The sequence below is a fragment of the Brienomyrus brachyistius genome, chromosome 9 (genome assembly GCF_023856365.1).
Source record: "Brienomyrus brachyistius isolate T26 chromosome 9, BBRACH_0.4, whole genome shotgun sequence".
In the NCBI taxonomy this organism is placed as follows: Eukaryota; Metazoa; Chordata; class Actinopteri; order Osteoglossiformes; family Mormyridae; genus Brienomyrus; species Brienomyrus brachyistius.
In genome coordinates, this window is record NC_064541.1 from 5,210,852 (window position 1) to 5,494,851 (window position 284,000).

General features: G+C 41.4%; 4 protein-coding genes and 2 long non-coding RNA genes across 12 annotated transcripts; 1 reads left to right on the top strand and 5 right to left on the bottom strand.

Moving 5' to 3' along the window:
* Window positions 1-264: 264 nt before the first annotated feature.
* Window positions 265-125,644, bottom strand: LOC125749692 (uncharacterized). 3 transcript variants are annotated; one of them, XR_007399987.1, is made up of 4 exons: window positions 125,290-125,644; window positions 87,435-87,628; window positions 61,788-61,843; window positions 265-605 (listed from the first exon to the last, which is right to left on the bottom strand). It is a non-coding gene; the product is annotated as an uncharacterized LOC125749692 (long non-coding RNA). The 3 variants fall into 3 exon arrangements; XR_007399988.1 differs by lacking the exon at window positions 265-605 and adding an exon at window positions 60,906-60,977; XR_007399989.1 differs by lacking the exon at window positions 87,435-87,628.
* Window positions 125,645-127,094: 1,450 nt separating this feature from the next.
* On the top strand, window positions 127,095-131,865 carry nrsn1 (neurensin 1). Its single transcript, XM_049026014.1, has 3 exons — window positions 127,095-127,198; window positions 130,180-130,389; window positions 130,925-131,865. Exons 2-3 carry the CDS (start codon window positions 130,180-130,182, stop codon window positions 131,303-131,305), a joined length of 591 nt encoding a protein of 196 aa, XP_048881971.1. The 5' UTR covers window positions 127,095-127,198; the 3' UTR covers window positions 131,306-131,865.
* A 6,783-nt stretch (window positions 131,866-138,648) lies between these two features.
* On the bottom strand, window positions 138,649-158,270 carry LOC125749552 (doublecortin domain-containing protein 2-like). Of its 3 annotated transcripts, none has more exons than XM_049026925.1 (10): window positions 157,421-158,270; window positions 156,576-156,630; window positions 152,888-152,964; window positions 152,632-152,766; window positions 152,254-152,403; window positions 151,886-151,940; window positions 150,875-151,025; window positions 141,622-141,710; window positions 140,162-140,371; window positions 138,649-140,080 (listed from the first exon to the last, which is right to left on the bottom strand). In XM_049026925.1, exons 1-10 carry the CDS (start codon window positions 157,705-157,707, stop codon window positions 139,685-139,687), a joined length of 1,605 nt encoding a protein of 534 aa, XP_048882882.1. In that variant the 5' UTR covers window positions 157,708-158,270; the 3' UTR covers window positions 138,649-139,684. The 3 variants fall into 3 exon arrangements, with proteins under 3 accessions (XP_048882882.1, XP_048882881.1, XP_048882879.1); XM_049026924.1 differs by having other exon boundaries at window positions 138,649-139,999; window positions 140,081-140,371; XM_049026922.1 differs by having other exon boundaries at window positions 138,649-140,371; window positions 157,421-158,269.
* A 12,500-nt stretch (window positions 158,271-170,770) lies between these two features.
* Window positions 170,771-189,141, bottom strand: slc6a3 (solute carrier family 6 member 3). Its single transcript, XM_049026839.1, has 15 exons — window positions 188,787-189,141; window positions 187,470-187,745; window positions 186,619-186,750; window positions 183,489-183,708; window positions 183,107-183,245; window positions 182,387-182,521; window positions 180,328-180,431; window positions 179,772-179,896; window positions 178,753-178,865; window positions 178,186-178,314; window positions 176,217-176,316; window positions 173,545-173,645; window positions 173,078-173,245; window positions 172,688-172,759; window positions 170,771-172,322 (listed from the first exon to the last, which is right to left on the bottom strand). Exons 2-15 carry the CDS (start codon window positions 187,723-187,725, stop codon window positions 172,299-172,301), a joined length of 1,818 nt encoding a protein of 605 aa, XP_048882796.1. The 5' UTR covers window positions 187,726-187,745; window positions 188,787-189,141; the 3' UTR covers window positions 170,771-172,298.
* Window positions 189,142-200,915: 11,774 nt separating this feature from the next.
* On the bottom strand, window positions 200,916-237,847 carry LOC125748692 (lysophosphatidylcholine acyltransferase 1-like). Its single transcript, XM_049025168.1, has 14 exons — window positions 237,470-237,847; window positions 218,253-218,392; window positions 216,719-216,933; window positions 214,793-214,905; window positions 214,574-214,634; window positions 212,386-212,444; window positions 211,728-211,762; window positions 210,667-210,721; window positions 209,294-209,376; window positions 207,959-208,084; window positions 207,278-207,431; window positions 205,851-205,949; window positions 205,573-205,714; window positions 200,916-205,113 (listed from the first exon to the last, which is right to left on the bottom strand). The coding sequence occupies exons 1-14, from the start codon at window positions 237,590-237,592 to the stop codon at window positions 204,932-204,934; spliced, it is 1,587 nt and encodes a 528-aa protein (XP_048881125.1). The 5' UTR covers window positions 237,593-237,847; the 3' UTR covers window positions 200,916-204,931.
* LOC125748693 (uncharacterized) lies at window positions 208,095-209,284 on the bottom strand. Of its 3 annotated transcripts, none has more exons than XR_007399653.1 (3): window positions 208,783-209,284; window positions 208,552-208,744; window positions 208,095-208,513 (listed from the first exon to the last, which is right to left on the bottom strand). It is a non-coding gene; the product is annotated as an uncharacterized LOC125748693 (long non-coding RNA). The 3 variants fall into 3 exon arrangements; XR_007399654.1 differs by having other exon boundaries at window positions 208,095-208,358; window positions 208,437-208,513; window positions 208,552-209,284; XR_007399655.1 differs by having other exon boundaries at window positions 208,095-208,280; window positions 208,320-208,513; window positions 208,552-209,284.
* Window positions 237,848-284,000: the final 46,153 nt, after the last annotated feature.

The following is a 284,000-nucleotide window of genomic DNA, read 5'->3' on the forward strand; positions in this document are numbered from 1 at the left end:
TCCATCACCGATACAGAGATCGTGACAGGCGGAGAGTTTGTCTGTCTCCCAGGATGTGAGGAGTAGAAGGAAGCCACGACCTGTACTGACGCGACTCGGTGCAGGTCGATGCATCTTAATGTTTTTGGCATTGGACTTAATAGAATCGCACCCCCCCACCCCCAGCCCTCCACCACCCAAGCATCCGTTCCCCACAATCCCTCAATTAAATCAAGAGATCCATCACTTAGCAGCTGAGCTTGACGCCGCTCTTAATCACTGGGTGGGAGATTGTTATAGGTTACGATCGATCCTTCTTGACCCGCAGACCCTGGGGGAGAGTGGGCTGGAATGGGTTAGGTGAGAGTAAGCGTGTGGTGCGTTAGTGAACTTCAAATGAAGCTCTGTCACACGGACTGCCTTCCAGTGCCGGACTGGTGGACTTGCCTCTGGGGTAACTTTCCAGGCGTACGCTGCTGTTCAGTAACCATCAACCGGCCTCCTCGGCTGACAGCTCAGTTCCTTACATTACGCTGACTGCACAGACGGATAATCTACCCATCCATCCATCTATCCATCTTCAATACCAGCTTGTCTGGTGCAGGGTCACAGGGTTAACCTGGAACCTATGTCAGGAAACAGAACACACTCATTTATTAAAAGTGTGTGTGCACACACATACACACACACACACACACACACACACACACACACACACACACACACACACATACATTACTGTGGGTATCTATATCTTTGTGGGGACTCTCTAATCATTTCTATAGGTTTAACCCTAATCCCAACTATGACACCCTGAACCCCTACACAGCCCTAACCTTATCTAGAAGTAGGTAAACAAAATACAAGACTTTTGGCATTTAAAAATTTTTGATTGCATTCACAGATTTTTATAATGTTCCCTAAATGACTGAAAAATGTCCCCACAAAGATGAAATATTGGGTGTTTATCACATTGCGGACACATTTGGTCCCCATAATGTAACATATACATGACCAGACACACATACACGTTAGCACACTGGAACCAATAATAAAGTTAAAATGTACAAAGTTAAAAAAAAATTAAGTCAGCACTGAGTATTTTTTAAGGCATTACGCAGAAAATCTCCTGTCTTCATTTATCAAATTAGCTGAAATAATATAGCTGTTCATGGGTAAGAAATATACTAAAGCCTGGCTGTTCATTTTCACTTTGTAAATTGGGGTTTATGGAACTCAGTTCCCATGTTATGTAGCGAATTTTTTAAAAAAGGAAAAATTAGATGTTAAAATGCTTATCTTATTTGGATTTTTTTTTTTAAACACAAGTTAATCCGTATTCAGGACTGCAAATCCCTGCCGTGCGTCTAACCCCAAACATGAGAGGGGTAATTGATGGGTTCTGTAAATGTAAATTAGGATTCATATAGGCCCAGTTAGTGCATTAAAATGTTTACTATTTGCCAACGGGTCTGACCTCACCTCCAGCACTCTCCTCATCTAAAAACACACATGACAGCTCTTAGGGAACCCCAAGGCTTAAATATACATGGAAATCAATATGTGGTGGGTAATAAGGGAAGGGATAAAGCATTGTGTATTCATCCTGATTTATAGCAGTTTTATTTTACCAAAGGATGCCTGTAATTGCTTGACCTCAAGCCAGGAAAAATGCAAAGTTCAGCAAATCAGACACTTTTTAACACCGGGGTTTGTAACTGGTGTGGGTTTGTAATTATCTGCATGAGCACCGTGAGGTGAAAGGGTTTGGAGGCTCAGGCTGATTCCCAAAGTCCAGGCTGACACCAGAGGTCCAGGCTGATGTTTGAAGATCCAGGCTGATGCTTGGAGGTCCAGACTGATGTTTGAAGGGCCAGGTTGATGTTTGGAGGTCCAAGATGATGGTTGAAGGTCCATGCAGATGTGGAAGTCCAGGCTGATGCTCAGGGGTCCATGATGATGTATGGAGGTCCAGGCTGATGTTTTAAGGTCCAGGCAGATGGTTGGAGGTCCAAGCTAATGCATGCGGCCCAGGCTGATGTATGGAAGTCCAGGCTGATGTTTGGAGGTCCAGGCTGATGTTTGGAGGTCCATGATGATGTTTGGCGGTCTATGCAGATATTTGGAGGTCCAAGATGATGTTTGGAGGTCCAGGTTGATTTTTGGAGGTCCAGGCTGATGCTTGGGGGTCCAAGATGATGTTTGGAGGTCCAATCCTTCTCCTGAATTTTGTCCAAATCATGGTCAATCCTGACACTATGACTCCTTGCCTGCAACCCTGTCATTTACCTCTAGAAAGACATTCCCGTAGTGTAGTGGCCTCTTTGTCCCATTAGATATAGGATTGCTGAGGTACATGCTGAGGATGAATGCTGGTTAGGCTGCTTGGACATTAGATCTGACCACTGCATCCTCTTCATCGAGGACTCTGTGCTATGTTCCATCTTCTCAATAGACCCGAACCAATGTTATTCCAGCACTGCTTCACAATGCTGACTTTTACATTAGGTCATACCTAGGGAATTTTTTTAACCTTAATGGATGGGCCTTTTTTCCTCTTTAATGTACCAGTTCAGTTACAAAAATGACACAGGGTTACCGTGCAGCACACATATTAAAATTTAATGCGAAGTCGCGTTGCCGATGATGAATTAACGCACGGGCTTAAAATCAATACTGCACCCGCAGACGCGTCACTCTGATAAGCATCCCACCCCAGTAATGTCCTGGAGAATAGTGTGAAGTCAGCAGCTTATCTGTGGGCATAAGGGAAGGCATTGTTAGGCTTTTCTCCCCAGACACGCTGCCTGCTTACCAAGCCTGCAGCTCTGCTTTTGTTTACTTGTCCTATTCATTCATTCATTCATTCATTGACACCCATTGGTCTTGCCCTGCTCACTCCCCGCATGTGTCTCACACCACTGTGCACCACCCTTTACAATGTGTTCCCCACATTTCTGCAGTTGAAGCATTAGCTCAGTGGCATCATATGAATAATTTATGACAGGAACATTTTGCTAACAGACAGCTGACTAAAGAAGAGTAAAGCATGCATTTCCCTCACTTCATCCAGAAAGCCTTTTTTCAGCCTATTATAATGGCTGCATGTGAATGACTGAGCTATAGAATCACAGTGGGGTTTCCAGTTCCTCTTTCCTGGAGATATTGAACTTAACGGCACTTTATGTATTTATTATTACAGGGCTGTACGAAGAGCACACTTACAAGAATATGTAATCCAGCCCTGTTCTCCTATAGTCATCTGTACCAGCATTCCATTATGTAATCCATCCATCCATCCATCCATCCATCCATCCATCCATCTACTTGTATCTCTGTTTTTGTCAGAATATTTTAAATGCCAGTATTAACATACAGACCTTATTCTCACTCTAATCAGTGTGAATCAACTTGAAAATCACTAATCAGCCTGAAAAATGCATCGCACATCACGCTACCTGGATTCTTGGTGCCGATGGTACATCACCGTGATTCACTGCAGCCGGAGTCCTCGTCAAAGATCATCGGATAGAGCAATTTTCATCTGAGTCAAGTTCTGTACCAGTTAAGCCCCAAGCTTTGTATTATAATTAATTTAGTGATAATTAGGTGGATAATTCTTAATCACAGATCCCCACATCTTAATGAAAACACTGTAAAGCTTTGTGGGTGTAGTGCCGCAGAAATAGATTAATATTGTGGATGTTAATTTGATTAATTGCAAAAATTGTATAAACTAAATAAATTGAAAAAGAACACAATCATCCGGTTTATGGTAAATTCACAGATAAATGGAAGATCGACTGATTGAAATATGATCTCAATATGATCATAGTGCCATATAAACAAAGAATGATGCAGTTACATATGTATACATATAACATGTCCGGCCCTTCACCTCTGCCAGCTCCTCTCCCCTGCGACTCCTGACTCATTCATTTTGCCCTTCGTTACATCAGACATTGAAAGGTGACCCTGGCCGGTAGTGGAGCAAAACCACTTTGAACATGTCTCCGTTTGCTGTCCTCGTCGCCATGCAGACCACAGGTCCCAGTTCTGAGAAAATCGCATGCCACTCACAGACCTCAATGAAGGCATCACCTCCGCCTCATGCTCCTCGATTCTACCTGCCTTTGGACCTTTGGGTGATTTCTCCAGGTTTCGAGAGTGTATCTCATAAAAAGGCATCATAAAAGGCCTGAGACTCACCTCTAAAGTTACTCTAAAATCTTGTGTCACATATTTACGTTTAATTTTATTCTAAATTAATTACTAATTAATCTAAATGAAACGGTGTATGTATAGTTGCTTCAAGGTATTTGTATAAATACTTCAAAATATAAAAGACTCACAGATTTCAGGTCAGGTGAGCACCATCGCCTTAAGAAATGCATTCCCAGAACATAAAATCCTCTGTGTATACGAGCTACAGGATTCAGGACAAGACTTATAGATCACCCAATAACAGCCATCAGTGATAGAAAATCACTAAACACAAACCTCTTCATTACCAGGCCTGCTTTCAATGGATTTATATGCAAACTTTCAAAAAACAAGCTCCCTAACATTATTATTATTATTATTATTATTAATAATATTATAACAACAACAACAATAATAACTAGTGCCCCTGGTTGTACTGTAGCGATTCTGCGAGTGACACGCAGGGCTGTTGGAGGGGCAGAGCCTCGCTGTTTTATCTGTCAGGGAGAGTGCCTCTCTTTTCCCCATTTTTGAGCTCGCCGCTTGCTGATATTAAAAGCTTCACAGTGCCCCCAGTAGAAGGTGAATCAGACCCCCACCCTTCTGTGTGGGCTTCGGCCAGCGGTGGCTGCACTTGCACTTTTAGTGAACAGACTGCCGCAGACGCAGACAGCTTGCACCTGCGCATTTTCACCAGGGACGTCACGGCACGCTATTTTCAATGCATTATAGGTATGCCGAAGGTATGACAGGATGCAAACATGGCAGTCGCTCACAGGATTACAAGCTGACGCATTCGGTGTTCCTGGCCCCCGGGGTGTCGGGGGGGGGGTGGGTCTGTAAAGCATGTGATCCTCACACCACCCACTGAGCAGGCAATGCGTCATATTTACTTATTGGTGTAGCGGAGAGGTGTGACAGTGTTAATCAAAGGGGGGGGGGGGGGACGTGTTTGGAAGACAGAAAAAAGCCCCACAGTCCTCAAGACAGCTGCCAGCCTTAGTGACGTTATGCAGATATATTACGGACGTGGATCTGATATGAAAAAAAGCTGCAATTAAGAGTCATTACTTTAAGAGTCTCGAAGTCTCAAATGCATGACTTACTACTATCGGAACTCCAGCATTGCAGATTACCTTCCTATAATATCTATTATTCCATCGTAACGTTAGCCTTATAATTAAGAACAGATTACCTTAGAGTAAACATGTTATCTAAATTAAGCACCGTTTAGATTAAAATCATTGTTCTTCATGGCGAACACTTAATTCTCTCATTGTGTTTAAATTGCCACTTGATTCCAGAATTTACTGCAAAAGACCAGCATTCCCCAGACAAACAAGTTTAGTCTTTACTAATGTTTAATGCCTATGGTGGCTTGTATTTTTAGTGTGTTATTTTCAAGTGAAAATGATTCCCTTTTAAATCAGCATGTCTATTGAGCAGTGACGGAAATGCCATCCTCATAACAGTTTATGCCTAGATAATTTTACCATTTATTTGAAATCTGAAGTAGGCATCTAGACCTTACATTAAATCTGTTTACATTTAGGGGAAAATGACAAAATTCAGTTTTAAGAAGCATGAGTGTCTTCGACCTTTGACTTACTTATTTTTAGTGATATATGTGATACCTGATGTACCACTGCCATGCGAATGAGTGATATTCATGTACAAAAAAAAAATAAGATAATTTAATAATGTAAATAAAGTGATACATAGAACTGGTGCCTCACTAAGTTTGATTTCCTTCATTTTGTACTGTTAGAACACTGAAATAGCAGTGTATCCTATAAATATTTAATGAACACAAGAAGAGCCCATTAAAACACTTTAATGCATAATTGTTTTTGTAATTGTTTAACCAGTCTGAACCGTGTGGCCCTTGTGTTCGTTCACTGGAAACATTTTTCTGAACATTTCATTTACTTAGCTCCTAAATACAAATTAAAACATATATAATTATCTGAATATAATTCTGTCCTCTGAGGTAGTTTGTAATATCAATAGCTTTAGGCTAGCAGATTGCATTCTCTATTCTGCGTTTTAAACTGTGCGTTTTAAAATAATTTAAAATACATTCACAGCGACTTTTGTTAAATTGCCAGGAAAGCAGTTGCCTTCATTAGCATTCGAGGGGAAATTGGAGAGCACAGCTCCGCTCATTGTGTAAAGGACTTCACTGCAAGTTAAAGCTAAGTACCTCCCTCACTTTGACTATTTAATACTCCATAGCATGATGCTACTTTTCAACCTGGTTGCTTCACTGCAGCCCTGCATATTTTTCACATATTTATTTTAGCCCTGATTCATAGTTCAACATGGATCTTGAAAAAGTGAACTGAGCCATTACATTTTCATTACGTTTTAATTGTCCTTATTTATTGGGTAATTTTTCTTCTGATGCCATATATTTTAAGCCATTGGCCTGGTTATAAAGTATTACATGGTTGCATTGCTGGTACTGAAATCTGTGGAAGCCCTTTGTGTAACAGAACCAATGTGCCTTGACTGAATCTCATCCCATTAGTCGACAGTTTCCATTGCATCCTTGGCAGGAATGTGCTGCAATATTGTGATATTTATACACAAGTATACTTACTTGGGCCATATTGTTGGCATCTGTCTGACCTCCTAAAATTCAGACAGCTGGTCAATTTACACACACACACACACACACACCCACCCCCCCCACCAAAGTCAGCTGGAAAATGGTCCATATTTCTTCAGATTCGTAGCACATGCTACCATTCGCACAGTCAAGTCAGTGATTAACATTAAACTATTTATTCTGAACGTCAACAAAAGCACAATAAAGACAGTACTGTGAAACTGGGGGCCTATTTAAAAATGCGAACGCATTGCGAATGCAACCATGCGTATCAGTGACCCTCAATATCAACAGCACTACTTGTCCTGAAATGCGACACCTACTGAAGATTATCTTACGCACAGCTTAAAATGTGGTGTTGCGTAAATGAAATTAGCGCAGGGATAGCTAAAAGCCATTCTCCCAGCGATCCTAGCAGGAGGTATGCATCACTGTCTCATTACGTCTCTGCTGAACCTGTGACCTTTAATGTGAAGGGATTGATGTTGCACTCGCCAAATAAATAAACATACTCCGAAGCAATGAGATACCTTCGGCTGATTAATAGACTACTTCATGGAGAGTTAACATTATTATTGCTTGCATTTCCTGTAAATTGGAAAAAAAAAAAAAAGTATGCAGACTGCTTTCCTAACACCGCACAAAACAGACCGGTCATTAATCTGCTTCTTTATTACATTTGTTAGCCTTGTATTGATGTACAGTCCCTCCCCGCAACGAGGAATCCCTCAACGAATAACGCAGAAAAAAACAACCAAATCCATTTCCTAGAAGATACTCATGCAGTTTTGTCACAAATATACACCGATAGCTTACATGGAGAGACTCTTCATCGCCCCAGACTAATCTAAACCGGTATCAGTGCTATTGGGAGGAAAAGAAATGGCACGTCGAGGAACAATGTAATCTCCTAATTATCCTTTGGCACCATGGGGTTGTTCTTGATGACACATTTCTCATAATAAATATATGAGATAGGTCTCGTAATTCACTGTATTAATTAAAACATGGAAGAAAAATGTTCACTGTAAATCCACGTCTACGATGCGTACAGAACGATAACTCTGTTTGTCTTGTCACTGACTGCTACATACTAAGTGCCCCCCCGCCCTGCCGCCCCCCACCCACCACATCTGGGCTAGCTCCCCACAGGTTTATCTGTGTGATGTTCATAAAATGAATGTCCTGCCACCTGTATTGTCCCAGCGCTGAATAATTCCCTCGAAATCTACTGTATGTCAGAAGCGGCACAGACAGACCTTGGACAGGACATCGTTAGAGCTGCCGCTGTCTCTGTGGGAAATGGTTATGCCTGGTCCCAGTTTCTCTCCCAGTATCCTGCATCTCCTTTTCTTCATGTTATTTCCACTAAACATATGATATAAACATACTGGGAATAAGGTGGATTGAAATGTCTTTTAAAATGGATTGTATTTTCTAATGCTAAAGATACACTATATTGAATACTGAGTATTAGCAACATTTATCATGTTCCAGTCGCAGTAAACTAAGCAGGGTAATTGTGCCCCGCCCTCGAGCGGTGATTGGTCACTGGGCTTGCTGAGGTAATTGACCACGGCCTATATGGACACTGAGATGAACCAGTGCACTTCTGGTGCAGTCACAGTCAATGGCAGCTTTTTAAAGGCTGATGTTATTTTTCACTCTTGCTATTGCTAAGTGTTGGGTTAAGAAAAAGTGAACCAGAGAAGGACTTTAACCAGCGATTTTGGGGGGGGCGGCGACATGTGGATCAGCAAGTTAGGATGTTCAGAAGATCAGAAGATCACTGGTTTGAATTCCAGGCAATTGACTGAACCCCCAATTGCTCCAAAGGTGCTGGCTGACCCTGTTCTCTGTGACCCCCAAACTTGCTCTCAACTGCAAGACGAGATAGACAAAAAGATGCAGATGCCCCCCCCTCGACACAATCCAAAGATCGCAAATTTCAGGCAGAATTTGTGCCCTGCGTCCCCGTCTGTGACTCCCCCGTCTGGAATTATACTAACACCACATCTCCCGGCCCACATCTCCCAGTCCACATCTCCCGGCCCACATCTCCCAGCCCAATAGCGATGCATCTTCCTTTCATAATTGCACTTTAAAATTCAGTATCCACCATCATTACTTACCCTTATCCTGTTTGCCCCTCGTAGGTTTTTTTTTAATCATAATTCATCTTTAATGAGGATTAAACAGAAGTTATGGGTAATTCTGCAAGTGAGGGGTTGAAGAAATGTACCCATAAAATGGGCCACTTCCATTTGCATAGAGTCGGTAAGGTGAATTACTGGACTACATCATTATCGCTGTTGTTGAAGATGATATGATTTAATGTAGCCATTCGAACGCCGTGCCAGGCCGCCCTACCCATTCCACAGTTACCGTTACGCTGAGAAGCAGGCGGCTATTTAACACATCTGCTTTAACAGGATTTTCCATTATGGCTAAAACGGAAATGCGCATTTCTTTAAGTGTCTTACTATCATCTTTTATTGAATGATTTCAAAACAAAATTCGTTAGCAAGACTCTATAATTCCCCAGCTGATGTGCTAAAACATGCATTTCATCAATGCCGGAGTATTTTACAAAAAATAAAAAAAATAAAATAAGCTGTTCTTTGGAGTTCACCTGTATAAAGGCATAATATATACTGATTTTATCCAATAAAGAAACATGATGTTGTCAACAATCTCACTCCCAGAGGAATTTTATAGCTAAGCATTCAGAACACTGAATAAATGTCAGGTTTTGGAGGAAGCATTAAATTGGTGGCACATGAAAAAGTCAGCTCCAGGCAGGTCTCTTTGTAATATCCTCACAGAGGCTGGGCTTTTGGCTGCATTGCACTGACTGGACCACTGTGGCAGCTCGTTAGATCTTTCGCCCACCGTTCTCCCCGCAAAAACCCGGCACGCAGAGATTTGTCTCGAGAAAACTCAGCCAGACCTTGAAGCCTGTTCGCTTAGTATATGCAAATTGTGCCGTACTTCCAAAACAGTCGACGACACACAATGCGGTACCTGTTACGGGGGAGCTAAGGCACCCATTGAATCTGACATTTCAAAAGTATATTTCCTTCCTTTTGCAATTAAATATAATTTGGCTCTACAATCAAAGATGACAGTAGGATGACAAACGTGACGAAAATGAAGTCTGGGAATATTAAAATAGCTACAGCATTTTCCCCAGCTATCTTGGCATCTTGCGGAGCTTGCACATCAATTTGCAAACAGATTATGTCTGCGACTGGAGAGAGTAAACTAAAGAATGCAGTACACATTCAGGTCAGTCTGTTGGGGGCGACATTCAGGTAACAAACGAGGAGAGAGAGGTCCATTTTTTCCTCCTTAATTTCCAAACAAAGACACCACAGAAGAAGGAGCATATTACACAAAAAAAAAAAACATTGAAGGGCCATAAATTAGAGATATTACAACTATCAAGGAAGTAGCTATCAAAATATTGCGGGAAAAATATTTAAACCAGACGTGCCATCAATAAAACAAGCCTAAAAGAGCGGATTGTTACCTTGACATCTGTTTGGCAGCGGTCAGCTGTTACTTTTCTCCAGACCTTGAAGAATAATGAATATTACTCCCACTGCATTGCTAAAAACGTTAACTCCATAATGCCTAAATCAGCATGGAGGGCATATGGTACTTTGCTTAAAGAGCTTGGGGGATCTGGGACTTGTGAATGGAGGAAACGCAGCTCGGCGAAGCAAAGTCAGGACCGATGGAGAAAGAGGGAAAAGTGCTTTGTATCCGTAACTCAACTTAACGGAGTATTAGATGTGTTATATTACACATTACACAAGGAAAGTGAGAGTTTTAGTCTTATTTAGTCAATTTTCCATCCATACATCCCTCCATCGATCCTCCAAACGTTCATCCACTTTACGGGCAGCCTATCCTAGGTAGTGTAAAAACGTTTTTATGCATTGATTGACTGGGATTCATATTGCTTAAAAATGACAAACTAGCCTTTCTTTAGAGAGATATTGATTTGAAAGAGAGCTGCTATTTCTGACAAGGAAATGCAAATGAATTGAGGCAGGGGTGCGTGAAACTGCTTACAGGGGGATTGTGGGATATCGCGATGGGGCCCACAGAGGAGGTTCACATGAACAAGGTCACAAGTGCCCACGGTGTTTATTGTCTGGCACTTCACCTTGGTTTAACGGGCGTATGCACATAACGCAGGGGAGCGCAGATGGCATTTAACTCTTGGTGTGCCACCGAGTGTGCCAACTGGACCAGCTGGTGCTGAATGGTGCTGGGGAGCCGAGGCCATTAATCTTCCAGCTCTTGTCTTACCGCGTCCGCATGCAGAAGTGCCCTGTAGGACTGATTTATCGATGGCAGGGTGTATAACCACTGTCTTAGACTGAGAATGAGGGAGGGCGAGGCCTTCTAAATGAAATAACTACTCTATTAAGAGAACAGACAACAAACAATAACAATGTGTAACATTATTAGCTATGTAAAAATCCACAGAAACATGAACAGATAAATAAACTTGTTCTGCTCAGTCTTCATTCCCCAGTTAGGGTCCTAAGTTTACAGAATTACAGGATTAGATTACAGGATTTACAGAAGTTCAGACCATACCTGGATCATAGCTACTTCCATTCCAGACCGGTTCACATTATTGATGTGATGTCTTTAGTTACAGTACCTCTGCTATAAAAACACACGGGTAGAATTAAAAGCACCACTCTGCCAGCACGGTGTGTGAAACCAGGCAGCGCACTTCGTCAAAGGGAGACCAACTGCAGAACTTCTCGGCAGTCCTACGTCTAACTTCACAGCGTCTTCCATGTCTCGGCCCTCTTTTAACGATTAAGGCATCTTAGTTGCGTCCATCTCCTTGTCATCACTCCATCCCAAAAGGCCGGGCCTGACTTGTCACATAAATGCCAACACGGCACGGCTATCCCCGTTTACGACTTGGTGCAGTACTGTTAACGATCACCACCAATTATCGCTAATGCCCATTAGCGTAGCGCAATGTTTATTTTAAATGCAGAATTAATTGCACTGTCAATCACATCGGGCTGTCTATGCACATAAGTTTGCGTTTGTGTTCACATGCAACAGTATACAATGGATTTAAACATAATTAATATTGATTTAGAGGGTTCTGGAACCATGCCCACGTATATCCCTCTCCTTCCTGACAGTCAATTACGTTTTTATGAATTTGGCAGCTAGCATATGTAGCTCTCCCTGAAGCTTACTTACGATTTAAATCAGGAAAAACTTCGTATGTTTTTTTTTCCATAGTGGTCCCTGGTTTAGATGCTTATTTATACATCATGACAGGTAGAAATAACTGGAAATGTTTATAATCTACTGCTTTGGTGGGTTATAAATATTTAACGAGTAAAATTTCCATAGCCCTTTTTTTTCCGGCATAACAAAGCAATCAGGATTTGTGGCCGCAGTCCCTGCCAGTCACCGTTCTTGTTTATAGCTCTTGGTGTAATTCCATCAGAATGTCAATTATCGCTTATTTGTGCGCATGCATGGATGCTAAGAGACGAAACGGCCGCAAAAGAGATTGTAGCTCAGCTGCGGCGCATTAATTTCCTCTGTCTCTAAAACTGTGGCGGTAATTTTGCTCCTTCGAGACCCGGTAGCACCCTGGCAGAGTGAAAAGCGCAAAAAAAATTGTTCTCCTTCAAATGACCTTGTAAAAAGGCAAACCTTCTAGAAACTTTTCCTTCCGTTCCATTATTTCTGGTAAACAGAAAGCCTTCACTGGGGTGAAAGTCACAGTGGATTGGGGATGGTGTGCATTTAAAGATATTCTGTGTGTCATTAACTCGATGGAAGAATTTATTTAAAAATGTAATCCAATTTCTTGCCGATGAATTTTTTTAATACATATTATGGGTGCATACATATAAAAGAAAATTATTAACCTGTACCTTGTGTGAAGCAAACATTTCGGAGGCATTTAGGTCAAACTTATTGCTAAATTGACTTCTTCATGACAACTGCGGTAGTACAGTGACTCAGTGTGTAGGGAGTAGGGTAGCTTTGCTTTCCTAAACCTCAAGGTTTTGGAGGTTTGAATCCTGCCCTCCATTTTTATGTGTGAAATTTGCATGGCCTCCCAGTCTTCATGTAATTTTCCCCAAAAGTATACAGTAACAGCAATCATAGAGTCTTCAAACTGCCCACTGTGTGTCCCTAACCCTACCACAAACTGGCACCCCACCCAGGGTGTCCCCTGTCCCATGATGGACTGGCACCCCACCCAGGGTGTCCCCTGTCCCGTGATGGATTGGCACCCCATCCAGGGTGTCCCCTGTCCCGTGATGGACTGGCACCCCATCCAGGGTGTCCCCTGTCCCGTGATGGACTGGCACCCCATTCAGAGTGTCCCCTGTCCCGTGATGAACTGGCACCCCATCCAGGGTGTCCCCTGTCCCGTGATGGACTGGCACCCCATCCAGGGTGTCCCCTGTCCCGTGATGGACTGGCACCCCATCCAGGGTGTCCCCTGTCCCGTGATGGACTGGCACCCCATCCAGGGTGCCCCCTGTCCCGTGATGGATTGGCACCCCATCCAGGGTGTCCCCTGTCCCATGATGGACTGGCACCCCATCCAGGGTGTCCCCTGTCCTGTGATGGACTGGCACCCCATCCAGGGTGTCCCCTGTCCCATGATGGACTGGCACCCCATTCAGAGTGTCCCCTGTCCTGTGATGGATTGGCACCCCATTCAGGGTGTCCCCTGTCCCATGATGGACTGGCACCCCATCCAGGGTGTCCCCTGTCCTGTGATGGATTGGCACCCCATCCAGGGTGTCCCCTGTCCCGTGAGTAACAGACTCTGCTGCGTGATGCTGGAGTGTGATTACGCTTTCCTCGTCTGTTTGTCTACTCGCTGTTACGTATCTGTCACTTAATTAATATCATGCAAATTTGCTTACATCTCAGAGCTCATTATAGCTTTTGATAAAAAACAAAACAAAACAATAGTGACTAAGTTTATAGACATTTCAGCAGAAAACGTCAACTGCAGGAAACACTTCAAATGGCATCATGGTAAAAAAAAATGCTGTTTTCTCAAAAGCTTCATCTGTTATCTACTGTAAGCCTCATCAACAGGGGTGTCATATGGGATTCTGGGCCCCATGAAAGCATGTCACAGTTGGGCCCAACCCAGATCAGATCCAATCATATTCGTTCCAGATTTTTTAGGGCCCCTGTCACTCAGGGAACCTTGGAATCAGCCACCCCCCAAAAATTGTTGCCTGAACACTTTCAATGACTGAATTTTATGAAGACATCGGCTCCTCCTAAGCAGGCTAATGCTAATTCGCACTGTGTCGTCAACGGCATTCCCACAACTACGCATTCACAGACGACTTCTACGGTATGGAAATCAGTTACTCTTTACGTGCAGAACTCCTTACATTAAGGTGGTAATTCAATTGCCAGGAATCAGCATCCTACATCTGCAATATGTTCATGCAGAAATAACAATTAAACGGTTGGTTATATTAAAATGAGCACTACTTCTACAAACAGAAGCTATTTCGTTTCGGTTTCCCCGTTAAACTAGTGCACCGAGGAGACGTCCTGCTGCCACCTGTACAAGCCGGGAACCGCATAATGACAAGGTAATTTTGTCATTATTATAAACGAGCTCTCGTTATTATCTCATTGTTGTGTTGTATTAACGAGGCACGGTCTTGTAATAACAGTGTAAAACACCCCTGTTTTTTTTTGTTTTTTTGCCCGATCAACAAGAATGCGTCACATTGTTGAATGGGAGAGACTAAGAGGCCAAGATAGTCGCTGTAACATATAAATTAAAAACGACACACAGCTCTTAGCTGAATGCTAATTAAGCACCAGTTTCCTTCCTCTCTAAAGCTCTTTGAAATTTCCATTGTCTGCCATCCTCTTTTTATAGATCTCTCTTAAAGGGCTCATGGTTCTGACTTAAAATTAAGGTGATTATATGTTTAAACTAACGTTTTATTGATTAACTAGAACATAAGAGTGACTGAAGATTCTGGATTATAATATGGATTATAATATCGATATTTTAATCCCTGTTGGGTATAAAGGAGAATGTTTCAATATGTTGGATTCAAGCTTATTTCCATTACAGTGACAGGGGTTGGGGAGTTGTCTGTATGTTCAAGACATCATGACACAATACAGGTAATCAAACAAAATCTATTCGCTAAAACACAGTATGCAACTGGGGGCTGTTTCTTCTATGTCTTTCAATGTGTTTCACATTCTGCTCATCGATTTTTACAATGAAATTTATTTCTTTTGTTTAAACCAGAGAATACAATGACTTTTCAGTTTGTTTTTAATATCGTTTTTTTATTTCCATCCCTGCAATGAAATTCAGGTCTTGAAATCAGTATCTGTCACCTCTCACCCTCAGGGTTTGGGGGCTTCAAATCCTGCCCCCCACCCTCTGTTTTTGGAACTTCCATACACTCCGTGATTTTCCACCCGCAGCCCAAATACATGCAGTTACTTGACCTGTCTAAATTGCCCATAGTGTTTGTGTGTGCGTGTGTGTGTGTGTGCGTGTGCGTGTGTGTGTGTACACTGTGATTGACTGACGGGCGTACCTCTGTCTTGCTCCTTAAAATGTCTGGGAATGGCTCCAGGGCATATGCTTATTCATACTGCATAAATCAAAATAAACATGAAAAGTACTTATGTTTGAATATACACATTCTGAAAACACGCTAACGGGCATCGTGAGCACTGAACCATTACGCTGCCCCTCCCCACCTTATGCCACGCCGGATCCCACAGGTCACACCGCGAGGGACCCTCCCAGCCTGCCGTCACGGACGTCAAGCCAGTGCGTGGCATTGCTCTTCTGAACCAGAAGGGCCAGAATCCTCATTCTCCATGTGTGAAAGATTCATCCAGGACACACTGGCACCTGCATAAGTAAGTAAGCGATCGTCTGTGAATGTATAGGCTGCATTTACTGTGCAGTTCTAGCGGGATACAGCCGCTGCACTGCTGCTCGTCTGGGGCCGTTACGCTACAGTGAAGACGCAGCAGGATCTACGATGGCGCGCAATTTATAATTCACTACCCGCAGTTCCTGACATTGACCAATGCGACGAGAAATACTTTCAGCTTAGTGTACATTATTCCTGGGTATATGTGTGCCCCCGTAGGGGACGTTCATTGCAATTATCGGAGCCGCCTTGATTAAGTGTGTTTGCGTGTGTGTGTTTGTTCATGTGTAGACTGGGTGGGGGCCGTAAAAGCTCATCCTGCTACAAGTTTCATATCAGCGCTATCAAGTAAGGAAGCAGAGGGGGCTGTTGTAAGGCACAAAAGTTGAAATTTAAAGGCAATAAATTTAACAACCCCTTCTAAATTATTCCGGTGTGTATGTAAACATGATTTCCGTTACAAGGCACAGGGGTAAGTCTCAATACCAAGGAGGCAAAGACCGTACTTGTGGTCTTGGCAAGACCGGTCTTGCCAACTTGTCTTCCAAGAACGAACGTGGGACGCAATGAATCATGGGATTGGTCTTGTTCAGCGACGATTCAACTGATGTATCCTTGATATTTGGAGTAAAGCAAGACCAACATCTGGGGATTTTTACCATCCTCTGTACTTGTTTTTAGTTTTGGAACTGCCAATGGAAGAAGACATAAGATAAGTACAGGAAATCACAGGTACGGACAAGAGATTCACCCACTGATTTTTGTTAGTAGAGGACGAGCTTCTGGCTTTGGTGTTATCAAGAAGGTCTCTGTCCACCTGTGTATATCACTACCATCTTTTTGTAATTCTCCTAATTTCTATCATTCCTTCACATCAGAGCATGAGGCATTCGCGCAGAACGAGGTCGAATGTTTGTTGTAACAATGACACTCTTCAGATTGATTAGTGTAAAATTTAGCTTTGATCTGGTTAAGTTTAATCTAACATGAAGTGATACATTGTGCCACAAAGCCTCAGTGATAATTCATAGTGCCTTCGCTCCTCATTTTCTTTGGATCATAATTAGTTTAGTGGAGATGAAAATAAACTGCAAAATCTGCTTAAACTAGAAACATCAAATGCGCTGCATTTGTTAAACACGAATTCCTGACGGGTGGATAAAGGGAGACAAATGAAAGTTCTATTAACACATTTGTTAGTTATATTTAGGCTCAATCTCTGATTAATTGGATGTTTTCCCCAAACTTTCCACACTTGCACTCCTCCTTCAAAACAGACTTTCATACAGGCGAACTTCAAAAGGTTGTTTGGCCTTACATGAGGAGATGATTATTTTCCAAGCAGCACCCTTTCATCCTTCAGTCAAGATTAAAAGAAGGCATAGTCATAGTCTGAATATCGTGCGTGGGCCCGCTATCAGAGCTGTGGCCAATATTCCAGCGTAATTTATCATCTCTGCATTTCGTTACTTTTTAAAATTCAGTTAATTTCAAATCCTCTCATTTAATTTCCTCATGTGTCTGATATCCTTTGGCAAAAATAAAGCATTGTTTTTAATGCACATGGTGACCCCCACACAGCCAGGGCTGCATGTTTGATTCTTCTTCTTACTCTGTTTGTGCAGGTTGCATGTTCTCTCGGTATCCCTGCAAGTCATCTCCCACAATCCAAAGACATGACGGTTGCTGGATCCGTGTTTCTAAATTACCCATAATGCAACGTATATGTGGCACCCTGTGATGGACTGGCACCTTGTCCGTGGTGTCTTGTGCCCTGGAGTAGATTCCAGGCCTGATGGCTAGATGGATGGGTGGCTCATTTATCATTACTTGATCCTGAAATGCAGTACGATTTTGTGCTTCCTGTGTATTAAACTTGCCCTGAAATTGTCCATTCTCAGCCCTCTCAGCTGTACTTTTTTTAATGAGCACAATAGCTACCCCCACAGCTTCTGACGACTGCTCGTGCCATTAGGTCGCACTGAAAACATCAGTCCTGTTAAAGCAGTCAGAACCGGTCCGTAAGTGTCAGTCGCTGCTCTGCTTCAGGACCTTGTTACTAGGAGGTATGTCTAACGAAAGCAAGAGAGATCAGTAACCTTCCACAGTGACTGTGCACAGAGATGACGAAGTTGGAATTGCTAAGGAATCTGTATCTAATGGTAGTTTTAATGAAAGTGTATTGTGGCATAAATTAACAAGTACATCAGTCTGAATCTTAGGTTTAATACAAAGAGGCAGATGCACTATTTTGTGCCTTTGTTTGTTCTCGGGCTGTTCCTCTTGACCTAATCTTGTTACTATATCACACCCACAGGTCAATTCTGATCATTAATCTAAGCAAGATTGTTAGGCCACGCCCCTCCACCTGCCCTGTTTACTGGTTCGACAGTCCAGCTGGGAGCAATGTAACATGGTCCGATGCAGCTGTCAGTTTGTGCATCTCTGATGAATAAACATAAACACCTGGACCATGCAGCACCTGGCCTGCGGGGTCCTAACTGTGCCGTGACGGCGTAGGCCGTGTGTTCTTGGCACAGTTTGGGTCTCCTGACAGGTAACGTACCGCGGTACATCACTGTCCCACTCCCACGACCTGAGACTCAACATCCAACGACGTGAAGTCTACCAATGCTTCACACAGATGTTCTTTTCTGTTCCGTTCCTTGCCAGTGCGAAGCCGCCGCCCCCCCTCCTGTCTCGTTATTCCGGCACTCTAGCCAAGCTCGACGCCTCATCACGCCCGATCGCTCGCTGTCACGTCCGTTTCCGCGAATACGCGTTGAGCCCCCGATTCGGCTTCTTCCTAGCTGGCAGGGACGTCCTACCGCACGGCACTGAACACGACCTGTCACCTTACGGTTCGAGGAAACCAAGGACAAAGCTAACTATCTACCACAGGCCCTCAAAATCAGCCAAATGAGCAAACAAATGAACAAATAAATATATAATCCCCAGGGCATGATCCCATGGGCCACGCGTCTGCAGGAGCTCCTGTGGCTTTGGCTTCTATCACGCCAGAAACCATGAGGAGCCCTACACCCCCGACTGCTTCTCCTCACACTTTTTCTGGGCTTTTTTGTCGGCACATATTGACATAAAGCTACAAAGAAAACTCCAGAATCACACTGCTGCTTCCTGCATTTCCAAACTGCAGAGAGAGGACAGGCAAATGTGCGACTTACTTTTAATTATGCAAATTCCACCTGCATTAATCACAACTCACAACTGATGATATTACATACAGCTTATATTTAACTAACCATGTTACAATTTATAATAATAAATAATAACAATAATAAATATTTGATCATTAATAATAATAAATGATACAATAAAACACAACAACAATGCTATTATTATTAGTAGCAGTAGGATTATTGTTATTGTATAGCAGAAATGATATTGTGGGTTTGTCAAATCCAAATAAATGCTTACAAAAATAAAAGGTAATAACAAATCTTGTATATAATTATTGTATAAAACTATTTAAGTAACATTATCTTATAATTTCTTAAAAGAACAACCATTGTCCCAAGGGAAAGTTGGTCTGGATATCCTAGACAGTGTTATAAATATATTTCCAGGTCTAAAGCGGTTTTTATTGAAAAACAGTGCCTTCTTTATACGGAACCATTGGAATGGAAGGCAGATGGGGGGCGGTGCATGCATCCTGGAGGGGGGAAACTGGAAAGCCATAATTACCTCACTTACGGGCTGTAAACTTGTCTGCTCGTCAGCCCACATGAGTACAGCGCAAGCTGTACATCCTCACCAACGTTCTGTGCTTTTATTAAATATGATCCTTCCCCTATTAATATGCTGTTTCCGTACATTACAACAGGGAAACACAAGGCTAGGATAAATATTTAATGTCCAGAGTAGATGATATTCAAAATACAAATGATCTTGATAAAGTTTCTAGTGATGTCGCTCTTGCCTAGTATGACGACAAGGACTAAAGTTCTGTTTGTGTGTGAATTTTATGTTAATTATTATCACGCATAGCTTTTAAAAGTTAGATATGTATACAAACACATTCATCTGCCAAATGGTTATCCTGGTCAAGTTCATGGGGGGGCGGAGCCTATCAGAGGCAGCACAAGGTTGGAGAGCATGATAGACAGGGTGGCAGTCCATGGTGCTCACATACACCCAATCATACCCTATGGGCAGTTAATAATTACATTTTATTTATTTAGCAGACAGCTTTATCCAAAGCAACATAGAACTGGGAAAGAAGAGTCAGCCAGTCCCTGGATAAACTGGGAATAAGGGCTCAGTGGTGACTTCACTTTGACCATGGTATTTGACCCAATGACCATCTGATCACAGACAGAGTGTCCTGATCCACTCAGCCACACGCCATCCCTATAGAAGCCATTTAGCCTGACTGTATGTTTCTGGACTGTGAGATGAAACCTCACACGACATTATGGCAGAGTCAAGGAACTTCAGTCAACTTAACGTCAACTAATACCGCCACTTATCGAAACAGATTCGGTGTTGGATAAGCCTTGTGCCCAACAGACCATGGGTTTAAAGAAGAGACTCTGCTTCCAAACATCTACATAGGTGCTTCACCAAAAGTACTGATACAAAAAATGCAAATGAGAAAAACGCAAGCTTTGAAAATCTCTTCAGATAAGTCACTGCTCCAAGCAACTCAGTATACATTGAAATATAATTAGATATACTTGCCTAAGACAACATATGTTTGAGTCTAGACTAAAACCCCCCGGATATTGAAATACTGAAAACTCAATGTTTGGTAGAGAAGCCTGCAATTCCACCCTGTAGCAACTTAACAATTCATTAAAACATTTCCCCCCCTATGTTGGAGTTAGAGATTTACCCAGAGGACATCTCAGGATCTTCCATATGAATCTCTGCAACAAGGTAGACAGCTTTACACTTGGTCACTCCACAGAGGCAGAGAGTGAGGAGAGTCGAGGACCAACCTCTGCGTGTATGTCAGCTACGGCGGGAACTTTGTCAGTGTGGGTCTGGTGACCTGCAACCTTAGAAAGGAAGCAGACTGGTGGGACATGTAGGAATGGTACGACTGAAAACTCAATGAGCGGAAGAAGAGTCTTCGGTTTATCTTCTGGATATTCATGGTCTTCAAAGGGCTTGTGCTTCTGAGAATGTACAGCTACTGAGTCACAGAGTGATAAGTCAAGTAACTGACTGGGATCCCCTGTTAATACATTACCTTGTGAAATTTTGGCTGTGAGGCATAATATCCATCCATCCATCTGTCCGTCCGTCCATCCAGTAACACACACAGGTTTATCACTATATCTTTGTGGGGACTCTCCATTCATTTCTAAGGGTGAAACCCTAATCCCAACATGATGACCGGAACCCCTACACAGCCCTAACCTTAACCATAAGTAACCAAACTAAATATGTGACTTTCAATGATTTTATTTTTTTGATTGTAGCCAAAGATTTTTTTGTAAAATTGAGTCTCCCCTTGTGGGGACTGGAAAAATGTCCCCACGAGGTTAAACTAATAGGTTTTTATCACATTGTTGCAACATTTGGTCCCCACAATGCCATACATACATACCCACACACTAGGAGCACTTCGGAGAAGCTAATCCAACTGCAATATTTGTGGAGGAAACTCATACAACACACGCAAAAACACACACACACACGCAAAGCACAGAGACAGGATGAGATACCCTAACCCTAGAGGTGCTTCCCTGTAAACCACCATGTCAGTTCGTCATTACACGCTGCGAGAGAAAAGTACAGAAATATATTAATATAGGAGGCTAATGTTTACTCTGTAATAGCTGGTGCATTCCATGAATCAGGTGGAGAGGCCTTTCCTGCTTGCAGGCTGCCTCGCCACACTGAATGATAAGAATGTCCTAATGAGGCCTTGAGTCGTCCTCATACATGCAGTAACTGCCTCATGGGGGCGATTATCTCCGCTGGTGCCACTCGGAAAGCGGCTGCCCGGGCCTGCGATCCCGTCAGGAATTTCAGGGGCGACGCAGGACGGTCGGGGAAGGTGTGGTAAGTGGTAGAATTAGGAGTAACAGGCAGACAAACAGAGTAATGAGCCGAGAGCGAGTCTTCAGCCAGTCTCTCGACCAAAAAAAAATAAAAACCGAAAATAATAAGGCTGCGGGATTGTCACTGGCCTCAGTCTGCCGTGGACGTGTGTCGAAGACTGGGACTCCCCGTGGCGATCCCCGCAGCCGCGGTATCAGTCGTACGACTACAGACGCGCTGGGGCGCTTGGCGGCGCCAGCCGACGCCAGCGACTCCTCGCATCATCCCGCCGTTTCCCTCCGGTCCTGACTGTCGTCAGGCACCTGGGATGTAAAAGAAATTTTGCCTTACTGTCTCGACATTTCAGCCCGGTGCTAAAAACGCTGCTTCTCAGAAATCAATTTTCAATCGATCAATATTATTTAAAAAGCTCTTTTAAACGACACCTGAGTGTGCAGTAAAGTACCGAACAAACATAAAAAAACAAAAGCAGGAGTAAAAAATAATAATCAAAAGGAAAAAGAAAACAGCAGCAGTTAAATATATAAAGAAAAAACTGTGTAAGACCATCCGTAAAGGAAATGACATACGGGAAAGTATTCTTAAATAACAGAACCCTTTTGTCAACAATGGCCCAGTACAAAACCATCAAATTTAATCAAATTTAGAGTAAATGTATTAACCTAGACTCCTCCTTCTCAACCCAATAAACATTCATACCCTACCGTTACATTTCAGGGGCACCACATTTGAAATGTTGCTCCTGTAGGCAGAGAAAATATCATTTCTGTTCTTCACAAAGGATGCAGGGTAAGGAGACCGTGATGTTCTCTATGAGGGTGAATATTTAGTGGTTGAGATGGAACCCAGTATCTGGTATTGAATTTGCAACTATAATTTGAAATCCTTCCTTCCATCCATCCATCCTTCCATCCATCCTTCCATCCATCCATCCATCCATCCATCCCGTAGAGGGTGGCAGTTTTAAACTTTTCCTGTTATGATATTATGAGCGGCACGGTGGCTTGGGGGGAGGCACTGTGGCCCCCGGGTTTCGGGTTTGAATCCTGCTCCCCTGTGAACGAAATTTGCATATTCTCCATTACTTTGTTACTATGGGTTCCTGCGGCAGTCCAAAAGCATGCAGTAAAGCGTGAAGTGCTGTCTCTGAATTGCCCAGAGTGTGTCCTGTGACAGACTGACATCCTGACCGGGGATGGGGGCGGGGGTGGCCCCATGTCCCATGTTGCCTGGGACGGGCTCCAGGATCACCGTGGACCTCTACTGGATAAGCGTTTATAGAAAATGGGTATAAGGATGGATTATTGCTTGTATTATTAAAAACTGCAGGTGGTCTTTTCCCAAATTCCAAACTCTTCAGGGCATTATTGTTCATTTCCTGAGAAGGAACCCCCCCCCCCCTGTCTTTTTGGCACCATACGATGTTCAGAAAGACGCTGTCCCTTCAGCTTGTGTTATGGACAATTCTGAGTTTTTGCACGTCAACGTTGCTGCGTTGCACTGCAGCGAGGATATACATCACTACAGCGCTCAGTGTCACATCAAGCTGGGGGTGGCAGCCGCAGGCCTGTGGGCTGGGCTGGGGGGGGGAATACAAATGGAGACGAAGGAAATGGCGTATATGACAAAGTGTGACTGATAAAACATCATTCATAATTTATTACCCTAACTGTGACACGCGACTGCAGTCAGTGTTCGTGACGCGGTCGGAATGCAGTATTTCATTATGTGAGATGTGTGTCGTTTATTTCTTAGCTGTTATCAATTAATATGACATTTCTTGGGGGGGTTCCTGCAAAATTAGACACACCGAGCCTGGCTACTGACCAGTTCAGTTTACCATTACATTATTCAGATTCCCAATACCATAATTGCAACAGTCCAGCTTTATAAGACCAGAAACACAAGAGCTGAACACGTGAACGGCGACTGCACTGAACTTAAATAAAAACACCCGGAAAAAACTGCAGCTACATTTATCAAGCTGACACATTTATACAAAGCATACAGCTGAGAAAGCTGGATCAACCAGACCCCACAACGGGGGATTAAAGGCTTGGCTCAAGGGTCCAAAAGTGACACCGCTTTGCTGACCACGGGATTTGAGCCAGCAACCGTTCACTCACAAGCACAGCATCCTAACTCACTAATTGATCTGTTTAAATGAACTCATTTGTGATTGTTTGAATGATGCATTCAATGCGTATAACAGCAACACAATAATTGGTGGGTTATCAATTAAAACAAATCGCGTTTCGTCATTATTGTAACTTAGATAAAGATCAGATGACATTTTACAACCAATTAATCCATAAAAGCAGGTTCAACCATAAGGTTCAATACATTTTCTTACTACTGTATATTAACGAGGATTACTGGTAAATAATTGATCATGTTAACCCATATACATTTAATGCGTCTACCAGTGTAAATTAATCATACATCCGTTTTCTGAATCTTCTACTTCAGCACTGGATCGTGGTGAGCCTGACAGGACACAGTGGAAGGGTTTCCAGAGAATTGCAGGCATAAATTAAATATACTTTTTTACTAATTTAAATCTTGAAGTATCACATTTAAAATATGCATGTGAACATAATAAGCACAGCAATGCAAAATTTAGAATAGCTATCCGCAAGAAAAACAGACAATGACGCCTAAAAATCTTCATTGACCAATGTGTTGCACGCAGAGGTGGAAATTTCAGGTGCAGAAAGTACAAATCCAGACCAAGGTTTTGTTTCAACCAACCAGTTGAGTACTCTGTGTCTGTGACTCTTTATATTCAAGTGGTTGGTTGAAACAAAACCTTGGTCTGGATTTGTACTTTCTGCACCTGAAATTTCCACGTTATTACAACGTCATTGGGAGGATTTTGAGAGGTGGTATAAAATTTCCCTTCTGTCCAGGGAGGCGGGACTGACAGAAGCTCCTTCCTGGAGTGGCTGCCATGACGGGGGCCCCGGCCTGTGTGCACTCCTGCGAGACCCCAATGCCGGACATCGGCACCAGCTCTTAAAGGGGCTGTTCATTCTGCTCCCCAGAGCCAAAGCCCTGCACCCCCCTCCCCCTACCATTCCTCCACACACCTCCACCTTTTTAAATGTAGCCATTGCAGGAGATAATAAAGACCTTCCTGGACCAATCATGTGAGTTGTGCTTTTTTCAGCTTTTCAACGTACATAAAATCTACAGAGGCTATGTAATCATGTTATAATGCTGGCTTACGGTGAGATAATGGCTACCAATGTATACTGTACCACTGACCTGAAAGCTTCATCACTAACTGCCAGGAATGTTGTCCCTCAGCTCCTCTGTCATTCTGACCAAGGTTCCTCTGCCTCTTTCATTACAGATGCATCAAGGGCTTACTGTTTGCCTTCCAGTGCCTGAATTGTTTCCAGAAGACCAACAGACATATGTTAACCTGGGAGGCATCCTGGATTTGGCCAGGGGTTATTGTGCAGTCCAGTGGGCAGGACGCTGTGGTGGTGTTTGGAGGGTCTCTGGTTCAAGTTCCAGCTTTGGCAGAATAATTTCACCACTGGCCTTTAACCACCAATTGCACCGGGGATGGGCTAAAGTGAATTAAGTGTACAAATGCATTACAGCTGCATGTGGACTGAGTCAGCAGCAAACATAGCAGCACGCCTAGAGAACCAGGTCCACCCCTCACCTGCCTGTGGGATCCATTCAGGAAACAGAATTGCCTCCACCTGGCTCTTTTCTGGGATTTTCAAGGATTAAAAAAATATCAAGAATGAGTCATCGATGTAGCTTCCTTGGGAGGGGGGGGGGATGCCCCCAAAATAGCTACAAAGTACATGTTACAGAAGGTCATCAACTACTCCTCTTAGCGAGGTAGGACAACAGGACAACAACAGCGCTCCTTTTGGAACTTCGGCTATTCGGTAATGAGCCCCTGCTGTACATTTGTCATGCTTTCTGTCATTAGGCAAATGTAAAGTCAATCAGGGTATGACGGTGTTAGAACGTGACGTCCCGCAAGTGAGGAAGCGCAGCCCCGGTTACAAAATCCGCCACCGTCAGTTGCATTAATTACCGGTTGCTTTGTTGATGTCTCTGCCCTGTTTTGAACCCAAGGTGGGTTCAGCAGTTTCTTCCTAGATGCTTTTACAGCAAACATGCATTCCTCTAATTACCTCAGCGGATGTGTTACAGGTTTCTCGAGCCATCAAAAACCAACAAACAAACAAACAAATAAATAAATAAAATCTATATTTTGCTTTTAAGTGGTTTTCAAATAATATTTTATCATAGTTCTTCCCTGACCAAAGTGCAGCTAATGAGGTGAGCAGGAAAGGTGTCCTGCTAGCAGTAAGTGTGAGTCGTGCTTTTGGATTGTACAATTAGCAGTACAAATACTTAGATAAAAAGGAAATTACTTTTGTACTGTATATATATACATTTTTGTTTGTTTTAGCTAATTCTTTAAAGAGAGCACTCTGTCCGTATTATGCAGCCAAAAGCATTTTACGTTTTGTCTCTTACCGTGGTTGGTGCTATACAGTAGGATGCAGTCAAATGGTCTGTTCCATTTTAGCCAGGCTATGAGAAAGCTAAAAGTTTAAAAGCGTAATAACTAAGCACATTAGGAAAGCAAGCCAAGCAATAAATAAATTGAGTGTTGCTTTAAAAACTGCATCAGTGACATCTCACCACAGCCCGCATCCCCAGAAGCCGTCGCTGTTCATTAAGACGGAAGCCTGCGATTGATACTTCGTGCTTAACCTGGCTCCATAGCTGCCTGCCTAGCGTACACCCACAAGCAGCTGCGGAGCAGATAACAGGGCCACTTTCCCCTGCTTCTGGTTGGCCATCAGCGCACTACCTTCCCGTTAGCAGAACACATTCAGCACTTCTTGAAGACACACTGGAATAATAAGGTGTTTAATTCATGCAGAATGCATTACGGCTTTGTGTGCATCTTGAAATCTGACTATGGAAGTCTAAACTTGAAAGTATTTACGGCCTGTGAAAATTCATCAAGTGTCAGAAGTTTTGTGGAAAACAGTGGCATTTTTTATTACGTGCTTAATACTTATGTTACTCAATATTATTAATGTTAATTTCTTTATGTGTGTCACGTTGTGTGCAGGACGGGCTGGACGGACGATCGCTCAGGAAGCGTGAGCGATCCAAAAATAGACAGGCAGGCAGGAATCGGGGCAAACGAGGGTTTAATAGCGATAACGTGGATCTCACGCGAACAAACATCAATGACAGACCAGGAAAACTGGGGAGACCAGGACACAAGACTGATTGAAAGCAAACGGACACAGCTGGGTACGATCCGGGAAACACACGTGGGTAAGCAGGGGGCGTGGCACACAGGAGGAGCGGACGAGCCGGGCATGACAATGTGCTTTATATAACTTAATTACAGATATTACCAATTATTGATTTGTTATAACTTAATGATAATGTATATTAATTCCATGAATAACATTTTTATTTATAAACTTTCAAAAAGAATCCTTGATTTTTTTCTTTAAGAATGAAAGTGATCTGAAAAATGTCCACAGCATGTTATAAACATAATCCTGATGTAATTTTTATTTTTTCATGCAAAGTTAATACGTTTTGAAACAAAAGGAAATATTAGAAATGCATATTTTGTGCTAAATACTAGACATCTGAAATGAAATAATGCTGTTTTCTGTAAACATCTCTGTAAATGTAGCAAGGAGACCATGTCCGAGGTCAATGCTAGTTTTACTTCTTACAATTAAGATCAAATTTCTAAGGGGATAAATAAAGGGCAGATAATCGGGGACTCCGTCAATTTGTTTGTGCTTCATTATCCTTCATTATTCTTCACTGCTCTTCGGGATTAAATTTTCATCCGGAGACGTGAACCATCCATCTTTCGGCACGTGTCATCGGCTAACGCCTCGCATCAGAAGACAGATCCTGTATTTTTAATTAAATTAAGAAGAAAAGGTGCACACTTAAAACTATCCTTTATAATTCACTTGATAATGATGCACACCAATTACAGTTTCCTATGGAAAATGTTGCCATCTTTTACCACCTAATCACTCTTTCGACTTCCACCTCACAGAGCCTATAAACCAGCAAACGGAGCTGTCAGCATAATGAAATTGAACTTGATTTAAGGCGATGCGAATATAATTTAATTCACAGCAACATTAATTTGCTATTCAGTAAGAGAACGAACCGACCAAAGGCCGACAACCATGTGTTTACTGTGGGCAACCGGAGCTCCACAAGGGCAAGGTCACATGGCCATTGCTGTTCCCGAGATCCTGAATATAAGTACTATACTTTATTAGTCATGTAGTATGATAACATGGTATTTAAAAAAAAAAAAAAAAGATTTTCCAAAGGACTTTGTAGATATTGTCCTGGAAACTGTCATGTTGCAATGTGGATTTTGTGAGAGAGTTAAATTTCAAAGCGTCCCGATATTCTAACGTTCCTAAGTAATTGACGATTGTTTGAAAAATGGCTTAATTGTTTAGGTGACACTTTTATTCAAAAGGACAATTTAGCCCGGGGCCTGTTCAGGTTAACCACCTTGCCCAAGGGTATTAAAGCAGTTTCTAGGATTCAAGCCACTGACTCTGAGGCGGTGTTTCTGTGTGAGTCGCCACATTCCGTACGATCAAACACAATCTGATTGAACCACTATCATACTTCGACAGGTATATCCTTCACTGCATTAAAGGTCACTGTCTGATGTACTTGACTGAATTCCAGTGTAGCCAGTGACCAAAGAAGGCAAGAGGCATTAATATAACAAATAGCATTAAAACTTGTGAACCACTCGGTCCTGGGCTATTATAACGTACCTTAAGGCCTCTTTTATTTTTCCATATATATATTGAACCACTATCATACTTCGACAGGTATATCCTTCACTGCATTAAAGGTCACTGTCTGATGTACTTGACTGAATTCCAGTGTAGCCAGTGACCAAAGAAGGCAAGAGGCATTAATATAACAAATAGCATTAAAACTTGTGAACCACTCGGTCCTGGGCTATTATAACGTACCTTAAGGCCTCTTTTATTTTTCCACAGCTAATATGTGCTCAGCAGTGGATGCTCAGTAAAGCATATTTCATACTACTGCAACTGCCTATTTATATCACTGTGCAATTGTTTTCTATGTTCATTGGATAAATTTGAAAATAAAAACAGTTCTTTGGCACATAGAGCCAGAGCTCTGATATGGAGAAAAATGTAGCTAACGACTATGTTTATATTTTTTCTTTTTTTAAGTAATTTGCTACTAATATCTACCTAGAACAGAGTTTCCTGTTTAAAATTCCAGCGCCGTATCAAATTTAGTTCCATTTTGAATCTTCATATTGCTTTTTGCACTATTAAAAGCAAGGGTTCATATAAAATAATTCTGACGTAATTTGAGCAGCTCAAAGATGTAAATTTTATGTGAACGCATTCGCACTATCCAGTCACAGCCAAATCTAAATGATTTAAGCAGTGATCAGTGACCAAACATGATCTGTGCCTAACTGGAGCACAGCTGTAGTACAGCTACTCACCGCATGACCTACCAGAAGTTACATGAGCTTATACAATTTACCACGTAAGTCAGGAACGCCGGCGCGTGTCATTATCATATATATTACATTTCCATTTGCCCTGTGCTTCTCCCTCGGAGGGGCCGACGAATCACTTTGCTCCGCTTCCCACCTGGATCATGCGAGGGGACCTCTGGAACCATCGCTAAGCGCTAACCGCTACCTTCTCCAACGTCTTTGCCAACGGCGGGACTGGCTTTCCTTGTAAAAATTAAAAATGGACGAAAGGCAAAAAAGTTCCCCATCCTGAGGCCAGATTCAGGCAAGAGGTCCTTTCCTTTGGACCGTGGACGTGAACATTTCGCATGTTTTTCACTCATGCCCATTTTCCTTTTGCCTTTACCGCAAAAGGTGCAGGAGTACGTGGTGGCCGGTGGCCCACCGTGCAGCGCAAACTGGCTCCCCTTCAAACGCATGTTCAAGGGCTTAAAATGGAACTGATAAACCAATACTCCCAGCAAACGGGGATTGGATGAAAGTAGAACTGCCTGTTATGTTGTGAGTTCAAGGACCGGGTATGAAAATACAGGCGCTTGCAAAGCAACTGAATTCCTCCTGTTGACTTATCTGCAAATTGCCAGTACTCACCCCCCCGACCTACCGGGAAAGCGGTCTGTTTGGGACTCGACTTTGGAAGTTCTCTTGATTGACTGAGCAGCAAAACAGAGTGAACAGACTTTCAATGTGCAATGACAGTCATGGTCATGAGATAAACATAATCAAGACGTGAGATTTAAGAGGTTTCTATATTTTTTTCCTATTTGTTTGCTGTCATCAGAGTCAATGTAAGCCCTCTTATGGAGTACAGCAATAAATATATTTGCTAATGTTAATTAAGTTCTCATCTATTAAATTATCTTGAATGATTACTTAGTAACATTGTAGAACAACATAAATAAAAATAAGTGCACATACACATACACACACACACACTGTGTCAAACTGAAGAGGTTAGGCACGCATCTGGGGGCACAATCTGGAAAAAACACGTAAAATTCTTAGGTCCCCTTGGTGAGTGAAAAGTAACGAGAAATGTGAGATACAAAGATCACTGCGAGATCACTGTGAGATCACTGCGAGATCACTGCGAGATACCATGTGAGGGGCTGCCGTAAACACGCTTGGCCTCCTTCAAACCAGCACTCTACGTATATTTTATGCATTTATAAGTTACTAAACGTTCTTTGTGTCTTCTGCAGCTTTTGCAAAGCAATTCCCCTTTCATCTCTTATGCTGACCCCGCAACATATCGACGGGGAAAGTAATCGCAGAAGGGCCGACTTTATTGGACAATGTTCAATAATATTAGAAAATGTAAATATAAAGAATTTAGAGTTACCCGTTGCCTATAATGCTGACATTTAACAGTGCTGTGCTATTTGGGAGCCTTACTAATCTACTAACCTATCAAATATCACTGGAACCCCACCAACAGATTCAGGTTCTGATGGGATGTACCTCAAAAATCATTCCTTTCTCCTCTTGCCGGGGTCTCCTGCCTCCATAGGTCCCTTTCCTGCAGATTGACAAATGATTCCCTCGACACAAACAAAAGATAAAATTGACGTGTTATAATTCTGCGGTGGTAGATTTCTGACAGAAGCAGGGCGTTGGCGATCAAAATTCTGGAAACCGGCGAGGGGGAACATAACTGAAAATGCTGGTTGCGGCGATATTAAATTTGACTCCTTGTCACTTATGGTTGTCCCCCGTCTGCGTTGCGCGGTAAACTTGCCGTAGATGCAAGCAAACTGAAGTAGCGCAATAGGGCTACCTGATAAATTCTCCCTTTTAATAACCGCCGTGATCTTAATATATATTTATGAAGGTTTCGGCATGCCGAAGCCTGCTTTTGAGGACAGCAGGTGGTCAGTGGATAAAGATATTGCCTGGATCCAAAGGTATTTTCAAAGGCTACTTAGCCACAGAGAATAGCAGAGCTCATAGTGATCCACAGGTGTCCCTCTAATCCCAGGGCGCGAGCATGTGCCAGGTGACGAAATGGAAATTAAGTTTCGGGATTCAGCTTCAGGGCTTTCAATCTGACCCACCAGGGAAATGTTATCTCTAACTGTTACGGCTGAAGGGGGACAAGAAACGGTAATTGACTGCAGACAGGTTTAATGTCTGGCTAGTCTCAACGCTACACTCTCCCGTTGAGGACAGATTTCTCAAAAAAAAAAAAAAAAAAAATAGGTGGACAAATTAGTCTTCCAGAACCTTCTGGAATCATCTTCCAATCATCTTGGAAAGTGCGTCAGGGAAATTTCAGAATTGCCATGCTCCACCAGATATGTAGCTACTGAGCAACGTTTCAGACAAAAGTTTAGATCGCCACATTAATTTCACTATACACCATATCTTTGAATGTGCTGGTACATGACACTGGAATTCGTGACCATGTGATAATTATTCTAGTCTATTGTTTGCTGGTTCTCTTAATCTGCAGTGAATAGGCCTAAGCAAAATTCTTTACTCTTAATTAATTATAATTGTAATTGCAATTGCAGTTATGAATTTGCAGTCAAATATTATTCACCCACATGATCTGTACAAATGAAAAATGATTACCTATTTTTGTCTAGTATGAATAACAGAAAAATTGTCTGCAGAACTACCTCTCCATCCAACCATGATATTCAGTATAGGGTCACATTGCATTCAGTCCATCGTAAGGCACAGGCTCGAAACTTAAGACACTGACTGATGTAACTGTGTATATTTGTGCTGTGGAAGAAAATCTGAGTACCTAGAAGACACCCCCTCAAAGATCAAAATCAAATCCAATCCCCCTGCTGCTGTGACACCTGACTTGTAGAATGGAGCTATATCAGAATATGCAGAAATTTTGGATTTTGGGCATCTTGCCGCATGGATTGCATGCTGCCTCTGCTCTATGTGTGTGTGTGGAGTTTGAATGCTCTCCCCATATCATTTTGTTTCCTCCCAAAGTACAAACACATCCAGTCAGGCCACCCGGCATCGGTAGTTGCTGTAGGTAGGTGTGTGTCCTGTGATGGACTGACCTCCTGCCCCCAGCCCTGTCCCCGGTGATCCTGATGGGTCGGTTAGGAGATGAACGATAGATTGACCACCTCCTGCATGTTGGCTGTGTTTTGGACTGGCTTGTTTAAAGCAGATGAAAATAAACTTGACCATAGTATCCATCCATCCATTTTCCAAACCGCTTATCCTACTGGGTCACGGGGGGTCCGGAGCCTATCCTGGAAGCAATGGGCACGAGGTAGGGAACAACCCAGGATGGGGGGCCAGCCCATCGCAGGGCACACTCACACACCATTCACTCACACATGCACACCTACGGGCAATTTAGCAACTCCAATTAGCCTCAGCATGTTTTTGGACTGTGGGGGGAAACCGGAGTACCTGGAAGAAACCCCACGATGACATGGGGAGAACATGCAAACTCTACACACATGTAACCCAGGCGGAGAACCTCGGTCCCAGAGGTGTGAGGCAACAGTGCTAACCACTGCACCAACATGCCGCCCCATCATAGTATCCACCATGTTTTTTATATAAATAAAAGATTTTAAAGATTAAAATTGTAACACTTTATTCAGTCCAATGTACTTTACTCACATTTCATTAAACATCAGCTCACAAGAACACCGTGCACGGTAGAGTCTGCATAACGCATCTGCAGAAGTCGATAAAATATTTGAGTCGGGGATTGAATCGGACAAGCTGTCTACAGTGAACATGTTAAAGAGTCCTACGAATTAACGCACCCAGCTGTGCCGGTAATCCAAAACATTATGGGGGGAGGGGCTGTGATTTATAATAATGCCATCAAGGTTATGATGCTTAAATTGTTTCCGTGGAGTAAGATTTACTACAAAATATTATGGAGTGGCAGATTACAAGTTAACGTTTAACGCTATTTTCCAGTCCTATAGCCGTCATAGCAATCACTGCGAAAAAGCCATTAAAGTTTTCTCGTCTTTCAATTAAGCAAATGCATGTTAATTGTGAAATTAGTGTCTGCCTTCAGTGTGTTCAAACCCTTATGTATATTTTACACTCCCACTAATGATACAGGGAAGAGGAGGACAGAAAGGAGTTTTTTTTAAAAAAAGAACTAGCATCTTTGAATAATTTATGTTACTTCCAGCGTTTTCCCCCTCAGCATCACTCTGCCACCTGATCTTGGTGCTACATTTATTAATCTGGTGTCTGCATGTCTTGCAGACCTCGTCCAACGTCGCGTCTTTGAAGTATATGTTAATCCTTTCCTTCAGAGGAACAAAAAGCATGCATTTGATTGCTCCAATACCAACATAATGTAAATCATCCTGGCAATCAACTGTCCTTCTAAAATCAAGAACAACAGAAAAATGTGAAGCTGAAAGAGTAAAATTTCATTGACCACTTCTCATGTCATGTTTTTCTACTTTTGTACATTTCAGATTCTGTATTGATTCACTAGCTGATTACAAAGTCTAAAATGGAAATAAAGTAAGGAGACTCATTGACAGAGAGATACCCTGAAGTGGCAGTGAAACCATGATTTTTCAATCAACCATCATTTTAGGTCTTCCTGCTATGTATTAACACAGCATGACAGTGTCCCTAAACCCTTCAAAAATTCAGTGGTACCGCTTTGTTTGTGCTCTGTTACTTTGAATAAGAATGTAAACCGTTCATTACAGTAGCTGTTTATCTAATGAAAAATGAAAAAAAAAAATTGTAAGGAGTTGAATCACAAAGACGCGAACTGGAGACATGAGCCTTTGACTCATATTGCGTCGGAAATATAATGATCAGAGAGGAACTGGTGGGGAAAAAAATCACTATGTTTTATTTTACTTTAGATTTATGTTGCGTCCCTCTTCCACACATGGCTACTGGCTCTGACAGAATAATCAGTGAAAACTTGTCTGCTTTAATGAGAAAGACTGCTGGTTGTTTTATTGCTCTAGACGTTCGGGACCTTAATCTTGATAAAACAAACAAACAAACGTATATATAAATTATTTCCCCAGTGCATTAAATGAGGTATAGTTTACTAGAGGTCCACATCTCCCGCGCGTTTTCTAGGAGAGCAGATCCTTACTGACGACGGGCAAATTCATTACAGGACGACAGAGAAGGGCCAGGACGTTGATTCTGCCAGAATTACCCTCTGCATTCTGCAGCACCTGCTCTTCCGTTTGTCATCTATACAATCCATCCATTTTCAATAAGCACACCCAGTCCAGAGCCCACGAGAGCGCATCGATCTGAAGCGGGCATTGCCTAAATAATGTCGACAATATATGTATATAGTGTAAGTCAGCTGGAAGTAAATTTGGGTCTGTAATTATCTGTTTGCCATTCCGTATGAAACATTAGGTGATTGCAAAAAAACATTCTTTATGCAAAGTCATAAATCCTTAAAGAAATCGCAGAAAATAAATGCATGCCTCATCCTGGCCGGGATTTTTACAATGCTATAAATAGCTAAATATAATGAGAATAATAATAAATAATTAAATAAAGGGCTGTAACGAAATTCAGTAGCAAGTATCACCACGAGAAAAGCGAGCACTGGAAACAACCGAAACTTAAGTTGCAGAGCAGAAACATGTAAACCTTCGGGCAAAAAAAAAACAGGATGGAAAACAAGGCGAACGGTAAAGAGATGCAGCAAAAGAGCCACTCGGAGGGATGAAAGGAAACCCGAGGTCATATGCAACCAACTGTGCACGGGCTTAGTTAATGAATCTCGCATACATGCAATTTACGTGCCGACAGGAGCCAGAGCAGAGCGCCCCTAACCAATGGGCATCATTAATCGCGGACGCTCTCTGGCTTCCGTGAGCCGAGTCTGTTATCTCTGACAAGCCTGAGCCTCCGGTTCGGGTTCAGAGACTTTTTTTTTTCGGGAGCCCCCGTCTTGCACCAGAACCCACCGCTCCGTGACAGCCCCGCTTTGGAGGAAACTGACACATGTCACAGGTATGTCCTTATGGCTGCAGATCATACAGCGGGGAATACATTAGACAGAGCAACACATGTTCCTCTTGTCTGGAACTTATATGCGAGTGAGGAACCACTGTGCAGTGCTGCAGTGCCCTATATATAATTTTTAAAAAATATTTTGTTTTCTATTTTTTTTTTAGCTCTGACATACAGGGCATCTAAAATAAATTTGATCGCACCAACTTCCCCAAGTTGAGATAAATAAATAATAATAAAAAAAAAAATACAAAATGTAACTCTGGAAAAGAAATCTCTATAAAATAGCTAAAAAAAAACATCCACTGGCTTAAGGCAATATGTTTAAATAATGAGCTCATTCTTTGTGAGAACTACAAACCTCGCCAGTAATGCCTTTTTTATGTCAGGTTCCGGTGGTCTCATGCAAGCCTCTTTACAGCTGGGGAGGTGGTAACTGGGAAATGGAATGTAGCTCTCTCTCAATCCCCCCCCCCCCCCCCCCGGCACTGAATTCCTATTCTGAAGACTGTCTCAGGCTCCCGGGACGCCAAGAACCTTTGCACAGCCAGGATGTGGAGGTGATGGCTACTTCAATTAAGGTGACCGACGGCACTGGGCAGGTGATCCTACCCGCAGCCCGTGACATGGTACAGACCCGGGTTTATGCTGCACCTGCAAGCTAATGGGACAGTATTTATTTACACAGAGTCCTGAAGTGCTGCGGTCTCAGAACAGCGTAATCAAATGGATGCTGTTTTCCTAACACATCTAACCAGAATCGCCTGTCTCACGCCAGTCTTCGTTTCCTTGAGATGCAGGCTGTTTGGAGACATCATGGCAGGAAGCCAAACCATTTCAGAAAAACAGGGCAACCCACACTTAATGCGTATTCCTATTATATTTGATCTGGCTGGCACTAGCCCTGCGCTACCAATACGGCTACTGTGCAATGCTTCATAAACTATTTCTTCCTTTGTATTTCAGGTATTTGCCCCAGCTGTTAGGTATGCCCCCCCCCCCCCCAAAGGGCATCCTTCACAGAGAGCTCACGCAGGGAGGGTGAGCACAAGCAAACCTGGGAGTGAGGACATTCATTTATTTGGCAGATACAATTACCCAAAGCAACGCACAATTTTGAAAACAGTCAGCCAATCCCTGGAGCAACTGTGGTTAAGGGCCTTGCTGAAGGGCCCAATACTGACACCACTCCGTCAACCACAGGATCCGAACCAGCAACCTTCTGATCTCGAGCACAGCGTCTTAGGGCTACTCAGAGTATACAGCGATTTAACCCGTGAGCCACCCGAAGTTGAGCGAGAAACACCTCAATACTGAACCAAAATGAATTTTCTTCAGAATCACCCTACATCTGAATCGGATTAGTTCGAAGAAGACAGTCGGACGAGGGTGCGGGTCCCGCAGGAGTAACGCACCAAGGCCGTTCCAACATGCCAGGGAATTTGAACCTGCGGTAAGGACAGTCAGAGTCACGAGGAAGCCACTCAGCCTCACGTTGTTTAGTTTATCTAGTAACTCGCTTTGGCCTAAAATGTCAGACACCCCCACAGGCTTTGGCAGCCCTCCGAAGGGCTTTCTGCACCTCAGCGGGTTGGGTACCTGGGGGAAGCTGTGTTCAATAAAGCCCTAATTGTATTTGCAGACACACTGCTTTGGAAAATAGGATATAGCGAATACTAGCGGCGAGCCCATCCTGCATACTGGCCGTGGCTGACATCTTTACATGTGAACAATGTAGCTGAATTGTGGCTGTGTATCAAGTTATAGGAAGCAAAACCCTGTTACTTTTTTTTACATGTAACTAGCTTTAATTACTTAGACTTAAATTTAAATTACCATAAAATGCATCTTGGTACAAAGGCATAGATTTGGGTATGGACAGTAGGGACGTGTCCCTACCAAATTGTTTGGGGGGGTGGGGGCGGGGGGTTCGGGCTAATTTGGTCCCTACCAATGCTGAAACCAATGCCTTTAATTTTTACTTACTGTACTTTTGTTACTTACTGAGTGATATTTACTCAGAAGTGACACTCAGAAAAGGACTAGTATTTTTGAATATGTTTTGAGTAAGTTTCCCATTAAAAGTTTGTCATTGTTTTGTTTTAACAACCAACTATAAAGTAGTCTAACTTTCACTTTAGAAGTTTAATTCCAAATTACTCTCACATACATTGTAAAATAAAATAATTTCTACTGTTCATTTAAAAATAAAATTCTCAAATTACCTATACACTCCTTACTAGAAGGTTTAACTGTATTGTATACATTTTAATGTTTTATATTTTTGCATCTACAGAAAGTTATGCATCCAAATAAAATTTCAGCTCACCAATGAAAGCCTTGCCCATATGGTTATATTAATAATACACGCATCTAAGTATGGGAATTTGCCTGGCGATATCTTATTATACCACGATTATGTGAGGTCATCGCTATAATTTGCCCAATAAATAACATTTAATGCTCGATTGATTGATTTACATGAGACAAAGCTGTATCCATAAAACTAATGGCAATAGCTTGAGCAAGAATATTACGAAAGTCATTAAAAAATTATATTTTGTATTATCTCTTCAAGCATTGATCTCTGCTATAAAGTTAACTGAAAGTAGACTTAGCACTGACAGACAAATGCTACACCGTCTGAAGTGTTTACCAGTACAAGCACAAATGCACTCCATGAATATAGATGTCCAGTTTCTCTAATCATTCCTTTGACCTTTATATGAAAGTCTGAAATCTCTGTTAACGGCATGTATAGCCGAAAATTTAATGCTAAGCAATGAAGCTGCAGATCCAATAACACTTAACCATCAGATCCTTGTCAAGGTCATCATGTGAAGAGCCGAAATGTAATCCATGAATCTTTAACATGGCATAAAAAGTGTGGAATCCATTTACATTTATAGCCAAGTGTGATTTACATTTATAACGTAAAGAAATCTCATAGCTACTTTTCACCCTGCTAACCCGGATACTTGAGCACAACTTTAGCTTGTGAAATGATTAAATCTGACACATCAAAAAGTCAGTATGTTCCAAAATACTTAAAAATATCTTGCAAGGTAGATTGGACCTACATAACTCGTATATATCTTAATGTGTACAGAACATGTGTTTTTAAATGGCCATGCACAAATATGTACAGAAACAATGTACATAAGAGTTTGCATCTGCCAAAACATGTACAAATTTCACTTTCATTCATTCTCTGTTACCCGGTGGTTTATACTGTATATTCCCATCATATGAGTTTTCGTTTTGGAAAGTCATCCTTTGAGCTCTGGTCTTTTCACCAAAGTAGCAGGGTGTGAAAGTATTTTTTCCCTTCATGCACCTGTAATAAATTAGCACTTTGACATGTGTTTAAAGCAATATCAGGTGGTTAAGTGCGTAAAGGATTAATTTACGGTCTTCAATGATGGCTTCACAATTTAAAAACAGTAACTTTGCATGGTGTCCTTCTCGGGTAAATACGTGATTGGCAGGTTGGTCTGACACAGGAGGTATGGTGAGATGGCATGGAACCTCTGGAGCAGGTGAGGGAAAGGTGGTCAGGGTCAGAGAGTTAATAGCAGAGCTTACATGGCAGAGGCCTGCCGAGGTCACCATAGTAAAGTACTCTGTGGGTTTAAATGGCTGGAGTGACAATGAAAACACAGCTGTCCAAGCTCAAAAGAGTCAGAGCCAGTGTCCCCTGATGCTGTGCGAGTTGGGGGGGCGGGGCGGGGGGGGGGGGGGGGCGGCGGGGAGGACAGCTGATGTTAATGCTTTTCACGAAATAAAAATCCTCCAGCAGTCTGCCTACACAAACACATTTTACACCAGCAGCTGCTGGTCATGAATTATGCTGCCACTGCTTACCAGAGCATTAAAAACGATTTAAAAAAATGCACAGCCTTGGTTTGTTCACAAATGCACACACCGGTTTTCTGAAAGTAGTGCGGATGTTAATGTGTTAAGAACAGTCAGATGGGATTTTGATGTGTTAAAGAACAGGCAGAGAGGATGTTAACGTGTGAAGAACAGGCAAAGGGGATGTTAATATGTTAAGAACAGGCAGAGATGATGTTCCTGTGTTAAGATCAGGCAGGCAGAGTGAACAGCACAGCTATAACAACTTAAGTTAAAGTAGTGGTTTATAAATAAATTTTTATAATGAAAGTATTTAATATATATATATATATATATATATATATAATATAGTATATAGTATATAAATGAAAGTATTTGTGCAGACAATGAGATGCAAATATATTTCTACAAAGAATTCTTGCTGGCGTAAGTAGAGTAGAGTGACTCATTCTGTTTTTCACATTACAGATTTTAAGCTGCTTTCATGCAGACAGGTTTAGTGTGAGGCCGCCCTCAGCATCACTGACAGCTCCTCCACACACCCTCACTCCCTCACCTGAGCCAATATAAACCCCCGTCTAGGTGGTCTCACGTACAGAAAGACGCTGTGCGGCGTGTTACTCAAATTAAATCCCGTGGTCTAAAAACTCCTGACTCCTACTAAAAGTTACTCAAACTCTAGTATAAATGTGTGTATTTCTCGGTGGGGGGTCAGGGGTGCTGTTCCAGGCTGAGGCAAACATCAACACCTTGATCAGACCTTACCACCTGATCTTTGTTTCCAGAAGTTATTTTTATTTTCCTTCAGTTAGTGCAGAAAAACATACACACACACCCCCCCCCCCAGCACTTTTGTTTCTCTTTGAGGATTATTATTTTTTTCCTGTGTTTAGCGTCCACTTCCCCACCGAATCCCCACTTTCCTGTTCATCCCAAAACGGGGAAAGAATCCCTAAAACAGAGTATGCCTCCATTTTCCCACATTCACATGGTTCTCCTCTTCAGCTGAGGCGACATTCCCACATTAATAAGAGGCTGCCTGGTCTCCAGCCCAATATACGTTACTGCCAGTGCGGTTTCCATTCCATACATAGCAGCGTAGCACCAGTCTCAAGCCTTAACATGAGGCAAACAGCAATAGCTGTCTGATTGGAGACACTTCAGCGCAGACAATTCTGTTATTTCATGTACTATGTTGAAGGAATGGGGGCAAGTTGGTCGTTTTGGGGGGGGGGGGGCCTAAATATCTAACGAGTAGTGGTAGAAGATTGCAGCTAGGTAACTGGTTAGCAGAACAGGCTCCTAAATAGAGAACACGTTTGGTTACTATTTAGTGTAGTGGCTATTTGTGACCATCAGGGGGCTCAGGCCTCAGGGGTGTGGTTTAAATAGTGGTAAACACCACCATTGTGAAGGAGTATAGTTGATGCAGCAGGCACAGGGTGCGGTAACGGATTAGGATGATGTACCTGTGATTGTAAGGTACTGGGTTCAAATCCTGTGATTGACAGAGTGATTCCATCACGGGGTCCTTGAATAAGGCCCTTTAACTGTCAATTTCTGCAGAGACTGGCTTCCTCAATTCTATGTGTACTGAATAAATAAGATGTAGACTGAAGGTGCACCATGTTACCTAAGTGCAGGGTTAGGCCGTATGGTGATATGAATGAGAAAAATTTGCACCACCAGCTTAAAAACCAACCTTTCCAGTCTGGATTGTGTCTAACGTATGAATACTGGCTTATAGAGTCATGCATTAACAAACGGAATAGCGTATACATGTTATATTCCATTAAGAAGTGAACTGGTGCAGAATGTAATGAAAACTTACACACATCAACATGTATGTGAATGAGTGAAACATGAGAGTGGAACTGACACAGTGAGAATGAATGTCATGCACGTGAGAGAATGACCTCCCTGTATGGCAGCCACATAACTGGCCCCCAGCATCACTGCTCTTGTCCGGATAAGACGCCGGACATTAGGAGGACCTACACATCTCAGAAAGTCAGGGACAGCCCGCATCTACCTTAGGATCTGAGTCTGGGCTGTGCTGCTCAGCGCAAGAGTAGAGAGCGGCGGATGGAAGGACGGACGGATTGCTTTTCCTTAAACTACAGATAATACAATTAATTTATTTTTGAATGATCTGATGATCATCTTTTGGACATTTAATAATGACATTTTATTGATCGCAGTATGGAAATGTTCTTTTCACCTACCCATCGTGCTCCCTATAGTAGGTGGGGGGGGGGTGTAAACCTGACAGTGAAGGGCAGCCACCAGTAGTGGTGCCCCTGGGGCTGGGGGTTAAGGGCCTTGCTCAGCAGCCAACAGGCATGAACATTCTGCCAAAGTGGGGCTCAAACCAACAACCTTTGGATCACAGGCACAGAGGCTGAATACACTGAGCCACATGCTGCCACATGCATAGTAACAAGTATCAATGGGCATTTATATCAGGATTCCTATAGTACAAACTCCTCCTTGCTTAGAAACCATCATTTTGGCTCTGAATAAACTTATAATGAATTCTAATGAGCCTCATGCCGCTTTTTACAGGTGTTTATTTCCTGATAATGTCTTTATGACTGTGACCCCATACTGCAGAAGTAGTTGGAAGATGGATAGCTCGAAGGATGGATGTTTTAAACAACTTTTTGGTTTTTTTTTTCCTTTTACTACACAAATAAGTTTCTCACTTCTTGAGATGATAAACTGCCTACCCCATACACTTAAGGTGTGGTCAGCAACCTGGATGATTCCAAAATGATTACATACTTTGTCGAGTTCATCTATCCCCCTGACACTTGTGTAATTATCTTTTGGTCACAACAAATCTGCAGACCCCCTCCCCTCCCAAGTACAGATGACCTTGTCTAACATTAATTATTCCTACCCCCCATGATCTATTCTTAATTCAGTCCTGACCACGTTGCACTACCCCAGTCGGTCACGCCGTGAAAATATTTCGGTGTGTGCGTGAGCGCACTGTCAGATACGCTTGATGGGCACATCTCCTCCAGGTTCGGCGTCTAATGGCCCTTTATTTACGGAGTGAGGCACACGCGCGGAATTTCAACGACGGTGATTAGCGCGCCGCGATAGCTTTTCAAAGTCAGAGCCTCGTCCCTGTGGATATTTTTCCTCATTACCGACCGACTCCGATCCAGGCTCTGTTTCCCTGCTGTCACGCCGGTGACAGGAAGGGGGCTCTCCGGGTCGGGAATGACGAGGTTCAACAGAGTTCTAAAGTGAAGCTCCCATGACGCCATTAGCATCCTCAACAGGCTGTAACTCATGTCACTGTCCTTCACCTTAAAATCACCTTCAGAATAAACAGACAGTAGAAAAAAACTGGAATAAACCAGGTTAAATATATGTATCGTGTTTCTGGAGCAGAAGCAGAGTGAGGTGCTGTGGAGTAAGTAACCTGCACACTTAGAGGTGGGTTACTTGCCCCAGGAACCTTACTCAAAAACCCATTTTGCCTCTTCCCTATAGGTTCCAAAAACTAAATTAACAGTTAACGGGTAGTCAGGAGATTATAGCTAGCTGGCCGCTTAGCAGAACATTCTGCTTCGGCATCTCCTAAATAAGGAAGGTGTTAATTTAACAATTAGTGTAGTGAGAAGGTGGACGGATGGACGGACTGACCTTGGGGGCCCTGCACATGTGTAGTTCAAGCGATGGTAAACACCGTTGCTGGTGCGGCAAGTCTAATTATACCATTAGGCGCCTACTTGGGCCAGTTTCCGCTTGGAAATGTAAGGAAACGGAACAATAACAGAGACGGGACCATTTTTATTTACTAGATTTGAACATGCTAGCTGGAAGAGGGAATGGGACAGGGAGTGGTTGTCACCATCAATGTATCCATGGAGACGATGCTTCCATCTAGACATCAGTCACCTCTGGCCTGAAGCATAATGACTGTCATCATGCCCTAAATCTCTACATGTTACTCCAGCTTTCTGTAACCTAGGACTGCAAGCTGCTCCATTGCAGTAAATATGACATTTTCACGCCGGCCTTACAGTGTGCGCTTAACATTTCAATAACATGCCAAAAAAAAAAGAACAAAAAATATTTTTCATGCAAAACCATATTCTTATTGTCACTGTTGTTAAGATAATTCAGCAGATTCGGCACAGAAGATACGAGGCTACATTGAGATTTATCAGCAACCACTCGATAGGTTCGTGCTGCGCTATTCCTGTATTTTATGAGATACAAAATGTTGGGGAATTTCTGATGGGATCAAAAGCCCAGACAGGGCTTTGGTATGAGATCCCAGCATTTTTAAAGATGATTCCCTGTGGGTTTCCCACCTCTTCAGATCTGTATGCATTCCCATCGTTTCAGGTTGTGCTACGAAATCCGTATGGAGTCAGGAAACAGCGGCGGATTTGATGCATTATGTTGAATTCATATAACAGTCATTAGAGCACATATCTATAATCCACACCTACCTGCTACGTGCCTTATATGTGACATGTGAGTTCTGACCATACACTGGCCCAAAATTAGCAGCTGACATAAACCCTACTGTTTTTGAGCATCTGAAAAAGAACAGGATGTAGTTCTGCACAGGGTAATGTCAGGTACAAGCTTGGGTAGGTCACATTTATGCAATTCTACATTCCTCTTCTAAGTCTTTCTCTTAGGAGGAGAAAGAGAGATGCCGGTCCATCACAGATTATACGTTCACACACCATAGGCAACTCCAAGATAGTGATCAGCCGATATCTACGTCTTTGGGCTGCGGAATCATCTTAACTGCATGTCTGCAGGAATGTTGGAGGAATGTGGAGTTACCTGGAGGAAACCGCACAGCACGTGGGGAATATGTCAGCTCCGTACACGCGTCTGGGGGCAGGACTTAATCCCCAGCGCTGGAGGTGGGTGACAGATATATTCCCTACTGGGCTGCTGTGCCACCCATGTGAATATAAACACGAGACATAAGGGGATTCTCTTATTTGTCCTGTGGTCCCGTAATTAAAAAGCTGCTATGATATATTATTGGTATATAATACGTATGCATCAATCCTTTTAACCACTTATCCTATTCAGGGTCCCAGGCCTATATATCCAATTACTGAATAAGTGTAAAAATATTATACATTTATACATAATGATGAACGGATGGAATTCTGATCCTAACACATATTTAGCAGGATCTCCACCAGGTTGGGTTTCTACTCCGATACTTATTTGTATTTGAACCCCATCTATTGCGTATTTTCCACGATTGCTGCAGTTAATAATTGTTAGGCACTTTTTCCACTGTGTCGACCCTGGTCTCACCTATGTTGCAGATTATTTATTACTTCTTCATTACTTTGCCTTTGGTTACATAAACGACTACAGAATTCGGCATGCTTAGGAGTATCGATAATTCTGAACCACACCACTATCAATGTACCAAAACCTTTACACCAGTATGGCACGATGCTGGTGTGTATATTTCCCAGTAGAAACAAGTTCAAACTCAGGCTTCACGGGGAGCGTATTTTTCCTTTAGTTTTTTTTAAACATTGCAAGCCCTGGTTTTGAAAACTGATGGCATGTAAAGGTTTATGGTCCTCTTCAGAAATATGTGCATCGTGGGAGCCTGAACAGCTGCACCGAGGGCGAAACACAAACTCTTCAACTCTAGGCTGACAAGTCAAGATTTTTTGTGATATGTAGAGAGAACACACTTGTTCGGGAGCTGAGGTTATTCCATGACTGCATTCAAAGGCGTTTCAGCCTCTCCGCAAAGAATCACGTCACAATCATAAACTTATCAATGGTGGACACAGACCAAGAGGTCACATGGGTACACAGGGTCATGTGACCACCTCATGTGCCATCTTTATATTGCCCGCCCTAATAACATTGGTCTTACAGTTTGAAACAATGATGGCTTTGTGATTTTAAAGACATTTTATTGGCTACAGAAAATGTACAGATGTTTGCTAGATTACAGCCACAGTCTGTGTCAGAAATATGCCTTCAGATGGCTGACAACACCAGATCTTTCCGTATGAACAACGGCATAAAAATATTACCTAATGTTTTGACTACAAACATAGAGAGACTAAAAACACGTCTCCGTCTTGCAGGTTTGTGTGCAATTCAACAAATGTACCTTTATCGTTTCCTTTCTTTATTCAGCATTTCAGCTGGGGAGACATTATATTCAGAAAGAGTCATGAGCCACATACTCTAACGGGCTTTTTTCTATTTCAATCAACTATCCATGTCTGTGTGCTGATGTGTGCCGTTGGTGATTAAGCATGTTTTTCTGCCGGTGCTTTGAACTTGAATAAGAAGTCATTGCCGATGCACGTGTTCACGCATGTATTGATGACATTCATTTGTCTCTGACAGAAGAAATTAGGAGTCAAAGATTAGAAGTCAAATGAAATAATAAATTGGTATCGGTTCAGTGGCTACATCCAAAAGCAAAGTGTACAAAAAATAAAAACTAAACGATCACAGCCGAGGAACAGCCAAATGAAAATTAAAAGGGAAGAAAAAGGCCACAATCCTGAAAATGTCGTTTTTTTTTTCATTTTTTCTCCCTCCTCTCTGCACTTGGTGTGATTCCTTTCTCAAGGATGCCGTGAAGCGGCTGTGAAATGCTGACACTTTCTGCCTCCGCTGAGTGTTGTTCACACCTTATCGTACGATTTGGAACTGAATCAATATTACTACAGGCAGACTGAGAACACTGAATCAAGGAAGATCGCAGTACAAACACACATGAATGCTTCCTCGCCTAAAGATTAATGCGCAGCAACAGATAAACAGTAACAGAGTCTGATATAATCCTGATTCTCCGTATCCGAAGAGTATCATTTACATTAATTTTATTTCACGGACGTGAATACAAGTGTGGCAAACGACACATTACAAACATACTGCCGAAGAGGAGTCAACTAGGCGTAAGTGCGGCAAGCCTGAGCCGCCAACGAAGGCCCGGGTTCGAGTGTGAGCAGCATTAGACTAAGAACATCATGACATCTTTCAAGCAAAGCAAGAACCTAGTAAGAGAAATATACAAATCAGCAGAAAGGGCGACACTTACAGCAGCCGGGGAACATGGAGTGGTGTAGGCTAGTAACAGTGTTTTTCTGTTTATACTGTAGGCAAGTACAACTGAACTGGCCCTACAGTGGGATCATCCAGATGGATTCTGGGAGGTATGTGGGAAGACATATTTCCCAAAGTCCAGTAGTGAAATGTGTGGCAATGTGAAATCCCTCCGCCTAGTTTATAAACTCCTCTTACGACGTGCCCTGTGTTATAACACGAATTATCAGAGTGAAGACTTATCGAGGCGTCGACTAATGCGAGAGCGAGGTTGGAAAACATACAGTTTTATCTTAAAAAAAGCATTTCTATATATCCTCCTCTCAGGTTTGCATGAATTGAATACAATGCATCCCCTGTATAAATGATCTACTTTCCATGATGCCTCAGACTGAGGATAACGTTATTAAGACTGATGGAGAAGGTTCCATCTATTTGGTGTCTGGCTTCCTCTGGGATTCGTGTGTGTGTATGTATATATATATATATATATATATATATATATATATATATATATATATATATTACATTACATTACAGAAGCAGTGTCATTTTCTTGGTAAGTTCTCTGCTATGTGAGACTCTGTTATTGATTATATGGCACCCTGCAAAATATACGTGCATTATTTTCCTAGACATTTCCGTGAGGTACCGCCATCCGCTTGTAAGAAATTGATATGGGTTTTAAAGGAATACCTGCATTATCTGTAACAGCTTCTAGTTCCATTCATTACCATACGTATCTTATTCAGTTTGATGCCCGCATCTGTTATCTGCCAAAGATGACTGAATAATAAACAAACAAAAAAAAACCTTTTGGAAATATTTCTCAAAACGAACTGTACAAACTGCTACGGCTGGGAGGGGAAAAAAAACAAACACACTTACATATTTATAACACGATTTAGGCTTATTGTGGATTTGTGTCTCACTTCGGCAGTTTACCCAGACCTCAATCTGTAACAGCAAGAAAACAGTCGCACTGTTAATAACAAGTTTGTATGTATACAAACAATTCATAGCTACATCCGTTTAATCAATTGAAAGTATGCAGTCCTCAGCATTTTAATTAAATCCTGATCTCCCAGTTACAATGAACAAAGAGTATAGCAATCAAACATTATCAAAGGCGGGCTTGCTTACTCTAGCCACAGAATTGTTCACAATAAACAAAATGTGTCATTACAGTAACTTGAATATAGCGCTCTGTGGATGGGTAGAGACATTTAAAGACACAACTGTAATAATGATATTTGAAATCCATTTTACATGAGTCCAGTTTGTAAATTGCTGATCTGCATGTTTCATACGAACAACAAATCAAACAGCCACCATGCATTCCGTGGTACGGGGCTGTTTTTTCAGCTACACCCTAAACGCGCGTCACAGCCTGATTTCATTATGTCTCAGTCGACCTGCAAGGCGATACATATTCCAATTTCATTACTTCGCTATAGAATAGAGGAAAGACCAACGGCGGCTAAAATTTGAATAAATCACGTTAGCAGGCTAAACTCCGCCATTGCCCAGGTACAAATCAAATAAGCATCCAAGAGGTGACACATTCAGTACGAACAATGCCATGCAAAAACGGTGCCAATTACTCTCTCTCTCTGCATGTCCTGAGTGGAGATACGAAGAGAAACTGTCTGGCCGCCGTCCCCGAACAAGGACAATCTTATTCATGCTGAAATCCATTTGTTCCATTCAAAATTCAATATCTGCACTGTCAGTAATTTTATTTTAGAAAATTCAGCAGGAAGAAACCGCTTGTGGGCCCTGTTACTTTCCATTATTGTTTTGTGTGTTTATTTGCTCAGTTGGCTATGGGACAACTCGGTACGCTATAGTGGGTGTCTGAATTTATTCTGGATACCAAGGGAGGCTAATCTGTATATTTGTTTTTTTTTTGCACAGAATCTGAATTTCATGGGTACATTATAAAGCTTTGTGGGGTAACTTCAAATTGACTACAAAACCCTTCTATGGTAGATAAGGATATATTTTTTTACATTACGGTAATTTGGCATCTCTTTTTTTAAAAGTAACACTTTAGATGTTTGTCGAAAATATGCCAGTACTTTTGACTCACACACAACACACTTTGTTAACACGCTGCTCGTAATAACAGCTTCAGATCAAATTTATTTCATTTAAGCTAAAATAAGATCAATAGCACTGGAAAGAAACAGGGAGTGCTGCTACATTGCATCAGAAATCAAAGAAGTGAAAGTAACAAGTCCTGAAGGTAGTCTTCTAAAAGGGGCATTCATGAATATACTGTTAAGAAACACAAATCTCTTCTGGCTACATATTAAAGCTGGTTGGCTGCTAGCTGAAGCCAAAAAACATTTGCTAACGTTAGTGATTAAACGTTTCCTATAGTAGCTTTACTGGGACGAGGCAGAAAGGACCAGCATGATGTATCCCATACTGCCAAATCATATATAACAACCATGTCTGGATTACAAAGCACAAATTAATAAAATTCCTTGTAGATGGCATGAGCTATGTTTATTTTCAAAACACTATTTGGCGCCAACGTTTCTGCTAGAATTTTCCTTAGCCATAACAAGGAAAAGTAATGCACAGAAAAAAGTAAAACTGCTATAGCATTTGGCAAAAGCTTGAATGGACCTTGTGTGGATACTTAGTTGGTGTATTGCCTCTTGAGAGTCTTTCTATATATATGATAGCACTTTGCAAGGAAAATATTTACATGATAAGGCCCAACATCATAAATGAGCCAAGAAAATAAGTACAAATTAAGACACCGCATCTCCCAAGCCCTTCAAGACTTCTCATGGTTGATGTCGCATTATAAACATTTATAACACTCTTCGTAGGACTGCTCTAGTGTAGCTGGCAAGAGGGTAAGACAATTAACTGGTTAATCTTTGTCATTTTGAACATCATGTTCCTTATTTATAATTTAAACGTTTCATTATGATAATCAATGAGGAGCGGACTGCAGCTAATATCACCTGTGGTACCAAAGTGCGCATTTCCTATCATCATTTACCGAAGACAATCAAACTCATTCTCCATAGCTCACGGCAATGTGATTCGCGCGTAGGGTGGGTTTCGTTAGCTAGAACACCACGGTTTACATGCAGCAGCATAATGACACACTATGTACCACTCCATACGGCTGTGGCCTAAATTAAAAACACTTTGTTATCATTGTCAGAGATATTAGGAACTGAAATTCCATGGATAATACTGCAGCTAATAGCAGAAGCAAAGCGAAGGGGAGAAAATACTTGTGATTAGGCCACAGACTGCGATATTAAATTACGAGCTGCGTGATTGGATACCGTTAATTCGAGGTTGGTAGCTATGTGGTGCATAAAGAATGGGGTCTTGCAGGCCCAAAGGGGAAGCTGTTGGCCATGGGGGAGGAGGGGCTCGTCCCTCAACATCCACATTATTCCTGCAGCTTCCGATTCATTTTTTATATTATCTTGGTAATTATTTAGTACAAATACTAATGATAGTAGCACTACTACTAATATTAATATGCGATAAATACATGATAATTCTGGCCCCCGAGGGCGAACGAGCGGTTCAGTGGGTCACGATGCCGGTTCAGATCCCAGTGTCGGCGGAATGATTTCACTACTGGGTCCCTGAGCCTGGTCTACAATCCCCAGTTGCTCAGGGGACAGTCTGACGCTGCCTTTTCAAAAATATATACGTTACATTGCATAAAAACATCTGCCGAATAAATGTTCATGATATCTTTTGGCAGTACTTTTTTATTCGTATAAATTAGTAGCTTTACGTACATAAGTAGTCCAAAATCGACTGAGGCATGTTTACTTTGGACGGGGATTAATTTATGCCGGTGACAGTGCACCTCTCCTACAGTATGTGTTCAGCTAATTAGTTCATTGAGCCCTGCTGTCACATCCTACTAGCGGGGGCCATCGGACTGAACCACCACGATGCTACAGTAAAGGGGCTTTTAGCGGGAACGACATCCCAGCGTCACCGTAATGGTACCAGGCACAGAGTCGTGGTTCAGGTGCTCTAAGATTATCTCACTCCTCTTTGGGAAGAACAAATGCAGGCTTTTCTTTTCCTTTTGGCCTCCGCTGCTGATACCCCACGTGGCTCGCTGTAAAATTAAATTTGGATTTGCTTGGAAGAGAGTTCCGAACCGAGACCCATAAATTCATGAATAAAAATAAAGAGAATGCGAGTCTGCGAAGGCAGGAGAAGGAGGTGATGAATAAGAAGCGTGGTGTTATCTCACGGAAACCCAGCGTGAGGCCTGCTCTGATCCCCGGCTGGATGGGTGCCGGAAGATGCCGATAGCGGGGCGTGAACACACCCCCCTCCCCCTTTGCACTTTCAATCCTCACTGCATGCTTTCGACCTGCTTTGGCCTCACTGCAAATTATTTTTTCTGTCCCCCACCCCACCCCCCCCCAAAATAAAAGAATGTAGAGCAGACAGGGAACAGGTAAACCGTCTGCAGGTTGCCGTTAAAATCGCGGCGGCACACTTGCACGCCTTGGCGTTTCGCTGAGAGCCTTAATTCCACACGTTTGAACGCGTATCTCCTTAATGCTCTCAGCGTCCCAGTTAGAGTTCACCACAAGTTCACTCGTCCTCCTTCTGACATTTCAGAGCGATTCAGCTTTTCTAGTTTACTGCTATTGCTGTGGTAAAAATGAGTTTTTCTATTATCTGTGCCGGTGGAATGTATCACACAGAGAAAGCTCATGAATTTATAAAAATTGAATAATTCCATAACAGTAACAAGAAGGATTAGAGCCCAATGTTAAAAATGGGGGTTGTGAATGCTTCCTGACAAGACAGTAAGTGGGAGACCTCAGAGTTTTCAAGACACTGGTTACTTCATTCTACTCCCCTTTGAAGTACTGTAGATATGTCATCACCCAAATAATATGATGATCAGAATTGAAATAAGACATGAACAGACACACTAGAGTACTGGAAGAGTACCAAATTCCCCTACAGTCTCGTTGAGTGTATTAAGGCTCCGGAGACCTGATGGTTTTGTCCATGTTAGCGAATTACATGTGCAGCTCTGTGGGGTAAAACACTATGCCTACAGTATGATCAGAAGGTTGCTGGTTTGAATCCCGCAGTGGGCATTGTGATGTCACTGTTGGGCTCTTGATCAAGGACCTTAACTCCTCTGCACTCAAAGGGCTGTCTGGCCCTGTTTTCACTGTTAATCACTGTGGATAAATGTGTCGGCCAAACAAATAAATGAAAAAGAGAAACCATCCAATGCAGTGCATCACAAAAAGCTGACTTGATACAAGTTATCAAACTGAAAAACAGATACTAAATTTGCACAAACTTGAGCTAAAGATCGTCATGGCAACGTGAGGGGGAAAACTGGCAAAATAAATCCCAAACTGGGAGTGTGGATGTTCCAACTCCAGGGAGGAAGAGTGGATGGCAGCGTTTGAAGGAGCGAAATCCTTCACAGGGTGAGAGACCCGTGCTGTTGGTCCAGCTGGTCAGCATCACAGGCTGCAATCTGTAGCAGAGAATCCAGGTGTGTGCTGACGGTCTGTCAGGGCAGTGCGCCATCTGAATGGAGCAGGTCACAGCTAGCGAAGTGACCGTGCCAAGGACAGGAATGGTGGCAGAGCGGCTACACTGATCAGGCCTGGATCTCTGCCTTTTGTGACACCCTTATTTCTGTCTTCCAATAACTTGTCCGACCACCGGGGTGGCAATGTAGAAACCAGGCGCTCAAACCCTGCACAGTACAAAATATATGAAAACCCAAAAAGGACCACATTTCGCTCCAGGCAACTTGGTCCAGGGGAATTCATTACAGTTTTGACTTAGAGTAAGGCACAGATATTTGCGTTATTTTATTGATACAGCAGCCAGTGAAGAAATATTTCTTTTCTTCTAGTGACCTCAGAGTGTCATGTAGATGAACCCAGCAGATGACTGACAAAAATCTGACCTGCAGACCAAAGACGAGATGGTGACATGTGGACAAATTCGGGAAAAATATATTTTGAAGACGTGAATATATCCCATACCTTACATGAGTAGTTAATTCCCAGAACATTTCTGGTGTAAAAGTAGCCTTCCAGCGACATCCAGAAAATACTAAGTGAAAAGCCCACAGATTTTTATAAGATTAACAGGAGATCGCAGACAGATTAGTGTGGGAAACGAAAATGAATGTGATAATAAATCCACGTTATGCTGAAAAAGTAGGTGATCATGTTAAAGTGAGATAGTGATGATGTGTCACCATGGGTGGGGCAGGTCACAAATAATTATTTTTTACTTTTCCTGAGGGTGGGGGAAATTGAAAAACACATTTACTTCATGCATGCCTCACAAAGACAGTTCTTCCCTAATTTACGTTTAACAAAATCTAGAGTCACTGATCGCTTTTAAGGCTTTTTAAGGTGAAATTGACCAAAATTATGTATGCAGAAGCAAAGAGATACAGATGAATGATTTTTTTTCCCTTCAAAATATCTGAATCTACTCTGGCTGTGTAGCTTTTAGTCATTTGAAAGCTTGTGGTTGCCCTCTACAGGAAAGTGACAAATTACACTGGATCCTGATGAAAATTATTAGCAAAACTAATATTGATGTTACGTTGCAATACTGTAAATGCGATTGTCTGCATGTATGTTATGGACTAAGCCTGTATGTGTGAGTATGTAATCACACGTCACTTTACTCTGGGGTGTAAACAAATGCTTTATTGTAATGACAGTTTGATCAGGAAAACTTTTAACCTACATTAACAAAGTAAACTTCATATTGCAATAAAAATATAAATAATAACAAGAATAACAGTAAGAACAACACTGTGTTTCTGTGCTCTTTCATCAAATACAATCACATTACTTTGCAGACCTGCGGAGATTCTGAATGAGTTGTCTCTGCTGCGGGGAGATTAACAGACTTCATTCAATGTCCATAAACTGTAAGGATGAACAGAGGAAGAAATGATATGTTTTCACTGATCCCTGCCTAGCTAGCATTTCATGACAGACATCATATTTTCCTACTGGATGGCTGAATGTTGTATACAGCTTGCCTACGTGCCCTTTATTTAAAGCTGCATTTTAAGGGTTTTCTTTAATTAAATTTACTTATTTTAGTCAACACACACATCCCTTACTGGTTCTCGACATGCGATCTGTACTGGACATCACAGATGCAGAGGTGTCGGAGGGAAATGGATACCCTGGCAGATTTTTTTTTTGGGGGGGGGGGGTCCAGCATATGACAGCGGGTCCTTCAATTTTGTCAGGGGTCCCGGAATTGTAGGTTCGTCCCTGACTGGTCCTGGCTGGATTCTATACAAATGCATCGGTTACGTTTGTTTAAGAAATGCTTTGAAGTACTACATGATAAAGGTCTTTATTAAGTTAATGCATTTGATACTGCTCATGCAGGACAGCGATATGGGTTAGGGTTGGCCTGGTGCCCATCCCTGGAGGTAGACAGGACATGCTGGCGATGGGATGCCAGTTTGTCACAGGGCACAAACACTCATAGACACAATGGTCCCCTATGGACAATTTAGAGACCTAACCACGTGTGTTTGAGCCATAAGCGGAAACCTGTACGCATACACACACACACACACACACACACACACACACACACACACACACACACACACACACACACACACACACACACCACATGAGCGTGTACAGTATACCTTTTGAGGATACAATGTCCCCACAATCTAATGAGTATGCTTTATTTTACCTTATGGGGTTTTTACCATATATTTCCTGGTCCCCATAAGGGAAAACTCAATTTAATAAAAATCTGTGACTGCAATGAAAAAAAACTAAAAATGCAAAAACTCCCGTATTTTGATTGATTGCTTATGGTTATGGTTAGAGCTGGGTGGGGGTTAAGGTTGTCATAGTTAGCGTTAGCATTTTTCCCATAAAAATGAATGAGCGGTCCCCATAAAGATATGTTTACCCCCACATGTACGCATGCACGCACACACCGCTGGGGGTGGGCTCGACACCTGCAAGCGTGGAGGTGTCACAGCATAATGCACTGAGCCACCATCCCATCCCCCCCATTAATGGTGATTATTTCTTTAAAATCATTGTGCATCTCGCACAGTAGAATGCAAAATGCAGTCAGACTATTGCCTGGAGGACGATACTAAGCAAACATTTATTAATTATGCACATAAAAACAAAGTTTTCTACAGAGATTACACTGTAAAGTAGCTCTGCCTCAGCTTTCCACTACATTAGAGATGACATTTAATTGGTCGCTCTCATCGCCCAATGAGCGTGTCCCCCGCCACCACCGACAAACAAGACAGCTTCTCGCGGCCATCCTCTCATGAATTAAACCTTTTGTTACGCGGCTGAATTTATGCCTACCGATGAGTCACTGAGTGCATCTGTTTGTTGCTTTTTAGCGTTGCAGAGAAGCCAGTGTTACACAGACAGCAAACTCCGCCGACATTCAAATTACACTGCATTTCACATTTTAATATTTTATAATGTCAGATATGTCGTGACATTCACAGACAACGTTTTACCTTAAGCATTATCGCAAATATCCATTCATCCATTTTTTACCCACTTATCTAATATAGCACTATGGGCAGGGGTAGGGGAACACCTTGGATGGGATATCAGTCCAAAATAAACACACAAAGGTGTACACTATGGACAGGTTGGAAAGACCAAATCGCTACATACATTTGGAGACTGGAATCCCCAAAGCTTTTGCTATTTGATGCAAATAGTTCCGTTCTATCTATATTTTCCTAACTGATTTGGGGAGTATTTCACATTCATCTGCGAATTTCATGGCAATGGCTTTAGTGGGGCTTTATCAGAGGCAATTTAAGGTTCTCTCCTGCTGTGTTATTTTGGGTGAAATAATGTGCCAGAAGCAGTAAATAGCAGGGGGATTTCAAATGGTGGATGTTGGATTTTACTGGTTATGCAGAAACGTAATGCAATAAAGACAACAAACATCACTACCTGCCGAAGAGATAAGAGAATCAGCATGTGAATATTTCCTTTGTTTTGTTTTGTTTTAGGATGGAAATGCTTAAAATGACCTGGCCGTAAATTATCCATTTCAGCTGAGCATCTCACTTCGGCAAACAATTCAAACGGCTTTTGCTCTACCCCGCATGCTAATTTACATTAATTAGTTCCCTCACTTGAGGACACACCAGCCCAGCTGCGTCACGGCTTTGCACGGAGTTCATTTGTAAATTTTCCCCTCTAATGACTTTCAGTGATGGTTAATTCTGAGTAATAGCTCAACACTTACGGCAAAATGAAATCTAATGACAGCACACAAACCACTCATCAGAAAAGACGCGCTGACCACTATGTCAGTGAATATATTAACACCCACTGATTCCCCAGCACATCTGCTTAGTTAATCAGTAACTTTCCTTTACAGGCAGTTCTTGACCGACATAAGCTATCCATGCCACGCACCTATAAGTAAGTCAAATTTTACGTAAATCGGATACATCTTCTCATATCAATCAATCAACAGATACACCAAAAATATACTAGTAATATATACTAAAAAAACACATTAAACAAATCAAAAGATAAAGGGTGCCTGCAAGTAAATTTACACAACGCCTTTTTGAGTTAATAAATTCTATGTAACTTTTTTGCGTAATTCTAGATTCGCATGAGTTGGGTTTAAGCACCTTGAGCTGCATGTATATATATATATATATATATATATATATATATATATATAGTCAGGAGCCTGTTCCATGAAGCTCACGGCAGAAGAGGATAACTATGAGCGTGCTGCACATGCAGATTAATCTAGCGCTGCGTCACAGGGAGAAGAAGCAAGAACCAGCATACGCAGGATGGGGGCAGGATTCCGACCCCAACCCTGAAGATGGCAGCGCCCCCCCCACTGAGCCAATGCCACCCAGCATTCATGGGTATACAGTCTGGCGAAAATGGTTGAGTTTAATAACCTCTTTCCACTTTTTTCTAACATGGATATATGATGTACTTGCAGTTCATCCATATTCTCCCATATGTGGCCCATATTCACACCCCCGCTTCCCGAACCCAAAGTTAGCTCACTCGGATGACCAGCTTCTGTCACTGCCGTGTACATTGTTGTTTATGATGGTGGCATTCGCCGGAGTCCAAACTGGGGCGACCCAAAAACATAATAACAGCCTTAACTCCGCTAGCTAGCGCTCTAAGACTTTTTCGCATCATCATTCACAGTCATCCTGCACCGATAAAACAGACAGAAACAAAGCAGGTCTTATTATGAATCACAAAGTTTTAAGTTAAGTTTCACCCGCTCCACGAAGTAACCTGCCTAATTAGTGCTAGATAAATTGATATTGGAATGTACCCATGTGCTGGTCTCATGCCTAGTTTTAAACTCAAGGGACGTGTTTGACTTAAATTTATTGTCTATGAACACAAAGTATAAAAACCAGCATGCAGTCTATGTCAAATACACCACTATTCTATACAATCAGTACATGTACACTGAAGACAGTACGCATGTTACTTCAATATTAGTATACTAATACTAATACTAGTACTAATACTAAACATCCCTATTGTTTAGAAGGTATACAGTAATATTCAATCTCAAAAAAAGCAGATTTTGCGGTCAAGTGTTGAAGTGTTAGAATCATTCAAGCTGTCTTCTGTTGAATCATTTCATCTGTGATCATGGATCTATTGTAAACACACACACACACACACACACACACACACACACACACACACACACACACACACACACACACACACACACACACACACACACACACACACACACACACACACACACACACAGCGTCCAGGGCCATATACATGTAGAACATTCTCTCAGGACTTTGAAGAAACCTCTTCACTTGAGAAGCAGCAGCACATATTTACTCATTAACACATTGCTTAGTGTTAAAGCCAATATGATAAAAGTACTCAAACTCAGTACTAATATATTCAATTTTGCAGACACGGCTGAAGGCATGCAGATAAAATCCAGACAGCTGCTAATTCTATACAGGCAGGTTTTTCAATTTAAATATGAGTACCAGGGTCATATCACGTTCAGCTGATATTTATCTTGTGTGTGATTGGCTTGCGAGGCTACAAGACGTGGAGCGACAGAGTCCTATAGTCCCACCAGTAACTGTTGCCAAAGAGTCCCACTGCAGTAGGAGATAATTAGGACCTGCAGTCTCGTGGTCTCCAGAGGCTTGGTGTACTCCTCAAACTCATGGCTATGTCCCAAAGGGACTGCTGGCTTTGTTATACCTGACAGGCCGTGTCTGGCAACAAGCGGAGAGGTAAATAACCTGTGGGCTGTTCCCGAGATTCCGCCCCCCCCCCCCACCCCCCAAAAAAAATAAAAAATAAAATTGCGGTTCTTAGAAAAATTGACAAGAGAACATCAAGTCAGACTAAAAATCAAAACAGATTCTCCGTTTTGAAAGCTCTTGAATTTTACTCAGGGGTAAAATCTTGATTATAATACTGGTAATGTTGAAGTTCCCAGAGTTTAAAGCAATATGGCAGAAATAATGGCTTCTACTGCAAACTGAATGTTTAATATGCGTGTCGTTTAGATATAATGAAAAACAAGGCCACTATATTACCTATCATCGTGATATTTGGTATATAAATGGAAAAAATTACTTGCACCCTCTTCTTCATTGACTATCAATCACCACAAGCTAGTTCTTGATTTCACTGAATGCAACAAATTGACGTGTTCTTGCAGACAGTGAAAAATGTTGTGCAGTTTTCCCAAACAGCATTCATACTTATTTTCTTATTAGCTTTTTTTCTAAGCTAATCGATTTGAAGACCTGTTTGATCCGCTGTGGATTTCGGGTCACATCCAACATAGGTGTCGGTGGAAATGGGGAAACACTGATAAAAAGGACGATGGACATTCAGACAGGGCACACGGCCAGTCGGTCACAAGCCCCAACGCAACAACCACCTACACAGAGATCAGATGAACCAATCATTGTTCCCGAATGCAGTTTTACCTGACAGTATATTTAATGAGACTATTAAGATTTTAGTAGAATTTTCTTTTGGTTATATTATCTTTTTATCTAAAAATTACTATGCATAAGGTTACCTGTCTGAATTTGGAGAAATCTGATTGGATAAAAGGGGGAAGTAAGAAGTAAGAAGTTTTAGTTAGTTGGAAGTTAGTTGGCATGTTTCGAAAACTCATCTGGAATGCTGAAGAGATGGTTGCAACAAAAAATGCCTGGTTCCATTGTTAATTATTTGGAAAAAGCTCTGTCTACCTTTAGCTGGACCCATAAATAAATTAACGGAGACTCACCTTAAGGTAGCACATAGTGTACCTTTAATGGCTATTCTGAAAATAACTGGCAGGTCACACAGCCTAACAACCACGTTACCCATGGCGACTTGCAGGAAGACATTCGCGGGAAGAAATGTATAATTACTCCCGTGGCGTCTGGAGCCTGGAGTGCAGCAGGCCACTTGACCCCCCTCCTCCCCCCGTGACAGGCATTGTTCCCAAGCACACGGCCCCCTTTTTTAGGACACATCTGGACCTCTTCAGTCCCTCACCCGGGCACAAGAAGCAGCGATGTACGTTTGGAATCACTTTTAAAGGCCTTGATGGCTCTCTAAGTACGGGTAGGGGCCGACATGGGGTGGGGGGCTCGGGGGGGTGCATTCTATGCTATGTTACTGTATGTTATATAATGCTTATATTAAGTTATATTATGTTATAGGTTAGGGGCGGCATGGTGGTGCAGTGGTTAGCACTGTTGCCTCACACCTCTGGGACCCAGGTTCAAGTCTCTGCCTGGGTCACATGTGTGTGGAGTTTGCATGTTCTCCCCATGTCATCGTGGGGTTTCCTCCGGGTACTCCGGTTTCCTCCCACAGTCCAAAAACATGCTGAGGCTAATTGGAGTTGCTAAATTGCCCGTAGGTGTGCATGTGTGCGTGAATGGTGTGTGAGTGTGCCCTGCGATGGGCTGGCCCCCCATCCTGGGTTGTTCCCTGCCTCGTGCCCATTGCTTTCTGGATAGGCTCCGGACCCCCCGTGACCCAGTAGGAAAAGCGATTTGGAAAATGGATGGATGGATGGATGTTATAGGTTGCATTATGCTATGCCATGTATTATGTTAAGCTATGCTGCACTACGTGATGTTGTGTTATTACGTCACGTTATGGTAGGTTTATAGGTAGTACTCTTCCTTTCTCTTTTTTTGTAAAATTTCCCCAAAAACAAAAATGAACGCTGTAATGTCTGCCCTGTCATGAATTTTGCATGCTGCGCCCTGGAGGAACGTTATTTCGCTTCATGTGTAAATGGCTGGCATGACAGTAAAGCTTTACTTGACTGTCCTCCTTTTAGCAGAGTTGGTGAAGGGCTGCCGTCCAGATGCAGCCCGGTGATCACACCCATGCGCTTCCACAGTACATGACGACATCTCTTTGCGTGCTTTACAAATTATTTACTTTTTAAGCCAAGCCACACAAAATCAATACTTTTTAAGCCCTGTTACACAAAATCGATAGCGTGATCTGGAAATGCTGCCCGGGGTCTGAGTGCCCCCATCCCACTGCGATGACGGTAATCAGTTACGAGGGCTGCTAAGTAGGGCGTGCGAATTAAACGCGCCATGCTTTCAGGTGCTGAGGGGCTGCTTTTCCAGCAACTCACAGGAGCAGCATGAAATTTTATATTAGATATACAGGTTTTTACTGGTGCAATAAAATAATGCGTTTAATTCAGTTCAAGGTTCGCAAATATTAACACTGGACTGATGGATAAATTCATCTTCACAGCTGACATGGAAACCCAGTGAACAAATTAAAAGGACAGGTTATATTTGACTGGTTAAAGATCTGAATCTGCATGCTGCAACCTTCCAGTTAACTGCCATAAGATATTTATGGAATTTATAGAAATATTAAGGTTTATGACACCATAACCTGTCTCAGGGAGAGAAAAATAATAATAAAGAATTATTTACATAGATGTGTTTATTAATGTCTTTGTTGGCCAACCTGGGATAACTTTGTTATTGTCTGCATGTGCTACATCTAGACCTAAGGCAACGTAGGTTACTTTCAGGCTAGGAGTATCCTGCCAGCGAAAACAGCATCCTCAAGCCACCCAACTCCAGCATTTAGAAAGAAAGAATCGGGTCCTTTTGGACCTGCAAGGTCCCCCCCTTGCTGCCAACGTTTGGTGCCAGACCGTGACAAATTTAATTTCAGCAGTCGGTTGTTCGCGGCGGCGCAGAGCTTGTCTGGAAAAGGTCAATGGGCAGTGCCCACCATTTGGCCTGGGCACTGGGCGTCATGCCACAGCTCTGTTTGCAGATATGGCAGCACATCATCTGCCACGTCCCCCCTCCCGGCCCCCACCCTGCTCTGGCACAGCATCACGCAGGAACCGCTCAGCATCCCCCAGCCAGAGCGAGCACTGACTCCTTTTCCCAGTCATTTTCAAACACATCGATGTAACCAGTAATTAGCACAAAATTCCTGCACTGGAGACTCTTATGATTTGCCATATGAAGGTCTGTTTGTCATCGACTCTGTGCTAAATCATGTTGTCACAGCCTGCTGGTGTGTGTGTCCCCTGCCGCCTTTCCGGTTGCCCCGTTGTGATTCTGCTGGACTCGCGCAGCTGGGTCACCCTGCCGATCCAAGACGGTTCCGTCATACAAGATGGCAGGAACTTGAGCATATAAGGAGTTTTGCAATTACAAAGCCAAGCATTTGATCTGTGAAACACAGGATTGTGTATGTGTGTGTGAGGGGGGGGATTCATAGGTACAGCCTATCCCATACAACAAAGGGGCATAAGGCTGTAATACAGCCTGGATGGGGTGCCAGTCATTCGCGGGGCACTTTGCAAAAGCATTGGTAATGAAACCCTACACTTCCCCAGTGCTTAACATCACAGCCATGCTGTGATAAGCCTGGGACTGGATATTTCAGGTGGGGCCTGGCATTTTCTAGAGACCACTCTTTACGAGGTCCTTATGAAACACTTACCGGTCAGATTAGACCAGCTGAGGCTGCATTAATGTATTAAACAGCTTAAGACCACTGAACAGCACTGATCCACATGACAAGTAAGACATTTCCTGCTTTTCTCGGGGAGCTTTTCCATATACATGTGCGCAACAGAGTAAATCTGTTTTAGATGACTTGCTTTTTGTGGAGTAGTTTAATTTCTTATTTACTGACTATTAACGCATATTCAGAAGATCATGATGATTATTATCTTGGTACTTTTCATGTGATCATCATGCTGGTTTAAAAAAAAAAATCAAATTTCTGCAAACTTAAAGCAATGCAGATAATGGATAATCAGCTGTTGTGTCACTATGGAAAAGGCTTATTAAGGGATTATTTTTAACTAACATTTTCTGCAGATTGTGGAGAGGATATCTGTATGGGACAGGAAAGCAGAGGTGTAGGTTGAAAAGAAAACAACTTACCCTCAGCGGGGTAATCTCTCTCATTAGGGACAGCTGGGTTCCATTAACGGAGGCATCTGTGGACAGGGGAACCGTGATCAATCACCATGGAAAAAAAACAAAACAAACAAAAACACGATAGACAGCCCCCACTGCACCGAGCACGTCGTCCCGTTACAGGCAGACATGATTCTGTACCTACTGCATCAGCATGAGTATGCAAATCAAATGTGCTTTTCCGTGAAATGTATGAACATTCGGCCACAGCTCAAGGAACGCGGGTACCATAATGTACCATTTATATGCAGAGCAAGCTACTTCTGAATAAAAATCGCCAACACCAACCCAATTTCTTACAGATGTCAAGAATTACATTTGTAGCCATTTTTCCATATTGGATGTTCACTGGGGAAGTTCATGGAATAATCTCTCCACAAAATTATTCCCGCCGCATATGGTCTTTGGTTAGCTTACTTTTGGTGCTTTTTCCACCCTCCCCAAAATGAAACAGAAAATATACAGCATTTGCTCGAACCTAGAAAACATCGATCACAGCACGCTGTGACCCACACTAGGAGTGGCGGAGGAAAAATTATGGCGATCAGATCATGCTGCAAACAGACGACGAAATTATTATTAAATATGTCACATCTATGGTGCGAAGTCATCAACACAGAGTAAAGTCACTTAAACTGGAAATTCTCACCAGCAGAGATAATTATGTGCCAGGGAGTCTTGACAAAGATCAGCAATAGCAATAGGCAGAAATACAGCAGTACCATTTATCATGCTGCTGGAACCTCCCCTCAGTCGATTCATATCAGAAACCTTACAAAACCAGCAGCCTTGATGTCAGACTGGGTGGGGTTGGCCATCTTGGGAGGTTTGTGTGGGTGAGGAGTGTATCATCCTCAAATCACTTGTTCTTAGTTGTATAGATGCTGTAAACAGTGGGACCCCTGAGGATAGAGGGCCCCCTGTTGGCTACAAGCAGTCAGTACACAGGTGGGAGGGGGTCTTGAAGTAACTTTTTCAGTGCCCCCCTAGCTACAACAGTTTGGCTTCCACCCCATAATACCCGAGTTTGCCTGTCTGTGTACTCGCATGTACGCACGGACAGAGAAGCACGTAAATTGGCCCAGGAGCCGATAAGCTGCGGTGTCAGTGATCTACTGCATCTTTCAAAGGGAGACAGCATTTCTTATATAAAAGCGGACATCCATAAGCAGGTTTACAGCCTCTGCTGTGGTGAGCATTAACGAGGACATGGGGCTTCGTAAACAGCACGCTAAATCTTCACTGCGCTCGACAGGATGGCGTGCCCCCCCCCCCCCCGGGCTCGCTAATCCGGAGGGCATTTGGGGAAAGATGCTGAGAGCCTGACGGCCGGGCCGGGCCGGACGGGAAATCGGTGACCCGGACCCATGACTAATTCCCGACGCCTCCTTCCCTTTCATCTTGGAAGCACTGGCTGTTCCGAGATAAAAAAGAGTGGTGAACAAGGTTCATGAATCAAAATACCCACAAACACGTTTTCCATCAGAAATGAAGACATACTGAAATTGATTTAGTCTGATATGGCGATACAGCAGGCCGATACAGCGTTTGGGGGGGGGGGGGGGGGCTTTTATTGCACGACAGATACAGCGGAGCGCTGTATAATGCAGAATTTATGGCGGGCTAGAGATCGACGCACTGCCTGTCCCCCCTCATCAGCTCCGTAAGTGTGTGAAATGTCCTTTAATACTGAGGAAGGGGGATATCAGATTTCTATCCTAGTTTTACCCCCCCCCCAACCTGTGTCAAAGGATCAGTTTGTTTATTTGTGATTTTTTTGCTTAAACAGTCATAAAAATGTACTGGCACTTTTTTTAGCAACTACCCAAGTCACTCTATGTTTTTAACTAGATACACATTTTAATACAATAAATCATAGTTAAATTCTTACATTTGATTTTAAATGATGATCTAAAGAAATCCATGTCTTACAATGAAATACATGATGTTGTGAATAAATATCAATTATTCAAAAATAATAATAAGCATAACTATGATACATTATTCGGGGAGGAAAATCTACAGGGTTGACTATTTGATGTGTGTTAGGCTTATTGTCTACATGAGAACCTTGGAACAGGAAGTAAGCAAGATGGGGATGGTCACATGACTGCCGTACCCCTTCACATCTGGAACCACTCTCCCCCTAATCCAGCACTGTGGGTAAAAACATACAAAACAATTTGATGTTCTCTCCGATATCAGTTTTCAGACAAGTGATCACTTATCTTTTCTTTTCTGGGCTGCTTTTCTCTGCTCCATTACACATTAATATGGTGCCCTTGCAATCTTGGGTAGTGACAAGTCCACAGTTGTGTAGATGGCTTTTGGGATGAGGTTTTAAAAGGAAAGCAATATCCCGTAAAAGATATCCTGCTGCGACAGGGACAGGGCATTAACCCTGGTGTCATGGGCAAAGCTGCTGTTTTGTTTGACCTGCTTAGAAGCCTCCTACTCTGGTAAAATTGTCTGATCATATCGGTTTCCTGATTAATTTTCCTGACCTGTTGTGCAAACGGTGCTCTTGACCTCTTCAATACAGCACACCGTTGTAGAATTCATAAAGTCAGCAGGATTTGTCGTAGACGCTCAGAAATGCCTCATTATGACAGCTCAATTTGTTTCACCAAACGAAAATCGATTGCCAGTTTTTAGGAGACAAAACATTTCTCTCAAAAACACCCGATACGTCACACTTTGCACGGACAGCTGCAGCAACGTTTAAGCCTCTTAATAACCCAAAGGTACTCCGCTTAAATCCCAGCTCCACTTTGGGCCACAGAACTGAGGAAGGGAATGTGTTCGGCGTCACTCGACGAAGACCGCTGCTAAGAGGAGTGTAGCAGACAGCAGGGCTGTGAGAGCCATCAAAGGGCTTAATGTTCAGGGTGATCTGAAGCGTTTCTCCATATCATGGATTTCAAACGACGCTGATAGCAGCAAATTACAATGAGGTTCTGCAAAAAGGTAGGAAGTATAGGTATGAAAAAAGCATAAATTTCCACATGTAGTATAACAAACCCTTTCTTTAGCCATCAGTTTTACTTTTTAATTTTTTTATTTTTTTTTTTAAATGTTTAATTAATAACCAGAATATAGACATACTTGGACTTTATTTATTTAGATGATGATGTTATCCACGCAGAGCACGTTTTATTTTGTGAAAAATGTCAGACGTACTTAAGAGCCTAGTGGTGAAATCATTTTGTTAATACAGGGATTTGAACCAACAACCGTACGATCACAGCGACAGCATTTCAAGCCTCTGAGCCACAGATCATTATACAGAGCACAGCTTTAGACTGCGTGGGGCTTGAACAGACACACACATACGTGGGGCTTTCTGGAGCTGTAAGTCTTTTGAGAAGATTCAGGCCCTGCATTAATACCAACATCTAGGACCATAGCATGCAGAAAATACACGTGCTGGTGCCTGTTCACATCGGCGTATAAATTAATGAAGGTCGCATACTTGAGACTACGACAACGGCACGACGTCTCATACTTCAGATACCCGGGCCGACCGGGAAGGCAGAAAAATTGATCCGGATGAAATCAGAAATTGCTCATGTGGATGGAAATCGACACAGCAGACCTGGAGAAAAGGTCACTGTGGATTCATGGGTGCAACAACAGGACCTACTGTACAGGGAACTCGTCCTGTTTCCGTGGTCATCATCTCTCTTTGGAACACGTTGGCTCCATCCATCCATCCATCCATCCATTTTCCAAACCGCTTATCCTACTGGGTGGCGGGGGGTCCGGAGCCTATCCCGGAAGCAATGGACGAGATTACGAGGCAGGGAACAACCCAGGATGGGGGGCCAGCCCATCGCAGGGCACACTCACACACCAGTCACTCACACATGCACTCCTACGGGCAATTTAGCAAGTCCAATTAGCCTCAGCATGTTTTTGGACTGTGGGGGGAAACCGGAGTACCTGGAGGAAACCCCACGACGACATGGGGAGAACATGCAAACTCCACACAGGTGCTTCAGAATAAATAAATATAATTCTGGCAAGTTTTCTGGTTATGAAACCTATTCAACTCCTAAAAGATACAGGTAACAGGCACTAAAATGACGTTTTAGGTACTGTATGTGACTGATGCAGGATATCACTCTTTGGAGGCGGGCACAGTCACTTTTAATGGAAACAGGCTGACCATTCACACTGACCTCCAGTTCACTTTGTGTCTCTGTATGGAAATGGTCATTGCAGGAAGGTAGCGACTTTTAGTGCTCATGTCTTTTTAGCGCTACGCTGAAGCTTAATTCTAACTTTTTTTTTTTATTCTTGACGTTTTGACCTCGGAGCACATTCCTCCAGTGCTTTTTAAATTTACACCGCAAACCGCTGAATCACGGAAATTTTTCACACAAGGTGGAAATTACGTTTAGCTACTGCCTGAGCAGGACTGGCAGCTTTGGGACGCGTCTGAATTCCAATACGCTGCGATGGATGATATCTAGCAGGAAAACATGCAGTATCATGCTTCAGGAAGCATAAAGCTGTCAGTGTTTTCCTGGACCCAGACAAGAACAATTTAAAGCAATTAATTATAGGAATGTAACAGGGCGGAGTCAATTAAAACATAGGTTATCCAACCTTCCTTTGAGGTGCTCCAAATAGCAGAATGAATTCTGAATATGAATGCAGTGTATTACTAAGATTCGACCGATTACAATTGTTTCTTAATTACTTTGACCGTTATTCATGTGTAAAGGCATTTGATTGGTGTTTGTCCATGCAAGCTTATATTTACCCACCAGATAACTCCCTGAGTTTCTCATGCACCGTAGCTGTTAGCTGTTAAACTTTATGATCACAGGTCTGAGTTTCGACGTTCTTCAAGAGAAGAAAGAGCGGGGAGTCCTGAGGGAGGCATGACATCTGACTTTCGGCTGAGATTTAATGAGGTGTCCTTACAGCAGGCCACCGTCGGAACTGCAGGTGCACATTTTCCCCAAATATTACCCTTCATCATGCAAAATGTTCATATAAATTACTTGTTTTATCGGGAAGTGGGTCAGACTGACTCCTCCTTTGCAGAATCCCCCTTTCCCCAAATCTAACAGTATCCATCGTTTTACAGCTGGATGTGGATGACTGCAGCCCCGTCATTGTTTTGATTTCCAACCACCTAACAATTTATCGCCATTGTGGAGCTGTTAATAAGCAAGAAAAAAGTACATCTTTGCTGATTAAAATATGAAAAACCACATTAGTTTCACTTCACTATTTTTTACTGTGCATTTTCGATAAATTATAAGATATTAAACTTGAAATATTCGGGCACATAAATATTAAAACTCTGAACTTATACTGTATACTTAATAATGATATAGAATCTTCTGAAGACTGGCTTCTTATTAAGTGTTGTTTAATAGTATCTTAAGCCAATGTTACGCACTCCTGTTCCTCTCCACTGCCAAAGTGCCAACTTAATCACTTTTTAATTGACTATACCTGACTGGGCAATTGAGTCAGCACTTAGAAGTATGTATGGAGGTGGCAAAGAGGAATTTTCCTACTGGCTACCTGCCGAATTATTTATTACTGTATGTCTGATGGCTGTCTTCCTCTCCACATGCTACATGTTAAGTGTGAAAGGCACCTTTGCCATAATTATTGATCTTTGACACGAGTGAGTTTGCGTCCTGAGCTTCCATCTGCCCTAATTTTAAAGTTCCTCCGATTTGAAAGTGTGCATTGAATTTCAAGAGATCACTACATTGTCTGGTACTCTCCACCTCTACCTCCATGAGGTCTGGGTGGGATGGATTATATTTTATCTTTTAATAGCCGTGGTGTTATGGTGCCATACATCTCCAGCACTGCACTACCTTCCGTAATCACTCCCTCAGTGCCTTCCCAGCATGCACGGCGCCTCCCCCGCCCTCACTTATAGCCTCAGACATGACTTCTTAATGGAAATAGCTTTATTTTTATCAGTTTCATCTTTCCTCTGATTACAAAATCATTTCCTTAGCAATTTTCTTCTAGAATCAAAAATTAATTCAAGTGATCTTCAGTTATTTAATGCACATGCAAAGATCTGTTTCTTAACTAGTGATTTGTTTAACTTATCTGCTCTGCGTTTCACCCAGAAGCATCCTGACGCTACATTAATGAGAAATCAGTCCTGCTTACAGATAATGTGGTCGAATGGCAGACACCTTTCTAAATATAAACTACATATCCTCTAATGCAGAACTGTCATTATTAACTATTCCACTTATAAATCTCTACCAGGACACTTGCATGGTTAAATACACGGTTGCAACCATGAACAGGTCATACACAAATAATGATATAATTGACTACTATAAACATTCAAAAATTGCATTAATAGAACAGTGTGACATGAATAAGAGGTTGCTAATTCACTCTTGCTATTTCATAAGAGGGTGCAGATGACCTTCAGACATGTTTGACCCCCATTATCATATACAATATATAATAAAATTATCCTCTAAAATACACTCTTACTGTGTGTATGTATGTGCCCTGTGATGGACTGTCACCCCATTTAGGATGGACTGCAGGCTCCACACCCACAACCCAAACCAGAATAAGCAATGATATATAAGATGGATGGATGGATGAATGAATGGATGGAAATATACTCTTATAAACAGCAAGTTGAGTGAATGTAATATTTTCGGTCAAAAACCATACATTGGTGAAGCATTATAAAGTTTTAAACTCCTGTATAATGTACAATGTACCCTGCATCTTATGTGGGTTAGGGTTAGGGTCCAAATAAATGCTTTAAAAGCTTTAAAATAAACCAAAATGCATAAATTGGTGTGCAAAGTGCTTAAGCGTGGATTGAGCGTAGTGTGTGTCAGCATGCTGTCTGTTCAAACATCCACTGGCCAGCATCCTAATTCAGCTGTTGTCTAGCATTGGTTGGCTACATTCACTATACTATATCTGCACTGTTCAATAGCACTCACAATTGGTGTACTGTGCTACAGCACTCGCTATTTCTGTACTGTGCTACAGCACTCGCTATTTGTATACTGTGCTATAGCATTGCTATTTGTGCTGTGTTTTTAGTACTTGCTAAATGTGTTCTTGTATTACCCTTTTGTGTAAGAAATGAATTCTAAAAAAGTCAGTGGTAAAAGTGGCATACTGTATGGAGCATTTACAATGTTTTTCAGTAATTTTTCCCTAAACAATACATAATCACTGTACTGTTTTTACACAGAATTTACATTGTATTAGTACAGTTCTGCAATCTAGGCACGATTAGATGACAGGTGGTGAATAGGTGGATATGCACTTTTAAATAGGCACTTTTATATAAGACTCTTGAACTGTACTGTATATGGTTTTGGAGTATTGCGGTGGGATGTGGAAACAACTGACCACGAAAGATGAAGTTGCACTGTATAACATAATTATAATAAAATGAAAGGCTGCTCATTACTCGTTACTCATTACCGGCTACTCATTACCTGCACCTACTGGAGCACAGGCTTCTGCGGCCAAAGTATCTTCCTCCAGGAAGCGAAACTGCCATCTGAGTGACAGCCTCTTTCCTGGCTCATCCTCTCTTAAACACCCAGTCCTGGGTACCAGGTGAACAGAAATCTTTCTGTGGCATCTTCCACCAGAGAGATTCCAGATTTACTGAATGACAACAGTGGCCGAGTGCCCAACTTCTGCCACTACGGCAAGTGCATCGCAGACGGTAATATGCGCCGTTGCACAGCTCATGCTAAAACTCACATTCAAACCATATTTTGGTTCATTTCCAGCACTTTGATTTGCTTGCTAATTCGAGATCTCCTGCGCTTCATTTAACTATACTGAACTATACTGAACAAACTGCTAAACGTTTTATTAGGCTGCCAGGCCTTGATATAGACTTGACGTAACAGAGATGTGCAACAGGTACAGAACAATAAAAAAGACAACAAACCGTATGGTAGAATGTGTATGGTTTGCTAGCTATAAAACCCTTTCATCCATGTCATGTAAATTATCTTTCCTGTACTCCTGCTAGTCTATTTTCACAAAAAAAAGCTTAGACAGTTGCTTGCAGCTACATGAGAAGGAGAACGCATCGCCCTCGGTGTAAAGTCATCCTTCTGATTCTCATCAAGCAAACAGCAGATGCGAGAGCAGAGATTTCAGCAATAATGTCACCGCTCCTGAGGATGCTTTGCGTCCCATAAAAACGCCGGTTTTACTTCATTTAGGGGGAATGCTGTGCATCAGCTAGCTTGTGAATTTTCCATGCCCCGTGCAGAGCTGGATCACTGCCTATCACAGAGAAAGCCAGACTTCACTCTTAGACTTCTTATGCTGCAGAATCAAAAAGGTACATTTTTAGTTATTTTGATATGAATTAAAATCTAAAACCTAAAATTGGCAAACACAAAAAGAGAGCAATATGCACCAAAGCACCAGTGAAGGTAACACAAGAGCGAGACTAGCTACCGTGACTGGCCGTTGACATAACCTTTGTATTTCTAAGCCTTTATTGGCAGGCTGAGTGTCCACATATTTTCCCTGTGTCATTTGATTACTGGGAGACCAAACAGCAATGCAGGTTCCCTCAAACAAAACAAGCACGAAAATTCACACCGCTTAACTATTTATGCAGTATAATAAATCACCCAGAAATCATCAACAATCATTCTTTAGCAAAGTTTTAGCCCATTTAGCTATGTTTTCTAATGTGTTATGTGTCCTAGGTCAATGACCATTCTACTCAAAGTATATCAGAATTAACATATCCCATATTTAGCTTAACAATTTATTAATCTTAACTGTCCAGATTCTATGAACACTTAAGCATTCATTAAGTCATCCAAAAGTTAGACAAGTGGTCATAACTTATATTAAAGACTTGAATATTAATTGAAGCAACATCCTTCACTTGGTCATATAATCCATACGACCATGTATGGCCCACCATGAAAATATGTTAAATTACAGTCAGAAAGGGACACTTTCACACCCTGCTTCCATTCCCCCTGTTCTCTCTCCCCAGTCTGGCTCTAACAAGCCACACCTGTGAATTATTTGTTTTGCCTCTTTTTTCAGCCCTCGTGTGACTCACTCCAGCTGCCTCTCGTCAGTGGTTTTATAAAGTGCCTCCCAGTCTTGAGCTCCCAATCCAGTCATTGATGTCATCCTCTGCATGTTTGCTAATGTTCCTCCTGTCTGTTATCCCTTAGTTTTGATTCCTCGTGATCCTTTCGTTTTGCCCCCATTCTCAAATAAAGCCCCGTTTGGTTTCTGCCCTGAATCCTGATCCTGTGTCCTTCCTCCGGCTACTCCCTGACGTGACAGAGACATAGCATGTCATGCACACGTGTAATTTTTCATGGTCTGGATCAATGCCATCAGTTGTTAGCCAGGGACTGCAAAGAAGAAAAAAAATTCTTTGAACATGCACAGCATAATCACTTGTATGGTCCATAACCAGAAGACACTCATTAATAATACAATGATGTTTGCTCCCTTGTCACTCCCATGGTTGAAAAAATTTGGCCCAGCCAAGCTTGGTCATCAAAAATCACACACTAGGCTGCATTGAAAAACTGCCAGGACCGTTAAGCAATTTATCACGTTTAAAGAACAGAAATTCAAAGGGCTCCAACTGTTGGCTACAGACCATGACAGAATCACAGCAGAAATTCAGACCCAAAAGTTCTGTGAGGCAGCTAGTAATGATATGTTCAAGAAATATGGAATTTGTTGACGCGATGACTGTACATGTAGGTCGTTAAGAGACAACAACTTATAACAAGGGTTATGCAAGCCGTGAAACAAGATGCATGAGTGAGATGCTGTCATGAAAAAATGAAGGCAGCCCCACAAGCGTGATTTAAAAAGCTCATAAACCACTGGGGCAGACGATAAAGGCAACAAATGCTGCCACTTGATGACTTTTAAGAGGGCGGTCCTCGTTAATTCCCAGCACATCTGAAGCTACCGGCAGCTTCTGAGAACACTGTCAGGTATTATGGATGGGAGGCCTTGCCACTTCCCCTATAACGTAAGAATGACAGTGGGGGCTAGGCAAACTGAGAAAAGATTTTGATGCAACACCTGCATCATTCAAATATGTGTATACTCAGTGACTTAGCTTTGGGGGGAGTGTAATGTAATATCTGTTCATAAAAGTGCGGCTAAATCAATGTACATGCACATTGTTAAAATATACATACAAAAATTATATGTTTAATCTCTCTCTTACACATACACAGTTATCTTTGTAGTAAAAACTCTAAATCTATGAATCTATGGGAAAAACTCTAATCCCAACAATGACCTTAACCCCCTACCCAGGCCTAACCTTAACCATAAGTAACCAAATAAAACATAAGACTAGGCATTTTCAGTTTCTTGATCGAGGTCACAGATTTTTATAAAACTGAATTTCCCCTTGTGAGGATCGAAAAAATGTCCTCCACAACATCAAATAACAGCTTTTTAATCACAATGTGTGGATGTTCGGTCCCCACAATGTAATGTATATCTCACCCATCCACTCACACACACACACACACACACACACACACACATCAGGAGAACACATCATATATAAAATACCACTGTGATCTGTTTCCCATTTAAGCAGAAAAATGTCCTTAGGCTATAGACTCTTATAAGCTTTGGGATATAATGACCTTTTATTGCAAAACGTATAATATATTACTCGTCTTGGTACAGTCATAAGCGTGTATGTTTCCAATATCATTAATTTCTTGGACACACAGATTTCTAGAGAATGTATAGAAACCTGTCAAATCTGATGCAATTTATAGAGAATCTGATGGTTCATATTTTATTTTTTTTCCTGCAATTTTATACGAAATTACACTCTAAATATCCTTCTCATGATCACACAGACTTTATTTTTATCATGTGATGAACTTTTCCTCCTTCCAGGGACCTTCCCAATCCCACAAATCTGTTCAAAAATTCTGAGGCATTTCATTAGGTCTCACCGCCCCCAAAAGACACCAAAGACCACAAGATAGTCATTTTTTTCCCTAATTGTACAGTAGTGCGTTGCTTTCCATTCGAAAGGCAGGGCCAAAGTAAGAAGACAGTTTTTAAAAAAAGCTAACATGCCGTCATGTAAAATTATCTACCAGCATCAGCAAATAGAGCACGGAAGCAGTTGCCCGTAAGCGTGTGGGTGTTGCACACGGGCATCTACAGTGCTCGAGAGATTCTTCCATTTATCTGCGATCAAGTAAACAGAGATGAGAGCAGAGATAGGATCACTTCATCCTGGCCAGGCCAAAAAGGTTAGACGTACAGTAGGAATAAATTTTATTAAACGTGGAGTACATTTTCTCCTGCTTATGAACAAGTCACACTGCTCCTCACATTTGGAAACATTGCTGGATTTTCCTGAGTGAATCTCTGTCTTTTTCATATTTTCCTAAAAAAATAAAATAAAATAAATCGATTAACTATCCTCAAGCAACGCCACGCGTGTGAAACTTCAAAACTGTTGGTTCTCACAGGCCAGTACTGAGTACAATCAAGTGCAAAAGGAAAATCCTTTATCCCACAGCTGTTATAGGTGTTTGTCTGGAGGGAAATAATAATCTGTAGCTTCTCATATTTTTATGTTTTCACTCCAGTCATAAATAATGATGCAACCCAAACGCTATTTTCTTTCTTCATTTTGAAAACATTCAGGACTCCCCAAGTCTAGTTTGTGACAATCTAGTTAGCAAGACTTTTTATATTACATTCATATGTGGTAAACAGAAATAAAATAAATGATTGGAAACAAAGATAAAATTCAAAAATGATAAGAAAATCCCTTGAAATAATACATCCTGCTCTTTGTTCTTTGGATCACAGGCCCTCTGAAATGTTTTCTGTATGCTAAGGGGGTTCTGCACGAGTTATCATTAAATATAAAATATTACCACCACCTAATAATTGCTCCTGCATTATTCAGTAACCTAGTTTCTCTCTTCCTGAGATTGCATTCTAGGGTAATAATTCTATTATCTAGCAATGGATAGATTTACGTGCTATAAAGCCAAAGTCATCATGCATCAAACAACAAGACTGTCCTTGTGGGAGGGTTGTAAGTATATTATGGGATGTCACGAGCACTGACTTTTCTGCCCGCGTGCTGGTAGGTAGAGTACCTACATGCAAGAAATGTTGGGATGCTCCTAATGGAGAATCTCTCTAACGTGCCCAAATTAGCATTTATTAACTACGGTACTGTACCCTCCTGGCAGAGCTCAAACCTGGCCAGAGTTGAAGGATAAGCCATTTAGGAGGCGTGACATTGAGTCTGAGTCACAATTTGTGTAAAACCGGTATGGTACCTAAAATAAATACCGTCATCATGTATTTTGAAAATTGAAATTTCACCTGAGTTTGGTTGGTGGAGCAATGGTTTTCATGTTTCAAGTGTGTAGCACTCAAGTTAAGTGGAAGCCTAACTGTAGATGTTTGGGAAGCTACCCAGACTGAAGCGGGAACACATGATGATCCATAACCAATAAGTTCATCACAATGAGAAAACGAGAAGCCAGAGACCTGGTCATTCCTCAGCTTTCCCAGCCATACATCTTGACCTCAAACATCTCGACGTATTTTGGGGCTTTTCCAATTTCAGGAAGTATCAATTAATTAATGTCAAAGTACTCAGAACGGTAGATGCTTCAATTCATCTTAAGATGACTATCATTTAATACTGATTTCAGAACAAAAATACCAGAAGTGTAATCATTGAATATTGAAAGATACTTCGGTTTACAGCAAAATATGCGTATAATGTAAGAGCAAAACAGTGAAGTGAAAGCATGAAACATCAAAAACTGCGTGTTATATCTGAATTTCATACACAACCATAGTTTCATGAATTACTACACGTCATAAAGGTTATACCATATCATTACTTATTCTCTGAGATAATAATCGTTCATAAAGAGAAACAGTCTCCTCTAGTATTTAGTTTGAACTGCAGTCATTATGTTTCGTATGGCAAGTAAATAGATTCCTTGCAGCAGTAAAATCACATGTGTAACGGGTTAGTTGCAGGGCAGCACAGCACTTGGCCTGGTCCGACACAGCTGTAAGTAACTCTTCACTGGAGGTCTGATACGTGCAACGGCTTCTTCTTCTCCCATGAGCATGTTCCAGAAAACATATTTGTCTGATGCAAGCCTTTATGGATCCACTCTGTTATATTGTCACGTAACTGGAAGGGGCACAGGAATTGTTACTGTGGTTAATCAGGAACGGCACATCTGGGGCCACCAAGGGACACCTGAATAAATGGTTTATAAGGATTGTGGGAGACACCAGCTAGTATTAAAAGCAAACAAAATCCAGTTTACTATGCAATAGGGAAAGGGTGAAGTTTTATAGGCTCTTATCAGGAAAATGGCTGCATATGGGGATGTGCCTCTTTATGGGGACGATCCCTGCAAACCTAACTCAGGAATCCATCCAACACGTGTGCATTTAGTTAAAAACAGGCGCTAGTAATTAGCGATTAAGAAATTATTCCTTTTGGAAATTAATTTGTTTAAAAACACAAGCTCGTAACAAAAAACAATTAAAATGTAGTACTAAGAGGAGTGTTGATTGTGCAACACGAGTACTAAAGGCTTAAAAATACAAAGAATGACATCTAGAAGAGACAGAAAAAGCACCTGTTACTTCCTTGAATGGTTTATATGCCCCATGCCTCGTTTCCTGAAAGTTGTCAGTTGCAAGGACAAATCCGACGGCAAATTTCATTTGTGAATTTAATGTTATCTTTCAAAGGGACTGAAGTCAGCTTGCACCTTAGACGGCATGCAAACGTGAGGGTTGCTGTGCGAGTAAGAAGAACCCAAAGAGTGTTTCTACAGCACATGCTAACGTTTGTAAATGCAGTGAACACGGCTTGCTGCAGTCTCCCGCCGATGTGACTCCTGAGTGTGCGGGTGACGCTCATCTCACAGGTGCCGTGGAGAATGACGCGTCATTTCACATCACTCAGTGCTTTTTCCTTCTTCTAAGCACCACGATATTTTCTCCCATGACCATGACTCTAAAACACCCTGGAAGGTCAAAGAATGAAAACAAATGAAAATACAAGCAAGTGTATCCTCAAAAAGAATGACTAGATCCATAACATCTCATTCTACCTAAAACTAATCAGCAGAAGATGGTACAGGCTACCCCGACATGCACAAGGAAGAAAAAGGCACTACTTTGTGTTTCAACCATACTGTAACGCAGCTATATATTATAAATCAACAGCTAAATTAAAGAACAAATATAGCAACGACGAAAAAATTATAATTTAGAAGCACTTAAGCCTACACTTCATACTTTGCTGCAAATTCATATGAAACCATTCACTTTCAACACAGGGTTTTGACAAATTGACGAAGAAAGCATGCATAAATAATTAATAATGCATGACAGAAAAAAAAATGCTTTTGGTCTCTCTCCACAGACATGCAAAGGCAATTAATTTCTAGGGGAAAGTGATGGTGTTTCTGTAAATAATTATTCTTCTTGTCAAGTCAACATATGCAATACCATTATCCCAGGAGCAATCACTGTTAATTGGGTACAATATATACAAGAAAGAAGGAGGGGAGTATGCAAACTAATGCTGGCTGCAATCACGCCAATTACAAACACAGTGTTATCCTGTATCTCCTATGTAAAAGGTACCTGAAGAACTGAGAGGGCCAAACCTAACATGTACCAACAAAGTGAAACCCTGCATCTATCTCTGGCATTCAGAGATTCACAGAAACAGGAAAAAAAGATTGATTTCGCAGAAGTTCGAAAGCCTCTAGCAAGGTCGAAACTGGGACTAGTTCTTAAGGATGTTTATATAAGAAGCTGTGAATTGGTTCAGGTACACGTTCTGAATGTGCCCTGGGGGGCGAGGGGGAGATTTCAAACACAAAGCTAAGCCGTCTGGTCCATCATAGCCAGCAATCAATTAAAACCGTTTTTAATTTCCGGATGGCACAGGCAGCGAGACAGGCCATGCTAATGAAGAGGCTTTTTAATTTTTTTATAACCAATGCAAAATCCTTGTCTTATTCATGAACTACCATCCAAAGTGTTTTTTAAAAAGATTTATTACAATATTATCAAACATACAGAAAATAAAATTAAAACTTTAAAAAAAAAAAAAAAGCCTTCTAAAGAGTAATAACATGGTGCAATAGAATGTTCCATTCGCTAACCTTGAGCACTTTGAGTAGCTCATCACTCCTGACAGACACCATGTGCCAATTCTGTTTTTAAGGTGTGAGGCCCCAGGACCCATGGTATGAAATTCTGAAATTCTCCCACTTTAAACACGGCTGCGTACAGAGGGATTAAACAGAAAACTCTATTCAGTCTAACAGGAGAAAACAGAAGAGTGGGGTCATGACAGATTTGCGATGGAAAGATGACAGTTCAAAGGATCATTTAATCCCTCCTTCATGCTAATCGCTTTGGATGGCTGACAGAATTTTCTTGTACTTAAACATGTACCCTATTTACATCTATCTAGTGTTTTTAGGGAAAATAGGTATTTTTAAACTGTATTTGCATACTTCTTTGAGTAATATGCAGTAGGAAAATAGGAGTAAATAAACTCAGAACAAAAAAAAACATTAAAGAATGCAATACATAAGCCTAATTAATCCTCAGTTATTTATGTAGCGTGACTGTTAGCAAAAAGGTCACTGCAGGATGCATTTTAAGAACCATACAACAATTAAAACAGGGTTATTTGTGACTGTGTGTGGTAATGTCTTTGGTCTACAGATGCATGGAAAAGGAATGTGAAAATCAAGTAGGGAAACAAGTAGTAGGGAACAAAAACAGGGACAGAATGAAACGCAGTGGGTGAGCATCATCCCTGTTGCGCCAGAGACTGCTCCATAATATCCAGGCAGTGGTGCATGTGGATGGCATGGGGGGCTGGAAGGGGGGGGGGTGTGTACTGGAGCAGGTTGCATTGTGGTCATTGTTCCCAAAGCAGGTACTTCATCTGTGCAGCTACAGTGAAACCCCCAGCTATATAAATTAAGCATAAAAAGCTGCTTATGAAATGGAAGCATTTACCACTAAATCAAGCCCATGCACTAGCTTTTCCATGCCAACTTTACTGGCAGGCGTCTGAGACGTTAGGCCCATTAGGATCGTATTTAAGGTCTGCCCACACATGTGAGAGTTTTTTTGCAGAATGACAAGCAGTATCTTTTTCATTGCTTTAATTAAGCAGGAGGAGTTTTACACATTGTTGAGTTTAGCTAAGCTCCCGATACTCTAACCCCGGGTTGTTAACTTCGGTCAGCTGGCTGCAGTGAGATTTTTAATTTGAATCAAGTCTGCACACATATTCACACGCATTTACACGTATGTAACAGTTTTATTGCCTTGTAAATAGTCTGTAAGGTTTGCAGACTACCCCAATGCTTTTGATGTAGCTGATTTTAGGTTTATAATGCAATTATATAGATTTGCTGTAAGATTTCTAGCGTGAGAGTGAGAGTCTGGAAGAGTGAGTCTCATGCAAGATGCGTGAGAGTTAGAAACCATAACATCAGAGAGGGTTTTTTGGTAGACAAATTTCCTTGACACAACTGCCCAAACCCACCATGCAGGTTAACCGAATGCCTTTTCTGTTCGCTAATTAGGCCAATCATGGTCAACAAGTCCCTAGTCAAGTGTAGCAGTCATGAGGAAGAAGACTCTCTCTCATCTCTTCCGGAATCTCTTCGAACCGGCGCTGAACTTAGCCCCCTATAGCTTGTCAAAAAACAGATAAATAATAATGAAAAATAAGAAGAGGCCCACGGGACTGATCCGTCCCAGGCCGCTCGCTCATTCTGACAGCTCAGCCACAGCCCCATCCGTCTCACGGGGTCCGCTCCCATCAAAACAAGTAACTGCAGAAGGAATGGAGTCATGGAGATGAAAGGGTGTAACTAAAGCTGCTGTTCTGTATCAGGCCAGACTCTGCTGAGGAGACACAGCGCCAGAGGCACATCCAGACACTGTTACGCAACAGATACAGTCCTTGGCTTGAACACATCCTCAACACTCCTCTAACTCATCTAAAAGAATTGTTCTTAAACGGAATGCCAGGAATAGTCCATTACAGGGATAATTCCAAGAATAGTCTTGTCCGAAACCTCGTCCCACACTTATGATGGACTGTGGTTTCATCACCTTGCTGTTTTCATTTCATCCACTGGAGCATAATGAACTATACAAGCCTTGTTCCATGGATCTCCGAGTGTCTTTGTCGAGTCCTCTCTGCTAGGCAGCCAGGGAGAGCAGAAAGGGGTTAGAGCGGGAGGTTGTTGGGGGATTTATGTCTTGACCACACAGGTCAAGACATAAATCATTAAATCTGTAGCAGTGCTCATTTTTGCCTAAGCCTTGGGAATATAGACAAGTGATAACTTTCTTTCGCCAATACGTTACAGTATGTGCAAATCTTTTTCTTAATATGCAGCGATTATAATTACAGGATCTGTACTTCTTCTGTGTGCAGTACTAGATAAGCATCTTTAAAAAAAGGGGATTTATTCTTTTGAAGTTCTTGAATTAAGATTTGAAAATATCCTAATATCAATATCGCCAAAACATGCCTTTAAGGTCAACCGTCACAGCAGATTACCATGTAGCTGTGGTCCTGCGCTCCTCATTTCACCTCTATCAGTGATTGTTTCACTACTGTTTACATTATATTCTGTTCTGTCTGCTTCCACCATGGAAATAAAGACCCATTTTATTTTAAAGACTTCACACCAAGTGAGACATTAACTACTGCAGTGGCATTTTCATAGTTTATCTCGCTAATGCAGTGTTTCCCAATCCGGTCCTCGGGGACCCTCAGACGGTCCACATTTTTGCTCCCTCCCAGCTCCCGATAGAGCAAAAATGTGGATTGTCTGCGAGTCCCAGAGGACTGGATTGGGAAATACTGCCCTAATATAAAACTTCCACTTTACCCGTTTTTTAATTAGCTATAATGGATTCTGACCTCCTGCGTGCTAGTGCCGCTCCCGTTCATCTTGGGTACAGTCAGCCACTCTATCTGACTCGGGGTTTTATTGCAATAATCTCAGACTGCCCCTCAGCTGCAAAGTGCGCGGGATGTATGATTTAGACTCAGTCAACCTGTCTACTCCTTCCATGCATGTCTCTTTTTTGCCTCTTACAGGTTCCTTTAAATCTTAGCTGGTCCATTCTGAATTTAAATTTAACAAAAATAAAAGAAAAAGAGATAATATAATAATATTGGATAAGCCCTCTCCTTACCTACACCCACAATCAATATATAACGCGAACTTTTCATAAATATGCTCAGCACCTGTATGTGTCCCACAGCTGAAGGCTTGCCGTGATCTAACGCCCGTTTTCATTCTCGTGTCCCCTGTGACCCCAGTGCTCCCACCGAAGCCGCAGGCTGTCATTTCTGTGGCAGATGTCGTCAGACCTGTGTGGACTCCCGTCCCCCAGAATGAATCCCTGTCCCGTCCTCCCGTCCCCCAATAAAATCCCTGCTCCGTCCTCCCGTCCCCCAATAAAATCCCTGCTCCGTCCTCCCGTCCCCCAATAAAATCCCTGCTCCGTCCTCCCGTCCCCCAATAAAATCCCTGCTCCGTCCTCCCGTCCCCCAATAAAATCCCTGCTCCGTCCTCCCGTCCCCCAATAAAATCCCTGCTCCGTCCTCCCGTCCCCCAATAAAATCCCTGCTCCGTCCTCCCGTCCCCCAATAAAATCCCTGCTCCGTCCTCCCGTTCCCCAATAAAATCCCTGCTCCGTCCTACCGTCCCCCAATAAAATCCCTGCTCCGTCCTCCCGTTCCCCAATAAAATCCCTGCTCCGTCCTCCCGTTCCCCAATAAAATCCCTGCTCCGTCCTCCCGTTCCCCAATAAAATCCCTGCTCCGTCCTCCCGTTCCCCAATAAAATCCCTGCTCCGTCCTCCCGTTCCCCAATAAAATCCCTGCTCCGTCCTACCGTCCCCCAATAAAATGTCCTCCACACTGCAGAAATCTGATTACCATCCCACCTGGAGATAAGTTATACTCATCTACTTCTTTACTGCATTATTCACTAAAAATACTTACAAGACATCCAGTCAACTTCCTTCACATACAGCACTGAAGCACCACAGGCATATAAACATAATTACTCCCTTAGACCTACACATATCGACATTTTATAATCTTTATCAGACCTGGGTACGAGTTTTTATTTTATTACTGATGTAAAAACCTATTTCAAAGAGCAACCCCGGCGATATGTAAGGCATCACAGAGTTTCACTCGTACTGTCTCGGCATTTCCACGTTAGATTTCAGCTTCACTACGGGTTCAGACTCCTAAATCAGCCAGATCGTTATGATGAATATAAATTATGAACCCCCCACCCCAACGTGAAACATTGCAGCAAATCACCCCAAAGAGACGCGGCTAATCCCGCCCCCCTCCAGCACACCGTAAGCCTGAGCGCTCACATAAATGCTTCATGTAGCGTTTCACCGCCTGTAGATAAGGGTCTGGCCGGAGCGCCTTTGCTACTTGACAAGCGTGCAGTAATATTGCGTTTCAGAGCTGGGTGCCGAAATCGGCTCTACCCAGCCCAGCCTCCAGGATGCCCCCTACCCCCAGACGCACGTGCCCCCCACACACACACACACACACACACGCGCACGCACGCACGCACTCTTCTTGATCACATGTAGGCAACAGCAGCTGCTGCTTAAAACCAGCATCCGCAGGGATCGGCCTGGACATTAGCATAAAAAGCATGCAGGAATTCAGGGTTTAGACTGAATACATTTTCTGCCATGATGTCATGGTGGTGTGAAGATATTGGGCTGACATCGTGGGCAGTATTTTAAAATTATTAATGTCCCTTCTGGGGTTAGTAGTAAAATCAGCTTAACTTGTTTTGCTAAAAATTGGAAATGGGTAGGACAATAAGTAGCCGGGAATGCTAACAGTAACAGCAATGCATTCTGTTCGGAAGAAAGGCCTGGCTTTCAGGGTTACCTTTACTTCCCATTATTGCTATTGCAGAATAGGTGGGAGATATTCCAGTGGAGCGAGGCTGCAAATACAATCCCTCATTTGCAAAGTCTACATTTTTTCTCAGATGCCCCGGAGACAGACTTATGCAACTTAACCACACAGTGAACACACAGAGATTTCAAATCAGAGCCAGCCAGCCGGACTTCTCCGTGCCACTGAAACCTTTGAACCTTATTTCTGCAACTGCTGTGACAAGAGCTCCCTCTATGTGTGTAAGGCAAAAATGCACCTATTGCTTTCCACTCTTCAGGATTCACTAAATCCTTAAATGAACTCACTACAGCAAATGGACATCGCTATCAGTGTTGGACTGCACACCGTGTCATTCGTGCCATAATAAGTTAAAGCGCTTAATTGCCAGCAATGCATAACTCATTGTATTTAGTGTCTCTCTCCGCTTATCATTTTAACATTAACAGTAAATATTGAAAGTCTATCCCTCTCTGTATCAAAAAAGAATTGTTTTTCAAAAATGGATGATGCAAAAAGACCATGATTGTAAACTTGAAACGTGTTGTGGCAAAATATTGTGAATAAAACCTAGGTTTTCAAAAGGTGAAGCACAGCAACCTTTGAACTCCTACCTCATGTTATTCTATGTACCATAATTAAACGACAAGTCGCAGGGTGGAATGCATCACAGTCACTCTTGTCTCTGCCGTAAAATGCTGTCAGCCTAAATCTCCCCGAGCATTTACCAACGCAACTGATAAACATCGCAGATCGATTTACCCTAAGGCTGACACCTCTCTGTCTGCCTGGATGCTGTCTTACTGCATTAAACATTAAACATCCATTTGTGCTAAATTTAAATACCCGTCTGTACTTTGTGTCTCATTGAAATAGCTGAAAAGAGACACGTAAGCAACGTTAAAAGTGAGCGAAAATGAAGTGGATTGTGGTTGTTCAAAGGAATATCCGAGTCTTATTATGCTGATATTAATATAAGAAAAAAATAGAGTTAAGCCCCTCTGTGGTTAAAAGACCATCCTCCTTTTATCTTATTGGCTGCAGGGGTGCCATAAAAGGGGGGGGGGTGTGTTAGGACAATTCCAAGGGCCCCTAAGTGACAGGACCTGTAAAAAAAATTGAAATATAATTGGATTAGTTTGGGTTGGGAGCCCAATATGATATACACTCATGGGGGCCAAATTCCCTAGCGGCCCCCTGGGTTGGGTGTATGAAGTTCTCTGTGCAGAGGGGCCATTTTTTCACTAACACTGGATTCAAATGAGGTTTTCCCAATATGATAAAGCCTTTCTTTACAAATAACTTTTTAATGTCAGAAAAACCTGTTCTTTCACAAAAGCTAGAGTACCATTCCTGGGGAAACAAATGATCGAATTATAAGGTAATCGCCTTCATTATGGCAACAAATGGCATCATTCTGCTACAGTGAATCTGAAATGAATCAACGGCTGCTTCTCTGACTTATTAATTTGTATAACTGGCCGTTTGAATGAACTTTGAATAAACAGGCACATCACTTCTCAGCTGATGTCTCTCTTGAAATCATTGGCTCTTTCGCCATATTTGGTGAATAAAATAACAATAATAAGAGATTTGTCATTTTGTCTGATTAAAGATGAACATGCCAAAATAGAAATATAGGCAGAGCCAGGACAGCTGATGACAGACAAGAGAACAATGATCCTTGTTGTGCATGTAAGTCAGAGTGACAGAAGACTAACTGCAGGATGCACCTCATAGACTGACTGCCAATGTCCTCATCTGTGAGGGACTTACAAGGGCCTGTTTGTAAACATACTCCATGCTAAATTAAATTTGACCGACTGAAAAACAGTACAGGCGTCAATGTAACAGCTATCTGCTGAAGGTCAGTAACAGAATACAGAAATCAGATGCTGAAAGGAACATACATCTTACAGGCATGCAAAGACAGGAATATGTATGTGAAAGGCATGTACTGTATAGACAGGAATATGCACGATATAAGCATGTAAAAAGGTAGGAATCAGTGTGTTATAGGCATATACAAAGACAGGAATATGCATGTTATAGGCATGTAAAGATAGGAATATGCGTGTTATAGGCATATAAAAAATTAGGAATTTGCATGTTATTGGCATGTATAAAGTTGGGAATATGCAGGTTATAGGCAGGTATGAAAATAGGAATATGCGTGTTATAGGCATGTATAAAGATAAGAATATGCATTTTATAAGCATGTGTAATGGATATGATGGTTATTAGTTTCCAAGAATAGCATAGAAAAAAGGCTTATTTTTCTAAGTTTTGTTGATTGCTTGTACTTTTAGTGTCATAACCCAGATCTCTGACGTCATTTCAACAAAGGGGACAGAAATCACAGATCTTAATCTGCTCATTCGATTGAATGTGCAGAGGTGCAGAAACACTGGAGCCACACAGCTGCTGATCATACAAGCTCATATTTCACAAGGAGACCAGCACGGCGACAGGCCCTCTGCTGGGTTTGTGTCGTTGAGCTTTTCCAGTGGCAGCTCAATGGGATTCATCTATAATGTTTACCATAACTAGCTCTGCTTCAAACGGTAATGCAACATCTGGCTAATGTTAGCGTGCGATGTGTCACTGGACACAGTTCAGTCCTCGACCCTCAACCTTGCCCACTTCCTTCGATAGGGTGCTACACATAATTAGCCCAGCTGGAACAAAGGTGAGTACATTTGCACACGCAGCTGCTCGTTTGAGAGTGTGACCTTAAATGAATTCTGCTATGATTAATATCCCTTCCCGGCTGTAGCAGTGCCAATATATATCGATGGTGTTTGGACGAAGGTCTTGTTCATGTGCAGTGGTGTTCTTTACCTCCACTTAAACAGTGCATTTGCATAGGCCCCTGAGGTTTGGGGGCCCCCTGTTGGCCACAAACAGTCAATACACTAAACATTAAATTGATGTCTTTATTTAGGAGATGCTGAAGCAGCATATTCTGCTAAGCTAGCTAGGATTTCCTTAGGATCTACTTGCTAGCTATTTATTTAGTTTTTGAAATATCTTTGGGGTGGGGGGGCAGTGGGGGCAAACTGACTTTTTGTCTGGGACCCTAGAATCAACAAACCAGCCCTGTTCATGTGACACAACTGTCATTCGCCAGCTGCAATAGCAGAACTGTCTAAACTGTCAAAGGGTCATGTATCTATCACAGGATAAAACCTAGCTGTGGATACATAGCAGCCTGCTTTTCAAACGTTTATTCCCTGATATGAGAGAGACTGCCTGCAAAGAGAGAGACTGCCTGCAAAGAGAGAGACTGCCTGCAAGAGAGAGACTGCCTGCAAAGAGAGAGACTGCCTGCAAGAGAGAGACTGCCTGCAAAGAGAGAGACTGCCTGCAAAGAGAGAGACTGCCTGCAAAGAGAGAGACTGCCTGCAAAGAGAGAGACTGCCTGCAAGGCTTACTTAGCGCTTGCGATCAGTAAAGCAGAGTAATGTAGAGTAATGAAGAATTCTTAGCTTGCTGAAGCTTTCCAGAAGTTCTCCTTAACAGGTCTGTACTCAGCGCTTTGTGTACAAACGTAACGTCTCACTACTGGTTAATACAACAATCAGAAACTTCTGATTAACTTACAATACAAGGAAAAACACCACATAAGTAAACTGACTTTTGGAAAAAATATATTTGTGAAAATCCAAAGCAGTTGTCGCTCGTTCTGTTTTTCACATACATAATGGTTCTGTGCAAATTCTTCCTGCGGATTGAACCTGCAACGTTAAACCTATTTTAAAATGGTGTTAACATGTTTTGTGGGTAGAAATGCCCATTCCCCTGATAAGTGTCTATGTAAATGCTAAAATTAATTATTTTGTCCATTTTTATACCTTTTCAGAGTATTAATTTTCCTTTACTCAAATCGGTTGCTTTTGGGGTTTTAAATTTCCACACCATGACATGCGTTACTTGTAGTACAAGCAATTTATTTTGGCCTAGAGAGCATGTTTTGCATGATTTATTAAACTATGACAAATAGGCTAAGATAATGATCTCATATATCTGCCCCCGCCCTTGGCTATTTCAATATTGTCTGAAAAATCGGTATAGTAGTGAAAATAAATGTTTGGGAAATTGCTTTGAGAGTGTTTCCTGAAACAATGTCATATAGATGTATTGTGTTAAAAAAATACCAGCATTCAATAATGCACCATCTACCTTTGCTGTAATTGCAACTGTCAATATGCACTAATAACCAGCAGATACTTGAGAGCATATATTGCGTCGATGTGCCCCCCCAACATGGGAGAAAGAAAGAAAAAGCCTGCATAATTTTAACGAATAAGTGACTGTTTATGTTAGATAAACACTGTAGCCGGGAACTGAGTTAGCACATTTTCATTCACAGAAAATTAAGCAAATATGCCAATGACCTTATGTCCAGCCTTGACTGGATTTAATAAACTTGAACTGCATTTTTGATTGCGATTTGCATTCCAGGAAAATATACCAAGAATATATATATATATTTTTTTTAAAGTTCAGATGACAGCAAGCATCATTTGCATAAAGAATATTTGCTCAAACCAAGGATGATCCAGTTTAAAGAAAAAATATTGACGTAAATATTTATTTGCATTTCTAAGAGGGCTGCAAATCCATGCTAACATAGGCACTCCTCTGGTATTTTCAGTTCACTCTGCTTCATTTAACTTACCACTTTTAAACCGGTTATTTTAAAAGTCATTTCCAGGGACAGCTAATGCCATGATAACGAAAAGAAAAAGAATCGCCCTCCTTCCATATACATGCAGTGTGTCCATGTGCCCAGTACAGAAAAGGGAGACAGACAGACAGAGACATATATAAGTACAGTATGTAGAAAAGTGGAGAGTATATTTACTTTTTGGTTCTAGATCTCATTAAAATTCCTACAGGTTTCGCCAGTAAGTGCAAAGTGAGCCCTCCATCTAGATGTGGCGTTTCTTATTTATAAATCTGCGGATCACATTTTGCATTAAAACGTCCTGGGGGGCGGTAGTGTGCAGAGACGGTGCTCAGATTACTCAGTGAAACCGGGCACCTGGTCGGACCGAGTAGGCAGCTACGGCAGTATGGACCTGCTCCTGTGAGTGCGTTGGCTAAGCTCGACTCAGATTTCGGCAAATAATACATAAACATAAACATAAATAGATAAGTGGGGTGCTCTCACTGCATTTGTCGGCTGACCTGGAACACCATTCTGTGTCTCCATTAAGAAGATTTTTGAGGGGGGGGGGGGTAGTAGACGGAAACAATTTGGGTGCAATTATCGTACTTTATTAGGCCTATATTTTATTTTATCTAGTTTTTAGTGCCCGGGGGTACTGGTGATGGGGCAGTGGTTTGGGGCTGCCATCAGCGATGGAGCAACTGGGCCCTCACAGGCCGGACGGGGCTCAGGTTTGAGTCAGCGGGCCAGATCAATTGTAACCCCCCCCCGGTAAACCTGCGCATCATGGTGGACCCGTAAGAGGAAGCCTCTTTGTCGTGTGTGGGGGGGTGGGGCGGCATATGAGCCAGACAGATGATTGTCCATGATGCTGAAATATCCCCCTTACCTCTCCGAACACCAGTGCAAACCTGCAGGTCCGTCACCCCTTTCCAATTCTCCCCTTGGCTTTGTTCCCAAAGCTAGCTGGGTCATGCAGGTCACGGCCGAAAGGGTCCCCGGATTCAGCGTTTGGCTGGCTTCCCTCACAGCAAACCGGCTTGTCCTTAGTCTGTGAGCTTGTTAAGCCTTCCTCTCCCACCCCTGTGCAAGAATAACTATTATTGGAAAGGCAGAGCAATATAATTACTCATTATTTCGAACGCTAAATGAGAAGTACTCCGGATGATTGGCAAGCAGAAAAATGCTTCTTAATAATGACGAAAGTCTCATCAGTGGAAAGAAACGCTTCAGTGATAAGGCGATTTTACAGCGTGCTATGGATACCTACAAATAATTATACCAATCTTGCTTTTAAAAATAATGCAGTTTTCAGCGCCGTGCTGGGAAAAGGTCACGGCAAGACAACATATTAGTGTTAGTGTTTTTATTAGAGTGTTTGTCAGCAGAGCAGGACAATCCAGGCGGAAACGCGGTTGGCCACTGATTAGCATTAAAATGCTAAGGATGTCATCTTTTGATAGTGCTGTGATAAAAAGCATCTGTTAATTATTCTGTTTTGGATTTATGGCCACAACTGTTTGGCTTTGCAGCTGTGCAAACAGTTCTGCGTTGCGTTTATCGTGTAAGCGCGCAACTGAACGTTTCCTGGCTTAGCATGCAATACTCTCGCAATGGAGATAGCAGATTAATCGGAATTGATTCTCTGGGAGCTGCCAGGCACGATTCCACACTGGTTACCTGTTATCCGGGAACATGGTAATTGATTTAGAATTTGTAAACTATTTAACTGACTACTCTCTTTAATGGGAAGTGTGGAAACACATCATCTTTGATTAAGAGATGGATTCTGGCTGGAGAATGTGAATTTGTTCCTTACATAACAGGAGATTTAAGGGACAGTTTTCTGCAGATCTGTGTGTTTTTTTAATATGTTTTTCTTTTTAAAGTGGCACAATGTTTGAGTTTTGGATCCGTGACCCATAGCGGTCACACGCCGCACACTGCAATCAAACCAGTGGAATCCTTCATCACGAACACAGACACATGCCGCAAATTCATCAGGAATGTGGGGCTGCAGACTAAGACCACCGTATCAGCACAGGTATAGATTTCTGAGAATGGGGTCAGGGGGCGCTGGGGAGACGATAACATTACACACGTGTGGGGGGCGGCTGCTTCGAAACAGTGGTGGCCTATCCCAATTTCCACATGACACCAATAGCCAGGCTCCCGGCGCCCCTGTGCTGCTCTCTGGTGTCCATTTCCCATCTGCTTGTGACTGCATAGGGACTGTAAGCCAGGCACTCATGGGGCCTGCCTCTTACTCACGCTCGTAAAGAACAGAGTCCCGCTTTCTTGACGTGGACAATGACTCTTCCTCTCTTTCACCGAAGTGTTTTCCAAAAAAAGAGCGACGACGACGTCCATGACTAAAAGGCAATAACGTCTTGAAATATCACCTGGAAGCTCATGCCACAGTCAGGTTCTGTATACAAGCTGGCTGAAGACCAGCTTTTATCTACCGGCAGTTTGGATACTTAATGAGGATGGTGCCTAGACCAGGGTCCCCCGATTCCGGTCCTGGAGGGACCAGTCTGCAACGCAGTCTGCAGATTTCTCTGCTGACACGCACCTACTAAACCTGGTAATTAGCTCATTAATTTAAGATGTGTTTGAGCTGGGAAGTCTGCAAAATAGCCTTCCCCGACTAGAAATCGGGGAGCCCTGTTCTAGGGCCAATGCGTAAGCAGTGTACTACCACAGTTAACTGAACATGTATGTAAACACTGACTTCTTTAGGTTCTCACTGCCACCTGTCGATTTACTGCCATTTGCACACTATTTATCGACGCTTATTATTAATATGTTGTCTCCATTACACTTATGTCTGTGGTGCCACAGTATTGAAGCTCAGCAACAAAGCATTTCACTACCGCGTAAAACTACGTAATGAATAAAACGAATCACAGGAAGGCTATCAGGATATTTTAGATGCCGGACACAATGTGCTTCTTGTATTGTGGGTTTTATGCATATTTAGCCAGGATCGCTAGTATAAAAAGTACCCGACTTGCATTTTTGATTACCATGTCCGACGTCAAGTTAACATCTTATTCTTGCTCAATCCTGTTATTCCGAAGCAAAGTATTTTAATATTTTCTCCACCGCCAGTCTGACCCAGTCGGCCGGCACCGGAACCACCCACACCCCTTATCGCGCAATTCACAGCAGCGCAGCTCAGCGGTCGGCCGCGGTGGCTCTTTGTGAAGCTCCTGATAAGCCTCAGCCGCGCTAAATCGAGTGGCCTCTACGCCTCCCCGGGCCTGCGAGAGGGCCGGCCGGCCGGGCGGGAGCCACGATGGCCCACGACGTCTGAAAGGAATTCAGAGCTGGGCCAACACCAGACAGACAGCCCCATAGCAGCCAGGAAGCTCAAATGGAAGTACGGGGTTCAGTTCGCTTGGTGTTGATGCCAGGTGACTGCCACGAAACCGGAAGGTCGTTCCATCCTCAACTCGAGTCTGTATGGCTTCGGGAGATCGCCTGGGGTCTCCTATAGCGATCCGGTCCTATTCTAATATTTAGGACTGCCCCCTCCCCATTTATTACAGCTAGTAAGTGCTAATCTGTACCTTTAGGGTCCAATTACTTTTCACTGGGGCTGTACCCTCAAGGGTCTGCCAACTGTATCCTACAGTAGCTGTCAGTAAATGTATCTTTAAGGACTCTGAGGAACATTTCTGTACCATTGGAGGAATATTAATGTTGTTCGTACGCTGGGGAACGAAACTGATCCATGGCTATAACCTTTTGCCAGATTTCTATAAAATTACATTTTATATAGCTGGTCCCCACAATGTCAAAATAACAGGTTTTTATCACATTGGGGAGACATTTGGTCCCCACAGTGTAATATACACATGACCACACACACACACACACACACAAATGCATACATACCACTCAAACACAAAATAATCAGTGTCCTTAAATGACCCATTATTTTAAACTGCACGCTTTGAAGTGTGGGTGGAGAACAGAGTGTCAGAAGAACACGGAGTGAACATGCAAAAACCACACAGACAGGGTTGGATTCAAGCCATGAAGACAGCAGCGCTACCCAGACACTACGTCAGCCTCTGTACCGACTAAATCTGTCAAATTCCTCTGTGAAATGCAATGATGACAAAACACCTGCATCTACTTCCTAAATGGACCTTTAGGGGGCGCCGATGAGTCTGCCTGTAGCGTGGCGATGCCGTTCCATTCCGTCACGTCTGTGAGATGGTGGCGCCGATCGCCACTCTCCTGGCAGCCATCTGGCCCGTTAACGGACGTGCGCGCGTTCGACTTCCTGCCTTCGCCGGCTTCACAGGTCGCTGTCAGCGGACGTTTCTGACGTAGTGGAACGGGCAGAGCGGAGACGGCCGGGGTGAAGTGTGACAGCGGCGGAGAGCACAGCGGAAAGTCACGGTTCACGCTTTGCCTGACTGTGGCCTCTCGCTGACGGCTCAACTCCTCTGATTTCCATCAAGCTCACCTCGCACTCGGTGCCTTGTCAAGCATTGAGTCTCTGCTACTCCTGGTGTTTCATGCTCCTACTCGCCTATCTGTCTCTGCTCTCCCTGTACTCATCCATGCTGCATTTTTACCATAGTAATAACCAGTAACCCCTTTTGGACTTAATGAACATATTTTTTAAGTGAAACATGCCTATATGGGTAATATTTATCATCTATTGGACAATATATAGGTTTTTGGCCAGTTTAACTTTTTTGGACTTTTTACAATTTTTTTAACTTAAATTCCATCTTTTCATTATTCCCGGTGCCATTAAAAAAATGATGTTTTTTTCAGATCCGACACTTTTCAGAACGTCTTTATGACACTTCCCTATGCACTGAACATATGGTACGATTTCATAATGAGACACTTATGAACAAATTCATATTCAAGCATATTCCGTCATTCAAGTATAAATGTTTTCATTCCACAGTTTAAATTATAACATCAAAAAATGAGAACGGCAGAGTGTTGGCTTAGCGGGTAGCGCAGTGCTGGCTCCAGTCTCTGCCGAAGCTCTTTGTGTGGAATCACTGCGTGTTTGGTCTCCTTCCATAATGCAGAGACATCCGTAAACTGTCCTTAGTGTATGCACACGTGCGCACCAAGTAACACGCTGGCAGTGCATCATGGGAGCAGCCTGATTCGCGGCCTGTTCTGTCTGGGATGGCTTCCAGGCTAGCTATCAAACAACCAGTCTTGTCCCGTGTGCCTCAGCTGTCCGCAATCCTCACACAGGGTCAGGAACCGAACGCAAGCCCCAGCAACCCGGCTTCGTGCCAATACGAAATCTTGGATGAACGGCAACAGAAAATGGATAAAATAAATGGCTAATGCCTATTGAATGTTGTTTACTGTACTTCACTATTGTTTATCTAGATAAAGCAATAAAATTGAGAGCAGCTATAAAGCCTGGAGTAAATTTTCGAGACGGGCTTATTTGGGTTGTTTCCAGATGCGTTCCAGGCAGTTAACAGCCATCAGTGTCTTTCATAAAGCGCTTTTAACATCACCTGGGGCAGCCCTAACTAATCGATACAGATAGAGTATTTGGACTATATGTCAATGCAGAACATGCTGATCACTCATGCATAAAATTTGTCGACGGCGTTCTGCTGTTTCGGCCTTTTAGTTTATCATTCCATCCCTTGCAAACATGAGCTACGTTCCTAAAACTGGATCAGACATTTGGGAGCCTTTCACTTTCAAATCAGACGGGTCGCTCGTGCCGTGATGAGACAAATTAATGGAAATGAGTTTTCCCAAACGGTTAAACACTCGTGGCAAGCAGATACAAGAACGGCTCGTCTGCTAAATGAAATAATTGATCATGTCGAAAGTGATGTATAGGTGAGGCAAACAGCACATTACAGTGCAGCTAGGCTGAGCTTCCAGTGAACACCCAGGTACAGGTGTAAACTGTATTAGCATAAACGCAACATAACATCCTCTAAACAAAGAACCTAATAAGACGACTGTTCAAAACATCAGAAAGTGCGACATTAAAAGTATTAGACTTAATACTGTACATCTCTAATATCACAGCTTGAGGATGATAATAATAGCATTAACAACAGTCTTTTCTTTATTGAAAGCTCACTTAAAACCAGGGAAATCCTTAGGATGATACTGTAAGTATGAATTACTCAATCTGCCATGTACAGACATGCACAGTTCACGCACTTCCTCAAAGCACAGAAAAGCCACAATGTTAGAGTTGCCGCTAGAACCATGTATTCCCTGTCAGAGCAAACTATGATCCACGATATTCCATGAAGCTCTAGGTAATTAGCTTAATGAATAGAGATGACTGCATTTTGAAGAATAATTGACCGTTACTTTGATTCACAGCATCAAAATTGGCCATATAAACATAGATATGTCTAAATTCACTAAGCTAGAATATGCGTATCCATTTTTTTAAGCCAACAGCATGATATATAACATTTTAATGTGCTTCCTTCTCCCATCAGCAATGCTTCTTGGTCCAACACTGTGCTCAGGTTAACAGCAAAAGTTTTTGCACAGTAAACTTCACACTGATTTATTTAGTGATGTAAAAGTGAGCACAGCTCATTGGCAGGGGTCTGGGACTGGGAGTAGAGGCACTGGGGTTAAGGACTATAATCAAGGGACCTGCAGTGATATGATTCCTCTGATAGATACAGAATTCAAACCCACAACTATACAGACACAGTCTGCAATTTTCAGGATCTGAAACTAACGGCGTTTACATTTGCATGGCACAAGTGTCACTTATGAATTGCTCCGGTCAGGTAGGATCTGCTGGAAATTTCTATTACCTCATTACTTCTGTTTAACACAGGCAATTCGTGAAGCGCTTCAGAAAAATCACAGGCACATGTAGCGGACATTCCAGCATGTACGTGTGAAGGCCGATTTCTCAAAGAACTCCAGAAAACAGCTCATTTTGAGATGCACTGCACCAGCGTGAAAAGAATTCTCTGCAAGAAAAGCAGGCGTGGTACCGGCACTGAATAAATACGTCTGAGCTGTGCTGTGCAAAGATTACAGCCGTCGCACGTCTGTTCTTCAGAAGAGCCCGTGTGCATTAAAGATGCGTTCGGCCCTGAAAGTGCAAAATTAGATGCGGGACTGGCAGTTAAATCATGATCTTTAGCAAGACAAAAATGAAGACAAAAGTAAAGTGTCTCTACAGACCGAAAAAAAAAGAAAACACAACACGACAGAATTACACACTCCCAACTACATTTTTGGCGATGTTCCAGAGTAATTATAGTGTCTAATTTCATATCAAAGCCATGTTAAAGGAGCTTTTGAATTGGTAGCATAATTATGAGCAGATAACAGTTGACAGGATGTGATTAAGATATGTGTATCCAACAGAGACTTCAATGGTTAAGTGACAAAGACAAAAAAAAAAAAAATAGTATCACATCTTATGATTAATATTTTAGAATCATGAAAATTTCTGTGGTAAATTAGCAGAAATCCATTCCGCATAGAACTACGATGAATTACAAATAAGTAAAATACAGGAACAAAAATATTTTTTCCCCAGACCATTTTCTGCATTAAAATTTTTTTAAAAAAAATCACTTACTATTAAATCTTATCATTAATAAGCATATTGAAGTGATCAGTTAATACTCCAGACATGGAAAGAATGATCTACGAAAGTAAATTTAAAAATTAATTAATTAACTCATGTCATATTCCAAGTCTTGATATCACATATCAAATTTCTACAATCATTTGTTAGATAATGGAAGATTCAGGGCTGATGATTAACCCGGAAATTTAAAACATTATCCTGACTTGCAAATGCAATATTAGCATGTTTATTACCCTCTATTCCGGGAAACTGCACAAAAGAAATGTCCTTTGTGCAAATTCCCTGGTACTTTTAGGCTTCACCTTCGCATATAAAAAATGAGACCCCTGGTGGCTGAGTTTGGGTCTGTAGCAAACGGAGTGTAACCAGGAGTTAGCGCAGGTCTGTGATGCAGGTGGAACGAGCAGATGTCGGACTGCTCCGAGAGTCGCTCGCGGGCGGTCTGGTACAGACCACGCATTGCGGAGTCGGGCAGATGGCGGGGGTTACAGATTGCTTGCGGCAGTGTCCTACAAATGTGGTTACTGTGGCACATCGCAAACCCCCCCTCTCCACAATCAAACACTTTCTTGTGCGGACCCTCTCTCTGTCTCATTATCATCCCTGATTAAGGTATGCCCTATTTAAATCGTTATTCTTGAAACTAAAAAGTAGAGTTGTCAACGCTGGTTGTCCCTCTGTTTGGCAAGATTCTCCGTATTCTGTTAACCAGGTGAGGTGCTGACACTGAAAACTGAGAACAAAAAGATCCTTAGATATCCTTGTATGTGTGCATATCTATATTTTATATATCTATGACACCAGCTACACGAACAGCCTGAATGTGAACATTCCAAATCTAGACACGCCAGACTTCTGTGCACATCTGCTTAATCCATTCCAAAGGTCAGCAGAAAACAGCCACAGGTTTTTATAATGAGGTGGAAGATGAAAATTCAGTAATCATACACACGCACAAACACACACACGCAGTTATATTCATATCTTTGTGGGGACCGTCCATTCATTTCTATGGGGAAAAACCCTAATCCCAAGACAATGACAACCTTAATCCCTACCCAGACCTAACCTTAACCATAAGTAACCAAACAAAACGTGAGACTTTTGGTGTTTTTAGGTTTTTGACTGGAGTCACAGTCAATATTTTATAAAACTCATTAAAACATTACAGGTTTTTATTACACGTAGAGACATTTGGTCCCCACAATATACTGTATATATACTCTCACACACAAAGTTCCTTTAATTTGCTTGTACACCTAGATGGAAGCATAAACACCCCAAACTACACCACATGGCAGCCAAAAAGAGCAACATGACATAAGGCTATGAGTGTGATACAAGATCTGTTTTGTGGCTAAAACACTTTTAAATGTTGCTGGATATGACAAAAAAAAGGCGTATTGAAAGGCACGCTATGGAGTTGTTAATTGTGGCGTTCTGAAATGCACTTATGAAGAACACTCATCTCCGAGAAGATCTCCACAGCTCATCTTACTGAAGGGCAGGTGAAAGTCCCGCAGCCACCTCTGTCAGGAAAGGCAGGCTACTAACTTCTGAAGAAGTTCCTGAGGTTCATCCAAGACCTTGATATACTCATTACCCAGAAGATACTTACCTGTCCATTACCGCACAACTCAATGGGTAAAGATACGGAGAAATACTGCGAATCCTTCAGACAGTACTGGCCTTAGTAACCAGTCCTGAAAAATCCCCAATGCCAAAATGCTAGCATACAAAAAGAGTCCTTCAAGAAGATGTCGCCCCCCAAATCCGTCTTTTAGGGTGGCCTCCAACTTTATTGACCAGAGGTGGGTAGTTCAAGTCCAGAGAGTAGAAGTCCAGACCAAGATTTTGCTTCTACCAACCAGTTGAATACTCTGTGACTGTGACTCTTTATGCTCAACTGGATGGTTGAAACAAAATCTTGGTCTGGACTCTCTGGACCTGAATTACCCACCTCTGTATGTGACAGAATGTTAAATGCCCATTTATATATCAGTGTTTTTCGGATTGGAAGTGGATTTTGGGATAAGTAATCTTGGGTATAGGTACATGGGGAACACCTTGGTGTACAGGGAGAAAAGCAGCGGAAGTTATTTTAAAACGTGTAATATGACAGATACATTTAATTTAAAACCAGTCGAGATCTGTGGTTGGGAAAATTACTCTGTATTAAAATCGAAGTTATTTCATAACAGACCGAGGCGACGCAGTGTAATGAAATTCCTCAGGGCCAAATGTGTGAGCCGTACAGGCAAATTTTCATGAAATTGAGGATAACACATTGTCTGTTCAATGGCTAGGTCAGGGTGGAGAGAGATATAAAAATAAGATAAAAATAAAAATTAGTTTAGTGCACTTTTTAATGGGTATCTATAATATGTAAAGATTTTTTTTCAGTAGCACAATATCACAGTAAGCTTGTTTTTACTAATTCAGAACATGCAGCATGCATTTTGCATTCATTTAAAATACTTCATTGGAGATGAGATATTGCTAAAAATGACTTCCATCCAAATTCTGGATCCACTACTAATGCCGATCCGCACAAAGTCACTGAAATGATGTGTCCTTCAGGATATAACAGCCAGCAAACAAGAGTGTGTAAAGTACGTTTCTGATGGATGCGAAACTTCCCGCAGAAGGCATTTATATACGTTTCTCGGCGATTTTTGTGGCTATTTTAATTCTTTGGATATCTTTTGGTTAAGAGCTGAGAGACTGAACTCTGACTGAGCCGACTTAAGTTCCCCGCTTTCAGCTCAGGACACCAGGATTTCATTCTCAGCCCAACCTTCCCCAACGGAGTCTCCCTATCAGGTCTAAGATGATGTTTCATCACAATGAACAGGAAGCAGTCTGTACACGTGTGGCTTGTTTCTGACTGTGAAAGTAAGGTGTCACAGGGCTGGCCCAAGCATTTCGGGGGCCTTAGGCAAGGTGTTGGACAGCAATCCCTCCAGACTGTGAGCCACACAGCACACACTATGTTCTGCATCTGACTTGAACACGATCCAAATCAAATTTCTTGTTAAACATCACATGCCTAAATGTTGGATTTAGGGGTTAGGGAGGGGGGGGCAAATGAAGAGCTTAAATGCTACTGTAAGACTGCCGAATTATTTTTTTAAATTAGGCTTTTATTCAATCAGCACAACACATTAACATAGTTTACATTTGAATATTTCAAAAGGAACCAGTAACGTCTGTTGGGAAATTTTTGATGCAGCCTGGCTGTCTGAACATCGTGTCAGAATGTCATAGGGACACCTTTCTCGCAGATGTAGGCTATGCATATTTACGCAAATTTACATACGCATTCTATATATTAAATAAATAGGTACTTTGGTTTAAAATTTTTTTTTTTTTTTTAAATCACTCAGGCGTCGGCCGTCTTTAGGACCATGGAACCTCGCGTTTCTCACGGTAACTTTTAAACTTTTCAGTGTCAGTAATTTTGCATTTTAATAATGGGTCCATGTAGTACAGTAAAATCCAGTTATAACAAACTTCACGGGACCTGGCAAAACAGTCCGTTACATCCAGAGTGGATGGATGGATGGATGGATGCGTGACTATTAATAATCCCGACTACGTATCTGCGCTGGATATCACCGGCACGCCACGCGCCTTGTAGGCGGAGCCTGCATGTCCGTTATGGTGAACAAAACTATGCTGGATATCCTGGCACGCTGCATGTCCGTTATAGCGAACAAAAATACAGCTAAAAGCAGACCAGGGGACCAAACTGTTTGTCCGTTATAAGCGAAATTCCGTTATAAGCGAGTCCACATTAACGGGATTAAATTTTCACATTGGCGAGGATCGTCCACCCGGAATCCTCACGACTGTGAAGGAGTGACTGTGCATTATATATATTGTACTGTAGTCCTGCCACAGGGCTTTCAGCACTTACAGATGGGCGTTTCACATTCAAGAAGGGGCCGACTTCAGATTTTTCTTTTCAGTACGTAGGCTATTTTTTATTTTTTTTTTTAAAGAAAATACCAATCAAAAATCCTCTTTGCCAATATAAAAATACAGGGCTGGGCGATACTATGGTAATGATAATTATCACGATATAGATTTCTCCTCAATATGCATGGGGTAGATACTGTGTTCGTCAAGGTTTATCGCCCCACGTGTTGCCAGCAACATGTTTCGCAACACAATGAAATGGGGTCAGTGTCTCTCTGACTACTTGTCAGTACTGGCAGTGGAGCACAAGCACAAACAGCCATGAAAATTGGGGATTTACTGAACAAATAACAGAATGCAATAGGACAGGTACTGCAGACAGACGCCACACAAAACCGTCAAACCAACAGGTAAGTCCAATGCAATCCGTTCAATAACGATAATCCAGAGGAACCCAAAAGGAAAGTCCACAGTAAAATTCAGTCCATGAGGAATCCCGATAGTAATAATCCAGAGAAATAAGGATTGATAGGAAGAATGTCAGCAGCGGCGTTTCTCAGCAATGACTAAAATAACCTGTTCATCTTAGACTGGCGAAACGCAAAATGCTTTGGCACACGTGGCACTTTTGATTTACTTTTTGCTATTCTTTCCTTTCTTGAACAAAAAGCTCAATGTAGGGGGGTGAGAAAATAGAGCTAATTATTCTGGAACCGTGATTTTGGCCATCAGAACTGTTTGGCAAATGTATAACTATGACTAAACATCTGGTTTCTTAGAGTTTAATTTAAAAAAAACAGTCTTTAAACTGCAAGGAAACAATGATTTGACCATTATCTTGATAATCATCAATATCCGTCGATATTTTTATCGTGATAACATTTTTAGCTCTACTCCTAATAAAATATTCCCTTAGAGGTACTGCTAAGATAGTGACTTTGGAAAGCATGTATGACCATCGTAAGCCTCCTATTGCCTCAAGGGTCCCATGGCAGAAGTTCGCCCCCTACAGGACCCTTCGCTTCATAGCGCTTTATTGGCATTGATAGATTCTTTAGGTTTTTTTGGGAGGGAGGCGGGGCCTCAAACCTAAATTTAATTGTCAGAACGTTATATTAGCAGCCATATCTGGATCTATCGGAAATTATTTTGATGGTGCGTGCATCAGCTTTTCACGGCCCCAAGTCACAAATCCTAAAATGTGTGGCAGAAGAAACTGAACTACCCAACGCCGAGAGGTTAATTTCGAACTGATAAATATAACATCTGTGCATTTCAAAGAGAGGCATTTTATAAAAGGAAGCCATAACTTCTCTAGGGTAATTCCGATGCAGCCTGCCTATCTAAACATCATATCAGAATGTCACCAAATTAATGATAAAACCGATCCTTACAATGCAAGCCTGATGGGAATACAGTGAAGATAGTTCATTTACTTTTAATACACTCAGCATAAAAATATATACATATTAGAGCTAGGCGATATGACAATATTATCAGTAACTGATAAATGTGTTGACATCTGACAGCGATTAACCTGTGATTATTGCCTTTGTCGGGGTAGTAGACTCAGGCTTGACACAAAGATTTATATGTGCATAATAGATATTTAATCAAGAGTTATTTTGGTAAAGAATAAAAAAGTGGGATTACTCACGTGCTAGCCGTTTCTGTGACAGAGGAACATCGACTTTCCTTGTAGTAAGTTTTAAACTTTTCAATGCCAGCTTCATTTTTAATAATGGGTCGAAGTATCACCTGCAAATTTTTTACATTTGGGAGAATCTTCCATTTGGAATTCTAATGAATGTGAAGGGGTGACTGCGTATTACATGTATTGCATTGTAGTCATGCTATGGGGGGGTATTTCATATTCAAGGAGGGGTCAATTTCAGATCACCTGTCAATCCATAGGTGACATTAGGGCCTGCACTATTCTGCATATCGGCTGGGTCCAAATTTAGGAGCTGCATCCGTCGAAGGACTTGGTGTATGAAGGCATAACCCGTGCAGCCTGTGTTCTTCAAAGATCGAATGAAAAGCGTTATTCACCCAAACCCATGAGTCACAAAGCACCTCCCCTATTGCCTAGCTGGGACACACCCACTTTACCTTTGCACAATGACTCTTGGGATGTGTTGGGCTGCGAAGGAAATTGAGAGACCTGACCTTCCCATTCGATAGTGCTTTCTGTTTGACCTTTTAGCATCGTCATCACAATGTGCACACGTGCAAAACTCACATCACAGGACAAATTAAGGCAACGTTTTAATCTACAAGCGAAGTCTGACGTGACGCAATTTACTCTGATTTAAGGGTTTTTGGCTCTTCTAGCGAGTGACATGCAGGCACTACAATCACGATCATTCTTGACAGAGCGGCACAATGTGCAATATTAATACTGACATCGCCTGTTACACACATGCAAATTTAACAAAGACGACTATAGTCAGCTGGCTTAAGAGAAAAAAAGTTATGCAAAAACATTTTTACTCTGTCACAGGTAAGAAAACCTGCAATTTTAATGATCGTTTCAAGATAATGGAGGACATGTTCGGAAAGCAGTACAAACATTACTGCCACTCCCTCCTCTTAAAGCCCATCATTTGTCTTTGCTGTGGGACTCACTCAAACAGTGTGGCATGTTTGTCAGATATTTGATAAAGACACTGTAGGTGAGGAGGAGTGAAGCAAACAAGAACTGGTTACTAAAAGACATTCTCCTTCCCCAGTATGAAAATGTTCTGTATGCCAAGGAGAGGATATCGAGCAAAAGGATTTGTCAGCACTACTTTGTGTCTGTTGACAGAACTGGCGAGAACGTCACCTACTGTACTTATCCGACACATGTTTTTTCAATATTGTGCAGTCCTAGGTGATAAACTTTCAACTAAAGGCCTAAGGTTTAAATTTTAGCATCAGACCATTCACAGCAGACTGCACCCCCAGTTTAGTTTAAATTTCTTAACCAAGTTAACGCCAGTTTAGCTAAAATCACAATGTAAGCTGAAACATTGTAGCACTAGTGGGGATTTACATATCCTAGTATGCTCGCAGGCAGTTGTACATATACTGTAGCCCCTTGTTGCACTGTTGTTAACAGTTGTAGTTCCAGATTGTGGTATGTATGTTTACCCATGTTTTTTGTGAACCCTGTCCAATCCTTGCACGTTCTTAGCCTTGTATAAACCTCCCACCGTGTCTACCTTACAGTCCGCCATCTCACCTCCTCGTGCTTCCACTGTTATATTTGGTTTTGGTGCTTTTTAAGTGCCTGTGTTAGGACTCATTATACGAGCAGAGGGCTGGTCACATGTGACACCTTAAGTTTTCTCCATAAATATGACACTTAAATAAATCCCTCAGCTAAGTAGAAATTAAGAGTAGCACACGGAATCCCTTAAAAGGTTTCCTCAGTTAAAGGAAAATCTTAATGGATTTACTTCATTGAAAGACATTTTATGCAGTAAAATTGTACAGTTTCCATGGAGACCATTTGTTTGCTTGCCTTCAGCCCTGCTCGTGATACCTGTTACCGCCTCCAGTGTTAATTTCGTTGACAAGAATATAGCCTGACGTTTTTATGCACACACACCACATGGATCATGACATTAATAAGAAATTAGTAGAAGAGTGAGCCACTTTGGATAAAACAGTTAAGCACTATAATAGGATGTATTTTAAAATACTTCCTATCGAGCATTAAATATAGGTTGCTTGGTAAATCGAGTGATTCTTCTTTCCTTTACTAAATGTGTGGCTCACTGGGTTCGGGTGCTGTGCCAGAGGTCGGATGGTCATCAGTTTCAGTCCCAGAATTGGCTGAATGATGACAGCATGGGGCCCTTGAGCGAGGCCCTTACCCTCCACTTACCCTGCTTTCCCAAACATGCATATTGCTTCGGGTAAAAGCATCTGGGAAATGAAGATTATCAGGATTATACTTTATTTACAATATTTCATATTATTGACAACAACAATGTATTTCTGTATATTATCATTTCAGGGTCGGTGAGTGGCCCGGCCGTCCAAGTCTCTGAACCCACGATCGGATGATCGCTGGGTCAAGGCCCCGGCTTCGGCAGAACAGTCACATGACCATGGACCCTGGAGCAAGGCCCCCAACCTCCAGCTCCAGGGGTGCCACAAGTTGGCTGACCCTGCCCTGTGACCCCCAAGCTATGGAGAGTAAGATGGGACAAGCAAAGAAAAAAAGGGCAATGTACAACACAAATAAAGCATTTCTTTTTACATTGGTTGATTAAAATTTTCAAATTTGCACATATAACATTATGATTATAATAAGTGCTTTGTGTGGTTATATATGCATACATATACATCAACAATGTATATAACGTGTAGCCATATATTATAACCTCAAATATATGCGAAGTGTATGGTGTAGTGCTTGGGTTGCCCAGTGTCTCTCCCTAACACATCAATAAGCCAAAGGAGGATAATTCTCATCATAAGAACATAAGGGCTGGAAGTGTGTTCTCTAAGAGCTATAATGGAGAATAAGCCATTTATTTCTGTGTGTGTGTGTGTGTGTGTGTGTGGGGGGGGGGGGGGGGGGGTTGAGGTTGACAGTCCAGAAAAGATAAACAGTCTCTTGATGAAGGGCTATAATACCACTGGGCCATGATGAATTCAGGGGGGGAAAAAAAATCTAGAAGCTTACTATATCAACCGAGTTGAAAATCCATCATAAAACTAAATTAAGGGAGCAAAGGTTTGCTTCAGGGAGTCTAGTGGATCCGACATGCTGTGTCTTTATTATATGCTTGGTACAGACTGAGGCCTTGATTACTTTTTAATGACTCAGGGCTGCACCCCAGCCCTGATCTTTTTATTTGCCCCCTTAGATTTGCATGCCCAGCTCCCAGAGACTGGCCTAAACACCAACAGCTTGTCACCGGACCTCAGCACTTCCCCGTTTCATTTACGGCGCCTCCTGAAGTATTTGGAAAAATCATATTTCTTCTCGGTAGATGTTGAATGAAACAACTGCAGATTGTAAAGAATTTCGGCACAGAGCTCTATCTTGAACTCTGATTGAATCGCACAATAATCTTTTTCCCCAATTAATTTTTTGCGTTTTCAGCCCATTTTCACGGTTTTCTAGGAACACTTGTGAGACTCATGATTGTTTTCCTGTCATTTAGAACATCTCTAACAGTCATCGAATTGTTAAATATGGCGCCAATTCTTACTTAACTGGCATAACATTTTCACTGGCCATTCCTTAGCCCTGGGGAGCAGCAGCGCTGTTAGCATAGCACCAAGCTAATCTTCATTACTGTTGCTCACAGTCACAGCCAGAGTAGGGTGACCAGGTAATCCACGTCAGGGGGACACTTTGAAGTACTTCAGATTTTACAAACTGCATTAAAACTGAAGGGCTACCATGCTTGGCTAAATAGTTCAGTGCTTCTTGTGCTTTGGTTTGTTTCCTTGATTGAAAGACTCATCCAGCTGTTTCACATTAACATTAGTGACACGTGCATGATTATAGGAGACTGACCAATCAGCACACAGCAAGAACTCAGTGCTTAAGTGAAATCTAGGTGCTTATAATTGAAACGGTAGTTTACAAATCCTGTCCTGGTTCAAAGTGTCCTCCCAGACATGGATTATCTGTTCACCCTAAACCAGAGTAAATGACTAACGATTAGGCATCAATCCAAACCAAGTGTCCTGAAACAGGAGAGTGAAGCACTCGCTAGAATCCACTGGCAGCATCTTCCCTGGTATCAGCATTAGCTATCCCAAGAGGTCAAGCAACAGAGGTCAAGATTTTTGACTTATTATATATAACACAAAACAAGAGGATAAGCATAATCCAGCTAAGTATCTATGGGGGTGGGGGGTGCAATGAGGGATTTCACAAGGCAGTCCAGGGGCATAAACACTGTTGTCAGTCTGTCATGGTGATTATTTACAAGAACGCAGGCACAGTAAATTTGTGTATTTACATAATAGCCATTTTATTTACACAATGCCCCGAATGATGGAACATCACAGAATCTCCATGGACGATGGACCACATCCTTCAGCACGATGGTAGCTGTTGGTCGATTAACACCATGCCCAGCTACAAACGGGGTGACTGTGCTGTAGGAGCCAATTAAAGAGAGATACCGGCGAGTACTGCGTATGGCTAATGTGAACCAAACCACATGACTTTGATTCACATTCATTCATTTATACACCACTGTTGCATAAACCATAAAGAGTGACTGTACCTCTTCTAACACAGAGAGCGATTAGACCAACCACCTGAGGTGAAATGTCATCCGAGTATAATGCATACACAGGCTTCATATTTATTCATGATAGTGCTTGTATGCATAATTTTCCAGTCCTTGCTTTACTGGAAGAGAGTGTCATTGAAAATATGCTGATATATGTAAAGGTTGTGTTTATAGGCCTTGCATAAGCATCAGACAAATCGAGACCCCGTACAAAAGATCCTAGATAGAATCAAAAAGATATTGGGACTTGACAAAAGGAATCAAACAATATCCAACAAGAAGAAATACAATAAAAAAAGATGAATGAATGGTAATAAGACACTATACATATTATACCTTAATTTAATATTGGCCAATCAAATACAAGAGACCATGAATAATTTATTAGGGGATAGGGTTAGGTCAGATCAAGGCAGTATGTTTTTATATAAATGTTTAAGGTTTAAACTTGGGACCTAGTATTTAGGTGCAAGATCATCACTAAACGAAACTCTACCGGGAAAAAAAAAAAAAAACAAGCAACAAACCCAAAGAGACATCACCCCCCCGCCCCCCCCCCCCCCCATCTCTTAAATCTGAGACAAATGTCTGACACACACCCCTCACACCTTTTTCCATCATGTACCTTCGTCAGTCAAGACTAATGGCTCTGTGATTATTTTCCCACATAAAAGCAAAGATGAATTATCTTTAGCGCACGGAGTTCAGTGCAATGTCTGAATCACTGCAGTCTCCCTCTGATTACATCTGTTAAGCCAGAAAAAGAGAGTTTGTTAAAAACAAATTATAATTACTTAGTTTTATGGTCACTGTAGTGTACAGTATTTCATTAGAGCAGATTTAAAAAAAAAAAAAAAACCAAATTCAAAGCCTAAATATTTTTCTCATCTGGCTCATGGATTTATAATCTGTTTCTTTAGTACTCTTAATTATATCGTGTCTGAAAAGCGCTTGTAATATTTCATACTCTGTCTGATGTGCAGAGTTCTCTTGTGATATTGCCAGTTATGATTTATTGGCTGTCAATATTGTCTTATCTGGATCACATCTGTGCAGTTCAGATGTCTGAGGGTGACTTCTCAATATTTCTCACACAAATCATTATTTATGTCTATTCCTAATTGGATCAGTTAACTGAGAGGGGAAATTAATTTATTTTTTTTTGCTTGCAAATACAAAATGTATATTTTGAGGGGGAAAAAAGGAGCAGATGGTCCATAGAGTATTTAAAGGTTTTGGGGCCCAGGAGCCCGTTTCATACATTAAATGTCCTCATCTCTTATGTAAAGAGCCATATAATGTGAAAGCACAGAATTTCTAGGGCCAGTTTTTAAAAATGTGCAGCGTAACGTGAAATCAGTTACTCAAACAGGGAGGACTGGGGAACTAATTATGCTGTGCGCAGGTTTCAGAACAGATTTGGGTTCATTACTGCTTTTTAGGCAGCGCACTATATCCTTTCAGGGGAGACTTAGCCAGCACCCACCCCCCACCCCTCCCCACCCCCTCCATTTTATATTAAATCTGTTGCCAGCCAGCGGTAGTCTGGAAGAGCTTCTTGCTTAAAAGCCTCTTCTTTCATACACTCCCCAACACTCATCAGCCGATTGCACTTTCACCCTGTACTGGGGTAACCGCCGGATGCATGTGAAAAATATAATTAAGAGGCAATAGCTTTGTGGAAAGAGTTTTTTTTTTTTTTTTTTTTTTTTTTAAAGCGTGCAGCTACTCACATCTTTATGTGGTACTCCAATTACGAATAATGTCGAGGGAAACACGACATCAGCAAGTCGTATGATGGCACACAGAACTGTGGAATTCTCTGTTTTACTCTAAACCAAGTATTAATAGTCAAGGTCGGCTAGATACCTCGCTTATTCAATTCATAGACTCGCGCTCAAAGAAGTGAACCGCAATAAAAAAAAAAATAAAAAAAAATTAGCTTCGAAACTGCTTTAGTTGCCCATTTATTGATTTTCAGTGGACGACACACTGGACAAGGACGTAGACCCTGGGATTGTGTTGGGTTCACTTTCCCTGCTGCTGTGCTAATACAACTCAATGGCTTCAGTAAGACTCGTTACGGGATATACAATTTTATATAAAAAGAAAAAAAAACAGCCATTTTGAATAATGAAGCAATCCCAGAAGTGCCACTAAGGGGCCAAGGCTTATTGGCCATGCAACTAAGGATCCCGCTCTTAGCAAGCGTGACCAGAATTTACGTCGCGCCACAGGGCGCTTCTGGCATGACAATAGCTGCATGTACAGACGGTGTCAATCGATTCAAGCTAAATGAAAAGCTAAACACTATTTCAATAGCTAAAGATGGAGCCGAGGAAAGGTGACAGGTCAGTCCTCACAGATCTGTCTTTGTTATGTATCAGATATTTAGATTATATTTAAATTGGTCATATATGATTTATTAACCTAAAATACAAAAGTAATTGGCGTCATGCTTTATCTTTGCCAATGCAGAGATAGCTATCCATTTTCATAGAGGGGAGCAGCTGAGATATTCTATCACTAAAAGATATCATTTTAAAACTTTTCATGAGACAAGCCCAACTTATGAGTGCTTGCAGGAAAAGCATCGGTTAATAGAGCCTAACATTTGCATCAAATTAAACTTAAAAATGGGAGAAAAAAAGCAGTTTTAATGCCATTAATCACTTGGCTACAGGACAAGCATATCATTAATACAACCGCGGGACTGAGGTCTTAAAAATGAATAAATCAATAAATGCACACACTGATTTGTATCTGTCCTTTACTGCCATTTCCCATGCTAAAATTTTCAGAATCCTGGTTCAGCTGCTGATTTATTTAAAGAGAGATTATCAGGGTGTTGTTTGAATGTGAGGTTGTGTAAAGAAAGCCAAGGCTTAATCACACAACACCATGGAAAGGCTGAACTAGGGGCTTTGCAGGAGGAGGTGACTTTGTTTAGATTTAATATGCTCATTGTGAATAGCTACATGCTGCTGTGAATAAAATTACTCAATTAAGCGTCCCAATTTTTAAGTGCAAATAAGTACAGCTACTACTAATCACGAGGCTGACAAATGATTTCAGTAAAATGACGCAGCTTGATTCACTTCCTGTGACGGTTGCTTACTATGGGGAATGATTCCAGTGTGGGGGTACAATAGGCAGAAACACAACCCCCCCCCCCCATATAAAGCACATCTTTTGAGAACGAAATAAGGAAATAAGGCCCTCACTGCATCGCTGTACCAAAAGGCCATGAGTGTTTCTTCACTGATAAGCATTCATGCAGGGGAGCCAATGTGGGATTACGATCCAGGTTGAAAATTCAAATCACACACACACACACACACACACACACACACACACACACACACACACACACAAAAAGCACAAGTCACCAGAACTCTCAGGGTGACTCTGCCGTAGCGAAGGCTAATTAATGAAAATGAAGACAGAGCATGTCAAATTTAAATAAATAGCCTTTAAGCATGACGCGGTCTACTAATTCAGCCAGTGACACCATCATTACATAGCGTTTGGTCGTCTGTTTGGCTACAGCTGCCCTGTGTACAAAACAAATAAAAATTTATCATTCGCCAGATGTCCCAGTTTATAGGGGCCAAGGGTCATACTAAGCCTCTTCTGCATTTTTTCCAAGAAATTAAATGCTAGCTACTCATTTTTCAAGTCGATTTTGTGTGTGTGTGTGGATGTATATTAAATCTTGTGTTTACCTTTAACTGCAGTAAGCCTATTATTAGGTGCACTGATGTCATAAGATTAATGTATATTTGCTTGCATCTAATGTGTACATTTCTATAGGGATCCTAAAGTCCAAAAACCTCTGGTTGGCAGCAGAGTCAAACACAACTAGGTTAATTAGACTGCAGATTATTATTATGATAAGAACATACAGATCCTTTGTGACATACTTGATCCATGCAAACTTTATGGACCATATTTAAAAATAAATTATGACGACTTAAGAGGGAACTAAAGATTACCAGGTAGCTCAGTGCTGCCTTTTATTTCCATGTCAAAGGTGGCAGGAGGTCTCTTGGACCTTCCTGGTAGAAAGTAATTGGCACGAGACTTTACTTTCTTTCTGCGGTGAATTTGTTTCATAACTTGGCGTTTCATTCACGCGGTCGTCTCTTGAAGTACAAAAACCCACGGGGACACTTTTGAGAAGAACAACAACCCCAGAACGGAACTGCAAGTATCTGGAACACCATTCCTGGGGACATGGGAGCAATCAAGGAGTAGAAAGAATTTACTGTCCTGTGCTTTTTTGCAAAACTCTCATAGTCTGGAAGCTCCCGACTTTAATTAAAGTTGGTTCTGTTTTGCCCTTAAAGCATGTAATCCTGGATAATACTGTTACATAGAGGACAGGAAAAGACCTTCAAAGATGATGGTTAAAGACAGCTGTAAGTTAAGCGCCGTGCGTTAGCCCACATGCAGTTCTGCTAGAAGGAAACCACACTCCTCAGTTTTATCCATTCTTGGCCTGCATTCATACCCTAAAGATAAAGGGGGAAAACCTATTAATTCCCACCACCATTTCATTCGCTGGTACCAAGGGGGGGGAGGGGGGGGGCGTAATCAAAAAGCAGGTGTCAGGGGGATTAGAGAGTAAGAAAAGACCCAAAATCCCCTGATGGAACTGGACTCACAGGAAAGGCAGCAGGTGCAGGGAGAGGTACAAAGCCCCAAACCCATTTACTCCGCCGTGCTCTGTTGCAGAGCCACAAAAACGCCCCGTCTACACGCCGCACTGAGTCCGCTTGGCAATGCAAGAGGCGTAATTAGAGAGTCGGGCCAAAACCAAGAGTGGAACTTACAGAGCGGTGGCTGCCACGGCAACGCTGCCATGCCTTGTGCACGGGTGCTTTTGATAGCCAGAAAGCCCCCAAGCCACCCCCTCATGATGGCCGTCTCTAATCCCCAGTTTCAGGCCATTCAAATAAATTACCTATTACAGATGGAGAGAGAGAGCGGGAGAGGAACCACGAGGAGGAACCACAGCACTGCTCATCCCCTCGCACGCGTCATGTGACCGCTTTGTTTGTACTGTACTCCTTTGCGTTCAGATGTCCGTCTTGACGGAGACGGCTGCCCGTGGATTTGAGGCACATGCTGATTTTTTATTTTTTTTGGCTTCACAAAAGAATCCTTGAGCGGTTTCTTATTTTTTGGAGCCATTCAAATTTCCTCGGGTAGCGTATGATCGATTGTGCATTGGGGCGCTCTGAATAAGTCAAATAAATCGGTTTTCAAAGAAATCACGTGCCCAGCAACTGCTCACAAACTGTAGCAGGACGGTTAACGTACGACGCGTGCGGCTGAACCTTCGAGCGGCGAACGTAGTCCGACTTGTCTCAGTAGAACATCGAGTGATACGAGTAGATGTAGCTTTAATAAGTTTAATAAATAGGTTTAGCTTTAAGATATGCAAGGCTCCTTGATTATCAATGTCTGGAAAGAAACGGAAAGTCATTTACAAGCACAAAGCCAAGCTCAATTTGAGATTTTTTTATTTGGAAAAGAGTGTCACTCTCAAACACTCTGAGATCAGGCCAGTTAAACAAACAAAAAAAATCTGGTAAATTCAATGTCTGAGAGAGAATCAACAATACAAATCTTACAAATTAAGGCTACAGTTGCTAATGTTACATTACTGAGCAGCAAAGGCAAACAGCATTACAGGCTAGGTATTAACCCAAATAAATCAATATGTGCCCTAAACGCATGTCAAATGTCGATTTCTCATAAATACCACTTTAAATATACATTAAACATGTTGGGTAGATTTTCCCCGCCCTTAATGTATGCAGTACATTATTTTAAATAAAGGTATTTTAGGAATTCAGAGTCAATTATTTCATCACACCGACCCATTAATCATCTCGGGGCATAATAAATATTGCGAAGGTATCTCAGTGATTAACTACGGAAGGTCCCTCCCAACCAATGTATCAAACACAGGTGCCGGCCTATTGGAAATCAGCACTATACATCAGCCCGGCAGAGAAGACAAATGAACATTCAGGACTATTATTAAAAAATTTGAAATTAAAATGCAGCAGCTAAAGTATTAACCTGATTACTCTGTTTCCTGAAGGTCTTGCATCTGTTATTAAATGATTACAGGACGTTTAGAGACACTCCCAAGTGTTATTTTAACGGGATTCGCGGGGAACAAATAAAACCGATAGCCTTTGGCTATGCGGTTATTATGTATTATTAGAGAATATATCGTGTTTAAAGCATTATTGTATTACATGAACAGGGTCAGGCCATGATGTTACCGACCAGGAACATACAGGTACTGATCATAAAGATGATAATGGTATTTCATTTTGTCATCACTGGTCAGCCTCATAAAATGCTAGCCAATTGTACACGTTCAGAGTAAATAAAAGGCTTCTGCTGTAAAGAATATACAGTACAGATGGCAGTATAATCCCTCACAACACGAACTTGTGTTTTCGTTATAAAAGTATCACATGAACATTGCATTTAGCAAAATAACTTTAGAAATACAATCATGAATGCATTGTACTGAAAAGATTCTTCATACTGTGAAAAAAAGTACAATTTGGTAAAATATGGGAGGAAAATAGAATCATCAATTGTAAATTAAAAGAATTATTTTAAATAAGTGAATTTAAATATTTTAGATGTTTGTGATAATGGACATTTTGCATCAACACATAGATGTTGTGATTACTTGTTCAGAAATATCATTTTATAAAAAAACAGCTTAGAAATAAATGAAACCCATCATAAAGTTTTGCAGCCCAGTCCCAGATACCCTCAGAAGTCATACGTTTTTGTTGTCTACAGTTCCTGATATATCCACTAGGCGGCAATAATGTTAGCGTAAAACTATCACAAATGAGCCAACAGCAACCACTCTACCTGTAAAATTATATTTTTGCCATATCAGTTTGCAATCTAGTATCAAAGGGGAAAAACTGAAATATCCATTTCCAGATAATACTAAACCAAAGTAAGTACTATTTTATAAACAATATCATGCCCTAGTGTAATTTACTCATAGTGGAAACAGTAGAACTATATGCTTTGCGTGGTTGTTTTTCCTGTAGCTACAGACGCTTTGAAAGTGATGTGGACCATGAAAGATGTGCACATGATATAAATAGGTCAGTCAACCCGTTTACATTTACTGCTGCACGTGGTGAGCAATAGGTGCTGAAGAAGTCACATCACGAGGATCTGAGTGGCTGCAGGATTAGAACTTCTGCAGGATTGTCATGAGTGACAAGCTATGAGAGATTCAGTATGGAATAAGTGCAGTACTTTTCACTGGATTCCTGTGCACTCCAGAGCACTGGAAACTGGAGAATTAGGAGATCAGCTAGCAGCTGGTATGCTTAGTGGCGTTCGGCTCCCACAGGGTAGTACAGTGAAAACAGCAAGACCATCACGGTGGCGTGAAGGCACCAGAATGAGAGAGAGGGCGATTGGGACATGGGGGCGTGGAGATGTCCTCTCACTACAGCTGGTTTGACAGTGTGTGGGTTTGGCCATCTGGCTCCACTGCATGGACAGCAAGTTACAGCATCACATATGAAGAAGCCAACAAGCAGAGCTTCTGTAACTTAATGCAGACCATGACCTCTTGGCTCCAGTCCCCAATTTAATAACTCAACATCTGGTCCTTGTCTCATTTAACTCAGGATGAGCTTGGAGCGGAAGATGGTTAATTCAGTCTCAGTGTAAAACACAAAATATTCCCTAATTATGTGTGTAAAACTAACAATAAAGATTGCCTGCCCCTCCCACCCAAGATTATCTACATGAATGTGTGCACTAAGCTCAATTTCGGTGCACAATATAACAACATTTCTGCATTTTGTACTACCAAATTATACCATAATAAAAGTACACAAAATCAAATGGTAATAGTTTGTCATGTTACACAAGTTGCCCCAGGTGACCAGTTCAATTTGACATAAATAAAAACAATGGTTTTTAATTGAGCAATAAGATCTTTTAACAGCAGGAAGTAGAGACCACACGAGATGTGAATTTTAAAGTACTAAGATGAAAACTTTATATATAATTAATATACCCAGATTAGCACAATTCCCAATGATCTGACCTTTATGCAAACTCAGAGTCAGAGGTAAAGTGGTCACAGTCGCGAGGGTGTTCAAAGAATTAAACAAATAAATCAATAAATAAAACAAACAAATAACACCCAGCTAAAGCTTTCCTTTATTTGGTGCAGTAATTTATTTCAATTTGCAAAGAGCTTGCTACTGTATAAGACAAACAAAGTCCATGGATGACTGCTGTAGCTCTACGATTTTGAAAGTTGACAGCCCAATTATTTTTGACGACATGTGGACATTTTATAGAGAGTGTGTCTTTACCGCTACCGAGGAACGTGGAGGAGAATCAAAAAGCCGTTCAGGAGAGCTGGTGCACAGACATTACGGTTCAAAACCAGATGCACGTCGGCCCGATAATTACAAGAGCATCCTTTACACTACAACTCCCATTTCTGAAGATGTTTGAACACTGCGTAAAACATACATAAAAACAGAGTGCAATGATTTTAAAATCATATAAACTCATATTTAATTGAATATAGAAGACAACATAAATGTCGAAACTGAGAAATTAATTTATGACAAAAATATGTGCCCTTGAGAGGTAAAGTGGGCTACCCCACAAAAACAAAGTTGAGAAAATGAGCTCCAAAGTTGAAATGGAAAAACAAAAAAAAAAAAAAAAAGTGCCTATACCCTACAATTGATATATATTATAGGTAGCACAGAGGTATGACTTAGATCAGGGGTAGGGAACCTGATCCATGGAGAGCTGGTGCGGGTTTTTGGGATGGCCTCTCAATCAGCCAATAATAAAGCAGCAATTCTCAACTCCAGTCCTTGGAATCCACTGTTATTGGCTGATTGAGAGGCCATCCCAAAAACCCACACCGGCTCTCCATGGATCAGGTTCCCTACCCTGACTTAGATAATAACTTATCCAATTGAAAATATTCAATAAAAAGGGGTAAGGGGTGAAAAATGTGGGATAGACCCCACTTTACCTCTCAAGGGCACATATCACAACATACGTCAGAATTTGATACCAGCAACACATTTCAAAAAAAGTTGGGAAAGGGGCAACAAGAGACTGGAATAAGTTGTGATGCTAAAACAAAACATTTGGTTGAATATTTCCACAAGTAATTAGGTTAAGAGGCAACAGGTCAGTAAGATGACTGAGTACGCAAAGTGTCTGTGAAAATGTGGAATCAAAACTCTGTGAAAAAGACAATGCGGATAAATCATACAACAATTTAAGAATACTGTTCCAGAATGTAATATTAGAAGGAATTTGGAGATTTCATCATCTGCGGTACCTAATATCACTTAAAGATTCAGGGAATCCAGAGAAATGTCAGTAGGCAAGGGGCAAGGCCGAAAACCCTTATTGGATGGCTGTGATCGTCGGGATCTCAGGCAACATCGCATAAAACAGACAATTCTATAGTGGAGATCACTGCATGGGCTCAGGAACACTACTCCCTGAAGACAGTCTGTCGCTGCATCCACAAAACGCAGAATGGATGCAGGATGATCTACCACGCATAGAAGAAAGCATATCTAAACACAATCCAGAAACGCTTCAACATTTGATATGTTGTCTTTGTTCCGTTTTCTATTCCATGTGGGCAGTGGTGGCTTAATGGTTAGGGAAGCACACTTGTAATCGAAAGATTGTGGATTTGAATCCCCGACCAGCAAGGCACCACTGAGAGACCCTGAGTAAGGTTCTGCTCCCTGGGCGCTGAATAAGCTGCCCCCTGCTATGTCACATTGCCATTTATGGTTCACATGCAGAGGATACATTTTAATGTTGTGGTGTCACCAATAACCTCTAATTACCTAATAAATTAAATACGAGTTTATATGATTTGTAAATCATTGTATTCTATTATTTACTTACATTTTACAGATCGTCCAACTTTTTCGGAAACGGCATTGCGCATTTTACGTTATTTATACGGCAGATGCTTTTATTCAAAACGTCATACAACTGCAAAAGCAGGGGGAATCGATCACTGGAGCGGCCGGGAGCTAAGTGCCTTATTCATAGGCCCAATGGTGAAATCACACCATGGGATTTGATCTAGTTCCCTTTGGCTCAATGAGTCCTAACCCATGGAGCCACGCACCACTAATCTGCACATTAACACTAGATTTACCGAGTTTTTATTCTCTGCTGAGAGTCCCAAGGTGTTTGTCACCCCTGCTGTGATTTTCGCAGGTCTTCAGCCCCATCCTCCTCCTGCTTTTGTTGTGCAAACACACCCATTACCTGTGAGGCCTGGCGCATTTGCATTTTTTACTCAGAGTAGCTCAAATCCAAGGCAGGCTAAACCTCTGTGTGTGACATGGAAACCTGTGTTATTTATAAAACAAATTGAGTGAAAATAGAATGAAAAGTTGCTAATAGAATGAAATGAATAAAATGAAAACATGCTAACACTTCAGTCTCCAATGCATGTTTGTATATAAATGTCATAAGCTGAGTGAAGTCATGGTCCATGGTTTTTGACATGCTCATACACATACAGAATAAAATGTCATTTCATTTTCATTGGCCATCACTGAATTATAACACCAAAAGTGAATTTGTTTTTGTGTGATCTCTCCAGCTTTGCATGTTTGGCTGTTCATGTAAAAATTGATGTATCCGTGCCTCAGTTCCAGGTTCATCTCTTCGTCATCTTTCTGCCTTTTGTCTCAGTGGTTACTGTCCCACACAGTCTGTCAAAGTCTGTGTTTGCAGCGTTTGAAAACCCAGTGACCATCATCCCCTGTATTTGGCAATGGAGTTCCTTGGCTAGAAGAATCGGAAACAATCTTCTTTTTCCTTTCCCACCTGTAGATGCTTTGTACAGAACGTAGGCATTCACCGCCACCAAGTCCCAGCATGTTGTAAAACACAGCTACTGGCCACTTGCTTGTTGCTGCTCGTACTGAATACATGCGCGCCATTCTAAACACTGACGTGGAGAATTCCTCTCCCTGTGCAGTGTCCTTTGCCAATGGAGGAAGTTCACGGCAAACGTTATTCACCATGCCCAGTAAAGTGAAGCAGTCTGTGTGACAGTGACAGTGAGGTGAAGAAATTGTCCATTGTGACATTTCTCCCGTCATCCAGAAATGACTCCATCAGACTCATGACCACGTTCTCTGCCAGCCTTCACCAAGAACTGTGCTGAAAGTTTCACTCCAGGAGAACACATGAACATAGATGTACAGCATCGGCATAGCAGTGGTAGGAGAAGCCATGTGAGGATATAACTTCGCCAAGAGATTTAGTGTAGAGGGAGAATAGGAGAGGGCCAAGAACCGAGCCCTGAGGGACACCGGTGGAAAGACAACCGTGGAGTAGATGTGGATCCATTCCATGTCACTTGGTATATCGCATCCAAGCCGGACAAATTTGGGATCAAGTTCTGGATGGCCACGGATTTGGAGACCAAATACGTCTGCAACGTGTCCCCTAACTTGGGAAAGGACCCCAGTCACCAGAAAAGGGAGAGGCTGGCAGAGAACATGGTCATGAGTCTGATGGAGCCATTTCTGGATGACGGGAGAAATGTCACAACGGACAATTTCTTCACCTCACTGGCACTGTCACACAGACTGCTTCAGCGCAAAACAACACTACTGAGCACAGGGAATAAAGTTTGGTATGAACTTCCTCCAATTTCAAAGGACACTGCACAGCAAGAGGAATTCTCCGCGTCAGTGCTTAGAAGTGGCAGTGTCTCCTTGACAATTTATGCACCTAAAAAAACAAGATTGTGTGTGTTCTGAGTTCCTTGGACCAAGATGTGGCGATCTGTGAAGGCAGAAAGAGGAAACCCAACACGATAACAGACTATAACCACATGAAGGTATGTGAATGTGTGTATAATTTTACATCAGTGCTACAATGTTTTCTGATATGTACTATACAGGCCTATATAGAAAGAAGGTAGAAAAAAAGCAAATACACTGATGACTCTCTCTCTCTCTGCTGTTATAGTGTGGTGTAAATGTGTTGGACCAAATGGCGCGCATGTATTCCGTAAGAGCAGCAACATGCAGGTGGCCAGTAGCTGTATTTTACAACATGCTGGACCTGGTGGTGGCAAATTCCTACGTTCTGTACAAGGCATGTACAGGGTGGGAAGGCAAAAGAAGATTATTTTTGAGTCATCTAGCCAAGGAACTCCATTGCCAATTTATGCCACAAAAGGCTATGGGGACAGAGGAAGGCTGCTGCTGTGCCAGGACTTGTATGGACAACTCAGTGTCAGGTACAGGAGAACTGCAACAGAAACCGCAGCAGGTTTACCCAGTGCAAAGTGTTACAAATTCACTTGCGCCAAATGCAGGGATGATGGTCACTGGGTCTGCAAACACTGCAAAGTTTGAAACACTCAATTTTTTTTATAAATAAAACAGACTTGTGCTTCCATATATTTTGTGAATGTGTGTCTTCATATTTGCAGGTCAGTCAGCATGTGGGATATTTGGTATAGATATGGCAGACTTTTGTGAAGGTTTCCATGTCACACACAGAGGTTTGAGGTTTAGCCTGCCTTGGATTTTAGCTGCTCTGAGTAAAAAAATGCAAATGTGCCAGGCCTCACAGGTAATGGGTGTGTTTGCACAACAAAAGCAGGAGGACAATGGCCCAAGAAACTCTCAGCAGGGATGCTAGTAGGTGTTAGGCCCAGGGAATTTACGCAAATTTGCGTAGATTTGGCAGTTCTAGTGTTAAATGGTACACACAGGGACAACATACATTCCCAATAAGGGACACACATGTACTACGCATTTTTCCTAGAAACAGTCACATAGCATCCTGGCTAAAAATAGTTTTGGTATGCTGATTGGCCGTCTCGTTTGGTATGCTGATTGGCCGTCTCGTTTGGTGGGTGGCTTCACCAGCTGTCTTGGCACCTGTGCCGACGGCTTTACCAGCCAGACGGATGTGCATGAAACAGACAGGCATTCAAACCAATAACAAGCCACCTCTGGCCCGGACTGTCCTCCTTCCGAATAATTTGGGTCATCAGAGGGTGGCATGACTCCGAATGCAATAACCAGCAGCTGCAAGTACAATGCAAATTAAGGAAGGAGAGACTGTAAACAGAGCCGTGAATCATCATCGGACTGTAAACCTACCGACGGGGTCAAATTTTGAAATCAGGGATGAAATCATCTTAAGGAAATGCAATTTCGTTGCTTATTTTACCACGATTATTCAATGAAGTAGGCCTATTGTTTTTTGTGAAGGGTTGTACGGGGAAATAAGAAATCAGTGATCCTGAATCTGATATAAAAGTTAAAGACAGAACTTCAGACCTCTTCCTTTTACACAACTTTAACTGTACATGCATTTACCACATGTGCGATTAAAAGGAAATCTATTTTTTGCAGTTGCAATCTGGGTCAGTCAATGAATATCACATCTATTGAGGGGGGGCACTGCTATGTCTCTGAAGGAGTTGACCAAATGCCCCAGTGTTTCCACCATTTTTTTTAAAGCAATTCATATATTTGGAATAATGATCTCAAATGCAAATTAATTATTCCAAAAAGACATTCTAAAAAGGACTCTGCTGTTTTTCCACTGCTGAAGGAGTGGATGACAAAAAAGATCCAGTCGTTGCTTCGCAGTGAGTCACACCTGCATAAGGATCCAGTGACGATACGTATCCTCCCATGACCAATAAGAAACCACGCTATAGAAAGGAGATGGAGAGTCACGCTTCCTGGGGGTGCATCAGACTGACATCGCAGTCATGCCCTAAACTGCAAGAGTCAGCATATACACTGGGGGGGCGGGCAGCTGACGCACGGCCCCCCACCTCATCTTCGGCATTTCTTATCAATCCCTGAATCATAATCTGGCAAACGTCTATTCAACAAATTCGTTACCTTGGTAACATCTATTTCTTTTTTTTATTTACTTTAACACTTCAACGACTGCATGAATAATTCTGACAATTTTTTGCCAGCATGGTAATTTTCGTCAGTTATTACACGTATCGTGGATAAAAATCCCAACTCAAATCGTACTTGCTTTTCATAAGCACTGTAAAATATCCATCAGAAGCAATTCGCTATGTAACCGGTCATTGCTGAGCAAGCTGACAAAGCATTAATAAAGCACACTTCCTTTACCAAAAAAGAGATAGCAATGAAAACATAAAATCGACTTCAAGCATACAGCAGAGTAAATGGGTAGCTAACGATTTAGGAAAATTAAGTTCGCACTACTTCTAAACTGAGAGCTCAATGGACTGCATATACGCCTTTGTATACCAAAGGTTAAGTTTTCCTGTAAATATTTCTTCATTAGGAGAATTAAAAACAAATCAGACGACACTTCCATTATAACATTATTATTGTTTCCTTCATTTTTTGAATAGAAGGGTCTGTAAGCTTTTCAGCACCCCGTGCCACAAAGCACCGCAGTGCACACAGAGTATGCAGGAGTAAAGCCCCACAGTTTATAATAAAACGTAGCGGACGTGCCCTTTAATAAAAGATCGCGAACAGACAGGCTGACGCGCAGCGCCTCGCTCGCTGCGTTAATAAACTGGCAGATGAAAAAGCACCCAGCAACATAATTAAGTCTATTTTATCAGCCGCTCAAGGAAGTTCCATTATTCCAGCATCGCTCTGCAGCACAAAAGAGGAACTTCCTGAAGGTGACCTTTCCGACGATCGTAACCATGGAAACCTGCAGCCCACCCCCCACCCAACCTTTCTGCGGAGCACAGCTTGTACTTTGAGTATGAGAGGGAGAGCTTGGGCTGAGAGGAACATCATCAAGCCAGACTCCCAATAACAGAGAAACACGGAGTGTGTGTAGCGGCGCGGCGCACTGACACTCGGGTTGGTAGCGAGGGAAATAAATAGATTTGCTGCTCGGGGGGAGACGCACCTTGTGTGCAAGGAAATGCTGCCGCGCCGGTAGCGTTGCAGTTATTTCCAGGCGCGGACTCATTTCGGCAGCGTTATACATTTAGTCACCAAGACTGCAGGATGAAAAATATACAAAAAAGGTATATATATAAATGCATAAGAGGGGGGCGTCTTTAGAGACTTTTGGGCCCCATGAAAGCCCCCCCAACCCCTCCTTTTCGGTGCCCCTGCTACAGGTTTTCCACAGACAACTGTTAAGAGTATAAGTAACTAGTCATATCAAAATATCGATCTGCTCGTTTTGGAGATACAGGAGACAGTTTATAATAATACCTACATACAAAAGGACTCACACGCCGCTGCAGAAAGCCCTTCAATCACATGTAGCTGTTTATTTTTGCTTGGTTAGCTACATACCGTATAAAGAGAAAGTCACCATCACCTAAATAAATGCACCTGGAGCGAAGATGTGATGAGCTAGCGCTGACGCTCACGGATAAACCATCCAGTTAAATTCAGGGTCTCCAAGTCTCAGCAAACAAACCACAAAGACCATAATCCAGTGTCACTTAAAAAAAATGCTGTCCAGTGATAGCAAAACCTCTACTGGCAGATAGAAAACTGGCTACAGATGCAAGTCATTAACCTCTGTAATCAAAAAGTTAACTAAATTTTATTGACTGTATGCCAGAAAAGGAGAGACTGGTCAACCAAATTAAATGCTAGGACAGCATCAGGTCCCATCCATCCATCCATCCATCCCAGCTTAGTAAAAACTGCATAATTTATATATTAAAAAATTGCTTATTTCCAGAGAGTGCTGACATTCTCATTTTATCAACAAAACAATTCCAGCGTTCCATCATATAATTAGGAGCACAATGGCGAGACCCTGGCTTGTGAACTTTAATACAGTTAATCACTGCAGTACCACCCCTATTGTGGCCATCAATGAACAGCTGCCATTTCATTCAGAGGTAACAGTGTGACACCACTGCGTGGTACCGTTTATTTCCAGTAAATAGCAGCACACAGCAGAAAGTAGCCCGTACTTAGGTCACGGCGGGTATTTTAATAAAGACACAGAGACTAATTAGTGTTAGCCATTAATCAGACAGCTGCTTCTAGGAAGATGGCCGTCAGGAAATGGTCATTTCAGGTACCGATGGTTTCCGGCACTGGTAGCAAACCTCATGTCCTCCAATCTTCATTAAGCTCAAGCTCATTTTTGCCAGGACTCGTTAGCACGCGTATGTGTTTCATTTCTTACGACAGAACACAGCTCGCCTGGACAGCATGACTTCCCTCGACTGAAACCGGAGAAAAACGTAAGTTGGGAAGATTTGACTGTTCATCACAGCCAGCCTCAAGGCCAATCACCCTAATGTGGACATTCGTTCCCAGGGCAAAGCCCAGTGAAGGCTGGTTTATCAGGGAGTGTGGGGGAAGGCAGAAGCAAAACGGACACAACACCTTACAGTGCCGTCTCAGAGCCAGATTTCAGTGATAAACAAGGCACCGACCCTTAACGTGAACGGTTTAGCTGTGCAGTGATCGTCACATTAGCACAAACCGTTATCTGAATTCATGAATTATGATTTTAGGTGCTATCTTCCAAAGCCTGACATATTAACAAATGAATCACAATTAACCGTCTTCTGTAAAAGTACACACTAACGATAAGGAGTCTGAATCATTAGTTTATAAATAAACCCAGTGAATCAGCTGTATGGAATAAGGGCAACGGGACAGTAAATCAGCTCTTTGTGGTGGTCAAATATGCAAATATGAATCTGGTATTATAGAATTACATGAGACTTGGGTTGGTTCCAGTGAATGAAGGTTGATTAGCAGTACTTTCCCAGGAGAACGCACCACAAACCCAATAATGGGGCATACGGGCTATTTTTAAATATCCATTAAGCACAGATCAAAGGTCACACTCCGCATCAGTCCACTCAAACTCATACAGATCACTGTAACTATAATATTACCCCAGAACCAGAGTTTACATGTGTTTTCATTTATGAATACACAAACTTATGGCAGAGCATGACAAAATGTTCTGTTAATGCAATGGAACACAAAGGGAGATTCAAAAAACAAAGGGACCATGGGGGGGGGGGAAGAAAACAAAATGGATAAAAACAGAAACTAAGGCAGAGAGCAACACCGGGAACAGCAATACCAAAGGCAGGGAGGAACACAAGAAACTACAATAACTAACATGTAATAACTATACCGACTTAATGACAAAGCTAACAGAGGAACAGAACAAAAAGTAGACACCTAAATACACTAATAACAAGACTAAATGACAGACAGGCGAAAACCACAACCAGTTAACCAATCACAAAGGACTAGAGCCAACAAGGAACAGGTGGGGGCAAATCAGATACAGAAAAAGGCCAAACACCAAGGGAAACTAAAACAAGGAAAACAATGTATTACAACCATTGAATAAGGGACTGTAACTGAAATACACAAACATGATAAACCAGGAAATTCACTAAGAAACTGTTAAACTACTGATTGAGGCTAGTCAGGGGTCAGATTCAAACCCACAACAAAAGGGGAGTCAGGGCAGTAACAGGCTGCTTAGCCCATCGAGCCATGCAGCAGACCGAGAAGCAGAGAGACACACACCAAATGGGATAGCCAGTGGGATCTGCTGGCCGGACGGAGAGAAGACACACGGGACAGGGCCAGACGGGCACCCATACCGACACTGACAGCTTATGCCTCAAGACATCATTAAATCCGACATCAAAAGTGGACATGAGTCTGACTGCATGATGGATAAACATCTGTCACTCAGTCTCACAACCTTTCAAAATCCAACTTCGTTCTATTCTTTGTTGCCTGGGACAATGCACCTAGGATGACTGTACTGTAAGAGGTACATCTCAAATATGAAAGCATTCAAGAATTATATCCATACATTATGCGTTTGGCCATTTAAACTTCCAAAATTAAAAAGCTTCTCTACATATAATGAGTAATAGAGCTCGATTTCAGATTGGTAGATGCATACACTATACAGACAAAAATATAGGGACACATCTCTTAATCATCGAATTTTCTCTCTATTTGACTATCCCTGCCGGCCCCTGGAGGATGGGCTTCCCCTTTGAGTCTGGTCCCTCTCAAGGTTTCTTCCTTCTAGGGAGTTTTTCCTTGCCACTGTCGCCTATGGCTTACTCACTGGGGGCTTTGGGTGAGGATACTGTAAAGCGCTTTGAGACAATGTAATGTGATAATGCGCTATATAAAAATAAATTTGTTGTTGTTGTTCAGTCGTTTCATTCAGATCCACTGCCAGAGGTGTATAAAAATCAAGCACCTAGACATGCAGTCAAGTTTGCAAACAAGAACAACTCAGCCATGAAGTGGCAGACCGTGTAAAGCAGAAGGGCGGAGTCGCCAAGTGTGAAGCACCAATGCTCTGTTGACTCAACAACTGCAGAGTTCCAAACTTCCTCTGGCATTAACTCCAGCATAAAAAAAACTGTTTGCTAGGAGCTTCATGGAATGGGCTACCATGACTGAGCAACCACATGCAAGCCTTGTATCAAAACGCGGAATGCCAAGTGTGGAGGGGAGTAAAGCACGCCACCACTGAGCTATAAAGCAGTGGGCACGTGTTCTGTAGAGGGAGAAATCGTGCTTCTTCCTGTGGCATCCTCGAAGACTCTGGGTTTGGTGGATGCCAGGAGAACGCTACCCGTCTGTCTGTATTGGTAGAGGAGGGATAATGGTATGGGGTTGTTTTTCAGGGGCTGGGCTAGACCCCTTAGTTCCAGTACAAGAAACTCAATGCATCAGTCTTCCAAGACATTTTGGATAATTCTATGCCTACCTTTGTGGGAACAGTCTGGACAAGGCCCTTTTGTCCCTGCATAACTGTATCCCAGTGTGCAAAGCAAGATCCATAAAGGCATGGTTGGATGAGACTGGTGTGGAAGAACTTGGCTGGTCCACACAGAGCTCTGACCTCAACCCCACTGAACACCTTTGGGATGAACTAGAAGAGATTGAGAGGCAGGCCCTCCATGCCTGACCTCACAAATGCTCTTCTGGGCAAGTGGGCAAACATTCCCACAGACACACTACAAAATATTGTGGAAAGCCTTTCCAGAACAATACCAGTTCTTATAGCTGCAAGGGGGAGACCAACTCCGTACTGATGGCTATGGAATTAGAATGTGATGTCATTAAAAGTTCCTGTAAGTATAATGGCCAGGGGATGCCAATAGTTTTGTCTATACAGTGTACATTAGTTTAGCTGGAAGCATTGATTTATGATGCATGAAGCGAAGGCGTGAAATTCATTACCATCCGTGATTTTTATGAGAGATTCTGTCTAGGAGCAGGTCAGCTTTACTGAACTACCAAAATCACCATCCACCAGGCGTGCGGATAAAAAAGCCAAAAGCCAGTACAGGGAATCAGTCTCGTCCCCCCTTGTTCTTCCAAAGGCTGCCATTTCATGCACTAAAAGTTTTAGTAGGACTGCAAGAGAAAGTGTAGCTCACTGACTCACTGCTGTGAGTCATCGGCCATCTCAGAGTGAGGTGTGCGTACTGGCAGCCACGAAGAGAATAAATCCTGGTCTTCCACCCCTTTACTGCTGTAGCTAATTAACATGTATGTATGACTGCACCAAGAGGCGGCTGGAGGGGAGGGTCATCTACCTGAGTTAAGGCACAAACTACATACACACAACCTTCAACAATCCCCGTAGGTCTTCTCTGAATACATCCGGACACATACTACGTCTCATATTTCAAATAAACCACAGGTCCACTGAGCTAATGTGTTAAACTATTTATGACCCACTTCACAACACACCTGCCACTACATGATGAAATCTTTTTAAAACAATTCAATACACATACACACACACACACACACACACACACACACACACACACACAAACAAACCAAAGATGCATGTAATGCCTGAAATATTTTGTGTGGTACATCACCCTATCCTCCATATTAAACATCTTTTAAAATATACAGTTTATATTTCAACTTGCACAGAGTTCCAGAATACATATGGTCAGTCCTTTTTGCCACGCTAAAAAAGAAAGGCAGTCTCTTCCATACTGCAGAACTTTATAGATACTAATGACTCACACTACAAGACAGTCCCTGGGTACTCCAGTTAGTCACCGAGTCAACTTTCCATTGAAACAACTTCTCTTCTGCTTGGAAAAGGATTCTGTAGCCTCCCCATGTCGTATCTGCGTCTCCCTCTGCGTCTCCCTAACCTCAAAAAGCCTCAGTGACTAATGCTGAGGTAAAGCGCAACGTCATTAGCAGCTCCAGAAATAGCTCCTTCCGAGGAACGCTTTATGTTGAATTATTTTTTTATTTTTTTTGTAAATGTTACCCCCGTTGAAATGTGACAGATACAGGAGAAACGCTTCTCCGGAAATCAGCTTTTAAACAGATCATGTTCCCAGGAGCATTTATGCAGTGCAGGATTACAGTGCGCCTGGAGCTTTTCCAAGTATGTACAGGACAGAAGGCAGGGAGCAGCCGGGACAGGATGCCAGTGCGAACAAGGCACGCGAACACACAGTGAGGGGACGCAAGGCACGCGAACACACAGTGAGGGGACGCAAGGCACGCGAACACACAGTGAGGGGACGCAAGGCGCTCATTGGCCAGGTTATATGAGCAAGATTATCGTGTGTTAGAAAAGTGTTGGGCGGTTAAAAAGAAAAACCTATGAAGTGGATACATCGTAACTTGCAATTGCAAGAGTAGTTAAGTGACCTTGGTAGTTACTGAATATCGGCCTAAATAGCGAACTAAACTAAAACAAATATATATCATAGAGAAGGCAGCATTTTAAGGCAGCGCGCACGCACACACGCACATACAAGGTCAAAACAAGGAAATGGACATTGCCCAGTTCATTATAGTGGAAACATTTCCTCCCTACAAAGGTAAACGTTTTTAACAGGATTCCTGCACACTTACCTGCCAGGCACAATAATCAGTTGACGGATTAAGTTCACCTGCCGATATGCTGTCGTGATTAAAATAAAAATGAGGTATGCTGCTTTGGGGAGATGATACTGAAAGCAGATAAAAGTTGCCGTATGTAGACGTAGATTTAGTATTAATTCTGAAAATGTTTCTTTATATAGTACCAACTATATAAAGACTATTTTATATAAAAACTATTTTAACACTGTTTTTGATAAAACGTTGCAGTGTTTTACAATAGCTTTGAAACGCACCATCTATATCATCTAGCACAGTGGTTCTCAGCCTTTGTACACCGCGACCCAGCTTTTATCATGCCAGCTCAGTCGCGACCCCATATCAAGTATAGGTTTAAATAAACGCTGTAATTTATGCCAATAAATGCCTATCGTACAAAACTGATTGGATGTTCCAGTGGATTTTAAATTAGCATCTGTGGTTTGGCTTCTTGGATTGGTTGAGAGTTCACTAGTTTGGCGCTAAGCATTTGCAGACCCAAGACTCGTTTATATTGGTTAATTGTATGATTGGGGCTGAGAAATTTGACCGTGATTCGGCATAGGATCCTGCTGGTTTAAAATGCTTGCATTTCCAACTCTGCCTCGCGACCCTTTCAGAACTTGTCGTAGCCCAAATTGGGGTCGCGACCCATGGGTTGAGAATCGCTCCACATTAACTAAAGTCTTTTGTTGTTTTCAACGAAATAGATTGAGTTGTCAAATTTCTTCCGTGACATAGAATAAAAATTTTATACACAACTTCAAGTGGTTTAAGATGCTTCTTTATAAACATACTCGTGTGTTAAAATCTTCAAAGTCCTGTTTTTGAACAGATCTAGGGAGCCGCCACTGCTGGAAAGAAAAACTTGGCTTCTCAGGTAGCTACATAAAACTGTATGTAATCAGCAGGCAGGAGCTAACTACTCCGCCCTCAATGCGGACGCAGCGCCGCTCGCCACGCAAACCTCGCGGTTTTGGCTCAGAGGCTGCGCTTCAGGTCCGATCTCCTCCCCGCCCTTAGCAGGATCCTCACGATCCCACAATAACACGTCAATGGCGTCACTGCTTCACGCAAACAAGCCCACCGCGTCATTCCAGCACTGCCCTGCTTTGCATACTAACAACTCCACTCAGACCTGCACCATTCATATTAGATTTAACTTTGTTGTCATTGTACACAATGATTCTACAAGTACCTAATCCGATCGTGCAAAATGGCTAGAAACAGCTGTACAATGTATAGATGTGCAACAATGTGCAGATGTACACATCATACGACACACCCCAATTAGACTACTCCCCGTATTTTTATCTCAGATTTTTTTTCACTCAGTGATCTGATTTAGCAGTAATTAGGACTTGACTACATACATAAGAGTACAATTTACTCACCCAGTTGCGTTTGCACCTTTGCCGTTGATTCAAACGTTATTTGATATGCATCTCAACATACTGATTGTTTCAAACATACTGTGGCATTATGGTGTGTAACACAGTATACAAGATGCATGAAAGATTTACCAAGTCATCGTATCAGCATGCATTTCAATTTATTGTAGTAGTGTATATTTTGTCTACACTGATGTCTTCACATGTGGTTGGTGCTACAATATGTGTTATAGTACTTCACTCTTCCGTGCTTTTTTCCGCGTTTGTTACGTATTTCGTCGACTCACATGGGTATTGCGTTAATTGTCAAAAAGTACAAGAGTCGTGAGATGCAGCGGTAACTTGTCGCGCGTAAATAAGCCTGCGGCTTGGAGTGACGCGCGCATGCGCGCTGAGGTGTTTGCGTGTGTATGGGTGTGTGTCCCTGAATCATCGCTGCGCGAAGACAAGCCCAGAGTGATGGGACCCGAGTGAGGGGACAGCAGCGAGCTCCCAGTGGCTGGCTATGACAGGTAGTACTACGGGTTTTACATACATCATATCCATGTACAGCTGCAGAGGAGATCATTTCCCCCCTCTTCTTGCCATATCTTCATTGGTTATGATTTGGGGATTATAGATTTTCTTTTCGAAATGCCCTTCGTTACTGTTTTGCATCCGATTTGTCACGGAGCAAGTATTGCAGACGCCTTTATATTAGTTTTTATGCCTGTTTCTGAAGTGCGTGCATGAACTTATTTAAGAACACGTTGTTCCCGAAGTAGACTACATGTGTTTGCTTTTTTGGAGGAATTAAATGTACTTGTATTTACTCTTGTTTAGTGAAATGTTCCGGCGTTGCGTTTTAGTATTAGTTGTTGCTGTTGTGGATACATGTGGATTCGCTGTTATGATCGGATTTATAGTACATCTGCTTGATCACTAGTTATTCCTGCTTTACAGCTGGTCGATCGCTAGTTGTTTCTGGTTTAGAGTCGCTAGGCTGCTAGTTATTCCTGCTTTGATCATCAGTCACGTTGGTAGAGTCGTGGCGGATTCAGCACCATGGACAGGGTTGGGGGGGGGGGGGGGGGGGCGGGGGGTTAACGATACTTCCTTCAGCGTGTAGATTAAATTTATGTTCTGCTGGGTAAAACCTGGAACAACACGGATAATTCAGAACAGCAGCACTCTTTGGATGTGGAAAAGAGCCAACATGCAAGTGATTAATTAAGCTCGTCTAGAAATGAGTGCTTGTGTTTGTGGGGCGTGCGGCTGTAATGTGAGACTGGCGGTGCCTGAACATGCACATGCATGTGAATTATGTCGCTGAAACTCCTTCTTCATATTGACCCGAAGAATATATGGTCAGTGTTAGTACATACATTACTGCCGGTCATTCCTCAGAACATTGTGCAAGTGTAAAGATGGTTTACACTGCGATGCAATACTTGCATTTATATATATAATCTACTATTCGCATTTACTATGGTTCTCAAGCATGGGTATCCGTTACTGTTGTAACCCCCCCCCCCCCCCCCCCCCCCCCCAACAGCATAATGGAGCCCTACAGCACAGACCAGGTTGCACACCTGAGGGGTTTTGTCCTTGGGATGTGTACACGACTTCCATGAGTTCCGTACTATTCAGGGAAGGGAGCAGCTTCCAGCCTTCCACAGCCCCAGCACGTTCCAACTGCGCTGTCGCCTACTAAAGACTTGCTGGGAACCATAAATATGTACCAGTCATCCATGCTGAAAAATGCCCTACAGACCTCCGCTGGCTCCTCAGTGCGCCACCCAGTGACTAGAAGGAGAAAGCAGCATCGCCTAGAAGATGTTTGATTCACTAAGGCACCGCGCAAGGGAAGACTGCTGAGCATACTGTAGCAGACAGCCAGCAGGCACTAAACTGGGCTAAACTGGGATGTATTTTCTACAATCACTGGTGGGGTGTTAGGAGTCTTAATTCAAACCGTTGACTTCAACTACCTTGATCTAATGTAGGACAGAGTCAATTGCTATGAATATAAGATATATATACATATATATATATATATGAAAGCATGAGACTGCGAAAATGAACTTGGATTTATAAAAAATGTAAATGGTATTTTAAGTTGTGATGTGTATATCACACACTTTCACACGTACATATACCAAAGCCTTCGGTTTTGTCATCTGAAGATCTTCAATTAACATTAGTCCAGTATTTATCTCTGAATAATTGCGTGTAATGACAGTTCTACTGTAAGACTGCAGACATTACAGCAGTTTGAAAAGAAGCTAAGCATAGAAATTAGCTTAGCGGCAATGTCCCATCACTTTGTAGCGGTATGTGTGGCTTTGACAAACTGTGTTGGCAATATATCTACTTTAGATCTTGTTATATTTAATATTCCTGACTTAAAAACCTCTACTACAATAGCACATATGGTTACTCTGTCCATGTCAAGGACAGTACAGTACAATGACCTCTACAGTCTGGAGGAACGCAGAGATGATTGCTGACTCATATGTGGGTAGGTAGGGCCACACGCTATCCCTCCCTGAAGAGGAGTTTCATTTTCTGGGCCGCCGGGGGGGTTTCCGACTCACGGTGCTGCTATTTATCTGCTTGTGGTTCACTTATTAAATGACAGTTTAGCACAGTCACGGTCTCCACCAATTCAGAAAATGCAGAGAAGTCATTTTGGGTAAAACCTAAGTTGCAATTGATCACAGAAATTTCTCATGCTTACAGTCAGGGGGGAGCAGGGACAAACCTGTACTGTAAGTTTGCCCCCCCCCCCCCCCACCGGGTTTGGCACTTTTGCAGAACCGGTGGGGACAGTAAAGTTTGGGGGCCCTATAAAGTGGGGCCCCCTGATTCTGCCAGGGGATCCATGCCCCTCCAGTGCCCCTAGAGCGGAGGTGATTTTTTCCTGGGACCTTAGTCAAAAAGTCAGTTTTGGAGCCCCCCTACCCCCTTAGAGGTTTCAAAGACAAAATAAATAGCTAGCCAGCAGAGTCAGAAGATCATAGATAGCTAGCTGGTTAGCAGAACTGGCTAATTCCGCATCTCCTAAATAAGGAATGTATCTATTTAATATTTACTGTAATGATAAACAGTTACTCTCCATTGACTTCTATATGTTTCAACCATTTTGAGCGATGGTGTGTACCACTCAAATTAGCCAATTCGTGTGGGGCCCCCTGTTGGCCACAAACAGTCACTACGCTAGTAGTATCATTTTCTGCTACCTAGCTACGACCTTCTGATTCTACCCACTAGCTAATGTTAACATCATATGCAACCATGAAGTGATCATATCCTAGTGGTGCCATGAAAAGAAAGACTATCAAATATAGATATAGAGTCCGTAAGAAAAAAATGCCTAAGGCAACTAGTATCTTCACCAACAATGAAACGTCTAATGACGACACCGCAAACAGTGTGCAGTGTGCAGTGCTGATGTAGAGGAGTCAGTGACAGATAAGAGCAGGGTGCTGTGTCCTCTGCTCACGTGCTGCAGATGCGAAGGATGGCCTCGTGCCCGGACATCTGCGGAGCGAGGCGCGCTGAGAGACCACAGCCGGCTGCTGTCGCCGGCGACCGCCCACACTACGGTGTCCGCTCGTACCTGCACCAGTTCTACGAGGAGTGCACCACCTCCATCTGGGAAAGCGACGAAGATTTTCAGACTCAGAGATCGCCTAGCAGGTGGAGCTCTGTCCTCTGGAAGGTAGCGTGAATCTCTGACACTGCAGATTATGAAGAATACGTACTTAAGATAATTGACCATATGTGCGGCAATGTGCATGTGACCGGAAGGTCGCTGGTTCAAATCCCAGGCTCGGCAGAGTGATTCCATCATTAGGCCCTTGAGCAAGACCCTTAACCCCAATTGCTCCAGGAACAGGCTGACCCTACTTTCTCAAAAATGTATGTTGCTTTGGATAAAAGTGTCTGCTAAATACATAAAATGTAAATATATGAAAGCTTCTAATAAACCTTTCTTAAAATTTCACATTTAAATAGGCTGTAAATTGTATTTTTGCACATATATAGATACTGACTATGAAGTCGACTTGTTGCTGTAGTCAGGTTGCGCAATACCAGTCAAAAATTTTTAAGGGCCCAATGGTGGCATTACTCTGCTGAAAAAGGATTTAAACCAGCAACCTTCTGAGTCCTAAGTCTCAGAGCTGTCCTCTCAACATTTTTTATTTTTTTTAATGCTTTTTGGTCAATCCTGGATCCTTGCATCTCTTTTTCAGGTTTTTCTCGCTTTGGGAATCTTGATCTTAATCACAGGCCTCACCATGCTGACTGTGGGCTATGTCACCACGCCTAGAATCGAAGCCTTTGGGGAGGACGACCTTCTGTTCGTGGACAGCAGAGCCGCAAGCTTCAACCGGGCCCTCGAGGTCTGCAAATTGGCCGGGGCCATAGTGTTTTGCGTGGGGGGTAGTGTGATGGCAGGGGGCTTTCTGCTGTCTGTGTTTGCAGAGGGGAACGACAAACAGGAGCGAGGCCTTTGGCGAAGGCTGGCGCAGAGGCCGCGTGAACCGGTGACCAGGGCACCTGCCCCCGGGGGGAGTAAAATCCCCGCCACGCTGTCCAAAGTGCAGAACGTTCAGCCCATGTCCGGAACCTGACGCTAAGCGGTAACCTCATGAGATGTGTGTATCTACTTGAAATCCATCTTAAGCGATTAAGTAAATATGACATGCAGTCCAGAACAAATAACTTTACATGCATTAAAAAAAAATGAAGATTACTGGGGGGAAAATGTGTTATTCCATCTACAATCCACACATTTTTAAAGAAAATCTTTAGCGCAATAAAACTATTCGTCGGTTTCATCATGTCAAAGCACTGAACTTTGGATAGACTGGGTGTCGGACAATGACCAAAAAAGGGAGTTTTTTAAGCATACTATTCAGTTACTGGATTTCAAGGAACACCTGGGAAACAGCTTGTTTATAATGGTTTTAATTTGGATTTAAAATTCTGGTGGAAAAACTACAAAACATTTTATCCATTATCCATTGTCCCACTAGTTCACAAGCAAGTCAACTGAGGCAAAACTAAACAAACAGAAAGCTCAATTCCAAGTGGAGGCAGTATGTAAAATGCAAATAAAAAAAATTGAATGTAGTGATTTGTTAATCCTATTTGACCCGTATTACATTGAAAACAGTAAAAAGACTAGAAATTTAATGTCATTCCTTATCAGCTTTATAGCTTTTCTGTAAGTATACCCTGTTTCCGAATTTGGTGCCGGCAACATGCACTCAGAGTTGGGATAGGGGCAGCGTAACACTATGAATGCTGCTGAATATTCATAAGCCACCTTGAACAGGTGATACTTTCATGCTCGGGTAAATGAAGAGTGACCATGAAAGGCTCAGTCAGGATGGGTCGAGACTCTCCACTTTGCTCATAATTACATGATTGAATCCATCAGTGTAAGATCATTTCTCAACACACGGTTGCAGGGAATTTAGGGATTTCACTCTTAAAACATTGATAAAAGATTCAGGGATTCTGGAGAAAATTCTGTGTGTGAAGGATAAGGTCAAAAACCAGTACTGAATAGCAGTCATCCATGACGCTTCAGATGACATTGCATAAAATTCTGACATGCTTCTGCGATGGATATAATCACATGGGCTTGGGAATGCTTTGGGAAACCATTGGGGGTTAACCCAGTTTGGTCACTGCATCTACAGATGCAAGTCAGGATTGTGCTATGCAACGAGGAAGGCAAACGCCAAGAACATGCAGAAATGCTGTCAGCTTGCTTGGCTTTGACTTTCCACTGAAACCTGTGCTCTGCTGACAAATCGTCCTTTCGGATTGTTTATGGAGATAAGGGACATCATCTTCTGCAATCCAAAGAAGCCAACCTGATTTTTTAAAAGCCAGCATGTTGTGGTATGGAGGTGAGTTACATCCACATATTGGCTTATGTTGACATCAAAGAAGCATGTCAGAATTTAATGCAATGTCGTCTGAGGCATCAAGGACCACTTTTCAGTATTGATTTCCAATGGAAAGTGGACTTTCAGTGGAAAGTCAAAGCCAAGCAAGCTGACAGCATTTCTGCATGTTATTGGCGTTTCCCTTCCTCGTTGCATAGCACAATCCTGACTTGCATCTGTAGATGCAGTGACCAAACTGGGTTAACCTCCAGTGGTTTCCCAAAGCATTCCCAAGCCCATGTGATTATATCCATCACAGAACCATGTCAGAATTTAATGCAATGTCATCTGAAGCGTCATGGATGACTGCTATTCAGTACTGGTTTTCAACATTGTCCTTCATCAATGTTTTAAGAGTGAAATCCCTAAATTCCCTGCAACCGTGTGTTGAGAAATGATCTTACACTGATGGATTCAATCATGTAATTATGAGCAAAGTGGAGAGTCTCGACCCATCCTGACTGAGCCTTTCATGGTCACTCTTCGTTTACCTGAGCATGAAAGTATCACCTGTTCAAGGTGGCCTATGAATATTCAGCAGCATTCATAGTGTTACGCTGCCCCTATCCAAACTCTGAGTGCATGTTGCCGGCACCAAATTCGGAAACAGGGTATACTTATAGAAAAGCTATAAAGCTGATAAGGAATGACATTAAATTTCTAGTCTTTTTACTGTTTTCAATTTAATACGGGTCAAATAGGATTAATAAATCACTGTAAGCATTTCTTCCCATGAATTTTAAAACGAACAGCCGAAATACAACTAACTAAAACAGCAGTGAATAATGTTCTGATGTTAAAATTCATATGTTTTCATTCAGGGTTCTGACCAACGGTGATCTCAGTAAGAAAAACGTGGTTCTTTAATGTTTCTCCTGACGTCCATAATACATGTTACAACCACCATTTTGTAACGTAAGTTGGTTTACCTGGACTATCTGTCGGCGTTACATGGACATGCCATTTTCTGGACGTGTGTATTGACGTGTAATAAACAGAGAGGTTGTTTAAGCTGTCCATTGTTAATGAACATGTCAGTTTTTGACCTAACTACTGCCCCTCCCGGGACAAGCTCTGTCTCCCTACCCCCCATGACCCTGAACAGGATAAGTGGTTAAAAGATGGATAGCTGGATGGATGGATGGAGTTATTGACCTGAGTCAATGATCCGGCCTGACTGGATCGTGTCAGGGAAGTGTATGCGTTACATCAAGATGGCAACCAGGATCGAACAAAAACCATTTCATCAAAAGGGTCGACACCTCTGTCCCTAGCCAAGAGAGTGCATCTGAACCAGCATGTGACTGATGGATTAACATTTTAACATGTGCTGTCATAACAATACACCAGATTATGATATTTAAAAATTTGTGCCCATATTTTAATTCAAGCTAATTACTTGCCACACCTATTTTTACAAAAGCGGTACTAAATTACTGGAACACAAACATCACACAAACGATTAATTAAAACACAATATTGTAGCAAATCATTCCATAAATTTATTTTTCAGGTCGTCACCTCAACAGCCAGTAATTCATTTCGCAAAGATTAAATGACGAATTGGACAGCACTGTCTATTTGTAAAAACACTGCATTTTAGATCTTAATGTCCAGTGTTTTTTTGGTCACAGGTACATTATGTATCATAGAGACAGGTTGCTAAGGTTACAGCCAGGGGGAAGAAAAGTAACAGGTGTAATTGCCCACGAATTCCTATTCCACATTAATGTCGGTGTTCGGACCTGTTCTGTTCACCATGTACTTCTGCAGTCTCTCTGATTTAAGAGCCTTATCCTTCAATTATCAGTTCTTTTCCACATGGAACACAATGTGAAGTGACTCACTGTGTTTGATGACTTTAAATATCAGATATAGCATGAAAAACAGGACATCCTGTGACCTCGGGGTCACCCTCTCTCTCAGAGGATCAGCTAGAACAAGCTGTGGTTCACTGTCTGAGCTGCCTTTTTCGCAGTTATGGGGCAGTTCTGTCCTCTAATGATGGAGCATGATAGTAAGTCTGTTAGATTAGAACAGGTCATTACTTTTGATCCGCGTACAAAGGACGCCCGCATTTGGCCCAGAACATACGCTCGGTGGCAGATTAGATACACCTGCTCGTTAACACAATCACCCTGCTTCTGCAAACAGCCAGTCATGTGGCTGCAGCTGAATACAAACAGCAGCCAGTGTCAGGCGGTTCATTTACTCGTTTACTGTTTGGATGAGCATTTTAACGTCTGTGATACACGAGCTGTGTGGTTTTAAATGTGCCGTGATTGTCTGCGCCAGATTTGGCGGTTCACGAATTCCAGAGACAGCCGTCGCGCTGGGATTACAAAGAATGGTGCGATATACGGCAGACATCGTGCTTGTTTTGTTGAGGAAATCACTTTATTAATGAGGTCAGCGATGAACGGTCAGACTCAAAGATAACAGGAAGGAGACACGTGCAAAAATAACAGCTCAGTACGAGAGCGGTGTGCAGACAGGCAGCTCAATGTGCTGCTCATACATGCTTGAATGAGATCTGGAGGCTAAAGTGAATCCTACCTGGTACTAGTTAGATGTAGTTAGTCGACTGAGTGTAACATAATGGTAAACTGCAACAACATATAACCCAAAGACTTCCCAACTGAAGCATCCTTCAGCAAAGCACTTAACATAAATGATCCTTCTGAAGCATATATTTTTGATAGCTGTAGCATGTGTCCTCTTAGGAAATGAATCAAATATTCCTATATCTTAGCACATTAAGTATAATGCCGTTAAATTCAGGGAAGTTTATTCTGTTACAGTCTTATGTGGTTCTATGATGGATTTGCCAAGCATGTAGCCTGGAATTCATTTATACCAGCTGAAGATAAAGGGTTGAAGGTGCATGGATCCAGTAAGTCTACGCTTACAAAATGAATTGTTTTGCAGCCAATCACTGAAGAAAGTCAATTAAAACAATGATGTCATCAATCAGAGACAAAAATGATAGACATGGGAAGCATTTAAGCACTGGTCTGTGTTTGTTTGCTTCAGTGGTCAGTGCTCTGGGCCAAATCGCCAGTCCACGTTTGTGTTCCAGCTGGTCAACTGACTTCCTGAGCCAGGTAATGAAGGACTTGGTAATTAGCTGCTGAGTTAAATCAGTTATGTAGCTGGTGGAACAGAGGAGACAGACGGCGTGGAAGGAGAGGGGTCAAGGGAAGTCACCTGCAAAGAATATTCTAGAATATCAGTATAAGGATAGAGCCTAATAGAAAACCCCTGTCTCAAAGTCAGAAATCTGTACTGTACACGATTTACCTGCCAAGCAGTTACCTTAATTAGGTAACCCTAATTGAAATAAAAAATGTATAATATCGTTTTGTCTACCAAGTTTCATTAGGCCCCTAAAAAATATATCCCAGACACTGACGGACGCCATTTTTACAAGACTGTCAAAGTTACGCACGTCATTTAGGGGTGGTCATAATGTTTTGGCTCATCAGTGTAAGTTAAAGCATCATTCTTAGCCAATAATCTGATTAATTATTTCCAAACATAATTTTCCCTAATAGACACATTTGGCAAAATACCACAGATGGAGACAAACCACGGCCCATGACTTATATTAGACAGCCCTTCAAAAAACTACCTTCATTTCGTAATCTTAATCGAAATAAAATATTAAAGGTTTGTATGTGGCATCTTTCATTCGCAACCAATTTAAAAACCCTCCGAGCTGTATTCCAAATACTTGAAAAATAGCAAATTCGGCCTTCCGAGAAATGATAATTGTTCTTTTCATGTACTTACTTCTGTGGAGTCATGAGCAGAAGTCATTGACATAATTATATGAGTCATAATAAAGTAACGGAAGTAATTACAGAAATTCAGGCATTATGTATAATAAAAATCTACAAAAATAGCTATTAACTTCAAAACTGGAGCCACACATCAGAAATACTCAAGAAAGTATCATAATAGACTATTTAAATATAATATACATGGACTATTTAAATATAACATACACTACCAGTCAAAAGTCTTTGCACACCACAGGTTTTTACCACTTTTCCCTTTGTTTTATAAACTGCAGATTTTTATTCTTGTTAAACACTGGAAAGTTGACTGAAGAACTGTAAATGAAAATATAAGTCAAATATAGAACAGGTTTCCTTTATGAAATGGATAGAGTATGTAACAGTGTATGCCTGACATCCTATTAACTGGTTGTACGATGATGGTATAGTCAAATTCTAGGCTGCCCTTTAACATTAAATGCACTAGTTAACTGTTTCATCCCATGAAACAGCAGTATTTAATTTCGCTAGCAGAAAGAAGGCCTCGGATTTTCACTGCTTTTATACCGGCTAGAGGGGGTTACTTTAATGAATCAAAGATATGGCATTTTCTTGTTAATAAAGGTACTCAAATGTGAATATACTGTACATTTATTTAACAAAGAATACTGAGTGTATGTTTAGTAAATGTTAAATCATTAATATGCAAATGTAGAAAATCTCAGCTTTGTGCAAAAAAACTTTTCACATGCACGCACGCACACACACACACACACACACACACACACACACACACACACACACACACACACACACGTCGGGTAGGCATATCTTTATGGGGATTGCTCACTCATTTCTATGGGAAAAATGCTAACGCTAACTATGACAACCTTAACCCCCACCCAGCCCTAACCATAACCATAAGTAACCAAGCAAAATACAAGAGCTTTTGCATTTTTATTTGATTCATTGCCATCACAGATTTTTATTAAATTGAGTTTTAAGGGAAAAAAAAAGAGTATTCATCACGTTGTGGGGACATTATATCCCTATAAGGTAAGGTAAACCCGCTTGCACGCACGCACGCACGCACGCACACACACGCACACACACACACACACACACACATACACACACACACACACACACACACAAATACACCTGACTGTGAAGAGTTAGGTAACCCAAAGCAAAAATTATAGCTATAAAAGTTTAAGATTTCAGGGACGTCTTGACCATGACTCCTATTGATTACAGGTAAATGAAATTTCACTTAAGTAGATCTCCACGTTGGGATATGACACACCAGGACGTTCAATTTGCTTGGGTATAATACTGTACATGTATACTGACATAAGGGAAAGTCCTGCAAGATGTCATGTAATACTTAAAATTAACAGAAGTAACCCATGCGGAAAAAATAATTATTTCGCACTGATTGACCAGTAAAATGCTCACGGTTTTTTTCAGGGTAGGTTAATGGAGAGTGCAGTTTGTTTTCTTCCATCTGTGGGTAGGACTGACATTTCACTGTTGTAGTCAGAACTAAGGTTATCACAAAATGTTCCATCTGAATTCCTGCTGATACCCACATACATAAAAATGAACAGATAACAGGGTGCACTAAGAAACTCGAGCCACGTCACCCAAGACAGAAGCGACTGTAATCAAGAGCAAACCTAATGTCCAAAACCTGGACACTTCATAAATACGCTTCTGCTGAAATACTTTTTTTTATGCAAAATGCTAAATACTAAATGTTAAAATAGCTCTCAGCAGGTCTCTCCCATCAGCTGAGTTGAATTCTGCTATATACAAGATACGGTATATGTAGCTTAGCTACTTAGCATATTTTTAAGAAAAGCCAGGAGACTTTCACCATTCAGTAAACTGACATCAGTGTTGATGGGTTAAAGAACGTCTGAAATGAGGATCTTAAAAGCAGAGGTAGGCAATTCAGGTCCAGAGAGTAAAAAGTCCAGACCTCCATTTTTCTTCCAACCAACCACTTCAGCATAAAGTCCCAGTCACAGAGTACTCAACAAATCCTGGTCTGGACCAGAAGTACCCACCTGTGCTCATCAGTAGCTCAGTTGAGCTTATTTTAATTGGACGACTTGACATAAACAGAAATAAGAGAGCCTGAAGCCTCTTGCGTCTGTGTGTGCCCAGCCAAAGGATCCACGGAGGTCTAAGTGCATTTCAAGCGGCCGATTAAAGATGCTCAACACTCCATTTAACTTTGCAGGTGCAAAATTTATTTATTTTTCATTATTCTTATGCTTTCAAAGTTATCATGTACATTAAAAGATTTTAAGAATGCAGTTGATTTTTTTAATCTTAACCAGATTTTTCCATCTACAATACATTTAACTAACCTATGTCTACGTAAGCTGTTCGCAAAATATGATCACTGTTTGAGCCTTAATGCATTTTCCCTGTCACACTGCAGCCTTTGCAGTGACATGCAGCCAAATGTTTATTCTGAGCCGTGTTTAGTGATGTGGTACATGTATGGACGTATGTATTCCCGGAGCACCCTGCCTGCCAAATCAATATCGTTAACTAAAAGTAGTCTGGAAATTCTACAGGGGGAGGCTGTCTTCCCTCCCCCCACAACACGCTCTTCATGGAAAGCAGCCGTTTCAGAGCCGGGGCTACAATGTGCTACGGAACACAGGAAAAATATTGAAATGGTTTGCGTCTTCACATATTGAATTGGGTTGTTATCCAGCTGGTAATTGATTGAGCATATTTTTTATTTATATGGTTATTATGTACCTTTTATTAAATCCCCTGAGATTTTTTGGGAAAAAAGACTGGCAAAATTAAAAGAAATAATAAATAAATAATTTTCTAAGAACGAGATAGAATTACTTTGCTGAAGGAAAACATCCATACACACTTTTCCTTAACTAGAGAAAATAAAACTTATCTGTATCCCTACAAAATATACACTGTGTTAAATCTTCAGAAAATATCTGCGTACTAAAAATAAATAGATCTATTTGGAATTGTTTGGCTAATTTGCCAATTTAGTGGGAAAATGTGTTTTTTATTCATTGAGGTATTCAATAGTTTGTCATTTAATTCAGGGAGCCTTATTTTCCCAGAATTCCTGTCGCCCTTAGAGTCTGACATCAGACCTGTATTGCTGTCCTGCTAGATTGCCATCTTCAGCAGGTTATTTATTAGTTTTATGTCTTCAGCTCCCTGGGATGTTTCTTCATTTTTGGGACTTCCAGTGTCCTTTGCTTCATTTCCGACATTCCTATTCCCTCTCCGGCGCTCCGCCAGGATCGGCTTCTTCTGCTGATCTCACTTCCTGTGTCTCCTCGCCTTCATTAGTGTTGTGCTTAGCCTCCAGCTCACCGTTTTCCTGCTCTCCATCTCCAGCTTCACCCTCCTCCTTCTCATCCCCACCCACCAGCTCTTCCTCTGCCTGCTTGTCCTCCATCTCGGGAGACGGGTCATTCGCCGTTTCCGCCCCGCAGTCCTCTGCTCGGTCATCTTCCTCCTCACCGTCCACTTCATTTCCATTTACACCAGGAGTGGGGTTGTCTGCTTCTCTCTCGCTCTGCTCCGCCTCCTCTTCTCCCTCGTTCATTTCCCCATTTCCATTTACTCCAGGAGTGGGGTTGTCTGCTTCTCTCTCACTCTTCTCCACCTCCTCTTCTCCCTCGTTCATTTCCCCATTTCCATTTACTCCAGGAGTGGGGTTGTCTGCTTCTCTCTCGCTCCTCTCCACCTCCTCTTCTCCCTCGTTCATTTCCCCATTTCCATTTACCAAAGGCCATGTGTCGACTGTGTCTGACTCCTCCTCCCTTTCATCGTCTGCAGCTGTTGCTCCATCTTCCTCCTCTTCCAGCTCGCCGGCACCAGGGATAGTGACGTCTTCCTCTCTATCATCGTTTCCTCCTGCACTCTCTTCTGTTCCAATCTCGCTTTCTCCTTTTATCTGTTTGTTTTTTTTAAAGGAAAAGGCCAAATGGAAATCTCATGTATACATTGAAAATAAAAGCTTTATATGTCTAAATGTACAATTGATTTTAGTTTGCATTTCACATGCTGAACAGAAAGTTTGGCAATAAGATAGCTAGCTAAGCCACACCAGCATGCAACTAGCTAAACTGATTTTAAGCTATCAGTCGAACTATTGAGTTAGAAGTGATAAAAGGATAATGTTCATTCACTGCTTTTTATGGAACCATGTACAGTAATTATGACTAAAATGACTACTTCATATTTTCTTTTTTGGAATGCAACAATTATGCTAATTTTTTGACTATACTGCACAGGACTGGTGGCAGCCACCAATAGTACCTGTACAATAAGTGACAGGGTTTACATGTCATTGGCTTTCTCTGACCATCCTTCATGTACTTAGTTTAAATACCCATCTAGACATCTTTTCCTTTGTCTCAAAGTTGTTGAACCAGGGAGAGAACTGCAGCCCCTAGTGGTGAACTTTAAGACAACATTTTTTGTATGCTGGAGTTTAGTAGTGTTAGGAATTTATTTATTTTAAAGATAGATTTTATTAACTGAACAATAGACAAAACACACATGCATACATTTTCACACAGAGGTTAGACAGTTACCAATAAACAGTGACTAAGTCAAAATTATATTTGCATAATTGAAATCGTATTTACACATAGGGGAGGGGTAATAGAGTCGTGTCAATAATTATAACCAGAACTAAACAATAATAGCAATAATGGGGACTGCGAAGGGATTCAGTCGTGCTTCCTCAACCTTTAGTCTTTAACAATCAATTTATTTAAGGAACAACAATTCCAACAAGAAATGCATGCAAAATTATAGTAGGTAGTCAATTCAAAATGAGAAAATATCAATAAGCCTGTTACACTGCTGGTGTAAGTAACCATATAACCAAAGAGTGTACTGTATATATGAAAGAACTGAACTATAGTTTATTGTGAAACTCAATATGCAATAATGTTACTGTAATAGTCGTGCAGGGTCAGTCAGTGAGGCAGCAATCAATTGGGGGGAGTAGCAGGTGGGCCTAGCGCAGTATTCCCAAGCCGTTCCTTGGGGACATTTTTGCACCCTCCCCATTGGGTGCTGGGAGGGAGCAAACAGGTGGACGTCTATGTGTCCCTGAGGACCGGGTTGGGAAACACTGACATAGCAACGTACATTATATTGTACCTGAACTTAATAATACAAATCTATACTAACCTCCTCGGAGGGCAGAGGAGCCTCCGGACCGTTGTCCTGGTTAGCGTCTGGATTTGCAGCACCTTCTTCCTCTCTCTGGTCCCCTTCATCTATGCAAGGAAGGGGTGAGTGAGGAGACACAGGAAGTGACATCACCGGAAGAAGCCGATCCTGGTGGAGCAATGGATGGGGAATAGGAATGTCGGAAAGCACAGAAGAAATGCAGAACAGAAAGAGGGATGGGGGTGTCAGAGTGTGGAGGGGACAGGGTGACACTGACACGCTGCGATGAAGGGGAGGGCGCCCTTCAGCGGCCCCCGGCGGGGATGTGCCCGCCGCCTGGCAGGCTGCAGGCCCAAACCCCCACGGCACTCCAGAGAAGCTGGGAGGCGGCTCTGTAAACCTGGCGGATTACGGGCCGGCCTGCGGACGCAGATCCGGCTTCTGCTGAAGTGGCGGCGGCTCTTTTAACTCCGGCGGAATGTAAACGCCGAGATGAGCGTCCCGCTCAGCAGATGGTGCGTAATCTCAGGGCGCCGTACAGGCACTGTCACCAGGCCTCTCTCCGGGAGGACGCCTAATAGGATTATACACATTCCCATTCGCACGCATCTCAGAGAAACGGCTTTTTATTTCCATGCTCAAATCCCTGTCTAATAAACGGGCCTTGACATTTGTAAATAAAAGAAAGGCTTCAGTATCGGTTCCACTGGGATGTAAACCATATGGTCTTGTCCTCTTTTGACCTTTGCAGAACAGGTCATATTACTTAATATCTGTCCACACAGGTCTATGATTAAACAGTCCAAATACCTCCAGTTCTGAATCCGGGCATGTATATTTGGCCAATAGCAGTAACATTTACATTTATTTAGCGGACATGTAATCCAAAGCGACTCACAAGTGAGGCAAATGACACGTTTGAAATATTAGGTGTAAGTGCAGCTAGGCTGAGCTTCCGACGGATGCCCAAGGAGAGTGTAAGCGGTTATAGATAGGAGGCTGCACATCTTACAAAAAACATAAGAGCACATATGGAATGAGTGAACATCCCAAGGTGATTTCTGACAGGAACAAATTGAAAAAGCAGCTGAATGAGTGACGATGGAGAGATAGATGATCTTCCTATACAAACGAGTCTGGTTATGGCCAAACCTACTACATGTTCAAACTCATGAGTGGGCAATCTTAATGTAAGCAAGTTAAACATATACATTTTATTTATTTAGCACACAGTTTTATCCAAAGCAATATGAAAGTGAGATAGCTGGACCCCTGAAGCAACTGGGGGTTAGGGGCCCTCTCCCAGGGGCCCAATGGTGACATCAATCTTCTGGCCTACGGATTTGAACCAGCAGCTTTCTGATCACAGGCACAACATCCTAACCTGCTGAGCTGCACACCAACCCAGAATGGGGCATTAACCCATCGTGGGTTATGTGCTTTTAACATGGGGCCTTGGCAGAGACTCGATCCCTAGTCCCAGAGGCGTGAGGAAACATGGCGAACCACTGCACCACACCCTCTCCATTGATCGGGCAACAAAATTACTTGGACGACTTTAATTAGCAGTGGGCAACTTTTTACAACCATCCAGGCCCAGATGAGTTGCCCTTTGTCTCACCTGGTTGACAAATGCTCAGCAACATCACTCAGAAAGCTCGCTCATCCCCTTCAGAGCATGAAGAATGATTTACTATCTGAGCTTCATCTAACAGATACACAAACCATTCAATCATTTATGTGCTGCAAAATTATTTTCTTACACAGACAGTGCCGCACTGGGCGTCTTTGCACACGAACTTCTGCAAATCGTCATTCTCTTGACGATTCACTTCTTTCCGAAGGTCCCTATGAAGGACGGCCACAGATTCACTGAAAATAAAGACTGGAATAAACGTGCTGACAAATGTTCTGTAAAGAATAAGTTCCGAGAAGCACTGGGGGGAAACGCTGGTTGTGCTGATATGTCCGCTTTCTCTTCCGCATAAAAGACTTATTAAAAACAATCCATATTAGCAGTCCTGTGATCTCCTCCAAAAAAATAATAAAAGATGAGATCCAGTGGACTGTAAGGGGAACGTGAAAGGGGGCTACTTGATTTCACAAGCTCTTAAGTTGGTAAATCAGCAGGCATGCCACTGTATGCTCTGATAAACAAGAAAATTACATTAATGCTTTAAATACTTAATGAGTTATAAATTCAAATAAAAACTGATGAATCAATACACTTTAAATAATTAAGCAGATGAATAAATGTGCTCCGCGCAAGTTTCCCGTTCCCCTCGTAACCACAGTAAGAAATATTAGTGCTCGGATTATAACATTTTACCAAGGCATTTAATGCATTTCAAATGCAAAACTGATTGAGGTTTTGCTGCAGAGAGGAGACGTGATGGCAATAATGGGCTCCTCTGAATATTTTATGGAAATCGGTCGCATTTATTAACTGTAGTCCAAAGCACTGACAGTATGCAAGAAAGTTAATGCGACTATAAACATTTTTAATGCGATTTAGCATGGGGGCCTGCCTTAATTTGAATGTAAATCAAATTAAACACAAAATTTAAAAATCTTGCCTTCATTAAATCCAACGGATAATGGTGGCCATTGAAAACGACTGCTTACTTTGTGTATGCCCCTCTGAAGCACAATTTTCAAAGACAGTTCTCTCTGCATCGCAAGCTATTTACATACCAAAGTCATAATGTGTTCAGTAAGAAATTCAAAATATATCTGGAGTCTGCTACCAGGGGGAATTGTGGCCCGCCCCGATATGAAATTCGCAGTTAAATAACTCTTGCTTGGCATCGCACTTTTAATAAAAGCAGACTTTCAGTTATTTTATATCACTGTATATTAATTTTCTATTCCAATCAACATCACAAGCCAGTTTTTCATTGTGAGGAAATCAAGCAGCCCTATCATTAAAGGCCGGCCGGTCGCTACTCAGTTTGAAATAAACCGATGTTTTATTTTCCATTTCTGCAAGTACGTGAGCAGGTACACCGAAATTGTGTTTTGTCACACATCCCATAATACACGCAGAAAAACGTGTGAAGCTTGGGATGAGAGTCAATGGCACAGCACAGATTTTTATCTGCTCCCAGAGAAGAACGGCGCCAACATGAGCAGCTCAGGGTCGCTCTGCTTTACATTAAATAAATTATCTGAACAGACCCCAACAACATATTTCTCACAGAAAAATATCTCATAAAGGCAGTAAATGAAACATGTTTGTTTAATGTGTTGATTTGATTGCAAGTACCAGGTGCTTCTTAATATACATTTTTCATCACTGTTCAATTTCATCCATAATTTTCTTTAATCAGAAAATGTTTATTATTATTATTATTATTATTATTATTATTATTATTCAAGCTCAATTTTTTTTGCTATTCAGGATTAGCTTTGCTGTTATAAGAGGTTTAAAACTCAGGCAACTCTTACAGTTTGGCAGACCGTCCTGATAACAAAATGTCGTCATTCGCCCTCCACTGCAGTCATCATCTGAAGTTTCTCCAAGTGCATAATCTGCTGTGGTCCTAATCAGCGTACGGTCGCCCGGAGTACCTTCCCCTTTACGTGGGCCACTTCTGCACCTATCACTACTGGGCACACTCATGGGAAGATTAGCATGTCCTTCATGATCCAATAAAGAGCCTTCGAAAGGTCAGAAAGCCCTCCGCTTTTGAACCCCAGAACAAATGGAAAGCAGTGTCATGTTGTCCCGGTGAAGAAGTGAAGCAGCATATTTCAATTTCTTATGCAAATCCCCCGTGTACATGCATCTAACGCGAGAGACGCATTCCCAAGTTTACGCTGAAAGCTGTTTGTGCTGTAAATTAAGGGCCACTTGGTTCATTGTCTGCGAACAGAAACGTTCAGCTTCCTACCCTAAAAACTGACTACAGGTTTCCATCTCACCGTTTTAGCTACAGAATCATCACACGCTCACATATAATTACATTTTTGGCATTTTGGCCCCCAACTATTCACTAGAAAAGACAAGCATCTGCCAAGTTAAAAACGCAGAAAGTGGAATGAGGGCAACGAGGAGTAGGGTCATTCTGAGTGGGCCCCAGTCAGAAAGTCACTTTAGGGCTCCTGTTCCCTTAGTGTATGACTGTGTGTGGCCAGCAGGGGTCGCCAAAACTCAGGGGCCCCACACAAATTGGTGGTTGGAGTGTTTGAGACCCTGAGAATATACTGGAAATGGGGTGACTAAGCAGAAGGCCAGACATAAATTCAGTAGCTGCAGCTGACTAGGCCGTACCTGCTTCTTTGGTGGGGAATATAAGCCTTCAGACTGGAAGCAGCAACGTACAGAAAAAGAAAACAGGGACTGAGTTAATATCCTGACCTAGCAGGTATTTCCAAAAACAAAACACACATAGCTTATTTATTCATTGTAAAAAGCTCTTTTAAAGTGTAATTAAAATTAGCATGTGTCTTTCAGAGAGCGGAAGGTACGATCCATCCGCAAATATGGTCGCTGCACTATTTAATAGCGTAATTTAATGCTGAACTGCCACGCTTTATTTTTCTAAGGGCAGATAAAGAACGTGAATATATAAATAAAAATATATAAATGCGAGGATACAATAAAGTTTTGTCCTTGGAGATAATGAAAGGATGTGGTTGTGTGTCCGGATCTTACTGTGTTTTAAAAGGAAGGAATATGTTGCTGTACAATTTAGGCAATTTGCATAAATGCTAAACGGAGTAGTTCACTGCCAGATTAACTGTCACATTTTATTGTTGCGTCGTTTCCTTTTTTTTTACCATTTTAATTCAGCAGGTACAACAAAACAAGGCAGCCGCCGGCGAGCAGCCCGGCCATTCAGACCAGCTCGGCACTTCATCACAGAAATTACACACACAAGCGCGGCGCTTAATTGCGCAAAATTTAAATGTCCGCCGCCGCTTTGTGGAGGAGAATAATTTGCTTCTTTGACAGATATTAATTGCACTTGGGAGAGCGAGTCAAAAATAAGGAAGATTAGCAAAAAAAAAAAGAAAGGAAGGAAGAAAGTGAAGAGCCACGAATGTCCTCAGCCTTGGGGAGAACATTGTACAGTATATAAGTATTAATACGATTATGAAACTTTCTATGTTATGTGCATAATAATAATAATCATATTATTATTAGGGGCAGTATGGTGGTGCAGTGGTTAGCACTGTAAGGGGCGGCATGGTGGTGCAGTGGTTAGCACTGTAAGGGGCGGCATGGTGGTGCAGTGGTTAGCACTGTAAGGGGCGGCATGGTGGTGCAGTGGTTAGCACTGTCGCCTCACACCTCTGGGACCCATGTGTGTGGTCTCAGGGTCCCTCAGGGTCACATGTGTGTGGAGTTTGCATGTTCTCCCCATGTCGTCGTGGGGTTTCCTCCACGTACTCCAGTTTCCCTCGACAGTCCAAAAACATGCTGAGGCTAATTGGAGTTGCTAAATTGTCCGTAGGTGTGCATGTGTGAGTGAATGGTGTGTGAGTGTGCCCTGTGATGGGCGATAAGCAGTTTGGAAAATGGATGGATGGATATTATTATTGTTGTTGTCATTATTAATATTATTATTATTATTATTATTATTATTAATTCTCTATGTGGTGAGCATGCAATAGGACATCAGAAGTGCATTAATTGCTTAGCTTGCAGTGCAGCTCCCGGGCTGAAAGTTGCCTCCTTCGCCCTGTGGGCGGGGACTGCTAGCACCCGGCTTGTCCGAGGCCGCTGTGACACAAGCCTCCGCAGTCTCACTTGCAGACGGCTGCCACCGGGCTTGATAACAGCAGCCTGCCCAGATACTCCTTAACCGCGAGGAGATCAGGGCTCCTGGAAAGCTGCTTGGAACTTAACGGCCAATCAGCTGTCCAGTTCATCATAATGACATCACTTTCTCTGCCGATCGGAGATGCATGCCCCTCCCACTTCAGTATATACAGCATATGCCCATGCAGCTGTACACCTGTACACATCATCTCAGTCCCAAATATGAAGTCTCAAAAAATCGGGGGGGGGGGGGGGGGGGGAGGGGGGAGTTTCCTGAAGTCTTCTTAACGCCACGTCGTTCACAAGTTCTACCTTTTATAGGCTTAAGGAGGCTTCGGGAAACACCCCTGAACTGCATTAGAAACAGTTACGCTGAGACCACAAAGTATAGGCTTAACTTTACTACCAGGAAAAAAAGGCACATTCAACAAAGCAACAATGTAATAATATAGACATCACACATATGCGGTTTTAAAGGTTAATTAACATGCCAGGGATCCTGGTTGCTCACACAATTCTTTATCCCTCTCTGTGCTTCGTTGCTTTAATCTTTTAGTTCTGTACCCTACCGCCTGCAACCTAACGACTCCACTAATTAGTAGTAGTGAAGTCTATCACTTGAGAGACCCGAATGCTTGCTTTATACCGCCCACCGGAAGACCTTTTTTAAAGGACATTTATCTAACACTGACCTCTTGGCGATCAGGATGTACGGGCATGTTTCACCATGCTCATGTGGTCCTCACATACCCCGATCCTCCTCAAGATCTTAGCAACACTCATCAGATTATTTTCTTCTTCTCTCCCCATTTTCTCTTGTTCAACTCCTCCGCAAATACAGCCGGCGGTTGCACTCCTGCTGAGTGGCACGGTATCTACGCAAATCCCATTTCTTAATTGTGAAATTGGCCCCAAAAACTGGCCCCAACAAGGCAAAATAACATGCGTTAAGTGTGAGCGTCCCTCTGAGGGCTGCTACGTCTTTCACAGGCTAACTAAAGAACTCCAAAAAGTCTTATTTACAAGCCGTATGCTTCGCTTGCAACGTATCTGAAAGTACATGCCAACGTCTAAAGCTTTAAAAACTTTACTTTTAACTACACTTTTAATTTCTCATTTTCATTTTACAATTACTGACATCATACCTCTTTTTTATTGTCTCATTTTGCCATTTTAGTTTATATTTATTGTTAGTTTAATAATTTCATTTATTTTCATCTATCATTTCATATTTTTTCTTCGTTTTATGTACTTCCTTTTGAGCATAACCCAGGAAGCAAGTACTTGGAGCTTGAAACATTTTTGCCTTCCAGACAGGCAGAATGTCCGTCTACCTGAATACTGCGCTGCCCCAATAGAGAATGAACAGGAAAGCTGTTAATGTCAGTCAGCCAAGAGCATTGCATTATAAAACTCCCGCCAGTACTTAATTCATGGCTTATACCTGCTATGAGGTATTACTTCAGTAAGGTAATAGAAGAAAAAAAATGCACAGGGGTTCTAAACAATTAAGAAGATGTAAAACTCGTAATAAACTTAGAGGCTTGTTAGGTCTCGGAGGAAGGCGTCAGGTTCTCGCATCCTTCGTGATGGACGTTTGAATAAAATATCCCAACAGCCATCCCACAATTGTCAAGACTAATTATATTTCTCCAGATGCCCTGTTCACATCAATTTGCAGAACGTTCTAGCGCGTCTGCTCCCCCCGGCCTGTGCGAGATCTTCTTTGATACACCTCTGAAAAGCTCAGTTAATTTGCACCAAACCCCAGGGCATCAGCCAAAAGGGATATATATATATTTTTTTTTTATTCGGCTGCTCTATCTTGGAGACGTCAGGAATGAAGGATTTATCAAACAAAAACAGGATGTGAAAATGTGTTACGATGCCATATTTACTTCCATTACTGTTATAGCCTGACATCTTCTAACCATAAATGTGTACGTTTGTTGAAGGACGGCATGAGTGCCTGATGCATTTGGCTATTAAAACTTATATTCGGATACAAATCTGTACTGTATTATAATAAAATACACATCGAATATAAACCTTAGTAGTCCTACAATCAAATTTTGATTCCTAAGTGGTTCAACATGAACATATTCCGAAAAAAAACAATCAAATCTGTATCCAGTACACAGCCTTCGGTTGAGACTGTGGTAAATTATTACTGAATTTAAAAAGCAGAGAGCGGATGTTGGATAGAAGAACATGAGAGGCAGAATGTCTCTCATCACCTGGGGAAATTAGTAACCCTCCATCAGCCATCTGGGTGCTAACTGGGCCTCTTGCATTTTAATGGACTATTATGTGAACACCGCTGCCGTTCCTTACAAACGACTCTGCTTTCCCTAGCTTTAGAAATTTTCAATCTACTCCTAGGGTGTTGCTTTCAAGAACAGCTGAATTACATCTTAGCTGCGTTTAAAATAAGAAGGTGATGTAATGCGATTTACCCAATGATCCGTACCGCTCAAAGGGTCGCTTCCCCGGACCACTAGCACCACCTAGTGGCCGAGTGAAGCGGCAGGCTTTCGAAGAACACTGGGATTACATCATCCAGTCATGAAAAGCAACACTGAGCATGTAGCATGTGGCAAAATGGGAATGTGTCACATGCTGACACTCAGATCTTTGTTAAAGGAAAGGAAGGGAGGCTGCACTGCAAAATGACTTGTGTATCCGTCTAAAATTAAAGCAAACATGTACAGGAATCATTGTGGTGAATGTTAATACCACGTGGGTCATTATCTTTTTACAACCGAGTTTGCCATGGCAATGAAAATCACAAATCACAAAAGACCCCTGCTTTTAGTCCTGGAGCGCCATCTGCTGTACACCTACGAAATCACAAGATCTTTTCAATATTCAAAAAATCTGCGCAAACAATAATGTTTTTGCCCACCTTAAAGCCTGTATACACTATTCACATACATGTAAATATGAAACCCAAAGACGACACTGGAACCAAATGCATACACAAATTAAACATGACGAAATGTAAACAGAAAATCTAACTAATTGAATAACAACCCTGGGCAAAAATAAGGCTAATTAATTGAAATAATTAAAATGCTGATCAATTTTGATATGCTCGGTCTCTGTGAAAAATGAATTAAAAATCTCCGACACGCCTACAACCGCGTATCCGTGCGGTCCGCTGTTGTGCCGATGATATACCAATTATTCCCTGACAATTTAGAGAAAAATCACGGCACACGGGACACACATCTCAAGCCTCTGAAATGCATTCCCAGGAACTGAAGGCAGAATCAGTTAACGCTTCAAGTTATGCAGCGTCCAAGGGCTAAAACTACAAATTTCAGGTGCCTCAAACTAAATTCAATGTTATTGATTAATTTAGCAGGAGTGTTATCATTAGCATTATCTGAACTGAAGGCCGGCGAGCTGTAGGTCTGCATGCACTGATTGCTGGGCTGCTGTAGTATCGTGTTCTTTCAGCTGGCTTATCGCAGCTCAGGCCAGGCAGATACGTGCTCTTACCGTTGTCCTGGGCTCCTAGCGACATGGTCAGGATGCTCTTCCTCTGCCTCAGTTTCATCAGCTGGGCCTCATTGCCCTGCTTCGGGGATCCCATCTTAGAATCTGATGCACCATTGGTTGCTCCCATTGATTTACTCTGATCACTGCCCACCTGCGGGTCGCAAAGGGAAGTCGTGCTTCTCCAGCTGCCATGTACTCACTTCTCTGATCATGCCTAGGAAAAGTAATGATTACATTCTAGAACAGTCTTTCCCAATCCGGCCCTCAGGGACCACAGACCTACAGTTTTGCTCCCCGGGAGCTGGGAGGGAGCAAAAACGTGGACTGTCTGGCAGGGAGCCGAGAGGGAGCAAAAACGCAGATTGACTGTTGTCTCAGAGGTCAAGGTTGGGAAACACTGCTCTAGAATGTAAATTCTAGATTCCCTGAAGAAGGCATCCAGTGAAACTGCCTTTTTACCCATGATTCCACAAATAAGCATGAACTGAGCAAGAGTGTCAGTTAACTTTGGTACAGCCATTGCACCATATGGTTAGAAACATATTTTATTACTGCTGTTTCATGAATACATAAACTTTTTCACTTATTTTCCCTCATATATCAGTATTGTTTTAACATTTCCCCTGTTGACCAATAAAGTATGACCTATGTTATCTACCTATGTTCTTGTTACAAAAAGCATGGAGTACAGAACAACTGAAGTGAAATATTTCTATACATGGACTGAAAGATAGTACATGACACAAGAACCACCACAATATTCATATATATATTATAGTTTTATGTTTTTATACATTATCCTCTGGTTCAGTTACTTTGGATTTTTTGTTGTGAAAGTCCGAAGACAAGACAAAGTCAGAAGCTTAATATTCAAATAATATCTACAGAACAAACATATAAAGTAGCTCCCATTCATTTTTTTTCTTTCCTATTAAAGTCCTTTCCGGTAAATTCCTACGTCCAGACCCCCGGCGCCCCTTAAGTGGCAGTATAGCGGCCACGTGCACTTACAGGTCCATCCTGCTTTTTGGCTCTGTAAATCGGAGGCAGGGAGGCAGCCTTTGACCTACAAAATCACATCTGACAGTTTTCATGTTCATACATTTCGACTGAAGATTCCGACAGAACACTGAGATTAATGTGGAGACATCCAAAGAATGGCATGTACTAGGAAGTCCATACAGAACTGGAAACACTTGTAAGAACATCAAAATATAGAAGTAAGCGTAAAGTTACTAAAAATTAGGCAATAAGTACCCCTCAACCCTGACCATAATAGGTTGAGAAGATGGATGAACATGCGCATTACATACGAAACATACGCTATCTGTATGAATAAAGACAATGTTAAGTATTTAAATGGTTCAAATAAACCCTACCCAACAAATCTTCTCATCGATGCTGGTTTGGCAAATATGAGGTCAGTATAGGGAAGCTTCTTAAACCTTTCACGCCCGACAGCCACATAGTACTGTCCGCTTTCCAGGTCATTTCCATCGCTGACGAGCGTCCCATCGAGCATGTACAGGCTGCCAAGAATGAGACACGGGCGGCTGTTAGGTCTCAACACATGATATACAGGGAAAGTGCACAACCAGAAGTTTGTTTTTTTCCTCTTACAGTGGTAAAAAGGGTCTTAATCCGGTGACGATCCGGTGCCATCAAAAACATACCTGCTATTAATGATGTCGTGTTCTAAGCACCATGAGTCCCAGCCTGAAATTAGGGTTACAAGTGTTAACTTGTACAGCAGCTACCTGCGAACGCCTCCCATAATCCTGAGATTCATCTTCTCGGTGATCATCTCCAGCACTCGCTCGAAAAGGCCGAGCATCCGCTGCGGTATCAGTAGTCGGACAGGGGGGTTCAGTACGTCTCCATTCGCCACCACGCTGAAAAATGGCAAAGTGCATCAGCACGGCAGCACTGGGCATTGCGGAGATACGTGCTTTCCGCTGCCGGCACGCGGATCCCGATCGGAAGACAACACTCCGTACGTGCCAGTGGACTTACAAAATCAGACAGGGCTCTTTGATGGGTTTCAGGAACCTCGCTGATGCAGCTATACGACTTTGGGCCACCTGCTTTATCTGAGAACGACAGAAGAAAAAGAGATTTGAAAAGGGCACTAAAAGCCGCAGTTCTTCGACATAATTTTACAACATTAAGCACTATTTATTACTGTGTCTTCAACGAGGCACAATGTAACTGTAGCTGTGCATATCCAATCAGGTAAAAATAGAAGCTATACAATTTCATTAGATGGCACACAATGAATTATTCATCAAGAAACACTAGCGCCTCAACTGATTACAGTGTTAAGCACTTTTCCCTCATTAATTATCCGTTGTTAATCATTAGCTAGCTCATAAAGAATGCACACGGCTTCGTGTAACTATAATTTCGCTAAACAGCGAACCATGTAGCTACAAACAACAGCAAAACACCAGCAACTGTCTGCCTGTAACCCACGTCCTCACAGATACAGGCTGACTCGCTAGGCCACACACTGCAAAAACACGGCCTTTCAAATTTAAGATAAACTGTTTCTGTTTCGAGACAAGACGGCCTAAAACTAGCTAAATTATCTGCCAGCGCAGTAAGAAAATTGTTCTCGGTAAGATTTCCTAAAATAAGACACACATGCCTAAATGCAAGCAAATTAATCCTGTTCAAAAGACGGTATATTCGTCAGTTTATTGATGAAATTTTGTCTAAATAGAAGAAAATTATATTTGCTTAAATTAAATTTTTTTGCAGTGCATAACCAGGTTCTTAATTTCCCCAAGTACGCAACTCCTAAGCAAAATCTCATGTCTGTAACGCACAAAAAAAATGAGGCCAGCTCTCCTCATTTGTGAGCCATCCAATCTACATTTTATTAGGGTCGAGGCTGGTATGGATTGTACTCTAGGGCTGGTACAGTAAAATGGTCGAACTCCTGTTTCATTGGGCCAACCCCATTCCCTAGCAACGGCGATCCACACTCTTGCGGGGTAAAGAGGCATGGGGGGCCCAGGGGTCGAGGCTGAGGCGCTGTGCGCTTTCACAAAAATAATGCTTGGAGGGTTCTCTAATTGAAACAATCAGAGAGAACAAGAGGGTGCTAAGGGGCAGTGCGGCCCTTGTGAATAGATTGCCTGTTTAAGCCTGTCTGGTCTTGCCAATTACCTGGGAAACCAGTAGCTCAGCTCCTACTCATAAAAAGCTTTGGGTAAAAAAAAGGAAACATAGTGAACAAATTCACGTACTGGATTTTGCAAGACGACAAAAAGGTTCCTACGTTTGCAATGTTTTCTACGTAACGGGAATGCCGACTAAATCTCCGAGCGAAGGGAGAATTCTCGCAGAAACCAACGAGAGAGGAGCCACCGGAGCAACCATGAGGTTTGACGCCACACATGTCCAGACACTGCTGGTGCTCCAGGAATGAATATTTAATCGTTAGCGCGATATCACACTTCAGCAGCAGGGAAGATGGGTGAACATTACACCTCGTCTATCTGATAACTCTAACAGGAGGGGCAAACTGCTTTCATTGGGCCGCAAGAGCGGAAAGTTAGAAGTGAAATACAAGATGAGCACAAGCAGAAAATACTGACACTATAATATTTTTACACCCCTACAGCATTCCTATTGTAAACGCAATTTTTGTTATTTTACAGGAGCCAACTTCTTTTTAGAAATTTATAAAAATTAAACATGAAATGAATGTTTTGATAGATAGTCTTGATACTTTCATGTTAAAGCAATGCTAGTAAAAATTTATATTTTTATTAATCTGTAAAAGAAATGGTTCCTCATTCATTAAAATTCTGCAACTTTTTTTTTTTTACTTTTCATTGTTTCTTTATTAACTCAATTTCAACATCTCCCTGAGAGACCGAACCTGGTGCTTTTTTCGTTTCCCCAAGTCCACAATCCTGACGCTTACGCCTCCTGACCCTCTCACCCAGAGAGCTGCTGAATCCCTGCCCTTGCCAGCTGATGCTTTCTCCAAGACTTAGAGAGAAAAATCTGTCACAGGAACAACGGTGAGGAATTTCTGCACAGCTGGTTCTCATTTGCGGGTGTGAGACTGGCAGTTTGATGGGGGTATTATGTGGGCTGTGCTCTGTCCTAATGGGATTCTCTATCACAAATCCCAAATCTGCAAATCCACTCCAATGAGCCGTGCTGTCATAATGAAGTGCTTTTAAACAAGTCGCATCCACTAACAAATTTAATTGGGTCTTTTTCCTGAGGGTTTTCATACGAGGCATTTTTCACGGCTATGAGGACGACCGGAAAGGCTTGTTGAGCTAAACGGTTTGTCTGTTGTGGGTCAGACCGCTGCCTTACAAACTCCTTGGTGGCCTCTCGGATTCCCACGAACTACTGAAAGCATTTCATCTGGATGCTGCCGTCCGTATAGATTTTCTTTCAGTGGACCATCACTTACAATCAGTCACGGTCAAAGCTGAGCAGGAACCCTGGCCAAATTTTACTGCCCGAGTTCACCTTAGGTCTGGCAGTGAGCTGCACACAATCCTCGCACCAAGGGCGGCTGGGGGCGCCGGTGGTGAGGCCTGCCAGGGAGGAGCCAGTGGTTGCTCAGTCGACACCCCCTCAAAAAAACACCCTAGGCAGCAGAATATGTCACTTACCCGGCAATGAGGGGAGGGTCACTTTGGGTCCCCCTGCCTTCCATGCGTTTCTACAGTTTTCTGCATCTTCACTGTTCTGTCGGCTTAGGCACATTTTCCGTTATAGACTCCCTATCTTTGATTTTCGTTCTTTCCGCGGTGCTGCTGGGATATGATCGCTTCCCGGCTGCATATGACATTAACTTTAGCTAATGGGTAGAATCAGAAGATCGTAGCTAGCCGTTTAGCAGAACGTGCTGCACCAGCATCTCCTAAATAACGCATTTATTTAATATTTAGTGTAGTGACTATTTGTGGTCAAAAGAGCCCCCCCCCCCCCCACACACACACACACACACACACACAAACGCATGGTTTGAATGGTGGCAAATGCTGCCACTGTGTACTATGAGAAATGGACCCGTAATCATCCCACCCAAGCATCTGTCCAGGGTTCATAGTTCAGCTTGTTCCTCTCTCCCGTTTCAAAATTATATTTTACTGCAGAGAGCTTAGACAGAAAAGGCAGGCAGAGATGGTCTGTGACAAGACACTTGGATATTATTGTACATTACTCAGAAAGCACACTACAGATTTTTATGGTCAAGTGGACCAGGCGTAATTATCTCTGATAAAGGCAATTTCGCATTCAGTAGAGCTACTCCTTGACATTGCAGTAATCGTTTTCACGTTCCTCCCATAAAAACCAGATTCCTATATCTGATTTGTTTGTCCTTGGCCAAAACGTAGGCCTGTCCTCTGGCTACAGGGTCACTTCCTGATTTTGGGCTGTCCTCCAGCACATGTCAAAAGTCAGACTCACTTAGGGAACGAGAGAGGGGGAGATACGACTACAGCTGTCATCATCAAGACAAACAGTCTGTGGGATTTCAATTGAAGCAAGAAGATTAAGTCCCCCTCAAATGACAGCAAAAGAAAGCCTTTCCTCGTTACCCCCAATCGCACATGCCAGCAGCACAATGCCTTCTGCAAGTGTAAGTCAGGTAATTCACAGCGCTGCAGCAGAATAGACGGATAAATGAATGATCGACCACAAAATGAAGGAAGGACCTTACCATCACGCCATTATTTTGAAGAAGCCTTTTCTTTTTGGTTCCAATCTCTGAATAGCTGGAAAGGATGGGCAAAATTATTTGTATATTTCAAAAGCAATACTAACCAAGCATGTAAACACTCCACTGCAACAAATACAAATCACAACGCTGAGCTAAATGCAACACTGCTTAGCTTTAAGGCTTCCTAAATTTATCTAGACGTTCAGCTGCAGAACATTCCCTGCCAAGCACCACTGTAAATAATGTGTCCAAAAACTAAATCTAAAAATAGAGATATACTCTAAATGTACTCTGTGGAGAATAAGCCTCCAGAGCTGAATGGCACGGAACGAATTAAGCAAACATACTGGCATAATATTGACAATAAACATCTAGATATTTCAGGGCAAGAAATAGGCAATACCTAATTGTGTGTGTGTGTGTGTGTGTGTGTGTGTGTACACATTTCTATAGGCAAAACCTTAAACCCAACAATGACACCCCTAACCCCTACCCAGCCCTAACCTTAACCATAAGTAACCAAAGGAAATACAAGACTTTTGGTGTTTTTAGTTTTTTGATTGCAGGGACAGATTTTTATAAAATTGAGTTTCCCCATGTGGGGACCCAAAAAACGGCCCACAACGTTACAATAACAGCTTCTGTAACATTGTGGGAACATTTGGTCCCCAAAATGTAATGTATACCTGGATCACACACACACACACGCGTAAAGTTACCGGGCGCGCACACACACACACGCACACAAGACTTGCAGAAACTTGTGGTCATGTAAACAAAGAAATTAATTAAATAAAATAAAAAAATCTATATTATTTAACAGTTTTTTCCTAGTTTTCACTCACTCCAGCTTCTTAAACTTCTCGCTCCCCGCGGCCACGTAGCGCTGGCCGCTCTGGATGTGCTGCATGCAGGAGACCCGGTGTCCGGCTCTCGGCGTGTAGATGTTCCTGACGGCGCCGAACGGAGCCTGCACGCCGCCGGTAACCTCCCGCAGGAAGGTCTCGAAGCTGGACACCTTCTTCTCGTTAATGACCAGCCGGCGGCCCTCGTAATAAGGATCGCCGTTGCGATACACGTATATATTTTTCACGACGGGCTGGGACAGGAAGCTGGGTTTCTCTGTGCTCATGATGCACCCTTAATTTAGTTACTACTTTATTGTAGCCTGCAAGGTAGTAAAGACGAGCAACAGAAAATTTGGGACTGCGATGCAATTTACAACAGTCGTGCTATTAAAAAGTGCATGATGAGTATTGGTCTTCTTAACGCTCGGGATGGAAAAGAGCGCACTTTCCCTCAACTTTCCGCAGATTAACTTACGCAAACTGCATATTCCTCAGCAGATCATATCAGTCTGCAGCTTATGTTTCAAGGCTACGCCGTCTGGCTGTTTCAAAGTGCTGTTGCCTAAGCATTTATATGGCAGCAGGGAGGACGCATTTCATGCACCCTTTTGCATGGAGCTCTGATGAATCGCGGGAAGCTTCCCAACTATCTCCAAACGTTTCTATAGAAACATCTCCAGCAGCAGAAACTCACGCACCATCTTCCTGCACCGTGATTAACGCGATCTGCAGCGATCAGCGGCTAGAGGACGAGCGCTACCTGCTTCCTTTCGCATTTTAGGTCCAGCCTAAAGGCCACCAGGAGATCGTCAGTATCGCCCCAGACTTCGAGCCTCACAACCAGGCAACGCTTTAATGAGGCGCCCAGAGGATTGGTTGCAGCGCACAGCTAGGATGTTGCTTCCCCATAGATGCGCTATGTCCGGACCTAAAAACATGTTTGTTCCCCCCGCAGTATTACACAAACAGCTAAATAGCCTCGTTCACGGACAACAAAAGCTATAAGATCAACTGTAAAATAAAAATAAATTGCATCTATCTATAAAGTAGATCTATTACCCTTTTCATAGGCCTGCTACCTTCTTTAAGCAAACTCATGTTTAGCTCCTTAAATACGCTCGTACGTTTTGTTTATGCAAAATTAATTTATGCTTAAGGTAACGAACACATTGATAAAGTAAGACGAACGGCAATATTTTAAAACTTAGATGTTAGTCTAAATAATCAGCCATGGTGAGTCGAGAGCCTGTATGTTTTATTCATATGATATCTGTATAGGTCTATGAATTATAGGCCTAAATATATCTCCCCGATTCAAGTAAAGAAATCTGGATATAATTGTCAATGACAGACGTTACAAATGCGTTGTAATAATATGTTTTATAAAATAATCTGCGTTTAATTTTCAGCTAAATCATTATATTACGGCAGGGGTGCCCAACTCCAGTCCTGGGGGGCCGTAGTCCTGCACAGTTTTGGGTTTCCCCTCATTTAACACACCTGATTCAACTCCTTGTGCTAATTACCACACAACTATTGAGCTGAATTCTTTATGGTGGAGCAGAGAAACAGCTAAGCTACACAGGGATCCGCCCCCCAGGACTGGAGTTAGACACCCCTGTATTACGGTATATTACATGTAACGCAGATTCAAATTCAAAGCAGTGTTTCAGCTCGTCCACAAGATGGCAGAATAACACAGAAGTGGTGCTTATGTGTACCCCTCGAAGAATCTACGCAAAACCCAGACTTTTAACTTGTTCAACTGGGACATGAGGTACAATGGGGTCGCTTGTGAATAAAAGGTAGTATCACAATATGTATATTATGCAATTAATTGATATTACTGTTTATATAATCACTAAAGTTATATAATTCCTAATTTTCCTTCAGTGTCACTTCATCTCTCCTGTGTGATACAATTTTCATTTTGTTTTTCCACACCAATTACTCATCTTTTTGCAAAAGAAAAGGAAATACTTCTGTTACCTTAAAGTAATATGTAGACATTTTTTGCTTTTTTTCAACTTAAGTTGTGCAGTAGCTGAAATTAGGGCTCGGGAACAGCCCTCAGGAAAGAGGGGGGTGAATCCCGCCCTCACTCTGTCTGTGCAGTTTGTGTCCTTGTGTTACACGAGTTTCCTCCAGTTTCTCCTCACAGTCCCAAGATGTACAGTCAGGATAATTGGTGTCTCTGAATTACACACAGTGTCTGCTACTCCGTGTGTGTATGTGCCCTGCGATGGACTGGCTTCCCAGCCAGTGTGTACCCAGGCCTTGTGCTCTACACTGTCTATGACAGGCTGCAGGCCCTCCTGATGAACCTAACCAGGATACATGCAGTGGTGGTTCTAGACCTTTTCAACTGGGGGGGGGGGGGGTGGGAGGTCAGGGCCGGTTGTTCTGTTAGGAGGGTAGATGCATTTCACCTTAAATGCATGTCCTCCAAGTATTATTTACACTAGACTGCCAGCATTAAGAAGCAAAAGACAATTTTGAGAAAATTGTCATTTTCCAGTTACATTCTACAGTTTTTTCAAATATGTAATACACATTTAACAGGCACATCTGAGGAATGTCCCAGAAGAATTATTTACTTTTACTCTAATCTGGAACATTCTTACATGGTGCTGAAACAGGCCTTAAAGAATCCTCCTTGTAAAACGTGTATTTTTTATTTACTTTGAGCAGGGTTGTTTATATCAGCCAGCTCACACCTGTAATGCTGCGGATTCAATAGCTACTCTGGGCTCTGTGTGTATGGAGCTTTCATCGCCTCCTTGTGTTTGAGTCAGTTTCCTCACACAGTTCAGAAACATTCACTTCAATGAATTAGTGTCCAAAATGCCCATTGTGTGTGTGTTTGTGTGTGTGTGTGCACACCCTAAAATGGACTGATGTCCCTACAGTGTGTGTCCTGCAAACGATTGACACCCCTAAAGTGTGTGTATCCTACAATTTTTTGATAAAACAGTATTTTGGCCTAGTACCTAGTACTGGTTGTTTTCGGAGAATATGGCATATTTAGTAGCACCATCGCTTCACACTAACCTATCAAGTGACTCCACAGGCCGAAGGAGAATGAACTGTTTTATATGACCGCTTTTTCACAGCATGCATAGCATTCACTTCATAATGGAAGTTTTCAGGTCATAAGAAAGTATCCCAGGTTATAGATTAAAGGCTCCTCTGAGACCTGGTAACAACCAATCATTGTGATTGTGATTCAAGTCAAAAAATAAAACATAACTTTATTTTATTAGGTGCCAGTAACATGCCTCATAATTGAAACTCCTGACAGAAAACACAATGTAAAAGGATTAGCTATTAAACAGTCATCACAAGTATCAGCAGAAGTGTAGATAGTATCCAGATAATCTAAACTTTATTTATACTAAAAGCATCTCTAGTGACATTTGTTAAATGGCAATAAAACTGTGCAATTTCTTGCAGTTCATCTTCCATACTCCAAAGCACCAACTATTTTGCTTTTGCTGAAACAGGTACATTTGAAATCAGATTTATATTACGGATGCATTCAATATTTGATAATAATTATATTCGATTAAAACTATGTCCCCATAACAGACCTCGGATGAAATATTAAGTGTAACAAAATGGAACAGAACTGCAACTCAAATACCTTTTTGAGTCTCCATCCATCCATCCATCCATCCATTTTTCAAACCACTTATCCTACTGGGTCGCGGAGGGTCCGGAGCCTATCCCGGAAGAAATGGGCACGAGGCCCTTTTGAGTCTCTTACTTGTAAATTCCCATATTCCATGCATCCGTCCTGGTCAGGGTGGCAGGGGGGCTAGAGCCAATCCCTGACCGAATAAGTCATACACACTGAACAGGGCTAGAGCCCAGTGTCACATTTTAATATTTTAATCTGCTCTGACTTATGTGTTTCTGTATCTTGTAATTTTTTACATGCTGAGAAGCAAATGTCTGAATTATGCCAGGGAAGAGGGGACCTTTATCACTGCGGTGCCTGTTAAGTAATTACTCTTAAAATCGAGTTTGGTCATCTTAGCGAACATTGATGTGACGGAAATTCACCCCAGAGGCTGTGAGAAACGCCATGATGAGCATCCGCCCACCTGGGTCCCATTATAATATAATAAAACATTGCAAATAAGATGCTCAATCAACATATGCTAAGCAGGGGGGTTTTTTTGCGGTATCATTTTTGCTCTATAATTTGCTTTATGTTCTGCTTTAGACGTTTTGATTTTTTCGCCTGTTTTATAGACATTGATCCATAGCTTTTAATGGCGCTCAGGTGTTCTTCCGTGCTTCGTAAGTCCTTGTAGATTATTTTCAGGAACTTTTATCATGTCTCAGATTTTTTTTGACCCATAATGAACTGAGTGGATTCGGGGTCATGCAGGCTGTCTGGAGAAAGCCAGACCAATTACCTGCATTGTTCTTCCGATCATTGCGTTCTTTCCCAGTCGGTTACATCTGAATGCCAGTCCCGAAGACAGATAGAAAGTCTCATTAACGGTTCTGATAAATTGTATTGTCGGTGTGCTGAAGATCCAATACTCATATTTAGGTTTCCAGACAACATCCACTCTTGAGATCCACTGACAGGATGCTCTCAGCATGGCCCTCCGACTGACCTAGCCTGCCGACCTGCTTCTACAAAACCTCCACAAAGTTATTTCAGCCACATTAAGTGTTTTTTCAAAGCACATAACATAAATGCTAACGCTAACGTATGAGGCTACAAAATAACGGGCAGTTTTCTCCAAGTAACGCAAATTAATCTGTTTTTGATGTGTGTGTCAGGACCTGAGGTCTTTTATTAGGTAACTGAAACAGAGTGTGGATGAATGCATGAATGTATTTTGGGTTTAAAAAGAGCCAGAACTGAAAGATGACTTTGCTTAATGCCCACTGTACGGTTAATAATACAAGGTTGAAAGGCTCACACACTTTAATACTTATGTGTGTGTTGCATTTTTATTACTGGTATCGAGTTTCGTTTGTGTAGTGGAAGCAAACAGCAGCATCTTCACCATCTGCTTTGCACTGCACACTTTTCCTGGTGAGTGTCACGAGGGCAGCAAGCTTTGCCAGTCAGACCACTAGGGACCACTAGTTTGTTCACAGGATGCCCAGATGTTAAACTGGGACATACAGTCCCTTCAGCATGTCCTGTGTCTGCACCAGGGCCTCTACCCAGTGAAACGTAACAGGGGGGGCATCTGAATCAGCCAAGCTGGCTCCTCTTGAAAGAACAACGGCTCTATTTTGAGATCTCTCCAGGTCTCTGAACTCTCCATCCCTCCCACCAAAGAGGTAGCCTGGAAACTCTAACCTTCTCCTCATTTTTCCCTACCGCTACTCACGACCTTGTTCTTTCAGTCATTGCCCATGGCTCGTGACCACAGTAGGCAATGGGGCGGCACATCGATAAACCTCAGTCTGTGTTCGGTGACTTGGCTGCCGTTTCACCACCACAGATCTCTGTTCATGTGAGTGTCCCAAACACGGCGCCACGAGAGCCCTAAAGCCGACCGTTGTACATTAGCCTGACGTGGCCCAGTGCCAAGTGCTCTAATGAACATCCTTCTTTTCGAACATACTGTTTATTATGGACAGCATGGGGCTTGTAAAGAAGTCAAAAAACAAAGTTTGCCACTGTGTAACTAGCAGTGTTATGGTGGCAAGACTCTGCTCCAATGGAAAAAACCCAGCTGGCCTGGTTCAATGGGTGGATCCCAGTAACCCTATCCTAGACAGGGAACTCTGCTTTTTGGTACCTTTCATGGGGGTGTTTGTTATGTCATAGTTTGTCTAGCTTCTCCGCACAGACCTATTCACCATGGGAAGCCCTACCAGGAAATCAGGCTCCAGAAGACTTGTCTACGTGGCTTGTCAAACCAATCAAACCTCTCTGCCATGATAAGGTGACAATCCTCCAATGGGAGATCCCAGCAGGGAAGAGTTTATTCTGAGTGAGCAATACTGACAGAGCATGTCGTTAGCAGTTTATGATTGTACTTAGGAAATACAATTAAAAACAAACAGTCCATATATTTAGCACTATGTATATGTTATATACAGTAAACATAACAGAGCAGCAGACTTCCTCCTTACTGAAGCCATGGATACTACAGTGGGCAATAAATATGCCATAATAAAAACCATGGAGAGATGTGGGAAATGCTTTTGTGGTGCTCACAAGCAGCCATCCGTTAAATGGATGAAACGCCTCATGAGATTACCAGACCGTTTGTCACAGGGAAGCTGGATTTGCCCTCCCGGTGCCTCACAGTGCAGGTCGATTTAAATACGAAATAGAGGAGAGGAAGGAGAGTGTGTATTTTGGGGAATGTGGCACTGAAAGAAATGTGTGAAGGTCTAAAAGGTGTGATAAGCCTCGCACAAGCAATGAGGAGAAATGGCCAGCAGTGGACAGAGAGGCTCCTGTATGTACAATCGAGGGAAATTCAGAACACTGCTTTTAACTTTAAATGTAGTGTTGCACTGGTAACATTTGTAAACAGTAATGAACCTCCAGAGTTGTTTCATGTCTCTCATGCAAGATAAGATGTAAATTATTAAGTACATTTATCAAGTGGTAAATGTGGATATGCAGAGTTTAAAGTGTGTAAGAAAACAGAAAATGTGGTATTTCCAATGAAATGACCTTCATTGTTCCTTGTCCAAAATGCATTTTACTGTACACATACCTATGAAAATTTTGTTAAATAATCAGAATGAGTGAATAATAAAAATCTTTGTGTGTTGCCTAATTACTCTTGATAGAGACAGGCTTCTATCTCTCATTGTCAGAACTTCCTTGGAAACCAAATGGTGACATCAATTTGTCAAAATGATTTTTGCAACCTGTTAACACCCGTCAGTCAAAAATGCAATATTTCCATGCTTTAGTACCTTTTACAGGACATTATTTCGGGGACATTGATTATCTTCTGATGGATGGAAAACAAAACAAACAAAAACACTACTAAACAAAATAGATATGATGCTCCGTAAGTAGGTACATCGCTTGCACCCTATTTTTGGGAAGTCGGTTTTACATTAAACTTAATCTGTCATAGCCATCTGTTATTGGCAGCTTGGCTCTCGCCCTTGAGGGTCTCAAGTCTGGTTTCTGTCATCACAGTTTACAAATGGACGTGCCATAGATCATCAGATCCTGGATTTCCATTTGCAGTTCAACAACAATCATGTTCCAGCATCCATCCTTACCATTAGCTTCCATTCTTGATGCTCTGCTCCAGGTTTGTACCTTCAAAGTTTATATACAGTATGGAGAAACTAAGAGCATTATTACTATACAACCTAGACAGACTCTAAATCTTATTCCTAAGAAAATCACTGTATGGTCATAGAATTAGTTTGTCATTAAAACTTTTTTCGAACACTTCAGATTATTTATGGAAACTGTTACACATAGTACTTAATTTACAGGAATGAAACAAACAGCTGGGATGATACAGCAGTAAATATTATAATACAGAATTATGCAGTTTCCGCTGTCATTTCCTTAAATATACTTGTATACTAGTATACGTGATACTAGATGACCTAGTCTTCTGTAAATGGGCTTTCCAGACACTCTAGTCAACAGATACTGTATCTAGGAAATGCTCCAGAAAATTAGTATTAAGATCTTAAGTAAGTAATTCAGTAATTATACTAGGTAAGTAATACTCAACTGAAGTTAGATATACTGTATGTTTTCAATTACTGCCCATTCTGGGTGCTCTGTGCTTCTGGGGTGGATGCCAGCTACATTGCTACCCTGTGCTGGGTTAATGACGATGGACGGATGTTGGTTTAGCACATTCCACACCTATGTTAGCCGTAAGGCTTTGTGTTGGTCTGCTTTGGCACAGTTCATAAATGGAATCATGTAGGATAAACATAAATTATGCTAAATTAGTAAAACTCTGTACAGGTTGATCTATGAGCTGCAGAGATACATTTCTAGCATGGGAGGAGAGCCGGGGAAATAAAACAACAGCAAAGCTCAAGACCATAATTAAAGTAGCAATGCAATCAATTTCACTTATTGTGCTCCTGTTCTACTGTTTGAAAACAACCGCTGACTGGCTCTGCTCTCTAATTATCCTGTACAAACTCATGCTAGATTTAGCATTTGGTGTATTAGGTGTTCCGTCACCATGACTGTCAGCTCTGAAGATGACCAGGGGGCAAATGGACGTCTCAAACCCTGATGCATTTTATTCATAAGCTCTAATGTTCAAGGTTCACTGGGAGTCCACAGAGAGCAGTAGTGTTTACCACCTTGTGTGGTGCCCCTGGGGTTTGGGGCCCCCTGCTGGCCATAAAGAGTCGTTACACTAGCAGGGCAGGGTTTGAGTTTGCTTGGAATGGGCTCCCAAAAAATACCAAACCGGATGAGACTGGCTTAGCCATTTCCTTTACTTCCCTGCCACATCATTCAGCTTCCAATTCAATCTACACTGGCGGCCAGACATACTCGCCCCGTCACATTAATTATACGGCGGTAATATCTCCACACAGTGAAAATGTCAGTGTTAATTCACACGTTCCCCGGGGGTACATGAAAATACACTGCCACTCTCAAATCAGAGCTGTCAATTTCCCCGTGCGTTTACGGTCATTTGTGAGTCCGAGGTTACATATGGATATCCAGCATTGTAAACAGATGAGATATTTGCCTAGATTTTATAATGTTATGACACTAAGGAATTATGGCTGCACATATACATCCCAGGAATTCCGAGGAAAAGACATAGGGAGGATATCAGAGTGTATGTGAATTTGGTTTTCTTTGCAAACCGCAGACATGTCCTGTATATATAAGTACGTAAACAACAGTACAAAGGGAAGTCTATTAAGTTCTAATTCAGATAACATGGAACATACTGCACATAAACCAATGAGCCAAAACATTATTCCCACATGAAGCAAATAATGTTGATTATTTTGCAAAAATGGTGTGTGTCAAGGCCTGGGATGTATTAGACATTTAGCTAAGAGTCAGTATTCATGCTGTGTGAAGAAACAGACTGTGGAATTACAGTAAGATTGGATTGACAAACCATTATGGCCGGACAACTAGGTCAGAGCATCTCCGAATTGGCAAAGCTTTGCAGGAGTTCATGGAGAGCCAGGATGAGTAGCTACTGAGAGTAACACTTGACAGAGTGTTGGGTGGCCTAGACTCATCAATGCAGGATGTGAATGAAGCTATCAGACGGGCTACTGTGGTACAAATGGCAGATAATTTGGATGATGGTCATGGGAGCAAATCGTCAGGACGCAGGGAGCTGCTTGGCCGCAGACCAGGCTAACAAATACATGGAATGGTTGAGGTGCCCCTGGGAAGATGTTTGGGAACTGAATCAGCGTTCTTCTAGGCATCCAACAAGATATCTGTAACTTTTTTGCAGAGCAGAAGAAACTCTTGTTAGTTTTTATTGCATTACTATTAATTTGCTTCTGTTGTAATGGAAACTGAGGCGGCATGGTGGTGCAGTGGTTAGCACTGTTGCCTCACATCTCTGGGTCACATGTGTGTGGAGTTTGCATGTTCTCCCCATGTCGTCGTGGGGTTTCCTCCGGATACTCCGGTTTCCCCCCACAGTCCAAAAACATGCTGAAGCTAATTGGAGTTGTATTAATTGGGAGCAAATCGTCAGGACGCAGGGAGCTACTTGGCCGCAGACCAGGCTAACAAATACATGGAATGGTTGAGGTGCCCCTGGGAAGATGTTTGGGAACTGAATCAGCGTTCTTCTAGGCATCCAACAAGATATCTGTAACTTTTTTGAGTAGAAGAAACTCTTGTTAGTTTTTATTGCATTACTGAATGCAATAAAACAGGGGCACCTCAACCATTCCATTGTATTAATTCATTGTATTAATAGGTGTGTATGTGTGTGTGAATGGTGTGTGAGTGTGCCCTGCGATGGGCTGGCCCCCCCATCCAGGATTATTCCCTGCCTCGTGCCCATTGCTTCCGGGATAGGCTCCGGACCCCCCGCGACCCAGTAGGATAAGCGGTTTGGAAAATGGATGGATGGATGTAATGGAAAATTGTGCTTCTTTTCCTTACTAAATATACACCAACTATGCAACTGAATAGTTTTTTGACTTTTGCACAATAAAGCATAAATAAACCCATGTAGCTGTGGATCAGACTGATCGACACATACCCAGCCGTCCATATGATGTCACAGAAAAGGGGATTTACTGACCCAGTTACCACTGTGGCAAGTTCCAGTTCCGATGCCTTTCTGCCCATTGTAGGCGATTTTACCTGGGGATAGGGGTTAGACATCACCACAATCTCAACGTGTTAATGTAATTAGTTAAATAGCAATTTATTAGCCAAAGAAACTGGGGTAGTGGTGATGCAGGAATGTAGGAACTGGGGGCATGCCCCCCCCCAATATTTAATTTGGTTTCATTCATCTCCCCAATAAACATAAATTGTGTCTCCCCAGTCTTAAACTCTTACTTAACCCATTGTCTTGATGTATTGGGTAGTTCCAGCAAATTCTTGGGTGATTTTAGGAGAGACTTTGAAATGGCCAAGCTGACACACTTTGCCAGTCATAACATCGCAGTTCGACATATAGTTTGTTTCTTTGAATGCCTAACACATGTGCACAGTACAGTATATATACACACATAGATGCATCCTGTGTTCTGGCTACAGACAGGCTGGCAAATTAAGTATAATTGGTGGAATCCTATAAACAGTCATTGCGTGCTGTAAAATGTCAGGAGGAATCACGGCTGTTCACGTTTGTGCTCTTTCCGCAAATGTTAATCTGATATGCCACCATTTAACGTGTCATTATTTTGTTCTCATCAGAATGAAATAAAATCTTAAATACAGGGTGGGTATGTGTATGTCACATGTATCCATCCATCCCTGTACCTAGCAGAAGTTACCAGTGTGCCTTAAGCTAACCTGGTTGACTTTTCCTTTTTACAAAAGGAGTGTACTATAGATGATTCTGCCTATTGTATCTGGAATTCTGAGTTCATTTACAAACCGGTGAAAGTATTTGCGCCCCTGACTGTTATCTGTAGCAATACTTCAGTAATACTTTAAAAACTAAGGCCTGGATCATGACGACAGACAGATAACAGGAATTCATTGTTATAAATATGCCAGAAAAAGTTTATACAAAGCTGCTCTCTCCGTCCATTACGTTAACATTCATGAGGTCACGTCTACGTCTCACAAATACTTCACCGATGACCCGTTAATTAATTTATATATATATAGTTTCATGATTGCATCATACATATATAGTATAATACATGTCATGGAAAAAGTGCATAAATATATACATCTTTTAATTACAGAAAATTATAATTGGCTCCTTCAATAGCATGTTTAATTACGTTTCTTTAAAATACTTAAGTTTTACAAAGCTCATTTTGAAACAGTTTCAATGTAGTGAATCATTCGCATTCACGTTATCAGTCAGTCTGAGATGGAAACACGTTTTCTACCTTCACACCTCAGACATTTTCAGTGTTCAAAACATCGTCAATCATACTCACAATCATGTTTTTAAATTCCCGTTGCCCACAGAGCATTCAGGTAGGTATACCTCAGGAAAACCTCCTCTTCCTGCTTATATTCATGTTCTTTTTGATATTTTTTCAGTTATACACCGATAGATAGAGTGTGGAAACACAGTGGACTTTTGCAGTACTTCTGAAGTTTTCGGCCAAGTTTGCAAAATCTCTAGGTTAAATAATGAAAACTTACAGTTTCCCCAAATAATTTTCCATTATTAATGATAATAATGAAAGGATGCATCTATTTAATTAGTGGTTGCTAGTGCAAAATTAAAAAATTCATGTCACCGTGCTGTGGAATGGATTAAAAACTAGATGGCTGAATCTTGAGTGAGAGGTAGTAGTTACCTTTGAAATCTCTGAGATTTGTTCTGGATTCTAAGGCATGACAGATCAATGTGAAGAAATAAGCAAATGTGCTTCAAAGGCAAAGATTGCAATCTTTCATAAACCAGGTTATATCCACGTTTTTTTTGTTTTCTGTATGTAATTATACATTTATTATAAAAACAAATGCCTTGTTCTTGTGTTATTGTCAGTCATGATATATCCTGAAACATTTCCCACAGAAAATGTAAATGCCTTACAGGAATTTGGCATAGCATAAAGGTGTTACATGAATGACATTGTAAAGCAGACGATACAGATTGTTTCGTACAGGATACATTTTTAATAAGCAGATTTAAATATCATTAAACAGTCTTAAGACATTGCAATTGAATCCACGTAAACCTTTTATGCTTCACACAACGAATCATGTCCAGAATTCTGAGGCAAGCTAATTTTAACAGCGGAAAGCTGCAGTAATAAATGGACACATTAGCCGTATTGTAGTATCGTAGTACTGTAAACCCATGTAAAACAGCTTCTCACACAAACAACACGTTGACTAAGTCCACACAGCTTCTACTTTCACAATACACATTCACTGGTAGTAAAACATCTCTTTCTTAAAGTCAGGAAATGCCTAATTACCTCTTTATCCTAAATCATTATATATTTTCTATTACAGCTTTAAAACATCCTAAGAGCCCGCCACAAGTTTCAATCGTGGTTAAACCGTAGTCCCTTCCAGTTACGATTCACATTTGATGGCTGGCCAACTGAACATATTAACAGAGTTACATAAAAAGGGCGTGTGATAAATGTGTTATTATACATTAACTTCTGAAGGTGAGCATCGTCGATCTCTGTCTTTGATCCCTATCTTTATCTCTGCCTTAGGTGTCCCATATGAAAGTCATCTTCAATGAGTCAGGACTTGCTATTTTCGATGCTTCTTTGTACATGGAGCTAAGATATCAGAAACGATTAATGACTTAATCTTGTGTATAGCTTTATATAGGTTTATGGTACTAATAAGTCAAAACCAGATGCTTGGTTTGACTCACTGCTGTAACTTTAGGTGTGCAGACATCATGTTTTCTTAATGCAAAGAGAAAGCACCACACAGCTGAATGTGCTTAAAACAATACAATATGTGCTCTTGTTTCAGACTAAAAGCAGTACTTCAGACTTATAATACTTAACATCGCATTTAATTTTGAAACAAGGAAATTCCTTGAAAAGGGTTGCATGCTGATTTGCTGAATTGTCAAGAATTTATCATACAATGTAGCTGAGGTGTCCAAATTTAAAAAAAAAAAAAAAAATATATATATATATATATATATATATATATATATATATATATATATATATATATATATATATATATATATATATATATATATATATATATATATATATATATATATAAATGGCCGAAGAACCAAAGACGTGTGTCATATATTAGCGTAATATTACCATTAACGGCATCTTTGTGAGCTTTAGCTTATTGTGTCAAAAATGAAAACACATATATACAACCTCATTAACGACATGCGGGATTCTCAATGTATTATGACAAAGAGAGAATTATGTGTCAGGGTTGTTGTAAGATGATATTCTGCTCATGGTAGTAACAGTTCTAAAATTGTTTAAAAAGAAATAAAAAACAAAACAGCAACGATAAATACATTATACAAACATAACTATTAAAAGACTGACAAAGGATGGATGGATGGATGGATGGATGGATGGATGGATAAAAAACATTTAAATACAGGATGGTTATGTATCGGTCACATTTATCCATCCATCTATTAAATAAAGTAAAACTAAACGATTCAATGATTCTGCCTAGAAGCCAGTTAGATCTTGGTTATGAAAAGCTTGGAGGATCAAAGGGATTTAATGTTAAAACAAGTCATTAGTGATTATTTATATTGTCAATTGATAGTTGCCAAGCTACGGCCAGATGTGTTACTCATTTTCTAAGGCTTTGAAGGAACCTTAGGCAGGTCATGTCAACAGCGTCAACCAAAAAAATAATGACTCTGTATCACAGTACAATTTTATGGGGAGGGACGTGATGTATAATTGACACTTTGACAATTCTGACCGACACGGTAAACACCAAATAAAAGTTCAACCGAGTTGCAGAAAAAGTTATTATGAAAGACACAAATAACAAAAATAACTCTGAGTTAATATGATACTAATACCGATATTTTTAAATAGATACTCTGAACAAAATAAATCATTATATAAATGTATAATTAATTACTCTGGTGACTTACTGTCATAGCTATCTATAAAATAATCTGTTAAGGCCACTAAGATGAACAACTGCACTGTACACAGAGTTATTTTGAAAAACTGTTATAAAAGATTCTGAAATATGGCTGTAAACATTAACAGTTCAGAAGTTAAAACTGAATTCATAGCACGTAGAACTATATTTAGCTGTGAGGCAGGTAATGTTAGATATATAAAAATATGATTTGCCATGGGAATAAAACACATGAATAGTACTGATGTACAGGACACATGACACATATACAACATTTTTAAATGTATATAGTTTTAAAACTCATGTCAACACCCAAAAGATTTGTCTTAAAAGAAATGCTGAATACATTCATTTAAAAGAAATGTGTTTAGATGAATTTCCTTTGACAGTTTGCATCAATCTGGTTCTTTTGAGTCAGGTTTACTTCATGCCACAGTAAAATACTTGGTGGTATCATTACCCAATATAACAGTCGTCAATTACAGATTCAAGGCTGATATTGACTCAAGTCAGAAACATTGTGATCAAACTCACAGCACAGGCACACATCAAATTACGGAGAATATGTTATTAGAATTTTTTTGAACACCCTTTTTTGGCACTTACAGAGTCGTCCTTCCAGGATTCAAAGTACAGACTAAGTTCTCTAACTCCAGCCGAGGTTCCTCATCCACGGAGAACTCAGACCACAAGCCAGTGATGAAGCTGCCAACACCGTAATTGCAAGAAAACATTCATGCACAATTTTTATTATTGTGGTATAGGAATAGTTAGGAACAGTATAGTATAGGAATATTAGACAGAGTTAATCTGACTTAAATTCATACTGGTTCATATTTGGTTTAACCAACATTCGAGTATAAAGAGTCACAGTCACAGAGTACCCAACTGGTTGGTTGAAACAAAATCTTTGTCTGCATTTTTACTTTCTGGACCTGAACTACCCACCTCTGCTAAAATGCACTCGTTTTCCAATGTGACATGCCTTGTGTTTGTGAGATGTGTTGCTGAGTTGAATTCTAACTTTTGGCAACCTGAAATTATTAAAGAAAGCAAAGAATATTGTTTACCGTGAACTGTCTGACTTCGCCGGCTTCTACCAGGTGATGCTCCGTCTCAGGAGTGATGCCATACGCTACTTTCTACAGTGAGGGAAAATGTCAGCGCTCACTTGTTAGAGTCTCTCACCTGGGAATTATATCCAAATTTGCAGAAAGAAATAATGAAATATGGAGATACAGTACATAATGCAAAAACTGAAGCCAATATTCAGCAGTATTCACCATTCCCGTCAAGATGGAAGGTATTTTACTGAAAGAAACTATTTTGTAAATTGGTCATCCGGTCAACGTCAGAATAATTAATTTTTTTTTTTTTTTTACTTTTTTTTTAACATTGGCTATATAAAAACTACTTCACTCAAAAACAAGAATCACAAGAAATAATATGCAAATACTCACATCACAAAATCTTCCAGGCAGAGTGCAGAACTTGTAAATGGCGTAGAGAGGCACCATGGCCATGGAGGACATGGCGATGCACCACCCCAGCATGTTCGCCCACATCGGGAACACGTACGACCCATAATTCGGCGGGTTGAAAGTCGCGAAGCTGACGACCACCATGAACTAAGAAATAAATCAAATATTAATGTGTCCAATCCTCCAGAAAAAGGCTTGAATGAGCAACACGCTCAAATTATAAACACAGGTAAAGAAATCGAAGAACAGTCAAATAACAGAAAATTTGAACGTAGTATACAGTATATACTAAAGTATATACTAACATTATAAACTATGTTAAGTCAGAAGCATTTCAAAGTCATTAATTGTTTGTAGGACAAGTGGGTATAAAAAATGGATGGATGGATGGATGGATGAAGTACTTTGTGGAATGGGGAGGGGAATGATAATTGATAAAAGCTTACCAAAAGAAAGCAAGGGCTGACAAACTTCCAGCACATCCTCCAGTAGAGTCCCGGTCTATGACCAATCATTTCCTGAATGTCATCACTGAAGCGATCCACCCCTACAACAAGAACTCCTCATATTTTATCAGGATATGTTCACTTATAAGCAGAGAGCATTATTGTTATTTTCAATGACAGCTATTAGGAAACACAGGGCGGCAGTGGGAGGATAATTTCGTACATTTAACTTATTTAGTCGCCGGTTTTATCCTTTGCCCCCACAGACCTGGAGGGCAAAGGAAGCCTTCCAAAATGGCGGCTAACACCGGACGCTTTGTAGTCCTTCGTATTTATGTGACAGAAAATTCAATCTATAACCAATATACTTTTGTCTAATATCGCCGGTGCTGGCAATGAAACTTGCCAGTGCTTTTTAGCGGGATAATGTTACGTCGTTTTTTATTTTGTGAAAAACTAGTGATTGATCTGCTAGCCAGATTCAATAATGAATTATACACATGCTGTAGATCATATAATTTAAATATAAATAAATGGCTGTGTTCCGTTTCGATAGCAATCTATCTGCCGAATAATTAATGAAACAATTCACCCTCCATTGTTTTGGGGTGGCGTTTTGTATGAAATTACGTGTGGAGTTTAACCTGTGAGCTTTGTGGCAGCAACACAGTGGCCAGGAACTACAAAAGTTCCTAGTGGAGACAGCCTATGGATTTGGAACCAGGAACCAGGTTCCTGAATTTCGATGTGAAAGCGCCCTTTGGTAGTTGGCATTCATTCATTCATTCACTCCCCAGGGATGGAGGCTTGTCTAATAGCATGGCTCTACAATCTTCTCCTCTCTGGGGCTTCTTTCTCAGGTGGGATTCTGTTGAAGCACCACCGAGGCTTGTCTGCTTATTGAATAGTGCATCCAATTGAATAACAACTATCCAGCATTTTGGCTAAATAAACGTGGTAATAATTACCAATGTCGGGGGGCGCACTCAAAAGAAAAAAAAACATTAGGGTTAGGATTATCTTTCTTTTGATAAGAAACAAAAAAATGATCAGACGGATATATATATATATATTTTTTTTTTCATTTTTACAATGAAACATGTATGTTTCTTAGAAGAAAGATAATCCACTGCATTTTTTTTCTGTGTGCGCACTGCCATGCTGGTAGTTCAGCAGTTTTGGTTGGTAGCTGCACCTATTAAAATATTGATCGGAAGTGCCTCTCCTGAGAGCAGGTTTACCCTTAATTCTTAAACAAACATGGCAGTGGGATAAAGCTTGTTTTGCCCCCACGTGGGTGGTCCTACAAGGATGTGACATCATGTGAAAATTATAGATTGGGGATTAAAGACCTAGCTGAAGGAACTAGTGGTAAAATCGCTCTGCTGACGCTGGGATTTGAACCAGTGACCTTCTTTTTATATATTGCATCCTAACCCACGAGCCACACAACAGGTCATAGAGTATCGTGATAAGAGCTGTTAACTTGATCCACTAATTTGATGAAATCACGGAAAAACATTCATGCAACACCTCAAACACAACAGAGAGAATAAAATGATTGACCTTTAAACATTTTTTCTTCTTGGAAATAAACTTGCTATGCAATTTCAAAGTCAAGTGTGTGTTCAAATCTGTAAATTATGTTTGCAAACACGTCAAATAAATGGTTGGTTTGTGTTTACAGAACAAACGGAGATCAGTGACTCATGGTTACATCTATATAGTGTGAAAGACACAATTATATCAATAAGAATCACTACCCTACATTGAAGTGTTTTAGACATCAACATGTTAGCATCACAGCTATGAGTACAAAGCTGGGAACAGGCAGGAAAATCACATCACTTGGAGGACTTTCGCCACCTGGATATGGAGAACAGTCTCTGACTTGCCTAGCATTTCCATGCACGCACTTATCAAAGGGAAATTAGAGATTCTCATGACATCTTGGGAGGGTACCACAAGAGGCCAGGCCTGCGGGTCCAAATCTGCGGTACCAGAGCTTTGTAAAAGGACAATGAAGCCCCGGGGTGTCACACAGGACAGTGACACGCGACCCAGAGGCATGTTAGCATGTTAGCATGTTAACGTGCTCAGGCTATCAGTGTCTCTATCTGCAACACTAAAATTATCTTCCATGCTAAAAGTTCAGATAACCTGTGTCGATCAGGCATTTCAAATCTTAAAAGCAGATTTCTTATAATGCCGAATCTATGGTTTTGTGTCTTTTTTTTTATAAAATGGACTGGCATCCCATCCAGGGTGCCCCCTGCATTTCTCGAGATATGTCCCAGTCTCACTGTGACCAAGATGCAAAAGGAATGGACGTTCTTAAAAAAACATTAACTGTTTAGCTCAATAATTATGGAAGTGTACAGACTTTGTAGGATAACGACTGTAGGATGCCAAATCAATTTTCAACCTTCTTTGGCCTAAACATGAATATTTGTAACTGACGCTCACACCTTCAGGCTGGATGCAGAATGCTTGTAAGCCATAAAAACCACTTAACAAGAACTGACATCTAGCATGGTACTTCAGACGCTGCTCTGTGTCACCACAACTTCAGAGGAATTCTGCTGCCACCTGAGATCAGCCAATATTCCATCAGGTGCCTAATACAGCATCGGCATTGTCAGCCATGACCGAACGCAGGACGTCACCCTTACCGTAGAACCAGGCAATGCCGATGGCTTCAATAAGCACTCCAAAGAGGATCGATGTTCCCGCAGCAAAGTGATCCAGCAGAGTAAACACGTAAATTCCACCCTGCGGGTAAAACAAACGTCTGAGGTAGCTGCAGCTTCAGTTCACTGTCACAGCCTGTTTGGGTCAGGGACGGATTACGGACCGGGCCAGCGGGGCCGCTGCCCAGGGGCCCTTGGGGTGCAGGGGGTACGTGGGGCCCCTAGCCAAAAACAATTTGCAACGCTTATCAACAATGTATTTTCGTCTGTCTATTTTAGAGGGCCTACATTCTTTGATCCTCTGCCTACAAGGGCCCCTGACCCAATAGGGAGGGCGTTTGGCTGCCAAGGGCCCTTGAATTGTGGTGGTTGTGGTTGTGGTGGTGGTGGTGGGGGGGGGCCCACGTGAACGTTTTGCCCAGGGGCCCACACAACCCATAATCCGTCCCTGGTTTGGGTGGACGTCAACCCTCCAAAACAGTATTTAGCATTTTGTTGTGGGTGCTAAACTCACCTTGCTATTCAGTTTTCCCCAGAGGTAAATAGTTCAGGTCGAGAAAATTAAAATCCAGATCAAGATTTTGTTTCAACCAAGTAAGGAGTCACAGTTACAGAGACTCAACTGGTTGGTTGAAACAAAATCTTGATCTGGATTTTTACTTTCTGGACCTGAACTATCTACCTCTGCTTTCCCCCTCCAACAAGAGGCAGTGCCTGGTCATCCACTGCACGCTTAGAATGACAGCTACTGCACTGCAGAGCTAACATTAGCAAGAACCTGTTTTGCACAAAATGTTTGGCTCTGTCAATGTATTAAAGTGACTAAAAACCTACATTTTCAAATCACTCATTGCAGTCAAACTGATATTGTTTTTGTCACAAAAGCTATGCCAGCCTTTATCGGGACGCGATTTCCCTCGCTTTCTATAACATTACCAATGACCTCCACACATTCACGTCACAAGAATTCCTGTTCGAATCCATCCATATAAGGTTCTGTTCTGAACTGAAATTTCACAGAACTATCTGCGGCACACTACACAAGCTCTAAACAGCTGCTAAAGAAAGACAAATGTGACTACGCAATGGCCACACTCCAGTTCCTGCTCCTAGAATGCAGTGCTAAGAAATATCAACGATCTGGCAAATGGTCAGCGGTCCATTTCGGCTTCTTACATGTGCCAAACTTGCCACTTAGTAAACCGTTTCGTAAGTCAACAAGAAAGACACCAGTGGACTGTTTCTGGACAGTCATTTAAAAAATAAAAAAAGAAAAACAATGGCTGAACCGTCAACCCTGAACGGCTATTCAATAAAAATACCATTTTCCCTGCTGATGAATGAGACTGGGTCCTTTACATCAAGGAACACAGCAGATCCATTTCATCAAGAAAAACAGCAGATCCTTTACATCAAGGAACACAGCAGATCCATTTCATCAAGGAAAACAGCAGATCCTTTACATCAAGGAACACAGCAGATCCTTTACATCAAGGAAAACAGCAGATCCTTTTCATCAAGGAACACAGCAGATCCTTTTCATCAAGAAACACAGCAGATCCATTTCATCAAGGAAAACAGCAGATCCTTTACATCAAGGAACACAGCAGATCCATTTCATCAAGGAAAACAGCAGATCCATTTCATCAAGGAACACAGCAGATCCTTTTCATCAAGGAAAACAGCAGATCCTTTACATCAAGGAATACAGCAGATCCTTTATATCAAGGAACACAGCAGATCCTTTATATCAAGGAACACAGCAGATCCATTTCATCAAGGAAAACAGCAGATCCTTTACATCAAAGGAAAACAGCAGATCCTTTTCATCAAGGAAAACAGCAGATCCTTTACATTAAGGAACACAGCAGATCCTTTACATTAAGGAACACAGAAGATGTCCACGCATATCATTATCAGCAGATATCAGAGGTCTTGTCACTACACTCACGTTGGTGACACAGAAGAGGGAGATGAGGAAGGTGGACATGACGATGAGGAGAGTGAAGAGCTCCCGGTGCCGATGCAGAAACCTGAACTCGTCTATGAGGCCAGTGATGACTGACTCCATGCCGCCCATCTGAAAGCAGAACCGCAACACTGCACCACAGGCCCAACCACTGTGCCAACAGCTCTACTCTACATCTACTGTCAACAGGCGAAGAATACCATCCCGCATAAAATGAAGCACTGCTAGACTGCCTTTATAAGGAAAACATATCTACCATTATTGTTTCTAAGCACTTGTCAGCATACATGTTACTTTCCTCCCTTTATTACACTGTCAGAAAGAGGACTAATTTGTACGTTTGAGGGCACAGTTACTTGTCACTGGGGCTTTACCCTCAAGGCTCTGTCAAATGTACCCTAGCTGTAGGTAAACGTGCCTTTTAAGGTCCAGAAATTGACCCTGAAGAATATTTTGTATTACTGGGGGTACATTATAGTTGTTTGTACCTTGTGGTACAAAACTGTACCTGGGCTGCATACACATCTTTCTGACAGTCGGGGTACTTACAGCACTGTCGATACCAAGAGTCAGCAGCATAATGAAGAAGATCACAGCCCACACTGACGACCCAGGTAGTGTAGCAATAGCCTCAGGATATATGATGAAGACAAGACCAGGACCTGTAATACAATATAATACCAAGCGAAATGTACAGAATATGGTACATTACCTGGAGACATTTCTTAATGATGGAGTTTGTGGATAGGAAGAGTTATTCACTCTTCACATGTTTTTCTGAAATTAATTACTCCCAACAATATTTCTATGTTCTGATATTCACAACAAACAACCGACCATCCATTTAATTCCTAACATTTTCTAAACAGATTTCCCTGAACCCTTCAAAAAGGCACTGGGTAGTAAGGTGACAATGAAAGACTCCAGGTCGTGATTCTTATGTCTTTTACAAAATGTATGTCTTACATAGTACAAAAATGGCAATTTTACTACAGAAATGAAAATTATTTTATATGGATTTCCAGTGCTACACACATTGGGAGCAGCATCTGAAATTATGATTTCAGTGGAATTTCCCCTTTAATAAACTGTCATAATCCTGGCATATAAATTTGAGAACAATGACAATTATCCTAATAAACTCAATAGGTTGTGACTGAAGATTGTTTTTACTGAAAAAAAATTCATGTAGGTCAAACATTTGAATGTCACCCAATCTTTATTGATTCTAAATATCTTGCGGGTTGATTTTTATTGATTTTTACATGAGCTAGAGCAATTCTCAAACGCAAAAGCAAACGCGTTTTAAATTGGACTCAAAGTACATGTTGTACACATACTGGACAGCCCCACTGTTAGGGGCTGTCTGTTGTTTCTGGGGGGCCCACTCAAAAGAGCAGTATGCCCCCCCCCCTTTCAGCATCTCCTAAATAAAGAATGTGTTTGTTTAATATTTAGTGGGGTTGAATGTTTGTAGCCAACAAGAGGCTTTGTGGCTAGGGTTAAGTCTTCTAAATGTCGTATAAAAGTTTAGGAGAAGCATAACAAAGAGTCTCATTGATACTGACCATCTGTTGCTACTTCCTCCAGAGCCACATTGTGTTTCTGGGACATGTACCCCAAGTAGGAGAAAATGACAAAGCCAGAGAAGAAGCTGGTCAAGGAGTTAATGGAGCTGGTGATGATGGCGTCTCTGGGAAACAAAACACAGCCATGTCTATAACTCATTTGCACACCTGGAAAAGATGCAGAAAGATGGATAATAACAGATAATTGCCTGGTGCACTTATGCAGGGCTACTTCATGACAATTAACGCATCTGCATTTGAGTTTCAATTTTACGCACCAATGCAACACCCTGAAACTACTGACCACGTAGCCGCATTTTTCTGAAATGCGCTAAAAATTTAAATTCAGACTGATGGGAGGAACATGTTTATCAGGAGAGTCGCTTAAATGTAGCGACATAAAGTGCAATACAATCACTCTTACAGAACTGGCAAATGGTCGGTGTTCCAGCTCGGCGTGAAAGGTGGGGCTTGCAAAAGACTTCAAAGGCATTGTAATTCAATTGCGTGTGTGATGATCGCCCTATTAGAATGTCGACACGGGGCTCTGCCTTACCTATAGCAGTTGTTGCTGAATTTGTTATAGCTTGAAAACGCTATTAGCACACCAAACCCAACTCCCAAAGAGAAGCATATCTGAGTGGCAGCTTCTATCCAGACCTACAAAACAAACGCCCGGGGATCGAAACAAAGGATGGAGCGAAAAAAACTGTTATTAGAGATAATTGCAGGAAACTCATTCAACACAAAGATGAAAGACACTTCTGAATACAGGGTAATTTTGCAAATTGCTGCTGCATGCATGTCTCTAATCTAATTCTCAGATTGCTGCTGTGAGTCCTTAGCCATGTGTCCTTCAGGGAAAATTGCGGATTCTTTCGTCTTACTTAAGAAAAATGTGATTTCTACAACTTCATCAGCTGTGGTAAAGGATTTAATGTAACTAACACGAGCTGTTTTCAGAAAAAAAAAAATATTTTACACAACAAAATTGTTGTGATGAGTGTGACTCATGAACCCACTTGTCTTTCACTGAGGTTTTTGAAGGTACTTATACATGATATAGTGATATAATCAGTTTACAGTAATATGAACATATAAACATTAAGCACTTTTGAATGCTAAACATATACACATATTCTTATAGCATGACATCTAATCCCTGCCCAATCACAGCATTCCAGCTACATCATGCTGCCCCTGTCACATTTTTAAGACGCAAACTGAAAAATCATTACTGGTGACACCACTTGAACAAAAACCTCAAATGTCGCATAAAAAGTTTTCAAGTTCACTTTGAGACAAGAAGCTTGTATCGGAAACAGAATTTGTGATTTAGTAGATACACAGAACAGAAAAACACACAATTTTCAATTTATCTTTGTCTACTGTAACAACGCATATGTAATAATGTTACATTTTGTTATTACATAGTACAACAAATTTTTATCATATAATTTCATGTTATTACATAATGCGTTGTTGCACACAGTGTAACAATTCATTATGTAATAATACCACATTATGTATTAATACAACACAATGTAACAAATTTATAGACTACATTATAATTTTATATTGCAACATTACCCTATCATCATCATCATCATCATCATCATCATTATTACCATTCAATTATTTTGTTACATTCTGTCGAGTTATTACGTAATGAGACATTATTACATAATGCATTGTTATACCAAAAACTTGCTTACAATTTATGCAAAACTGTAATGGAAATACAGTTTGCGTTAAACCCATGCGAACAGTATGCACACATGCATCTGCCCACGTGTGCACGTGTACACACACACACACACACACACACATGCACACGCACACACATGCATGTAGGGTATACCTATCCTTGTGGGGCCCACTCATTCACTGCTATGGGAAAAATGCTAATGCTAACTATAACTTTAACCCCCACTCTGCCCTAACAATAACCATAAGTAACCAAGCTAAATAAAGAGTTTTTTTGCATTTTTAGTTTTTTCATAGCAGTCACTGATTTCTATACCGGTCCCCATATGGGAAAAAAAATGGATATTTATCACGTTATGGGGACATTGTGTCCCCATACGGAAAGGTATACCCGCTCACATGCACACACACACATTTGTATTCATATTTTTGTTGGGACCATTCATTCATTTCTATGGATAAGCCCCAATTTCCAACAATGACACCCTTAACCCCTACCCAGCCCTAACCTTAACCATAAGTACCCAAAGAAAATACAAAACTTTTGGCATTTTTAGTTTCTTGATTGCAGTCACAGATTTCTATCAAATTGAGCTTCCCCTTGAGGAAAAATTATGCTGCTCCTTACATTCAGCATGGATGTTAACAGAAGAAGGAATAATCAGAACTAAATAGGCTCACATATCACAATGGGTGTTTGAGCACAGCTTTGCCACAATGATCCATTTATTGCAAAAGCTGCTTAATTGTATCCAGCTCATTAGTGTCCTGAGGAGTGACGGACTCATACCATCATTGAGAAACACTGGATTCGGCAGAGAGATTTGAGTGCCTTATTATTATTATTGTGTAATACACTTAATACCACTCCTGCCTAGAATCACGATGGCAAAAGAGAAGAGAATCACCTGAGCCTCGCAGAGCCGGAGGAAATCTACACTGAGGTAGGCTTTAATGCCATCCATGGCCCCGGGGAGGGTGACGCCCCGCAGAAGCAGCACGGTCAGGACCACATAAGGCATGGTGGCCGTGATCCACACCACCTGCACAGACCGAGAGTCATGTGACTGCACGGGATGGCGAATCGCAGCCATCATGTGCTCTACCACATATTTACTGCATTATTAATGTGGAAAAAAGCTTCATAATGAACAACAATAAATGTCTCATTAATAGCATTTTACAATGGATAAATTCCCCATATTATACAGTATATACATATTCATGCTTGTTCTTGACTTTCCTTTGCGATGGTTAGCAGGATAAAATATATTGCATACAGTCTAAAATGTACAGTGAATTTAAGGAGAAATGCAAGACATAATACTAATAACCATAAATACACACGTACATACAGTACATACAAACAGTACTAGTGGTGCTTCTTGTAAAATCAAGAACTAAAAATCAAATTAAAATTCGATACGCACAATGTAACGCTACAATATCAACACATAATAGTTCAGAAAATTACGCAATAATGTTTCAGACATAATCATGGGCAGACACAATGTTGAAAAAGGTTAGTATAAATGAAATAGTCAGGCTAAATGCTCACACAGCCAGGTCACCTGGCGACCCGTAGGGTGACCTGTAGGGCGTCCCACCCACAGAGATTCTCCGCCTACCTTCCCTGACGTCTTGACCCCCTTCCAGAGGCTGAAGTACAGCACGAGGATGACCACTGCGAGGCAGGAAGTGAGCTGCCAGCGAGGCAGTCCCAGCTCATGGATGCCCTCACTCTCCTGCAGGTGTAACATGCCTCGCCTAGACAGGAACGGCGGTCAGACAGCAAACCCGACTGGCATCATCTCTCGCACGAAAACGCGGCTCGAGCACCCTCCTTATGTTCAGCTGTTAGTCTGTCACCATACAGAATTAGATGACACTTTAGGTTTATACAGCATCTCAAGACTGACCCTAGAGGAGGAACTGGGTGGACTCTATCTCCAGTCTACTAAAAAGTCAAGCGATTACTCATTTACGACATTTAGGCTCCGCCTAACTCACTCAAAGTATTCAGCTGCCGGGGTGGACTTGTGGGTGTCATTGAGGGTGGTGTTGAAAGACCAGAGGTCGGAGCAGTTGGGGCTGTTCCAGGTGTTGTTACAGTGGACCCAAGGCAGATCTCCAGTGAAGGAGGAGAACAGGTAGAAGAGGGCCCAGGAAATGATGACGTTGTAGTAAAATCCGACGTACAAGGAGATGAGGATGACGGTGAACCCCACACCTACAGGACAGAAGCCAAATTATGGCCAGTTGGCATAGTTACCCCAAAAGGAGGGACAAAGTTCACTGTGGTATTTCACAATGAACACAAAGTCCGAAACAGCACTGAATTTAAAATATTATCTGTCTAGCTATAGCTTAACTATGTTATTAATGCCTTCCCTGGCATGGCTCACTTAGTTTACTCATTTTACTTATTACTTACTTATTCATTAGTTTTTACCATTGAACACACACACACCAGCAGACATGCACACACACACACAAACACAGGTTTGTAATTATGTCTTTGTGGGGACTCTCCATTCCTTTGTATGAAAACTCTAATCCCAACATGACAACCTTAACCCCTAACCCAGCCCTAACCCCTTGGCAGAATTTAGGCATTTTTAATTTTTGGACTGCATTCACAGATCTTTGTGGGGAGCTGAAAATGGTCCCCACAATGTCAAAATGACAGGTTTTTACCACACAGCGCAATCTGTTGGCGTTATGCTGGGTTCATGGTTCATGCTGCACGGTGGCTCACTGCACCCAATTCTCAGAAATCAACAAGTTAGCGGGTTTAGCACGTTTGGTTGAAGCGGCTACTAGGCAATTCTTGTGAGACTCATAAGACCCACAGGAGATTGTTATGACATTATGTATTTATGTATTATTATTACTTCTTGCTTCAAATACATATAATTACATTATTGGGTACTAGAATGACAAATTTTATTATTTAATTCATTTTGCCTGGAGGAAATACTAAGTTTTGGAGTCGCTTTCCCCAAACCGTATTTTCCCCATTGAATGTGTATATTTTGGTATGAGATTTTAGTGACCTGGAGGTTTTTCAGGAACGCACTAGTCATGTTGAAGCAGGACTCACTCTAGATAGACCTGTAGTTATACCTGTATGTGGATGGTGTGACAATAAAGCCCGTTTGATTTGAATTAGCTGCAATTCATATTGAAAAGTATAGGTTTCTCTTACGTGACCTAATGAAAACATCTGTTATTCCCATTAATCCCTACACAGTTTCTTAAAACCCTAACTGATATTGGCTCGGATGAGTCTGTCTAATATCACCATATCTGTGATCGCTGCACCATTCAAAGCATTGATCTTCAGGAACAAACATGTTTATCAACATAATTACTGTAATCCCTCCTGTAGGGTGACAACTGCTCCTACAAGCAAGCTGGTGATTAAAGTGTCCATTGGCCTTCTGGGTGACAAAGACTGAAAGATGGAGAAAGACCTTTACATTTAGATAGTACAACATAATAAACTGTGTAATCAGCTCCTAAATGGTGGCTTTGAAAAACAAGCGTATCGGTGTACGAAAAAGTCAAGAATACACAAGGAAAGTACTGGTCACACATTTCATGACATCGTCTATATTACACTCTAGCTAAATGCTGCGTTATTCTTTACAGAGTATTTATGTCTTGAACAATTATCCTGGCTTTTTCTGGGTGGTCCATTGTGGTCCATTCTAATTTAGCCTGATATGTTACTTCACATAAACCCAGCACAAATGCCCAGGCCAGACTGGTATTATTTTACCTGTCTTGCACTCAAATACACGGCCGAAACATTCAGCCCATTACGCACAGGTACGTTATACTTCCCTAAAGCACACATTAGAGAAAAGGGAAGAGAGGGAAAAAAATAACAGTAGCAGGAATGTATAGCCTAATGAGATGCAGTGGGCCATCAAATGAGCTAAAGTGTGTGGAAAATATTACAAACACATAATATGTATGTTTGGGAAAGCCTATTGAAATGACATTTTAAAATTGGAAAAAAAGTGTTCAAAGTGTGTAATAATGCTGATACTTTGTCATAGTAACACAGAACAACAGTGTTGTCTTTGATATTGTCATTATTCTTATTTTTTCTGAATATTAAATGCTGCGTTACGGCAAAATTCGCTGTTACTACAAAAGAAGCTCTTCTTAAATGTAAATAGGATGGGATAAGAGGAAAAGTAATTGGTGATCAGGTTCAATTCATCAAGAGACATTCGATTTGAACTTACAGTGAAGCAATAGTGTGTTTTCTCCTTTTTTTGCTTAATACAAGAAAACCATGTTGTAGGAAACAATCTTCTAGTCCTACATGTTTTCTTTTCTATCAAATTAAATTGGCACACATTTTACTGTGTTGTTTGTCATTTAGCGAGCAAATGTAATGACAGAAAATGGGAGGCCTTAAACCAGGAGGCAGCACTGACGTGCGTTTTTCAAGCGACAGGGAAGGTTACACTCGTCGTCCCCCAGCAGGCTGATGCCAGGGTGTCCCCACTGTGCACTTTATTGACATGTCGAGAGACACAGGAGAGGAAGCCAACTCACTGACAAGGGGAATCAGTGCGTACGTCTGCGTTAAAAGCCAATTTTCCATTTTCCATTTCAGCGGCACAATCTTGAAACACATTAAAAATAACTTTGTCTTCTCCGAGTAAAATGCAGCATGACCTTTATCTTTAAAAAAATATTTTGGGCGATTAACTGAACCTGGATCTTCATCGTCCTTATTTACATATACATGGGAGTGGGGGCGGGGAAAACAGACTCATTCAAACCCCATAGATTTATATATTTAAGTGTTCACACATTTTATATGCACATTTACAAATAGCAGAATTTCATAGTCTGACTTATTATATATTTATAGAGACACGCTCCATTATTAGGTATCAACTCAATACTTTATAAAGATAAGATTCATACATATGATTGTAGTTTAATTTGACCTCTGTAGCTGAGCATTTAACAGTGTTAATTTACCTATAAAATCTGAATGAATGACTATAGCCAAAGAGGGCCGAGTTAACAGCTAACGTTCTCGATAACGAGTTAAAATCAAAACGCGAAAATAGGCCATTGAAACCCAACTGCGTCCAGAGAGTGTAAATACCTTTAAATATGGGGCAGATCTTCCAAACACCTGCAGCTCCTTCGCGATGATACTGCCCCAGCGCCAGCTCCATGTAAAACAGCGGCATTCCCGCTATCAGCATGAAGAAGAGGTACGGCACAAGGAAGGCTCCTGGCAGCCGGAAAACGGGGGAGACCACAGTCAGCCGCGGAGGCAGGACAAACCAACAAGGAGATGCGAGGTACTAATCGGAATGGCCTGCTTGAAAAGGGAACTCAGTTGTGCTTTTATTAAAAAATATAGCATTTTGAGGCAGTTTTTTTGGTAAGAAAAAATACATTAAGAAGTAATTAAAATTTCAATTAAAGTGAAATCCATTCAATACAGGATGGGACTGTTGGTTCTCTCACAAAACAAGAAATGAAACCTACCAACGATATTATTACTAATAATATTATTACTGTATTATCATCAGTAGCAGCAAGAACAAGTGCAACAATAATAATTACAATCATAAGTAGGCCAGTGGTTCAGTGATGTGACAGTACTGTGCTTGATCTCCAAGGTATATGGCTGATTATTATCAGAATTTATATAAACTCCATTATATAAACTCCATGGAAGGCAAAGTTTCAGGGTTGGTCTTAGACATTTATACTCTTATAGTGTATTTAATTTTGTTCAGTTTGGGCATTGCACACTAACCCATCGGTGATACTTGATTTTAATAAATATCTAAAAGAAAAAAAAACATCAAATCAAGAATGAATAAATGTGAAGCTAAGCAGACTCAGCTCATTGCTGGGGTTTAGTAGCTGCTGGCTTAGCAGCTGTGTAAATTTAATTCCTTTGGAGCCATTTTTAGAGCAATCGGATCAGGCTGGTCCTACCTCCTCCGTTCTTGTAGCAGAGATAAGGGAACCTCCAGACATTGGCCAGGTCCACAGCGAAACCGATGACCGAGAGGAGGAAGTCGATCTTCTTGCCCCACGTCTCCCGCTCCTCGCCCGAGGGGTGCGTCTGGGCAGGACTAGCCAAGGTGGAGTTGGTGAACTGCACCCCGTTCTGCTCCTTAACCAAAATCAGCTCCACTTCTTTGGGGCCCATAGTGCTGGCGGACTTGGCTGGGGCTACGACCGAAGACATCTGTTCCACTGGCAGAGTGCCTTTTAATCGTTAGGAGATCTCTGTCAGTGTAAGAATTCCCAGGCCTGGCGATGGTACCTCAAGCTAACAGCAAAGCCCACAACCTAGACCCGGAAGATGGGATGGACGTGTGTGCCCACCCCCGAGCTGGCTGCCGCGGGGACCTTGGTCGGGGAGCTGATGCCCATTGCAACCTTAAACATCAACATAAGTGGAGTGCCTGAATGGTGTTTAAGTGTCATAAAACATGGTGTTACTGTCCCATTTTGGTCAGTAATTCTTTCTGTTCATTTCCTCCTGTTGCTTTAACGATGCTCAGAGCTTTATCTCAGACTGTGAATATATTTATTATTATGCTGGTAACCTGACAGAATTTGTAATTTTAGTAATATAAAGCAGTTATAATAATAAGTAATAAGTAAGATAGCTATTTATTTGTAAACATTATGCACAGTTACCCATTAATGTTATATATTACATAACAGCATATATATTATATATATGTAAAATTTATAGGTACCACTTTACAATTAGGCTCCCTTTTGCCACTTGAAAATGGTAGTAACCAAATAATAAAAATAAAACTGTTATAACGTTTAAAATTGTCTATTAATAATTTACAAAGTGTTACAACCTAATTAATAACCAGATCATAAACCCTTTAAATGTGTAGCCTTATAATCAATATATATATACATACAAGTGCACTATTAATTAATTATTAAATTTATTTGTAGCTATGTACAACATATAATTAAATGTTACGCATTCCTTAATTCCACTTATTCACTTTCTTTATTCACGATTCCAGTTATATTCATTTTATGTGGAGTTCATTTTTGAGGCAGGAGGATAAAACAATATTATAAAAAATTACCATTTTTTTTTACTAATCATTCTTTTAATAATACAAAAATAGTTTGCATACAAATTTCATAAATATGAAAATTATCACAGTAGTGAAGAACAAATACACCTGTTAACTGCAAAATTCAAGCAGACACAAATAACTTAACTGCTGATTACTTACAAAAGAGAATGTTATTACTGTATGTTCTTACCTGCTGTATGTCCTTTCCAGTCCCAGAAAGTTTTAATATCAAGCGTGTCAAAGGCGATTCCTGGTCAGAATTGCAGCCTGTAGACCATGCTCGACAGGATTGGGATTAGGATCAACTCGCCATCCAGCTGTGTCTAGAATACACTAAAAGAGTAAAGCAAAGAAGAGCCAAAATAACTATTCTGTACTCAGTGTACCCAAAGTAATACTGTGCTGTACTCAGTGTACCCAAAGTAATACTGTGCTGTACTCAGTGTACCCAAAGTATTACTGTGCTGTACTTAATGTACTCAAAACAACGCTGTGCTGGCTTATGGTGCCCAGTGAGGAACCCAAATGCCCAAAGGCATCACAGGACTCTGCTGGACTGTGCAGGGAGCTTGAGGGAGCACAGGAGAAATAGGAAAGCTGATAAAACACTCCCCTCCTCCCCCCGCCCGCTCCCCCACAACCCCTCCTTCTCGCTCACCCCTTCTGCCTCGGAGAAACCAAGAAAAGAGAACTATTGCATCTCTTATCATCAGAAAATCGCAACCTTTACCCCTCCTGGCAACAGCCATGTTACAAGAAGCTGGACATATATAAGTACACAGCAGAGCAGCAGAAAAAACAATGTTCATATCAGATAATTCCCAGTGGTCTTATCGTGCACTGGCCCATCAAACCCAGTGCTGAGTCCTCCATTTTAGAAGATTTCTAATTCACAGTTTTAAATCAATTAAACCTTGTAACAAGTCTATTGTTTAATTAACTGACAAATTAATGTGACAATTATACAAATTATACATACAAAAGGTATTCAAAAACTTGGTAAACCGGACGCAGTCAAAAAACAAAGAGCAGGTTTTTTTCCTGTTATTGTTAAACTAGAACACATAATGAAAATAATTGAGTTTAATTACTAGAACAGCAACCTCAGTAAATAGAAACTGAATATCTTTGAAACTATGAATTCCTGTATAAGAGAAACATATAAAACAGTATACATTATATATTAATATTATATATGTTCAAAACAAACAGCAAAAGCATTATTATTATCATTTGTATATTAATAATAATAATAATAATATTACTACTACTAATAATAGCAATAATATTTGACTTAATTGGGTTTACATTTGGAGAATTACCCCACGGGGATCAATAAAGTATCAATTATTATTATTAATTATTATTATTTATTTTTATTGAACATTGTTAACATAACATTGATAGTTAACAACAGTCATATTATGGCTATGGTAATACAATTAAATTTCTAATTTTCTACATTAGCACTGCGGAGAAATACTTTCTTAATTTTATTAACTGGTTGGTTGAAACAAAATCTTGGTCTGGACTTTTACTCTCAGGACCTGGACTACGCAGCTCTGCATTAGTTGGTTCGTGTCTCCAAATTAAATATAAAAATTCACATTTGTTTTGCCAATTATAATTAATTAAAAATAAATTATAATTTATTTTTATATATGATCTCGGAACAGGAAAAAATGGAGGGAAAATGGATAATCCCATTCCAATCAAATATATTTAGTGTTTTGCAAAGCCCCTCCCCCCAAAAAAAAATACTCAGTATGACCCATGAACCAGCATGCCCATTGCAATCGTTCATTTATTTGCCTGCCCTTTGATGAAATCTTATTACCTGTAATACCCAACAGGCCTAATTGGATCAATGAAAATGTTTAAATGTTCAGTTTCAGCACATGACATCAATTACATAATAAACATGCCTGGTAGTTATGAATAACACGATGTGTTGTGCAGAGGCGGTATAATCAGGTCATCACATGGATTAATTGCTTTTGCACGATGTCAGAGCAATTCAGTATTTTAACTGTAAAAACGAGTATTTCACAGTATTTGCGCTGATAAGATGATGTTCTTCAAATAACCTTCACAAGTTCAGACTGATAACATTCATCAGACACTTGCCCTACAATATTGACAGAAAGGTCAACAGAAATGTGAAGAAAAGTGTATCAAGGTGAGCTTGTAAGTATAACCAAATGCCTGTACGTCTTTGAGGGTAACTGCTCATCACTGGATTATCTTCACATGTTCTTGTACTAACAGCAGCTCCACCGCCAGATGCCTCACTGCCCAACCTTGGGGCACTGTCAGCAATATCAAAGAAACACTGCCCTCCTTTCTGAATAATGAATCTCTCATATTCTCCCACTCAAGGACATCAAAGCAGAATGACATAGCAGCCTTGAATTTTAGTGCATTCTTTCACCATTAGGTCATTGTGAGATGCAGTGTTTCCAAACAATCCAAGAGCTCTTCATACAATGTCTGCTTTCACCTGCTATGCTATTCTCTGTAAGTAACTCAGAGACAAACTAAATAGACTAGATCTGAAAGAGTTCCGAGATCATTGGGAGATACCGCATTACTTAAAAATTCCCTATTGCAGTGAAGAATATAATTAACATTAGTACAGGATCCACTACAGCAAAAGCCGCTGAATGCATAGTCTATGCAAGTTACTTCAAATGATGAGCACAATTTACAACACAATACAAGCAGATTAATGTGATACAATTCCTCAAAAATGACAAAAGCCACACATACTACTCACATTAGAATCAGAATTTAGTTCATTGGCTAAGAATGTTCACACACACAGGGAAATCATTTCTGGTTGCCAGTAGCTCTCATATATACAGTAGATACATACACAGTTAAGGCAAGAAATTAGCGAGAATGAAGATCTTGCTGTAATGGAAGGGAACTCAAGCAGACCTGGACATAGAGGTGATCTTTGCGCAGTTTTGTAAGCTTTTGTAATACAGTTCTGAGACCGAGGGGTGAATACAAACCTGAAGAGTTTGTTGAACTTCACTTGCCTGATTGAATTTTGGGGTTTATTGTACCAAAAGTGATGGACTGAAATAAGTAAATAAATAAAAGATCTTTCCCCAAACATGCTAGGAGATGCATGGCCGTGGACTACAGGCTTCAGGTCCATGCAACTTATGCTACTGTAGCTTCTAGTACAGGAGGTTTGAAAGGCCGACAAAATATTTATAAACCATAAACTGAGACACCAGCAAACATTTCATACCTGACTTATTGCTTCGCCTGTCAAATGAAGATTTATTGACAACTACAGTAATGGGCTGTACAAACATAATTGTGCCAAATCTTAAAATTTTAAATAGACTGGAAGCAAAATTAACACACATATCCACTGATTGAATGTGCCAGTGAGATGAACAGTGGAGGGGTTCTGCTTTAGACCAACTCAACATATAGGTGTCGTGGATAATAATATTGACAACTGGTCGGAAGGAAGAGATTTCTGTATTTTTTATACAGTATAAGGGGATGGTGATGAAAGAAAGAAAGAAGATAAAGATCAATTTTCAGGGCCTTGTGGGTTGTGATGGCTAAAGCTGGTTTGCAGCGTAGATAGATGTCAATTCAGGGGGGCAGGGGGGGGTCTTGGTTTTGTCAACATAAGGGGGGGGGCAGGTGAATCATGCACTGATGGAATGAGAGGAAAACAGGTCATAGGAATGATTCTTGAGAAAGGGTGGAGAGGGGTAGGAGTGAACAAGGAGTATTCTGCCAAAAGACTTGGAACGAGTGGTCAGACAGGTTTGAGGTTAAGCAGGCGAGCAGAGACAGAGAAACCACAAGGTTCCTGAAGGGAGAAGATGGAAAGAGCGTCAGAGGTGGTGTTTGGGGCAGCAGAGTGGTCTGGGTAGATGAAATATGAAAATAGGCAGTTACCAAGAGGCAAATACAGTGGAGAGAGAGGGAAGGAAGCCAGTCCAATGAACGTCAGGCAGGACGCAAAGGCTAGAGGTTTGGAATTGGACAGGACACTCCTGCGGTGGACCAAAGAGGCAGGGGGGGATTAATGGCTGCAGTTTGGCATTACTGGCGAAGTGAGTGTTTTCTTTTTTAAGCAGAATAGAGACATGGGAGGTTCTAGAGTTCAGTGGAAGAGTTCCTGGGAGGAGATACTAAAACAAGGAGTTATGAAGAACATGGTTCCACAAGATGTGTCATGGTCAGATGCAGAAGTGCATGGTTTATATTCAGTGATTCAGTCCAGTATTATTCAAGCGCTTAAGGGATGAGAAGATACTGGGGGTATGGAACCAGAGGATGACTCTTAGGGTGTGTCACCACAATGGGAACTTAGAAAAAGGAGGAGGATCCAAAGTTATGGGGAGGGTGAAAAGGGTAGCAAGAGAAGAAACCCAGAAGAATGAATTGTCTTTTTTTTAGAATAATGAGAGCTTATTGAAATGATGGCCCTTGCTGATAAAAAGATACCTACTGTAGCAGTAGGACAGTGTCTCCATGCCAGTATATGTGGTGATAGTGGAGTGCTTCCCAGAATGCCCCACAAGACAGGGAATAGCAGCCTATCATAGGGCACATAGTCACAGGCTAGGCGAAATTCAAAGACACCAATTAACCTAGCCACACATTTTTGGATCGCGAGAGGAAACAGGAATATCTAAAGCATGGGTCCCCAGTTTGCAGATTTCTCTGCTGAAACACGCCTCAGCTCACCAGTCAATTGCCAGGTTTAGTAGGTGTGTTTGAGCAGGAAAATCTGCAAACTGACATAGAATGACCCTCCAGGACTGGAATTGGGGAAGCCTGATCTATATCTGTGGTGCTCAAAAGGTTTTTCACCGCGACCCAGCTCTTATCATGCCAGCTGAGTCGCGACCCCATATCAAATATAGGTTTAAATTGACATCGTGATTAAGCACACAGTGCACTCTGCAATTCACGCCAATCAATGCCTATCGTACAAATCTGATTGGATGTTCCAGTGGATTTTAAATTAGCATCTTTGGTTTGGCTTCTTGGATTGGTTGAGTGTTCACTAGTTTGGCGGTAAGCATTTGCAGACCCAAGACCCATTTATATAGGTTAATTGTATGACTGGGGCTGAGAAATCTGATCGCGGATCAGGAATAGAAGCTTGCTGGTATTAAAATGCTTACATTTCCAATTCTGCCTCATGACCCTTTCAGAACTTGCCATGACCCAAATTTGTGTTGTGCCTCATGGATTGAGAATCCCTGATGTAAAGAAGCCAAGCACAAACAACAGGAGAACATTCAACCTCCACAGCCAGAACCAGGATCTGAAGTTCAACCAATAATATGGAATGTAGGAGGTTGCAGTGCTAATTAACGAGTTACTGCGATGACATGTATAGTGAAATGTTTCAAGATGCCTACATTAGGTCGATATATACTAAAATCAACCATCTGCGATTAATTCTCGAGTCATCGATATCAACCAATCAGGTGCTCTGGTGCCGATTAAGGTCACACTTAAGAAGCTCTCCCTTAAGTGATCTCTTAAGAGACTGTTTGGGAAACAGACGCAGGAAAAGAAATATACTTCATAGGATATATCTTTAGAGTCTTCGTAAGACGCTAAGAGTCATCGTTATCGGGAAATGCAGCCCAGATCATTGGAGTCAGAAAATGAAGGTGATATGCCTGCTTTCCACCCACACATCCAGTTAGTGACAGTGAGAGGGGGCCCCTATGAAGATGATGATGGGTCAGTGACAATGGAAGGCCCATTAGATGGTGGGGTGAGGGGGTGGCGGAGGTGGTTTATTATAGGTGAATATGTAGTTGCCCATCTTGATGGCACAAGAAAGATACTGTGAAAAAAATTGTGTGAACTAGAGGTCTATAGGAAGATGAAATTAGCCTGGTATTACTGCCAGGAGTAAATGCATGTATGAGGGGTTCAGAACAATTGAAAGGACAAAGGTATGGGTAAATGTCAAAGACAGCGGACTTGTACATCCATGGTATTGGGAGGGAGCAAAAATGTGGACTGTCTGACAGGGAGCTGAGAGGGAGCAAAAATATCGGCTGTCTGACAGGGAGCTGGGAGGGAGCAAAAATGTGGACCATCTGGGGGTCTATTAGGACCGGGTTGGGAAACACTGGCATAGGCAACAGATGATCTTCATTGCTGGTTTTACCCCTCAGCAAAAGCGCAAAGCTAAATGCTTTGCTTTAAATTGGTAAGAAGTTAAACTTTTTTTTTTTACTAATGGCGTCAGTGATTGTCTGCCACTGAAAGAAATCCATCGAACCATTTGAATCGGAGAAGCACTTTAACAATTCCTGGAATGAAATCAAGATAAACTCAACATTTAAAGTGCCTGGAAATTTGTCAAGCATGTGAATTCACCACACTGCACTAAAAAAAATGTACCGACTACCAAGTAAACTACATTACATTTATAAGCAGAATTGCTGCTGCGTGTAAAACATTTCATTAATGGCATGCAAAAAAAACTGAAATAAAAAAATGAAACTTCACATAACTATACTGCATACAATGTTAGTCTTATGCGAATGTCAAATAGGCACATTATTTGTTGAGAGCATAGATCCTGTTTACGACTTGCAGACATATGGGACATTTCAGGGACCCAGCCTATGGGAGCTCACTGCGAAGGGGTGTTGTGCTGTGATCCAATCAAACTGGAGCTCTTAAACAAGCCTTTGCCAAATTACAAACTCTTTAACATGATGATGGATTCTGAGGAGGGAGCTCCGGGAAACTGGTCTGGGCTGTAGTTTGTATTACCTAATAGATATCAGGACCACACAGGGGCCGTTAGTTTCGAAAAACCACCTGTCGATAACTTAACGAACCACGTAACACAAATAAATGGCCAGTTCCAATCTGCGAATTATTACAGTAACCTGTAGTTACCTGTTTAAACCTTTAATTCCCGATGGCTATTCGAAGCACTTCACAAACTGGCTCTAAATGGATAATACTTGACCTTCCCTGCTGGAAGGAAGGCAGATAATGCCGACATATGTTTATATTTCAGTTATATGGGAGTTTCTGAAAATGTGCAGGAGCCCTGTGTCACAATGTTTTTTCTTCGGGATGACATAAAAATATATTAAACAGGATCAGGCACTTGTACTTCTGTCTTCTGTTATGAGACCTGTTTTTTTATTATTTTTTTTTAAACTTATGTGAAACCTTCCCAGGAATGCAAGTACAGTTTGCAGGTATATCCTCACTGCAGGTAAGACCCTGCTTGCAGTCTTATAGTATCCTTTCTGTTAAGTGCAGTTACTGTCAGAGACCAAAGTTAATAAAATTGTTCTAACAGAGACAAAGCATTAAGTTGACAGAAAGGTGATTCAAAAAATGTGCCATTTAGGACAATATACACACAAACGAAAGCCGGGCATGCTCTGTAAACGCTGATGCAGAAGTACATGATGCATTATACTAGGCTGTACTGCTCAGTCTACAAAAAGTGCAAATTACACTTCTTCATAAACTAGATTGTCGTTAAAATGACAACATGATCCCGACAGCCCGATCACCCCCTGCCCCTGACCCCTACCCATCTAATCCCTACGCCTCGCGCACCACTCAGTCTCTACACTTTCTAGCCCCCTACACAATCCCCACCTCTCCAAAATAATCTTTAATAAAAAAACTGCTTTGCATGACTTGTCTCAATGCAAATAACTTCACCAGATCTTAGTATGTAGCTGTACTTTCACATGCTACCACTAAGCGGCACTGCTTCCATTTCATTCAGGACGATTTGACATTTTTGGAACATAATTGGATTTGTCTTGGGTTGAGGCCGCAAACTCTGTAGCGCCGCCCGTCGGTGGCAGAGGACCAGTCTCAAAACCACGATTCTACTTTATGAAGAAATTTACGTAAATTGACACGAAAATAAATTACGTAATACAAAATACTCAGAAATTGTATCCTGTATACGGTGTAACAGTAAATTATGAATTCGTAATGTGTGTAGTACTAATTTGAAACGCCAAATGAAGGCAAAAACGCTGTCTTTATCTACCCCACATTTTCGTTAACCACATATTTTTATGTTTAACAACTCAAAAAATAAGGAAAAAACTGCTGTAAGATAATTGTGTACCATCATCCAGAAGAAGCTCCTATTAACTAATTAGCGGTCACACTCGACGGGAAAAACCCATATAGATGTTATGATTTATTTATAAGCGGACCGGATTCGTACTGCATCCCGCAGAAATCATAAGCGGGGGCAAAAATGTGGGGGGAAAATGTATGCGATCGCTGTTCTGCAGAGCGCCGCAAACACTGAGGTGCTTTTCAGGTCAGACAGGCGACTTCACTGGAAAGGGGCCCCAGGGCAACATCGCTCTGTTGTGCACAGCAGCAGGGAACCGTTACCAAGATAGAGACGCCACGCAGCGGCGGAAGAAAGAGCGTGTCGCTATTATAAGGCTTCTCAGGTCGCTTAAATGCTATTTACTCAGCGTGGAGTTTCTGCTTCAGACGGACCACCATGCACTACAATGTCCCGGGAGGATAACTTCACCCAGTAGACCACTCCGAAACATTATTCGTTTTAGGTTCAGGTTACTTTATTATATATTTTTAAAACGGTGGTATAAAAACAGTGGTTCTCAACCGTTTTTTGCACCGCGGCCAAAGTTTTACCATGCCGGCTCAGCCGCTACCCTGTACCTGGTATAGGATTAATTTAAGAACTTACCCGTGGGTTGAGAATCGAAGCTCTACGGCAATATGAAAGAAATGTCGCCATCTCATCAGTTCTAATCACTTTAAATGGAGGAGGCTAATATAGGCTATACCGCTAATCAGTTCTGGAAGGCTAAGGTAAACATTCACTGATTTCTATATTCGTATAATCATTATTTGCTTTTCGACATACCTAATGGTGAGATTTCATAATTGCAGTCAAATGGAACAAATATTTGCACAGGTCACAAAATTAGCAAATAATTATTCTATTTAAAGGAAGTATCACCACATGTTAAAATTGGATATTTTTACAATAAGTTCATCCATTTGCAAAACTGAAGTATACAACTTACAGTTTAGGGGCATAGTGCGCTATACACACTTTACCATAAAGCATAGCTCTATATTGAAAAATGTTACAATTAATCACTAAAATGAAGATCGTTTTGATGAGAAATGTAACTGATTTCACCTGAGAGGCTGGCTAATTATTTATCCTTTAACACAATGATTACACACTAATCTACTTGCTTCTCTTGCCGTTTCAATTCTCCACATCCTCCCTCCAATCGCCAGTTTGCTCCCTAAGCAACGGATGGACTCCATCGCCCCCTGCAGGCACCAGCTGACCGCCGTCAAGTTAGGCCAATTTTTACCTTTTTTGCAATTTAATACCTTAGATGAATTAAGTCTGTGAAAGACAATGGAATTTAACAGGAATAATGAAGGATTGCACTGCAGAAATTTAAATAGCACAAAATATTGTTAAAAGAAAAAAAAATTATGTTAATGTGAGCAGAAAATGAGGCAATGCAGCACGTTAATTTATATAAAAACATGTTTAATAGGTAAAAATCATATCATTTACATTCCAGGCAGGCTTCACTATGTGCAGTCTCAGATATATTTTATAAAGGATTTTGAACATATGTGCAATTTACAAATGCAGCACTTCTAGAAAATTGTTGCAATTACAAATGCTTTGGTATTCACGTTCGGTTTGTTTGCAAGGGAACAATACAAAAAAGCAGATGGGGAAAAAAGTAAACTCTGGCATCACTCCACACAGAACTCCAGAAATAGACTGGACAAAATTATTGGCACCGGCAACTTAATATATGGTAGCACACACCTTGAAAACAATAAACAATACCTGAAATCAGTCAGTTAAGAGTTTCTTACACCTCTCTACTGGATTAGTGGACCATTTTGCTTTTGCCACCTGTTCCAGGTCTCTCTGATTTGAAGAGCGCCTTCTCCCAAGTACTGTTTTTAAGATCTCTCCACAGGTGTTCTACGGGATTGAGGTCTGAACTGTACAGTGCTTTGTATTACATCATTTCTGGGTGCTTTTTGAACAAGCCTGTTGCATCCTGTGTCTGCAAGTCGGCTTGAATTTGTTTGGAAGTTGACTGAGGTTCTTTACCCACCATCTGAATGATCTCCTGGCAACCTTGCGTTAATATATCTCATGTCCACGTCCAGGGATTTTAGCTACAGTGCCATGGGCTGTAAACATCCGATTGTTGCTGCACACAGTGGACACAGGAATACCAAGTTCTCTGGAGATGGTCTTGGAGCCTTCCATAGAAGAGAGTACCTACAGATTTTTATATACCTGTGCATTCCTCGATCAGGGTTCAAGTCCCCCAAACATTAAAACATACCCAACTTCAGCTCCCAATTTCACACAAAACTGAATATAAAACGTTCTCACGTTAGTGACACTTACATTTCTCCATAGATGCTCTCATCCCCTCGGTCTTACTCTGACAGTGTTATGAAGGGAAGCGCAGAGGCCTTGTAGACTTGTCAGTGAGAGTTTGGAGAACTGCAGCAGCTCACCCAGACACATTCTGAGTGTGGGTCAGGAATCACACAATTCTCATTATACTCATTATTCCTGCAGCCACTTTGTGGAAACAAGGAAAAAAGCTGGAGAAAATACAACATGCAGTGCACAGGTGCAACACGAGGGGTAATAACTTCCATCACAACTACTTTAAGGGACAGCATACAAAACAGTCGCATCCCAGGTACAGTTCCACCTACAAACCTGTTAGCCAATTGGCCAACGCTGTTCTCAAATAGTCAAAGTAAAGGGTAAAATGAGACACTTCTGATTTACATTACACACTTGACATTTTTAGATCTCATCATATAGATTAAATTTACTATGCAAAAATGTATTTTATATTGAACACTCACCACAAACCTCACAGATAAAATCACATCAACCCCATAAAATTTTCATCTAAAAACTCCTTAAATCCCACAGACTCCCGTGCCAATTTATGGAACAAAATAGGCACTATTTCAAGAGCTTTTTATAAGATAAAAATGGATACACTGGAGTCAAATCATCATTGCTTTTGGAAATAAGCTGGTGCCGTGATTATCAAGACAGTATTTAACAAATTGGCTAAGGGTGCTTTTCCACTGCCCCAAGTACTGTACTTTTGGTACATCCTTGAAACGGTTTCTTTGTTGATTGGTTATGCAAAAAGCCTGCCTCTGAAGTACAATACAATCACAATCCTAAAAATAAAAAGTTATGTTATGAACTCAGAAAATGATAAATAAAAAAGGAACAAAAAGGAATAGCAGCAATCTGGTCTGAACAGATACAAGAAAGATTGGAATTGCATGACAAGAAATTAAAAAAGTATTTTGTTTAACGTACTAGAACAGCATGCATATAGGGTGCTGTCCCGGCGATGTGATTTTGTCGTAATAAATATTTGGGCATTTATGAAGCAAAAAGGAGTTCATACATTTCTGACTAACCCATCTAGTAGTGCTTTAAAAACAGCAAGGATGAACATTATTACGATTGTCTCAGAGAACACACGCAGGGCTTATTCAAACACAGTAGAGGTAAACTGTTCAAAAATCAGTTTAACCTATGACAGAGTAAAAAATGTTCTAGTGAAATTTAAACTCCCTGCACTATAATTTCTGTACAAAACTGAAAGCAAGAAAAAGCCTGATCTTAATCTAACAAACAATGTAAGAATTGCATGTGCGTAAGAAGCGATGTTTGTATCAGTACTATACATCACAGCCATTTTTCGCATTCAGTACCAAATACCCCACCTTATATTGTAATGTCATTCAATGTCAAGTACGGTACCTGGTGCGCTGGAAAAGTGCCCCAAATGTCAGTGTACAGCGAACATGAAATATAAAAAAATTAGTGTAAGCATATCTGACTGCAATTTTCATTAAGCTCAGTACATATTCAATGTCCTAGCACTAGTGTTAACACTAAATGTGTGAAGACATCCTTCCATTTTCTGTAACTGCTTATCCTATTCATTGTCGTAGGGGGTCCAGAGCTCAGAACAGGAAACAGCTCAGAATGGGGCACCAACCCATCTCAGGCTCACACACTCGCACGCCATTCACTCACACGTGCACACCTACGGAAAATTTGGTAACTCCAATTAACCTCAGCATGCTGTCGGACTGTGGGGGGGGGGAAACCGGAGTACCCGGAGGAAACCCCACGATGGCATGCAAACTCGGCACACAATGCATGGCAGGAAAAACACAACAAACCAGAGAGAGAATGGAGAAGAGAGAAGCAGAAACACACATTTTCGTTTTTTTATTATTGAGTCACAATGACAAGTTAAATCATACCAGTCTCAATTAGACAGTCCAAGGTAGTTTGATGCAAATCTTTACATATGTTAAAAACAAAAGGGAAAAGTAAAGTAAGAAAAGGGGAATGCAGTCCACACAACAAGCCATCAGAAAGACGGACATCACTCAAGTAAGGAGAGGAAATAGGACGTCTTTCGTCTTCAGCTGATTGCGGAGCAGTAGTACGCAGGCAATAACAGGATAAGTAAAACTTTAGTTCATTTTTTTAATGACCCTTTCAAAAACTGACCGATGGGTTCTTCTTACGAGGTATTTAAACAAGCAATAGATACACAAAAAAAAATCAGCTCGTGTTCCCAAATATCTCCCCCTGCCCATCTGTCCCGATTGGGTTCAGAGGGAGAAATTTCACAGCACTGCTTACAAAATTTCAAAAGTGACCAGCTATTCTGAATTAGGGTGACTGTTGCAGATCAAGGACTGAGTACCTTCATCTTACAGTAACCCCACAGGTATATTCATAAAAGCAATTAATTGCTTTTACAGATCTAGTCATTATGTAATTGTCAAGCTGTATGTACAATCTGTCAACTAGCAATCAATCAAAACAGCACTCCAGCTTAGATACACGGAAATCCTGAGAAGAGGCAGTCATACAGGTGGGACAGACCACATGCATACACATTCAACAATATCCTCTTAAAGGGAAAGAAATTTGTCAACTGGCTGCTTCTTTCAAGCTGTGATTGCAGAATACCATCTGTTCTCAACAGCAATAGCTGAAAAACTCAAAAGATGGTGTTGTTTTTTTTAGCGAACAAATTAAATCAAAAACTAGTGAGGTGGCAGCACAAACATGCTAATCAAGGTGAGAGGAGAGTGTTTAACACACTGCCTAAACTCCTCTACCACCCCATGAACATGGAATTCCATACTTGCCTGGCAAAAGGCCTGTCATGCACAGAATAACTGCTAGTCAAGGTCATCTTAACAGGCAAAAAAAAAAACACATTCATGTAAAAATAAGAAATATTGTGGCCAATGCTATCTAAAAACACATCTGATACTCCAGAAAGAAGAACTTGACTGCGAAGGAATGACTTTGTAATACATTCAACTCTTATAAGAAACATGTTTTAAAACTTTGTTCAATTATCATTTATGCATTTTCTGTCCCCAACTAAATGGAAAAATAAACAAACAGGTTTAAAAAATAGGTGGAATGCAGAAACACTTTCGTCTAGCATTATTTACCATCATTGTACAAAAAAATTTAAGAGGTACAGGACGCATATTCAAACCAGAAATACAAAACATAAAATGATCTAGATCAAATACACATGGCAGTGTGAAGAGGGGCAGGGAAATCTATTCCTGTATATCAAAATTCACAAAATGCCCTGTAGTTGAAAAATTCAAAACAGCTAGCAAAGAACCTTATACCTTATCTTTATAGGACACCGTTAAAAATCCGGGGAAGTAACAAATGAAATGGGACCAGTGTAAAGCCACAGTGCAAACCATACTGTGAAAGGGGGACACTGTATCCAAACAGGGGAAAGAGTAACAAGTGTAAACCAGTAAGTTTAAGATCATCCAATATTCTACCAATAGCAAAGTCACAGCAACTCCGTTTTAAAAAGGACCAATAAAAAAAGTCAACTGTAAGGCATTAGCACTGCATCGTAACATTTGCTTGGAATCAAATGCTACAATTTTCTGCCACTGTCATTTAGTATGTAGGAATACTAATTGTATTATAACAAGACCTGACTATAATAATAATAATAAAAAAAACCCATTAACCATCAACTTGTTTTTAACTAGGTTTACCTACAACTTTCTAGCAGGTCTTTAATCAGACATGCCATTATTTCTGGCAGCCAAGAAAGCCTTCAGTGTAAAACCACATCTCAACATCACAATAAAACAAGTGGCTTTTAGATGGACATTGAAACTAAAATGTTTAAAAAAAGGGAAGGAAATAAAAGAAAACTGCCTTTCACATTTTCATGTACATCCGACATACGCATCCCGGAGATAAGCCTAAAACTCGGTGTTCTGTGAAGATGCACTAGTGAGTGCCACCAGGTTCGTGCCACAGAATAAGCTACATGCAGATGCTCTAAATCGCGTGCTCGCCCCTCTGAAGTCTCTCCCTATTAAATCATGCTGAATACAGGCGAAGGACAGAAGTAATTTCAAGGCTGGACAGGTGTCAGTCAGCTTATAGTACAGGACACCCAATTTTGGGATTCTCTCTTTTACTTTCACATTTTCACTATTATGAAGACTAGCTACTTTCAATTTTCCCTGGACCTTATGACAAGTTAAAAACACAAAAATAATTTATGCGTACAAAAACACTTTTAACCAATGTAACACAATTATAGTTTGGCTTATAAAACTAGGGAGGAGATACACATCCTTAGGAAGAAAACCGTTGAATGCTTGTTTTGTTTTAAATGGACATTAAAAACATCTGGGTTTGTATCATAAAATGTATGCAAATATCTTAACCCATATGTAAAAACAGATTATCACCATGTGTTAAAAACTATTTAAATGTAACAATTTTGTATGGAAATTTTTTTCAGGTGTATTGTACAACTGCCAGAAAGTTACGTATCGAGGGATTTTGAAAGTACAACGGAAACGCGTATAAAATGTTAATGAAAGTGAGGTTCTCCAGAAAACTGCATTATCCCCCACCCCCCCCTCAAAAAAGACAACCTAACATTCCACATTAAAAAAAGTGCAAACTTAATGTGCAAATCTAACTTTTATTAACCAATTATTTACAAAAATCATAACCAACCATATTTCGTCATCTTTGCTAAAGGATCTTAAGGACACACACTGAAAATCAGTGATTCTTTGTTCCTGGCATTTATCTTGTACATGCAGGAACCAACGTAGACGTTTAATTGTGTATTGAAAAGGGGGAAACATTTATTGCAAATCTGAAATCAATACATTCGGGCCGGGCAATTTTAAATGGGGATTAATAGAGAAAAAAATGTGATTAAATTTCCATCCATCTCCAAATAAGGCATAAGGACAAGCTGGTGCAATGTCGACTTCACAGAATGCAGCGATTATTGTCTGAGCCCGGTCCCAAGTGCGGGAGCCGTGATTTTCACATCCCATTCATAAAACCACACAAGGCCTGAAATTTCCCAACGTTTAAAATAAGGGTTTGCCTTAAGTATTTCAGCCATATCTACATGTATTTGGTCCACAGAGCAACTTAGCATTTTTCTTAGAAAACTTTTTTTTTGTCTGAGGAATGTCCAAGTGTGGAGGGGCATGGATTTAAAAACAAATTAAAAAGAGGATGACGAACGGTCGGTCAGACAGGAAGATGAGCCAACCCAGGAAAGCGTTACGATACTCTATTAGCTAATTACCCTAGTCAGACAACCAATCCCCTCTGCTAATCATAAACCGATTCGTCCAATATAACCAGCATAGGGGCCACTTCATCTGCTCACAAGCTCCCCTAAAGTACAGAAGGAAACCCGCGGGGAAACTCCCCCTCACTAACGCTGCTTAAAGACGCTTAATTTTCAGGCTCCTAATAATACTGCGTGAACCCACTGTGAAGCCACAATAACCAAATGCTCACATTTCAACGCATTACTTCCAAGGCTGCTACTACGAAACATCCACGTACAGAAATGAACACGGTAACGATTGACTTGAGGCTTTACATGGCAACCGAGGCTGTTTCATTCCCCGCTTTTTTCGTTCAAAAACATGCATCTGGAACACAACGATACTTAAAGTAAAATAAGAGCTTCCACATATTTTACCGAGAAGCTTATTTGCCTTTTGAGATTCCAATCTCTTTCTCAAAAATGATTTAAAACAATAATCCCAGCATGTATGGGGAGATATGGGGCGGAACGTAACAGTTTGTCTGGCTGGCCCTGCAGGGTATGCCCAGCCCACACGGCCTCTCTCGCCAGGAGAGGGGCGGCAAACGCAGCAAGCGGGCACTCAGTTGAGCTTCTTACGGTGAATGTTCCGGGGGCCATCATGTTCTTCGGGAGTGATGTCTGGGCAGAAGCCATTGGCCACGTTGGACAGGGTTTCAACGCCACTTTGGAAGTTTGCCCGGTCTGGAGAGAGGTATTCCTTGGCAAAATCAGGGCGCTCTTCTGCAAAGCTGCTAAACTCATCTGCCACAAGGAGGCACAAGAAACAGTCAATAACTGCACTTTGCTACCGTTAAGCATTATCAGCTGTAATCAAGTAAGAAGAAAAATGAATTTATGAAGTATGACATTAAGTAAATCGCTTTTCATCCAATGCCGAAATGTATGAAGTAAAAATAAAATGTCTCAAAATGGAAAGATCTCTCTCCAATTTTTCATTTCACTGCCCAAGCTAAACATGGTAGGTCTCCTGGTGTCCTTTCCAATTTTACAGCTGATAAGTTACACTATTAAGACTGATAAACCATCTAACAGTAATTAAGAACAGTGCAATGTTTCACCCAGTTTCCCAAAATAAAGTCGTCAGAATTAGTAAAGATTGGAAATGTTAAAGAAAAATACTTATTCAATAGTTGTACCAAAACTACCATAAAGCCATAAACCTAAGTCAACTGTGAATTAACGTCAACTTCCACTCCTTACCAAATGTGATTTTTCCTTTGTTGTCAACATCAATAGCATGGAACAGCCGAGTTACACTCAGGTCCGACACCCCTAAGGCTGTCTTTAAAATACACGCCAGTTCGACCTCTACGATCGCTCCATCCTCTTCTGCCTCAAACATCTGCCAGAAGATAGATGACCACGTCACACAAAAGCAATGTCCTAATCAGCATAGCAGTGGTGTTCAGTTAATAGCCTATAAGCCAGAAGTGTTCATCCTTTCAGGCAGCTTGTTTTGTGGGAGGGAGGGGGCCTACCTTGAAAGCCAGCTTTATCGTGTCCAGAGTTTTCGATGGTCTGCATACAACCGATAAGGCGATAACGTACTCCCTGATGTCCACTCTGCCTTCCTCATTCTAAATGAATAGAAACACAACATAAAAAATGAAAGAACTGACATCAAATACCATAGAAAGTATGCAAATGTTAATCTGGAGACAAGACAAGTTGATACAGATTTACCACTAATCTACTTTTGCTTAATATTTACGGGGCAGATTAACTTGTCTGGGATTCCTAGGCTGACAAGGCTCTCTCCCCTCCCACCACAAGTGGGCCACCTGAGCTATATTTTAGAGCCAAAAGAGAAATGGGAGAGAATTAAAATGGCGCAACGTCAATAATTCGCTAATCACCACGCAGGGTGCCGGCAGTAAAACCAGATTTAATGAAATTATAACTCAGTCAGCCAGATTTAATCAAACTAACCATTCCATTCCCTTGATTTTGACAGGGCATGAGGCTGTAACCTAGGAGAGCCTATGCATTAAGCCACCCTGGAATACTTATGTTTCATTAAACCAACATGCTCGTTATTCAACTTTGAATACATCTACGGAGCGGAAATAAGCGCTGACACTTTACTGTTACCTATTTTGTTTATTCCAATATTCCTTGCACCGATCCACATTTGTACTTTTTATACATTTATAGACCACAAAAGGTATCAACAGACTGCATGTGACCAGTCTTATCTTATAACCGTGTCTACTAAATGTATGAGAACCATGGAAAACCTATGAGGCTGATTCTAATAATCTCACTGAGGAAAACACTCACAGATAGAAATTAAATAGGGACAGTCCCGTTACGGCAGTTAATTTGTTACACATCCTGGGTCTTGGTCGCTCTGCACAAAAATTCCCTTTACAGCTAGTCGTGACTCTGCTACAAATCCGTCTCCATTATACAGTCGTTAGAGACGACTGATTGTTGCCTGATTTCGGAACAGGGCTCTTGGCACCATGTCAAACTAATCAGCCGAAGGAGAATCCTCAGGATTCTTAAACGGCATTTAAAACCAGCACAATTACAGCTGCCCTTAGACAAGGTCTACAGAGTCACTGGAGGTCACAGGGCTTTACCGCTGCTTACATCCCATAATGAACAACCTCTACAATGGCACACAATACAATGCGAGTCAACATTGAAATATTTCCTAACCAATATGCTAACAAAAGCGAAAGAATGTTTCCATTCACTTATGAAAGCAAGGGCTTAGTACTTAATGTTTTTTGACAATAAGCATCTGAACTGAACACAAAAAAATTGGGAAAAACAAAACAACCTGCACATTATGCCAGTGGGAACGACACTAAACCTGGCAGAAAACCAGAATGACTTGAACTATATAAATAAATGCTCTGGTATGTAAATAAAACTGCCACGTGGCTTTCAGACTTACTTCATCAAAGAGATCAAACATGTCTCTCAGCACGGATGAAACTGGGACACCCAGATACTGCGCAAAGTCCTCCAAGGGCAGCTTTTCTCTTTGTAACTTACTGGCTCTCTCCCCACATTCCCAAAGGACCTTTTCAGTGTTTCCCGGTTTCAAGCTGCAAAATTAAAATTAATAATTTTTATATATTTTTATATATTTTTATATATATATATATTTTTATTTATATATATATATATATATATATATATATATATAAAATCTTGTTTATAGAGATGTAACTGGGCTTCTCATTTCCCAGACACAAGCTTTAAATATTCACCATTCTAAAAATATCCATTTCAAGTTTGCATGAGATAGAATACCTTAAGGCAATTCAATGTTCAGCAAATTGACCTCACAAATAATTTTACAGTGGATATCCACTAGATGGCAGCACACCACCAAAATTGATGTTGATGATCTCTTCCACTAGTTTTGAAAAAAACACAGTCCTATAAAAATAAAAACATGCTTACTGAGCTGAAACATGTTCTCCTTCGTCATAGTAAGCGCATACAAATACTGAATTTCCTTAAAATGGACTAAATCCAACACATGAAATGATTCCAGATGACAAAAGCGTCGCTGCATGAACCCCTTAGCGTGTCAGTTAGCATGGGGCACCTGGCATGGCTCACCTACCCCAATCTCCTCACGAGGCCGGCAAACTCCAGCAGGCCAGTGTCCACTGGGAGGTGCAGCTGGCCCTTGGCCATTGTCAGCTGGCAGTCCTCGAAAGAGTAGTCTGTGATGGGGACGCCCAGCGCCCTACACACACAATGCGGGTCGGAGATCAGGAGAGCTGCAGCTTCTCATACATGCTTTAAAATGTAAAAGCAGTTTTACACATAAGGCAACCTTTTGGTTCTATTAATATTTAAAATAAACACCATGAGATCAACACCGCTACCTGGAGACCACCAACCTTTACATTACAGGGGTAAGCTCTATTAACCACCGATACCTTTACGTTACAGGGGTAAGCTCTATTAACCACCGATACCTTTACGTTACAGGGGTAAGCTCCATTAACCACCGATACCTTTACGTTACAGGGGTAAGCTCCATTAACCACCGATACCTTTACGTTACAGGGGTAAGCTCTATTAACCACTGATACCTTTACGTTACAGGGGTAAGCTCTATTAACCACTGATACCTTTACGTTACAGGGGTAAGCTCTATTAACCACGATACCTTTACGTTACAGGGGCAAGCTCTATTAACCACGATACCTTTACGTTACAGGGGTAAGCTCTATTAACCACGATACCTTTACGTTACAGGGGTAAGCTCTATTAACCACTGATACCTTTACGTTACAGGGGTAAGCTCTATTAACCACTGATACCTTTACGTTACAGGGGTAAGCTCTATTAACCACAATACCTTTACATTACAGGGGTAAGCTCTATTAACCACTGATACCTTTACGTTACAGCGGTAAGCTCTATTAATTACGATACCTTTACGTTACAGGGGTAAGCTCTATTAACCACTGATACCTTTACGTTACAGGGGTAAGCTCTATTAACCACTGATACCTTTACGTTACAGCGGTAAGCTCTATTAACTACGATACCTTTACGTTACAGGGGTAAGTTCTATTAACTACCGATACCTGCTCCTTGGTGGTTCTTAAACCTTACTGTTACCCAATATGATGGACTTCTTCCCTGTTAACTTTTTCCTCTCTGCCTCCTTAGACACATAAAGCACAATTTTAGTGCTGCAAGTTGACACAAAACTACTGTCCCCCTCCCCCCGTGTCAATTTCTGAAATAACCAAATTCACAGTGGGACAGGACACTTAAGTGGGCCGTAAACCATAAGCTTGCTCAATGAGTGACAAAGGAGACCCGAAGCAGGATTGCCTGGGGAGCAGCACCACCCCTACTCTGCCGGGCACTCCAAGTGGGGCAGGCCAGTCACCCCATAGTGTGCCAGTTCTTTGGGGTGGTCTGATGCAGGACATACTTGGCCATCAGCCGCCTCACGTTGTTGGCAAAGAGGGCGGGGTTCTGTTTCTCCTCCTCGGACGGGGTGTAGATGGGGAGATACTAAAGATAAAAGCAAACACAGAAGATCACGCCCCATTCTCGACTGCAACAAACTTCAGCGCAAGGCTACAAGGCTTTAATCAAAGAGTTCTGCTACTCTCCGACAACACAGTCTCACTTGTAGTGCTAAAAGGAGGATTTATATTACTGCAGAGAGAGACAATCAAGGCTTCTTAAGGGAGGCCCAAGATGAAAGTAGATTTCAAGGCTAGATTGCGGATATCACGTCAGCAAATGCTGCAGCGAGAACCTGAGGGCAGCCCTTTAAAAGCCAAAGCTCTTTCCTTGCACGTTAAGTTAAACGGGTTCTACTTATTTACGTGCAACTTGATACATTACCTGGCAGGATTCCTCTGAGGCAGAGCTTCAAAATTTGACTCGCGAGGCCCACAGCACTGAGAGCAGCTGTCAGAGCAGCAGACCCTTGCAATACAGTGCAATTCTGCCCTGTCAACCTGACACACTGGTGGGGTGACGTTCCTTATTCTGGTATCCAATTATTACTACCAGTATTCTGGAAATCTCAAGACTGGGACCGGCACAAAACTGCTATAATCCTAGCTCAGAAAGTCGGTGCTAGGAATCTTTTACATATCGAGATTAGTCCGAAGCCTATTAAAATCTACCAGAATATATGGCAACATGATGGAAATGTGCAAAAATCCTAAGAATTTACCTGTGCCACAGTAAATATGCTGCATACCAGTGGTCACCAACTGGAAAGCTTAGGTCAGATCAGGACCGAAACACGATTGATATGTGTTCCCACCCCCCTCAGTGAATTTTATCATCAGGGAACCCCCTGATTTGGCTTTTTAAAAATAATAAACAAAAAAAAAAAAACAAATCTTTGAGCGCAGTGGACCTTGGCTTTGTATTGGTGATGTAATTTGGCCTTCGGAAGAAATATACTTGAGGACCTGTGCTGTAAACCCAGGTACATTATTTCCAAACCGTACACAAAGCACTTAGGTTAATTTTTCTGCTGCCGTGAGCATAGAGGTTAAAATGTCACTGGGAAAGATGATCATCATTCCGTTACCCGTCACTTCATTATGCCATTATTACCAATGGATCGACTGATTCACTCCAACTTTTACAGCTGAATGTTTATGATAGCAATTCGACTTTAGCCTATTGTGTTTTGTAATTACCGTCAACGTGTTAATAGTGCGCGTAAGTGCGGCAGAGCCTTCCTCTGGATCGGCACTGCAGCCAGATGTTGACATGATGGGGCTCGCAGCGGGCGAGCTGCGTCAAACGGGAGCGCTCGGCAGATTACGCGCTTACCTCGATTTCAAACTGGTTGTGCAGCTGGCACAAGGTGAGCCACAGTATCTTAAACCTGGGGAGAAATCAGGATCGACAGGAGGGCGTGTCAGCGTGGAGAACACTTTAGACACTTCAGAAAATAATTTTATAGCCAACGGTCATGTTGCGGCACTGTGTGAAGGACGAGTATTATGAGGCTGTTTATCGTAACTGTTTCTATTGCTTTACGAAGCATAATTAGAAGGAGTGGGTTTTCATTAAAGGCCACAAATATATACTCTGTGTGTGTGTGTGTGTGTGTGTGTGCGTGTATATGGCACAGTGGGTGAGACTGCAGCCTCACACCTCCAGAGCTGCGAGCTTTAATCGCACTGTATGTGTGACTGGACTGCACGAGCCTGCACTGGATAAACAGTTATGGGAGGCAAATACAGGACCTAATTATACTGGAGCATTAAAGCAGCTGCAGCATCATTTACGGGCCAAAAGCAAAACACAACAAATGTGCTAAACTGTTCTATTCCATAAATATAGGAAAAGCATAGCAGAGTGAATCTCCCTGTTTATAAACGACGCTGTTAACCTCTGGAAGCTGGTACAGACACCGCTGACCCGGATTAACCTAGACATAGAGCCACAACACCCCTGAAGCATAACGTCACGCTTAGAGGCCATGGGGGGGGAAGCAAGTACTCAGTCAGAGGAGACAAAGGCAATGAAAGGTCCCCTGGTACCCTAGGTGAGGACAGAGACGTGGATCTCCACACCGCGCATGGACCAGCATTTGGGACCTGGTAAGTCTCACATTCACTGGCAGTGCTGTGTCACTAAACAGCAACCGGCCGTAAAAAGCAACTGATCACGGGATGTGGCTTCTTAACCCAGAGGCCCCTGGGGCAGGGACAGGGACAAAAGCAGGGCCCCACCTGTCAGCCCACGCTGCATGGCACTTAACCGTAACCTCTACTAATGTACCCAGCTGGGTCAGTCACTTTGCATAAAAGCCTAAATGATAAATGTTATGTGGTCGCTGTGCTGTAGTTAAAACTAGATGTGCGTTGGGGTGGGGCGACACTCACGCCCCAGGTCCTTGCCACGTCCAAGTGATGGTATCCTGCCAGGAGGAAGAAGGAAAAAAACGTAAGTGGCAAGAAATCCTGACAATGTGCAGCAGGGGAGCGAGCAAAGTGGCCTGAAAGCTAAAGTCCCATCAAAGAGACTGGTGATTTATAGACATGCTGGTATCGAGGAGAGAGGAGAGGCCCCCACCTCTAGCCCTGTATGCATTACGGACACGAGAGAGACGCCCCACTACACGGACCATCTGATGCAGACCACCACACACACCTCTTAACTGCCACTTAAAAACATTACCTGCCATTAATGAGTGTTACTCCATAATAATCTTGTGAAATTATTTGACGGGACAGTGAGATAACTCTCTCAGCAACCCCATACCGGAGAAGCTACTGGATTATGGAGGGAGTAAGTCGACTTCAGTCTGACATGAGGAAAATATGGAGATTTCTTCTAGTAGCAAACAAGCAGAGTGGAGCCATTTTTCTTGTAGCTCTCAAATTCTGTATGGATTTCGGCATAGTACATTCAGATGTAAACTAATAGTGACCCGTCATCGACCCACTACCAAGACCTCCTGACATGAAAGAATGAAAGAATGATTGCCCCTGGCATAGAGCAGACGGGTGTTGAGAGAGGTGATGGGGCGAGTGCTCTCACCATGTTGTTGGGGTAGCGTAGCACCACAGGTTGGACTGGAACGGCCGGAATGAACGCCCCTGTAAGAGAGAGCGCGAGCCGTGAGCTACGTTAGCATTTATTTATTTAGCAGACATTTCTACACAAAGTGTAAAACTGAGTAAGCAGAGTCAGCCAGTCCTAGCAGCAGCTGGGCTTCAGGGCCTTTACCGTGAAGTTACTCTACCAGCCATAGACCCGCTTCCGGTTACGGATAGTGTCCCGACCCACTGAGTCACAGAGAGCCCATTAGCTACCATGTCAGCTCCATGCTCCTCTTTGCCTGCCTGTATGCATTTACTGACCGCAAAGTCCACAACACGCATCACTTACGTTCTGTGAAGCTCCTCACCGTCACAATGAATATGTAAACAAGTCCACAGAAAAAGGGCAGAGTTACAAAAATATTACGCCAGGTGCTGACGAGGGCAGACTATATTTCATTTTAGGAGATTGCTGAAATGGAGAGCAATTTGAAAAGCATGATTGCGAAGCTACCTGGTCTATTATCAAATGCGGTTTTAGTCCACAATAGGGAACAGTTCCATCATATTTATTCAAGTTATTCTGTCACTTGTCCGAGGAACACGGTGAAATTCTTATGCCTCAGTATAGGGGAGGGAACAGGTATATGGGAGTGCAGAGCAAAAACAGCAGTGAAATATGAGACAAACAGTAACAGAAAACACACACTATCATGAATAAATAAAAACAGATGACAGTGTTTAAGAGAAAGACACACAGAGCTTTGAAATGTAGGGAGATGGAGCTTCATGCCCTCCTTTCAGATACATTTACCAGCATGGCTTCTAACATCTACCACCCTGAGCTGATAAAGGTGAGTCCTATAGAGAGACGGCCAGAGATGGCTGAACTCTACTTTGGAACAACTATAATACCAAACAAAACAGACCACTCTCCACCAGAAAAAGCCTGCATGGAATCATTCTAGCAAGCCATCTTTAGTACTTTTTCTTGCTTTATACAAAGGCCAGCCAACACCAAAGAACCTTGTGTGCTGCGACGCCACCTTTCAAACATGGTCCTGACCTTCAAGCGTCATTATTTGCTTTTATATCTAGGGATCAGCTTCACGGTCTTCAAGTCTGCACTGGTCTCGGTTAAACGGAGAAGCACTTTCAGCAACAGACTGAGACAGCTGACCTACTTCAACGGGGGCTATGTAAGGTGGCTCCACACCTAAGCCATATGATTCAAGTCACCATGTTGCGGGGGGTGAAGACCAGCTGCACCTGGATGGACCTGAACTGCTTAGGCATTTGTCTCATTTTCAGATTATTATTCGTTTACTGTGCAATACTAATAATCTCAGAGTTGTCACTATAGAATTCCGTGCGATACTTTCTCTGAAGTCAACAAAGCATGACCCTGGAGAAACACTTAGAGAAAGGATACGAGTTTCCCCATCAAAAGGCAAAAAAACCAGGACAGCTCAAGTAATACAGCAGAAAACAGAGAAAACACTTGGTTAATGGATATCTATACAATGCCAAATTAATACTAAGAATTAATAAAGATCAGTGCACACAGAATAACAAAGACTAGACCAGCAATGTGAAAAGAAACAAATAAAAACTCCGGCAATCTGCATTTCAGATCGTACAATGGTTTATGTTAGTGCTGGAACCATCTTATCTAATTTTCAGCTTTACTGCCCCTAAAACAGTACATAGGAGGGAAAAAAACAAACAAAAACCAAGTGGGATGACGCACACATACTGTGGAAGAGGTACAGGAGAGTTGCACAGAGCTATTTAAAGACGGAAAGGAGGAGTGGAAACAGAGGTACTCTCAGTCTGGACTACCGATTGTGCACAAGGTCAGGCAGCATCTTAAATACATCAGTACAATTCCGCTGACGTGGTAATAAAATAACATATTTACACATACACACGTCAGGTAAACATATCTTTATGGGGACCGCTCATTCATTTCTATGGGATAATGCTAACGCTAATTATGACAACCTTAACCCCTATACAGCCCTAACCACAAGGGGAAAAAAACAGGTATTCATTACATTGTGGGGACATTGTGTCCCCATAAGGTAAGGTATACCTGCTCTCTCTCTCACTCACTCACACACACACACACACACACACACACACACACACACGGGAAAGGGGTGAAAAAGAAAAAAAACACATACCAGGCTTAAATGTGATCAGGCAGGATCTGTTTGTGCACGTTCCCTCAGGGAATATCATAATCTGAAATTCACAGTAGAGGAAAACAGAAATGCAGTTTAAGCCACAGATAACCTCTCCCTCTCCCACTGCCAAGACGCCCACGTTTTTGCTGTGCTGAAGTACTATTTCCATCTTTAACAAACGGAGGGACACAGATGTGATTAGCCCGGCCCCTCTACCTGCGGCCATTCCCCTCCGGACTGGGCTCTACGTCTGATCTCCTCGACGGTCCTTCGACGGGAGTCCTGGTCCGACCTCGATACGAACACGGGCCGGATGAACTTGATAAGAGCTGAAAGGGAGAAGAGACGGAGACCAGAGTCATCACAGGTGTCTTAGTGGCTCTGGTCGCATATGGTGGTTCAGAGTCAATGGTGGCCGTTTTTCTTGGATTTACATCACTACTCTGATGCGCAATTACTCAACTCTAACATAGCTAGAGTTCAAGGCCTCAAATAATGGGCGCGTCGGTTAATAAGGTTAAGTTCATGCAGTGTAAGGGTGGGGGGGGGTGTAAAACACAACTGAATATATCTAGCAAAAAAAGAACCACCGACAAACCAGCAAAGCAAGCCAGCTCAGACCTGAAGCCACATTCCCTATATCCAATCAGGAGGGTGCCGTGCTTTGATGGAGTCAAGACACACAGAGAACCACACTCCTCCTTGATAACAGCACAGCTTGTTTAGCAGGAACAAAGTCTCTGTATTAATTCGGTGGATTCTAATCAACAAGCAGGTGCCAACCTGGCTAATCCATGAAGTCATAACATTAAGGGCTCTATTTTTCCATTGAGGTCATCTATTTTTGTCAAATCCTGCATTATTATTGGTTTTGAAGAACCATTTTCACAGCACAGAAAGCAATCTAAATAGACACTGTGTTCCAGGCAATAAAATAAAAAAAAAAAAAAAAACGGCATGCGACTGTGAAACTGCCAGATATTTTAAAAAGCATGCGTGCACACACACGCAAACAGACATGCACCAAGATAGACTGTGTTCTGTATTACTGGGTGCAGCATTTCCATAGAAAGGCTATCACATGACCCCTAGTGACCACAACTGCGTGTCCTACAACAAGTTTGGCTAACCTGGCTTATATGTTATTTCCCTTATAGGAATATTAACCCTAAGGTAATATTCCTGCTAGGTAAAACTATTTAAACCAAACAATCAGCCCACTTCCTCCCTCTGGCTGGTGAGAACCACACAAAGAAGCCTGCACGTCTTGGGGTCAATCCACTCCATCTCTCACACGCCCCCATTCCTTCTCTTTCCTGTAACCCCATGGCCCGAAGCCGCCCTCTGATCTCAGGCCTCCCTGCAAGGTCTCCTCGGCGGACGTTGCTGATTGGATGTGCTGCACTCAGTATCTGACAGCCTTGCTGACAGGCTCTGCAACTCCCAGAAAGCCATCTGTCACCAGGCCCTCAGGGATCATGCAGCTATCTGGACAGCACGGTAATGATTCAAACTTATAGGAACGTGTCTGGCAGGGCACAGATCATGGGGGGCTGCAGCAAGTACCAGCAGGCAAATTACAGAGGTGGGGGAGCTGCCACTCAAGGAATTATGCTTCTTTTAAATTACACACTACTGACACTTCCTGTGGGCCTTAAAATAGCCATACAGCATGCCCTCGTCACATTCTCAACAACCCCTGGCCATGAAGTAGTGACGGATGCCACTTTTTATTTGGGAAGTCCTGCTTCGTGAATTTTAGACGTGGTAACAACTGGCCCAATGTCACAATTACCCAGTACGAATCCAACTGAATGGCACAACATGACAGCTGGTGCAGTTATACCAACTTGTTAACTAGAGTAACTGGTTCTTTGTTGCCAATGTGGCCAGATGTGGTTCTCCATCTCCTAGGCTCTGCAGACAGAAGGGTGCAATCTTCAAGCCTACCGACCAGAATGTTCTTCGGCTTGGAATAGTAGCTTTTCCTACCACATACCACCATCAGCAACGCGAAAAGTTGATAAAGGCTTCTGAGCTGGGGAGCACGGCAAACACTAGAACTTTGAGGACAGTTAAGAGAAATCAAACACGTTGAATGAGCTGAAAAGCAGATGTGCACGAGGGCACAGACACACTTACTGCCCCAGACTGGAATGTCCTTGCTCTCCGCCTTCATCACGATGGAAGCCATCGTCATGGTGACGGGAATGGCATCAAAGTAGGAGGAGTGTGGAGCGAGCGTGAGGATCGGGGCGTCAGCTGGTAAAGCCTGCTGCCCCTTCACAGTCATCCAGTGGAAGCCCCCGGCAAACCACATCGCCCGCATAATCGCTTTGAGAATCACATCCACCATCCTGTCACCAAAGAAACCCCACAGACACAAAGGACAAGGGGTTAAAAATTCTTCGATTACATTTCCGCAGGTCAACACACTTTAATAAGAAAAACATTTAAAGAGCCACATATCTACAGGTAGCTCCATAATTTTCAGAATGCGACCACACCTATGTGCAAATGAACCTAGGTTAAAATTCCCTTTGGCCAATGCATACTTCATTGACATACATTTAGTCATGAAGGCTGCAGCGCACACGGTGCGAGTACAGCCCAGAACTTCTTGTGCATGGGTGCATGTTGACTGCCGATGTGAAAGGTGATTGACCGGGTGTTTCCAATAAGTGGGCGGCAGAAGAGTAGGTAGCCACATGCACAATTGAACATCGATGGAGCAGAGGGACGCACACACTGCTGCAAAAATTTGTTGAAGAAAGAAAAAAAAAAAATCTCCAAATCCCAGGGCAAAGAATATAATTTCTACAGGCGAAGACATATGTTTGACATGTCCTGGAGTGCAAGAACACTGCATATATAATGCACTTCAGTGTTTTTGAGTATTTGTAGACAACATTTAAGTTTTGGTTCATTTTGTCACATTACAGTTCAACTGTAAGAAGGTTTACCCATTTCACTACAGAACTTGTACTCATGTTTGCTGCAATATATCTGCCCCATACTGGTCTGGTGGAATATCAGTGCTGTACGGATGCGCGGACCGTGATGTGTGTGTCCATGGTCAAATATAGTATGTGCACAAGAGTCTGGGTGCACAATCGTAAAGACATGTGGAAAAATGAAGTATGAACAAGACTAATTTTACACGGACTATCAAGTGAACTTGCACGGAGTTACATCCTTACTTATATACTTCATCTTGTACCAGAATAGTTAGGTTGTTAAAGGCTGTTAGACACAGTGGCATTAAAGATATTTTAGATTCCCAAACATTTCGGTACTGGTCTAAAAATGGAAGGCGTCAAATCACAGCTGCTGTGGACAATACAAATAGTAAGCGAAAGACTGGGAACAGCAGGGAGGTTTTCTTATTAAACCCCAGCATGGCACCAGGCACACGCACTGCCACGTTTTATGTGAATAAAGTCAGCTCTAGCAATCTAATTTAAGAACAGTGAAAGCGCAATAAAAAAAAACTTTTGTTGACAGACACAAGGCTGCACTTCTGTTCCACACAGGAAGGTGGCAGTGAAAAGCAGACGTAGCATCCCCAGGCGCATATAGAGACGACCAGCAGGTGACCCAGCATCAGCACACTGTAGGTCATAGCAACAGCACTAGAGGCACCCCAAGCCTAAAGCCCAGGTTAGTATGGACTCACCTCCGCCACCAGCACTGCGGCTCCACGACTTCCTCAGAACGGCCGACGGTGGCGATGAAGGCGAAGGGCCAGGCCAACAGCATCATGAAGGCGGCGAAGAAGAGGCGCACAGGAAATAACGTCAACGTCATGACGGCGATCTGCAAAGAAGCAACAGGGAAAGATACCGTTACTGCTCTGAGGGGAATGCCGGAAAGGGTCAATCACAAGACCAACAGATGCAGAATACGTTAACTTTAGTGTTATGTGCAGGACGTGATTGTTTTTCACTTGACAGGATTATGGTGCTTAAAGTGTTGATAAAGGCAAAGTAATTTGAAGTTCTTCTGATGATTCAAATCAAAGCTAGTCAAAAAACGTGACTTCAGATTGCGTACAAGATATTGATATCCCTTCTAAAGGCCTATCTACCTGACAGAACTGGATTTCGGAGATAATGAAATAAAATATACTGCTCTAAAACCAGAGCTGGAACATACTGTTGTAAGAATTTTGATTTAACATTCATATTTTTGGATGTCCCGTCACATGTCCATGCATCTCTCCACCAGTTTCCTCTCTGGCTTAGAGAATGGTTTAAACAAGATCAGACAAATAAGTAAGCCAGACATGAGACAATTTTGGATGACACTGATGTGAGAAGTAGTTCAGTAGATTCTGCCCATTACAATTAACTGCCAAAAACTGTATCTGCGAAACCTGACACACATTAATTATTGACCAGGTTTATGCATAAACCATAACCCCTACATCTCCTATCAAAGATGTTGATTGAACTGTAAATTTTAAAACCAAAACCTGGGGGGGGGGGCAATTACTGACACACTGACAAGTGCGCCAGCAGCTAACAAGGAAATACAATAGGTCACAGTGAAATGACTTTCAATGAGGCACCATTATGGAATGCCATCTTTCTCACAAGTTAGTCAGTCAAATTTGGGCCCTGCTACACCTGCCCTAGTCAGCCGGAAATGAAGCGATTGTGAAGTGAAACTACATACGAGCAGCAGTTCAACTATACAGTGGAAAGCCACACAAACACACAGAAAGGGCTCATGAACAGTGCGTAGAAATCACATCCTCAGCTGGAACCTTTACTGTGGAGTTCCAACCTGTCTCTGCAAGCAACATCGGTACAAACGCTATTCGTCTAGGGCTCAACATGGGTTCCCACGACGCAAACCTAAAAATCACCACGCAGTGCCAAGCTTTGGTTGGAGTGGTATAAAGCTCGCCACCACTGAATTTTGGAGCAGTGAAAACACACGCAGGGATGACTCTTGCTTTGCAAAATGGTAATCTGACAAGCAAGTCTGGGTTTGGCTGATGCCTGGAGAATGTTACCTTCCTCTATTCATAATACAGTTTATAACTTTGGAGGAAGAGTAGGAGCGATCTAGGGTTGTTTGTGGTTCGTGCTGCAGCACTTAAGGGAACCTGTAACGCCACAGCACAGAATGACATTCTTGACAAATCTGAGCTTCCTAGTTTATGGTATCAGTGTGGGTAAGGGCCTTTCCTGTTTCAGCATAATGCTCCAGCACAAAAGGCGAAGTTTGTTCAAAAGTGGTTTACTAAGACGTTGATGGAAGAAATTGACTTGCCTGTAGGGAGCCCTGACTTCAAGTCAACTGAACACATGTGGGATGAACTGCAAAGCTGACAGCAGGCCAGGCCTAAACGACCAAGTATCCAACCTCAATAATGGCCAAACGGCAGCAAATTCCAACACCAACGATTCAACATCTAGTAGAAAGCCATCCCATAATAGCAGAGGCTGTTATAGCAGCAAAAGACCAAATTCATATTTATAATAGAGCTGCCATGACTACTTGATTAAACTCAATAAAAAAAAAAAAAAAAGAACATCGATTAAAATGGCTTTGGTTACTTCGCAATATGGTGGAAGTAAGACAGTACATAACAAATGAGGATCCAGATAAAGAGCTAAAGCCTCAGTTGTGTGGAAGCACTTTACATTAAAAGTGAATGAAAATGCAGTCAGTACAGCAAAGCAGAACTTAAATATCACAACAGCACCACTGCAATGCAACTACATCTTAGAAAGCATTCAGGTTTGACAAGCTCACCACAGGTTAGCTGCACACAAATACTGATTAGCCCCTTGAACTAGTCTAGTCTGTCTTTGTTGTCACTTTCACTTATGTTATTTAACATAATTTAACTTACTTCCTATGATTCATATGTCACAAAATAAAACGCTTCTAAAATGGCAGTCATCTACGTAATACGGTGCATGACCTTTTTCTGTGAACATACTGCGCGAATGATATTGGAGACTAGACATTGTAAAATAAAGTTGTGATATTGTGATATAATTTTCAACCCTTCACAAAAACCCATAGCCAAGTAGAAATTAAGTATAGTCTATCAAATAAGTTGGTGCTGCTGCAAGTTGTGAGGACACATCACTTGCTTTTACTTAATATCATCTCTATGGAATCCAAAACATTTCAGTTTTATCCTCAGTCATTTTCGTTACATTTGTCACAAATATGCTACACTATGAGTGAGTCAAACAGCAAGGACAAGAATATTTATGACTGGCTGAGAGCACGTGTTCAGAGATCATGCAAAGCCAGCAGCGGGAAATGAAACTTTTTTTTTAAAACACATACTAAATATTGAAATGGAACCATCATAAAGCTTGCCCAATTTCAGTTTCCTTCAACAGTAAAGATGTAGTGCAACTTGCTGGTGGTCTTAACCCAGCTCAACCAAGTGGTCTTTGCAATGCAATAATTGCATAGGAATAACATGCAGTGTTGATATTAACATTGCGAACCGTGCAAGACTAGCACTGACGATGGCACTGTGGGTAGTGCTGTTGCCGCACACGACCACTTTGTGTGTGTAGAGTTTGCACGTTCTCCCCAAGTGTGGGGGTTCTTCCAGTTTCCTCCCACTGTCCAAAAAATGGAACTTAAGTAAACTGGAAACACTTAAATAGACTATGTGCGACTATGTGTGTCCTGCATTGGGCTGGTCCTCTGTTGGTTCCTGTTTCATGATCCATCTACATCCACATGTGCGATATGACCACAATCTCATATCCCGACAGGACAAATACATCACGACTGCACCTTATATTTGCGGATTTTTTTTCTATGTAACAGCTGCTGTACAAATTCGACAAAAATACGCAAGTAAAAAGGAGCAAAGTCACAAATGTTGTGTGATCCACAAATGCGCAAAACCCTTTTCACATGTACAAATCGCTCCATATTTTTGAGGATATGATTTTACACAGCACAAATAAAAATACACATTTGTGGATAGTATATGTGGTTTGTCCAGTTAAGTGTGCTTTAAGCATTAAACTATGGGGGACAATGAACACCATGTACCTTTTATATTGTGTTTTTATGCATCTTTATTAATGCTTGCACTGTGTCCATTCATCGTCACTTACTGTAAACAAGACAGGTGGGCAATTGAACATGCAGTGCACATGCAAACATTGAAACATTTCTTAAAATTTGACTGTAAAGAAATCTGGAAAACCGAGAGGTGTTGCTTGCTTTTGTTGAAAGATATTACAGCTGGAAAACTGAATATGAAGCTATCATGGTGTCGTGGTTAAGGTTTAAACCTGGACCCATTTTCGGGTATATCTCCGTGGTATTCTCTCTTGATGGTGTATGTGGGGATGAAGATCTGTTCTGAAATATTCTGAATATTCAATGGCATGATCAATAAATGTTGCTGTAAACAAAGTATTTTGCAAATGATAAAGCATAATATGAAACAATAGATGTTTTTATTTTATCATCCGATATATATCGTCATATCACATAGCCCTAGACACAGACACACACATATTACCCTCCGTTCCCCATAGGCAAAGCTTTGACGCATTCCCCAAAAACACATAAAGCTCCTGTAACATGCTATGCAATCGTACACAAACATCGCAGTGGGGCACTGACACACAAATATAAATCTCCAGCACACATTGTTACGTAATAGCAGCACTGAGAGTCCGAGTCCTTGGCTGATTGCTTCTACTCAACTCTTGAGTTCTATAAGTGGCATGCAGGAAGGGATTTTGTTGCTTTAAATATTTGAGTTCAATGACCCAAGAGGAGACATCCAGCCTGAAACAGATGCACTGTATGAAGTGGAAGGATTCACACTTTCCACAAGCGTACGGACTGAACAGCCATACTGGTTACAGGACCTGCTCGGTGGACACACAGGTATAAAACACCAAAAAAAAAAAAACATGCGTTAGTAGTGGGAAAAGACATGCACTTTGAACATTAACTACCTTCCAAGAAAGCTCATATCAGGACATTTTGGAGAACTGCACATTTTTCTAAAGTTAAAAATCCAACTGCCAATTTAACGCCTGACATACAACCTAAAAAGGTAACCTACTGCTAAACTAGAAGATACGGATTTCAGTTCATTCATCGTTTGTTTATTGCAAAAAAATGCAAAAGATCACCTCTTCAATGAAACACCATAAACTTCCCAAATTAGGGTAAACAGGTGGTGCTACAAAGTCCAAAACTCAACTGAAATTACTCCTAAGCCAAAGCCAAGAGACCCAATATATCAGTTAACATATTGATATTGGTCAATGTGTTAAAAAATCAAGATAGGAGAAAAAAAATCCGCATTGTGGCACCAACGGCTAAAAATGAAAAATAAGCAAATACTGAATTACAAAAAAAGAGGAAAAACATGAAGTGACAAAAATGAGTTAAAGCAGTAAACTCCAAATGGGTGACAACAGAGATCAAAGTAAAACCATAACACCCAGAAGATATTCCCCATAAATAGGCAAACATTCAAATTAAAACAGGACTTTTTTTCCAGTGAAATTCTTAGTAAATCTGTTGCCTACAATTGTGGATGTGATTAACGTATGCCCTTTGAGTTGATCATTTCAACAATGCCTGAGAGAAATCTGTCTGGGATCTCCTTGCTAACACAGAGACTAAAGCACTCTCGACAAGACACACCGTCTACTGTCATACGAAGCAAAAAGCTCATCTTTCCACAAAAGCGTGAACGCAACAGTGACGTCTCAGTCAACAAAGGGCATTCTCATCATGCCTTTAAGCTCTAGCAATAGGACAATAGATCAGGAAACCTGAGGCATGTGTTTGACGTAATGTCAAACCTCAACGATCATGTTGCACACCTACACATTTTTTTTTATTACCCATTGTTACAAAAGGGTGAGGCCTTTGTGAACAACACATAGCCAGCCTGACGACTTGCCTCTCCCTCGAATATTTTAAAAACAAATTTTATTGATTTTCTGAATTTGTTGCGGTAAAATGCATATGCTGCAACTAGCCTGATATATTTTGAACTGGCTTCATTCACACAAGTGTACACGACAAAAACACAAATAAGGGACAGTAAGATTTACAGATTCACATCAGTGATTCACCCGCAGTTCACAGTGCTATTGCCCAAGTTTTTTTATACTAGATACAATGTGGTGTGAACTTGGGATACATCATTTCTAATATTACTGCAATGGTAAAAAACTATTTATTAATTTGTAATTGGTAGATGCCATATGCTTACAAACGTAACGAATAATTTTTGACCAATAATTTTATATAGAATGACTCCCTCTGTCTAAACAGTCCCTCTATCCATACCATAATGAACTGCATAGCATCACATTCTTCTGCATCACATTGTATAGTTATTTCATAAGTATCATTGATGTGTACACACACACATATATATCACACACACACACACACACACACAGTATTTTTCCATCAGAGGTTTTTTGAGAGTTTTTATGGGGTTTTAATTGGGATGTGTCACTAACCAATTCACAATCCTTATTAATGGTTACACTGAACCATAATGCTATAAGTCCAAAACACATTTCACGGGACATAATGCCAAGAAGTGATTAATCATATACAAGCACAATGACTTGCGCAATTCCTTAACTTTTAAAAGATTTTTTTTTTTGCTTTGTGTATAAATGCATCAGCAAATATCTTTATGATGAGCTGCAGACATGGGATCCAAAGTAGGAGTGAGTCGGCAGTACAAAACAGCATTCATCCTCACATTTAATACAGTGCTAACGTTTGCTGGGAAGGAACAAAGAAAAACACTGGTTAAAATGGCTAGTTCCCATTTTAAAATGTCACACATATATTCACTAATCACTGACACAAAAATACCGACTGTCCCAAAAGTTGCAAATCTTAAAAATAATATGTTATAAACCAAACTTACTAGTAAAATGCAAGTATATATCACGTGCATTTATGGTCCTATTATGTCTATTGAGTGTTATGATTCACAAAGGCTTGGCAACAACCTGCCAAACCTAACGTCCATGAAATTCTTTAATAAAAAAAAAAACTTAAGGCCTCAACTGCGTGAGCAGCATTCCTGAGATCGAAAGCCACACAACTAGAGTCATCAGTCATTTTCAGCCTTTTGCGAGTGCATTACGCCCTCATGGCAAACTGACAATGCCAGAAAGGTTCGCAAGTACAGTTTCACTGCCCCAAAAGGGAGCTCACGTGACTTCCATAGGGACTGACGCAGAACCAATGAAAAGGACCGACACCTTGGCAGAGGAGGAGGGACGCTGGAGGGAACATCTAATTACAGAGCAAGAATGATCCTGAATTACACCTTAAAGCCCAACACAGAAATAAATCTGCAGGCTGAATTCATGTCCAAAGGCTGATATCGTTCACTCCATTTCAAACTATTTACATTTCCAAAAGCTTAAATGGTAGTAATTTCAATTTCTTTCAGTTTAAACTTAGCCTCAGCGGTAATATTACTACTTGTTTGTCATACAGTAAATGATCATGTTTTATAAAGCTTGCAGATTCTTTTTTCCTTCCCAATGGCACCATTGACAAACTAATCAACTAACAGCACATCTTTTAATTTCCCCTCAAAGCATCAATGGGTGGGGGGGGGGAGGGGTAAACTAAGAACCAAGGGGTATCCCCCTCACTTTAAAAATACTGCATCAGTGCCTAAAATTCATTCTTGGAAACAGGGGGAATCCTACATATGTCACAGTCAAAAATTAGTTATTCTGACTTACATATGTGCTTAGATCAAATACAAGCCTGTTCTCTTGTTCAGGACTTTCCTTACCATTTCTCCCAATAAGCATCATTGAATCTCATTGAATTTCAAATTCAAATTTTATGTACCCCAGTCAAGAAAGTACCAAAAAGTACAGAACTTCAAGTTGTTGGTTTTCCACTGGCATAAAAACTGGTACTGGCGCTAAAAGACATTATAACGTGAGGTGGAGTATTTTGTGCTAAATTTTAAAAATGACTGTAGTATATAATAGGGCTCGATGACGTGCAACATTAATACCAACATCAGATATTATGCATATGCAATTCTTACACCGCTCGTCAGCTAAATTAGATCAGGCTTTTTCATACCTTCAGTTCTGTATGAACATAATGCAGGGGGGGTTTAAGTTTCACTAAAAGTTTTACTCTGTCATAGAAAAGAAAAGGAAAAAAAAAAAACTTGCTAAGCTTTGCAGTTTTAATGATTATTCCTTTTCAAGATTGTCCAGTACATTTTAAAAAATCACTTTAAAAAGTACCCCGACTGCTTCTGCATGAGCGTCGCATGCATTCTACAAGACATTTTCATGTTTGCCGTTTAATTCACTCCTAGATGGGTTTGAGAAACAAAGCTCTACCTTTTATGGAAAGTATGACATCTGATTTTATTGCAATTGATTTTGGCATCTGTCATGCCCTGCTCGTCGGCTCCTCATGTGTGCCACGCCCCCCTGCTTGCCAACGTGTGTTTCCCTGATTGTTTCCACCTATGTCCGATTACTGTGATCAGTCCTGTGTATTTAAGTCTGAGTCTTGCCTGTGATCGTTGTCCGTCATTACGTGATCTGTGCACATGGTGTTGGTTGTCCCTCGCCTCCCGTGTCTCCTTCTCCCGAATAAACCCCGATTACCCCGATCCTGCTCGTCAGCCTGGTTTTCTGAACCACCGCCCGCACGATCGCCTGTCCACCCGAACCGCCCCGTGACAGGCAGCAATATTTATACTTTTTGTTTATTTGTAGTTTTTAAATTAAATTCTCATCTTATTTTGTTTCCGTCAGTTTATGGAAATGTTTTCATTAACGATAACCATGCCTTGCGTACTCCAAGGACGCAGTGCACGGAACCTTAGTTTTAGCAAAATTCTTATTTAATGCATACCACAATTCATAAACATTATCTTAAAAGCACCTTTGCTCTACAGCACTACCCCCACGCCTGACCTCAAAAGTACGTGGTTGCCTGGCGCGTTGACACTACAAGTATGAACACTCAGGATCGCAGCTTGGCAATAGGGCACATTCACTTCCAGGTGAAGTATGCGCTAGCCTTTACTGTCCTTAATCTCCGTACCCCATTCTCAACCCTTGCCTGTCCTCCTCCTCTTTCCACTTGATAACTGCTTGGTTAAACTTCTCTAAGCTTTTAATGAGCTAGTTCAGCTTCCGCTGGCCCCATTCGTCATCTCCTCAAGCCAACACAACTTCAACTGCATAGGTCATAACAGATACTTTGCCTCTCAATGTATTTTCAACACGGCTGCATACGAAACACAATCTGAGTGCTGGATTGATGCTGACGTTTTGGGATGCAACTGGCAAATCACGCATCGTCATACACACTGCTAAGTAACCAGCTCACTTTCTTATTTATTTCTACCCAAAGGTTCTTTTTAAGTCAGTTGCCCTGAATTGTCTTTCCATTCCAAAGCCTTAGCTTTAACAATGAGAATCCTGCACACGGGCATTATTTGGTCTTCTGGGATCAGGTGCCCTTTTCATCGAGTGTTCAACTTCAGATGATGTAGATCTGCGCTTTAGTCAGCGGACTATGTTTCTCTGCTCTTTCAGCTGAACTTAATTGAAATTTGCATGAGAAAAGCTGCCTAATTCCACCTGGCAGCAGGATGCTAGCAAGACATGAGCGCAAATGTTGACTCTCATGCACCAATCTGACCATTTAGCTACCAAGATTGTATTGCAGGAATACTACAAGTAAAACTTATGTTACTAGTTTCATGAGGAAGCACAGCTTGCAGTACTGACAAGATCTCAGCTGTGCACATTTGCTTATGAATCCATATCTAGATAAGGGTATAAATTAGATTACGTGTTTATAGGAATCTCCAGAATTATAAATTCTGGGATTGCAGGAATGATTAATGATCCACATGGAATTTCAGACCCCATACTCCTAGGGGTCATAAGTAACATCCTCCCTTTTCAGCATTCATTCAATATGGAAATGTCTGAAGGTGATAATACCAACTTTTTGAGCAACATTGCTGACCAGTGTTGATCTGGCACCATCCCATTGTTAATGGCCCTCAAATTTTTGTGTGAAAAACTTTAAAAAAATCAGTAGATGGCAACTTTTCACGATCATCCAGATCCACCAGTTGCCCTTTGTCTCACCTGGTTGTCGTCTGGCAACAGTTTCATTTGTTGCCCTGTGAATCATTACCTTTATTACCTGCCACTGTCATCATTACTGAATTACTAGAAAACTCCAAAATTTCAAATACACTAAAGCAAAAAAAAACCACTAAACCAGAAACAACACACACATACCCACCAGGATTTTTACAGCGTATGCAACAGATAACTCACAGTTGTCTTTTCGGAGCTTTAGAAATGCAAAATCCAACTGGCAGTCCTGGCCTGGTGAAATGTTTACCAATCACACAAAGTGAAATCCATCACACAGGTCAGGGTTATCTCGGTAGATTAGTATGGGTAAAACTATCCACAAATCAAACAGGCTGAGAACAATCAAAGATTCTTATTGATGGCCTAACCGGCCAACCTTCTTAGATTTATGGTGAGCACAGGCACACAGCAGTGAGGTATGGATGACATTCCAGGGCACACACCCCCTATGGGCAATTTAGTCACTGTTCACTACACATGCACAGCAGTGAGATGAAGCAGCACCCCACCAAGGCTGCCTCTACTCATCCTGTGATAGGCTTCACTGCACACCTCACTGGATCAGAGGGTCCCAATCGAGGGGCAGACCAACACCAGTCTCACACAAGATTTAATGGCAAGAGGTACCCATTACAAAGACCTAATTGCCAGAGTCTTGGCAGAAGTGTCCATGAATGCTTTGCCAAGCCAAACAAGATCCTGTTTGGGGAGACTGGCTGCCGTGGGTCACCTTCTTCCGAGAACTGGAATTTGGCAGAAAAGAGCCAGACACCTGGCTTTGGCTTGCTGACAGGCGTCACTGAGCTTCCTTGTGTGTTTTATACTTTGCTCATACCTTTCTGCCACTTTTGCATTCCTCTGCAGCAACTGAGCATGACAGGGAGGTAGAGGAGGAGCAAAACATGCAATCAGACAGAAGCTGCTCATATGGAAATTTGTACCACATCGTTTCAATAATTTCTCAGCCAGTAAAAAAAAAAAAAAAAAAAAAATTATATATATATATATATATATATATATATATATATATATATATATATATATATATATATATATATATATATATATATATATATATATATATATATATAAAAACTTTACCTCACACACACATACTCCCATTTTACAAGGATGCTTCTACTGAGTTTCACATGAATGCCACTGTTTCCTACTCCAGTCTTCGGGGTCCCACAGACAGTCCATGTTTTTGCTCCCTGCAACTAGCTTACCGGAAGCTGAGAGAACAAAAACATGGACTGACTGTGGGTCCCTGGGGACCAGACTGGGTAACAATGCTTTAGAGTCAGATTTTCGCTTGGGGAGACACTATCCTGCAAAGAGTTATTTCAGTATATTACTGCTGGACAGCTGGGACTGGGAATCTGCCACTGACCTTTCGGGCCAACAGTTCTGTAGTTTAACGTCACCCTGTTCTAACTTAACATCTCTCCCACACACACAGCTTTAAAAATACTATGCGAGAGTGAAAACTACACGTTCACCACTTATTCTGCCTAATACAAAGAGTTCATATACACTTTCTAAAATTCCATACTTTTCCAGTCTGTGGGATGGAGGTTAGGGTTCAATATGTTTACCCTGTCCACGTTCTTGTGCTGACAACCAACTCACTTTAGTGATTTCAAAAACATTAAGTAAATTCAAATGTGTTAACATTACATAGTAGCACAATCCGTTGCATTAGTCTGCAAATGCCAAAACATTTGTATACTTATCCTTTTTTGAGGAATGAGTCTCAGTTCTTATATTCACGTCAATAACTTGTACTATTTCCCTTCCTTATCATATAACCTCACACCGACCGTATGACCCATATCTATTTAATTGCTACTTGTGTAACAGTTAACTAGTATTTATCTTCCCAACATGCTTATCAAGAAGTACGCAGAAGTAAACAACTTGGCACAAAGCAGTAGCCAATATCAGTGAAGTGATAACCAAATTAAACAGAGCAACCCGCAAATGGTGGGGTGAAAATTGCCACAAAGTGACACAAGTAATGGACATCAAAATGGTAATGCAAAGCTTGTTTTTGTGTGTGTGTGTGTGGGGGGGGAGCTGGGGATACAAAACAAATCAGAAAGACACAACTAAGCCCAGTTACGAGGTAAATGCCGGTGAGTGAGGTGATCCAGGGTGTATCAGAAAAAGAGAGGGTGTTTATAAATCCTAAACAGAAGGCCAAGAGGGAGTTGTCTGTTCTCATTAAAGCACGAAGCGTCCCACTCTGGAAAGAGAGGAACAGCCAACACAGGCAGTAGAGAGTAGAGAGAGAGATTCACAAGCAGACTGGTGTTGAAAACACCAAGAGAATGAAGGCTGATATACAGCCAAAGGAAGGCCTGAAAGGAGAGGCACAGTCCCTCTGCTACAGGGGCAAAGGAAAACAGATAGACACTCTAACAGAACACTGGTGCCAGGAGAGGATATCCAAGGACCAATCCAGAATGGGAGGATGCTAAAGGATGTCACAGCTCCACCAAATCCCAGAAGTGGCTCGTGCTGGAACCATTCCCAAAGACTCATTTATTCTTTTTATTTATTTATTTATTTTTTTTTTTGAAGGGGGGGGGGCGGCTGGGGGCTTAACCCACTACAGCTTAAAAATCAAAAGCTGGCAGTCAGATTATGGAGGTGTCTCTCTGCAGGTTAAGACTATTGCCGATTCGAATCCTATAGCTGACAGACAATTCATCGTTGAGCCCTTGAAGAATCCCAGCTGCTCCAGCGACAGGCTGACCCTGCTCATTTTGACAGAATCCTCTGCTAAATTAATGTCAAATATTCCTTTTATGTATTTTTTAACTACTTTGTAGAGGAACAAAGAAAAATACACATTATTTTATGCATTTATGCGAATTCTGAATACAATTTATTATTTCTGCCATCATGCAGCAGATGAACAAGATAGCACTGATTTAATTATGCATGTATGTATTAAGATGCAGCTGTTTGCAGAGCTTTCATAAATATTTACATATTAAGCAATAATGAAAAAAACAGATTTTGGTGTCAGTGAACTCACTGTCTGATAGCATACAGCAACCATTTCACATTTGTTTACCAATGACAGTGTTTACAGCAGTAGTTACTGGCCTGTCACACAAAGACCTAAGATGAAATATTTCCTTTCCAGGAAGACTCCCCGATAAAACCTTCAGACCTCTTTCTAACACTTTTTGAATAAACCCAAAGGCAGTTTCCCACCACAAGAACACTTTTCTAGAACCAGGACTTTTCAGGAAGCAAGAACTTATGTCACCTTATGTCACCCCCGCTACAGCACATATCGCACTGAAGTATACCAAACTACAGAATACCAAACAGTATTATGTGGTGTGGCCTGCTACAGGGCATCACACTGAAGTATACCAAACCGTAGTATACTAGAATAGTAATATGTCATGTGCTCCGTTACAGCACATATCGCACTGAAGTATAACAAATCATAGTACATCAAAACAGTATTATGTGGAGTGCTCCGCTAACCAAATGTAATAAAAGACTTTACAATACTCACTGAAATTTATACAGATTACTAACTTACTCAATCTGCACATCTAAAGTGCTAAAAACTGCTACCATTTGGAGGGAACCAAGCATCCTGTGGCTCCAAACATAAATGATTAAGCAGCCAGGGATGAAACTGCCATTCTGTCAGTCCAGCGTTGTCAGATGGAGTGTCACTTGACCACTGCTGCCAAGCTAAAGAATTTCCTGCCAAATTTGTTGCTTTTTTAAACCTGTCTGAGAGGGAATTCTAGTTATTATGGGTGTACTATTCTACTCATGTGAACACAACCAACAAATACCTGACATTGTCAGAGTGTATCTTTAAATATTGCATCTGAATGACTTTAAAATTGATGCTCAGGAAAGGTGTGATGAATTCTGGCTTTGATGCACCCGGTAACCAGTCTTAGGCTTATCTTTCTCATGTGTTTGGGACTCCAACACATTCAGGGCCCCGGGGGCCTAGAGGCTATCCCAGAGCCTACAGACACAAGGAAAAACCCAGGATAGGCCGCCAGCCCATTACAGGCCATTCACACGGCATTTCTTCACTTCTGCACACTTATGGTTAATTTAGTAACTCTAGTGAACCTCAGCATGTTGTTGGACTGGGGGGGGGGGGGGGGAAACCAGAGCAACAGGAAGAAACCAACCGGTGACACAGGGAGAGCAAGCAAACTCTGCACACATGGATCCCTGGCAAGGATTTGAACCCTGCTAACCACTGTGCCACTGTGCTGCCAGTCATGCATTTAAACATTTAATTTAAACACCAGGGAAAGGCAATCCTCCAACCACATTTCCCCAGCTTTTCGAAGTCTTAATGCATGGTGCTATCAACAGCAGCTATGCGAGTTGTCCATACTGGGGTGCAGTGCACACAACATTAATACATAGTACTGTACACTTATTTCAAGGAAACAATGATGTGATATGCACAACCATATTATACACCTATTTGCTGGGGCTATGCATAGTTCATTTTCAGTTGGTGATTTTTGCCAACAAGATTTTCAGGTTACAAGCATGATTACACTAATAAAAAAAAAACTAGTTCTACAGCTTAATTTCAAAAAGCACGTTAAACCAAATGACTTAAGGAAATATGCAAGCATTTTCTAAAACCTAAAGACCTCTGTTTAATTTGTATCACCTGAAACTGGTTCAAAATGTTTATTGAATTGTCAAAATACATACTATACTTTGTGCCTCGGTTAGCGGTATGTAAATCAATGATGTCACTTCCATGTAATAAATGCGAAAATTCAGGGCACCACACTAACTTTTTTCACTAGTAGCACTAGTGGTCTTTACGGAAATTTTAGGAGCACCAGTGCAAAATTTAGGTGCACCACTTAAACAGACATGCAGTGCAACACATTCATATTTTTCCCATTTTAAATGTATTAATGATAAATGCTTTAGTAATAAGCAATTTACAGAAGTAACAATGTGACATTTTTAAAAGGAAAAGTTACAGAGTGAAGTAGTACCTTAAGAGAAAAAAACATTAATTTAATGGTGCTTATTTTTAAAACAAACACCACAGTTCCTTCCATTGTCACCAAAAGGCCAAGCGAAAGCAAGCGTATTTATAGACCAGACACGTAGATGACATTCTGCATCAAAATAGGCAATATTCAATGTTTGATATCGTCTAGATATTACATATAGATATACAGTATTTCAACCATCTTAAAATGCAACAATATTCTGATGTTTTGAAATCCTCCAAGATGCAGTTTCACTGACAGACCGCAGCATGCTGTGGTGCCATCAGACCAGCCAAGCCTACATAGTAGTTCTACTATAAAATTTTGGGTCTGTAAATGAGAAAATTTCAAGTACAAATGTGCAAGCAGAATTTTCATGTATTATCCCAGACAAAATTGATGAAACACATGCATGCAAGAACTGATAACAGGAACCATAATTCAAATGTCGTACTGAATTCCCGGTTCTTCAAATCTAAGAACTGTTTCTAACAGGGCAGTCACTATAACAATAATTCAGTAATCTACTGATTAATCTGAAGATTCATTGAGCAACCATGTACAATATACTGCACATTACAATTGGCGCAGTCATGCACACGGTCAATTTAGGCAATCCTCTTACGCTGCATGTTTTTGTATAGTGGAAGGAAACTGGAGGATCCGGCAATAATTACGCACACACAAGGTGAATGTGCAAACTTCCCAAACCCAAAACGGTAGAGTGTGGCACCGGCGCTACTTACTGAGCTACTGGGCTTGTATGACATGCAAAATTAATATCCATCCATCCATTTTCCAAACCGCTTATCCTATTGGGTCGCGGGGGGTCCGGAGCCTATCCCGGAAGCAATGGGCACGAGGCTGGGAACAACCCAGGATGGGGGGCCAGCCCATCGCAGGGCACACTCACACACCATTCACTCTTACATGCATTCCTACGGGCAATTTAGCAAGTCCAATTAGCCTCAGCATGTTTTTGGACTGTGGGGGGAAACTGGAGTACCCGGAGGAAACCCCACGACGACATGGGGAGAACATGCAAACTCCACACACATGTGACCCAGGCGGAGATTTGAACCCAGGTCCCAGAGGTGTGAGGCAACAGTGCTAACCACTGCACCACCATGCCGCCCCGCAAAATTAATATCAAAATTAATATCAACATGACATTTCCTGCACATGCAATTGTCACACCGCAAGAACTGCAATGGTCTAGTGAGTTCAAACCATCAATAGGTTGCTCTAAAATATTTTCAGAGAAAACAAAACGTAGCAAGCTTAATGGCAGGTCCTTTGCAACATTATCTAATAGATTTTACTGAATCACTTATCTAAATCAGTCTAAAGTTTACCACTGCTGCTTTTGCATGTCTGCATGTGCCCTTCTATAATCACACCCATTCATGTCCTTGCTGTTGGACTCTCACAGATCTTGTGGCACGTTCTTTTGAGAAATTTAACAAAAATAAGTGAAATGGAGGAGAGAACAAGAACTGGTCATGAAAAACACAATCATCTTCCGCCGTATGGAAATATATTGTAATAGTCAGCACTGTTTTGCATCTGCAGGCACAACTCTCCAACTTATTTGATAGAACTTATCTACCAACAAAATCTATTTGCCTATATAGTTTATTTTCAACTCCTAAATATTGCAATGTGAAGTCTTTCCAGTATAGTTCAGCCCTAACACACATTTACAAAAAACAAATTCAATTTAGTCATAAGTACCATATTATGTAAACTGATGTAACCAAATGACGGGGCTAACCTTAATTTAAGCTAGGGATGGGAGGGATATCAAGATCTTAAAACATACCAGGATATATGGATTGAGAAGCTACTGTTTATATGAAGATAAATTAAGTTTTAAAGTTTTTAAATAAAGTTGTGTTTTAATGCTGCAAAAGTTATTCTTTTCTCCCTCACTGTCTGCTGCAGGCTCCACAACTCTGCTCTGCTTTCAACCTCACCCCCACTCCCATGCACGCGTGCTGTGATGGGTCTAACCACAGAGCACATGCAGTTTATGAAACTAGTATAAACTTAACAGTGCGGTAGATATATGAACATGAACAGAGATACTGGTTGAGGTGTTAAAAAAGGCAGCTTTTAAAGGGTTGGATTGATTGTGGCATGTGTGTAGCTGCATCTGTGTATGAAATGAAGACCTGTAATTAGTGACTATTTAAGTAGCCCGCTCATGCTCTTTTTAAAGTTCCAGCGCATGTATTGCAAGTTATCATATCAAATCAATTTTAACTTAGTAAACAGCGGAAGATAGGGAAGTACTTACCAAAATCTTTAGGCCAGGGTGAAATGCTTAGATAAGACCACCTCAGCATGAGCTACCTCACCAGGTAGGCTGGCTTTACAAGCTTCTGTTTGCACGGTTGCAGGCAATATTTTAAGGAAAATCTAAATCCACTTCGTAAAGGTTAGTTACAGTTACAATTTGTCAAAATAATGCCGATCGTGCAAGTGACAGGTCATTATTTGCCTATTCTCTTTTGTAACATTTTTATATTTAAATGTAGCTAACAGCTGCAGAACAGTAAGACTTGCCAGTTCTTGTTTACATCTAAATACTTTGTTTACATTTGCATTGTGTTCTTAGCCTGTAGCCTAATTGTACTGTTATTGAAAGCACTTTCAGATACTGTTGGCCTGTTAGCTAATAAATTAATTTGTCGTGGGCTTTATTTTGTTAGTGTTTTTGTGACATCTTGTATTGTGCTGATTTACAACTGATTTTTTCCCACTTCATAAAAATATATCATATCACCATTTATCCAAATTACATCAAGATATAATTATTCGTAAATATCGTCCAACCGTAGTTTAAGCAGCTATTTTGACATACGAGAATTGTAAAGAGTAAATCAGGCAAAATAAGTTACAGTGGTGACAAAGGCAGACTGGGCTACTTCGAGAGGCTAACCTCGTGAATCTGTCAAACCGGAATGTCTTCTTTTAAGATGTATTTGCATTGTAGTCGTGCTGTGGAGATATTTAAATTCTGCTTTGCAATACTGACAGACGACTCCATTCTCATTGACTTTCAATGTAAAGAGCTTCACACGAAAATGATGATTTCACTCTTTATTTGGACCTTCATCCTCTATGCGTCGTCTTCCGTCCACCATATTGCCAAATTAATAGATGCTTAATAATCATGTAATCGTGACAGCTATATTTTTAATTGGGGACTAGTTTCAGCAATCTGAATCTTCGCTCTCTCCTGGTGCTTCACGAGATATACGACAACGGTTTAAAAATAAATGTCAAGTCGCACCGGAGAGCCTAGTTATAAAACTCAGTCGTACCGTCTACAAAAATAGTGGCAAATGCGACTAAATGGTCGCAGATTGAAGCCCTGCAACTGATAAGCCAAAGGCCTGCTGCAGTTTGAGAATAACGTTAATGTGACAAGCATACCATGACAGGCAAAACTTCGAGTTTCCATCACAGGAATTTGCTTGCATACAACAAGGAAACTAAAAAAAATAAAAAAGTAATTTATTTGGATAAAATTACGTTGTTTGAGACAGACTACAAATATTAGTCACTGCCTAGAGACGTTCTTTACACTCTCAAGCACAATTCCCCATCCGCCCCACTCCTCCTCAAAAAAAAAATCGCCACTTTCAAATAGTCACCAATTTCCATAAACCATTAAAATGAATGACTGGTGTCAAATCTAAAAAACATAACGGAAATTTCAGTAAAAGTCATTCAATCTGTAGATAGTACTCCCTAGACTTAAGCAAATCAGAATCGTAATATAGTACTGGAAGTCAGTGCCAGTTCACAAGCATATCTAAGTGATGTGCTACTGAAATGCCCTCGTTACCCACGCCAAAGAAAAACATACAGGTGGTCCCTCGGTAACTGCGCTGCAAACCGCAACTATGCAAAAGCTGATCCATAGGCAACTGATGTAACCTCGCATTGCGCGCCGTTCTCTCCGGGCGTGCAAAAAAAATGCATGGTTTGGAATGTAACGTTTTCAAAAAAAAAAAAAAAAAAGCTGCCAAATTTCCCTGAGCTAGCCCTACGCTAGCACCTGCGGTTATGATAGTACACCATATTTCCACTTCACGTCATGCATCCCCAGTGGCTTTAATCTGTAGTTTTCAGGACTGCACAGTGATCCAGAAGCCATTCACTGGCCTTGTTGTATTAAAAGCACGTCGTTGCATGCCAAAGGAAGCTCAGTTCCCGGGCACATAGTCTTAAAAAGCATCAGGTACCCAGTCTGATTCGCTAGTTATCAAGCACGCACGCTGCACATCTCGCGTGCAGGGCCTCACGCGGAAGGGCCGGCATTCTCAAAAGGCTAGCGATGACTCCGTCTCGGTAGTTTCAACTGCTTAATTACGCTGCAAAGCAACAGCTGCTATTTCGAGCAGTGTTTTAAAGTCGTGGTCGTCGCGTTTGCTCCGAAGTGTTGTGCAGTGCCCAAGATAGTTCGGAGAAAAGCCGACGCGTGTGAATGAGGGGTAACCCAGCCTTAACTCGTGCCTGACTGGAGTCCACGCTGGTTAATTAGCCCTGATGGTAATGTGCGTACCCATCCTGAGGCTACTTCCCCGCCACCTAGCCGATTTACATGGGAAGGTTGTTTCTCCTTTTCGTCTTTGATAGAAGCTACTTTCCCCTCAAAGCGCGTTGACGAGATGCCCACTTACCCTGGCTTTCTCCAGGGGAGTGAATCGCAAGTCGTGCACAAAGGGGTTCCTGAACGGAGGAGCCAGCTCTTCCTGCCCACGTCCATCCGCCGCCAAGGACCGTGCGTTTTTCCGTAACCTCATGCCGAAGAAGCCCGGGGGACAATACGTATAAAATAAAAACACGTCCCAGCACCTTCGTCTGGCAGCCGAATCTACCGCTGCAAAGTCCGCCTCAAAGGTTTTGTTGGCTTCGGGGTTGGGGCGCCGAGGGATTAGCCGAGGATCGCGTCCGAGTAGCGGACCGGGCTACTTCTCTCTCGATCTCGGCACTCGTCCGCCTCACTGTATCTTTCCACTGTACCGAAGACAAATAGGATTCGCGAGCCTGCCTCGGTGTGAGCATGCGCCCACGGCTCTGACGCTGACATCACGGCGTCCTCGGGATGCCGCGCGCCGTGCGATCCTTGTGCTGGCGGCGCCGCGAGCGTCGCGCTGTCTATGCAGCGGCAACCTTCACCTGCTGGTCACGATAGCAGTGGCGAGCTGCAAAGTTATATATTAAAATGATGTTTTAAACGGTCGTCTTAATATTTCACGAAGGCCCCTGTATTTCCGAAGTGTAATGTTCATCCGTGGCGAAGCTCGTAGTGCTATTTAGAGCTGCGTCGTGTTAACCAATCAAGTTGCGACGTTATCAAAGTTTTCAGCCTTTATTGTTCATCCGAGAAAGGGATATCTTTCTTCCATAATAATATCTCTTTTGCTAAAGTCTTTTGCAATTATGAAACCACGAAAGACTGGTTGCTTATGTAGGTTTGTCGTCTTTCAGCATTCATTTGTTCCGGGTACCGTACACTTTAAAACATCAGAACAGATTTGATTTGATTAGATTCTATTTAATTGTCATTGCGCGAAGTACAAGTACAGTACTCAGACTACGAAATGCAGTTTGGCATCAAATCCGAAAGTGTACAATAGTGCAAAAGCGTAGAAACAGCTGTGCGATATATACACCTGTGAAAAATAAAAGGAAAAATATGCATTCGTATTGGGGTATAAATGTGTAGTTGGAATAAGTTTATACATCAGCTTTCCCGATTAACTTTGCTTTATAACAGCTAATTAACCTCATCTTGCCAAGTGCCTGGAGGTGACAATGTTACGAAAGGCCCTATACACTGTCAAAAAAAAGTGTACTAATTTGTACCTTTGATTGTCACTGGGGTTGTACCCTCAAGGGTCTGCCAATTATACCCTTAGTTGTAGGTAAATGCCCCAATAACTAGCAAAGGTACAAATTTGTACTCATTTTTCTGATAGTGTATGTGTGAACTGAATTAAATGTTAATAGAAAACCTCAATAGGCTAAGAAGTGGAAAGTTGAGAGAAAAGTTACAAAATAATAGTGATTAAACATAACTTTAAAACATACCTGACAGCTATTTTATATACATTTTCCTTTTTATGACACAACATGTTTTATGGACAAAAGTATTATAGAGCGTTAATTTACGATCTAGATACAGTTCTGTGGCCAGTACTGTGACTTCACAAGGTTCTGATCCTAACTCCTCCTCCTTGTATTTTTATGGGTTTCTACCAGGTACTCGATTTTCCTACAGTCCAAAGACATGGCTTAGCATGACTGGTGTCTAATTTATCTGTAGAATCTCCTCTGCTTCCTGGGTTGGGATTCAGGCTTACTGCCCCCAATGGATATGTATTTCTCGGGGGACCAGTTATCATCTAGACACAGTACAAAAAAAAATTTAAAAGGGGGGTAGTGGTGGCCTAATGGTAGGGAAGAGCACTTGTGATTGAAAGGTTGCTGGTACATATTCCCAACCAGCAAAGTACCACTGAGGTACCCTGAGTAAAGTATTGCCCCCCCGCCCCCCATATATGATGTCAAGACACTGCTCCCAGGCACTAATTTAGTTGCCCACTGCTATGTGACATATGGGTTAAATGGACACATTTTATTGTTGTGGTGTGTCAACAATGACAATTCATGACTTCAACTCAAAATCATCTGAAATCAGCAAAGCCAAATCAATCATTTGTTACGTTGTTACGTTTCACCCAATTTACAACATTAACAATTTTTCCCAATTGTTCATCAAGCAAAACTTCTGACAGTCATTCAGCAAATGGGGAAGCCATCTTTAACGGCTGTAAATAAAATCCAAACAACAAGTAATCCAATTAAAATTAGAAGTAGGCTGTCCAGTTTCTGCTGTACGTCGATTGATTAAAGCCTCGTTGTAAATAAGGCTGGCCGCACAGTGTGCGAATTAACCTGGACAGATAAATGCATGCTGGATCGTTGTATAACAGGCTGGATAAAATGGCAAGGGCTCTATACTGGCAGGAACACGGTCTGTAGCACAACTTTGTTTTACTGTGTTTCTTTCGGGTTGCAGTTCTACCAAGAAGTCTGTGGACAGTACTTATACTGAAAGCACTTAAGTATTTAACCTATATACTGTCCCTTCCTTCAACCATTTCCCACAACCGCGTACTCAGTAGAGGGACACTGGAGTCTATTCTAGGAAGCATAGGGCGCAAGACAGGAGACATCCTAAATGGGATGGCAGCCCTCTGCAGCTCACACTCTAAAACACACACCCACACACCATGCTACTTTTGAGGCACCAGTTTACCTAACAGCATGTTTTTGAGGAATCAGTACCCGTACCAACCAGCTAGAGCACAATGACAGCACGCAAATGTCACATTCCAAATGACATCCTGAGGCGTGAGGCTACAATGTTACACCACACTAATCAATGAGCCTTTGCGCCACTCACCTATATACTAATGGAAAGTAAATTAATGCGTGTGATTCATGTATTTTGCCAGCCACCCAAGATGCAAGTGCTAAAATAGTGGCAATTAGTTACAAAAAAAACAACATACTAATATCAAATATTGTGTTTTACAGCTGAATGACTTGTTTTATAAATGCCCCTGTCATTTTTCTAAGAAAAACATCAAAGAAATGTGTCTGAATTGCAGTTTAATTGTGTAGTTGTGTTAAAATGACTAAGACTGTGAGTACAAATGAGAAAAAAATGGATAAATAATTCAATAAATAAATAATTGAAAGCATCAATTAATAATTTAAAGAAATAAACCCAACATACACATATAATCATGTAGATAACCGACCATGAGTAGCTCTCATGAGAGACACCAAAAGAAATTATTCAGATAGAAATGCCTGTATGAGTCAGGAAATCATTAGATAGTTATATATCAATGCATACATAATACAATATAATATAATATAAAAGGCCAAAACTCATAACAAATAAATAAAAAATAATTACTTTGCAACTGAAATAGCATTTGAAATATGAGCAGTACATTCAACAGATAACTATCTTATCTACCTTCACTTTTCATAGCCACTCCCTATTGTAATTTATCTTTTACATCCTTACTTTAATGCAGGTATCAGTTCTACTAGCAAACAATCTGAATCTATGGCTTTAAGTTCCAGGCCAAGTCTTAATTGTTAAGTAAGAATGATTAAATTGCATTGCACATGGTTAATGAGCCAAGATGAAATGCAGACAAGTAATGACACGGTAAGTGATAACGATGCATGTGCCGTTCAGATCAAAGCGAGAGGACACCTGCAAGCTGGACGGGGGGCTGTCCATGCTACAACCAGGATGAAGTGCCTCTGGGGAAGTAAAACACTGAGAACGATCTATACGGGGGGCCGTACTGGGGCAGTGCGTGGCTCAGCACAAATGCAGGGACTTTGCCTGCTGGTCGACCCTGTGCTGTGACCCCAAGCCTTCTCCCCCCTGTATATCTGCCAATGTTTCTCATGGAGAGCAAGATGGAGTAGGAGAAAGGAGAACTTCCCCACAGGGCTTAATTTCTATTCTATTCTATTCTATTCTATTCTATTCTATATTTTAGATATATAAACTAAAGAAATACTTTTCAGAAGCAGGAAAATAATAGAAAATAAAACCATACGCACGGGACAGACCCCGGAGTAGGATTCGGTCCAGTCTTACAAACCAATCGCTCATGCTGTTACATAATAAAATATGGCTGTTAATTATAAGAAATATAGTTCAAGCTCTTGTGATCCAAATGAGTAAATTAGACAAGCACACCTGCAGGAGACAGGCTGTATGCTGGATGAATGCATGCTTGCAGTTCCTATCTAAATGCAGTAATGGATAGATTTGTTTCACTATTTTAATATTCACTTCTTGAACTTCTTTCTATATTAAATGTCATCTTTCTGCCTCAACTTGTCCATCAGAATATATAAATGATCCAAGCAAGGTAGCTCCAAGCATTTCCATATGGCACAATCTTGTCTTTTATCAATTATTATTAATGTCAGTGCTTGCTGAATGTTTTGTCTGTTTAGACAGGCCTTGGGGTTTGTTTTCTTGCCTCGAATGTTAGGTAACCATAAATTCACTGACTGAAATCGAGATTGAGATGCCTGGTGGACCAGTGGTTGGCGCTGTTGTCTCCCATCTCTGGGTCCTTGCTTTGAATTTCTGCCATGGCTTCATGCATGTGCAGTTTGCATGCTCTCTCTTTGTGGTCAGGGGGTTTCCTTCGCATATTCTGATTTCCTCTCACAGTCCAAAGGTTAATTGGTGTTGCCAAAGTGTGAGTGTCTACTGTTCATTCCTGGCTTGCCCCCATAAATTCTGGGATAGACTCTGGACCCCCCTACAACCTTGAACTGGACAAGGCGATTAAAGAAAATATATGGATGGAAACTTTGACCATGTAATTAGACTGCTGTGTTATTGTTTCAATGCTGGGGGGGGGAGTTCAGTGGGTCAGGGTGATCCAATGGCTGCTGGTACAGATGTAAGTAATAATAGCTTTATTTATGTAGCACCTTTCCTACACCTGCATGCTACTCAAAGTGCTTTACAGGGAGTGCAAATAACAAGTAATGAAAAATTAAAATGGAATCGAGATAAAGAAATAATTAAAAGTTTGATGTTTGTGTCTCGGGGGGGGGGGGGGGGGGGGGGGGGGGTTGCATCTCACATCGTTACTGATGCACACACAGCCAATTATTTTGTATACTTATAGGGTACCAACAAAGCTGGTCTTGCCATTCGACTCAGAACTACTCATGTGTGCAGATTGGTAAAGTGATTTCACCATTGAAATAAACCCATATCTCTGAATTGGTATATCTGACCATGCGTTCTGTAAAAAACTTATGTCGTTTTGGAAAAAAAAACATCGTGTTATATAAATAAAGTGGTCCATCATCGTTCTGGTTGGTCCAGATAATATACATTTTGGCCTGTGCTTAAAATTCCGTTCCAAATAGTAAATATGCACTAATTTTGAATGTAGTTACCTAGCTAGCACTTTTGTCAGCAAATGACAACTTTGCTCTTCTGTTCTATTTTTTTAGCTGACACTCTTAGCCAAAGCGATATAGATTTGAGAAGGCAGGGACAGAGAGTCCCTGGGGCAATTCGGGACCTTGCTCACGATCCTAAATCTGCCAACTCTGGGATTTGAGCTGGTGACCTTCTGGTCACAGGCCCAGCATCCTAACTCAATACTCCACACACCACCGACCAGATGTCTTTTTCCCAGAGCAAATTAAGGTAGGTTGCTCAGGGTACTGCAGAAGAGCTTTCTCCTGGGACATGAATCGTACCTTAGTGTGCTGTCTACTTCATTGTTCCAGACTATTCTACGTGTCACTTTTGAGCTCTCGGAAAGTATGAATCGTGCAGATATTTGCATTTGTGCCTCATCAGCTGCTTTCTCCCGTGCTTCCGTTTTTGGGAATTTCTTTTTGTTAATTACATTTTCGCCCCCCTTTTTTTTTCGTCTCCGTTCAGCTTAAAATCGGCTAGTAGCCATGGCTCACCTTTTGGGGCGTGGCTGAAGCTGATACTGAATCTGCTGCAGTCCATTCCACTTTAAGCAACCCACTTATTTCACTTGCGAGTATCACAGTGTTATGTATCACATAAGAGGTTTTCTGTACCTATCCTGACATGTGGGCGGGAATATTCACCTGCTCCATTCAATATGGCCATGCTTAAAAGAATGGATTCGGACTCCGTCCCTCAGAAATTTCAGAGGAGGTTCTTCTGTATGATTAATTAACCGCTACATATAAGTGACTGAGCAGTGCTGAATGACCAAACGAACTGCCGTTAATTTTTGTTTAGTTAAACAACAATGCGGACGACTAAGGAGACTTCATAGTTAGGTGAGACCTTTATTATATCTGGAGCATAAGCAAGCTCGATTCTTGGTGGAATGTCTCTAAGGTCCTCCCACAGTTGCTTAATTAATTCCATCACTTTGATAATTTCCCTGCAGTACTTTTGGAAGCCGAGTTTTTTAACTATGTTATATTTTAGTGCTTGGGTCGCTAGGCTGGATCATCGGCCAGCACGCTTGCCTCCTACCCCCAGCGTGTGGAGTTTGCACATCCTCCCTTCATCACGCAGTTTCCCAGGGACTCTGGCTTCAGTTCATGCATTTAGGCTGATCTCCAGGCCTTGCGTGTCTATGCATGAGGACAGGCAGCACAGTCCTCAGAATCACCACAAGCTACTTAAACATCCATAGCATTAACTAATTATGCAAACAAATGGAACAACAAATGGATTGCAAGTAGTGAATTCCGGTGCTAATGGAGGCCACAGTTACCTTCACAGGACATGCCAGTAAGGTTATGCTAAAGGTCATTTATTGCAAATTAAAAGCCTACATGGAAAGATAATTGTCTGATATCCAGGCTGGAATCGGGAAATGCAGAGGAACACAATTTCCAATGAACGTTTGTCTCTGAAGAGCAAGAGTGAGAAATTCCTATACAATAATGAATCAGAGCTTAAATGCAGTCAGAGAGGTAAATGTAACAGGAGAACATTTTATTTTTAGGTGCTGTCCATGTCATCTGGTGGCCATTTAGATATTACTTCCTTTTTGTCTTCAGGGTTCCTAAAGGCACATTCATTGTTGTGGGAATTGAGTCCATTTATCTAGGAGCAATGCATGATCAATGGTCCAACAACCCACTCAGCTTGTACATGTACAGCTTACAGAAGTATTTAGTTTTTAGACTCTCTACACTGCCATTTGTCACTTTTATGCCAATTGGTCATCATGGATATTTATTTATGCTAGTTGTTTAATGTTAATTGTTTAATGTTTAAGGTTGTCTTGTCTCCTTTATACTTATTGCTGTGTAACAACCAAGCATTTCACTGTACATTGTGCTGAATGTAACTGTAAAGGTGACAAATAAAACTGATCGATCTTGTTGCTGCTTGTCCTCTTTCACCCCTTTTACCTTCTCTAAGCATTACCATATTTTCTGATATACTTGGGGGTAATTATAATATTTCCATATTAGGACAATTTCAGCCTTGGCATTTGTGCTTGATGTAAAAAAAATCAGACTTGATTTAATTAAAAATCATCTGTAGTCTGTGGTGCTCATCAAAGCTCCGAAGTTCAAAGGCATCAATGGTCCTCCCACCCTGAATGTTCATTGCTCAGTATTCACATCCAAAACAGTCACAGGAAAAACCATATTCTGCATGATCTTTGTTCTCTCAGACACATTAGTACTCTTGAAGATTTTTTCTCAGCCCTTCAAGTGCCAGCCTGTGACATATATCTTGACTGGATCAATTTTAAGGAGGTAAAAGCCGTATATAACATTTAATGCTACATTTCCCTTCTATTTATGTGGTCAACATCCTTAATCTTTTTGTAGTGCCATCTTTCTATTCAGTTCTTTAACTTTCCTTGTGTATCACATCTTCCTGGGCACAGTGAATGTGGTACTTCATATCTCTTTATATTCGCCTAGGACAGTAGCCTATATAAATTTTTTTGCTGTATATTCATATATTTTCAAAACATGATATGGGATGGCACAATATCATTTTTAATAATGTACTTTTATTGTGTCTCAGAATTAGGGCTTTACTAGAGATTTTTAATAGAAAGCAATAGTATTCTTTCCTGACTGTAAAAGGTGTGAGGATTTCGGTCCTGGTGTTACAGAATCCCAGAATTCCCAGCTAAAATAAATCATTTAGTGTCTCTCGGCGAAGTTGATGGAGGGGAAAGGCGAGGAATAATTGTTACTTGGGTCAGTTCATTTTAAAATACTATTTAAAATGTTGCAATTTACAACATTTGTTTTATTGTGTTTAAAGCTAATACCTTAAAATGAGAGTGTATTCAGTTATTAAACACACTTTTAATGGCTGGCAGAGCCATTTACCATATAGCTTTTAGATTTGGATAGTTTTTTTCTTCGCAAACATTAACCTTCTGTTTTAGGAGCAATGTCACAAACTGAGAAAAAGTGTGTTGTAGCCATAGTGGAGTGAAACCTTGTTTTCCTGGGTACAAGCGTTCCTTGGATAAGAAAGGGTTGAGAACCACTACAGCAAAATACATAATTTCCAAAGTGGGTTTCTTGGCGTCACCTAGTGGCTATATTTGTGTGTATTTATAGATAGTATAGTAATCACAAGGCTAAAGCATGACCTCTAGTGGTAAGTTAGTGTGTTTTACTGGGAAAAGATTTTGAAATTTTATGCTTGAACAATAAAAGACGGGCATAAAATATGTATATAGAAACAAAATCAGCAAATCAATATTTTACTGTATAGTGCAACTTTTCAGAATTCATTTACAAAAGATTTAATTCTTAATATTCTTATGTTGGAAGCAATCAAATAAGAATAATTCAATTGAATTAACAATACTTGGTACTGTACAGATCCCTTTTGGGGATCTGTATCAATTATTCAATTCATATTCAAATTTTGTCACATACCAAGAATACACAGTATGGCTTGTAGTGAAATGAAACACTTGTAACATAAAGCACAACAGTGGGATACAAATGTAGCAGGATTAGATAAAAAATTACATAGGAATCTTACAGTTCTGTGGGGTGGGGGGCGGCACTCATAAAGTACAGATGTGCAGTTATAGTAGTATGTGCAAATAATAGAGCAGTGCATCAGCAGGCAGAGTTACAGATGTGCAGTTATAGTAGTATGTGCAAATAATAAAGCAGTGCATCAGCAAGCAGAGTTACAGATGTGCAGTTATAGTAGTATGTGCAAATAATAAAGCAGTGCATCAGCAAGCAGAGTTACAGATGTGCAGTTATAGTAGTATGTGCAAATAATAAAGCAGTGCATCAGCAGGCAGAGGTACAGATGTGCAGTTATAGTAGTATGTGCAAATAATAAAGCAGTGCATCAGCAAGCAGAGTTACAGATGTGCAGTTATAGTAGTATGTGCAAATAATAAAGCAGTGCATCAGCAGGCAGAGGTACAGATGTGCAGTTATAGTAGTATGTGCAAATAACAAAGCAGTGCATCAGCAGGCAGAGGTACAGATGTGCAGTTATAGTAGTATGTGCAAATAATAAAGCAGTGCATCAGCAGGCAGAGGTACAGATGTGCAGTTATAGTAGTATGTGCAAATAATAAAGCAGTGCATCAGCAGGCAGAGGTACAGATGTGCAGTTATAGTAGTATGTGCAAATAATAAAGCAGTGCATCAGCAAGCAGAGGTAAAGATGTGCAGTTATAGTAGTATGTGCACATAATAACGCAGTGCATCAGCAGGCAGAGTTACAGATGTGCAGTTTTAGTAGTATGTGCACATAATAAAGCAGTGCATCAGCAGGCAGAGGTAGTTCCATAAGTATTGAACAGATTTTGTAATGGGGGAGGATAACAGCCAAGTGCAATCATAGGTGATGCCCTGGTTGAGGGTTCGAATGGCATGCAGGGAGATTCTCCTCCCCATTCACTCTGTATTGGCCTTCAGGGAGTGTAAGTGCTTTCCTGACCTCAACAGAGAAAAAAGTCCATTGTCTGGGTGACTGAGGTCCTTCACTATATTCCTAGCCTTGGTCCAGCACCACTTTCTGAAAATGGACTGCAGGTCAGAGAGCTTGGTGCAAATGGTGCACTGTGCTGATCGCACCACCCTCCGCAGAGCTCATCAGTCTAGCACGGTAGAGTCCCCGAACCAGGCATGTGATGCTTGCTGTCAGGATGCTCTCAGTAGCGCAGGAGTAAAAGTTCTTCAACACCTTTGTAGGCAGTTTGAAATCCCTGAGGTGTTTGCGGTGGTATAAATGCTGGATTGCCTTCCTCACCGGGGTGTTAACATAATCATTCAGATCATTCAAAGATCAGTGTGATCGCTCTACATTCGTGGTGTTAGGCAGCAAGATTCTGGATGAGCTGAGCCCATCTGATTGATTTTTTTCCAAGGCCCTTGAACACACTCTTACAATAGTCTTGTGTCCATAGCTTTAGAGGTCGGCTCTGGACCTCAGCTACCCTAAATAGGACAAGAAGGTGCAGAAGATGGATGGATGAATATGCAGTACATTTAACAAGGAGCATTGCCACAAATCACTGGGCCCAAGGTCCCTACACTTTCAGAAAAAAAGGTGAAAGTTTGTACAAACTGAGAGTGTAAAGAATAAGCCTGAAGTTACAGTGGATGGAAAGACTCCCTCGGAGAGAGGAAGTAGCTTTGCCAGGATGAGGCCTGTCCTATTTCCAGACCTCCATGGTGTGGAACAGAAAAGCAATGATGCGAGACACCAGGGTGAGTGTCAGAAAGCTCCGGCAGGAGAAACATATCTAGGCAGTGTGTTTTGGAGGGAGAGGCAGGTGGCCATGGAGGCAGGGGAAAAGACTGCATGCGAACAAGGGAAACTGCACCGAGAGCTGGAGCTTTAGGAATAAGAGTGTGGATAGAAACCAGAAAGTTCATCTTTATGTTCTCTAGTTGCTTCATCTCGGTATCATTAGTGCCAGCATAAATAATAGTCAGAGAAAAAGTGGGTTTATGTTAGTCAGCACTATAAATTGCCAGTGATGTTGGCCATTCTGGCATACAGAAAATCTTTCGCTATGGTCGTTTGAGTCTCTATTTTACACTTCTTAGGATGGGATTGCCTGTTGCTACTGCATTTTCAGCAGCTTCTAGTAAGCAACTTACTGTACATTTCGTCCCAGGTAAAGGTTCGAGGTGGTGATTTCAGGTCCAGAGAGTACAAATCGGGCACAAGATTTTGTTTCAACAAACCGGTTGAGTATAAAGAGTCACAGTCACAGAGTACTCAACTGGTTGGCTGAAACAAAATCTTGTTCTGGATTTGTACTCTGCGGACCTGAAATCTCCACCTCTGGTAAAGAAATCAGTAACAGAAAATAGCAGGGGACTTTGGGCCTGCAGTGAATATTCTTCAAGTTAAAGTTAACTAAGAAGGGTTATCTACAGTTAATCTTAGTCATGGATTAATTTAAATTTTAACAATAAAAACTAGACAGAGTATTACAATATCTTGATTAACATCAATGACCAGTGGTATGTATATCATTGTTTTCTTCGGACTGTTAATTTTCATGAAGGCATGCAATGTACATTGTTATATCATCCAGCACCGACTCCGTGCCGTTAACATCATACATTTCATTAGAAGTTTCCATCAGATGCGCTGCCTCATAGTGAACATGGTTTTCATAAGCGATTAATTACCATAGTAAAAAGTCAATTATTAATTTGTGCTCCATATTTATATAACGGACCAAGATTTTAGACTTGCAAAAAGTTAACACAAATGATTGCAATAGGAAAGTCTAGTTATGAGGTCTGGGAAAGGTTTGCAGGTGGTGAGTGGATCTATACCCACATCTGGATGGTCATAGGTTCACATCCCATGGTCGGTAAAGTAATTTTATTGCTGTTGGAACTGAACCACAAAAATTGCTCCTGGGATGCTGGGAAAATGGCCAACCTTGCATTCTGACCTCAAGATTTGCTCCTATCTGTATATGTCTCAAGACAATATTCATATATTCTTATACCCAAACTTTAGAGATCTTTATTATCTTCCCTGTATGTTATGCTACAGCTGTCTTCGTTTGGCTTGAATGGAGAATGTTTAATGTGGCCTGCAGGGCAGTCAGGACATAACAAGGGAAATAACTTTAAAAACTGTTTCTTCACAAAGTTAATAGTGATACATAGATCATGGGCTAATCTTTTTTGTCTTTGGTATTTTTTACAAAATTTAAAAAAAGTTAAAAAATGTATTCACGACAATGTATGCATACAGCTTACACAACATATTCTTGTAATTATTTCTTCATTGTACAGAAACAATGTGGTAGATTTTTTTAGAAAATAACATGTTCTTGGTGATATGTTATGACTCACCTCTAGGTGACAGAGTGACTTAGCAGCTAGGGCTGTAATCTGCAGGCCTGCTGGGCTGGGGTGGGGGGGTGGGGGGGGGTTGAATCCTGCCCCAGTTTTGTCTGTGTGAATCCTGCACAGAGTACATTCACCCATGCTGTCAGGTGAACCGGCATTATTGCCCACAGTGCACGAGTGTGAGGCCTTTGACGGACCTGTTTCTCCTGCTCACTGTCGCCCTCTACTGGTAAAGTGATCATAAAAGAAAGATGTTTGCACTACAGCCGCCCTCCTAGACTGCTAGCCAACATGCTGGTGGGATAAGATATACAAAGTGATGTTTATGTGTACAAGGGGCTTAAGCAAGATTGATCCCATATTAGTATATGTCTATGTAACATGTAAATTTTACATATACACTACTATAGTATATGTAAATTATCCTAATGTGAGTGTACACTGTATATACATATATATACATATATATATATACACTTTCCAAAGACTGAAGTTACAGAAAATACCATTTATTGATAACTCAGTGCAATACACTCATGAATATTTAATATTATTTGATTGTTGCATTATGTAAACAAATATGTAATCATTTATGCATGTATTTATGCAAAATGTTACAGAAGTTGCTACTGTATCTTATTGTACTTGCATAACGCACTTGCACAATGATTTCCACAAAATCCTTGATATTTATTACCGCATGTAAATAAATAAATTCTCATTTATATGGTTATAAGTATGTATGTGTACAACTTCCATTAGTAAATGCATCCACTGTAAAACTGAATAAAATTGCGTTTGTCTTTGTTATCATTATTAGTATTATTATCAGAGCACAAACTGCATTTATGTTACATCTGAATGCGTAAATACTTGGTGTAACAGCCAAATCTGCAGTGTGCCCAGCAGCTGGACATTCTTGTCCCAAATCATCATTGCCAAAGGCATAAAGCTATATTGAGTTGTAAAATTATAAATGTATAATTCTAAAAGTGTGTACTTCCTATCACGCATCATTTCCAGGCTGTTCTGCAATCATGTTCTTGCTGGTTTTTGTAATTGCAAGTGTCAAGAGTCCTCGCTTGCCACAGAGCTATGCTCGAATTGTATTTTAATTTAGATTGAGACAGCACTGTCAAATCTCCCCTCGGGCGACTGTATCAGGTCATGACATTTGCATCTGGCAAGATTCTGAGAGCTGAGGTTAATGGTAGGAAGAAAACCGTGGGAAGAAAAAAAATGTCCTTCCTGTCTCAATAGACCTGAAATTAAAAAGGAAGAAAATGCAATTTAAAGACATGAAGTAAACACTCACCTAACACTTGTTTCCGGCACACACACAATTTCTTGGCACTTGTCCAATTTCGTTATTGCCGCAAGGCAACGCATTTTAACATCTAGTTCTACACCACTGATTAAAATTGAAATGCTGCTACAAAATCAATCCTTATGACATTTTAAAGAATAAAACATGGGGATTTTTATACAAAGAAACATTTTGTTCCTTTTTCAAGGATTTTATAAGGGATGTCAGAAAGGAACTTTGCTGTCAGGTTTATGCTCCTGTACAGATGTTCAACAAAACTACATGCTTATATACAATACTTATGGAATTTACTTTTCATTTAAAACAAAATACTTAGTGACATATACCCAGGGTGATAAGGCTGTTGCTTAGTTGTAAAATGAGTAAATACAACAAATTTGAAAGCGAATTGTTTTGCTGTTTTGTATAAATTTGACCCAGGGATGAATATTTGACAATAATATTTTCCTAGTTTCTTTGAATGATAATTGTGTTTTTACTGCATCTGCATGTGCTACGGCCAATTGTGAGATAATATTTTGCTTAATTCAATTGTTAGTTTAAATCAGCATAAATTTATTGCTAGATTTGGTATATTTGTATGTTTTTTTTCAGTAAGTGCCCTAAAATATACTATTAACTAATACGGCAATGGTTGTACATTTCAAGTGATAATACTATTTCCATAACTTTCATAATATGGTTCCCTCCATCTTCCAAATGCTTATCCTTATCAGAGTTACATGGGGGTCTGGAGCCTATCCCAGGCCAAACAGGGTTGGGGTACACCCTGGACAGGATGTCAGTGCATATGCACGATCACAACAAGGCAAAGCATGTTCATTTGTACAGCACAATTCAGAGTACGGGTAATTCAAAGTGCTTTACAAAGGCAGAAAGATACATTTAAATACAAGACATTAAAATTGTGTTTAAAGGACAAAAAAGCCTTAAAGCCAAGCAAACGAACAAATAAGCCACTGAAAAGAAGTTACATTTTAGTGACAATGTATGATTAAACTGATTTAATTTATTGAAAAGCTGCAGTAAACCTGATTCTGGGAACACTTAGTAAATCTCTTTCAGATACTGTAACTTCAGGGTTCTGGGTGCTTCATAATGTTCAAGTAAATCAGAAATGCTTTTAGGCCTGAGTCCATTTAGTGCTTTGTACATACGAAATTATATTTTTAAATCAATCCTGTGATGTACTGGATCCACAGCAGTGATTTACGGCCCACTGTGATATGCTCTGCTTTCTTGGTGTCAGTGAGGACTCTGGTGGCAGCGTTGTGTATGAGCTGCAGCTGTCTGCTCGATTTTTTGCCAAGATCCGCGAAGACACCATTACAATAATCTACCCTGCTGAAAGTAAATGCATGAACAGGCTTTTCTGTATCTTGTTCTTTTAATTCCTGCTGTTTTTAAGGTGCTATTACGTTGATTTTGTACCCGCCTTTGTGTGGCTGTTCAAATTAAGGTCCGAGTCCAGAACTGCACCAAGATTCCTGGCTTGATTTGAAGGTTTCAGTGTCATGGATTCAAGGTGAGCACTGACTCTCGATCTTTCTTTTTCGGGGTCCAAAAACAATTATTTTAGTTTTTCTGGGTTCAATAACATAAAATTCTGGCATGTCCAACTTTGATTAGTTCAATGCACATATTCAGTGAATCTAAGGGACTATAGTCTCCAGGTGATACTGTAATGTAATATTGTGTGTCATCTGTATAACTATGGTAAGAGATGTTTTGGTGTTCCATAAAGTAAGGGGGAGCATGCCGATGTTTGTGAGTAATAGAAGAGGCCCAAGGACAAACCCTTGAGTGATTTGGAATCACTGTGATAATTACCAATTGACATAAACTAGTCTCAATCTTGTAAATATGTTTCAAACTGATTTAACACTGTCAGATCGTCCTACCCACTTTTCTAGTCTGTATAGCAGTATCTTATGATCAACTGCTCCAAACGCAGCACTGAGATCCAGTATTACCAAAAGTTTTTTGACTTCACTGCTTAGATGAATGTCATTTACAGTAAGACCTTAACAGGGGCACTCTCAGAGCTGTGGAGTGGTTGAAAAGCATTAAAGTAACTGTTTTGCACCATAAAAGTTCTTTGCAATTGGATTTCCTAAAAAAAAGTAGGTTTGGTATGGGCCTATAGTAACTTATTACTGAGGCATCTAGGTTGGGTTTTTTAAAAAGAGGTTTGATAACAACAGTCTTCAGGGCCCTTGGAAAAAGGCCTGACTGAAGATAACTATTGACTATTTGTAGCACATCTGATACTATATAATTAAAAACATCTTTGAAGTACCTTGTAGGCAGAACGTCAAGGCGGCAGGTAGTTGGCCTAAGGTGTGTCTGTCAAGGTTGCACAGCCTAGGAGTTAAAAATGTGCAGAGTTAACTAGAGCAGCTTTAGACAAAGGCAGGGGTGACATCGACATCTTGCTCAAGATGGAATTACACACTGCCTGTCTTGTCCTCATAATTTTATCTTTGAGAGTTGTTGCATGATTTGGTGAATAACAGTTCAGGGGGATGAAATACTTTGTCAGCTTGTCAACAACAGTAATAATAAGGCTTGTGCATTATTGCATTTTTTATTAATAATTTTAGAGAAAAAAGACGCCCATTTTAGTTGTAAGTTGCAGATATGAAGTCTGACTTAGATATCATAGGGAACCTGGAGTTTGTTTTTCTGCCACTGTTCTCTAACGTTTCTACACTCTTGTTTTTGAGCTTTTACCAGTGTGGCATTTCTCCATGGCGCTTACCAGAGACAACGCTGACCTTCATGGGGGCGTCAATAATGTTTAAAACTTCAGAACTGAAACTGTCTGCAAGATTATTGACAGGGGCTGAAGGTAGAGCTGGGGTGGGTGTCTATGCCGGGGTAAATAACGCAGATGCGTTTTCATTTATATACCTTTTCTGATTATATCTGTTTTAGCTCTGCTGATATCAGCAGAGATGGTCGTTTTAAAGACAACAAAGGAACATTTTAAAGACGAGTAATGGGGGGAAAGGCTACATCAGTCACTCAGTAATGTGTACATGATTACATACAGTAATTAGGTACCTCTGTACTGCAGGAGGAAATCCTGAGAAGCAAACAAATCCCACACACACAGAGTACAAGTGGGGATCAAACCCCAACTCCATAGATGCGAGGTAACTGTGCCGGTCACTGAGCCACCCATCAGACTCACATTACAGAAGAGTAACAGATGAGATGGCTGAGAGCTTGAATTGAGGCTGTTTCTGTGTCCTGGAAGCAGGGCGAGATCCTGCTTGATTCTGTCGGTCATGGGAAATCAGTGCGAAGGTGCTGCCTTAGATTCTGCTGCCATGGAAAATGTAAGAACATGACATGGCAAGCCGGACAGGTTGTTTATGCGGAGGGGGCTAAGCCCTTCCATTCTGGACGAGCTACACAGCGCACCAAGCCAGCCGCCGGTGACTCCCAGTAGCCTGAGGACTATACAATAAGCTGGGACGTGGAATGGCATTGAAAAAGGAACCGTGACAAGCTGAAGTAAAAGCTAACAGCACGACAGGAAGGAGCGAGGCGTTGTACCAGAGCAATGGCACTGAATGCTTTCTGCTCACCTAGCTGTAGGAATAGCTTATGGCATCGAGTACCCTGGGACACTGGTGACAGAAATATAAAATATCGGTCCTATGTTTAAATAATACAGTGTTACTATTATTTAATGTAATGTTACATTGTAATACCTTGATTTCCCTGTTCCGTGCTACTTGCCTCACTTGTATGTCGCTTTGAATAAAAGTATCTGCTAACGAAAAAGAAATATAAATAGATTAACATTTTGCAAATAAAACCATTTGCGAATGCCATACCCCTGTATACAGGGGAGGGCTGGTTGTTTCTGCATTGTTCCCCCGACCCCCCCTCTGATGTTTCGGAAATGAAATAGATCATAATTCGTTAGCTGGTCAGCAGAACACGCTGCTTCAGCATCTCCTAAATAAGAATCATATTTATTTAATACTTAGTGTAATGATTGTTTTGGGGCCTGACAAGGGGCCACATGCGTATTCGTGGTCGGAGTGAAATCATGTGCTTGTAGCTGGATCGGGAAGCTAAGTAGACCACCAGCTGGTTAGTTTTTCGTTATTAAATCCCGCAGGGCATTTTGTCTTTTTCTTGAGAGATAGGGGAAGCGTCCGCCTTAAAAGGCATTTTAACTTTAATGTAAAACGGACACATTCATTTTGTAAGGGATGAATGCAATCAGGCTTGTAATAAAATCAAAATAAATGATCTAGCAAAGCAGAAGCTAAAAAATAGGGTAATGCGTAACAGATTAGATATGAGCTAGCTGGAATGCTAAATGAACACCTTTTCTACAAATAATGTTAAGATGTAATTTGTCAGTTCTCTGAAAGCCTTTATCGCCAATGCATAGGTATCTACAAACTTCCATTAATCTCTGTCTCCTTTGATATTCTCTATAAAGTAGTATCAGCATCTTGGATTTTAATCTGTTTTGGGATTCGTGGGTCTTCAAGCCAATGCACAATCTGTATGGCAAAAGTAGACACAGTAAAAAATAATAGCATAATTTACCGGCAAGCGTTGCATTTTGACTTAACCGGTTTTATCACTACACTGTAGTTCTCGTTCTACTGTTTTCCCATGGAAGAAAGACTGCTTGCCTAAGGTTCTGTTTGTACATTGTATTTTTAGCCCCAGGCAAAATTCTTGAAGTCTGACAGGCTGACTGAAGTCCTTTCAGATGGTGAAATGCTGCACTGGATACAGCTGCTTGTCCATCAATGGTGATCATGTTCAGAACATATTTACACATAAGTCTCAACATTTCTGCAGGTCGGAAATTTATCATGTAGACTGACAGATTTTACAGTCCCGTTTTCCACACTGAAAATAGCTCACATTAATTGTATTTATTTAATTATATGTCATACTATATGCATTCAATTGTATTTAGATCTATTTGCACATTGCAAATATTTACATTCCCTTTAGCTGTTTATTTAACTCTGTTTATTGATTGTTTTGTTTTCAATAGTTTGTATTAAATGAAAATGGTTTAAGATGTATTGCATTTCAAATATGTTAAATTTCATTTAATTTATTTTCTGTGATGTTTTAATTATACCCATCAGTGGTTCCAGTGTTTATCAGTCATGTGAAATCTTAGTAAATTTGGTTTGTGAGAGCAGTTTTTTTTTTAACCCAATCATTCATCTGTATGAACCGCATTCATTCATAAAAACTAAGATTTCAACACTCCTATTGGCAGCTTGCACTATGCATATTTCCTGTATCTCAAAGCCTGTTTCTGTTGGCGCACAATCTAAGGAGAGTCAAGCTTTCTTTATTTTTTTTTTTGGGTCCTAGTTGACAAGCGCTGCTTTTTCTGGGCTGCTGTGCCATCTGGTTCATCCACATTCCTTTGAAGAGAGCGGGCACTTTGGAAGACGGCCTCCATCGAGAGCAGTTCAGTAACCGAAGCCACACGTTGTGCAATGTCAAGCTGTTGTAAGACAAGGGAGATCTCTTCGGCTAACACAAGTGCGAGACTGCCCTTACACATGCCTGTCTTTCAGCTTTGCCCTGCAACAAACACCCACAATCTGTAATTCCGAACAGGCCGAAATATGCAAATTCTCTTTTTAACGGAGGCTGAGGAAAAAGGGTAAAACTCATTTTTGGTACCAGGTGTGCCTTGGGGCAGAGATATGTCAATCAATAATCCTCGAAAGAACCTTACTTGATGGTTTGTAGTACATTGAACATCAAGTGTTGCTACCTGTGACCTTTTATATCAGGTGCAAGTGCAACGCATAATACAAAGAACATTGTTTTATTTTTTTTTCCAAGAATCCAATACAAACCCACTTACTCAGAAATGTCACATTGGAAAATGCTTCTGGTCCCGGATACCTACACAAATTCATGTGCACCTCATCTGTGGAAAGTGTAGGTGTAATATTCGGGAGAAAAAAAAATGAACAAACAAAAGTGCATATGTCGGGCAACAGCTTTAAAATAGTATTTGTTTTCTAGATTATATTATAATTTAAGACATGATTCAGAGGACAGCAGACGTCTGAGCTCAAGGCCTTAGCTAATCATTTTCTCCATCTTCAGTTTACTAAAATCCACCCTGAATGTGGCCCAGTTGCTGTTTGTATTATGAAAAAAGCAACATTTCAGCTTCATACAGATGAAGCTTAGTGCCGGGATCCCCAAAGCAGGTGACATGTCCTCAGTGGGAAATGAGGTTAGACAGGGCTAGTATCTGCCTTTTAATAGATCAATGTCGCATCAATGTAAAAGAGAAGACCGTGGACTTCAGTACCAAATTAAATTCTTGCCTATAAACTCCTGTTATATTCTGCACAACCATTAATTTACAATTATGCAAGACTGTGAAAAATTTTACGGCAGCCACACAAACAATAACAATCACTTCATTTTGGCCATATAGGATATACCCTGGGCTTTCCTGCTGGCTTTCGGAGTGTTTTGGTGACGTATGTGTCAGTTTGACAGTGTGACTTTCCGGGGTAGGACTGAACGCTCTGACCTTGGTGTAGCAACAGAAGTCCTGCCTGCCATTCATCATTTCGGGGAGTCTGTGAGTGCATGCGGCGGAAGTACAACATCGCTCTGTCTACGACAAGCACGTCAGCTCTCTGCCTGGACGTACCAGCACCTTCGTGTTTCCTCTATCAAGGCATATCAGCGCAGAGTCTTTCCTAGCTTTGCCCAGCAATTGGCTCTGTGGAGAGAAAGTGGAAACGGGCCGGGAACAGGGGGGTTATATGGGCTTTGGCAGTGATGGAGGGCTCTGGACTGCACCACCTTTGCTGAATCATTTAAAACAAACAAACAAACAAATAAATAAATCAAGTGCACCTACCCAGTTATGCATGAGGCCCTGCCTATGCTCAGTCCTGATACTTAAATGAATGTCGGTTGCAGGTGGTGATGGTGGTGGTTGGGGGGGGGGGGGGGGGGGGGGTCTCAGGAAACCCCTCTCAGGGCACACGGAGTAATCAGGATGGAATGCAAATGGATGACGAAGGGCAGGAAAAACAACAGATTATCACCTCGGTGGTACTGAGTGCGTAGAGTGTCGGCTGACAGGAAGCACGCATCTGCTCCAGTGCTAGAAGCCTGATAACAGGGGAGCCTATTGACCCTCGTTCCATTTATTATTTGGAGGTTATCCATGGTATCAGTCTTGGGGGGGTAACAGTGGAAGATCACCACCAGTCAGTGCCCACCTCCTGCCACTAATGGGCTGTAGTTACAGCTATACCTGTCATATTCCATAAAACAGGGCTTTTATGTTTGGAGACTTTAAATATATCAAATAATGCTAAATATTGCATCAACATTATATAATTTAAAAGATCACATATAAATTAAGTCAGTAAGCCAGAATTAAAAATTTCGGAACATAATTTGACTGTATATCAATTCATGAGTGACACTTGTTACACCTGTAGAGTGAGATTATTTGCAATCACAAAATATCAGTAAGACACGTGAACAGGATGTTTATCTACTTTACTTTTGTTGAAGCGCTACGTTTAACGTCAGTACTTTTACTGTAATTCAAACAAACAAAGTGCAAATAAATAAAGCTGGCTGAAATGCCACTGGGCAGATTAACTGAGCAGATGTGCGAGCTAATTTGAAATCCTTAATGAAGAAAAGCCTCCCATTGTAATCCAGGTTAAAGCGGCGCTTAAAGGAACATCACTCTATTTCCTGGCTTTCACCTCTGATTGGACGAACGGCAAGTGCAAGTCAGATCAGAGAAATTCCCTGACGCCACTTGACGATTGCAGACTGCAGTTTATCATTTTGACTCGCGGCTACTTGGTCTGATTTGACAAAGCTGCGCGAAATCCCCCACCGCGACAGCTCAGCGCCCTGCTGGGAGGCCCTCCAGACCAGTCTGCCCTCCTGTGAACCAGCCGTAGGACAAGTCTGGCTACTCTGTGTTCGCAAAATGTAAATGCCATCAACGTGAACAATTATTACAGCATAATAGGCCTGTTGAGGCAGCTTTACTGCAATTAAACTGGACATTAAAGGGCAGGGAGGACGTTTGTCAACAAGGCGCAATGTTCAACACGGACGAGTAAGGTAACGATTACAGCAAATACGTGCTTGACACGCAGGATCAAAAAGTACGCAACATTAGCGAAATTACCAATTTGGGGAGAACAAGCGGCTTGGGATCCACGCCTGGCTGGGCTTCAAGCCGTTCTATAATGCCCCGCCGGTTGCTGGAAGTTTGCGAAGAGCCCCCTGTTCCATCCCTGTCACTCAACACAACATAAAGCCTCCCTCCACGGCACAGGTGCTGTTTCGACAATCCCGGGAACATCTGCAGCCATGACTCACATATCAAAGCGATGACATCGTTCTCATCTTTCCCTCCTCTGATAAAGGCCTCCGTTAGGCGCCATCAGTATGTTACCGTAGCGTTACAATGCTGCGGTACTTCGATGTGTCTTATTCCTCTTTGCTATATAAATATAATACGCATTAATATTGCTGCAAGGACATGTAAAAAGCATTTAAAATCTGCAAAACAATAAATACTCTGGCCTATTTGCACACCCTTTGCATCTATTTATTATTTATTGTTATCTTAGACTGTTTTGTCTTTTAGGGCACTATTGTCCTGTATTGCATTATTATTGTCCTATTGTCCCCCTATTCACATGTCCCCTCCCCTGCAACTAGGGCACAAGAATTTCACTGTATCCTTCTGAACACGTGACAATAAAACAGGAATCTTGAAGTTCAAAACAAACAAAAGCAAAAAAAAAAAAAAAACTCAAGAATGATCCACACCTTTTCAGCATTATTAACACATGTGATATTTTAGCTATCTTAAATAAATTAGTTCCACCATTTCCAAACTGTTCAATATTTCTTTTTCCAAATGCCAAATTGTGGGTCTCTCTGAATGTGTTTACTGGACTGGAAAAGAGAACAAGTGGTAATTTCTGAGCTTTTAAGTCAGAATCTGACAAATTGCTTGATATTTACACTGATTTCAAATATGATCAACAGTGCAATAATCATTGGAATGCATTCTCGGTTTGAGCAGGGAAACTAATGGTAATTTTATGCCATCCAGCAGCATGCAATTCCGGCTGTTGACATTTGGTGGAGCTCTTGCTTTGTCATTTTCATCACTATAGAGGCCAGGAGCTGGGAAGAGATGGGGCAGAGCAGGATAAAATCGGGGGGTCGTGGGGCATAGCGTTCCAGGATCAGTCACATTGACTAAAGACATGATGCAAGTTCTGCACAAAAGCCTCAAAACAGCGACTGGTGACGCCCAAAACTAGTTAGCAATTTTCTAAAAAGTCATCTCCATTGAGACTTACTCAGTACAACATCCTGTGAGGTGGTAAATATTACTATCAAACACCATTTCATGGCTTATTCTTACATTTGTACATTTTTTTGTGCAAATCAACAGTAACAAATTGCTCATCCATCTTCTCCAAAACGTCAACAGCAGAAAAATGACTTTTGTTTTATAAATTGACCCGAGATGAAAACGAGGTGCTTACTACAGTAAATGTGGTGTGGAGGAACATAAAGAGAGGAATTCAGTGGACACCTGTTGTCACTAAGATGCAGTAATTCTGCAGTAGTTTGCTGGACAGGCCAATTGTCAAAACCTGGACCAGGGCTGTTGGTGGTGGGGGCAGCCTTTTCTGTAGTCTTATTGTGATCCTAGCACGCACACACACACACACACACACACACACACACACACACACACACACACACACACACACACACACACACACACACACATTGTATCTGCACGGCTCGCTCCTAGTTTTTGATATATATATCATACAGTAGAATAGGTTAGATGCTTAAAAAATTCACTAGCAGTCTATATAAGATGTTTGCAGGTATTTTGGGGTTCATGTATTCCTCCATAAAAGAAAAATACCATTGCTTATCAAAGCCAAGGTGAGCCAAAGCCTGTGTACAGTGTGCAAGACTAGTGTCCAGTCCAACACTGGGTTTATGTAGGTGGGGATTGTGCTAATTATGGTATCTTACATATATTATTAAAATATAATCACCATGTTGTATAATTTTGATTTTATTTCAACAAATGAGGCAATGAATTTTGGAATATACAGCATACATAATATATCAGTTTTTCTGTAAAAATAAGACCCTCGTGTTATTGGCAGCTTCATCCAGAACGTGACTCTTTATAGTTTGTAAAATATATAATACATGCAAGCTACTGTAAAATATCTTTATTAATTAATGTTATACAAAAAAATCATTTTTAACCTCATCAATAAGTAGACCTGGAGTTGGAGTTGGGAAAAACTCTAGCAATTTGTTTTTTTTTTGGCTTTTGACAAGCTATGTCAAAAACATGTTTGAATTATGGGACAAAGTGTGTATTGTTGTAGGAAAAACAGAAAAGCTCGGCTTTCCGGCATGCTTGCTGATTTCCCGGCATCTTTAAACCCTTAAGTCACGTTTCCTTGTAGCAGGGTTGGGGCGTGGGGGGTGCGCTTACAATTTTAAGGATCTGACACGGAGGATTTAGTGTCGTCCACTTCTTACTGATTACATGGGGCACAAGACAAAGGTATACAAGCCTAGCCAGGGCATTTATTTGCCTGTGAAGCAAGAGAAGTAATTGTGTGTGGAAAAAAGAGAAAAAGGAGGCCACCTTCTCCTGGTTATCGCCAGCCAGACGGCCTCTTTCCCAGAGACGGAAATGCTAATCATCAATCTCGCCCGCGTGCTACGTCTCTGTTTAATAGCTGATAGGGCGTCTCCAAAGGCTCCATTCGTTCTTTGTTTAAAATGACATATAATGGGCCCGGCCTTATCAGTGTCTAAATGCATTTTCTGAGCTGTATCCCCACTAGGGGATATGGTCCAGTCTAATAAATACGTGCAGGATTGATTTTGAGCCTGGGATAATTTAATCCATCAATTTCACATGAAATGAATATGCAAAAGGAATTGGGTGTGTGTGTGTGTGTGGGGGGGGGGTGTCCACTTCAACTGTGAAAGACGGAAGGAGACGGGAAAACAGTGGGAAGAGTTCTTATTAACGTGAAATGGATTTGAGGGATGGAAGAATGTGGACACTATTAGTATCTGCCAGGACAGCCCAATACCTGCATAAATTGCATCTTTTCATTACAGGCGCCTCACTGCTAATAAGCGACCATCTTTTAGTTATGTTTAAACATGACGTGCTATGAATGGACACAAACAAACGTATCCCCTGTCTTCTTCGTGTATTACCGGTCAGTATAATGTGACAGACATATTTTCCGCGGCGAGTCATAATTACGATGCCCACCAACAGCCCGTTAACAAAGTGCGGCTGGAGTGGCGTGAAATTCGATTGTCGTGTTGAGCAGCGGTCCGGACTGGCCGGACGCTCCAGCGCTCCTCAGGCACCGCTGCTGTCGAGGCGAAGCGAATTCGTTAACGGGACTCTGATGCCAGGTAGAATTAGAGCCGGTGGCCAATTGTGACGGGACGTGGTGAGATTAGCGCCATTAGCATGATGGATGCGCGCGGCCGATGGCTCGATTTGAGGCTCCATGGCACGCGGCGTGATCTAATGTCAGGGCCCATCTCTCAAGGAGGAGACGTGAATCGCCTCTGAGTGCATAAAGACAGTCGACCTGCTTGTATGTATGGCTGTGGATTGGATTAGAGTCCATAAGTATTCTGTTTATAGGGGTAAGCATGTGTACACATTTACACAAATACTGTTTGTCTTTTCAGCAATTACTTATTAGCAGAAGAATAGTCTTTTTGTTGCTGTTTGTGTTTTGGTAGGCTATTTAAACACAGTTAATAATGCTTCCCTTATAATGTAATCTGGACCAAACTATCCATCCATGCCTCTTCTTGTGCAATCTGATTAACTCATTGTATATCCAGGATGGAAAATATGGAAGCAGACAAAGATATTTCATGTATGTCACACAGAGCTGGAATTCATGGATTGAAGTCGGTATGCATGACTCAAAGGTATGAGCTTCATTCAGGCAGTGTTAGCTACACCTGCACCTCTTCTCTATGGTATTTGATAAAATGATAAAACATCTCACTGTGAACTTTCCGAATATTTTCTTCCAGCCGGCTCGGTGGTGGGCGTGTGTGTCGATGTAGGGTGGGTTATGAAGCACCCCTTTCCCCGGTCCTGAATGAGGGTCAATTTGAACTTGTGGATCAACGAGTTTCAGACTCCCCCGAGAATTAAATTACACAGGAATGCATATGAAAGGGGGATCTGGATGAGCGAGGGGGATGTACAGAGGATCCCGCTCAATGCGGGCCTTTGATCGGGAACACAGGCGAGCGCGCCGTGGCTCAAAGCTCCCGGAAGCGTCCTTTCAGCGCCATGGCGGCTCACATGGGGCATCCCGAAGTCATCTCGACAGCTTCCTGACGTTCCCCTCGCCCGCTGCCCGTACGGTTAGCTTCCGCTTCTCGCTCGCCTGCCGGCAGACTGTCGCTCAGTTCAAATTGCGATTAGCTACTCCGTAATGAATCGACTCCGTGAAAGTGCAGGTGGAATCTGAAGTCCCATTGATGGATCGCTACGGGTGACCTTGGGGACGCGGGGGAGGGGGGGGGGGGTACTCAATGCAATCTTTGAAACCTATCTCTCAGTACAGTACAGCACAGTTCAGCCCCGTTCAGTACACAGTCTTTGTTTGAAGCATAAAAAAGATGCACAGATTGAGCTTCTATTAGGACAAAACATCCATTATTTATGGATTTTACGCAAGTGTTGTTTGAATTTGGAGAGAAAGAACCCTTTAAATACCTACTGAGAGAGATTATCCATACTCAGAGAAATATTTTATATTAAAGGCAGATAACTTTTTAATCTAAAATCGGACCCATTCCTCTTTCTTGGTCAAACTTGGTGGCTCAGAAAGTCTAAACATCTTAGAAGCATAGATGAACACGAGTTTTTCCTTTTAAAAAGATAGATGAGAGCTGGTAACAAGCAGTGTCCCAATGTTCCCCGGCTGATATACAACACTTTCTACTCTATAATTCTGCAAGGCACCAGCTTACAGGGCAAAGGGTTACACTAAAGGAAATGAAATCAGTATTACGCACAATTTATGTGAGATGCTCAAGAATAATGCATGCATGATCTGAGCGCTGTTTCCAGCCTACTGCACTATTATTGACTATTCATTTTTTCTGCTTGTCATTGATGTATGTGGCGGAAGACCAGGCAATGCATATGTAACCTATAGCCCTTTAAATATACATCCACCAGAACTAAACCTCGCAATGATTTTGCCCTTATCTGCATTTGCAGGTTGGTAAGATCCATCAATGTTTATGAAACTAAGCAATGTAATTCTGTTGCATTTGTCTAGAAAGCACGCATTGGGAACTTTTCCATTACACAATAAATATTGTGTAGCAACGTTTTAAATATTGCCCGCAAGGTGTTTCATATTATTTTTAGAGGATTTCCAAAATATGTTATGAGATAAGAAAGATAGAATAATTCTCCCCTATTTCACGGGAAGATAGCTAGGTTTTATTAATGACCTGCCATAGACAGTGGATGGGTAATTAAAGTTTTTCCGCTTTTCCTGGCAGGACATTGGACAAATTTTGTTGATGGTTTGATAACCAAAGGACACTAGCAGAAAACAAAAAAAGGAAAAAAGAATGCTATTGATAATATAATTCCTCATTCGATTTGTACGGGACAGCCACTACTATCAGTTAATTTCACCTGTGAATAGTTAATTATCCACCAAATGCATATGGGTAAGTCATTAATTAAATCTGACTTTGTCATTGGTTTAATTCTCTCTTTTGCATGTTTTATCGGATGAAATCAGGTTTCGGGAATAAGAAACCAGTGTAACTACAGCTGAAATGTGTACTGGGAAGACTAATGAAACAGTGGAACCTGGAAGAAGAGTATATCTGTAAATTATCTGTAAATTGTTTTTTCCACCCCCCCCCCCCCCCCATTTTATTATTTCTCAACATCAAAAACCTGGAAATCATTGATACAGTTGCAGAACTGTAAGCAACAAAGAACAATACAATTCATGAAAATTCATGTTCTGAACAATGCTCCTGAATCCCAGGGCTGATCATCACAAAGAAAACACAATAAATAGATGTTTAAAGAATGGGCTTTCCCTGTATGAAGATATTTAGTGACTGTGGTGTTCTATGGATTTTCTGCTTGAACACATTAAGTTGAAACGCAGTGTAGGGTCTGCAGGAAGTACAGGAGGAATATAGCTTAAGATATTTGAACTTAGTGACTAACCATTAAGCCACAACTGCCCACATATGGAGAGCATGCTGAAGACACCTGCATGAAACCATAATTACAGTATCATCGCAGTCAGCTTGTCTATTACCCAAGTGTGTGGCTCAAAGGGTTAGGCCTCTGCAGCCGTTATTGGGAGGTGACTATCTTGAATCTCTGGGCTGGCAAAATGATGCTGCTGTTGGATCCTAGTGCAAGGTCCTTAACCCCCAAAATATTCCAAGGAGTGTTATGGGTGAAGAGAGCTGTGATCTCAACCATGGTGGCTTTCATAGCGTAGTTCATAGTACGACATGGCATTCCATCAGTATTACAGCTCGCTGGACAGTCCTTTATCCATCATCAAAATGCACTCCGAAGTCATGCAGAACTATTTGGTACTGAAGGAAAGTACTTGGCCTGCATAGCCTCAATCACGCAGAACTTACACGAGGCAAATGGACAATATGTTCTAATGAAATGTTACTGGAATCCCTCATTTTGAAGTTGATGTCAAGCCAAATGGTGGTTGTTTTTTCAGGTAACTGACATTTAAGGATAATTTTCTTTGGAGCTTTGATTTGTATATCATAACTTTTCTATATTGTAATGTGTTCTGAAAAATTCTGAGGAAAAAAAAACATATGAAAATACATTATGAAGGGACCTAGTTCTGAACAAGTGAACTCAAACCTTTGAATGAACTTTGGAGACAGTATATCCATCCTTCTTTTACTATGTTTATGCAGGGGTGGAATTTTCAGGTCCAGAAAGTACAAATCCATGTTTCAACAAAGCTGTTGCGTACTTTGTTACTGTGACCCGTTGTACTAATCTCAATGGTTGAAAAAAAATCTTGGTCTGGATTTGTACTTTCAGAACCTGAACTCTGTGCTTATCCAGTACATGGTCATGGTGATCCCGAAGCCTATTCCAGGGATCACAGGCCACAATACCTGGATACACCGTGGATGGGATGCCAGGCCATCTGAGGGTACAAACACACACTGTGGGCATTAATTAGCCTAACAGCCAAAGACCTTGGACTGTAGGAGGAAGTTGGAGCATCTAGAGGAACATCATGTGACACAAGGGAGACATGCAAGCAGCAAACTTACAGCGAAGGCTTCACCCCTTGAGGTGTCATGTGACAATGTTACCCAATGAGCCACCATGCCACATTATACATGCTGCCTTAAAACACTTGTAGGTGTGCAAGAATCTAAAGTTATTTCACTCAATCTTTTCAAAACATACCAAACCATAAATCTGTAAACTTGCAGATTATGTGCACATGGTTTCATTTATCATGGACACAATAAACTATGCACTAGGAAGTGTCAGTTTCCATATAATATAAAATACAAAGAAGAGTATATCACATATGTGGATAGTTCAGTGAAAATCTTACACTTGATCTCTTTTTACTATAACGGAACTGTCACTTATGAACAGCGATCCAGTAGTAGTGAATAGGTCAATATACGTAATATAACATACCAAATATGTAATCTCTCACATGCAAACACTCATATACAGGTACTTCAGTTATATTTCTACCATGATCTCTTCTTTCTACTGTATAATGTAACTATCACATTCAAACAGCCATCTAGCAGTAATCAGTGGTTTAACGTTGCCTTTGACTGGTCCTCTTTTAAGCACCTCTTTTCCTGTTTCAAGCATGAAAATTGGCTGGGGCCCTGTGCACATCGGTCGCGTTAACATTACACCCCGCGATTAACTCATCAAATAAAATTAAAGTTCAATGGACTGTGCCGTATCTGACCAAAAAGCAGAACTCTCGGCTAATAGACCCAGCTTCCCCTTTCCACTTGTGTGCCTCAATGAAACTGATCGAAAACGGACTGCTTATGAAGAGACATCGCCATTCGTTTTTCTTTTTTCAAAAAAAAAAAAAACAGCCAAAAGATGTATTAATGCTGAGCTGCGGCATTCGGTACAAGTCCAATTATTCCTTCGAAGCCATTACTACAATATCCATCATGGCAAATGTATCTGGTTGGGGAGGCTGAGATGCATTAATCCAGGCGGGTGGTGCTAAGTGTCCAAGTGTAATATTACCCATCCCTTGTGTGTTTTCCCAGACAGCAGTGGGCCCTGTGTAGACAGATCCAATGTATACTTATCACAGAGGATAAGGAGATTATTGTTCAATTGAAGGTCGCCCTATCTTGACTGTAACCCTGACCTGGCCTCTCATCTAATCTTTAAAAGCCCTGGACATAAGAAATCCCGCTCTGCGATTCCTCCCACCCTTCAGACCCTGCCACAGGGGTCATATTGCACCTCAGAGTTCCTGAAAAGTTTGACGGCTGAAGGAGGGCGGGAGGGAAGGGCTCACACAAGGGCGTTTGAAGTTCTGAGTCCCGTGTTTATCAAGCAGGAAATGTCAAGCGATCTGACGTGGGTGACATCACGGCAGCACCTTGGGGACCGAAGATATAAAAACTATCTGGACACGCTTGCTGATATGATTGCCTTTCGTGTTTTTATGTCTGTGTAGGATCTTTGCCGGTCCATAGGGTACATCACCGAAAAAAAATTGGACTCAACAGGAAATCAAAGCAGCTTTGGCCACCAACACCTCCATCTGAGGAAGTGATGTTATTTTGTCAAAGTCTGACAGCAGATAACCTTTAGTCACCTCGAGTTCTGGGTCCATAGCTCTCCTGGCTTTTCCCTCCATCAGATCCCTGTCAGATGATGAAAGGGCCTTTAAGGGGGTCTTGACAGGAAGTATGCACAGTTTGCTCACGTACCTGTTTTGGGCCTGGTCACAGCAAAGCTGTCTGCCGACACCACTTGTAAAGACTTGCAGACCAGACGTGTGTGATAAGGGTAGGACATGGGGTGCTGTGCCGTTACACTCCTTTCATCTGTGCTCTGAAACCGGAATCTCCGCGGTAAACGGAGGTAATAAACCCCGGCCGTGGCCTGTCTGTCTGCTGAACACAAGGTGGAGTCCATGCCATACTCAAAACAAGAAATAAATCAACACTTCAGTCCATAGGTAAATATTATTGATATCCTGCACTCGTAGTATAGTAGTACAGCTTTCCTACCTCATGAATGTTTAATTTAAGTCTGTAGTTACATTCATTCAAAGAGAATGAAAATAGCTTAAAGACATATAGCATAGTTGAAACAATATTCAAGAAGCTTCTTGAGCTAAGATGAGCAAATTGTCTTCTTCTATGGCTGACACATCTCTCACAGTCACCAAGGCTCAGTTTAATATCGTTAATTAGTCATTATATTTATTCCACTCTGTTATGGTGCTACGTATCGTTTACATACACACTGCACTGTGTATACAAGCCTTTTTTGCGCTGTCTTGCATTTGCACTTTAAGCATTGTACGTACTGTGAAATCTCTTTCCTTGTCATTTGCTGTCTGTACTGTATGTTGCACCGTGGTCCTGGTGTGATGCAAGTTCATGCCACTGCATGGATAGCATGACAATGAAACCTACTTGACTTGACTCGATTGGTGTGGAATGAAACACAGGTAGGCAGTCAGCAGCCTTCAGAAGTACCTCAGGTAACATTCAGAGCTAATGAAGAAGTGTTTGCTCTCTTTCTGCGGAGCTGAATGATAGACTGACCCTTAGGGTCTGCAGGTGTGGTGGGAGGATGAAGGCGAACTGCCTGCAGTTCTGTGTTGATGCTAAAAAGTGTGTGCAACCGAAAAGGGGCCCAGCCTCAGCCAAGACGCGTTTCACCAAGGAAATGATGTTAAAACCCAAAATTAGGAGCGAATCCATCCATCCATCCATCCATCCGTCCGTCCATCCATCCATCCATCCATCCATCCATCCGTCCATCCCTGCAAGTCAGATTTTGCACAAGTTGGACTTACCTTACCCTACCACTCAAGACACTTTATACCGAAAAGCACATAACCCAAAAAGATACTATTAATAGGTACTAAAGAAACACAAATTAATAATCAGAATGATAAAGGTAAATTTACCTACAGGCACATGCGGCCTTTTTGCGTTAACGTTTCCATCAGTTATATATACGTAGGATATAGATTCACACATATAGGTTTTATGTATGTCGAGTGCTGCCTATACATGAATGTGAGGGGCAGCTTCTGAGTAAAATATATATTTTTAAGGAGCCATTGCTGAAGGGGGGGGCACTATGCTCTGGTGCTGTTTTGGGGGATATACTGAAGGGGAGGGACACTATACTCTGGTGCTGTTTTGGGGGATATACTGAAGGGGAGGGACACTTTGCTCTGGCCACTGAGTCAAATCCTGGCCCCTTCAAGAGGATCCCAAGTGCAGTTTGGTCGCCAGCCTCCTCTCACACACAGCCTATAAACAAGCCCCATGCAAATTTGCCACAGTTGGCTCCTGTCTCACTAATGGCACTGAAGATAAGGGGGGGCCTGTTGTATAGCCTGCAGGGGGAGCAGAGAGATGGGAAGGGAAAGCCCAGCTGGAGGAGAGAGTGAAAAAAGAAAAACGGAATCTTTGGACGCTGCAGGACCTGCTGTTTTGCTCCTGTAGTTTAAGCCCAGGCTATAGTCTCTGATGTGATTTCTTCTCATGCTGAATGGGGGGGGGGGGGCATCCATTTCCTAAAATCTGTTTCTTGTGCCCTGTGCATTCTGGGATAAGCGCCAGGAGTTATGTGACCCCTGTACTGGGAAAAAGTGCTGGTAAATGGTTGGATGTACGGATGGACTGATCTACGGATGAGTGAGTGACTGTGTAGATCAATTAAATTACACCGAATACTGAAATTATACCAGGAACTGCCAGTTTTCTAAGACAGCAGCCATAAGAATAAAATGAAAAGAATTAAAACACATGAGACTCTTGGCAGTTTTGGGCTTCTTCTGGGAGCTTGGCTTCGTTCTGATCTGTGTTGATAAGGAGCAGGTGATCTGAATACTCAGGTGAGGCAGACTGAGAGAATGCACAGTCTGGACAGAGTGAGAGACCAGGGCTGGATGGAGGACCTCGATCCCACCAGCATGACACCGATTCAGGGGTGTGGGGGCAGGACAGGCAAGGCAGACAATAGCCTGTGGCCCCCAAGCTGGGAGGGCCCCCCCAAGCTGGGCCAATTACATAGTACATTGCAATGACACATCTGCTTTATTTCTGTATTCTGCTTGTCACAGTAAAGTGAAAAAAGCAATTGTGTTTAATATAAACTCTAATTGTTGATATTATTAATTTAGACTTCACGCTAAAACAATGGTCATAAATTTTACCACGTCAGGCGGGGTGTGTTGGGTAGCCCCATTTGTCAGGGGGCCCCAGTGTCCCTAGTGCCTCTGCACTGATCGATTACTATTCTCTTGTTACGTCTAAGATGTCTCCTTAGTTTTGGGGGAGAAATTAACGCATGCTTTATTTGCCATTTGTAGAAGTATCGGTGCATTGGAATGGTATATGAGACACACAGACACATACAGGTGAGAGCTTGGGGAATGAACATGGGGTCAGTCAGCATGCAGCACCCTGCAGCAATCGCGGGGGGGGGGGCTTGATCAAGGGTCCAATGGCAGCATCACACTGCTACCCCCAGGGTTCAAACCAGCAAACTTCTGCTCACAGGCACAGAGTCCTAACCCATTGAGCCAAACACCTCCCTTATAATGCATGTTGGGGTGCAGGACAGATTCTTAATTCACCCCTGGAATCGGTTTTCCTTCCTTCCTTCCTATTGGCAAACCGTACCGTGAAGACTGTTGACCGGTTCATCTTCCTGCATCCCACTCCACTTCAAACCAACACGTGTCTTTCTTTAACAAGGTCATCTCCCTAGTGCCAACGGATGGGCTACCTCAGTAAACAGCATGCAAGGTTCTCCTCAGTCTAACTCACTTGATGTTCAATAAAAGATAATAGAGGAGGTAATTAGAGCAACAGTGTCAGTTTAAATGTACTTTTTCGTGCCAAGTTAAATCCCACTGGAAAATATTGCAATTTACTTGGTCTCATGGAGAACAATACTGTCCCAAGGCTGGCCAACACAGAGGGCCATTACAAATGACGATTTATATTTCATATGGTCAGAAATGTTTGGTAGAGGTTACAAATGGAGATATATTAAAGTATTTATGCTATGCAACCAACAGAGGATGTATTAGTAATAGCTTGGAGCGACTGGCTTGTCTATATCCGCCTGTTGTCAGGACGCATTCGACTTTTCAGGGGAGCAGGGAGATTACAAACAAAGGCTCTTCGGAACTGGGCCTCAGTTGGGCACGTAGGGACACACAGGTTAAGTGTCGCATGGTGACTTTCTAGCACGCTGATTAGATAAATGAAAGGAAATTCTTATCGTGTTTTCACTTCATTGTATTTATAGGTTTTGCCCTGACCTGTAACCTTGTATGTAAACATTACTTTATCAACCTTTTTCATGTTCACCTTTTGTTTACTAGTCTGAAGTATAAAGTTAGCATGCATTCTTATAATTCATGTTATGCTATGACCTAAAAAAAAAAACTATTATAACCATTTGAAAAGGATCCTTTCAAATGACTATTTTCCAAATACCTGTTTATTTTTAAGTAGTCGACGAAGGGGAATCCTACTCAGAGAGCCAGGCTATCTAAAGTACACAAAGGAAATCTCAGAGCCACAAATGTCAAATTTGTGTACAGTATGAGAATTCTTTGTATATGTACACACACACACACACACACACACACAGAGTTTTGTAAGCATATCTTTTTGGGGACTATTCATTCATTTTTATGAGAAAAATGCTAATGCTAACTATGCAAACCTTAACCCCTACCCAACCCTAACCTTAACCATACAGTAAGTAACCAAACAAATACAAGAGTTTTTGCATTTTTAGATTTTTCATTGCAGTCACAGATTTTTATAAAATAGATATACCTGGTATACCTGGACCACACACACACACACACACACACACACACACACACACACACACACACACAGTTATTCTGGTGAAATTGACAGCTGATGCTGAGGAGTGATCAATAACAACTGGGTGTAGCCAAGTGGAGTAAGAGATAAGGGAAGGAATTAGATGTAACAAACTGACGTAGACAAATTAGGACATTGATTAGAGAAGTTAATCAAATGGACAGTGTTTGTAGAGGACAACAACAGCATTAATACATTTACACCCTTGGTATAACACATGTATGTTGTCACTGAAACCCAGTTGTGTTTAGACAGTTATGGAAGAGTCATAGAAGGATATAACATATAGTATTTTTAATGAGAATTTAATAGGATATTGTGTAAGCGATATATTTTATCTGTTTTTTTTTCTGTCGAGTAGGCAACATAAAAAGCACATATAGGGAGATCTGATGAGATGTTGTCCATGTGTTTCTACTGGCTTTCATCTGATGCCCTTCTACCTTGTACTGGATAAACGGCTTGGTGGATGAACATTTATAAACAAGTATAAAGAAAAGATAAATGTGAGCAGAATAAGAGTTTGGATGAACACCAAAAATGCAACAAATTAAATATCCCCTGAATATCTACAAATATATAAAACATTTAGCAAACACAACTACCGGAGCATTTGACAGTGTTTAAACTGTAGTATACGCCTCCCAGCAAGGCTTAATCGTCAAAGTAAAAAGAAAAGGGGATCTTAGGATGACAGCTAACTGTGCTAAAAAGGTACAGATTAATAGCTACGAAATGAAATATTGCTAGGAATGTTTGTTTACCTCTGGTTATATGCATGTTAGATGTCTCGGTCAAAACAGAAAAAAAACAATTAAAATTGCAACAATGCAATGTGCAGGGGAGTATAGTGCAATCACTACATGTTTAAACATAAGTTGTAAGTCTTAGTGCATGTTATAATCGTACTCTGAGTGTAAGCCAATGAGAAATTTGCATGAAGATGAATTACTCATGAAGCAAGACACAGGTTTTTAGTACCGTGGGAACCAATCAAAATGAATTATTTCTATTGTTAATTTTTCATTGGCCCTATCTAAGATGGAAAAAATGCATTAGTCACTTAACATTCTTTTAATTTTTCATAGCAAGCTGTTTCCTCAGAAAAACAAAATAGCCACCTAGAAGGAAAGAACAGTATTCCTGAAACTCAAGCTCGTATTGACGCACTAAGTGATCATCAAGAGCAAATTGATTGATTAATATTTATCTGTTTCATCCGCCATTGGCCTTTAAGTAGACTTACTTTTAGAAACATTGTATGGAGGCAAAGTGATAGAATCACAATTGTGTTTTGCTGCAGTGATGCACTTGACTTTCCCCTGTTTGACTAAAATTAGTTGTATTCACTTTCAAAATATCAAAACCTCAACTGGGTACTTTTAAAGGAGTTGATACTTGGTTTATTATTCTACATGGACAACATAGTGCATTTAAAGAAAGTACTAGTTTAAAATGTCATCTGAACAGAAATAAACGCTGAAAATAAAACACACATATGTGCTTTAATGTTGTATATGAAAATACCAATACCAAAATTTCCAGTACCTGAAGTAAAGTACGATCCCATTCATTCGCATGACTTCTCATTTTCTTTCTCCCTTATTTTTCCTTCTTTTCGTAACTTTTCTCTTTTGGGCACCGGAATAGCACACCACCATTGTCTATCAGTCTGTCAGTGTAGAAAATTAATTTCGGGTAACATTGTTTTGGGACCGAACCATTTCTTTCTAGAATGATGTATGTAACCTGTAGGCTAATTGCAGTTTTCGTTTGCATGATTGCATGCAATTAATAAGGGATGCATGAAAATGTAACAGAAATGAATCTGCATATTTAAAAATATTAAATTTAAACTATATGTCTTGATGCTTTTTTGTAGAACCCCCCCATGTCTGAAGGCAGAGATGCCAGGTCTGTGGTTTTCCCGCCCAGTTGGGCTATTTTGAAAATACAGTTGCGGGTGAATATTAGGGGGTCGCGGGTCATGGGTTTTTTATCATGTTCCATGCCAGTGGTCTGTAAGGGGAAAAGGAAATTATGGATGTAAGTGGCTCTTGTAATGCTGAGTAATACTGAAGTCAAAGACAGACGTACAGGGAAACTACATCAGTTTGCAAACCCTGCAGATTATTTATAACTATTTAAAACTGTTACATCTGTGTAAATGCGTGTGCATGTGTGTGTAGACTAGTACTAATCTCAGGCCATCCAGATGTTTCTCAACTCTGTTAAAAGCGAGTGTGTCCGTCTCCATGATGATATTGTGCTTAGCTGTGGTTTTAAAATGCTGAATGTTTGAATGTGATCATTGTGCAAAATGCTGGTTTACTTCTTTGAGATGCAGTATACTGGGACTTCAAATATTGGGCTAGTTTCAGTTTCCGTTGGGCGGATTTTAAGCAGACCTTGGGCTGGAGATTTTTGTTGGACCTGGCAACACTGCCTGAAGAAGACAGATACTGGATTCTGCGTTAAGGGCAAGGTGATATTCACTGGCCGCGCCTGGCAGGGTAGGCAGGCGAGGGGAGAGACACTAAAACAATACTGTTCAGACAAATCAGGACCCTGGGGATCAGTCCTCAAAGGACGCAAATTAAATAATGGAGCTCCATTGTCAGGAGGCCATGGATCCATGTTGAAAAGCCAGTACGGTGGGATCATCCCATACAGGACTCGGATTTTGCCAGGACCGTGAGCCTCAATAGGATCGATGCTCCATTCTAAAGGTGCTCTGGGAGATTTCAGGCCTGGTTTTGGAATCATTTAGCTCCATAAACCCTCACTGAACGCCAGGTTACATTTGTCTCAATTTAATTCACAGCCTCCCCCCCCGGGTTCAGATAAAGCTATTTAATCACCTAGGCCTGGTACTGAATTCCGATTGACTTTGCACAAAAAATATGCTAAAAAAGAGGAAAGAAAGTGGCACTGTGGAATATTACATAACATGGTTGCCATTGTGTTGACAGAGCTTCACAGTGTGATACTGCTTTGGAAGTAACTCTGTCTTCAAGGTTAAAGTCACGCCTTTTGGAAAAAATGCTGGAGGTGCTGATTGCTCACCCTCAGTTCTGCCTCCACTCTTCAGAAGGCAGCGGAGCCAGAAATCTCTCTTTCGAATGCACATGTATGAGCCCAAAACTAGAATTTTAACAAACATAGCACTAGTAGTGGAGTTCTATGTTCATACTATATGCAGTATTCAGTAGCAAAAATTACCATTTACAAAATGCATTGATGTGCACTGAAATGCATTTGTAAGATAAGGTAAAACTGAACTGTATTGATCCCAGGGGGGAAATTCACAGTGCATACAGCTGTGAGGTACGTAAAGGGCAGACAAACATGTAATGCAAAACAAGACAAAGTGCAAAGACAGTACACATACTAAACATGGTGTAAACAAATTTAAGAAGTTTACATTACACAAACAAAACATCCGGCAAGGAAGACTAAGGAAATAATTTAGTATAAATACAACAACAATAACAATAATACATTAACAGAAGGTATATGTGGAATTATATGTGCAATAAGACTGGAGTTTTACATTCATTCATTCAACATTAATTGCATATCTTACAATGGAGCCCCCCTCCCCCACCAGGTAGTGTGCCCTGTCCCAGTGTACCAAAGGAATAAGAGTATCTTTTCTATAGAGGAATTGGACCTGGCCAAGGGATGCAAGTTCAAACCCACGGGTTAATATATTCACCTATTAATGAAGTCACTGATGTGTGACCTGTCAGTCCACGCTGATAACCCTCTGTTACTCTCCCAAATTACAGACATGGGAATGAGTGGAAATTAATTTACGTGGAAGTTAATTTCCAGTGAATAGCACCGCAAGCAGTTAATACTGGCCTTTGATGTTATGGTGACCTTCATGGATCACTGCTTACTATGACAAAAAAAAAACATTTTATGCTTATTAAAATAATGCTCAAATTGCTGGGGCTCATTTTACTTGCATTTGATTAAATGACCCCTTGTGCGTTTATGATTACTGCCTTCGACCATTAGACAAGATGTTCTTCACCTTTGGTGTAAGAAACCCACCAAAGGAAAATACGTGGTAATTGCCCATTATTGGTTAATATTGCATTTTATGACTTTTTGTGTTGGACTTGTGTCAAGCATTAATCATGCAGGACAAGACTTATGCATATTAACGAGTTAATCCTACTGTCAAGACTGATGGCGATCTGTTAAAAAATATGCTCAATTAGAAGGGCATTAATCAATTTACCCAAATGCAATTAACATTTTTAAAGAGGGGATTTAGCAGTTATGTTCTAAAGCAGAGAGACACCCTGTGATCAATAATATAACCCCTAATGAGTTGCAATGTTCCCTTCTGTGAGGCTTTCATGCAAAATTCATTCATTTCCCTGATTTATTAGGCTCAAACACTTGTGGCGGGTGATGTCACAGCTGCGACCTGCAGTGGCTGACAGTGCTGATTGTGAGGACAAGTGTGTCTACTTTCACCAGAAGCCAGTCACAGTGCAAATTTTTACATATACACACATATGCCCAGGGCACCATAACGTTATTTTGCAAATAATAATGCTTAGTGCAAAGATATATAGATTTAATATTTACGTAATGTTACTATGGACGTGGATACCACTTACACTGCGGTAAAACTTTGACATGTGTTTATGAAAGATAAGGAAAGAAAACAAGAGTTAAACCTTGTGTGCTATGATAAATTATTGACACTGAATGACTGCTGCTAAGATACAAGTATTTTGATTTTTATGGAGTAACTAAGCAAAGAAATGTGCGAATAAATTCCAGACAATGTTTATGGAACCTGCAGTGCAAAGCTTTTCCACTGCCTTCATTAGCCATGCACACTGGGTGCTTTTCCTCCGCTATCAGGTGACCATCCATCCTGCAAGAACAGAGAGAGCTTGTCCAAGCTCCTATGATGAAGAAGTCACCAGCAGAAGTGGATATTTCAGGTCCAGAGAGTATTAGCCCAGACCAAGATTTTATTTCAATCAACCAGTTGAGTATTCTGTGACGCTTTATACTGATGTACTCCACCGGCTTTTGTGCTCTACCACTAGGTGGCGCCTAAATAAATACATTCCAATCACACATGCATTTTCTCCTGTTACATCTTCAATAATTTCACTCTTTGACTTTCAAATAAACAAGGGTGACTTTGAGAATAAAATTAAAAGAGTGGTTGAAGTCACACAGATTATGTGGGTGGAGCTGGTGGAGCATATGTAGAAATGTGGGCGGAGCCAGTAGAGCGCACGCTAAAGTGGCACCAATAGGTGTTTGTATGCAATCAATGGGCCACACTACTCTGCTATATGTTTTAGGGGCACGAAGATGATTAATGGTGAGTTATTTCAAGTTCATTTTAATTCATAGCCCGGGAATTCATTTAGAAGTTGAAAAGCAAAGGTTGTTAACCACAGTTTTAATAACCTTTGGTGGCTGAGCTTTTTGTTAACATTTGTTCTGACCTTGTGCTCAGTGAATAAACTTGTCGTATATTTAACAGCAACATAAAAGTGTTTTTATGTTCTCTGGAAGATAAACCTGCTAAGAGTGGTTTGTGCTGTGAACTTACTGGCTGTGAATTGATCTGAACAGTTAACAAGGTAGCACTGCATTTATATCCTGGTAATAACTTGTTCCATCTGCTTTCGCAATAAATTTCTAAATATAATTATAAATAGCTAGAATCTTTTTACAGAGCTCTCTTCAGGTATTAAGGTTGAGTCGAATGCTTGGTTGAAAGGAGTATCTGGTACGAATAATGGGTTCTTTCTGATTACGAATGTCACTTGATGAATGGCTTTGTCCAAATTCAGGGGATGTGGCCTTTGAAGGACCTGGTCTACAAAAGCATAGCCTGTGCAGGCTGTGTTCTTCGAAGGTCTAACGGAAAGCGTTGTCAAAAGGAACGGTTTGATGTTCCCGCCTTTATCCTCACGAAGTGCTGCTCCTATCGCCAAGACGGGACCCGCCCACTTTACATCTGCGCACTGAATCTTGGGACGTGTTGGACTGGGAAGGATCTATCAGGCAGATCCTTCGCGACTTGGCAAAAGCAGCTTCCAGAATGGGACATCTAGGTCGCGCTTCCAAAAATCTGCTCCGTGTTTTTTTCCGTTTCCGTTCCCTTTTCCTGGATTTCAGTGGGGAAATGGCTCTCATTGGCCAGATTCACATGCTGTCCCTCCCACATCATATTGTGCTTGGACGTGGGCTTGGCGGTATAATTTCGGTATTCTGCAGAGATATGTGCTGTTGAACACCCCCCCACCCCCCATAAATGTACACAAGGGAGAACGAGGAAAATGAAACTTGAGCCACAGAGCAGTGCTAGTACCCTGATATTACACTGTGGTATACGGTATACTGACGGTATTTTTGTTTTTTCAAAAGCAAGTGTAAATTTTGCTGAATTGGAGCGGGCCTGAGGGGCGGGTAAATTTTTATTTTGGGAACCACCCTCCATCAGCCTCCCCAATAAGTTTGCTGCCAAAATGTAAAAATACTGCAATAATCCCAAAATATCATCGTAAACCGTATTGAAGAGACACTGCCCAATCCTGACGGGTGGCTACGTTTATAAGAATTGTATATGTATAATTGGTGAAACATATTAAACTTAATGTCAATGTAAAACAAATAAGAGTCATATGTATTTGTATAAAACTTATATATATTATATAAGAATATCTACAAAATTGCAAAGGTCTGGGTTAAACCACGCTTACATCCAACACAAAGCCTGAACCATCCCAGAGACATACAGGCAATTTTGTTCATTAAACAAATACGAATACAAATGATCTTGTATTCATTTAGCCTTACTAGTTATCTGGCTGCATAACTAGCTGAACAAAGTCTAACCAGCTATTTAAATGATGAGCCACAAAATGTGTTCAAATTCACCACTTACTTTGCAAGCAATTAACTTTGTAACTAGGAGAAGATGCTTATTTATTTGCTAACAGCATGTTATTGAGAGGTGAAATCCAAAACAGCGTTTTGTCAAAGCTTGATGCACGATGGGCTTTCCGATGGAGTGTGTGGTAACATTTCACATATTCTGCTGTTTCTTGTACGTCATCCGTGGTTTCAAAGCAAGAAGCTACATTTTCGTCTGCTTCAAATGAAAGTGTTGCAATTCACCTCCGTAAGCATCTGTTTATTGTCAATACTTTTTAATAAATAAATGATATTTATCTTTGCCCCCCCTAGACAAGATATGTGACTGACTCATTTAAAGTGCCACTGACACATAACATTCTTTGAATGCTTTTTCGTCTTAAGTTTCTTCTGATACTTGGCTAAGATGTGGCTGCTTTGACTCCACAGTTGTATTATTTTCAAATGATCACAATTTGAATAATTCAACAGGGGGAAATGCGGCTTTCAGCCTGCAAAGCATCCCGACTGAAATATATGCGGAAATTTCCAGACATCGGCAAGATGGGGCCACTTAATATAAACCTCTGTGGTTCCTGGATGTTAACTTCCACAGTTGAATATTTCATTTTGGCAATGCGTCACAGTACAATGGACCCCACTTTAGGTACATTTACATTAATTTTGAATCTCCTGGACAAGACCCATGAGGTCACAGAGCCTGGTGTAGAACTGACAGCGTTTTTCAGGGTACTTGTCAGTTGAGGACGGCGAAGCGGAAAGCTTCCATCCAAACGGCGTGAGACGGGCCGTTGCTGGCAGCGCTTGATTTGCGCCCTGATGTCTGTTAGCATAACCTGTGAGGGTAGCGCTAGCGGCAGTGCCATTCATCCGGACGCCCGGTAACTCTTAATGCTAAGGTGTCCGTTGTGGGTGTGCGTGTGCTTCTGATGGGGGGGGCGGCTTGCTTATACCATCTCAAGACGTGCATTATGAGAATACTTATTCAAAGCATTTTATGAAGCACTTTTATCGGGGAGAAGATCCATTATTCGCGTTGATAGTCCGCACTTCATTAATAGCTACAATAGCAGTGTTTTTGTTCACAGTTCACAGGCGTGCTATAGGTACTCGATCCCCTGGGTCAGTAGTTTTTTTCCTCTGATTTATATATTCTAGCGTATGTGACTGTGAGCTAACCATCTCCCCAAATTGTTTAACCACCTTTTCACTCACATGCGTTGTTTTTTTCTCTCTCCTTCTTCTCCTCCTCTTTCAGGAGGCTGTCTCGTGTGACAGTCTGTTGTCACTGATGGACAGAATAAGTTATCTGTTCTGGATGGCTGTCCCGAGAGTTTGAAGGGAAGCAGATGTGGATGGAGGACTGGCAGCACGGCGCCTGCAGCCCGTCGGACCACGTCTAACCAATTTGCATTAATTTTATTTTTTTTTTCCTTTCTGCATGCAAGACTCCATGGTCTGTGTGGCCTTTTGTGTGCCGGGTACCTTGCCGGAACTTTCTTTTTGGTGCTCAAAGCAATTCCTTAGTTTTATATTTACAGACATTGTCATGGATGCACCACAAGTTGTTTCCTCTAAAATAAACTGAAATGCAAGGATTTCTTAGAAGTTGTGTACTTATAAAATTATGTTCCCATTTCTTTTATTTATGATATGATTAGCTTTCTGGTTCATATGCAGTGTGTTTTTCTTGGGTGGCATTCTACGATGCATGATTAGAAGTTATGTGTTCAATGGTAATTGTTTTTGCATTATATATAATTATATTTATTAAAACAAAATAAAACAACCAACAATAACAACAATAATAATAATAATAATAATAATAATAATAATAATAACAACAACAACAACAACCTTGGCAATAGACCATGTCATATTTTAAGTTCATATTTTAAGACCCAATAACAATGCTAAAAATGTAACATATAAGACACGTTAAGACAAAGAATGAATGACAAGAAAGGGTAACAGAAAAATTGTTAGCGATGCTCTAGTTTATTGGCGTGCCATTTTAATTGTGCTTAAGCCCGTTAAGTGCAAACTGGAAGCTTATTTGCGACCTTTGGTTAATTAAGTTTCATCTTTCTTTATTCACTTTGAATTTGAGTAAGATTCTAGAGCATTGTCCATCTTACATTTTCTTGTTGGGATGTGCACAGTTCAAGAATGTACATTGAGACACTTCACATGTCACACATCCCCTGTTTACCAAAGTCTCAGACTTATTTATCTACTGCCTGTCAGTATGATCTACGATAACAGTGATGAATGCCGAGATATTTCCCCTGGAGAGTATTACTTACTTTTACATGTATTACAGAATCTTTGTGGTACCTGCAAAATAGGAAACGGCACTATAATGTTTTGCTATGAATACTACTTTTCTTACTTTTCCATCGTGGTATAAATTGATATTCATGCAAGATGTTATTGGAGTGGTTTAGAAAACAACAGCCGCAGGGAGGCTGATATTTACCGGACAGAACAGAATGAACAAATTTTTTTGTTTGTTAAAAGCGGGAAGGCCTGGAGACAGAGGCCTGTGCAACCTTTGGACCGCCGCGGAGGAGAAATCGCACGCTCTGTAAATGTCAACATGTCATATCAAGCATGTAGCGGGAGGTGAATAATCCCTCCTCTGGCGAGTGATGAAGTCACTGTTCCAAGATGAAGTGGTCAAGATCGCCACAGTGGCTTACAGAGGGGCAAGAAGCCCCAAATGCATTAATGGATTAATGGTCACTTCATTGTCTCTTCATGACATAGAATTTCAAATAAGCTTGATTGCCACCCATAGTGCTTATTATTGTTTTACTAAAATGTGCTTTAAAGTTGGATTTAAAAGCTTTGTCACTTGGAGCAATGCAAAGTTAATTATTAGATGGCAAGGATAATCTTCTGTAGAAAATATTGGCATTTCTTTAATTTATAAAAATAAAATGCAACGACACACCACCTTATGCCCTGAAATGAATCAAAAACCTAAAATATTTGGGATGTTTTCAGCAGTATCTGAGAATACGGAATACAAAAATTTCAAATAGCTTTCTGGAAGCGCATTTTAATATGTCACAAAATATTCAGAGACTCGGATGAATCCTTCATTACTTCATACATGCTACCTTGAGAGAACAACAAGTATCCTTTAGCCAGTCATTGGCCAACGGCTCCCCGCCATAACCTCATTACATCCACATACAACAGCTGCTCTTCCGCCACATATTCTTTCAGCTTGAATATCACCGAGCCAATTAAATTCTGATTAAATCCATCCAGGAAGTGGGTAAATGGGCTGATGTGATGGTGCACTGACAGGGGGGGGTTAATGGATTGTTCGTTGCTTTCGGTTTTGCTACTTTCCCTTAATATTTTCTATACAGCGCATATCATCCAGCCGTAGACTATGAGCCATGGCCAGCGAGATCTAGAGATCCACAGCGTACACTGAAGTGCAATCATTATAATATTCATAAGTGTGACAGCCCCCCGCCTGCCTTCCCTTCATCTTTTCTTGGCACATATACCAAATGAATGCCAAAGGTGACAGGCCCTCTCTTGTCTATCTGAATAGCTCTTGATTTCAGAAAGGTTAATATGTATTACAGGATTAATTTAGATGTGGTTAGAATCGGATCCTTTTCTTTTGTGAATGTTTAAATTTTAAAACTGATGTCCGAACCAATTAAACCTCAGTTGATCATCCTACAAAAGCACATGGTACATAAAATATTTATAATGGTTCATTGGAACTTTTATGGTGGAAAATGTATTTCATTTTCATATTAATGAGGGGCTTTGCAGGCTGTTAGGACAAGGAAAGCTTCAGGGCTAGAGTTTGATGCTAGTTTAGATGTGTGGAGGTGTCTAATGGTGTTTCCTACATATTGATACAAAGGAAGATAGAGCAGGCTACATTGGCGGCTTAATGAATACTGAAAGCCTCTGACCCCCTTCTTACTGTGAGAAAAGCATCCAGTGGTCATTGAAACGTGCGAGTTAGAACCTTTGTTTCTGTAATTCAAACCGAACACCGTATTTAATGCTTGGTTCTGACCCCAATTACACTGTATTAAGCTACATTCTCTCCCTCTTCATCCAATAAAAAGTCGACTTATGTATGAATGACCGTGCGTGATCAATGGTAGCACTCTCTGGGACAACGATTTTTTTCAGAAACAGAAATATAATATCATTCTGAAAGTGACTTAAGAGACACGATGTAGTGAGAAAAATATATTCTAAAGTTTGCTGTCAGTCAGTTACACTATGCAATGAAAATCTTGTTCTTGTCCGTTCTGGCCACCAGTAAACACAAATTAAGCACAAATACACAAGTATAAATTTGAGTACTTCAATAAGACAGTAAATACGAGCACAATTATTACAATAAAAATGATTTGATATATATTACATTTTTTACACGATACGTTAAACATCCACTCTGGGTGGATGGCGGCTTTTCCGCCTGCCGTGACCACCTCAGATAGTCCAGAGTTAGCTTGGGGTTTTCACGACAGAATCTAGCTGGCGGGGGCCAGGCAGCTGGAACTATGTACAGCACCACCTCTCTACCCAACTCCCCCGTGTTCCCGTTGCATGCAACAAATGCACCAGAGTGCCAAAACGAGGGACAATATCTAGCCGGCGACCGGGGGCAGCGAAGACTCCTAAACCTCGCACAGCAAACAGGGTCCGGCCGTTATCGCGCTCCCACATGCGTGCCGAACAAAGTTTAAGCTGATCCG

What these genes read in the sequence shown, in the direction of transcription:
- slc6a3 (XM_049026839.1), bottom strand. Translation starts at nt 187,725, where the DNA reads ATGTCTTCGGTCGTAGCCCCAGCCAAGTCCGCCAGCACTATGGGCCCC. An exon ending in TTCAGCAACAACTGCTATAG is followed by an intron (nt 179,897 to 180,327) that starts GTAAGGCAGAGC and finishes TTTGTTTCCCAG; the next exon opens with AGACGCCATCATCACCAGCT. An exon ending in CCCTCTTCTGTGTCACCAAC is followed by an intron (nt 176,317 to 178,185) that starts GTGAGTGTAGTG and finishes TTTTACCCGCAG; the next exon opens with GGTGGAATTTACGTGTTTAC.
- nrsn1 (XM_049026014.1), top strand. Translation starts at nt 130,180, where the DNA reads ATGCGAAGGATGGCCTCGTGCCCGGACATCTGCGGAGCGAGGCGCGCT. An exon ending in GGAGCTCTGTCCTCTGGAAG is followed by an intron (nt 130,390 to 130,924) that starts GTAGCGTGAATC and finishes TCTCTTTTTCAG; the next exon opens with GTTTTTCTCGCTTTGGGAAT.
- LOC125748692 (XM_049025168.1), bottom strand. Translation starts at nt 237,592, where the DNA reads ATGAGGTTACGGAAAAACGCACGGTCCTTGGCGGCGGATGGACGTGGG. An exon ending in GGACATTCCAGTCTGGGGCA is followed by an intron (nt 214,906 to 216,718) that starts GTAAGTGTGTCT and finishes TCTCCCTTTCAG; the next exon opens with CTCTTATCAAGTTCATCCGG. An exon ending in GGCCTCGTGAGGAGATTGGG is followed by an intron (nt 207,432 to 207,958) that starts GTAGGTGAGCCA and finishes TTAATTTTGCAG; the next exon opens with CTTGAAACCGGGAAACACTG.
- LOC125749552 (XM_049026922.1), bottom strand. Translation starts at nt 157,707, where the DNA reads ATGAGCACAGAGAAACCCAGCTTCCTGTCCCAGCCCGTCGTGAAAAAT. An exon ending in AAAGAGCCCTGTCTGATTTT is followed by an intron (nt 152,767 to 152,887) that starts GTAAGTCCACTG and finishes GCCATTTTTCAG; the next exon opens with CGTGGTGGCGAATGGAGACG. An exon ending in GCTAGGAGCCCAGGACAACG is followed by an intron (nt 141,711 to 150,874) that starts GTAAGAGCACGT and finishes TTCCTTGCATAG; the next exon opens with ATGAAGGGGACCAGAGAGAG.